Source organism: Ranitomeya imitator, chromosome 8 (assembly GCF_032444005.1).
Source record: "Ranitomeya imitator isolate aRanImi1 chromosome 8, aRanImi1.pri, whole genome shotgun sequence".
Classification (NCBI taxonomy): Eukaryota; Metazoa; Chordata; class Amphibia; order Anura; family Dendrobatidae; genus Ranitomeya; species Ranitomeya imitator.
Window position 1 is genome coordinate 194,087,711 of NC_091289.1, and position 288,358 is coordinate 194,376,068.

The 288,358-nt window shown below is 44.9% G+C and overlaps 1 protein-coding gene across 1 annotated transcript; it reads left to right on the plus strand.

Moving 5' to 3' along the window:
* Positions 1–8,897: 8,897 nt before the first annotated feature.
* ST6GALNAC3 (ST6 N-acetylgalactosaminide alpha-2,6-sialyltransferase 3) lies at positions 8,898–234,193 on the plus strand. Its single transcript, XM_069738303.1, has 5 exons — positions 8,898–9,046; positions 82,859–83,056; positions 138,346–138,755; positions 225,047–225,154; positions 226,062–234,193. Exons 1-5 carry the CDS (start codon positions 9,029–9,031, stop codon positions 226,240–226,242), a joined length of 915 nt encoding a protein of 304 aa, XP_069594404.1. The 5' UTR covers positions 8,898–9,028; the 3' UTR covers positions 226,243–234,193.
* Positions 234,194–288,358: the final 54,165 nt, after the last annotated feature.

A 288,358-nucleotide genomic window follows, 5' to 3' on the forward strand; every position in this document is an offset into this window, starting at 1 on the left:
TGTGGTACGTGTTTACACGGACCCATTGACTTCAATGGGTCCGTGTGACCCGTGCGCTCCCACGAACACTGACATGTCTCCGTGTTTTGCAAATGGACACACGGTGCGTGAAAACACGCTGACATGTGCAGAGACACATTGATTTTAATGTATCTATGTGAGTCAGTGTCTCCGGTACGTGAGGAAACTGTCACCACACGTACCGGAGCCACTGACGTGTGAAACCGGCCTAAACTTGATATTTTTAGGGAACAGGGGGGACATTGAGCATTTCCCGGGGTAGTGTGCATGTGAAAATCCACCACGCCGTGTTTAAAGTGACTGAGGGGAGAGATACAACCAAGGCAGGAATGGAAATAATAATAAAAAAAAATTTTTTTTCCAGTCCTTCAGGATGGCAACAGTGAAGTTTGAAAATCCAAAATGATTTTCATAATTTAAAGGGTGCAGATCTTATGCAGATTGCTCAAATTTGCAGGTCAAAATTTAAAGCATAATTCAGCTACGAGTACCTAAAAAAAAAAGTATTCATACCCCGTTAACTTTTCCTGGTTTTTTTTCGCATTACACTCACAAATTTAAATGTATTCTATTGGGATTTTATGAGACACCCTAATTAAGGGGAGCAATAAACATGGATTTTCTTGATTTACATTTAAAGGTGTTCTAAATTTAAAATGAATAGAGTAAACCTGTATATCCCAATGTCTAAACGGGGTTCCTAATATTGGAACCCTTCCCCAATTAGCTCAGAATGTTCACCTATTTGTAAGCCCATGAATATATTTCGCACTTTCAGGTATGTTCAATTCGTTTTCTTTCATACAGATGTCACTAAAGATACTAAAAACAACAAGTTTCACCTATGCAATCTTCCTCAGGGGGCTGGGGCCATAGTATAGGCCTGTATAGGCAAAACTTGTCGGGGAGACTGTATGTGCGTTTTTAGCATCTTTAGCGACATCTGAATGTAAGAAAAGTGCTATATAGATTCAAGGAATGCAGCCATGATGAAGAGGAGAAAGCATAGGCTTTCAAATAGGTGATAATTCTGAGCTACGGTAATTGGGGAAGGGTTCCAAAATTAGGAACCCCGTTTACATATTGGAATAAGACAGGTTCACTCTAGTAATTTTAAATTTAGACCACATTTTAATGCAAATCAATAAAAGTCATATTTTATTGCATCTCTTAATTATGCTTTATTTACTTCCTGGGTAATTTGTTGATTAGAATTTTTCATCCCTTTACACTTTAGTGTACTATTTATGTGACGCCAACACAAAGTAGCAAGTACTTTTAAAGTGTAAAGATAAGGATAATTGATATTCTAATTATATAAAAAAAAAAAAATGAAAATTGTGAGGTGCATTTGTATTCAGCCCCCTGTAGTCTGACACTCCTGTATAAAAGCCTGAGTAACCAGTCGCTTCCAGAAGTCACATAATTAGTACATTGAGTCCACCAGTGTGTAATTTCTTCTCAGTATAACTACAGCTGTACTGTGAAGGTCTCAGAGATTTCTGTGAGAACAAACGTCATCATGAAAACCAAGGAGCCCACCAGACATGTCAGGGATAAAGTTGCGGAGAAGAGTAAGGCAGAGTTAGGTTATAAAAGACAGCAGAAGCTCTGAACATCTGATGGGGCACTGTTCAATCCATCATCCAAAAATGGAAAGAATAAGGCATAAATGAAAACCTACCAAGACATGGCCGTCTACCTAAACTGACATGCCAAGCAGGGAGAGTTCTAATTAACCCCTTTCTGACCTCGGACGGTATAGTACGTCCGAGGTCAGAAACCCCTCTTTGATGCGGGTTCCGGCGGTGAGCCCGCATCAAAGCCGGGACATGTCAGCTGTTTTGAACAGCTGACATGTGCCCATAATAGGCGCGGGCAGAATCGCGATCTGCCCGCGCCTATTAACTAGTTAAATGCCGCTGTCAAACGCAGACAGCGGCATTTAACTACCGCATCCGGCCGGGCGGCCGGAAATGACATCATCGCCGACCCCCGTCATATGATCGGAGATCGGCGATGCTTCTCCATTGTAACCATAGAGGTCCTTCAGACCTCTATGGTTACTGATCGCCGGTAGCTGTGAGCGCCACCCTGTGGTCGTCGCTCACAGCACACCTGATTTTCTGCTACAGAGCAGCGAACATCAGATCGCTGCTATGTAGCAGAGCCGATCGTGCTGTGCCTAGTTCTAGCCTCCCATGGAGCCTATTGAAGCTTGGCAAAAGTAAAAAAAAAAAAAAGTTGAAAAAAATAAAAAAATATAAAAGTTTAAATCACCCCCCTTTCACCCCAATCAAAATAAAAAAAAAAAAAAAATCAAATCTATACATATTTGGTATCACCGCGTTCAGAATCGCCCGATTTATCAACTAAAAAAAAGCATTAACCTGATCGCTAAACGGCGTAGCGAGAGAAAAATTCAAAACGCCAGAATTACGTTTTTTTGGTCGCTGCGACATTGCATTAAAATGCAATAACGGGCAATCAAAAGAACATATCTGCACCAAGATGCTTTCATTAAAAACGTCATCTCGGCACGCAAAAAATAAGCCCTCAACCGACCCCAGATCATGAAAAATGGAGACGCTACGAGTATCGGAAAATGGCGCAATTTTTTTTTCTTTTTAGCAAAGTTTGGAATTTTTTTCACCACTTAGGGAAAAAATAACCTAGTCATGTTAGGTGTCTATGAACTCGTAATGACCTGGAGAATCATAATGTCAAGTCAGTTTTAGCATTTAGTGAACCTAGCAAAAAAGCCAAACAAAAATAAGTGTGGGATTGCACTTTTTTTGCAATTTCACCGCACTTGGAATTTTTTTTCCCGTTTTCTAGTACACGACATGCTAAAACCAATGATGTCGTTCAAAAGTACAACTCGTCCCGCAAAAAATAAGCCCTCACATGGCCAAATTGACGGAAAAATAAAAAAAGTTATGGCTCTGGGAAGGAGGGGAGTGAAAAACGAACACGGAAAAACGAAAAAATCCCAAGGTCATGAAGGGGTTAAAGGAGCAGCCAAGAAGTCCATTGTCACTGAGGGAGCTGCAGAGATCCACAGCTCAGGCGGCAGAATATGTCCACAGGACAAGTCGTATACTCTGCAAATCTGGCCTTTAAGGAAGAGGGTAAGAAGAAAGATATTTTGGAAAGCCACAAGAAGTCCCATTTGCAAAAAGCCATGTAAGGGCTACAGCCAACATATATAAAAAGGGGTTCTGGTCAGATGAGACCAAAGGAGAACTTTTCTGGCTAAATGCAAAACATTACGTGTGGTGGAAAACTAAAGCTGCTCGTCACCCTGAAAACATCATCCCCACAGTCACACAAGGTGGTGGCAGCATCATGCCGTGTGGAGGCTTTTCTTCAGCAGGGGCAGGGAAGCTGGTCAGAGAGGGTGAGAAGATGGATAGAGCTAAAACCTGTTAGAGGCTGCAGAAGACTTGAAACTGAGGCGTAGGTTCACTTTCCAGAAGGACAACGATCCTAAACATCATGAAAGAGCTAAAATGGAGAGTTTAGATCAAAGCACATTCATGTGTGTGAAAGGCCCAGTCACAGTCCAGACCCAAATCCCAGAGAATATGTGACATGAAAATTGCTGATCACAGACGTCTCCATCCAATGTTACTGAGCGAGTGTGCAAAGAAGAAGCGGCAAAATGTCACCTCTAGTTGTGCAATTGAGTATTTACAGTCATGGCCTAAAGTTTTGAGATTGACACAGGTTTCGGTTTTCATGAGTAAAGAAATGGATCTAAACCTCCTTCAACAATAACTTTTCCCATCATCCAGGACAATGTGTAGATGCTTCTTCAGCATGGTGGAGCCCATGTCACAAGATGAAAATGATAACGGAGTGACATTTTGGGTCCACAGCAGAGAAACGCCCCAGATCTCATCCCATTGAGAACCTGCTCGTAATCCTAACAATGCAAAAAACAGAAACTGTGATAATCTCCAATCTCCGATGAGACAAGCACGGGCGGCCATCAGTCAGGATCTGGTAAGAAGCCGATGTCCAGCTGCCGGGGAGCAGGGCAGAGGTCTGGAGAATAAGGGGCAGCGCTGGGAATATTGAGGCCTCACAGAAACTTCATCGATTTGTCAATACAGTGTAATATTGTAAGTCAGTGACCAGAGAAACATTCGACTAAAGGAACAAAAACACTGAAACCTCAAAATGTGAAAAACAAAATTTGCACAGCACTAGGTACACTGAGGGGAGTATATACATCATTGTGGGGAGTAAATACAGCACTGGGTACACAGGGGAGTATATATTACACTGGGGGACTACATACAGCACTGGGTATACTGGCGGGAGTATATTCAGCACTGGGTATACAGGGAAGGATATACAGCACTGGGTATACTGGGGGAGTATATACAGAGCTGGGGGAGTATATACAGCGCTGGGGGAGTATACACAGCCCTGGGGGAGTACATACAGCACTGGGGGAGTATATACAGCCCTGGGGGAGTACATACAGCGCTGGGGTAGTACAGACATTACTGGGGAGTATATACAGCGCTGGGGGAGCATATACAGCACTGGGTGAGTATATACAGCGCTGGGGGAGTATAAAAAGTGCTGGGGGAGTATATACAGCGATGTGCGAGTATATACAGTGCTGGGGGAGTATATACAGCGCTGGGGGAGTATATACAGCACTGGGTACACGGGAGGATATACAGAACTAGGAATACTGGAGTACATACAGAGTTGGGGGAGTATATACAGCACTAGATGAGTATATACAGCGCTGGGGGAGTATATACAGCGCTGGGGGAGTATATACAGCGCTGGGGGAGCATATACAGCGCTGGGGGAGTATATACAGCGCTGGGGGAGTATATACAGCGCTGGGGGACTATATACAGCACTGGGGGAGTATATACAGCAGTGGGGGGAGTATATACAGCACTGGGGAGTATATACAGCACTGGGGGAGTATATACAGCACTGGGGGAGTATATACAGCAGTGGGGGGAGTATATACAGCGCTGGGGAGTATATACAGCGCTGGGGGAGTATATACAGCGCTGGGGGAGTATATACAGCGCTGGGGGAGTATATACAGCGCTGGGGGAGTATATACAGCGCTGGGGGACTATATACAGCACTGGGGGAGTATATACAGCAGTGGGGGGAGTATATACAGCGCTGGGGGAGTATATACAGCACTGGGGAGTATATACAGCACTGGGGGAGTATATACAGCAGTGGGGGGAGTACATACAGCGCTGGGGTAGTACAGACATTACTGGGGAGTATATACAGCACTGGGTGAGTATATACAGCGCTGGGGTAGTACAGACATTACTGGGGAGCATATACAGCACTGGGTGAGTATATACAGCGCTGGGGGAGTATAAAAAGTGCTGGGGGAGTATATACAGCGATGTGCGAGTATATACAGTGCTGGGGGAGTATATACAGCGCTGGGGGAGTATATACAGCACTGGGTACACGGGAGGATATACAGAACTAGGAATACTGGAGTACATACAGAGTTGGGGGAGTATATACAGCACTAGATGAGTATATACAGCGCTGGGGGAGTATATACAGCACTGGGGGAGTATATACAGTGCTGGGGGAGTATATACAGCACTGGGGGAGTATATAAAGCGCTGGGGGAGTATATACAGCGCTGGGGGACTATATACAGCACTGGGGGAGTATATACAGCGCTGGGGGAGTATATACAGCACTGGGGGAGTATATACAGCACTGGGGGAGTATATACAGCAGTGGGGGGAGTATATACAGCGCTGGGGGAGTATATACAGCGCTGGGGGAGTATATACAGCGCTGGGGGAGTATATACAGCAGTGGGGGGAGTATATACAGCGCTGGGGGAGTATATACAGCACTGGGGAGTATATACAGCACTGGGGGAGTATATACAGCAGTGGGGGGAGTATATACAGCGCTGGGGGAGTATATACAGCACTGGGGGACTATATACAGCAGTGGGGGACTATATACAGCAGTGGGGGGAGTATATACAGCAGTGGGGGGAGTATATACAGCAGTGGGGGGAGTATATACAGCGCTGGGGGAGTATATACAGCACTGGGGGAGTATATACAGCACTGGGGGAGTATATACAGCAGTGGGGGAGTATATACAGTTCTGGGGGAGTATATACAGCACTGGGGGAGTATATACAGCACTGGGGGAGTATATACAGCAGTGGGGGGAGTATATACAGCGCTGGGGGAGTATATACAGCACTGGGGGACTATATACAGCAGTGGGGGACTATATACAGCAGTGGGGGGAGTATATACAGCAGTGGGGGAGTATATACAGCAGTGGGGGGAGTATATACAGCACTGGGGGAGTATATACAGCAGTGGGGGAGTATATACAGTTCTGGGGGAGTATATACAGCACTGGGGGAGTATATACAGCAGTGGGGGGAGTATATACAGCAGTGGGGGGAGTATATACAGCACTGGGGGAGTATATACAGCAGTGGGGGAGTATATACAGTTCTGGGGGAGTATATACAGCACTGGGGGAGTATATACAGCAGTGGGGGAGTATATACAGCAGTGGGGGAGTATATACAGCACTGGGGGAGTATATACAGCGCTGGGGGAGTATATACAGCACTGGGGGAGTATATACAGCACTGGGGGAGTATATACAGCACTGGGGAGTATATACAGCACTGGGGGAGTATATACAGCACTGGGGGAGTATATACAGCAGTGGGGGGAGTATATACAGCGCTGGGGGAGTATATACAACACTGGGGGACTATATACAGCACTGGGGGACTATATACAGCAGTGGGGGACTATATACAGCAGTGGGGGGAGTATATACAGCAGTGGGGGAGTATATACAGCAGTGGGGGGAGTATATACAGCGCTGGGGGAGTATATACAGCGCTGGGGGAGTATATACAGCACTGGGGGAGTATATACAGCACTGGGGGAGTATATACAGCACTTGGGGAGTATATACAGCACTGGGGGAGTATATACAGCACTGGGGGAGTATATACAGCACTGGGGGAGTATATACAGCACTGGGGAGTATATACAGCACTGGGGGAGTATATACAGCACTGGGGGAGTATATACAGCACTGGGGGAGTATATACAGCACTGGAGGACTATATACAGCGCTGGGGGAGTATATACAGCGCTGGGGGAGTATATACAGCGCTGGGGGAGTATATACAGCGCTGGGGGAGTATATACAGCGCTGGGGGAGTATATACAGCGCTGGGGGCTATATACAGCGCTGGGGGACTATATACAGCACTGGAGGACTATATACAGCACTGGGGGAGTATATACAGCACTGGGGGAGTATATACAGTAGTGGGGGAGTATATACAGCGCTGGGGGACTATATACAGCACTGGAGGACTATATACAGCACTGGGGGAGTATATACAGCACTGGGGGAGTATATACAGTAGTGGGGGCTATATACAGCACTGGGGGACTATATACAGCAGTGGGGGCTATATACAGCGCTGGGGGACTATATACAGCACTGGAGGACTATATACAGCACTGGGGGAGTATATACAGCACTGGGGGAGTATATACAGTAGTGGGGGAGTATATACAGCGCTGGGGGACTATATACAGCACTGGAGGACTATATACAGCACTGGGGGAGTATATACAGCACTGGGGGAGTATATACAGTAGTGGGGGAGTATATACAGCGCTGGGGGACTATATACAGCACTGGAGGACTATATACAGCACTGGGGGAGTATATACAGCACTGGGGGAGTATATACAGCACTGGGGGAGTATATACAGTAGTGGGGGAGTATATACAGCGCTGGGGGAGTATATACAGTAGTGGGGGAGTATATACAGCGCTGGGGGGCTATATACAGCGCTGGGGGACTATATACAGCACTGGAGGACTATATACAGCACTGGGGGAGTATATACAGCACTGGGGGAGTATATACAGTAGTGGGGGAGTATATACAGCGCTGGGGGACTATATACAGCACTGGAGGACTATATACAGCACTGGGGGAGTATATGCAGCACTGGGGGAGTATATACAGCACTGGGGGAGTATATACAGTAGTGGGGGAGTATATACAGCACTGGGGGAGTATATACAGCACTGGGGGAGTATATACAGTAGTGGGGGAGTATATACAGCACTGGGGGAGTATATGCAGCACTGGGGGAGTATATACAGCACTGGGGGAGTATATACAGCACTGGGGGAGTATATACAGTAGTGGGGGAGTATATACAGCACTGGGGGAGTATATGCAGCACTGGGGGAGTATATACAGCACTGGGGGAGTATATACAGCACTGGGGGAGTATATACAGCACTGGAGGACTATATACAGCACTGGGGGAGTATATACAGTAGTGGGGGAGTATATACAGCACTGGGGGACTATATACAGCACTGGGGGAGTATATACAGCACTGGGGGAGTATATACAGTAGTGGGGGAGTATATACAGCACTGGGGGAGTATATGCAGCACTGGGGGAGTATATACAGCACTGGGGGAGTATATACAGCACTGGGGGAGTATATACAGTAGTGGGGGAGTATATACAGCACTGGGGGAGTATATACAGTAGTGGGGGAGTATATACAGCACTGGGGGAGTATATACAGTAGTGGGGGAGTATATACAGCACTGGGGGAGTATATGCAGCACTGGGGGAGTATATACAGCACTGGGGGAGTATATACAGCACTGGGGGAGTATATACAGCACTGGGGGAGTATATACAGCACTGGGGGAGTATATACAGTAGTGGGGGAGTATATACAGCGCTGGGTACCGTGGCCTGAGCCCCATGTGACCGGGGGAGGCGCCGCGCTGGCTCCGGGCCACTGGCTCTCACTGCGGGGAGGGAGGTGGCGCCGCAGCCGGGAAGCAGAGCTCGGTACCCGGCCACTGATGGCCGCTGCTGGGGCTGAGCTGGAAGGAGCGGTCGCCTGATCCTGCGGGAGGATCACCGGGAGCGGAGGACATGGCCGGCATCCTGAAGGTAACCGCTGCGGCTTTGTTAGAGGACGGAGGGAGACGGGGAGGAGACGGGGACTGCGGAGCTCCTGCCGGCTGTGGCTGCGGGACGTGAGTGATGGGGGCAGGATGGACGGAGACTGACGAGGATGACAAGGGGGAGTGTGAGTGTGTGATGAATGAGCGGAGTATCAGGGTGAGTGTGAGCACAGTATGAGGGGTGAGTGTGAGCAGAGTATTGGGCGAGTGTAAGCGGAGTATGAGGGGCGAGTGTGAGTGTGTGATAGATGAATGAGCGGAGTATCAGGGTGAGTGTGAGCGGAGTATAAGGGATGAGCGCAGTATGAGGGGTGAGTGTGAGCGGAGTATTGGGCGACTGTGAGCGGAGTATGAGGGGTGAGTGTGAGCAGAGTATTGGATGAGTGTGAGCGCAGTATGAGGGGTGAGTGAGCGCAGTATCAGGAGTGAGCGGAGTATGAGGGGTGAGTGTGAGCAGAGTATTGGGCGAGTGTGAGCAGAGTATTGGATGAGTGTGAGCACAGTATGAGGGGTGAGTGTGAGCAGAGTATTGGATGAGTGTGAGCGCAGTATGAGGGGTGAGTGAGCGCAGTATGAGGGGTGAGTGTGAGCAGAGTATTGGGCGAGTGTGAGCAGAGTATTGGATGAGTGTGAGCACAGTATGAGGGGTGAGTGTGAGCAGAGTATTGGATGAGTGTGAGCGCAGTATGAGGGGTGAGTGAGCGCAGTATGAGGGGTGAGTGTGAGCAGAGTATTGGGCGAGTGTGAGCAGAGTATTGGATGAGTGTGAGCACAGTATGAGGGGTGAGTGTGAGCAGAGTATTGGATGAGTGTGAGCACAGTATGAGGGGTGAGTGTGAGCGCAGTATGAGGGGTGAGTGTGAGCGCAGTATGAGGGGTGAGTGTGAGCGCAGTATCAGGAGTGAGCGGAGTATGAGGGGTGAGTGTGAGCAGAGTATTGGGTGAGTGTGAGCAGAGTATTGGGCGAGTGTGAGCGCAGTATGAGGGGTGAGTGTGAGCAGAGTACTGGGCGAGTGTGAGCGCAGTATGAGGGGTGAGTGTGAGCGCAGAATCAGGAGGAGTGAACGGAGTATGAGGGGTGAGTGTGAGAGTATTGGGCGAGTGTAAGCAGAGTATCGGGTGAGTGTGAGCGCAGTATCAGTGATGAGCGGAGTATAAGGGGTGAGTGTGAGCAGAGTATTGGGCGAGTGTAAGCGGAGTATGAGGGGCGAGTGTGAGTGTGTGATAGATGAATGAGCGGAGTATCAGGGTGAGTGTGAGCGGAGTATAAGGGATGAGCGCAGTATGAGGGGTGAGTGTGAGCGGAGTATTGGGCGACTGTGAGCGGAGTATGAGGGGTGAGTGTGAGCAGAGTATTGGATGAGTGTGAGCGCAGTATGAGGGGTGAGTGAGCGCAGTATCAGGAGTGAGCGGAGTATGAGGGGTGAGTGTGAGCAGAGTATTGGGCGAGTGTGAGCAGAGTATTGGATGAGTGTGAGCACAGTATGAGGGGTGAGTGTGAGCAGAGTATTGGATGAGTGTGAGCGCAGTATGAGGGGTGAGTGAGCGCAGTATGAGGGGTGAGTGTGAGCAGAGTATTGGGCGAGTGTGAGCAGAGTATTGGATGAGTGTGAGCACAGTATGAGGGGTGAGTGTGAGCAGAGTATTGGATGAGTGTGAGCACAGTATGAGGGGTGAGTGTGAGCGCAGTATGAGGGGTGAGTGTGAGCGCAGTATGAGGGGTGAGTGTGAGCGCAGTATCAGGAGTGAGCGGAGTATGAGGGGTGAGTGTGAGCAGAGTATTGGGTGAGTGTGAGCAGAGTATTGGGCGAGTGTGAGCGCAGTATGAGGGGTGAGTGTGAGCAGAGTACTGGGCGAGTGTGAGCGCAGTATGAGGGGTGAGTGTGAGCGCAGAATCAGGAGGAGTGAACGGAGTATGAGGGGTGAGTGTGAGAGTATTGGGCGAGTGTAAGCAGAGTATCGGGTGAGTGTGAGCGCAGTATCAGTGATGAGCGGAGTATAAGGGGTGAGTGTGAGCAGAGTATTGGGCGAGTGTAAGCAGAGGATCAGGGGTGAGTGTGAGCGCAGTATCAGTGATGAGCGGAGTATAAGGGGTGAGTGTGAGCAGAGTATTGGATGAGTGTAAGCAGTATGAGGGGTGAGTGTGAGCACAGTATCAGGAGTGAGCGGAGTATGAGGGGTGAGTGTGAGCAGAGTATCGGGCGAGTGTGAGCGTAGTATGAGGGGTGAGTGTGAGTGGAGTATCTGATGACTGTGAGTTGAGTGTCTGGTGGTTATAACAGGGCAGTGTTAGGTCAGAGAATATTTAGTGACTGTGAGCAGAGAAGATGAGTTATGGGAAGATCAGTATGCAGATGAGTGTAATCCATGAGTCAGGACTCAGGCAGTAATGTGAGTGTGAACTGAGTGTATGACTGGCGAGTGTGAGCAGAAAGTGTAAGGGTATGTGCACACGTTGCGGATTTTGCTGCGGGTCCGCAGCGGTTTCCCATGCGTTTACAGTACAATGTAAACTTATGGGAAACGAAATCCGCAGTGCACATGCTGCGGAAAAAAACGTGTGGAAACGCAGCGGTTTACATTCCGCAGCATGTCAATTCTTTGTGCGGATTCCGCTGCGGTTTTACACCTGCTCCAATAGAAAATTGCAGGTGTAAACCCGCAGCGGAATCCGCAATAGAAACCGTGATAGATCCGCAGGAGAAACGGCAGCGGTTTTGCACTACGGATTTATCAAATCCGCTGCGGAAAAAATCCGCAGCACTCACAGGTACGTGTGCACATACCTTAAGAAGTGAGTGTGATGTGAGTGGAAGCTGAGTGTAAGTGATTTAGGGCCAGGGGTCAGCTGAGTGTATGATGGGCGAGATAAGTGATGTGAGTGTGACATGAGCTGAGTGCAGAACGTGCTGTGAGGTGAGTGTCCATTTACCAGATGTAGTGGTGAGTGTGAGTGAGCTCAGTGTGCAAAGTGTGAGCTACACGAGTAACAGGTTCCTGCTCAGATCATGGGAGGTGTACAGTATTTGAGCGCACTGTACAGAAAGTGTGAAGTTACTGCATGACCTCCGTGTACCCGAGTATGAGCGGAGTATGAGATCGCAGAGTGAGTGACTGTAGGATCGTGTGATGTTCCTGGAAAATAAAATCTGATATCGTTGCCAATTTTAAAGCAAAAATGTATAAAACTAATCAGCTGTTTTGGTCTGGATTAAGTGACATCCTACCAAAAACTGAAGTATTGGCAGGTGTGAGTGTGAGTGTGAGCCTGGTGCATCTAAGTGTCTGCCTACCTTTTCTACAGCGCTGTACAGAGATCGCCGTCACACATCACACCCTGTCCCCAATATGGAACAAGCGAACAAAGTGCGAGTGAGTGTGAGCATTATAGGAGCGTGAGGTCGGTGTATGGTGAGTGCAAGATTAAGGCCACGTTCACACGCTCAGTATTTGGTCAGTATTTTACATCAGAGTGGAACAATCAGAGGAAAAGTATAATAGAAACTCGTCACCACTTCTGTATTTATCACCCTTCTGGTTACAAATACTGACGTAAAATACTGACCCAATACTGAACGTGTGAACGTGGCCTAACTTTTACTGGTGGATGCAAACGAAGGCTGAGTTCACACGACGGTAAAAAATTGTTAAATTTTCATCCAGAAAAAAATAAGATTTTTCATCTGTGCTGTCATCCACGTGTCGTCTATGAGCAGTCCTTACTCTGTGCATGTGTCCTGTTTTCATGCATCAGTATTTATTATAATATTATATTTTACAAGACAAATGTATCCATAAATATCAGATGATCATTATGGGATCTGATTTTTTTTTTAGCGTGCACCCATTGACTTGAATAGGCAAGACTCATCCGAATTATGGGAGAGTATAGTGCACGCTGCGATTGTTTTCACTCGGACGCATATTCCATATAAAGAAAACTAATCAGTCCTGTTGATGTCCGCGTGAGGTCAATTTCTTTCCCAGACAGCACTCAAACCAAAAATACAGTTGTGTGAAAGTACAGTGAGTGTGAGCTTAGTATATCAGTGGTGAGCACGGTGTATCAGAGGTGAGCGTGAGCTTAGTATATTAGTGGGGAGCACGGTGTATCAGAGGTGAGTGTGAGCTCAGTATATCAGTGGTGAGTACGGTGTATCAGAGGTGAGTGTGAGCTTAGTATATCAGTGGTGAGCACGGTGTATCAGAGGTGAGCGTGAGCTCAGTATATCAGTGGTGAGCACGGTGTATCAGAGGTGAGTGTGAGCTTAGTATATCAGTGGTGAGCACGGTGTATCAGAGGTGAGCGTGAGCTCAGTATATCAGTGGTGAGCACGGTGTATCAGAGGTGAGTGTGAGCTTAGTATATCAGTGGTGAGCACGGTGTATCAGAGGTGAGTGTGAGCTTAGTATATCAGTGGTGAGTACGGTGTATCAGAGGTGAGTGTGAGCTTAGTATATCAGTGGTGAGCACAGTGTATGAGAGGTGAGTGTGAGCTTAATCTATCAGTGGTGAGCACGGTGTATCAGAGGTGAGTGTGAGCTTAGTATATCAGTGGTGAGCACGGTGTATCAGAGGTGAGTGTGAGCTTAGTATATCAGTGGTGAGCACGGTGTATCAGAGGTGAGTGTGAGCCTAGTATATCAGTGGTGAGTACGGTGTATCAGAGGTGAGTGTGAGCTTAGTATATCAGTGGTGAGCACAGTGTATGAGAGGTGAGTGTGAGCTTAATCTATCAGTGGTGAGCACGGTGTATCAGAGGTGAGTGTGAGCTTAGTATATCAGTGGTGAGCACGGTGTATCAGAGGTGAGTGTGAGCTTAGTATATCAGTGGTGAGTACGGTGTATCAGAGGTGAGTGTGAGCTTAGTCTATCAGTGGTGAGCACGGTGTATCAGAGGTGAGTGTGAGCTTAGTATATCGGTGGTGAGTACGGTGTATCAGAGGTGAGTGTGAGCCTAGTATATCAGTGGTGAGCACGGTGTATCAGAGGTGAGTGTGAGCTTAGTATATCAGTGGTGAGTACAGTGTATCAGAGGTGAGTGTGAGCCTAGTATATCAGTGGTGAGTACGGTGTATCAGAGGTGAGTGTGAGCTTAGTATATCAGTGGTGAGCACAGTGTATGAGAGGTGAGTGTGAGCTTAATCTATCAGTGGTGAGCACGGTGTATCAGAGGTGAGTGTGAGCTTAGTATAATCGGTGGTGAGTACGGTGTATCAGAGGTGAGTGTGAGCTTAGTCTATCAGTGGTGAGCACGGTGTATCAGAGGTGAGTGTGAGCCTAGTACAGTGGGGCAAAAAAGTATTTAGTCAGTCAGCAATAGTGCAAGTTCCACCACTTAAAAAGATGAGAGGCGTCTGTAATTTACATCATAGGTAGACCTCAACTATGGGAGACAAACTGAGAAGAAAAAATCCAGAAAATCACATTGTCTGTTTTTTTATCATTTGTTTTGCATATTATGGTGGAAAATAAGTATTTGGTCAGAAACAAACAATCAAGATTTCTGGCTCTCACAGACCTGTAACTTCTTCTTTAAGAGTCTCCTCTTTCCTCCACTCATTACCTGTAGTAATGGCACCTGTTTAAACTTGTTATCAGTATAAAAAGACACCTGTGCACACCCTCAAACAGTCTGACTCCAAACTCCACTATGGTGAAGACCAAAGAGCTGTCAAAGGACACCAGAAACAAAATTGTAGCCCTGCACCAGGCTGGGAAGACTGAATCTGCAATAGCCAACCAGCTTGGAGTGAAGAAATCAACAGTGGGAGCAATAATTAGAAAATGGAAGACATACAAGACCACTGATAATCTCCCTCGATCTAGGGCTCCACGCAAAATCCCACCCCGTGGGGTCAGAATGATCACAAGAACGGTGAGCAAAAATCCCAGAACCACGCGGGGGGACCTAGTGAATGAACTGCAGAGAGCTGGGACCAATGTAACAAGGCCTACCATAAGTAACACACTACGCCACCATGGACTCAGATCGTGCAGTGCCAGACGTGTCCCACTGCTTAAGCCAGTACATGTCCGGGCCCGTCTGAAGTTTGCTAGAGAGCATTTGGATGATCCAGAGGAGTTTTGGGAGAATGTCCTATGGTCTGATGAAACCAAACTGGAACTGTTTGGTAGAAACACAACTTGTCGTGTTTGGAGGAAAAAGAATACTGAGTTGCATCCATCAAACACCATACCTACTGTAAAGCATGGTGGTGGAAACATCATGCTTTGGGGCTGTTTCTCTGCAAAGGGGCCAGGACGACTGATCCGGGTACATGAAAGAATGAATGGGGCCATGTGTCGTGAGATTTTGAGTGCAAACCTCCTTCCATCAGCAAGGGCATTGAAGATGAAACGTGGCTGGGTCTTTCAACATGACAATGATCCAAAGCACACCGCCAGGGCAACGAAGGAGTGGCTTCATAAGAAGCATTTCAAGGTCCTGGAGTGGCCTAGCCAGTCTCCAGATCTCAACCCTATAGAAAACCTTTGGAGGGAGTTGAAAGTCCGTGTTGCCAAGCGAAAAGCCAAAAACATCACTGCTCTAGAGGAGATCTGCATGGAGGAATGGGCCAACATACCAACAACAGTGTGTGGCAACCTTGTGAAGACTTACAGAAAACGTTTGACCTCTGTCATTGCCAACAAAGGATATATTACAAAGTATTGAGATGAAATTTTGTTTCTGACCAAATACTTATTTTCCACCATAATATGCAAATAAAATGTTAAAAAAACAGACAATGTGATTTTCTGGAATTTTTTTTTCTCAGTTTGTCTCCCATAGTTGAGGTCTACCTATGATGTAAATTACAGACGCCTCTCATCTTTTTAAGTGGTGGAACTTGCACTATTGCTGACTGACTAAATACTTTTTTGCCCCACTGTATATCAGTGGTGAGCACGGTGTATCAGAGGTGAGTGTGAGCCTAGTATATCAGTGGTGAGCACGGTGTGTCAGAGGTGAGTGTGAGCCTAGTATATCAGTGGTGAGCACGGTGTGTCAGAGGTGAGTGTGAGCCTAGTATATCAGTGGTGAGCACGGTGTGTCAGAGGTGAGTGTGAGCCTAGTATATCAGTGGTGAGCACGGTGTATCAGAGGTGAGTGTGAGCCTAGTATATCAGTTGTGAGCACAGTATATCGCCTGAGTATCAATTTAGTTGATCATTGGTGAGCCCTTTAAATAACATTGCAATTAATCTTTCCTCTGTTCTTCAGCCACTTTGGACCACCCCTTTAATTCTAATGTCCCTTTTAAGAAGCTATAGAGTGTTGTTTGTGTGCCTGGATCAGGAGATTAGCGGCTGAGATCAGGAGATCATCAGATTTTCTGTGCTCTATACTGCTGACCCTTGGAAGGGTTGAATGAAAGGTTACGAGTTATGTAAGAAGTGAGGGTCCCGACCCCTCCAGGATCTTGCTCACAGGATTATATGTTTCCTTGCATACATCTGGAGTACATGTGATTAAATGTACAGATGGCGGCCATGATTGAGTCTGTTCTTGTGATTGCTGATTTCAGGGGTCGGGGGTCCGGTCAGCTTCAGAACAGCGCCTACATGCTGGATAGCAAAGAGCTTGTAAGTGCTGCGCTCCTCGCCTGTGAGACCGGCTCCCCCTGTACACGGCATGGGCAGTCAACAAGAAAATTACAGTTACCTCCGTTCTTAAGAACAAACAGGTTTTTTAATGAGAGGTGAACTGCAAAATCACACGTGTTTATCAGCACTTTGCTATTTTACCCCTTCAAGACGATGAGACAACTCCTTAAGGCCAGTCTCACATGTCCAGATAATTCCGGTACCGGAAAAATCGGTACCGGAATTATCCGTGTCCGTGTGCTTACCGTGAACATCAGTGTGGCACACGTGCGGCAGCCGTGTGCCACCCGTGTGCCAACTGGGTACCACACGGACCGTGCAGGAGACAGCGCTACAAGTAAGAGCTGTCCCCTGCATCTGGTGCTGAAGCCGCCATTCATAACTTCTCTCCAGCAGCGTTTGCTAGAGAGAAGATATGAAAAATCCTTTTTTTTTTTTTTCGTGTTTAAAATAAAGATCCCTGTCCCCACCCCCCTCCCACCCTCTGTGCGCCCGGCCGCTGTTACTAAAATACTCACCCGGCTCCCTCGAAGCGTCCTCTCCGCGCCGCACCTTCTCCTGTATGAGCGGTCACGTGGTGCCGCCCATTACAGTCATGAATATGCGGCTCCACCCCTATGGGAGGTGGAGCCGCATATTCATGACTGTAATCGGCGGCACCACGTGACCGCTCATACAGGAGAAGCTGGCGCTGAGAGAACGCTGCGAGGGAGTCGGGTGAGTATTTTATTAACAGCGGGCGGGCGCACAGGAGTGGGAGGGGGGTGGGGACAGGGATCTTTATTTTAAACACAAAAAAAAAAGATTTTTCATATCTTCTCTCCAGCGAACGCTGCTGGAGAGAAGTTATGAATGGCTGCTTCAGCACCACGCTGGGGGGACAGCGCTTGCAGTAGCGCTGTCTCCTGCACGGCACACGGACTGCTGTCCGTGTGCGGTACGTGTTTTACACGGACCCATTGACTTTAATGGGTCCGTGTAATCCGTGCGCTCCCACGAACACTGACATGTCTCCGTGTTTTGCACACGGACACACGGTCCGTGAAAACACGCTGACATGTGCAGAGACACATTGATTTTAATGTGTCTACGTGAGTCAGTGTCTCCGGTACGTGAGGAAACTGTCACCTCACGTACCGGAGCCACTGACGTGTGAAACCGGCCTAAAGTAGCGCTCCTCACAGTCTAAGGCCGGCGTCACACTCAGCGTAGGAAAATACTGTCCGTTATTTACATGCGTAATACGCAGAAATGATCCCAAAACAGTGATCTGCATGTCATCCGTAGGCAGGGTGTGTCAGCGTATTTTACACATGGCATCCTCCGTATGTGATCCGTACTGCGTTGTTTTCTCGCAACCTTGCAAAATGGACATAGAATGGATCCATGGGCTCAAATATTCAAGTATTTCAATAAAATACATTTTTCCTAATTTGTGTGTGTTTTATTAACCATTTACTACTACTGGATTAATAATGGATAGGTGTCATAATTGACGCCTCTCCATTATTAATTTGGCTTAATGTCACCTTACAATAGCAAGGTGGCATTAACCCTTCATTACCCCATATCCCACCGCTACACGGGAATGGGAAGAGAGTGGCCAAGTGCCAGAATAGGCGCATCTTCCAGATGTGCCTTTTCTGGGGTGGCTGGGGGCAGATGTTTGTAGGCGGGGGGGGGGCAATATCCATGGACCCTCTCCAGGCAATTAATATCTGCCCTCAGTCACTGGCTTTACCACTCTGGCAGAGAAAATTGTGCGGGAGCCCACGCCAGTTTTTTCCGTGAATTATCCCTTTATTTTAACACCTAGAGCCCCCAAATTTTGCACACAGAGTCACTACATTAGTAGTGAGGAATATGTAAAAAAATAAGGGATGTGAAATGGTTTACTGTATGTATCCATGTCTCATATCCTGTCGGGTTTGATAAGGAGAAATTAAAAGCCGGCAGTTGAATTACCGGCTGTTATGCTATCTAGTGCTGTATTAAATATATGTATATATATATATATGTGTGTGTGTGTGTGTGTGTGTGTGTGTGTCTCACTGACACTGGATTTTTTGCGCAATACGCTGACAAATGCAGCATGCTGCGATTTTCTCAGCCCGTAAAATACGGCTGAGAAATATACGGCAGATAGGAGCTGCCCCATAGAGGATCATTGGTTCGTGTGGAATGCGTAGTTTTTGCGCCTCTCATACGCCCGTAACACTCTCTAGTGTGACCCCGGCCTAATACTGCACCACCAGTCCTGCCAATAACGGGCAGCCTAGTTGTTGAGTTATTTGTTCATTTCCAGGAGGAATAACAGATGAACGGCCAGAGTGAGGATCATCAGACCTCCTTTCATCTACTAATGGTGGTCTATGCCTAAACATGAACCATCACTGTTAAGGAATTCCTTAAAGGGATATGCTCAAGTTTGGAAGTTATCCTATACTGTGGGATAGAGGATAACTTCCTTATCAGTGGGGTTTGTCTGCTGGGACCCCCACTAATCCCAAGAACTGGGGCTCTTCGATTGGAGCAGTGGTCCGTCAAGTGCTCTACCGCAATGGGATTTCTGAAGACCAGCAGCGATTCGCTATCCCTGGTGGTTCCTTAAGAATGAACGGATGCACAGGATCACACACCGCCCCACTTTTTGGGATTGATGGGGGTCTCAGCGGTCGAACCACCAATGATAGGGGAATAACCTGGGAATACCCCTTTAAGATAAGAATGTGACATTGTACTTTGTACATTCTAATTATTTGTCCATTTTTTGGATCTCTTTCCTCCAGTCCTCGGCTGCACTTCATGTCCTGATCTTAGTTATCACACATCGATCGTCCGTCCCCCCGCACCGCTCTCTTCTGGTCACCTCTCTCTTTCACTAAATTTTTAAATGGTCTGAATCCCCCATCTAACCTAAAAACACTAACTGGAGCCATCGGAGCCGAATTATCTCCTCTCCCCCCTAAACCCCCCCCCCACTACTGGGGATAAAACCTCATCACAAGTGATACAATGTCACAACTAACAACATCAACAGATACTTTGTATCAGGATTGTGGAAATCACACGATTAAAGGGCCGGTTACCGACTCAACGCTGGTCCTTGGTGAATGTGGATGGTCAGGACCCAGCAAAACCCTCCAGCGGCCATTGCTCTCCATAGAGCACCACAGCACCTCTGTTTCATTGGTCTTGGGGGGTCCCGAATTGTTGACCTCGCTACTTAGAATTTGAGGGACTATGGTTGGCAATCAATGTTGGCCCCCTGACAACTCCTTACGAAAAGACCATCAGTGTATGTTCCTAGAGACCAGGCTTAAAGGCAAAGTTTCTGTGCACATAGACCCCTGTATTAGTGCCGGGATCCCCTCTATCAGCGCCTCTGGCATCGCTGGACCGGTGGTCGCCGCAGTCATCACCACCGCCCGATACCGCCAATCTGGCAGAAGGGTCTTGTTTTCTGGGTGTGCGGGAGGTCGTCCCTTTTTTGGGACCCAGGAATGGGTAGTAGCGGGCGATTCCGGGCTGTTATAGGACCACGTGCCCACGTTAACGGTATCTGTGTTCTTGGGGGCAGAGCGGTTTTTCACTTCAGGTCGTTTTTTCTAGTCTGACGTGGCTGATAACAGTGAGCAACAGTGAGCAGAGTATTGGGGCATGTGGATGGTCTACAGATGCCAGAATAAGCGATAATAATGGAAGACCCTTTATAGGGCGCAGCTGATGGCCCGGACCCCCACGTCCCGCCACCACATGCTCCCGGTGCTCACTGACAGGCGGATGGTTGCAATCATCAGGGCAGACATGTTACTACACAAGGGGAGAGTGTCCTGTGTGACCACATTGTGCCTGTGCTCCAGATGTAGGGGGGCCGCAGCCTGGAGCAGGGTCTGGCTGCCAAAATCCGCATTAACCCCTCACTCGCCAATGCTCAGCAGCCGCTATAGATGTAAAGGGGAACAGTCTGTGGATTACATGTTATATTGTGAGCGCTTTATACAGGCCTGATACAGAAGTGAGGCCCAGAAGCCCCCTGTGCCGTCTCCGGACCCTCAGGCTGGGTTCACCCAAGCATGGGATGTTTGCTGCCATATTAAGGCCAAAATCCTGCTGCGTTGAGCTCTTCCTTTAGGTCGGGTCATTAGATCCAAACTGAGGCACAAGATGGGATATTGTCATTTTTAACTCCTTCCTATTTTTTCGTAAATTATCACAAAACCTGTGTAAAGGTAATCCATACATTTAGGGGAAGTAAATCTCTGTAACCCTTTAAGGACCTGGACATTTTTTTTATGTAAATTTTCTATCTATTTATTTTATTTCTTTACCATTATTAAACCATTATTTATTTTTTTTGTATTTTTTATTCTATTTAGTCCCCTTCGGATCATTGCGCGTCTTGTACACATCAATCCTCCATGTTTGTAGCGTATGCGACAATACCACAGTGCTGAACTATCTAGTGAGATTGGCGGTCTCCTATGAGAGACCACCAATATGGCCAAAACGACACCTGGATTGTTCCACTTAAATGTTGCTGTCAGAGATTGTCAGCAGCAAACTCACATGTAAAGCGCTCTGGAATAATAATAAATAATAATCATAATTAAAGGGATAAGCAGTGATCGGAGCGAGCTCTGGTTGCTGCTGTCAGAGGTGGATGTTGGCTGTGATACACGTCTCCTACGTCCGCTCCATACACCCTGCACCCAACGTGTCATGTACCGGGCAGGGATAAAGGGGGGCCCTAGCCGTAGGTCCTGGGGCCCCATAGACTAGAATCAGGGAGGCTCCATGCAGTGATTGTGGATGGGGGCTGGGTGGGGCGTGGGACAACTTTTCATGCGCTTCCATAACTTTCATTATTCCACACTTTGTGTTTCAGTCTCAACACTTCAAGATCTCTGCTTGCTGTCAGTGAATTATAACTTTCCAGAGGACGAAATTCTGTACAGAATTAACACTTCCCGCCATTGTATCCAGTCTGCACAATCCTGTATAATCTGAACAGTCTGGTCCTCAGGCTGACGCTTTTTACCTACACTGATACATTGTAGCAAACTGTCAGCAGAGGAGAAGGATTAATTTTGCTGCTTGTGACTCTTTGTCTTGACTGGACACATCTGGATAAAATCAAAACAGTTTCTCCATTCAGCCACAGTAAGCAGAGATCTTAACAGTTCTGATAAAGGAAAAATACAGAATTCTCACAGAATTAGAATATTATCAAACAGTGAATGTCGTATATTCTATAGAGTCGTTACACACAGAGTGATCTATTCCAGGTGTTTATTTCTGTTATCTAGTCCATTCTGCACCGGTTCCTGATCCGTCGCCGCATGGAAACGTTCTAGGTTCTAAGTTTACATTTCCTTCTTTACATTTTTCTCACCCTCAGCGATCAGCGAGTTATCACCTATCCGTTACCCTGCCATTTTGGAGGGGCAGCAACTTTCATGGCAGACTGTCATCTGTATAGAATACATGGCTGCCCTGAGTTTGCAGCTCTAAACTTTGGTTTATGAGGGGGTTCATGATCAAAGAGGAGAGAAATGCATATATACCCCTGCCCAAAAAAATGTTCAGGAGCTGGACAGGATTCTAAAAACATGGCTGATTTCTTCTATAAACAGCGCCACGACAGTCCGCAGGTTGTATGTGGTACTGCAGCTCACAATTCAATTTCAAAGGAGCTCATATTTTTGGGACACTAAACCTTTTCTGTGAGTTGCGTTTTCTCCTGATATCAGCCATGAAAATCCTCCCACGTAATTGTGATCTTCTCTCCAGCGCTGGGATCCGCCGGAGACCTGTTACATAACGCCGCCGCACTTTTCTACGCCCATGACTTTCGCTTCAACAGCACTTTAAGGCATCTTTTACTGTGGACACCATGATAATAAGCGCTGTCCTTATTTCGGAGCCAGACTTTATGAATTGTTTCCATCGTTAAAATTAATTGGGAGTAAAGTGATAAAAAAAAAATAGAGTCTGTGAAGACTCAGCGTTTCTCTCCGTACAGTGACAGGACATGGCAAAGAAAACCGCCGAAGCGAAGAGACGCGCGCACGTTATGTAACATCTCAGCCTTACAAAAGGTCTGTGCGAGTGATGAACGGGGCGCAGAGCAACGCTTGTCTCATTATCTCTGCAAGTCAACCTTCCTCTTAATTTGTGAATTCATATAATTCCAAATCATCCGGTAAACTAAAAGAAAACGCACAGGACGCTCTGCAGAAGAACTTCATGTATATATTCTGCAGGAGCAGTATTATAGTAGTTATATTCTTGTACATAGGGGCAGTATTATAGTAGTTATATTCCTGTACATAGGGGCAGTATTATAGTAGTTATATTCTTGTACATAGGGGCAGTATTATAGTAGTTATATTCTTGTACATAGGGGCAGTATTATAGTAGTTATATTCTTGTACATAGGGGCAGTATTATAGTAGTTATATTCTTGTACATAGAGGCAGTATTATAGTAGTTATATTCTTGTACATAGGAGCAGTATTATAGTAGTTATATTCCTGTACATAGGGGCAGTATTATAGTAGTTATATTCTTGTACATAGGGGCAGTATTATAGTAGTTATATTCTTGTACATAGGAGCAGTATTATAGTAGTTATATTCTTGTACATTGGAGCAGTATTATAGTAGTTATATTCTTGTACATAGGAGCAGTATTATAGTAGTTATATTCCTGTACATAGGGGCAGTATTATAGTAGTTATATTCTTGTACATAGGAGCAGTATTATAGTAGTTATATTCTTGTACATAGGAGCAGTATTATAGTAGTTATATTCCTGTACATAGGGGCAGTATTATAGTAGTTATATTCTTGTACATAGGAGCAGTATTATAGTAGTTATATTCTTGTACATAGGAGCAGTATTATAGTAGTTATATTCTTGTACATTGGAGCAGTATTATAGTAGTTATATTCTTGTACATAGAGGCAGTATTATAGTATTTATATTCTTGTACATAGGAGCAGTATTATAGTAGTTATATTCTTGTACATAGGGGCAGTATTATAGTAGTTATATTCTTGTACATAGGAGCAGTATTATAGTAGTTATATTCTTGTACATAGGGGCAGTATTATAGTAGTTATATTCTTGTACATAGGAGCAGTATTATAGTATTTATATTCTGGTACATAGGAGCAGTATTATAGTAGTTATATTCTTGTACATTGGAGCAGTATTATAGTAGTTATATTCTTGTATATTGGAGCAGTATTATAGTAGTTATATTCTTGTACATAGAGGCAGTATTATAGTAGTTATATTCTTATACATAGGAGCAGTATTATAGTAGTTATATTCTTGTACATAGGAGCAGTATTATAGTAGTTATATTCTTGTACATAGGGGCAGTATTATAGTAGTTTTATTCTTGTACATAGGGGCAGTATTATAGTAGTTATATTCTTGTATATAGGGAGCAGTATTATAGTAGTTATATTCCTGTACATGGGGGCAGTATTATAGTAGTTATATTCTTGTACATATGAGCAGTACTATAGTAGTTATATTCTTGTATATAAGGGCAGTATTATAGTAGTTATATTCTTGTACATGGGGCAGTATTATAGTAGTTATATTCTTGTACATAGGGGGCAGTATTATAGTAGTTATATTCTTGTACATAGGAGCAGTATTTTAGTAGTTATATTCTTGTACATAGGGGCTGTATTATAGTAGGTATATTCTTGTACATAGGGGGCAGTATTATAGTAGTTATATTCTTGTATATAGGAGCAATATTATAGTAGTTATATTCTTGTATATAGGAGCAGTATTATAGTAGTTATATTCTTGTATAAAAGGGGCAGTATTATAGTAGTTATATTCTTGTACATAGGGGCAGTATTATAGTAGTTATATTCTTGTACATAGCAGCAGTATTATAGTAGTTATATTCTTGTATAAAAGGGGCAGTATTATAGTAGTTATATTCTTGTACATAGGGGCAGTATTATAGTAGTTATATTCTTGTACATAGCAGCAGTATTATAGTAGTTATATTCTTGTACATAGGAGCAGTATTATAGTAGTTATATTCTGGTACATAGGAGCAGTATTATAGTAGTTATATTCTTGTACATAGGGGCAGTATTATAGTAGTTATATTCTTGTACATAGGAGCAGTATTATAGTAGTTATATTCTTGTACATAGGGGCAGTATTATAGTAGTTATATTCTTGTACATAGGAGCAGTATTATAGTAGTTATATTCTGGTACATAGGAGCAGTATTATAGTAGTTATATTCTTGTACATAGGGGCAGTATTATAGTAGTTATATTCTTGTACATAGGGGCAGTATTATAGTAGTTATATTCTTGTACATAGGGGCAGTATTATAGTAGTTATATTCTTGTATAAAAGGGGCTGTATTATAGTAGTTATATTCTTGTACATAGGGGCAGTATTATAGTAGTTATATTCTTGTACATAGGGGCAGTATTATAGTAGTTATATTCTTGTACATAGGGGCAGTATGATAGTAGTTATATTCTTGTACATAGCAGCAGTATTATAGTAGTTATATTCTTGTATAAAAGGGGCAGTATTATAGTAGTTATATTCTTGTACATAGGAGCAGTATTATAGTATTTATATTCTGGTACATAGGAGCAGTATTATAGTAGTTATATTCTTGTACATAGGAGCAGTATTATAGTAGTTATATTCTTGTACATTGGAGCAGTATTATAGTAGTTATATTCTTGTATATTGGAGCAGTATTATAGTAGTTATATTCTTGTACATAGAGGCAGTATTATAGTAGTTATATTCTTGTACATAGGAACAGTATTATAGTAGTTATATTCTGGTACATAGCAGCAGTATTATAGTAGTTATATTCTTGTATATTGGAGCAGTATTATAGTAGTTATATTCTTGTACCTAGAGGCAGTATTATAGTAGTTATATTCTTGTACATAGGGGCAGTATTATAGTAGTTATATTCTTATACATAGGGGCAGTATTATAGTAGTTATATTCTTGTACATAGGGGCAGTATTATAGTAGTTATATTCTTATACATAGGGGCAGTATTATAGTAGTTATATTCTTGTACAGAGGGGCAGTATTATAGTAGTTATATTCTAATACATAGGGGCAGTATTATAGTAGTTATATTCTTGTATATTGGAGCAGTATTATAGTAGTTATATTCTTGTACCTAGAGGCAGTATTATAGTAGTTATATTCTTGTACATAGGGGCAGTATTATAGTAGTTATATTCTTGTATATTGGAGCAGTATTATAGTAGTTATATTCTTGTACCTAGAGGCAGTATTATAGTAGTTATATTCTTGTACATAGGGGCAGTATTATAGTAGTTATATTCTTGTACATAGGAGCAGTATTATAGTAGTTATATTCTTATACATAGGAGCAGTATTATAGCAGTTATATTCTTGTACATAGGGGCAGTATTATAGTAGTTATATTCTTATACATAGGGGCAGTATTATAGTAGTTATATTCTTGTACATAGGGGCAGTATTATAGAAGTTATATTCTTATACATAGGGGCAGTATTATAGTAGTTATATTCTTGTACATAGGGGCAGTATTATAGTAGTTATATTCTTGTATAAAAGGGGCCTCAATAGAAAAAAAGATTTTGCTTCTCTTTCATGTTCATTCTCTTCTCCTGCTTGAGATGAGATCTTAGAGGTGACGCTATATAGGAGGAACGTTATGTATACATGTGGTTTCTCCTGTACACTTGACCTCGGTCTCCTTTCCTTCCTGACTTTTCTTCTGTGGATTCCTCTGTTCTATATTCAGTATAATTATATCCTCAGTGTCTGTGATTTGCTGCGGTTTTGAGATTCCAAGCTTTACTTTATATTAAGTGTCTGGGATGGAGCTGCAGTAAATCTACCTCTACACACAATGTATCAGGTGAACGTTATGTATATTTGTATTGACAGAGAACAGAAGTTTACAGGTTATTTACCCTCATTAGGATTTTAGGAGCCATTAATGTTACATAAATTCCAAACTCCATCCCGTCCACCACATTTTGTATAAAATATCAGGTGAAATTGGCCAATACTGATAACTGAAAAAGAAAAATATTGTTCCAGATTCCACATTTGACAGTTATTTTTTACATCACTTTTCTTTTTTCATCTTGTGGTGTTCATTGATATTTTGCACCAAATTGATCAGTATAGCATCCACTGTTCATGAATTTTGTGCGAAAATAAAAATTCTCTTTCATTTTGTATTTATTCTAATTTGCGACTTTTTAGTGCAAAATGTCCCATTTTCGGCAAAAATAATGAAAACATTGTTGAAACCTTTCCAGCTTACTTAAAATCACTACATTTGTGACAAATTTTGAAACTTTTCGAAAAGTCTGAAATGTTAAATCAGACAAAACATCTGGAAATCCTAAACTCCGCTTATAGGGGTGAACTAAAAAAAAACCCACAGGTGAACAAATAAAAAAGTGACGAAAGCAAACGGAAAGACTAATATGGCACAAAGAAAAAAGGCACAAAACCCTAAAAACTCAAGAAAAAATCACACACAAATGAATCAGCGCCAGTGTGTCTTGAAGACTCCCCTGTTAGAAGCAAAGATCATCCTGAGCCACCTGGTTCATGAATACAGTGCCTTGCGGAAGGAAGTATTCGGCCCCCTGGAACTTTTCTACCTTTTCCCTCATATCATGCTTCACACATAAAGATACCAAATGTAAATTTTTAGTGAAGAATCAACAACAAGTGGAACACAATTGTGAAGTTGAACGAAATTTATTGGTTATTTTACATTTTTGTGGAAATTCAAAAACTGAGAAGTGGGGCGTGCAATATTACTCAGCCCCTTTACTTTCAGTGCAGAAGTTCATTGTGGATCTCTGAATGATCCAATGTTGTCCTAAATGCCTAATGGTGATAAATATAATCCGCCTGTGTGTAATCAAGTCTCTGTATAAATGCACCTGCTCTGTGATAGTCTCAGGGTTCTGTGTGAAGCATCATGAAGACCAAGGAACACAACAGGCCGGTCCGTGATACTGTTGTGGAGAAGTTTAAAGACGGATTTGGATACAAAATGATTTCCAAAACTTTAAACATCCCAAGGAGCACTGTGCAAGCGATCATATTGAAATGGAAGGAGTATCATACCACTGCAAATCTACCAAGACCCGGCCGTCCCTCTAAACTTTCATCTCAAACAAGGAGAAGACTGATCAGAGATGCAGCGAAGAGGCCGATGATCACTCTGGATGAGCTGCAGAGATCTACAGCTGAGGTGGGACAGTCTGTCCATAGGACAACAATCAGTCGTACACTGCACAAATCTGGCCTTTATGGAAGAGTGGCAAGAAGAAAGCCATTTCTCAAAGATATCCATAAAAAGTGTCATCTGAAGATTGCAACAAACCACCTGGGAGACACCAAACATGTGGAAGAAGGTGCTCTGGTCAGATGGAACCAAAATCAAACTTTTTGGCAACAATGCCAAACGATATGTTTGACGTAAAGGCAACACAGCTCATCACCCTGAATACACCATCCCCACTGTGGAACATGGTGGTGGCAGCATCATGGTTTGGGCCTGCTTTTCTTCAGCCAGGACAGGGAAGATGGTTAAAATTGATGGGAAGATGGATGGAGCCAAATACAGGACCATTCTTGAAGAAAACCTGTTGGAGTCTGCAAAAGACCTGAGACTGGGACGGAGATTTGTCTTCCAACAAGACAATGATCCCAAACATAAAGCAAAATCTACAATGGAATGGTTCACAAATAAACGTATCCAGGTGTTAGAATGGCCAAGTCAGAGTCCAGACCTCAATCCAATCAAGAATCTGTGGAAAGAGCTGAAAACTGCTGTTCACAAACGATCTCCATCCAACCTCACTGAGCTCGAGCTGTTTGCCAAGGAAGAATGGGCGAGAATTTCAGTCTCTCCATGTACAAAACTGATAGAGACAAACCCCAAGCGACTTGTAATCGCAGCAAAAGGTGGCGCAACAAAGTATTAAGTTATAGGGGCCGAATAATATTGCACGCCCCACTTTTCAGTTTTTGAATTTCCACAAAAATTTAAAATAACCAATCAATTTCTTTCAACTTCACAATTGTGTTCCACTTGTTATTGATTCTTCACCAAAAATTTACATTTGGAATCTTTATGTTTGAAGCATGATATGTGGGAAAAGGTTGGAAAGTTCCAGGGGGCTGAATACTTTTGCAAGGCACTGTATGTGCCTAGTGCAGGCTGGTGCACAGGGGGATTATGGGTCCCAGACTCTGGACCATTGTAATGGACGACAGCTGCTTTGAAGACGTTTTATTTCCTCCGTGCGCAGGATGAAAGGGTCTGCACCTGTAAACGATTATGCCAGAAAGACGCCGCACTCTATACGATGTCAGACTATTTTATTATCACCATGGTAACCCGAGACGGATGGGGCGAGGGGATTATGGATTGGGTCCATTCCTGAGTTATTGGCACATCGTAGCTTCTCTATTTCCTCACTACGTCCTGCTCTCCCAGACGGAACAGTCATTTAGGGGTTAAATCCGCAGCAGGCGGACAAGAGTATATCCATATCCTGCTGACATCTGTCTGTGCCCCCCGGGGATCCAGCATAGGATGACATTCAGGGGGACGTGAAGTAAATCGCTGCACATTCAAAACTTCTGAAACCTTCTCCTTCACTTTGGCCCCGATTCATCAGGTCGTTATCATCAGTTTTCTGGCGTAAAACTACTTGAAACGTTGCAAAATATTAGCACAAAGTAATGTTGGTAAATCGGGGTCTTTACGATTCAATTCTTCACTATTTTCTAAGCCTCTGCTTGCTGTAAGTGAATAGGGACATTCATGTAAAGTCTGTAAGACAAATATATCAGCATCATAAGTCTCTCCTGCTACAATGTATCAAAGCCGGAAAATGTATCATTATAGAATCCTGGAGACTGGATACACTGGTAACAAATCCTCAGCTGTGAACAGTGCTAGGAACATGGAAGCTGTAAAACGCTGTTATGTTTATTATCGGAGAAGGGTGAATCACAGAACATAAATTAATAAAATCATAACGTGCTGTCCAAAAAAAACAACAACTTAAAATAATGATAAATAATGACTTCACTATGGCAACCAAAACAAAGCCCAAGAAGAGACAAGACCTCGTAGAGTGACATGTAAAGGCCAGGATGGCGCGGTGGTAGAGGTTCAGTGTATACAGGGCCATCATTGCACTCTATGTGGGTGCAGTCTGCAGATAGCGCCCCCTAGTGCTCATTGCAGATACAATTTTACCATTTAAACAAGACGACATGATGCATGAAGAATGATCATAACTCGCCTGTGAAATCGCTCCTCGTTCAGGCAAAACAAAATTGCCAATTGGAGTGAAGGTATGAAAAAATTAAACTCTATAATCATACAGTCATTTTGGGGTCAGAAATTGGACACTTTGTTCTATGAGTCAGAAAAGATCTGGTCTGAAGATTTTTTAGGTATTTTACTATTAAAATAAATAAAGACTTGCGTCACCGTTCTCTGAGCACCATAACGGTCTTATTTGTCGGGTGTCGGAGCTGACGTCTCTTCTCCAGGATGAGCAGTCGTTTTTATTACTGCTATTTGGGTATGATTATATGAATATGTGGCCAAAAACCAATGATTCTGTCATCTTTTTTCAGCATTTACCCTATGGGAGCTATATAGTATGATATTCTATCAGTTTTGGATGCAGTGATATGAAATGTTTTTATTTATTTTTTTCAGAAAAGAGGGTGATTTGAAACTTTTGTCGATTTATATATATATATATATATATACATATATATATATATATATATATATATGTATATATATATATATATATATTATTTTTATTTTTGTTACATTTTATGGTTTTTTTTCTCTATTTTTTATTGGTCTCTAGGGAACTTGAACCTGCGGATGTAGCTCCGATTGCAGCGGGTTTGAGCTGATGTATGTCACAGCTCCTGAGTAATAAGGGGTTAATGTCACCTTGCTATTGTAAGGTAACATTAAGCCTGGTTAATAATGGAGAGGTGTCAATAAGACACCTATCCATTATTAATCCAATAGTATGAAAGGGTTAAAAATACACACACTCATTAAGAATAAAGTATTTTAATGTCTTATCGACACGTCTCCATTGTTAACCAGGCTTAATGTCACCTTCCAGATGTGCCTTTTCTGGGGTGGCTGGGGGCAGGTGTTTTTAGCCAGGGGGGGGGGACTATAACCGTGGACCCTCTCCAGGCTATTAATATCTGCCCTCAGTCACTGGCTTTCCCACTCTGGCGGAGAAAATTGCGCGGGAGCCCACGCCAGTTTTTTCTGTGAATTAACTCTTTAATTTAACACCTAGAGCTCCAAAATTTTGCACACACACACTGCTAAAATTATTAGTGAGGGATATGTAAAAATCTATCTGAAATGAAATGGTTTACTGTATGTAGCCACATCTCATATCATGTCGGGTTCGCTAGTGAGTTAGCATCCCGGTTATAGGATGTTTGGCCCCCAGCAGTTGGCCCCGGGTACATTTCGGCCCCCCACATTTCGTCTCCAGCATTTGACCCCCAGAATGATACTTACCTGTCGCAGCGGCAGCTCCTTGGGTCACGTAGTGCAGTCTAGCGGTTCCCCGTGACGTCAGATGGAAACAGATAATTTAACATGTCACCTATGTGCAGCACTCTGTCCAGTACTTTTGTGACATGTGGATTGATGACGGACGGGAATTCATGAACCACAAGGACAAACAGGGGCGAACTGCTGGGGGCGAAACATCCAAATCCCATATACCCCTATACTATGTGTAGACATTTATTCTATCTGTTCTATTCTAACTTGTCAGTGTGATTTTACTGTACACCGGTGAATTACCGGCTTTTCTATAGGACACCGCTGCGTATTTCTCACAAGTCACACTGACGGTCCGTGCGATCTGCGAGTTTTTCTCGCCCCCATAGACTTTCTTTGGCGAGTCTCGATTGATATACGGTGCAGATCGCAGCATGCTGTGATTTCGTACGCACGTAGAATACGGACGAGAAAACAACGGATGATAGAAGCTTCCCCATAGATTAACATTGGTCCGAGTGCTGTGTGATTTTTTTTTTATGACATGGCATTGGTCCGTATTACGGTCTCGTGTGACTCCGGCCTTACAGAAAAAATCACATGAGATGAAAACCGAGCACAATGGTGCTGAGTGTAGCAGAGCCGCGCGGTGACGCTCTCCTCCTCCTCCTCTTTGTATCCCGCCTGCTTTCTTCTTTGTTCCTTTCTCTCTTTGCTCTGTTTTATCACAAGACGGGGAGATTCGTGCTTTTTTCTGGGAAAGGCGCCATAATGATTCGCTCCCCGGGATCATATATAAAGCGACTCCACAATGGAATTTATTTTCCCTGTTTATAGAAGTGGTGATAACTTCGGCCTCTATTATTTTGGCAATCTGATCCCACACATGAAAAAATATTACGGAAGAAAAACACGTCCCAACCAGAAAATCCGCTTTACCTGCCTGACTTTACACAATGGGAATCTTAGTGCATTTCTTGTTGCATTTTTTAGGCTGTGTGCACACGCTGCGGATTTTGCTGCGGATCCGCAGCGGATTTGACCGCTGCGGATCCGCAGCAGTTTTCCCAAAGTTTACAGTACTATGTAAACCTATGGGGAAAAAAACCCGCAGTGCACATGCTGCGGAAAAAGCCGCGCGGAAACGCTGCGGATTATTTTCCGCAGCATGTCAATTGTTTGTGCGGATTCCGCAGCGGGTTTCATCCAGCACCAATAGGAAAGTGCTGGTGAAAACCCGCAGAAGAATCCGCAGAATAAACTGCAAGAAAATCCGCAGTGAAAACCGCAGTGGTTTTGCACTGCAGATTTTCCAAATCCGCTGCGGAAAAATCCGCAGCGTCGTTCCTCCCGAAGGCTTTTCTTGGGGACATCTAAGTAAATGACCCTTAACATTGTAAAAGTGAAATAATAGTAAAAACCGCTCCAGGGAATGTGCACGGGGTCAGATTTGTTGCAGATAATTCATAGTTCAGGATCCAAAGGGAAATCATTAAGAAAATCTGCAGAAAATCATTCTGATGTTGGTGCAAATTTCCCCCCAAAAAGATTTAAACGGCTGATTTGCAAAAACAATTAGGCTATGTGCACACGTTGCGGTTTTGACGCTGCGGATCCGCAGCAGTTTTCCATGTGGTGTACAGTACAATGTTAACCTATGGGGAAAAAAAACGCTGTGCACATGCTGCGGAAAAAAACGCGCGGAAACGCTGCGGTTTATTTTCCGCAGCATGTCAACTCTTTGTGCGGAATCCGCAGCGGTTTGGCACCTGCTCCATATTAAAAAACCGCAGGTATCTAAAACCGCAGTGGAAACCGCACAATAAACCGCAATAAATCCGCAGTACTTTTTGCACTGCGGATTTAATGAAATCCGCTGCGGAAAATTCCGCAATGGAATCCGCAGCTTGTGCACATACCCTTTTGTTGACCCTTTATTGCGCCTCTCGTAATGCTAATGTGGTCCCCCGCCACTGATTAGAGGCCATGGTGCAGAGACCGTGGAGGCAGAAGTTGGGGTTACCAGTCTCTTTTTCATTTTGGGCTGGTTTTATACCTTATGTTTGTCCACATGTGCAGAAAGTCGCATTCACAGGTGCACAGAAAAGTCAGCAGGAAAATCTGCAGCCGGATTTGTGGCGGATTTTCAGCCTGTTCAATACTTTGTAATTCAATGGCTTGAAATCCGCGGTCAAATCAGCATCAAAAATTCTGCAAATAGCACAGAAAGATTCGTTGAGGAAAAATCACAATTTTATTGCTGATTTCTCTCAAATTTGTAACTAAATCCACAGCAAAAAAAATGTCTACAATGTTTGAACTTTGGAGAAAATCTGCAGTGGAGTCCACGACCAATCCGCAAAATTCCTGGAAGTGACGTGTTGTAGATTCTGCCCCAAAATTTCCGCAGCATAATGATGAGATTTGTCTGTTTCTCATTGACTTCTGCTGTTACTGATTCCACTGAAAATTTGGATGCAGCAATTCTGGCCAATGTGAATGTGTCCCAACTGTCCTATCCGCGGCAGTTTTACTTGCAATTTCCAGTTTTCTGCATTTCTTACCTTAGTTGTGTAGGAAACAAAACCTTAAAGAAAAAGACAATTTAATGCAGTTAGATGTATCCTTACAGTGGCGATAACAGGGCCCTGAGACTTTCCCATCAGTCTGCAGTCATCTCTGTATGCTCCAGGGGGCAGCAGAGCTCCATGCTGTGGCCTTCCCTGCTCATCCCTCATGGGGGCGCCATTGTTTGATGCAGCGCTCCTCTGTCACTGTTTGGCTGTTTTTTTCTGAGTATATTCTAGGAATCGAGAATATTTGTGCGCTGTTTGTATTCCGGTGCCGCTGCAAAAGGCAGAAAGCGAGATTTTATTGTGGAGTGTGAGTGGATCGGGATGGAGATCGTATAGAAATAGAGGATTTATGGCAGCGTGCGATGATGGAGATGGTGACTGATCGGTTCTCTGCACTGAGGTACGCAGGATGGAATGCGAAAGAAAATATCCACAAAATAAGGAAATATTTGGCAAAAAAATTAAAATAAATTAACTTTTTTCTTTGCTTTTTTTTACCCATTGCACGTTAAGCTGATGTGAAGACGTATGTGGGGCAATTGCTGATTATAGTTCTCAAAAACAGCAAAAAAAGCGGCAAGCAGATCCTCAAGAGATATTTGGTGCCCACCTGCAATATTCAGAGCCCCCCGTGACGTATCCAGAGCCCCCGTTTCATGTCCGGCTCCTCACTTCTCTCCTGTCTTGTAGCGCCCAGATTCGTATGTAACGTCCCTACAATAGGCCCTGAAGTCGTATAATCACTTGGCTGAAAATCCCTATGATAACACTTCTAGTCAATGCCTTCCCACAGGCAGTGTTGTCATGGGGAATCATATCAGCCCCATTCATAAGCTATATATAAGATATAGGCACTGACACGTTTCACGATTTTGATTAACGTTGATGAGGAGAAATGTAATAAAAGTGGCGCAATCCAGTAATCAACAAGATTTCTTTTATCGAAGACCCCTGTTTGTTTCTGAGGGCAACACTTCTCGCTGGGTTTGATAACATCTTCCCCTGTGTGCCTATGACAGTTCTGCCTGGCAGGCGAGACTAGTGCAGACGGTCAGGGCATGCTGGGAGTTGTAGTTGTGCATCAGCTAGACTGATGTAGCCTCTGTATCACAATCTGTACATGAAAGAGTTAATTCTCCACAATCTATAGAGACCAGATATGATATTCAGTGACAGCAAGCGCCATATTACCGGTGTGATCAGCGGTGTTACTGCGTGTGTCCTCTGGGGGACGCTGTGGTGCTGTATGGCCTTCCATACGGGTCTGGGTGTGACATACATCCATGTACAGGGTGCACAGCACCTCGAGTCCTCGGCTGGGGCACCGCGTGCCGCCATATGGTGCTTCATGCTGCGAGGGAGGAAAACCCTCATAAAGCGGCTTGTAGTGAGACACAATGTGGCAGAAAGAAGCCCACAGCTGCCCTATTATGACAGGTTACACCCAGCTATAATACCGCCATACGCAGCAGAATTACCGGGATTTTGAAGAATCAAACCAAGAAATTTAAAGGGGTTTTCCACATTTAAACAAGTTAATTTTCTTGGGCCTAGTGCTGTGGAAGAAAACAAGCAATACTCTCCTCTTGGCCGGCGCTGCTCCTCTGCCCCCAGCCGGTCTCCTGGCATCCTATGACCGCTGCAGCCCATCAGCATCCTCTGATCGTTTGCAGCCATCACAGAATCCGAAAGTCTGCAGCGGATTTTGATGCTAGCGGGGACAGGTATGGGCGCCTCTGCTTTCTTCCACCCCTTTATGCTGGATCGCCTGGAAAAGCACCAAAGAAAGACCCCAAAAATGGCGCCTGTCAGTGACCACATCCCTTTCTGTGTGGCGCCTTAGTAGGTTGTATTCACACATGAAATGTCTACGCCATCAGTGAAAACATCCCGCTGTCTGTGATTTCCATCCACCTCTCGTGTCTCCCCTTTTCCTCATAGTTTGTAAGCTTACGAGCAGGGCCCTCACTCCTCTTGGTATCTGTTTTGAACTGTATTTCTGTTATGCTGTAATGTCTATTGTATGTACAAGTCCCCTCTATAATTTGTAAAGCGCTGCGGAATATGTTGGCGCTATATAAATAAAAATTATTATTACGTCCTGTCCGCCACTCCAGTCTGTGGGTGCAAAGTAAAAATCGGATGCAAAAAAAAATAACAAATCCCTTCAATGAAAAGGGAACAAATGTAAAAGAAAAAAGAAAAATCATAAATAAAGAAACAGCAGATTGTAAAGGAAACCATTCAAGAGGCGGCTGGTTACAAAAGTACAGTTGTGATACATTGTAACGAGCCGTTTTTCAGCTTCTGGATATAAACTAGAATGATGGCGCCCGCTGACAACTAGCAAAGATCAATTGTTTCACCAAGTCGCAGAAAGTTTTGTAGCTACAGACATAAAGCGCTAATATTACCGGGCGCGTACTGGCGCCAAAAAGCAACATCGACCCGTGAACCGCCGGCCCGCACCCCGCGCGCAGTCTTTCCTCTGCCCAAAATGTTGACTTTAAAACAAAAGAGCGTCGCCTCCGTCTGTCACAGAAATGTTAAACGCTGAAGATTTAACGCGGAAGATGCTGCTGCGCCTTAAAGCCCGTAAATTATCGGAGGAAATGAGAACGTCTTTTATTGCTGACAGCAGAGATTTACAAATGTTTTTTTGAGAGCGTTCATCACGATTGGCGATGATTGATCACGGGAGATGAGACATCACAGTTATTATTTAGTCTGACGCCAGGATTTCTGTAAGTTTTAATTATGCGCGGGGCGAGCGGGGCACGGCGTGCCGCGGGATTAATGTCATTTCTAGATTTCTTGCCTTTTTATTATAAAATTAAAGGATCTGTCCAGATTATGGAAATCTTTCAAAGTAAATTTTCAGGGATTGTGCACAAATAGTTCGTGAGAATCAAATGCCATAAATCAGTAGTGCAGACAAATGTGAGAAACTTTGTAATGTATTTTATCAGAGAAATGCGCTTCTTTCCTCACTTATGAGCCACGTCTTCTCACCTGCCTTCTTAACTCCTCATTCTTGAAATACTCCTGGCTCAGTCTTCCATCTTTCTGAGATTGTAGTCTATAGAGAGAAGGGTGGATAAGGACATGAAAGAGGCACAGAAGTGCTCAGATCCTGTTGCAGTTTCCTAATAAACATTTATCTCACCCCAGAGCTGGATCCACAGCTATGTTGCTTAGTACTGCTGATTTTACTCTCTGCTCTGGGTCCTCCATGCTGAAGGTCACTTCATGATGTTGCTTTCTAGTCAGTGTGTGTCTTTTCCCAGACACACTCACAGCTCACAGCTACAATTCATGCTACAGATTTTTAGTAAGTGTTTTATCTTATTACAGTGCTGAATTCACAAATACACTTCTCGGAACTGCCCTATAATGTCTTACATGATGCCGCTCCTTTCCAGTAAGTGTTTACCTCACTCCAGAGCTGCTAGTCAGCTCAATACTTAGAATAGAGACCTCAGTGTTACTACTTTTTTTTTTAAATAAATGTTTATCTCATCCCAGAGCTAGATCCACAGCTACTCTTCTCAGAATTTATGTGTAATGAGCTCCGTGCTGCTTTTCCTTTCTCCTAAGCATTTATCTCATGCCCAGAGCTGGATTCACAGAACACTGCTCAGTGCTTTCCTTGCTGCTTCTGAGCATGTACTGCACATTGAGAGGCGAGCAGTAATCCCTTGTGACTGTGTGTTCAGTGTATAGGAGACATCACAGCAGTTTGCAAACGTGATTTTTTTTTTTCAGACGAGGCTTTTCACTTCTGTCTGCAAAAGGGTAAATTAAAGGGGATGGCCACTTAATAAATATTTCCTAAAAGGCCCTAAAGAGTTCGTGGTGGCATATACATGTGTAAATATCCTCATACTCCTCCCCAGCTGCTAAGAAGGGGGATTCTAGCAGCTCTTGTATATAAAACATTGCCGACCTGCGGTCCTCCCAGCCATAGGAACCAATATGGAGGCAGTCACATCATTGCCAGGCACTACTTGGGGTTAGGGGACAGTTACTATCAAGTCAGTGTAAAGAATGGATGCAATGAATGTTTTCCCATCTGGAATTGATTTCAATAGTCACCTTGTAATTCTTCACTTCCCCTGCGGAGGCACTGTAGGAAAGCAAAGCGCCTACTTCTAGGTTCTCATGTAGATTGATACCGATCCCTGCTGCAAGATCCTTTGTTTTTATGGAGATCCTTCCAAAATAAAGGAAAAGGCAATTCCTTTACTAGTTTTTTTTTACTGGCGATGATAAAATGTTTCTGATCTTCGTTCCATCCATTCTTCAGTAGCTGTTTAATGAATTCTGTCTTACCCTGATGTAAATCGATATGACATTAAACGCTGATAGCAATCTGCTGCGGCCGAGACCCCGGACTTTCATCGGGGCACACGGACTCCGGTCAGGTCAGGGCCAATAGGATTAGCCAAGTTTTTGGCATTTGATACCTGGCACAGAATGACGGTGACCTCTCAATTGGCCGGGATTATTTCCCATTATCTGCAGTTTTACAGCGGCGGCGTTTAACGCTTTGGACCTTCTGGCGACGAGAGGTAAAGATGTCTGATAATCGCGTCCCCACGGTTTATAGATAAAACCTTCTGCTCGGGGGCTTTTAAAACCTATTAAAAAAAAAGGCAGAAGAAAAGCGTTCTGTTTGTAAAAAAAAAATATTTAAGAGCATCTTTTATTGTCATTGATGTTCGGAATCTTCTTTCCTAAAGCCGACGGATATTAAATCCGAATATATCGCAGGTGTCAAATCCTATTCCCCTTGAAGGAGGCCCGGGTGGGCGAGCCGGCTTTAATCTGCGGCGGGCGGCTGAGGTGCATCCTGGGAAATTTCTGCCCAACTTTCTTCGTCTCGTTTTCATATGCAAATGGGATGCAGGGAGCGCGGCGTGGAGGCGCTGGGATCTGTAGTCACTCACCGGCTTTCATGTCATAAAAGGGAATTTATTGATCAGTTTTTTTTTTCTATAATGTTAGAACGTGATGGATAATTCAGAAATTAGCAATTTATATCTCGCACGTCAACGCAATGAAGGAAGATGGGGGCCGTACTTGGTATGAATAAATGATAATTCCGATAATCCGGAGTCTGAACCAAGGGAAGTTATATTGTGAAGATCCGGCCAGGATAATCTTATTAATAAACTAGCGGTACAACGATAAAAATAACACCTGTCTTCTAGTAATCAGCCTAACTTTGAAGCAGATTAGCCTGGAAGTGCATTGTGGGCGTGGCGATGCACCCGGAGTTCATGGACACCCCTCCAATGCACTTCCTGCGTCAACATTCATTAAAAGAAACATTCTGACAATTTCCCTTTAAAGGATTTATACCATGTTTGTAAATGATCCCATATCCATGATGATGTCTGACCAAGAGGACTCACTCCGATCCTGAGATCATCTCTTACCCAATAAATGGAACAAAGGGGGGCATAGTCAATCTAAACAGGGATTGGTGGTGTTCCCAGCGTTCGGACCCCAAATCCCTTTAAGGGCTAACTGTACGTTCAAATATCTTTTGAGACTAAACCATGCAATGTGTACATGAGTATTAACTCTATTTCTGGTCATTATATGTATCCTGCATTTTTCCACCAATTTCCTCTCTAAAGGTGCAATCTCTTAATTTGCAATTGACTCTTAGCTGGTGGGGAGAAACAAGCTGTTATGATGTCTCCCGTAGACAGACATAATCAAGGGACTGTAGGAGAAATCAGCGCAAATAGGGTCTTATCCGGTAGACACGATAAGGTAATACTTAGCATACATTCAGAAGTGGCAGCAACTTGGAGGATATTATACAGCAGTACTGGGCAGTGTAACTGTGAATCCAGCTCTTGTTAGAAAGCTCAGCACAAGTTTTCTGTGTCTCCCTCTCCTTGTTTTCTCACTCTGCTCCTCACTTTTCCATGGAATACGAGTTACAATCTGCCATGACTGTGAGATGGCAGTCTGTCTTGGACAAGAAGGATTTTAGTTGGTTTTAATCTGAGTGGATAGTGAGTTTAGGAGGCAGATTAGAATAAGAAGTGGCGAAATAGGCAGAATTTCTCTGATTACGAAGTTTCTTATATTCGCATTTTAGGAGCCATAACTATATTATTTTTCTGTTAAAATTACCGTAGTTTTTACTTCTAACCCAGTGAATCTGTCGTTGTTTTAGATTAAGTTACTTTTGTTCTACAAGTTGTTACACTATGAAGTGCGTATTTTTATGGTAAAATATTATTAATTAATGTAAAAAGCAGCTTAGAAAATGATGTTGATTGGAATTTGATGGAGAATGATGAATAACTCACAGAAAACACAATTTTTTCATTTCACTTCTTTTGTGTTTTTTTGGAACGGCCAATGCTGTTTTCTAGTCAAAATGTTTTTGCGCTTTGTTAAAAAATGGGCATGTAAGTGCGTCCGGAATCTTTCTGCCTTTTTTCCCCCCATAATCTGTTACTAACATAATATTGTACGGTCGATGAGCTGATGGCTCTTTTTTGTCTGTGGAAAGACTGAATGTTTGGCCTGACATGGTAATCGGTTTTACATATCCATTAACTTTTAATTCAACCCAAACTTTCAGGCTCCTTACAAATGGGTCACACATCACTGGTTGTATTGTCAGCAGCCCGGACTACAGCAGGCGGGAGCTGATTGATACCTTATACAACCCAAACACAATTACCTAAATGTCATCTCCACTATTACAGGGGAGGCCGAGTCTCATAAATAGTGTAATCTTAGTGTAAAAAATACAGTACAGGATCAGTAATGTAATATATGTACTACGTGACTGCACCAGCAGAATAGTGAGTGCAGCTCTGGAGTATAATACAGGAGGTAAATCAGGATCAGTAATGTAATGTATGTACACAGTGACTGCACCAGCAGAATAGTGAGTGCAGCTCTGGGGTATAATACAGGATGTAACTCAGGATCAGTAATGTAATGTATGTACACAGTGACTGCACCAGCAGAATAGTGAGTGCAGCTCTGGGGTATAATACAGGATGTAACTCAGGATCAGTAATGTAATGTATGTACACAGTGACTGCACCAGCAGAATAGTGAGTGCAGCTCTGGAGTATAATACAGGATGTAACTCAGGATCAGTAATGTAATGTATGTACACAGTGACTGCACCAGCAGAATAGTGAGTGCAGCTCTGGGGTATAATACAGGATGTAACTCAGGATCAGTAATGTAATGTATGTACACAGTGACTGCACCAGCAGAATAGTGAGTGCAGCTCTGGAGTATAATACAGGAGGTAACTCAAGATCAGTAATGTAATGTATGTACACAGTGACTGCTCCAGCAGAATAGTGAGTGCAGCTCTGGAGTATAATACAGGATGTAACTCAGGATCAGTAATGTATGTACACAGTGACTGCACCAGCAGAATAGTGAGTGCAGCTCTGGGGTATAATACAGGATGTAACTCAGGATCAGTAATGTAATGTATGTACACAGTGACTGCACCAGCAGAATAGTGAGTGCAGCTCTGGAGTATAATACAGGATGTAACTCAGGATCAGTAATGTATGTACACAGTGACTGCACCAGCAGAATAGTGAGTGCAGCTCTGGGGTATAATAGAGGATGTAACTCAGGATCAGTAATGTAATGTATGTACACAGTGACTGCACCAGCAGAATAGTGAGTGCAGCTCTGGGGTATAATACAGGATGTAACTCAGGATCAGTAATGTAATGTATGTACACAGTGACTGCACCAGCAGAATAGTGAGTGCAGCTCTGGAGTATAATACAGGAGGTAACTCAGGATCAGTAATGTAATGTATGTACACAGTGACTGCACCAGCAGAATAGTGAGTGCAGCTCTGGAGTATAATACAGGATGTAACTCAGGATCAGTAATGTAATGTATGTACACAGTGACTGCACCAGCAGAATAGTGAGTGCAGCTCTGGAGTATAATACAGGAGGTAACTCAGGATCAGTAATGTAATGTATGTACACAGTGACTGCACCAGCAGAATAGTGAGTGCAGCTCTGGGGTATAATACAGGATGTAACTCAGGATCATTAATGTAATGTATGTACACAGTGACTACACCAGCAGAATAGTGAGTGCAGCTCTGGAGTATAATACAGGATGTAACTCAGGATCAGTAATGTAATGTATGTACACAGTGACTGCACCAGCAGAATAGTGAGTGCAGCTCTGGAGTATAATACAGGATGTAACTCAGGATCAGTAATGTAATGCATGTACACAGTGACTGCACCAGCAGAATAGTGAGTGCAGCTCTGGAGTATAATACAGGATGTAACTCAGGATCAGTAATGTATGTACACAGTGACTGCACCAGCAGAATAGTGAGTGCAGCTCTGGGGTATAATACAGGAGGTAACTCAGGATCAGTAATGTAATGCATGTACACAGTGACTTCACCAGCAGAATAGTGAGTGCAGCTCTGGAGTATAATACAGGATGTAACTCAGGATCAGTAATGTAATGTATGTACACAGTGACTGCACCAGCAGAATAGTGAGTGCAGCTCTGGGGTATAATACAGGATGTAACTCAGGATCAGTAATGTAATGTATGTACACAGTGACTGCACCAGCAGAATAGTGAGTGCAGCTCTGGGGTATAACACAGGATGTAACTCAGGATCAGTAATGTAATGTATGTACACAGTGACTGCACCAGCAGAATAGTGAGTGCAGCTCTGGGGTATAATACAGGTTGTAACTCAGGATCAGTAATGTAATGTATGTACACAGTGACTGCACCAGCAGAATAGTGAGTGCATCTCTGCGGTATAATACAGGATGTAACTCAGGATCAGTAATGTAATGTATGTACACAGTGACTGCACCAGCAGAATAGTGAGTGCAGCTCTGGGGTATAATACAGGATGTAACTCAGGATCAGTAATGTAATGTATGTACACAGTGACTGCACCAGCAGAATAGTGAGTGCAGCTCTGGGGTATAATACAGGATGTAACTCAGGATCAGTAATGTAATGTATGTACACAGTGACTGCACCAGCAGAATAGTGAGTGCAGCTCTGGGGTATAATACAGGATATAACTCAGGATCAGTAATGTAATGTATGTACACAGTGACTGCACCAGCAGAATAGCGAGTGCAGCTCTGGGGTATAATAGAGGATGTAACTCAGGATCAGTAATGTAATGTATGTACACAGTGACTGCACCAGCAGAATAGTGAGTGCATCTCTGGGGTATAATACAGGAGGTAACTCAGGATCAGTAATGTAATGTATGTACACAGTGACTGCACCAGCAGAATAGTGAGTGTAGCTCTGGAGTATAATACAGGAGGTAACTCAGGATCAGTAATGTAATGTATGTACACAGTGACTGCACCAGCAGAATAGTGAGTGCATCTCTGGGGTATAATACAGGATGTAACTCAGGATCAGTAATTTAATGTATGTACACAGTGACTGCACCAGCAGAATAGTGAGTGTAGCTCTGGAGTATAATACATTATGTAACTCAGGATCAGTAATGTAATGTATGTACACAGTGACTGCACCAGCAGAATAGTGAGTGCAGCTCTGGGGTATAATACAGGATGTAACTCAGGATCAGTAATGTAATGTATGTACACAGTGACTGCACCAGCAGAATAGTGAGTGCAGCTCTGGGGTATAATACAGGATGTAACTCAGGATCAGTAATGTAATGTATGTACACAGTGACTGCACCAGCAGAATAGTGAGTGCAGCTCTGGAGTATAATACAGGTTGTAACTCAGGATCAGTAATGTAATGTATGTACACAGTGACTGCACCAGCAGAATAGTGAGTGCAGCTCTGGGGTATAATACAGGATGTAACTCAGGATCAGTAATGTAATGTATGTACACAGTGACTGCACCAGCAGAATAGTGAGTGCAGCTCTGGAGTATAATACAGGTTGTAACTCAGGATCAGTAATGTAATGTATGTACACAGTGACTGCACCAGCAGAATAGTGAGTGCAGCTCTGGGGTATAATACAGGATGTAACTCAGGATCAGTAATGTAATGTATGTACACAGTGACTGCACCAGCAGAATAGTGAGTGCAGCTCTGGAGTATAATACAGGTTGTAACTCAGGATCAGTAATGTAATGTATGTACACAGTGACTGCACCAGTAGAATAGTGAGTGCTGCTCTGGAGTATAATACAGGAGGTAACTCAGGATCAGTAATGTAATGTATGTACACAGTGACTGCACCAGCAGAATAGTGAGTGCAGCTCTGGAGTATAATACAGGATGTAACTCAGGATCAGTAATGTAATGTATGTACACAGTGACTGCACTAGCAGAATAGTGAGTGCAGCTCTGGAGTATAATACAGGATGTAACTCAGGATCAGTAATGTAATGTATGTACACAGTGACTGCACCAGCAGAATAGTGAGTGCAGCTCTGGAGTATAATACAAGATGTAACTCAGGATCAGTAATGTAATGTATGTACACAGTGACTGCACCAGCAGAATAGTGAGTGCAGCTCTGGAGTATAATACAAGATGTAACTCAGGATCAGTAATGTATGTACACAGTTTCCGCGAAGAAACGCTGCAGTGCACTGTGATTTACAGTACAATGTAAATCAATAGGGAAAAAAAAAGCTGTGCTAATGGTGCGAAAAAATCCGCACTGAATCCGCTGCGGATTGAAAAGAAGTGCATGTCACTTCTTTTGTGCAGAACTGCAGCGTTTCTGCACCCTTCCATTATAGAAATCCGCAGGGGTAAAAACCGCAGAAAATCCACATTAATTCCGCATCAAACCGTGTGGAAAATTCTGCACCCCAATCCGCAATGTGTGGAGTTATCCGTGTCCGTGTGCTCACGTGGCACATCAGTGTGGCACACGTGCGGCAGCCATGTGCCGTCCCGTGTGCCGACTGGGTACCACATGCACCATGCAGGAGACAGCGCTAGAGTTAAGCGCTGTCCCCTGCTTTGGGTGCTGAATCCAGAATTCATTCCTTCTTCCCAGCAGCGTTCGCTGGAGCGAAGGAATGAAAAATCTTTTTTTTTGTTGTTAAAATAAAGTTCCCGGTAATCTCCCCCCTCCCTCCCCCTGTGCGCCCGCCCGCTGGCATTAAAATACTTACCCAGCTCCCTCGGCGCATCCTCTCAGCGTCGCAGCTTTTCCTGTATGAGCGGTCACGTGGTGCCGCTTATTACAGTGATGAATATGCGGCTCCACCCCTATGGAAGGTGGAGCCGCATATTCATCACTGTAATAAGCGGCACCACGTGACCGCTCATACAGGAAAAGCTGCAACGCTGAGAGGAAGCATCGAGGGAGCTGGGTAAGTATTTTAATGCCAGTGGGCGGGCGCACAGGGGGAGGGAGGGGGGAGATTACCAGGAACTTTATTTACACCGCAAAAAAAAAAAAAAGATTTTTCATTCCTTCGCACCAGCGAACGCTGCTGGAAAGAATAAATGAATGGGGCTTAAGCACCACAAGCTGGGGGGACTGCGCTTACTGTAGCACTGTCTCCTGCACGGCACACAGACTGCACACGGACAGCATCCGTGTGCGGAACGTGTTTTACACGGACCCATTGACTTTAATGGGTCCGTGTGATCCGTGCGTTCCCACAAACACTGACATGTCTCCGTGTTTTTCAAACGGACACACGGTCCGTGAAAACACGCTGACATGTGCAGAGACACATTGATTTTAATGTGTCTACGTGAGTCAGTGTCTCCGGTATGTGAGGAAACTGACACCTCACGTACCGGAGCCACTGACGTGTGAAACCGGCCTTCCAGTGCCACTTGCTCTGCAGTTTGCAAACCAAGACTGACACACCCAACCTTGCTGCAGTGTTTTTGCAAGGCCACTTGTAAGGCAGGCCTGGCCGGGAGGAAGCGGACCACCCTGCTACCATCCTGTAGTCTGCTCCAAAAATAAAAGCCCATGGTGGGTTTTCTTAAATCTGCTTGGGGCAAATAGCTTATCCAAGAGCAAAACGTACTTTTATTTTACACTGCAATCACAGCTATGCCTGTGACTGCAATGCACTCTCATGGTCTCCATACGCTTCTATGCGCATCCTGGGGGGACACATAGTGACCCTCTCATATAACACCGGTCACTGCCTCACAATACAAATATGATAGACATTTCACACCAGACCCTTTCATGGGGTTCTTTGTTTTAGTTCTAGTCTGTATCAGTCATTTCACGTCAGAATGGTTTCCTGAAATCCGTACAATTAGACACAGACTATGGAAAAGAGCGGTGTTTTTTTTGTTTGTTTTTTTTAGAAAGAATAATTCTAATCTTCTCTGGTTTATAACCTATAATGACATTTCCTGTTGGATGAAGGGAATGTTCCAACCAATAACAACAGGGACATCTCCATAGTATTATTATAATTTATTATTATAGCGCCATTTATCCCATGGCGCTTTCCATGTGAAGAGGGGTGTACACCCTATGATAATAGTTCTGATGTTCCCTCTTGCGCACCTGGCAGCCAGAGAGGATAATTGGGGCGGTGGAGTTGGGTGTGCGGTGCGGTCACTTTTTCCTGTGTACAGTATAGAAGCACCCGCCCGCTCGTACCTTTATAGCGCTGCCTATGAATTTATCATTCGTTTTTATGGTCATATTCCTCCTCTAAAGTAGTATTTTCGATCCCGCGGTTGGCGCGTCCCTGTGTGACCCGGCCTTAGGGTTTGTGACTTCTTTTTTTGCAGTGCTTTGTATTTTGTGCATATTTTGCCTCTGGATGTTTGCAGATTGATCCCTAATGTGTATTGTTAGCTCCATTGTTGCCTTGTGATAAAAAAACAGACAAAAGAAGAAATATTCTGTGATGAAGAATGATGGCTTTTTTGTGCCGATGGGGCCTAGGTGGCATATTTATAAGATGTATCTTCTCTGCATAACATAAAAAAGTGGCAATAAAAATAAAACCTTTCAGATTTACAGGGACTCTCCGGTGCGAGGTGTGGAGGGAGCGGAGTGAAATGTGCTTGGCTTCTTCTGTTCTTCTGTGTAGTTAAATAATGCCGCTCCGGACCCCAATATTAGCGCCTCCTTGATGAGTGGTTTCTGATGGCTTCTGGGTACCAATGATCTGCTTGTTCCATGTGTCCTGGGGGAGTACAACCCGGAGAGGATCCAGCTGCACTAACATAGACTAAATGACAGCACAGCGTCAGTCAGCTGCATCTAAAGCAGCCATACACCGCAGGTAGATACCTGGTAGCTACATACACAGTAAAATTGGAGCCCTGAAGCTTTGCCAAACTAATTCCCTCCAATACACTCACTTTTTGGCAGGAGATTACTAAATCCTGTCCTTTCTGTGTCACAATATACAGGATTATCCAGGCAGTATCAGGATTTTTGGCAAGTGTTCATATAGCCATTCTAATCCTCCCAGTCCCATATACATGCATGGTCAGTTCAGATGTGCATGCATATGACTTCAATGAAGGGATGTAATTAGTCGCTGTCAGACATGTCTGGTTTAGATTATTTCTCGTGAGAATAAAGAATTAGACGTGTTTAAATGCAAGATGTCAGATCCTCCTTTCTATAAACATCTGCCATCAGACACACATTGGATTCTTTTCCAAACCGGCCTATGTTCATCTGCTTTGTGTAACAACCTTACAGTCAGCAGGGTTTCATGTTTTTGAGCAGATCTGTCACCACATTTCAAAATATGAAATTCACATATTATCAAGATCTCTTCGACTTGATGAGGCTGGGGTATTCCCTTTCAAAATCAACGTCATAATGGCTGTAAAATCCCTTTTGACAATTCAAGTAGTCTCTTCCTACCTAGTCTGATTGACAGCTCCTCAGTGTCCCTCCACCCTGCTGCTGTGGCTCTGCCCACCTAGCCTGACTGTCAGCTCCTCATTGTCCCTCCTCCCTGCTGCTTATTCTCCATCTACCCAGCCTGATTGACAGCTCCTCAGTGTCCCTCCTCCCTACTGCTGTAGCTCTGCCGAATTGGCCTGACTGTCAGCTCCTCAGTGTCCCTCCTCCTTGCTGCTTATTCTCCATCTACCCAGCCTGACTGACAGCTCCTCAGTGTCCCTCCACCCTGCTGCTGTGGCTCTGCCCACCTAGCCTGACTGTCAGCTCCTCATTGTCCCTCCTCCCTGCTGCTGAGTCTCCACCAGCTTAGCCTGATTGACAGCTCCTCAGTGTCCCTCCTCCCTGCTGCTGTGGCTCTGCCCACCTAGCCTGATTGACAGCTCCTCAGTGTCCCTCCTCCCTGCTGTTGTGCCTCTGCCCACCTAGCCTGATTGACAGCTCCTCAGTGTCCCTCCTCCCTGCTGTTGTGGCTCTGCCCACCTAGCCTGATTGACAGCTCCTCAGTGTCCCTCCTCCCTGCTGCTGAATCTCCACCAGCCTAGCTTGATTGGCAGCTCCTCATTGTCCCTCCTCCCTGCTGCTTACTCTCCATCTACCTAGCCTGACTTATTGCTTCTCAGTTTCCCTCCTCTGCTGCTTATTCTCCATCTACCCAGCCTGATTGACAGCTCCTCAGTGTCCCTTCTCCTCGCTGCTTATTCTCCATCTACCCAGCCTGATTGACAGCTCCTCGGTGTCCTTCCTCCCTGCTGCTGTAGCTCTGCCCACCTAGCTTGACTGACAGCTCCTCATTGTCCCTCCTCCCTGCTGCTTACTCTCCATCTACCTAGCCTGATTGACAGCTCCTCATTGTCCCTCCTCCCTGCTGCTTATTCTCCATCTACCCAGCCTGATTGACAGCTCCTCAGTGTCCCTCCTCCCTGCTGCTGAATCTCCACCAGCCTAGCCTGATTGACAGCTCCTCAGTGTCCCTCCTCCCTGCTGCTTAAAGTGCACCAACCTGGACTGATTAACAACCCCTCAGTGGCAGGACTTTTTGCTGCTGATGAATCTTCACCCATCCAATCTGAATGACATATTCTCAGTGTTCCTCCTCCCTGCTGCTTATTCTCCACCATCCTGGCCTGGTTGACAGCTCCTCGGTGTCCCTACTTTACTGCTGATACTGAATCTCCGCCCACCTAGCTTGATTTCAAAGTTTCTCAGTGTCCCTCCTCCTTGCTGCGGTTTACCCTCCAACAACCTAGTCTGACTGACTGCTTCTCAGTTTCCCTCCTCTCTGCTGCTGAATCTCCACCAGCCTAGCCTCTCGTTTGGGGGGGGGTTCGGATGCAACGCCGATGGGAGCCATCAACATGCAACAAAGTGCAATGTGAAAGCGCCCTTAGAATGGAGGGGTATGATAAATATTTCAGAAAAAATAAAGAGTTGAGAAAGTTGTATGAACATCAACAGGGTATGGATGAGAAGTGCGTCTCGTACCGCAGAAAAACAAGGACTGGTGCAACTCTACAGACTGAAAAATCTACAAGTTATAGCTCTCAGAAGAGGGGCCCAGAGATGTACCCAAGGGCCCACATAAACCAGGAGCCGGCCCTGGCATTAGGCTTTGGTCACACTTGCATAATTGTATTTTTTTTTGTCTTGCCCCAAAGCGCCAGGTTAGAGGAGTTTGCCTCATCTGTAAATTCTCCGCATATTCGCGTCGGACAGGTATCTAAGACTCGTTTCGTGACCCGGTCCTTGAATAGAAGAATTACCAAGGTTTCTGGTGTGATGAGGTGGCGCAGAGCCATGAATCCAGAGAGATCCTGTCACTTCACATCTCCGAATTTATGAGCCTGGAGAACAGAGAGGGGAAAGTAGGTCACCCAGTCTGCTCCGAAATAACGTTCCGCTCTCTCAGGTGCTGCAGTTCTGCCGTGCCCCCGGCAGCCGTCAGTTCTCCTGCGCGCCCTCTGAAAATTCTGCATTAAAGGGTTCAGTGTACATGAAAGACCCCTCAAAGCAAGGGGACCGGAGCGAACAAATATGGAGCAACGAGGTCGCGGGAACAGGGCCAAGTTGTGAGCAGAGGACGGAAAAATGGAGAGAAAGGATGTCGGTTATTAATCAAAGATTGTTCTGTTAAAAGACGAAAGTTCTCTTTAGTTCTGGTCCTAAATTAAGTATATGGAGCTTACTGAAAGTGCGCAGAAGAAAACGTACTGGCAAGATTTGCAAACTAGAATTCAGCAAGTATTATCCAAGCACTCAGCAAAAGAGGGAGAGTTACCGGTCAAAGAAAAGGAGAGACATTAAGCTCCATAAAGTAATACAGATAGGTCCAAAAATCATTGGCCAGTGGCTGAATCTTCGTGATTTCAGCTCTACAGACCACTTTATAGCTAGGTTCAGAAATCTTTGGCCAGTGGCTGAATCTTCGTGATTTCAGCTCTGCAGACCACTTTATAGTTAGGTTCAGAAATCTTTGGCCGGTGGCTGAATCTTCGTGATTTCAGCTCTGCAGACCACTATCTTTTATTTAAAACTAAACACCTAAGATGCAATTGAAGCGAAGATTTTCAGGCTTAATTAAAGGGGTTGAACAAAAATATCCTGCGGAACGTTTAGGAATTGCAATAATTTTTCTACAAAGCCTCTTCATTTGGTGAGGTGGTGAGCTCTCCTTCAATGGAGGTCTTCAAACAGAGGCCGGCCAGTCATCTGCCTGACATAATTTTGTAAATCCTGCACATTGAGCAGGGAGATGGACACAATGTCTCTGGATGACCCTTCCAGCTCCATCTTTCAGGGGCTCAAAAGTAATTGGACAAATTAACTTTAGCATAAATCAGATGTTCACTTTTAATACTTTGTAGTGATTCTTTTTGTATACCTCAGTCCTGTACACACAGGATTCTTCTTCTGTCACATCACCAATAATCACTACTGATTCGGTGCCATTGGAAGCCATGCATGCCCGCGTCATCACACCACCTCCACCATGTGTTACAGAGGATGTGCTCTGCTTTGGATGAAGAACTGTTCCAAGCCTTCTCCAGACTTTCTTCTTCCCATCATTCTGGTACAGATTGATCTTGGTTTTGCTTTTCCAGAACTGGGCTGCTTCTTTAGATGTTCTTTATCAAAGTCTAATATGGCCCTTGTATTTTTCAGGCTGATTAATGGTTTGTACCTTGTGATGAACCCTGTGTATTTGCTCTCATTGCTCTCCGTATGGTAAGACTGATACACTGACGTCCTGGAGAGTGCTCTCCACTTGAATGGATGTTGTGAAGGGTTTTTCTTCACCATGGAGAGGATTCTGCGATCATCCACCACTGTTGTCTTCTGTGAATGTCCAGACCTTTTTGATTCCCCAGCTCACCAGTGCAGTTTTTTTTTTCAGAATGCAATAAACTGTTGATTTAGACACGCCTAACATTTCTGCTATCTCTCTGATGGATTTCTTCTTCTTTTTTTCAGCCTAATGATTCATTTCCATTGACAGCTCCTTTCAGTGCATGTTGTGGGTTCACACCAACAGCTTCCATATGCAAATGCCACACCTGGAATCAGCTCCAGACCTTATACCTGCTTAATTGATGATGGATTAACTATGGAATTGCCCAGGCAGCCAGCTAACGAGCTTTTGAGATACTTGTCCAAGTGCTTTTAGTCCCTTTAAAAAGAGGCAGCTAAATATTAAACAGCTGTAATTCCTATACCATTAAACCAATCAAGATGTGAATACCTCAAATTAAAGAATCGGCACTTTAAGCCCAGATTGATTATAGAACTGGATCTTAAATATGCTTTGGTAAACTGCTAAACTACCAAAACTTGTGTCACTGTCCAAATATTTCTGGAGCTAACTGTATACCAACATTTCCCCTTTCTTTGCATAGACAGAGCATGCATAATAGTAATAATTATACATATACAGAACAGACCAAAAGTTTGGACACACCTTCTCATTTAAAGATTTTTCTGTATTTTCATGACTATGAAAATTGTACATTCACACTGAAGGCATCAAAACTATGAATTAACACATGTGGAATTATATACTTAACAAAAAAGTGTGAAACAACTGAAATTATGTCTTATATTCTAGGTTATTCAAAGTAGCCACCTTTTGCGTTGATGACTGCTTTGCTCACTCTTGGCATTCTCTTGATGAGCTCCAAGAGGTAGTCACCGGGAATGGTTTTCACTTCACAGGTGTGCCCTGTCAGGTTTAATAAGTGGGATTTCTTGCCTTATAAATGGGGTTGGGACCATAAGTTGTGTTGTGCAGAAGTCTGGTGGATACACAGCTGATAGTCCTACTGAATAGACTGTTAGAATTTGTATTATGGCAAGAAAAAAGCCGCTAAGTAAAGAAAAACGAGTGGCCATCATTACTTTAAGAAATGAAGGTCAGTCAGTCCGAACAATTGGGAAAACTTTGAAAGTGTCCCCAAGTGCAGTGGCAAAAACCATCCAGCGCTACAAAGAAACTGGCTCACATGAGGACCGCCCCAGGAAAGGAAGACCAAGAGTCACCTCTGCTTCTGAGGATAAGTTTATCAGAGTCACCAGCCTCAGAAATCGCAGGTTAACAGCAGCTCAGGTTAGAGACAAGGTCAATGCCACACAGAGTTCTAGCAGCAGACACATCTCTACAACAACTGTTAAGAGGAGACTTTGTGCAGCAGGCCTTCATGGTAAAATAGCTGCTAGGAAACCACTGCTAAGGACAGGCAACAAGCAGAAGAGACTTGTTTGGGCTAAAGAACACAAGGAATGGACATTAGACCAGTGGAAATCTGTGCTTTGGTCTGATGAGTCCAAATTTGAGATCTTTGGTTCCAACCACTGTGTCTTTGTGCGACGCAGAAAAGGTGAACGGATGGACTCTACATGCCTGGTTCCCACCGTGAAGCATGGAGGAGGAGGTGTGATGGTGTGGGGGGGCTTTGCTGGTGACACTGTTGAGGATTTATTCAAAATTGAAGGCATACTGAACCAGCATGGCTACCACAGCATCTTGCAGCGACATGCTATTCCATCCGGTTTGCGTTTAGTTTAAGTGCACATGTTGCAGAATTGCCGCAGAAATTTCTGCGGCAATTCTGCAACTCCTGCCGCAGGTATATCGCATGCGGAATTGGCATCCGTATTCCCGCTAAACACTAGCATTTTGCAAGCGATCTGTAGCATCGCTTGGAAAACTGATTCACAGGTTGGTCACACTTGTCAAACATAGTGTTTGACAAGTGTGACCAACTTTTTACTATTGATGCTGCCTATGCAACATCAATAGTAAAAAGATCTAATGTTAAAAATAATTTTTAAAAAATCATGATATTCTCACCTTCCGGCGTCCCTCGCAGCGTTCCCGCTCCTCGCGATGCTCAGGTCCCAATAATGTGTTGCGTCAAAAACCCCAGATGACGTAGCATCACGCGAGACCGCTATGTCATCACAGGTCATTTTCGCAATGCATTATTGGGAACGGAAGCATCGCAAGGAGCGGGAACGCTGCGAGGGACGCCGGAAGGTGAGAATATCACAATTTTTTATTTTAATTATTTTTTTTTTAACAATTATATGGTTCCTAGGGCCTGGAGGAGAGTCATCCTCTCCTCCACACTGGGTACCAACCACACATGATCCGCTTACTTCCCGTAAGGTAGACATAGCCCCATGCGGGAAGTAAGCGGATCAATGCATTCCTATGTGTGCGGAATCGCCGCGATTCCGCGCAAAGAATGAACATGCTGCGTATTTTTCCGGAATGCAATTCCGCCGCGGAAAAAACGTAACATGTGCACAAAAAGTGCGGATTGCATTCTAATAATAGGATGCTTAATTCATGCGTTTTTATAGCGAAAAAATTCGAAAAATCCTGAACGTGTGCACACAGCCTTAGTTGGACCATCATTTATTTTTCAACAGGACAATGACCCCAAACACACCTCCAGGCTGTGTAAGGGCTATTTGACCAAGAAGGAGAGTGATGGGGGGCTACGCCATATGACCTGGCCTCCACAGTCACCAGACCTGAACCCAATCGAGATGGTTTGGGGTGAGCTGGACCGCAGAGTGAAGGCAAAAGGGCCAACAAGTGCTAAGCGTCTCTGGGAACTCCTTCAATATTGTTGGAAGACCATTCCCGGTGACTACCTCTTGGAGCTCATCAAGAGAATGCCAAGAGTGTGCAAAGCAGTCATCAAAGCAAAAGGTGGCTACTTTGAAGAACCTAGAATATAAGACATAATTTCAGTTGTTTCACACTTTTTTGTTAAGTATATAATTCCACATGTGTTAATTCAGAGTTTTGATGCCTTCAGTGTGAATGTACAATTTTCATAGTCATGAAAACACAGAAAAATCTTTAAATGAGAAGATGTGTCCAAACTTTTGGTCTGTACTGTATACATATATAGCACCAACATATACTGCAGGACTTTACAACCAATGTATGGAAAGATACAGGTTTGGCTGGCTGGCTGGCTTATTTGCAGAGATAAGCCAGCCTCCTCTTATGCATAGACAGAGCTGTGCATAGAATGACAAGGGATTGGGTTAACTGGATTTTTGCCATCCCTAATCTATCCCAGTTTCCTTGATAGATAGACTATGAATACACAAAGAGCGCTAATCTTCACACACACACACCCCCCCACCCTGCAGATAGTCAATCCCATGCATAGACCAAGAAGGGGGCTGGCTTGGGGTGTGTCCTATAGTGGCAGTGTGGCTGCAGGTGTTTCAGTTCTTGGACCTGCAGTGATCGATTCGTCACAAAGGGGTTGTCAAGATGTAAAATCATATTACCCGCTTTTGAAAGGAAACAAGAATAGTTCAATTCACTGACAGCAAACAGAAATCATAAACAAAATTCCTTTAGGAAGAAGGACTTTCCCAAAGTCAGTCTACCTGAAGTCATTGGTGTCAATGTGGCATACAATAGTCAAGTATTTCTGCTGGGATTTGTAGTTCCCCCCTGCCAGGATTTTTCTATTCATTCCGCAGTTTCCGTGATTGGCGCAGATGAAGACACATTATTATATTTTTTATTCCACTTCAATTTATTCCTGTTCCTGGGAAATACAATTTTAATCTATAATGCCGGCATCTGCAGATAACCAGGAGACGCAATTGAAAAATCGCCTGGAGAAGGTGGAAGCCGTCAGATAAATCATTTCTTTTAATCTGCACAGCATTGTTTAAGACTGCAGCGAAAATGGCGCGATTAAGACATCGCAAACATTAAGTTATGAGTTGAATGAAAGAGGGACAAGGAGATCATTCACCATCAGCAGCACCACAGTTAGGACTACTCATATAGAAGGTATCAGTCTTCACTGCAGTTTTAATATTATATTCATGAATCAGAAGGCCCAGGATGAACATGGACTTGTAGATCAGATAAAACCAAGTGAAGGTAAATGGAAAGATGAGCAATCATGGTGGATGATCATTTGTGAGCACTGCTGTATCAGTGGCTGCCTCGTCCTTCTGTAACAGTTTTTTAAGCTCCTTCCTGCCGTGGACAATTTATTTTTCTCTCTTTTAACTTTTCATCCCTTTCTTCCAAGAATAACTTTTTTTTCATTTTCTGTCGACACAGCCGTATGAGGCTTGTTTTTTTTGTAAGTTATAGCTTTGAATTACACTATTCACTCTACCAAATAATGTGCTGAAAAATGTGAAAAAAAATTCCAAGGGTGATGAAACGATGAAAAAAAAAATAACTTCGCCGTTGGTTTTGAGGTTTGTTCTTACGGCGTTCGTTGTGTGGTAACCATGACCTATTAATGTATTCTCCAGGAGCGGCGCAGGAACAAAAGGAAAACAAGGTCAGATTCAGGAGAACAGTGGCATTTACTCCAGGTAAAGCCCAAATAGAATTTAAAGAACATCTCCTGCTGCCGTTTTTTAGCGTCCCTTTAATCGTCCAGACTTTTGCTTCCTCGCACATTTTTTCAAATGCAATTTGGATGGAGAAGTAGACGCGAGGTCGTAGTGCGTTCCGTTATTGGCAGGGTGGAGATTACATTTAGGAAAATGTCGCCAGTAAATAAAATACACAAATGAAGCGTCGGTCATCCCTGGAAATACTGCGCCTAATAGAGTCCGGAATTAATTTGTAACCGTGCGCACTAAATCTCCATGTGGCGACTGACCGATGAAGCACAAGGGATTTCACTACAGATTACAGTACGCTGTTCGATGCCCAGTCTGCCAGAACGGCTTTAACCAAGTCATTTTTTCCCTTTAGGGCCCCTTTCCACTTGTGTGAGAAAAAAACGGTCCGATTTACGGACCGAAAAAACTGATGTAACGTCTGCGAGTGCCATGCGAGTGCCATGCGAGTGCCATGCGAGTGTCATGCGAGTGTCATGCGATTTTTTTTATCGCAACATCCGTATGACATCCGTATTGCTGTCCGATTTTTACGCACGGGTCTCCTTTGAAAAGCCGGTAATTCAGCGCAGAGTACAGTAAAATCACAGTGACAGGTTAGATTAGAGTAGATATATACACATAGAATAGGTATATATACATATATATATGTCAGGGAGACACCTATATATATATATTTATATTTAATGCAGCGCGAGACAGCTTAAAAGCTGGTAATTCAATTACCGGCTTTTGCTTTCTCCTTCACAAACCCGACATGATCTGAGACCTAGTTTACATACAGTAAACCATCTCATATCACCATTTTTTTTGCATATTCCACACTACTAATGTCAGTAGTGTGTATCTGCAAAATTTGGCCGTTCTAGCTCTTAAAATAAAGGGTTAAATGGCGGAAAAAATTGGCGTGGGCTCCCGCGCAATTTTCTCCGTGGGAACTTTCCTAGAAAGCCTGGGAGCTTTCTAGGTAATTTCTCACGATCTATGAACAGCCAGCAGAGGGCGCCTCACCGCAAATGAAGCTAAATATAGCTCATTGATCTATATTTAGACTCATTCCCCGGGGTTTTGCAGCGAGGAGTAGCATTGCATTAGCAAAGCTCCTTGCTGCAAAATGTTTTAACCCCTTCAGAAGGATTTACATCGTTGGACGTTACAGATCTGCAGAGGGTAAGTATATTGTTGGTTTATTATGTTATTTCTTTCACAGAACGAGGGTCTTCAGTGACTGGATTGGGCGTAGAATAAAATACTCAAACAACCATTGTTTTTATTTCATTAAAATAATTTTAAATAATGTGTTTGTGTTTTACTTAACCCTTTACTACAATTGGATTAATAATGGATAGGTGTCATAATTGACGCCTCTCCATTATTAATTAGGCTTAATGTCACCTTACAATTGCAAGGTGGCATTAACCCTTCATTACCCCATATCCCACCGCTACACGGGAATGGGAAGAGAGTGGCCAAGTGCCAGAATAGGCGCATCTTCCAGATGTGCCTTTTCTGGGGTGGCTGGGGGCAGATATTTTTAGCCAGGGGGAGGCCAATAACCATGGACCCTCTCCAGGCTATTAATATCTGCCCTCAGTCACTGGCTTTACTACTCTGGCGGAGAAAATTGCGCGGGAGCCCACGCCAATTTTTTCCGCCATTTAACCCTTTATTTTAAGAGCTAGAACGGCCAAATTTTGCAGATACACTCTACTGACATTAGTAGTGTGGAATATGCAAAAAAAATGGTGATATGAGATGGTTTACTGTATGTAAACCAGGTCTCAGATCATGTCGGGTTTGTGAAGGAGAAAGCAAAAGCCGGTAATTGAATTACCAGCTTTTAAGCTGTCTCGCGCTGCATTAAATATAAATATATATATATAGGTGTCTCCCTGACATATATATATGTATATATACCTATTCTGTGTGTATATATCTACTCTCATCTAACCTGTCAGTGTGATTTTACTGTACTCTGCTCTGAATTGCCGGCTTTTCTAAGGACACGGGTGCGTAAAAATCGGACAGCACTCGCATGGTGCGAGTGCTGTGCGTTTTTTTTCTCGCACCCATTGACTTGCATTGGCGAGTCTCGTCTGAGAATCTCAGCAATACGCAGCATGCTGCGATTTTTTTCTCAGCCGACACAGATTTTTCTCAGTCCGATTTCGGCTGGGAAAAAAATCGCAAATGGAATGTCACCTATTGAAAAACATTGGTCCGAGTGCAATCCGATTTTTTATCGGATTGCACTCGTCCGTTTTTCTCACAAGTGGAAAGGGGCCCTTAATGTGGAGACGCTGTAAGATTCGACTGTAAGGGCCGGCGCTTACTTTCCAGGTTCAGCTACTTTCTAATTACTCAAACATATAAAATGCATGAAATATTGGGGATAACGTTGTATTCATATAAATATAGAAAATAAATAATTAAATCCAGAATTGCAAGAATTTGTTATGCTCTTCCCTGGTGTACAGTAATCATCTCCAAAATGGAAAAAAGCCTCTGGTCCATGGGATAGTACTGCAGAAAGACCGACACTGTTGACAGGTTTGTAAGTGCAGAGGCGTTATGAAGGTCCTAGGCCAGGACCTGTGCAAAGCTGGGTGACCGCTCCTATTAAAAAAAAGTAATGCCAACGCCCAGGGAAAGGCAAGTATTTATTGTCCCCTAACACATGGACCAATTTTTTCTATTGTATTTAGTGTGTTTTTAATGCTAATATTTTATTTCCTTAATCCGATTCCTAGCCTTAACATTTGTCCTAACTAAAGTTGGAAAAAGTGTATAAAACTTCAAATTGATTATATTTTAATATAGCAGTGCACATGATTCAATGCTGACTTGCTCAGCCTCTGTCATATTGGTCTAGGTCTATGCAGAGCGCAGCAGTCGCAATGAGTTTGTCATCAGGTGTTGCGCTCTGTATAGACAGTGTAACGCCTCACGTCAAGAATCACGTCTCACAGACAATGCGGGATTAGGGATAGTCAAGGAGTTCGAGGTCAATAGCCAGGAGGGTACATCATAATTAGAGAGAAGATACAGGCGTAGTCTAGTAAAGGTCCGAGATCAAAATACTGGACGGATAGCGGATCAGAGCAAAAGGATTAGACAAATCATCAGAACAAGGTCAGGCAGCGATAGATCAATAAGGAAGACACTAGATACAGGAAAAACAAACCAAACAGCTTAAGCTATGGCTGCCAGATTTTAAGGGACTGCCAGCTCAGTTAAGTAGATGAGCAATCAAGGGAACAGGGAGCATCTGGCAAGAGCTCAGCACCTTCCAGACTCAGCTTGGACAGCCGAGCTGTCAATGAAAATACCGACAGCTCAGCAGACCCCTACACCAGACTGGACAATTGAGCTATCAATCATTACACAGACACACCACAGGGTAGAAACTTTTCAAGCAGCAACTGAGATTACACAGGTCACCTTATTATGCTACTTTCCTGCACCATATAGTGGAGTGGAGATTCCCCAGCACAAGTTCTGCTGGGTCACTGACAGTGGAAGCTCAGAATTTTTCCCTACCATAGAATTTGGTGCCTGGGGCCCTTGTGGTTTCCCCACCTCTTGACCACTGGGCTGCCATTAGTGGTTGTCACCCTCTACTGATTATTTAGGCTTTTTTCTGTGTTTGGCATCCATCTGCTATCAGTTTTTTTGGCGGAAGCAGATGGTTCGCTCAAAAGGAATGGCACCATGTCCTACATTAGTCCGTTTAATCTACCAAACGTGACTGGGTCAGTGAAAAGATAATGGACAAGCGTATGGAGGGCATCCATATTCTGACCGTATTTCACTAAGCAGTTTCCTGCAGTTTGTTTTTCCGTATATGTAAAAAAAAAGGGATGATACATATACAGAAATGGATCCGACCATCTCAGTTAGCTCTAATTTATATGTATATAAGGCTTAATTGAGACGTCAGTTTTTCACATACACATTCTATTTGTATTTTTGTTCTGGATAGAATACATACCCATTGTAGTCTATTGGGCTGTTCACATGTTAGGCTACGTCTCCACGGTCAGTAATCGGCAGCGCTTTGGACACAGCACATGTCCACTCCGTCCAAAGCGCTGCCGGCTTTTGAACGCAGGTAATTCCACATGTGTTCATTGAACCGTGTGGAACCATCGCGCCCAATACATTGCACTGGTGATATTTATCTTGCGGATATTGAGCATCTCCGCAAGATAAATAGACATGCTGTGGTCTGGAAAGATGCACCACATGTCCGTCTCCGCAGGGAAGCCATGGATGCCGGTGCGCATAGTGGAGATGGGATTTCTTGAAATCCCATCCACTATGCTCTAACATCTGGATGCTGCGGGTTGGACACTGCGGATGTACGTAGCGTTCAACACGCAGCGTTTACTGACTGTGAGAACATACCCTCACTGTTTTATGGCAGATATTGGAAGGTTTGGCGCGCACTTGGTCATTGTGCAAGTTTTATTGCAGCCCGAGTGTCCCCAAAAATACATTTTTGTTCATTTTTAACTCAAGCCATAAATCTAACTCACATATTCAGATCAACTGGTTTTTTGGAGGAAAAAAATAAAAAAAACTGACAGCCACATGAAGTAAAAATTTGTTGAAGATTGTATCCAGCACTCTGATGAAACAGGCCCCCTTTATTTTATTGTGTGCAAGTTAAAATGGACGTTTGAATGAGACCTAAGTTAACTTTCTGGGGCTTCCTTACATTTTTGTGGCCTGTAAGAAAGACCATGAATTTCATCAAGATATTTGTTGTAATTTTTTATATAGTTATGTTTATATGCCTTTTTAAATTCTCTTTGAGAAGCCTATGGGAAAACACATGAAAAAACTTCAACCAAGAAAAAATATACCGTAAATTGTGACTATGTTAACACTGAGGTTTTTTTCCAAAATTCTCTTCTAAAAATTATTCAGAAATGCTTAGAAAACTCTTCTTGTTTATGTATATGGGAAAACCACTTTGCTGTTCATAGGAGGAGGCTTTGTCTGAGATTTATTTTACATGAAAAGATTTTGCCTGGTGGAAAAAAGAAAGTGCGTGTCACTTTGAAGCAAACCCTGATGGAATGTGCTCCAAACTAAGCACTGTCGAATCAAAAGGTTGCAAAGAACACTTCAGAAAAAAAACCTTTTCCAAAAACCTCTTCAGAAAATGAGGCTATGTTCACACAGTTTCTTGTGGCATTTAAAAATCACAAGTTTTTTTTTATAAAAGTGCTCTTTTTGGGAAGAGTTTTTGCAAACAAGATTCTATTTATAAGGTGCTTATGAAAGATTTTTGGACAACTTTTGTCCCTGACTCATGTTTTTGCAGTCTCTTGATTTGGTAGTCCCTAGTTTTTTTTTTAGCATTCCATCGGGATCCATTTAAAAGAATTAATGTTCATTTTTTTTTCAACTTTTTTAGGCCGGTTTCACACGTCAGTGGCTCCGGTACGTGAGGTGACACTTTCCTCACGTACCGGAGCCACTGACACACGTTGACACAGTGAAATCAATGCATCTGTGCAGATGTTATTGATTTTTTGCGGACCGTGTCTCCGTGTGCCAAACACGGAGACATGTCAGTGTTCGTGGGAGCGCACGGATTACACGGACCCATTAAAGTCAATGGGTCCGTGTAAAACACGTACCGCACACGGACATGGATAATTCCGGTACCGATTTTTCCGGTACCGGAATTATCTGGACGTGTGAGACTGCCCTTAAGCAGTTTTTGTAGATGATTTTGAAACAGATCCACTAAAAACAAAACCTCAAAAACTCAGTGTGAAATATAGCCTAAAAGTAAATAATAACTGCAAAAAAACTTTCACTGTTTGTGCAGCATTTTTGCATAAAAACAAAGTTATGTTTAGCTAAAAAAAAACGTACATAAAAAGTACGAATATGTAGGATATGCTATGGCTTGCATGCATGCTCATAAGAGCTAGGAGAAATTTTTTATCTGTTCCCGTTGCCGTTCCTGATAATGACCAGTGGTTGTCTTCTTTTTATGTGTGTTTTAGAACGTGCCTTCACCCTTCCCTGAAGATGTTAGTGAAGTGCATGACTTGGAGGAGCTGTTGTGGAGTGCTGGGTTGCTGATGTGGAGCATCATCTTGCTGGTTTGGAGTGCGATTTTGTTGGTATGGCGTGCTGGACTCTTGTTATGGACGGCGGGTCTTCTCATGTGGACGGCCGGCATGTTGGCTTGGAGTGCTGGAGTTCTGTTATGGACGGCCGGATTGTTGATATGGAGAGTCACCTTGCTAGTGTGGAGGATCGGACTTCTCATTAGCAGCGCCGGATTGTTGTTGTGGAGAGCGGGACTGCTTTTTTGGAGAGCGGGACTGGTGGTTTGGAGAGTCGGAGTGCTGGTGTGGAAAGTTTCCCTCTTATTATGGAGGGCCGGAGTGTTTATATGGAGAACGGGATATCTAGTGTGAAGACTTTTTTTTCTTCTTTTTATGAGACTTTTGAAGTTTTTCTGACTTTATGGCTGAACAAAGAAATTGGGAGTTAATGGGAAGAGAACAGATGAGACCTGAGAAAAATTCTGCGGATGATATAAAATGTTTAGCGCCATATACCAGATGCGTGTGCGCTTTATCGCCAGTTATTGAAACCATTCCGACTTGAGAAGTCTTCTGACAGCTCGGTTCCTTCCCGTGACACATTACCCTTTCGCTCGTCTATTACCGGCTGTTCTTTGCTAATTGCTTTTCTTCTGTCAGGAGTCTTACTGCCTGGTATATCCGCCATTCCAAACAAGCTTTATTTTTATTTTACTAATGAACTTTGGAAACATTGGCTTTCGCTGCTAATTAAACAAAATTACCGCGTCTCTCAGAGACCGGGAATTGCGCACACAGCCCATTTAGTAATTAATGTGACGGGACTATTTTTTTTTTTTTTTTTAAAGATCCGGGAAGATTTTCGGGTCAGGTGGGTGACAGTAATACTGGGATATTATGTTTTATCGAACGTTAAATTTGGTAAATTACAGACAATTAAGCAACGAGATGGAGATATTATTACATTAATAAATGCGCTTCAGATATAGATCATCTGAGGAGAGATAAAACGGGAATGTAATTATGTTAAAGGAAAACTTGTCTCCTGCCAGTGACATCTTATAATGGCCCATGTTTACTTTGACTAAAAAAATTGCACTAAAGCTATTTTCCCCTAATAAATTTAATCCAAGCTCTATCGCCTCAGAGGTGATACTTTTTTTTACATGTGTTTAGAAAATATTTTTGTCAAAATTGTATATTCTCATCTATAAATCTGGCTCAATTTATCTGTCAGAAACATACAGGCCTCGTTGTCCCTAGCAACCAATCAGAGCTCAGCTTTCATTTCTTGAGGAGCTCTGAGAAGATGAAAGCTGCACTGTGATTGGTTGCTATGGGCAACGCGGCCTATTGCAATTTTTTTAAATAACTTGATGCAAGTAAAAAATGGATGAAACTCATAGCAAAAAAGTGAGATTTCAGATCTCCTTTGTCAGGGAAAGGGGTTTAGGAGAAGGAAAGGGTTTATTTCCTCAGTAGCTATATGAAATGCGTAACATAGTAACATAGTAACATGTTACTATGTTACGCATTTCATATAGCTACTGAGGAAATAAACCCTTTCCTTCTCCTAAACCCCTTTCCCTGACAAAGGAGATCTGAAATCTCACTTTTTTTGCTATGAGTTAACTCATAGCAAAAAAGTGAGATTTCAGATCTCCTTTGTCAGGGAAAGGGGTTTAGGAGAAGGAAAGGGTTTATTTCCTCAGTAGCTATATGAAATGCGTAGATTTGTTAAATCCAACTGGAGATCCCCCCTTGAAGGGATTGTCCAGGACTATAGTATAGGTCATTAATATGTGGTCAGTGGGGATCTGACACAACGAACACCCAGCTGATGAGCTGGTAACTGCTTTGACAGCAGCCGGATGTAAGCAATGTATAGAGAGGAACACCGCAGCTACGTACATTGTTTAGTGGTACGTTGTTACGTTGTTTCGTGGTTCTGCTCCTTATTTCCAGTAGTCAACAACAGTGGCCACTAATCAGTGTAAGGAGCTGCAGGGTTCTCCTTCGTACATTGCTTACATCCCTCCGCTGCAAGAACAGACATCCCGAGTTATCTCTGATCCATCCCACTGCAATAATAATAATAATGGAGTGCATCAGAGATGACTCTTATCCCGGCTGCTTATCTGTTTAGATGTTGCTTTCTATAGCAACTGAGATACTTGAGCGCTAAGAACGCGGAAGATGTCTGCCTCCATCACGCGAGGGTTGTTGATAGCACCATGGAATCAATGGTGCTATATAAATAAATATTAATAATAATAATAGGTTTCCATGGCAGATGGAGGCCTAATGAAGACCATGAGTTGTTATATTAGTATTCAAAATTTTGCCGAACTCCGAAAAATGTGAAAAAATATAATTTAAAAAAAAATCTTTGCCGACACCCGCTCTCTCTAAAAAGCGTAGTTGAGCTCCCATAATGCACTGCACTTTCGACTACTCTTTTCTATGCGAAGCATCCAGCTAAATAAACCCATATACAATGCACTTGACTTTTTTAACTTGGGCACATAAAATAACGTCCGTCGCAGATATAAGTCATGACACAAGGCCCGAAGGCTGCTCTCAGATATACTTCTAGCAAGCGTGGTGCGGCTTCAAAACCTTCCCCCCCTTACACCTCAACAGACATGGACTTAGATCATCATAGGTTGTTAGGGCATGCTGGGAGTTGTAGTTTTTGGGAGTTTTTGAGCTACAAAGTGGGAATTGTTTATTGTAGAGTGTAACTGCATGCAAACTGTAATGTATCTTGGAATTATAGTATTACGGATGCTTAGCGATAATTGGTGCAGGTGAGCTGCCGTCTGATGATGTGCCTCATACCTCAAGGAAATATACGCCTCTGCCTGACATGAATGTGCTAGCGTCAAGGCATGGAAAGGAAGCAGCGTCATGACCACACTGTGAATGATACGTCTAGGTGGAGTATCCCTTTAAAGTGAGACTCTGCCTCTAGACATTATCTGTAATTCTTTTATAGTAATCACCAGAGCAAAATGTACAGCAGAAACGCCATGAGGTCATTCCTCTTTGGTCAATACCCTTCTTAAAGGGGTTGCCCACAATGGAGCCCTGAATTTCTACCTGTTAGAACGTTCATTTGGTTAAAGGGCGATCACAAGATGTGGTGATCAGCTGTAATCTATGGTCGAACCCTGCAGCAAGTGTATTTTTTTTCTACAGCACTCCTACAGGTCAAATTAAGTATTACACTGTCTGTGTAATACATGAACATGACAGGTCCTCCTTTCGCTGCTCCATTCATTGAGGGACCTGAATGATGGGTATTGACCCTCATTGAGTATTTCTTAGTAAGGTATCTGAAACTTAGGAAGGGGGTGTTTTTAATAATAATAATAATAATAATAATCCTAATAATAATAATGATTTTTATTTCTATAGCGCCAACATAGTCCACAGCACTTTACAGTTCAGAAGTTTTTAACATTCTTCTGTCTAAATGCAAAACACTTGGATTTTCTGTGCCTCAGTCTAGGACTTCTTGCAGCTTCAACTGTAAAAAAGTATTATGCCCGTTTCACATGTTAGGAATGTTCCCGTTAACTGACAGCAAGCAGAGAATAATTATAAGGAGCAACTTGCTCTTTACCAGAGCTTTACATTCAAGGACAGGTTCTGTCATTTACTAGATGTGGAAATGTTGCATTGGCGCAGATACTGTGACCGCATGTACTGTATGTGTTAGATGAATGCTTGTAAACTAAAAAAAATTGTACTGTGATAAAAAATAATAATAAAGTGTTAAACTATGACTTCTTTCATTTCTGTAACCTACAATAAAATTCCTTACAGCAAGCAGAGATCTTACAAATGATGAGCAAATATTAGTAAGGAAGAGTCAGACAATCGTATGAGTTGGACGAGGATCGCATCGCAGTGCACGGACTGGCCGGCAGCTCTCCTGACCGAGTGCATAGAAAGACATGCTGTCACGCTCGGGTCGGGAGAGCTGCTGGCCAGTCCAAGCATTGTGTTGCCAACCTCATCCAGATTATATGGCAGTCTCACTCTTCCCTAAAGTGGATAACGGTTTATAATACAGCGGTTAAAGGGGTGGTTCAGGACTGATCGCCACTAGTGATGAGCGAGTATACTCGTTGCTCGGGTGGTCTCCGAGTATTTGTTAGTGTTCGGAGATTCAGTTTTCATCGTGGCAGCTGAATGATTTACAGCTACTAGCCAGCCTAAGTACATGTGAGGGTTGTCTGGTTGCTAGGGAATCCCCACATGTAATCAAGCTGGCTAGTAGCTGTAAATCATTCAGCTGATGCGATGAAAACTAAATCTCAGTCATAAATACTCTGAGACCACCAGAGCGTGCTCAGGAAAACCTGAGCAAAGAGTACACTCGCTCATCACTAATCGCCACTGATCAGCTGTTTGCAGCTGCAGGATATACACAGTGTACAGAGCCAGGGCAATACCGCACCGTACACCGTCTAGTGGCCATTCCTCATACTGCAGCTCAGATTACATTGTTCAATAGCAGCTGAGCTGCAGTACTTAGAACGGCCACAAATCAGTGAACGGAGCTGTGTTGTCCCAACTCCATACACTTTGCACTTTCAACCTCTATGGAACCTGGAATCAGTTGATAGGTGCGGTTGCCCGCTGTTGCGAATACCCATCAATATGGTATCGATGGCCCAAGGGTAGGCCATAAATGTATAAGTCCTGGACAATCCTTTTAAGCTTTGATCACAAAAGGATCAAAGCTTAAAGGGGGGGAGAGGCCGCATGCACATGGCCGTATAATGGTTCCAAGGTGAGCATTAATTTGTGGTGTTATACAGTGCTCCCTCAAGTCTCTGATTTCATAAGGCAGGATATTGAGTCCTAATGGCTCTGTAGTATGATGCCATATTACGGAGGCATTGTCACCAAAAGGCATTGTTTAATGGTAGAGTGCATGCATTGCACCATATGGCAGCATACAGTTTCCTTATGGCCCCGCTATGTTTTATCAGATAAAATATTTCAAAGTTATTTTCTCCATAAGGCATTGTTTCTATGGTTTTGAGTGGTGCACCATATGGCGGCATATGATTACCTTATTGTTCTGCTATATTTCATCGGATGCCATATTTCAGAGGTACGGTATTTACTCCTAAGGGCATTGTTTCTATGGTAGAGTGTGGTGCAGCGCATGGTATTCTTGCGGCTCTGTTTCACCAGATGCCATATTTCAAAGTTATTTTCTCCTAAGGGCATTCTGTTATGGTAACGTGTGTTGCACCACATGGCAGCATTCAGTGTTCCTGCGCCATTGCAGTGCAAAGCCATAGAGACTCTGTACCGCCATACAAAAAAAAACATAAAATAACTTGCACAACATGATATCATGATGATGTGTTTGGAAACTTGGCTCTGCTACATCCATGTACACATGAGCATCAGATAAAGGGTAAGTTCACACAGGGCGTTTTTGCTTCGTTTGTTAATGCTAATTTTCAGCTGCTTTTTACAGTACCAGCAAAACCTATGAGATTTCAGAAATGTCATGCACGCACATTCGTTTTTTGTGTGATCACTATTTTGTGCTTTGCTGTGGTTTTTGGACATAGAGCATGTCAGTTCTTTCAGCGTTTTTGCTGCATTTTGTCACCCATTGACTTGAATGGGTGTTAAAAAAAACACAGCAAAAACACCGGTATCATTATTTGCTGCGTTTTTGCTGCTGAAAATCCAAGGATATTAGCATGGACAAAGAGAGAAAAAAAAGGCATAAAAAAAACTCACCAAAAACGCACCTAAATCTGCATTTTTGACGCAGCTTATTTCCTGCCAAGAAGATCAGATTTTGCTGCAGAAAAAAAAAGCAGCAAAAATGCCCTGTGTGAACTTACCCAAAGGCTGTTCAGATGGTGCAGTGCCTTCCTCCGCGATCTCCAGTCTGGGACTTTTCCCTTTGTACATGCAAATGTGGCTGATGTCACGGCGCAGTGGCGGTCGGGGACATGCATATGTAGAGCGGCTCCCCTGTGCAACGGGTAATTTGTGTGACTCACAACATCCAGTAATGTCTAGCAGCAAATTGGAGCTCGCACGCACAGCGTTCCTCACATCACTTACTGGAAAGGTCACCTGTGGATTGCAATTATTAACCACTGACAGGCGGATAGAAAAGCTCGGATCTCCGCCAGGATCAGGAAAACTCTTCCAGTGTGTGTGACGTGTTAGGCTACTTTCACACTAGCGTCGTGCACTGCACATCGCAATGCGTCGTTTAGGAGAAAAAAACGCATCCTGCAAAATTGCTTGCAGGATGCGTTTTTTCTCCATTGACTTACATTACCGACGCATTGCGACGCTTTGCCACACGTCGCAACTGTCGTGTGACGGTTGTGGCGGACCGTCGGCAGCAAAAAACGTTACATGTAACGTTTTTTGCTGCGTTGTCTCCGCCCATTTCCGACCGCGCATGCGCGGGCGGAACTCCGCCCCCACCTCCCGCGCAACAGACAATGGGGCAGCGGATGCGCTGGAAAAATGCATCTGTTGCCCCCGTTGTGCGGCGCTTGCACAGTATGCGTCGGTACGTCGGGCCGACGCTAATGTGAAAGTAGCCTTACCTGGCTGGAGATTTATTGTACAGGAGACTAGAGTGACAATCCCTTTAATAAGAATAGCATTGTGACAGAAACCGTTTTAAGGCTATGTTCACACGTATTTTTGCTGTGTTTTTTTTTTTTCTTGCATGCTGATAAAGTTTATTGCCCCCCTAAAACAAAAAAAAATGATGCAACTTCTTGAGTTTTCTGCACCAAAAATGCAGCAAAACCTGATACCATCGGTTTTTTGTGTGCGTTTTTTGCGCTTACTCATTGCATTCTATGGGTGAAAGTAGTGACATGCTGCAGTGTTCAAAAACGCAGCAGTTTTCCAATTCAAAAGAATCATATTTTTCAGCGGGTTTACACCAAATGGATTTGCAAACACAGGAATATTATAACCAAAATATATGTATACACCATTGTTTTCATTTTAATAAATTGGTCTCTTGTTGCTAAAGTTAGGACAAAGGAGGAATCCGCATTAATAAAATCCAATTTTTGAAAAAAAAAAGAATGTTCATGCCGTTAGTGCTTATAAAGTTCGACGTAAGTACGTAAACAAAGGATTTTCAAATAAATAATAACTCCCTACATCATTGTTCTTTTTCCAATTCAGTCAGGTAAAAGAACAATGTGTGTGCATGAGATTTCTGAAATCGCACTGTTTTTACTGGTACTGTAAAACGCAGCTTAAAAATTGTATTAAAAAAAACGCAACAAAAAAGCATTGTGTGAACACAGCCTTGGGGAGAAGAGGGCACAAGACAGACTCCAGACTGATTTTATACGCACAAGAGAACTTTGTGTATTTTCGCTGCGACAGAAATGCAGCGTTTTACAGTAGCAGCACAGCGGATGGGATTGATAGAAATCTCGTGTCCACTGTGCTTCTTTTTTACGCTGCGTAAGCTGACGTGCGGTGCGTTTTTCCAATCGGCAGCATGTCCGCTTCTCTTGTGGGTGCGCGGAGTTTTCTGTGTGAAATTTACCCATAGACTTGCATAAGGTGCACAAATTCTGCAATGTCAAACACTCAACAAGCCCTGATCGTGGGAACGTGGCCGTAGGCCAGAGTCCCACTCGCGTATAGCATCCGACGCAATGTGGGAGCCGAGAGTCATCGCTCCCATCCTCTCGCATCAGAGTATCGGAGCACAGCTGCGGGGGAGACGGAGAAATTAATTTCTCCATTGCCGGCTTCAGCAGGAATCGCACTTTGCTGCCAAACTACCAGAAAAAAAACACACAAACGGACACTTTTTTTTATTGTGGTTACTTGATTGATTTTAGCAGGGGTCTGCTTTCCCTCAGAATTTTTAAGGCTTTCTTTTTGGCATCAAATCTGACAAAACTTGGGACTCCACAGTGAAGGCTGTGACTGTGCCATGTACTCGGCCCTCATCAGCACAATGGTGGCAGAACCATAAACTAGGCCAAAGGGAAGGGTGAAGCACAAGCCCATAGCAACCAATCAGACTGCAGCTCGCATGTTGCAGAGGCCCTTTGAAAAATGAAACAAGCCTCCTGATTGGTTATGGAAAATTGCTCTGTGCTAATTTTGATAATTTTTTTTTTTTAAAAGGGGGGGCTGTCAAGTTACAAATCCAAGCATTATCTAAATGTCTGATTCTTCTAAAATTTTGGAAATGGATTTTGATTTTTAGGCCTCTAATCATCCATTCCTGCACTGATTTCCTGACTATAAGTCGCCGGATTATTGGAATGTTTCCAAGCTCTGGCATAGTTTGCAGCGTTGCTCTCCGGTTCGGGTTAATCGCGTGCCTTTTCAGCGTCCTCGCTCGACAGTCGCTTCTGCTGCTTATCGGAAGCATTTTTCTAGCCTGCTGTGAAATTGTGACGGCGCGGAGCTTGTCGCCGAGGGGTGAGAACACGAGGCGGCTTTTCCCATGTTGTATTTTCTCACAAACATGTGTGTAATCCCACAGAACGTCGCCGCTAATTGATTTGTCTCGTGCAACCATTTATAATTAGGCAGTTGGTGACTGTCGGCGCGGCGCGGGGCGGCACGGAGCTGGCGACCGGCGGGTTCATACTAGGATAACACGTGACAGCATTAAAACTACAAAGTCCCCGGTTTCCCTGAGACACGCGATTTTTGTGAATAATTTGCATTTGTATTGTGCGGTTTGGGGATAATTTGGAAATGTTCAGTGACTCCGTCTGCGGCGCGGCTCAGCAGCTCGGGCCTTTTGTACAGAAATCACATTATCGTATTTGCTTCCAGCGAAAATATACTCGCGACATTGTTTAAATTGACTCTTTTGGCACTTTTTTTTTTTTTCTTTTATGAAATAATGATTTTTCACGCTCAGCATGTAAACTGCATGGAAAATTTGCACCTTATGAGGAAATGAAGGCCGCACCAAATTTAATGGAAACTCTGAGATCCTTATGGTTTTCTTTTCAAAGTCAATCTCTCTCTTTATTTTTTTTTTTTATTTAAAGGGGACATGTCAAAAAAAAATCTGTTTAATATAAGTCTACATTTGAGCAGGCCGTGCTTGTAATGAATGGCTTCCCATAGTGATCTTTATGATAATGGAGGGGCGATGGGCAAACAATTTGATACTCAGGCCTCACTATTTGTGAGACTTATCTGGCATTTAGACCAAGTTCACATAAGCGTAATACATTGAATACATTGCATGGTAGCATCCATAGGATCGCCTGCCTGCTGAATGTGATTTTTTTTTCCCAGTACATATAATAATCCATATGTAAAATAGGGGGCAGGTCAGTGAGGGATCAGTGACCTGTCAGAAGCCATACACATGAATACCTAATCAGAGCGCCACATGAAGACCTCCCAGAGGCCGCCCCGGAGCACAAGCATATCATAAACTGAAAACACAGATTGAACAAGAACCACAAGACAGATTTCATCACCAGGTATCAGTGTAATCGTATAAGGCCGGGGTCACACTTGCGAGTGCAATGTGAGAAACTCACCTCAATACCCGGCACTGCCGCCGGCGGTTAGGACCGGAGCGTTCAGCTGCATAGAAATCAAACTCTAGTCCCGAGTGCCGGCGGTAGCACCGAGTTTTGAGGCGAGAGACTCACGCAAGTTTTTCGCATTGCACTCGGAAGTGTGACCACAGCCTTTACGGCGCCAACCTGACACTGTCTGTAATTACTGAGCACAATCCTGCTGACGGGCACTTCAACCTACAAGAAAAGTCAGTATTTCAGACTCTTGACCAACTGAAGAAAAAACGCATAAATTCAAGATTTAACATATAGAGAACAGTTAATGACTCCTGGCTTACTGAAAATAGATGTCCGGTTATTTAAGTTAAAAATGCTGTGTTTGTCACAGGTTATAAAGTCATTTCTAAAGCTTTGGGACTCCAGCGAACCACAGTGAGAGCCACTATCCACAAATAGTGAAAACATGGAACAGTGGTGAACTTTCCCAGGATTGGCCGGTCCACGAACATTACTCCAAGTGCGCAGCAACGACTTGTCCAAGAGGTCACAAAAGACCCCACAACAACATCCAAAGAACTGCAGGCCTCACTTACCTCAGTAAAGGTCAGTGTTCATGACTCCACCATAAAAAAGAGACTGGGCAAAATTGGTCTGCGTGGCAGAGATCCAAGATGAAAACCACTACTGAGCAATAAGAACATAAAGGCTCGTCTCAAGTTTGCCAGAAAACATCTTGATGATCCCCAAGACTTTTGGGTGAATGCTCTGTTGACTGACGAGACAAAAGTTTAACTTTTTGAAAGGAGTATGTCCCTTTATGTAGAGTGTAGCAGTAACAGCATTTCAGAAAAGGAACATCATACCAACAGTAAAATATGGTGGTGGTCTGGGGCTGTTTTGCTGCTTCAGGATCCGGAAGACTTGCTGTGGTAAATGGAACCATGAATTCTGGCATCTACCAAAAAATCCTGAAGAAAAATGTCCGGCCTTCTGTTCGTGACCTCAAGCTGAAGCGCATTTGGGTTATGCAGCAGGTCAATGATCCGAAACACACCAGCAAGTCCACCTCTGATTGGCTTAAGAAAAACAAAATTAAGACTTTGGAGTGGCCTAGTCAAAACCGTGACCTTAATCCCATTGAGATGCTGAGGCATGACCTTAAAAAGACGGTTCATGCTCGGAAACCCTCCAATGTGGCTGAATTACAACAATTCAGCAAAGATGAGTGTCCAAAATTCTTCCAGATCATTGTTAAAAGCTCTTTGCCAGTTATCGCAAATATTTGATTGCAGTTGTTGTTTCTAAGGGTGGCCCAACCAGTTTGGGGGGGAGTGGGGGCAATCCCTTTTTCATGCAGGGTCCCTGTAGGTTTGGATTTCTTTTTCCCTTAATAATAAAGACCTTCATTTAAAAACTGCATTTTGTGTTTACTTGTGTTTTTCTTTGACTAATATTTACATTTGTTTGGTGATCTGAAACATTTAAGTGTGACAAACATGGAAAAGAATAGGAAATCAGGAAACAAACACTTTTTCACACCACTGTATATATAATATAAGTACTGCACTGATTTTTACTATCACTTTTCATGTCGTCCCATAAAATATCTAATGTCTGGCTGTAAGGCAACTAACTGCAGCAGGAGCCTCCCCCCATTGATGAATGCAATAATAAATAAATTGTTTCACTACATTGTATGTATCCCAAAATGGTGGCATTTAAAAAAATAAAAGTTATCCTGCAAATTATATGCCCTACAGGAAAAAATATGAACGTTATGGCTCTCAGAAGCTTGGGATGAAAAAATGATTTAAAAAATGCTGCGGTAAGGAGTTTAACGAATTGCCACCCCAGGAATCGGACTTGCCCTGCTACCTGTGTCCCCTGGTATTGCAGCATTGGCCACATGCCGGCCTGTCGGCAGTGACAGATTTCTTATAGAAGGAAAGACTCTTGCTTAGATTTACAGTACTTTTATTTTTTTCTTTATTATACTCATACATCGCGAGCTACTGGGACTCGTTTTTTTCACCATCTGTTCCAATGATGCCCTCCAGAATTGTCGAACAAGAGCATCATTCTGCTCACATTGTATTTCTGCAACTTTCTCTGCTTATCTCCAGCCAGACACACGAAGCGAGCGAGGTACCGCACGCCGCGCCCAATCTTCCTCTCTAAACAATGGTTGACATTCTTACCCCCTATATTTACCTTTCTCTACCAGCGACGCATCTCCCATCCGGCCGACTTCCAACCATGGGCAGAACTGCAATGTGAAATGAGCTGACCTCGGCACTAATGAGCCTCGTTTCGGTCATTTGCATACAAATATTCGTTGGTATTCCCATTTCATTTTATGTACGTAATCATCAAGGCTGCATAAATATTTAGCGAGGCCTATTTACATTTCATGGGATACGGAGGATTTGGTATTAATTTTTCACTGCGGTTTCATAAAAACAGTGATTAGACATGGAGCAAGTGATACTTTTCTTCCGGAGCCAATCAATACACACTAATATTATTCATGGGGTTAAATATGATTTCAGCTCAGTCCCACATTTGTAAGTGTGTGTTCTCCAAGATCAGAATGTTGTATGTACTTATTATGTTATCTTCTTTCCTGCTACTTAACGGGATATTCCGTTCTACAGAAATCATCACTTATCCTTTGTTAATCGTTGTGGGTCCCATCGCTGTGATGTCCATTCATTGCCAAAACAGGGTGTTACTATTATTGAACTCTGTGGATGTTACTATTATGGGCACGCTGGGGATGTCACTGTTGTGGTGGGCACCATGACTGTCATAGTTGTGGGCATACCATGGCTATTATTGGAATCGGGCACTGTAGATGTCCCTGTTATGGTGGGCACCGTGACTGTCATAGTTACGGGCATACCACGGCTGTTATTGGAATGGGGCACTGTAGATGTCCCTGTTGTGGTGGGCACCGTGACTGTCATAGTTACAGGCATACCATGGAAATTATTGTAATGGGGCACTGTAGATGGCACTGTTGTTGTGGGCACCGTGACTGTCATAGTTGTGGGCATACCATTGTTGTTATTGTTATGGGGGCACTGTAGATGTCCCTGTAATGGTGGGCTGGGCACCGTGACTGTCATAGTTGTGGGTATACCATGGCTATTACTGTAATGGGGCACTGTAGATGCTCCTGTTATGGTGGGCACTGTGACTGTCATAGTTACGGGCATACCATGGTTGTTATTGTTATGGGGCACTGTAGATGTCCCTGTTGTGGTGGGCACCGTGACTGTCATAGTTGTGGGCATACCATGGCAATTATTGTAATGGGGCACTGTAGATGGCACTGTTGTTGTGGGCACCGTGACTGTCATAGTTGTGGGCATACCATTGTTGTTATTGTTATGGGGGCACTGTAGATGTCCCTGTAATGGTGGGCTGGGCACCGTGACTGTCGTAGTTGTGGGTATACCATGGCTATTACTGTAATGGGGCACTGTAGATGCTCCTGTTATGGTGGGCACTGTGACTGTCATAGTTACGGGCATACCATGGTTGTTATTGTTATGGGGCACTGTAGATGTCCCTGTAATGGTGGGCACCTTGACTATCATAGTTATGGGCATACCATGGCTATTATTGTAATGGGGCACTGTAGATGCCCCTGTTATGGTCGGCACTGTGACTGCCATAGTTACGGGCATACCATGGTTGTTATTGTTATGGGGCACTGTAGATGTCCCTGTAATGGTGGGCACCTTGACTGTCATAGTTGTGGGCATACCATGGCTATTATTGTAATGGGGCACTGTAGATGCCCCTGTTATGGTCGGCACTGTGACTGTCATAGTTGTGGGCATACCATGGCTATTATTGTAATGGGGCACTGTAGATGCCCGTTATGGTGGGCACCGTGACTGTCATAGTTACGGGCTTACCATGTCTGTAATTGTTATGGGAAGTAAGCTGTGGAGACACCATCACGTGTTTCTCAACGCAAGCAATGAATAGCCAGGCCTTTCCGCGGGAAGGGCAGCATCCAATAAAGGAAAACATCCAATAAAGGAAAACCACCTATGCCAAGCATGGTATCCATCCACAGACAGCTGTTTCAGGGTTTTTGCCCCTCATCAGTGTGGAGTAGGAAACTGGTTATTAGGAGCAGTGCCTAGTAAAAGGCTGTGAAGGTACAGACGAATGACCTCGGGGAGACCAAAACATCCAACACCGCGGAGACACCATCACGTGTTTCTCAACGCAAGCAATGAATAGCCAGGCCTTTCGCCGGGAAGGAACAACCACGGGAAGGGCAGCATCCAATAAAGGAAAACATCCAATAAAGGAAAACCACCTATGCCAAGCATGGTATCCATCCACAGACAGCTGTTTCAGCTAGGCACTGCTCCTAATAGCCAGTTTCCTACTCCACACTGATGAGGGGCAAAAACCCTGAAACAGCTGTCTGTGGATGGATACCATGCTTGGCATAGGTGGTTTTCCTTTATTGGATGTTTTCCTTTATTGGATGCTGCCCTTCCCGTGGTTGTTCCTTCCCAGGGAAAGGCATGGCTATTCATTGCTTGCGTTGAGAAACACGTGATGGTGTCTCCGCAGCTTACTTTACATGCATTTGCATATTTCCCATAAGGGATGGGGGCAGTGTTCTGGATCACTGCGTTGAGAAACACGTGATGGTGTCTCCGCGGTGTTGGATGTTTTGGTCTCCCCGAGGTCATTCATCTGTACCTTCACTGTAATTGTTATGGGGGCACTGTGTCTAGGCAATCTTCCCGAGGGTGGGGGGTTCAGTTGGTTATAATCATTTCTGTGATACCTATATAATAGATTGACAGTTCCACAGTTCTAAGCTCTAGCTGACTGCGGATTTCTCCTCCGCTATGATAAGGGCCTATAGAAACCCGTCTTGTCCAGAAATATTTACTGGCGCTATAAATGTCCATGAGGCGGGAATCAATCATGTCGGCTTAGTCTATTGACGGAAGTCTCTGGAGTTCTCGGCTTCATACTTGAAATTCTACAGTATGAAACAGTAACTCCTCATCGTCTGGATGTGATGGTGTGACACGGTGATTTAGTGGACCCTGCGTTATGGGGCAGCGCGCACCTCTGCTCTGCTGCTGGGTGGGAGCGAATCGTCCTGCTGCCGGCTCAGCAGCAAACTACACAATCTCTCTGGATTTACTTGCTCGATCACATTGCATTGTTTCCTGTAGTGCCATTTTTTGGGGGTTTTGCTTCCATTTTGCACATGTTCACATCTGCCCCATGTTTACCTGTCGGCTGAGGCTGCTTCTCTTCTATGGAGGCATTATACCTTCACATATAGTCCTTCTTCCTCTATATTTTGGTTGATCATTGACTCGGTTATCTTTTCTTTTGATCTATGTTCTTATTTATTTAACTCCCTTAATTCTACAGCACTTTACAGACATAATTATCACTGTCCCCATTGGGGCTCACATTCCCTTATCAGTACGTATTTGGAGTGTAGGAGGAAACCGGAGAACCAGGAGGAAACCCACGCAAACACGGGGAGAACACACAAACTCCTTGTAGATGTTGTCCTTGCTAGGATTTGAACCCAGGACCCCAGCGCTGCAAAGCAACAGTGTTAACCACTGAGCCCCCGTGCTGCCCAGTTCTTACCTTTCACCACCAAATTGACTTATGTCTACAATTCTGAGGTTCAACCTGGGCATACCATGGCAATTATTGTAATGGGGCACTGTAGATGGCACTGTTGTTGTGGGCACCGTGACTGTCATAGTTGTGGGCATACCATTGTTGTTATTGTTATGGGGGCACTGTAGATGTCCCTGTAATGGTGGGCTGGGCACCGTGACTGTCGTAGTTGTGGGTATACCATGGCTATTACTGTAATGGGGCACTGTAGATGCTCCTGTTATGGTGGGCACTGTGACTGTCATAGTTACGGGCATACCATGGTTGTTATTGTTATGGGGCACTGTAGATGTCCCTGTAATGGTGGGCACCTTGACTGTCATAGTTGTGGGCATACCATGGCTATTATTGTAATGGGGCACTGTAGATGCCCCTGTTATGGTCGGCACTGTGACTGTCATAGTTGTGGGCATACCATGGCTATTATTGTAATGGGGCACTGTAGATGCCCATTATGGTGGGCACCGTGACTGTCATAGTTACGGGCTTACCATGTCTGTAATTGTTATGGGAAGTAAGCTGTGGAGACACCATCACGTGTTTCTCAACGCAAGCAATGAATAGCCAGGCCTTTCCCCGGGAAGGAACAACCACGGGAAGGGCAGCATCCAATAAAGGAAAACATCCAATAAAGGAAAACCACCTATGCCAAGCATGGTATCCATCCACAGACAGCTGTTTCAGGGTTTTTGCCCCTCATCAGTGTGGAGTAGGAAACTGGTTATTAGGAGCAGTGCCTAGTAAAAGGCTGTGAAGGTACAGACGAATGACCTCGGGGAGACCAAAACATCCAACACCGCAGAGACACCATCACGTGTTTCTCAACGCAGTGATCCAGAACACTGCCCCCATCCCTTATGGAAAATATGCAAATGCATGTAAAGTAAGCTGCGGAGACACCATCACGTGTTTCTCAACGCAAGCAATGAATAGCCAGGCCTTTCGCCGGGAAGGAACAACCACGGGAAGGGCAGCATCCAATAAAGGAAAACATCCAATAAAGGAAAACCACCTATGCCAAGCATGGTATCCATCCACAGACAGCTGTTTCAGCTAGGCACTGCTCCTAATAGCCAGTTTCCTACTCCACACTGATGAGGGGCAAAAACCCTGAAACAGCTGTCTGTGGATGGATACCATGCTTGGCATAGGTGGTTTTCCTTTATTGGATGTTTTCCTTTATTGGATGCTGCCCTTCCCGTGGTTGTTCCTTCCCAGGGAAAGGCCTGGCTATTCATTGCTTGCGTTGAGAAACACGTGATGGTGTCTCCGCAGCTTACTTTACATGCATTTGCATATTTCCCATAAGGGATGGGGGCAGTGTTCTGGATCACTGCGTTGAGAAACACGTGATGGTGTCTCCGCGGTGTTGGATGTTTTGGTCTCCCCGAGGTCATTCATCTGTACCTTCACTGTAATTGTTATGGGGGCACTGTGTCTAGGCAATCTTCCCGAGGGTGGGGGGTTCAGTTGGTTATAATCATTTCTGTGATACCTATATAATAGATTGACAGTTCCACAGTTCTAAGCTCTAGCTGACTGCGGATTTCTCCTCCGCTATGATAAGGGCCTATAGAAACCCGTCTTGTCCAGAAATATTTACTGGCGCTATAAATGTCCATGAGGCGGGAATCAATCATGTCGGCTTAGTCTATTGACGGAAGTCTCTGGAGTTCTCGGCTTCATACTTGAAATTCTACAGTATGAAACAGTAACTCCTCATCGTCTGGATGTGATGGTGTGACACGGTGATTTAGTGGACCCTGCGTTATGGGGCAGCGCGCACCTCTGCTCTGCTGCTGGGTGGGAGCGAATCGTCCTGCTGCCGGCTCAGCAGCAAACTACACAATCTCTCTGGATTTACTTGCTCGATCACATTGCATTGTTTCCTGTAGTGCCATTTTTTGGGGGGTTTGCTTCCATTTTGCACATGTTCACATCTGCCCCATGTTTACCTGTCGGCTGAGGCTGCTTCTCTTCTATGGAGGCATTATACCTTCACATATAGTCCTTCTTCCTCTATATTTTGGTTGATCATTGACTCGGTTATCTTTTCTTTTGATCTATGTTCTTATTTATTTAACTCCCTTAATTCTACAGCACTTTACAGACATAATTATCACTGTCCCCATTGGGGCTCACATTCCCTTATCAGTACGTATTTGGAGTGTAGGAGGAAACCGGAGAACCAGGAGGAAACCCACGCAAACACGGGGAGAACACACAAACTCCTTGTAGATGTTGTCCTTGCTAGGATTTGAACCCAGGACCCCAGCGCTGCAAAGCAACAGTGTTAACCACTGAGCCCCCGTGCTGCCCAGTTCTTACCTTTCACCACCAAATTGACTTATGTCTACAATTCTGAGGTTCAACCTGGGCATATCACCCTAATACAGTGTCGTGCCTCCAAATATTGAACCTGGGCCTTTCAACCCACCCCTTGGCATTGACTTCCATCTTGGCCTGAAATCTTAACCTCTATCCTGTCTTCTGATCTTGACTTGACAGCCCTAGTATTCTTCAATTCCATGCATTTGTACTAGTCATTCTAGCCTTCATGTTGGCATATTCCAGTGCCACTCTCCTGCCCAAGGAAACTGGCTTACTTCACACAACTGCTGGTGAATCAGGTCTCTATGATGACCGGCTCTGACGACAATAGGTAGCACCTTTAAAAAGTGAAGATAGAGCTGGATCTTCTTCAATGTGTACAAGATTCATTCTTTATAAACTGGTTCTCAACTGTTTTGACCCTAACTCAAACCTTTTATTTTGTCCTTTGGATTGTCCTCTGATACATCTTGTCTGACTCAGTTTTAATCTCTGGTAAGTTGTTATGACCTGAATATCTTTTCGGTGATGATCCCTGGCTTCATATAGACTCTGATTGCTCAACACACCAGACATTTTTATTGTGGTGAATAACTGGGGATATGTTTTTATCTTTTCTACTTTCGATTGTTCCCTAGTACTCCTGGTTTGACTCCTGGTATTGATCACTCATCTGTTATCTGGTTATGACTCGAGTACTCTTTTAAAGACAAGCTCAGGCTTCACATCAACTCTGATTCTTCACCACGCCAAACATTCTTTAAGGGGTCACCAACTGGTGACATCTCCATAGCTTTTCTCCTTCGGACTGTCTCCTGATACTTCTTGTCTGGCTCCTGACTTTGACATCTGGTCAATTATCTGGGTAATGTCCTGAGTACTCTTACAGTGACAAACCCTAGTTTTATGTTGACTAATTCCACCCCACTCAAGACCTTTTTATAGTGACCTAAGTGCATTTCTTGAGACTAGCCCTGGCCTCACATCAACTCTGATTCTTCATCACTCCAGACATTCTTAAAGTGGTCACCAACTGGAGACATCTCCTTAGCTTTTCTTCCTTGGCTCGTCCCCTGGTTTTCTTCGTATGACTCCCGTTGTTGACTTCTGGGCAGTTATTTGGTTCTGACCGGGGTACTCTTCCATTGTCAACACCTGGCTTCACTCTTGACACTGATTCCTCACCCATACAGACATTTTATAGTGGTCACTAACTGGTGACATCTCTGAGAATTACAATCTGGGAATTCGAAAGGGAAAGACCATAACTCACCAGGGAGTTCTACAGTAAAGAGCAAGCAGATTCCTTAGACATTGCTTTTTATTTTATCCACAAACTTGTGTTTATGGATCCACTTCTCTTTTCAAATTCATAGTAGATTCTTTATCCCATTGACTTTGACCTTAAGCTCAATCCTTGACTTTGCACTTGGGTTAACGACATTGACCTTGACAATAATGGAGAACCTATCGAGAGACCACCTACAATCTTCATTTTGTTTTGTTTTTTTTTCCCCTTTTAAGAATTTTTTTTCTTTGTGACTTCAGAGTAATCAGTGCTGATGGAAGAGTAATCATAAGTGATCAGACATATGAGAGGAAGGCAGACATCAAAGAGGAAAGGGGAAATGGCTCTAGAAAATGGAGCAGTCAAACCCTAGGTAGTTGTGGAGAGAGGAAAGCTATTACAGGTAATTTCTCTTATATCTTACTCGCAGAAAGCTTTTAATATAATTGTGTAGAACTTTTTTTTGTTGTTTTTCCTGGCAGATATTAAGAACAAAGAAAAGGTCTGGATATTACACCGGGGTGAGGCTTGGTAATATGGGTTCTGGCAGTAGGTGTTGGGATGAATGGGCATCATACTGGGCATTTACTAAAGCAGTGACCTCTGCACAGTGGTGGGATATTATCTTCTTCTAGAGTCTTCACAAGCAGAAATACATTGTGTTATTGAGGCAGAAAGATTCGACTTGAGATGCTTTGTGGTTTCCTGATTCTTAAAGGGGTATTTTCATCCTCTAATATTGCCATGATTCTAGGAAGAGAAGAAGCGACTGCTACTAAGATGCTGCTCCGTGCACAGCAGTTGGATAGGAGCGATGCTCTGCAGGGAAGACTGTGAAGGAGACGCAGCCCGGCTGACGGATCCACCACCTGTTAAGAAGTAATGGCGTAACCTAGTGATATGCTATCACTTCTGTTTTTGGAAAAAAAAACCTTTAGCGGACTGTTGTTCCGATAATGTAAAACTGACAGCGTCATTGTTTCTTATGGTCCCCTGGTTGCTGAGCACCATCTTGAATAGAGCTGAGGGGCACATGCTCAGCCTCCATTCATTGTCTTAAGGACTGACGATATCGGCTGAGCACTGTTCTCTGATGTTTCCATCAATTCCATAGACAATGAATAGAGCGGAGATTGAGCTCTGCACAAACTGGTTCCGGGGATCTAAATTTCCGTTCTTGGGATTGTTTAGCTTCCCATTATTTGTATCACAGAATTCTGTAATTTATGTCCTATTCGAAAGATAGGGGATTCGTTTTATGGAATAAGCCTCCAAGGCCCCCATACATACTAGAGAAAACTCAGCCGGACGTGACGATTTTTGACCATATTAGTTGACCATTTAATAGGTTTGGAGGACTTTTCTCTGGCACATGATTTTGGAGGAGAAATGGTGTGGACATGTGGTATTTCAGAAAGATTTAAGAAAAAAGGGGCTTCCCATTTTCTTATGAAAACGTGTATTCTCCACCTAAATGATCATGCATGTACATTAGGTGTCCACCGAATGAGCACTGGCTGAGTGCGCCACTTGTTACACACCTGTCCCAGGTGTCCAAAGGCTCCGCTCCGTTCTCCAGGGTCCGCTGCTCTCTGTTGTGCTCCATGTTGGGTTTTGAAGGTCATCAGGCATGGATCATCCTCTCCCTAGACCTACTGACACACAATCTTGGGATTGAGACTCCATAGTTCCTTGTTTGGTGTCCTCCATTATATGTACTACTGTATGTCATCTCGCATCCATCCCTGCTGGATTCCCCTCCATCTGACTGTCTGCTCCTGACTTCAGTAAGTCCTAGTCCTCACGATTTCGCATGTCCTCTGGAAGCTGCACCAACGCCTAAGGTCCGTCTGCCATCCCGGACCAGAGGCTTAGTGGATCCACCACCTCACCTGACGAGACCATACACCACCACTCACATAAGGAATGATACGGATGCTCTTTCGTTGTGTTTCCTTGTAAGACCATCCAGATTTCTTTACCACCTGTTGCAAAACTACAATTCCCAGCATGCTCTAATGCATTCTAGAAGCTGTGGTTTTGCAGAAACTGGAAAGCAGCAGTTTAGAGACTATTGACCTACAAAAGTCTCATAGAAAAGACCTGGGATCCCAGTGTTTTGTTTGTTGACTTGTCTCTTTGCTGTTGCTCGATGTTATCAGCCATTTACGAGTAAGAAGAGGCTAACCGCAGTGTGTAACATGTGATACATTTGTCATACAATCCAGATATGTCCTACGGCCTAACATTTGTCTCTCGTGCTGTTATTTGTAGAGGGTCCCCATGCTCGCCGTCAGCACCGTGTCCGTGTTCCTGTTCCTGGTCGTCCTCCGTCTCATCAATGAAGTCAATTTCCTCAAGCTGCTTTCCTGTTTTGGGCAGACAAGCGCCCAGTGCGTCCCTGCTCCGGCAATATGGCGGCATCGGCCTCTCACATATCATGGCGGGTACATTAACATAAAGACACATGAGGTAACGCACATTTTTTTAATTGATTTGATTTCCATTGAATTGGATTGCATTGATGCAGCGGGAGCACGACTGAGCCGAGCGTACATGTGTGAGCGCCGAGCGTACATGTGTGAGCGCCGAGCTCTTCTAAAGTGTAAGGCCATGTTTAGACAGCTACTGTGAGCTACATCCTGTTGTGATGGTGCAGAAGGACCATATTTTACAGTTATATGGAAAAGTTTGGGCACCCCTATTAATCTTAAGCTTAATGTTTTATAAAAATGTTTTTTTTGCAACAGCTATTTCAGTTTCATATATCTAATAACTGTTGGACACAGTAATGTTTCTGCCTTGAAATGAGGTTTATTGTACTAACAGAAAATGTGCAATCTGCATTCAAACTAAATTTGACAGGTGCATAAGTATGGGCACCCCACCAGAAAAGTGACATTAATATAATAGTAGATCCTCCTTTTGCTGCCGCTTGCAATGGAGCGGTCCCGGGAGCGTGGGGAGGAGCGAGAAAGGCGGCGGATGGTGAGTATAGCAGGACTTCCAACGGGCCTTCGGAAGGTGAGTATATGTTTTTTGTCCTTGTCGCACACCAGCCCTGGGACAGGACGGGAAGCTGCCGCTTGCAATGGAGCAGTCCCGGGAGCGTGGCGAGGAGCGAGAAAGGCGGCGGAGGGTGAGTATAGCAGGTTTATTGTTTTTTTTTACTATTTTTAACATGATCTATTTTTACTATTGATGCCGCATAGGCAGCATCAATAGTAAATAGTTGGGGACACACAGGGTTAATAGCAGCGGTAACGGAGTGCGTTACACCGCGGGCCGTTACCGCTGCCATTAACCCTGTGTGAGCGGTGAGTGGAGGGGATTACGGAGCGGGCGCCGGGCAGTGACTGCAGGGGAGTAGGGGAGGGACTAATCGGACTGTGGCCGTCAATGATTGGTCGCGGCAGCCATGACAGGCAGCTGCCGAGACCAATCAGCGAACGAATAACCGTGACAGAAGGACAGACAGACAGAAGTGACCCTTAGACAATTATGTATATAGATATTATTATTTCCAGCCCCCACTAGGGAGAGCTCACTGCATATATATTTATACAGTCACCACTAGAGGGAGCTCACTACATACAGATTTATACAGCCATCACTAGAAGGAGCTCACTGCATATATATCTATACTGCCCCCACTAGGGTGAGCTCACTACATATATATCTATACTGCCCCCACTAGGGGGAGCTCACTACATATATATTTATACTGCCCCCCACTAGGGGGAGCTCACTACATATGTATTTGTACTGCCCCCCACTAGTGGGAGCTCACTACATATATATTTATACTGCCCCCCACTAGGGGGAGCTCACTACATATATATCTATACTGCCCCCACTAGGGGGAGCTCACTACATATATATCTATACTGCCCCCACTAGGGTGAGCTCACTACATATATATCTATACTGCCCCCACTAGGGGGAGCTCACTACATATATATTTATACTGCCCCCCACTAGGGGGAGCTCACTACATATGTATTTGTACTGCCCCCCACTAGTGGGAGCTCACTACATATATATTTATACTGCCCCCCACTAGGGGGAGCTCACTACATATATATCTATACTGCCCCCACTAGGGTGAGCTCACTACATATATATCTATAATGCCCCCACTAGGGGGAGCTCACTACATATATATTTATACTGCCCCCCACTAGGGGGAGCTCACTACATATGTATTTGTACTGCCCCCCACTAGTGGGAGCTCACTACATATATATTTATACTGCCCCCCACTAGGGGGAGCTCACTACATATGTATTTGTACTGCCCCCCACTAGTGGGAGCTCACTACATATATATTTATACTGCCTCCCACTAGGGGGAGCTCACTACATATATATCTATACTGCCCCCACTAGTGGGAGCTCACTACATATATATTTATACTGCCCCCCACTAGGGGGAGCTCACTACATATATATCTATACTGCCCCCACTAGGGAGAGCTCACTACATATATATTTATACTGCCCCCCCACTAGGGGGAGCTCACTACATATGTATTTGTACTGCCCCCCACTAGAGGGAGCTCACTACATACAGATTTATACAGCCATCACTAGAAGGAGCTCACTGCATATATATCTATACTGCCCCCACTAGGGGGAGCTCACTACATATATATCTATACTGCCCCCACTAGGGGGAGCTCACTACATATATATTTATACTGCCCCCCACTAGGGGGAGCTCACTACATATGTATTTGTACTGCCCCCCACTAGTGGGAGCTCACTACATATATATTTATACTGCCCCTCACTAGGGGGAGCTCACTACATATATATCTATACTGCCCCCACTAGGGAGAGCTCACTACATATATATTTATACTGCCCCCCCACTAGGGGGAGCTCACTACATATGTATTTGTACTGCCCCCCACTAGTGGGAGCTCACTACATATATATTTATACTGCCCCCCACTAGGGGGAGCTCACTACATATATATCTATACTGCCCCCACTAGTGGGAGCTCACTACATATATATTTATACTGCCCCCCACTAGGGGGAGCTCACTACATATGTATTTGTACTGCCCCCCACTAGTGGGAGCTCACTACATATATATTTATACTGCCCCCCACTAGGGGGAGCTCACTACATATATATCTATACTGCCCCCGCTAGGGGAAGCTCACTACATATATATGTATACTGCCCCCCACTAGGGGGAGCTCACTACATATGTATTTGTACTGCCCCCCACTAGTTGGAGCTCACTACATATGTATTTATACTGCCCCCCACTAGCGGGAGCTCACTACATATATATCTATACTGCCCCCACTAGGGGAAGCTCACTACATATATATGTATACTGCCCCCCACTAGGGGGAGCTCACTACATATGTATTTGTACTGCCCCCCACTAGTGGGAGCTCACTACATATATATTTATACTGCCCCCCACTAGGGGGAGCTCACTACATATATATCTATACTGCCCCCACTAGTGGGAGCTCACTACATATATATTTATACTGCCCCCCACTAGGGGGAGCTCACTACATATATATCTATACTGCCCCCACTAGGGAGAGCTCACTACATATATATTTATACTGCCCCCCCACTAGGGGGAGCTCACTACATATGTATTTGTACTGCCCCCCACTAGAGGGAGCTCACTACATACAGATTTATACAGCCATCACTAGAAGGAGCTCACTGCATATATATCTATACTGCCCCCACTAGGGGGAGCTCACTACATATATATTTATACTGCCCCCCACTAGGGGGAGCTCACTACATATATATCTATACTGCCCCCACTAGGGAGAGCTCACTACATATATATTTATACTGCCCCCCCACTAGGGGGAGCTCACTACATATGTATTTGTACTGCCCCCCACTAGTGGGAGCTCACTACATATATATTTATACTGCCCCCCACTAGGGGGAGCTCACTACATATGTATTTGTACTGCCCCCCACTAGGGGGAGCTCACTACATATATATCTATACTGCCCCCACTAGTGGGAGCTCACTACATATATATTTATACTGCCCCCCACTAGGGGGAGCTCACTACATATGTATTTGTACTGCCCCCCACTAGTGGGAGCTCACTTCATATATGTTTATACTGCCCCCCACTAGGGGGAGCTCACTACATATATATCTATACTGCCCCCACTAGGGGAAGCTCACTACATATATATGTATACTGCCCCCCACTAGGGGGAGCTCACTACATATGTATTTGTACTGCCCCCCACTAGTGGGAGCTCACTACATATATATTTAAACTGCCCCCCACTAGGGGGAGCTCACTACATATATATCTATACTGCCCCCACTAGTGGGAGCTCACTACATATATATTTATACTGCCCCCCACTAGGGGGAGCTCACTACCTACAGATTTATACAGCCATCACTAGAGAGAGCTCAGTACATATGTATTTATACAGCCCTCACTAGGGGGAACTCACTACATATGTATTTATACAGCCCACACTAGGTGGAGCTCACTACATACAGATTTATATAATGGGCAGCACGGTGGCTCAGTGGATATCATTGTACGGTGGCTGCAGTGGTTAGCACTGCAGCCTTGCAGCCCTGGGGTCCTGGGTTCAAATCCCACCAAGGACAACATCTGCAAGGAGTTTGTATGTTCTCCCCATTTTTGCGTGGGTTTCCTCCGGGTTCTCTGGTTTCCTCCCACATTCCAAAGATATACTGATAGGGAATTTAGATTGTGAGCCCCATGGGGAAAGCGCTGTGGAATTAATAGTGCTATATACCGTAAATGAGTAAAATAAATTAAATTACAGCCACCACTAGAGAGAGCTCACCAGATGCAAATTTATGCAGCCACCACTAGAGAGAGCTCACTACATACAGATTTACACAGCCACCACTAGAGGGAGCTCACTACATACAGATTTATACAGCCACCACTAGGGGGAGCTCACTACATACAGATTTATACAGCCACCACTAGGGGGAGCTCACTACATACAGATTTATACAGCCACCACTAGAGGGAGCTCACTACATACAGATTTATACAGCCACCACTAGGGGGAGCTCACTACATACAGATTTACACAGCCACCACTAGAGGGAGCTCACTACATACAAATTTATACAGCCACCACTAGGGGGAGCTCACTACATACAGATTTATACAGCCACCACTAGGGGGAGCTCACTACATACAGATTTATACAGCCACCACTAGAGGGAGCTCACTACATATATATTTATATAGCCACCATTAGGGGGAGCTCACTATAAATATATTTATACAGTCACCATTAATGTAGATCACTGCAAACAGTTAAAAACAACTCATCCAATCGGGCAACAAGTCCGGCTGGAGCTGGGTGCTGGAGAAATAAATTATTTTTGCTCCCAGTAAATGCCGCCCTAAGCGCTAGGACCTCTGGTGCCTAGAAGAAAGCACAGAGTGAATAGATGTTTGTATTGGATGAATTTTAGTGTCATTGTGCATCATCTTCCCAGAATGGTGAACCTGTAGTGATAAACACCAGCAACTAGTCATTGATCGAAGCGGCCGTTGAATAGATGCTGTCCAAATTGAGCTGCCCCTTTACAAGCTCAACTCCGTGTATGGCAGTGATACCGCACAATGGGGAGAGGTCATGGCCCAATCTGATAGGTAGGTGGACATCACGAAGGGAAAAATGTAACGACTGTAGACAAAATAAAAGATCCGCGGAAGTGGATCCGAAACTTCCATCCGATTCCCCCGCTGTTCCCAAAAGGCGAGAATAAGAAACAAGGGTCCTAAAATCACCAGAAGAGCCGTCGTCCTCAAACTGTAACCGTAACTAAGGCCGGGGTCACACTAGACCGTAATACGGACGAGTGCAATGCGATAAAAAATCGCATAGCACTCGTCCCAATGTTAATCAATGGGGCAGCTCCCATCATCCGATATTTTCTCGGCCGTATTCAGGATCCGAGTGAAATCGCAGCGTGCTGCGATTGTCAGCGTTTCTCGGCCGAGAATCGCCAATGAAAGTCTATGGGGGTGAGAAAAAATCGCACAGCACACGGACCATCAGTGTGACTTGTGAGAAATTCTCAGGCATTGGGCAGGTGACAGGAAAGGCTCAGCCATTATTTGCTCATTTTGCAAGTGTGTGAGAAAATCTCACCATACGGATGTCACACGGATGTCACACGGATCATTTAATGCGAGAAAATCGCATCCTCGCACTGCACACAGATCACTGTTTTGGTAACATTTGTGCGATTCTCGTCCGTCAAAAACGGACCGTTTTTTTATACGTTGTGTGTGTCCCCGGCCTAAAGGGTAAACTCCGCGCTCCGCGGCCGTCATTATACTCACCACTTACATGCTGATTTTGTGTTTTTCCTGCTGCCAAACAGTTTGACGTAGTGAGATGGGCAGCTGAAGTGGCGTTTCACGAAATACCATCTGCGTGTTGAGGAGTTTACAGATCTTGCCAAACACGTTCTTGATTAAGAGACTTGGAAACCAAAAAAAGATTAGAAGGATAATACACAAGATACATATGGAATAGAAATCTAGATATATCATTAGATTGATAGACCAATCCTAGATATTAGCAGGGCGGACGGGGACAGAACGGAACCTCTGTACCGGAACTATATGGGCCCCTGGCAGAACAATTGTTTATCTTGATGATGCCTTTCAGTGTCTGTGAAGCTGCTCTGCAGGGGGTATGGGCCCTGTTATCCCTTGTTGCACCAACGGTATGTCGGCCCATGGATATTAGATTGACACTATAGATATTATATACTTGTGGCACATGTCAGTAATGTCTGTGACTATGGGGGGCGTTTAGTCGCACTGCGTCCTCCCCTGTGCCCCTCTCATATATGACACTGAACGCCCCGATCCTCTTAGTAGGACGCGGCAGAAATAGAAGAGGAAACAATTGTTCATTTCCATTCAGATCCTGTAATCTATCTACAATCTCGGCCGCCTGCTTCTCGGAAGAGTAATAATGGAAGTATCTGGTCCTGCTGCTTCCTCTGCTTTTCAGCTCTGATTATGGATTCATAGCGCAGCGTGATGGTTATTAAAATCCCGTATGTGAGAGGCCCGCACCACACAAAGAGAGAGGAATTGGCATTCTGCAGAGATAATGCCATCTAATGGGCAAGGCATGCGGCAGCCGCTCCTCTCCAGGCTGCCAGACATTTGTATTCTGCTGGAGGAAGGGTGACCACGTCCCTGCCGTCCCCACCAGCATCATCGTCATCTGGTGCTCGGTCTATTCCTCCAAGAATATATATGGGGAAGGGGGACAAGACCCAAACCCAGAGGTATAACACGGGATGGTAATCTCCTGTATGGACAGGAGAGAAGGATGGGAGGAAGAAAAGGAGAGAAGAGGGAAGGAGGGAGAGATGGAAAAAAAGGAGATAGGAAGGATGGAAGCTAGAAAAGGAGAGAAGGATGGGAGGAAGAAAAGGAGAGAAGGATGGGAGGAGAGTGGAAAGGAAGGAAGAAAAGGAGAAAAGAGGGAAGGAGGGAGAGAAGGAAGAAAAGGAGTGAAGGAAGAAAAGGAGATAAGAAGGATGGAAGGTAGAAAAGGAGAGGGATGGAAGAAAAGGAGAAACAGATGGAAGGATGAAAAGGAGAGAAGTAAGGAAGGAGAGAGGAAAGGAAGGAAGAAAAGAGGGAATGAGGGAGAGAAGGAAGAAAAGGAGAGAAGGATGGAAAGAAGAAAAGGAGAGGGATGGAAGAAAAGGAGACACGGATGGAAGGAAGAAAAGGAGAGAAGTAAGGAAGGAGGGATGAAAGGAAGGAAGAAAAGGAGAAAAGAGGGAAGCAGGGAGAGAAGGAAGAAAAGGAGTGAAGGAAGAAAAGGAGATAAGAAGGATGGAAGGTAGAAAAGGAGAGGGATGGAAGAAAAGGAGAGAAGGATGGAAGGAGAGAAGGAAGGAGGGAAGGAGTGAGAGAAAATGAGGAAGGAGTGAAGGAAGAAAAGGAGAAAAGTTAGGAAGGAGGGATGAAAAGAAGGAAGAAAAGGAGAAAAGATGGAAGGAGGGAGAGAAGGAAGAAAAGGCGAAAAGAGAGAAGGAAGAAAAGTAGTGAAGGATGAAAAGGAGAGAAGAAGGAGGGGGGGAGGGATGCAAGAAAAGGAGGGAAAGGGGGATGGAAGGAAGAACTTGGTAAAAAGAGAAGGATTTATGGAAGAAAAAGAGAGGAGGGAAGAAAGGAATAAAGAGTAGGTGAAAAGGAAGGGAGGGGTGAAAGGTTGAAAGGAAGGAAGAAGAGTGAGGGGAAAAAGGGTGGATGGAAGGGGAGAGAAGTGAAAGGACTGACAGAAGGATAGAAAAGAAGGTAGGAAGGAAAGCATGTCGGAAGTAAATATAGGGAGGAACTAGGAAAGAAAGATGGAAACAAATGGACAAAGAATGAGATTGATGTAGAACAGAAATTGTAAAGAGAAAGATCAATTGATCAATCGATCACCAGACTGGTGACTGCAGGACTTATTTGTATTTGAGTGGGCACCATGTGATACATTTCATATAGAGTGGAGATACATAGTTGCCCCCAGATTCCCGTTCTGATTCTTGCTGGGTTTCAGTTGTCAGATCTAAGACCGGCAGCAGAAGGAAATGGGAGAAAAAAACAAAAGCACAAAAAAATGAAAAATCACCCAATCATGTAGGGACTAATGAGGGTCTCTTCTTTGGAATTTTCTTTGGGTTTTCCTTTCTTCCTTTCCTGAATTGTTAGAGTCATTGACAACAAGCTGATCACAGAGTATCTTGGAACAGCCAGCGATCAGCTGTGATCTGAAGGCAAACCTGTCAGCAAGTGTGCAATTTGCCTGCGGCGCCACCACTGGAGAAATGAACCATTGCACCTCGTCCATTCATATCAATGAGTTGTGTATAGTGCAGGAGAGGACAGGTCGCCCAGAGAGGCACTCTACGCAACTAATGTGGATTTTAGCGGGGGACCCAATCTATCACTTTTGAGTTTTTTTAACAGGGAGCATGAATATCTTTTTTTCTGGTAGCAGGTGATAGTACTTGTCTGCAGCAATGTGTTTTATCCTGTGTGCTTCTGACCTGCTGCACCTACCGAGCAATGAACAAATATATTGTAATATATGTTAATCAATATCTGTGTGCAAATCACCACCGGATACAATCAGATGAATATCTCTCCCCCGGAGTGCGATGTAACGTCATTATTATCACCAGGTGCCCGCTCATTGCTGCCGGAGTCATCGGGGGCGGCGGAGGTGGAGGCGCTGAAATATTAAACGGGAAATAAACAAATTGTGGATGTATCCGTGTGATCGGGGGAAAAAGACAATTAACCCTTTCATACATGGGGATAATAGGAAGGTTGGCATCACTCACAGAGGCCAATTTATCATCGCACTTTTGCCTTTTTTCATGGTGTAATATTGACTTTTTTTAAATTTCCACTTTTTTATTTATTATATCATTTGCACCTTTTTTAGGTTTATTTTACTTGGTTACATCTTTTTTTGTTTTTGTTTTAGCCAAATTCATAATTTGCAGCTTTTTAAAATGTTGCAATTTGTTTTTGCACAATTCTACTCCAGGGCCTTGAGGAGCGCCAGATCTGTCTAATTTTACTTTTGTGCACTTGAAGATTAATGTGTGACATTTTAAAGCTTATTGAAAGGGTAGTGCAACTTTTTCCTATAAAACAGTGGGAAAAAATAGCAAAAGAGGCAAACTATGGGCTCCATTAATTTTTGCATTTACACCTTTTTGTTTTCTTAATTTTTGTTGTTTTTAGCCTATTTCTGAATTGCGGCAAATTCTTCATTTAATTTGCGTTTTTTTTTAATAGTCTGTTTATGTGTTCACCTATGTCTTTGTTTTTTTTATGTTTATTATTTGGGCATGGTTTCTGTTTTCCTGATCTTACCGGACAGTTCTTCAATTGCAACCTTTTAAAAAGTCACAACATTTTTGTTTAAACAAACCTGTCACATAAAAAAACAAAAAAAAAACTATTAACCTGCAGAGTGATTTTATGTGTACCTGGATTTTTTTTTTGCACAAATTTTGGCTAAATTTTCAGAACATGCAACGTTTTGGCACAAAGAACATGAACGGATACCCAAGACAAAAAGAAAAGTGACCTAACCCCCTCCCCCGACAAACATTGAATCAGGCCCATAGTGTTTGATATATTGGTGAAAATTCATCATTTGCATGTTTTTTAGCTTACTTTTTCTTGTCTTGTAAAGGTTTTGCAACAAATTCTTCAACAATTCAGGAATTTTGCCCACAATAAAAAATGGTCTTTGTTTTAGCATCTCTTGTAGTTTTTTAGTTGAAAAGGTCACATGTTCCACTTAAAATGCCACAAAATCTGCAGGGAAAATAAATTAAAAAAAGACATACGTCACTCTAGTAGGGTACTGGAGTACATTTGCAGCAGTGACTGATGAATAATCTCCAAATATCTGAAAACCCAAAACCCTGCCCACAATGACGCGCATACAGAATGTAAACAGGTGCACACATGAAAAATAGACTTAATGTGCAAATTAAAAGATGACCAGCAAGGAAAAGCAGGGAAGAAACAAGAGGAACATGACAGAATTTTTCACATTTCAGTTCAGCGTATAAAGTGCGATTTGTGTCCAACTGGACCATACTACAAACAGGGCAACCCCAAAAGGTAGAGCCCGTTATTAACCTCAGCTCACCTTACATTGCAGGCTAGCACAATGGTATTATCTTCTACTCCATTCACAGCCAATGCTGCATCTAGAGTCCAGCTCCTTTCTGCTTACCGTTGACCTCCGTTTTGACCGTGCTCTTCTAATTTGTCAGATGTGGCCTTTGCACCACGCAGCTCTGGATTGGAGGACAAGATCTGATGTAATTGTAGAAAACTAACAAAAGTTTGTTAAAGGGGACATGCCTCTTTTTATATCATTTCCAGCCTGTCTGATTGCATCAGGAAACCCCTTGTGCTCAGATGTTACCACCGAGGGACGGCCAGCTATGTAATGCACGGACGGGCAGGATCCTCCGGAGTGACAGCTCCTCTACGGCTCTCGGGTCGGATCTCTGAGTCGGGTACTTCTTTGTGCCCTTTAAATACTATATTTTGGACACCGTATCTTTAAGAGGCAGCTGATATTTATTCAGTGAGGCTTCCCTTTTTTGTAAATCCTTTCCAGAACGAGTTACATTTGTAATGTGTATAAATAAATATGTATCACCGCGTTTCCCTCATTCCATGCAGTGGAGAGTTTTATTTTTCAGAGCTCGATGTATTGGAGCGTCTGACCTTTCGCGGAGCCTCCGAACACAGAGGGAAGATGACATTGTTGTCTTGGTGGAGCGCGTAGGAAATAAAGAACCTGAACAAAATGAGAGATGGAGAAAAGATTCCAATCTTACAGAGAAGATGCCGGCGATGCTGAGCGTGTCCTTTCTATCGGGGAATAAGAACTTGTATCTTCTTAAAGGGGAAGTCAAAGTAAATTCTAGCATGAGACGCTACCAGGAGAGATTTAAAAAAAATGCCTCTCAGATGTTTTAGGGTACTGGTTGGGGGTCCAGGTTCCCTTTCAGGGTACGGTTACAAGTATCAGATATTCTACTAATTCTCTGCTTGAATTTTACTGGTAGAAAATATTCAGCTTATTATAGTGTGAGTATTGAGGAAGGGAAGTTTTCTGTGGATTAAATCCACCCAGAATCTACGTGGAAATTGATTTTATCTGCTGCTGAATCTGTAGAAAATCTGCAGAAAATTCCAGAGAAACTAGGTACGGATTTGTTGCTGATTTTTTTTTTTTTCAGATGAAAAAATGTCCCAGGTAGATATAACCACCAAAGAGATGAATACTATAGAGTTATTAGAGTGGTTTGCAGAAGTATTCCCCCCCATTGACTTTTTATCTATTTTGTTACATTACAACCTCTGTTTTAAATATTTCTGTAATGTGATTTGTGTGTGATGCATCAGCACTAAATAGTCTAAGTTGGTGAGGAGAAATATAGGCATAAATTAAATTTGTGGGATCAAAAAAACAAAAAATTGGCATGTGCATATGTTTTCACCACTTTTGCAACAAAGCCCCTAAATATTTCTGGTCCAAGCAATTCCCTTCATAAGTCCCATGATAGATTTAGAGCATAAAATGGGGACTGAGAAGACAAAAAGGATCCTGATTTCCCACAAGACCAAAATTGAACTTTTGGCCACCAAGGCAAACACTACGTCTAGCTCCAAGCCAACACAGCTCATCACCCCAAGAACACCACCCCCACAGTGAAACATGGTGGTGGCAGCATCATGTTGTGGGATGTTTTTGGCAGCAGAGACAGGGACAATGGTGCGAGTTGAGAAGATGGATGGTGCAAAATACAGGGATATTCGTGAGCAAAACCTCTTTCAGTCCGTCAGTAATTTGAGACTAGGACGGAGGTGAATACTTTTGCAAGCCATATATAGTGGCTTGCAAAAGTATTCACCTCCTTGGCATTTTTCGTGTATTGCTACTGCACAACCTGGAATTTCACTGGTATTTGTGAGTATTTTTTGTGAGTATTTTCATCAGTTCATGTAAATTTATTTTATATATATATATATATATATATATATATATATATATCACTCCAACGAGAAGTGATATTACAGGGAAAGTCTCCAGGACGTGCAGAGGAGGTGAGACCACGTGATGGCGGTTAGGAGAGGGATATCTGACTGATGGCTTCCATTCTCTGTAATGATAGAGGTAATGGGTTGTGTCATAAAGCACTTCCATTTTTTATTATCTATAATATTCCAGTCTATGTATTTTTTGTTTATTTTTCTAGATTTTATGTTTCATCTCTTGCGGCTTTTGTGATACTCCCCTGATTTTAACGCCTATATTACTTCTTAGATGACAAACGCTAAGAAAATTGCTTAACAGAGCATATGAGCTAGAAAAAGAGAATATAATGTAAATAGAAGTAGATAACTAATATACAGATAGGAAATGAAGACACAGAGAAAGAGATTATAATAATTATCAAATATAAACACAAAATAGATTCTTTAGATTCATTTATGGATATTCAATACAATGACATGAATACGCAATAAAAAGATAAGATTGATAAATGAGATTTATAGAAATTAGATATTAGGCAGACGCTTAAATATGAGACAGACAGAGGGATATACGATAATATAAATTGAAAACTAATAAAAAATAGATAAATATTTAAATGGATATTTGAAGTATAGATTTTCTTATGGCTCACCTGGTGTCGTTGTATATCGGGATGAGCAACACAGACTGGAAGTGATGGTGCAGTAAAGTACTGCAGAGCTAGATATGCTGGACAGCATGTGGAACAGCGGAAATGGATATGCTGGACAGCATGTGGAACAGCGGAAATGGAAATGATGGATATGCTGGACAGCATGTGGAACAGTGGAGATGGATATACTGGACAGCATGTGGAACAGCGGAGATGGATATGCTGGACAGCGTGCGGAACAGCGGAGATGGAAATGATGGATATGCTGGACAGCACGTGGAGTAGCAGAGATGGATATGCTGGACAGCACGTGGAACAGCGAAGATGGTTATGCTGGACAGCATGTGGATCAGCGGAGATGGATATGCTGGACAGCACGTGGAAAAGCGGAGATGGATATGCTGGACAGCACGTGGAACAGCGGAGATGGATATGCTGGACAGCATGTGGAACAGCGGAGATGGATATGCTGGACAGCACGTGGAAAAGCAGAGATGGATATGCTGGAAAGCACGTGGAACAGCGGAGATGGATATGCTGGACAGCATGTGGAACAGCGGAGATGGAAATGATGGATATGCCGGACAGCATGTGGAACAGCGAAGATGGATATGCTGGACAGCATGTGGAATAGCGGAGATGGATATGCTGGACAGCACGTGGAACAGCGGAGATGGCTATGCTGGACAGCATGTGGAACAGCAGAGATGGATATGCTGGACAGCACGTGGAACAGTGTACATGGCTATGCTGGACAGCATGTGGAACAGCGGAGATGGATATGCTGGACAGCATGTGGAACAGTGGAGATGGATATGCCGGACAGCATGTGGAACAGTGGAGATAGATATGCCGGACAGCATGTGGAACAGCGGAGATGGATATGCTGGACAGCATGTGGAACAGCGGAGATGGATATGCTGGACAGCATGTGGAACAGCGGAGATGGATATGCTGGGCAGCATGTGGAACAGCGGAGATGGATATGCTGCATAGCATGTGGAACAGCGGAGATGGATATGCTGGACAGCATGTGGAACAGCGGAGATGGATATGCTGGACAGCACGTGGAACAGCGGAGATGGATATGCTGGACAGCACGTGGAACAGCGGAGATGGATATGCTGGACAGCACGTGGAACAGCGAAGATGGATATGCTGGACAGCACGTGGAACAGCGAAGATGGATATGCTGGACAGCAAGTGGAACAGCGGAGATGGATATGCTGGACAGCACATGGATCAGCGGAGGTGGATATGCTGGACAGCACATGGAATAATGGAGCTGGGTTTGTCAGGGGACACTCTTGAAGTAGAATGTGGCAGTGCCCAGCTATATGGTTGCAGCAAACCTCCAACTACCTGAATACTCAGGCGGATTGCTTCCCCATGAGCAGGCCTGACATGATATCAGAGGAGTGCGCTGGGTTACCACTGGGGCCGCCGGAGAAGGAAGATGCAGAGCCCAGCGCCGGAGCCTGGACGGGAGATTCACAGATATGAGACAGAAGCTAGATAGATAATGGATACATATATAACTATAGATAAGATCAATAAATATGACTGACTTGTTTATTGCATATGTAGATAGATAAATAAAATAGATGCCGGATAAATAAACCTGGAGATGAATAACTATATATGGGTAATAATTGTAAAATCCAGGAGATTAGGTGGAGAGTAAGTTCCGCAATGAGAAAACTAAGTCATTGCAGCAAATCGGCTGATCAGTATTTTTTGCTACATCGGGCTATTTATTTTTCATGAGCACGTTAGACCGTAATGGAGAAATACATATTTTATAAGTCTGTTGATTAGAAAGCATATTATCAGGTTCTGTCCCCAGAGCCGGCGCCTCTTATTTGAATGGCAGGGTCAGGTTTGTCAGAAAACTGAATTCATTTCTCCCCGGTCGTTTATCAATGTGTCAGCCACTCGGCTCTACAAATCCTGACCAGCTGTCACAAAGAAAAAAAAAATCATTACAGAAGTGTTTTTGTTTTTCTCAGCTGGAACAGTGACTGAAACTGTGGGACCAGAGACAAGGGCTCAAAGGAAGATGGAATCTGATTCCCTCATTAGAAATAGATTATGCAATGAACAAATTGATCTGTTAATTGCAATAATACAGTATATAAAAAAAATCTATTTTTTAATTAAAGGAAAAAAAATTGCAGTCCTTGTTCAAATTCCTCATTAATACTGCATTTCGACAGGTGATTCTAGCAAGCAGTTACTAGCCACAGCATTGCAATCAGTGAGGTTGAGGTAGCTGTCTGCAGCCACCACTAGGGGGAGCTCCCTGTATACAGAGATACATGATACGATCCTGTCTGCAGCCACCACTAGGGGGGGCTCCCTGTATACAGAGATACATGATAAGATCCTGTCTGCAGCCACCACTAGGGGGAGCTCCCTGTATACAGAGATACATGGTAAGATCCTATCTGCAGCCACCACTAGGGGGAGCTCCCTGTATACAGAGATACATGATAATATTCTGTCTGTAGCCACCACTAGGGGGAGCTCCCTGTATACAGAGATACATGATAAGATCCTGTCTGCAGCCACCACTAGGGGGAGCTCCCTGTATACAGAGATACATGATAAGATCCTGTCTGCAGTCACCACTAGGGGGAGCTCCCTGTATACAGAGATACATGATAAGATTCTGTCTGCAGCCACCACTAGGGGGAGCTCCCTGTATACAGAGATACATGATAAGATCCTGTCTGCAGCCACCACTAGGGGGAGATCCCTGTATACAGAGATACATGATAAGATCCTGTCTGCAGCCACCACTAGGGGGAGCTCCCTGTATACAGAGATACATGATAAGATCCTGTCTGCAGTCACACTAGGGGGAGCTCCTATATACAGAGATACATGATAAGATCCTGTCTGCAGCCACCACTAGAGGGAGCTCCCTGTATACAGAGATACATGATAACATCCTGTCTGCAGCCACCACTAGGGGGAGCTCCCTGTATACAGAGATACATGATAAGATCCTGTCTGCAGCCACCACTAGGGGGAGCTCCCTGTATACAGAGATACATGATAAGATCCTGTCTGCAGCCACCACTAGGGGGAGCTCCCTGTATACAGAGATACATGATAAGATCCTGTCTGCAGTCACCACTAGGGGGAGCTCCCTGTATACAGAGATACATGATCAGATCCTGTCTGCAGTCACCACTAGGGGGAGCTCCCTGTATACAGAGACACATGATAAGATCCTGTCTGCAGTCACCACTAGGGGGAGCTCCCTGTATACAGAGATACATGATAAGATCCTGTCTGCAGCCACCACTAGGGGAGCTCCCTGTATACAGAGATACATGATAAGATCCTGTCTGCAGCCACCACTAGGGGGAGCTCCCTGTATACGGAGATACATGATAAGATCCTGTCTGCAGCCACTACTAGGGGGAGCTCCCTGTATACAGAGATACATGATAAGATCCTGTCTGCAGCCACCACTAGGGGGAGCTCCCTGTATGCAGAGATACATGATAAGATCCTGTCTGCAGTCACCACTAGGGGGAGCTCCCTGTATACAGAGACACATGATAAGATCCTGTCTGCAGTCACCACTAGGGGGAGCTCCCTGTATACAGAGATACATGATAAGATCCTGTCTGCAGCCACCACTAGTGGGAGCTCCCGGTATACAGAGACACATGATAAGATCCTGTCTGCAGCCACCACTAGGGGGAGCTCCCTGTATACAGTGATAAATAAGATCCTGTCTGCAGCCACCACTAGGGGGAGCTCTCTGTATACAGAGATACATGATAAGAACCTGTCTGCAGTCACCACTAGGGGGAGCTCCCTGTATACAGAGATACATGATCAGATCCTGTCTGCAGTCACCACTAGGGGGAGCTCCCTGCATACAGACTTATTATTGACCTGTCCTAGTGGGGATTGCAGGCAGAATATTCTCATTTCAGTGCAGCACGGTGGCTCAGTGTTTAGCACTGCAGCACTGGAGTTCGAATCCCCACCAAGGACAACATCTGCAAAGAGTTTGTATGTTCTCCCCAGTGTTTGCGTGGGTTTCCCCCGGGTTCTCCGGTTTCCTCCCACATTCCAAAGACATACTGTTAGGGAATTTAGATTTTGAGCCCCAATGGGGACAGCGATGATAATGTGCAAAACTGTAAAGCGCTGCGGAATATGTTAGCGCTATATAAAAAATGCAGATTATTATTTTACTTTTATATCTGTACAGGGTACTTGGAGCTGAGGTCTGCAGTAAAGATATAGTATGAGATTATTAACCAGCCTCTACTATTAGACCCTTTTATAATGCATCCTAAGATCAGTGCCAGAACCAGGCGGTCGCCCCCCCCTCCATATATTGATGATTCCATTAATATTGTCCCGCGTAGATACAGGGTAATGCCAATTATAATCCTGAGGTTGATGAATGGATCCAATACTCTGCTAGAAATTCTCTCTGCAGAAGTGTCTATTTCCGCTCCTGCAGTCGCCCATACATTTGCCTATGTTATACCAGAGAGGATTTTTCCTGCTCGGTTCTATGGCCGCCAGGTCCGTACATTTCCTGTAAGATTGATGACAATAATCTACTACAGGGGAAGGTGCGCAGTGTATGGGTCGCTCACAACGAACACAGATCCCACAGATTAGCCGCCATATAATGTGCGCAGGGTGCGAGCGACGCTCGGAGGGGCTTCACCTCTCATACTAATACACTGCAATATTGACTCCATTAGTCAGACTAGGGAACGGACAGCAAGTCTGAAGGGGGCGCCGCAGGCAATGCACGGGGGTCCAGTTATCTGGATACACAGGTACGCTGTTCTTTATTAGGGGAATCAAAGCAAAACGATTCTGTGGCTTCTTTATTTTAAAATTTCTATCTGCTGAAGGTTAAAGTAAATTTCCAGTCTGCTTATAATAGGTGATGCCCTATCATACCGGTGTGTCCTCTGCTGTACTCGCCCTGTGACCCTAAATGTACGATTGCACCCCAGGGCTCTGCTGCATTCAGTTCTGGGACGTTACAGAAAGTTACAAAATGTGCTATAATCTGCCTATCTATTTATCCATCTTTCTCTTCTACTCTACCGCAAATATGTTTTTTTAGGAATTTTTCGTATTAATAATTAATTAATTTCTTTATATACTGAACATGTAAAAGAAATCCTAAAATCTTGCAGTCTGCCCTCTGCCCAGAGTCGTACAATAGACTAATGCTCTCGGTGTGAAAAACAAGATAATCTTGTGTCTGTAAAGCGCTGTGGAATTAATGTTGCTGTATAAATGAGTAAAATAAATAAATAAAAATTAGTTATGATACTTTTTAATGGCTAATGAAAATAAAATAAATCAAGCTTTCGGGACTTCTTTGGTCCCTTCCTCAGGCGTGGTATAACAAAGTTTCTGAAGAAATACAAATATTTGCGCAAACAAAAAAAACTTTTATTATCACACTTAAACCATATATATCTATACACTGTGTGTGTGGGTGGGTGGGTATATACAGTTGAAACCAGAAGGTTCCATCCACTATATATAAAGACACATCTGCAGGTTTTTCTCAGTATCTGACATGAAATCAGAATAAACATTTCCCGTTTTAGGTCATTTAGGATTACCATAATTATTATTTGCCAAATGGCAGAATAATGAGAGAGAATGTTTTCAGGCATTTTTATTATTTACTGCAAAGTCAAAAGTTTACGATTACTATGCCTTTAAACAGTATTGGACTCCCCATATGATCATGTCATGTGTTTGGGAGGTTCTGATGTATTTTAATTCACACAAAAATTCTCACGGTGCAGCGCTGATCTCACTGAGGTCACCGCAGTTCAGCCCGGCTGAGAGGGCAGCCTCAGTATCTGCGGTAATCTCGCAGCAGCTCATTCCCCAGTGGTTATCAGCGGGCTGCTATTCTTAGACTGGGTGCGGGGGCAATATCCATGGCCCCTTACCAGCCTGAGAATACCAGCCCTCAGCTGTCTGGATTGGCAAGGCTGGTTGTCAAAACTGGGGGGGGGGGCAACGTTGTTTTTTAAAAATTATTTATTTACATTTTTTTTTTAACTGCGTGGGGACGCCTCTATTCTTGCTAACCAGCATTGCTGAAGCTGCCAGCTGACGGTTGCAGTCTGCAGTTTTTCCTGACTGGTTATCAAAAATACAGGGGAACCCACACCATGTTTTTAAAATTATTTATTTAGAACGCAGACTGCGGCTGATGACTACTCCCATCAGCCGCCACCTACTTTCACTGTTATTAACTGCAGCAGGCGTAGGCTGATGGGAGTAGTAGTCCCATCAGCAGATGCCACTAACCGAAGGTAAATGTTTTACCTCCAGTCACAGCTGCGGGCTCACGCTGTCATTTGACCTCATGGGAACCACGGCTTTCTGACTGGTGGTAAAGATTTTAACGTCAATGAGAGACCGTGTTTGCTGTGCTGTCATGCACACAACAGCGCGAGAAACACCCAGTGTTCGGAGTACAGAACCCGAACAGAAACACAGACTTCCTGGTCTGTGGCCAAACAGTGGTGTTCGGTACAGACGCCAAACTTTACTGTTCAGGTTCACCCAACTCTACTGATAACACCTCTATATACAGTAGATAACACAGGATCCACCATTCACAATAGGTGATGTCACAGCTCACCTCCTCCTGTACAATGACTGATAACACCTCTATATACAGTAGATAACACAGGATCCATCATTCACAATAGGTGATGTCACAGCTCACCTCCTCCTCCTGTATAATGACTGATAACACCTCTATATACAGTATATAGCATAGGACCCACCATTCACAATAGGTGATGTCACAGCTCACCTCCTCCTCCTGTATAATGACTGATAACACCTCTATATACAGTATATAACATAGGACCCACCATTCACAATAGGTGATGTCACAGCTCACCTCCTCCTCCTGTACAATGACTGATAACTCCTCTATACACAGTAGATAACACAGGATCCACCATTCACAATAGGTGATGTCACAGCTCACCTCCTCCTCCTCCTCCTGTACAATGAATGATAACACCTCTATATACAGCTGATAACACAGGATCCACTATTCACAATAGGTGATATCACAGCTCACCTCCTCCTGTACAATGACTGATAACACCTCTATATACAGTAGATAACACAGGATCCATCATTCCCAATAGGTGATGTCACAGCTCACCTCCTCCTCCTGTACAATGAATGATAACACCTCTATATACAGCTGATAACACAGGATCCACTATTCACAATAGGTGATATCACAGCTCACCTCCTCCTGTACAATGACTGATAACACCTCTATATACAGTAGATAACACAGGATCCACCATTCACAATAGGTGATGTCACAGGTCACCTTCTCCCCCTGTACAATGACTGATAACACGGGATCCACCATTCACAATAGGTGATGTCACAGCTCACCTCCTCCTCCTGTACAATGACTGATAACACCTCTATATACAGTAGATAACACAGGATCCACCATTCACAATAGGTGATGTCACAGCTCACCTCCTCCCCCTGTACAATGACTGATAACACGGGATCCACCATTCACAATAGGTGATGTCACAGCTCACCTCCTCCTCCTGTACAATGACTGATAACACCTCTATATACAGTAGATAACACAGGATCCATCATTCACAATAGGTGATGTCACAGCTCACCTCCTCCTCCTGTATAATGACTGATAACACCTCTATATACAGTATATAGCATAGGACCCACCATTCACAATAGGTGAAGTCACAGCTCACCTCCTCCTCCTGTATAATGGCTGATAACACCTCTATATACAGTATATAACATAGGACCCACCATTCACAATAGGTGATGTCACAGCTCACCTCCTCCTCCTGTACAATGACTGATAACTCCTCTATACACAGTAGATAACACAGGATCCACCATTCACAATAGGTGATGTCACAGCTCACCTCCTCCTCCTCCTCCTGTACAATGAATGATAACACCTCTATATACAGCTGATAACACAGGATCCACTATTCACAATAGGTGATATCACAGCTCACCTCCTCCTGTACAATGACTGATAACACCTCTATATACAGTAGATAACACAGGATCCATCATTCCCAATAGGTGATGTCACAGCTCACCTCCTCCTCCTGTACAATGACTGATAGCACCTCTATATACAGTAGATAACACAGGATCCACCATTCACAATAGGTGATGTCACAGCTCACCTCCTCCCCCTGTACAATGACTGATAACACGGGATCACCATTCACAATAGGTGATGTCACAGCTCACCTCCTCCTCCTGTACAATGACTGATAACACCTCTATATACAGTAGATAACACAGGATCCACCATTCACAATAGGTGATGTCACAGCTCACCTCCTCCCCCTGTACAATGACTGATAACACGGGATCCACCATTCACAATAGGTGATGTCACAGCTCACCTCCTCCTCCTCCTGTATTATGACTGATAACACCTTTATATACAGTATATAACACAGGATCCATCATTCACAATAGGAGGTATCAAGGATCTTCTCCTCCTCCTCCCTGCACAGTGACCTTTGTACATGTGAAGGAGCATATCCACAACACTTCCCCATAGAAGTCAATGTATCATTCCTAGACTATTGTTCCCCATAGTCCATATTGCAGCTGTAACGCGAGTCTCTAAATGTTGTGAACAGTAACTCGGGCCCTAATAATTATGTGTAGAGAACAGAATTTAAAAAAAACTGCACAAACTGCAGAAAATTAAAACAAACTAGCATACAAGAATATGGGCACATTCCCTTTAAGAAGGCAATGTGTACTTGGAATGTCAGAATATAGTAATGTCCAGAGGCCTCCTGTCCGTACTCTGCACATTCATTACCCGGGTATCAGCCTCTGCACTACACAATACTCCATTACCCTCATGCATGCTGCCAGGATAATTATACCTGCCGGTGAATCTCCAGATTGGAATCGATAGCGGCTTATTTCATTGTTATGTGCCTACAATCACTGAAAGCATTATTGACCGGCTGCGCCTTCATATTTGACAAAATATTGATTAACCATCAATTTCATAAGCCATTAAATGTCCTAAATAATAAAATAAATGTTAGAAAACAGCTGAGACGCCGCGGCGCGCCTGGTTTATTGCTCCTCCAGAGGATTATGTAAAGAGAGGTCAGCGGCGGGCTCTCCCCAGATTAAGATGAATGATTGGTTTAGACAGACAGATTAAGATGAATGACGGCTTCATGGAGAAGATACAGAGAACGATACCCCATCTTAACGACCTCCTTCTCCGGGACTTACAGTCTTTCTCGCGTCCGTGACATTCGGTCGATGAGGGGTTGAAATGGATTACAATGCAGGTGTTTCCACTTTACCTGTCCTCAGTTTTTGTATTCCTGACACTGGACATCCAGTTGGTGAAGAGTCGAGACCATCCCGTCCTAGAGGACACCGTATGATGTTCAGGAATCTGTGACTTGATACAGCAAGTGCTTTTCAGAGCCCGTCTGCACCGACTGACAGTCCATCATGGACAAGACCAATTTTTTTGTGTCAAATCTGGAGAATGGCTCTCTTCCCCAAGGAAGAATTTTCTTCTTCTGCCTGTCCCCCTGGGATATCGGCCAAACTAAAGAGATTTGCAGTCAACACAGTTTCTGGCTTTTTACCCTTCATCAGTACAGAAGACTAGTTTATCTCTTCCAAACTGGAGTCAGCACAGTTTCTGACTTTTCGCTCCTCATCAGTACAGAGTAGGCTTCCGATTAGCCTTCAAAGAGCTGCGATCGGTGGAGGTCTCAGCAGTCAGACCTCCACCAGCATAATTTAATTATGCAGGAAAATATTGTACTTTGTAGAGTTTCCTAGCAGAGACGTTTCATTAATTCTCCACTTATGAGCCACTTCTTCCCCCTTCCCAGCTTCCTGAACCATCCACTCCACAAAATCTCAACACCATCTTGCTCGAGCCAACACAGACTGCCGGCAAAGTAAAGTATCAGGATATACTTCTGTTATACTCTATAAAGAGTAAAGGAGAAATCAGTCAAAAGGAGACGCCTTCAGATTCTGTTGAGCTTTAGTGTTTTAGCTCACTCCAGAGCTGGATTCACAGCTACACTGCTTAGTACTACAGTATAATATCATCCATGCTGCTGTTTCTCTCTGTGTGCTAAGGATTGAAGAGCAGGAATCCCTTTATGTGTCTACAGTGTAGGGAAGACAGCAGCTGGTCTCCTCAAATTAAGAGATTGTGCCTACAAGGGGGAAAACTAGTGAAAATGCAAGATACAAGTCATGTAATGGCCATAAATAGTGTAATTCCTCATATATACCCACAGGAAGGCTTATTCTGAAAAGTTACTGGAAAGTGTAGGTCTATTAAAGAAATGTAGTATGGTAGCGGCACTGTGCAGCACTGCTCTTGTTGTAGTGTGGAAGTAGTCAGGTGCTACCTGATATTTAGGTGCCTTATTATTTGCTACTTTTCTTTGGCTGTTTGCACGTTATTATATGACCTTGCATTACGGGACACGATCCGATGCCAGAGCTGGCCTATTCTGGCAACTTCTACACTTTCTACATTGGTGCTACAGTACGAAGGACAGGCATCATCTGATTCTGGATCATGTCTGCAGCTTTTGGGAACAATTCATACGGTAACATAGTCATATATTACTATTTAAAGCTTCGTAGGATTTGTGTAGTGTATCTGTGACGCAAAAACTGCACTCAAACCTAGTAGAGATGTCTTCAAAAGGCTGTGGTGTACTTGGCTCCTAGAGGCAGAAGACCATTCTGACGTCCCCCATCTTTTGCCCTGTGCATCCATTGCTCATCCCATTAATTCTCCGCTGACAGTTTCTATCAATCTGCTTCTGAGAATATTTTTCTTGTCTTTCGCAGAGTTTGCCGTCCTCTTATCCTCCATAACTGTTCCCCGATGACTCTTTTAGAGTCGGCCATATTTCTTTCAAATTCCATCCCACGTCCCCTGACATGGACGAATAAAAATCTTTGCCGTCATCGAGTAATTTAAGCCACAGTTAAATCTCTTTCCCTCTATTAGACATTCATCGCTGCCGTCCCCTCGTTATCGTAAAATTTCCTGTTGTCATGAACATGGGTATGTACGGAGAACATCCCAAGTTACGACAGAATGACTTCATTTTTGGAACACGCTCTTGGGAATCTTCTTTGCCTTTCCTAAATCGATATTAACGGCTCTGAAGGCAGAAGAAGATCCCAGAAGGTTGTCTTGAAGCACAATGAGCGGCTGATTGTGGCGGTTTTCTCTTCCATTTGTGCCGTGCGGTTGCCTTGTGCCGTTTCTTGAGAGGCCGGGCTCGTCTCGAGGCTTATAACTCACTCTGGATATGAATGTCACCGAGTCTCATCATACAGTTTGTATAGCGAGGCAATCTATGGCTGAAATTACAGAATTACACAAGCATATCTCATTCCATTTTACATTAAGGTAGTTAACTAAATTGCATTGAGTAGATTATAATTATCCCTTGCCTTTGAACGGATCATGTATTGTTTCAGAATTTTGCTCATTTTTTTTTTTCTCCAGACATTCTGTGAATTCGAAATGGGGAAAATTGAAGTTTTAGCCGGTTCAGTTATTGAGTTATGAAGACGTCGTGATTGTACCTTCGCTCGATTTCTAGTCTCTATTACAATAAGGAGCTGTGAGATACATTAGCCGCCACCATAAGTGACATCATGACTCTAAAACGTCGGGCACATAATCCAGGTCCATAACAAAAGATGAAGAACATTTTCTATTTTTTGCAATTTCATTTTGTTCTTTCTCTTTTTCCAAGAGCTAAAACTTTTCTTTTCACTGGAGGAAAATGTATGGCTCTATATAATGTACTGAAAAATGGGGAAGATTTTCAAATGGTGACAAAAAAAACTCACAATTCCCCCATTGTCCGTTGTTTTTTTATTTTTATGGCATGACTTGTCTCCAAGACAGCATGAATTCAGTGATACCAAACCTGTAGAATCTTTTTTTTTATTTTTATTTTTTTATTATTATTATTTTTATTTTATTTTTTTACTTGATTGGTCATAAAAATTAAGAACTTGGGGGAAAAACTAATTTGCTCGTGTCTTTTTTACCCTTCGCCACGACAGCACCCACATGAGAGAGAGGGATTCGTCCATAAGAATAGGAAACCCACAGAATAAAAGGAGGCGGTCCCCTCTCCTCCTCAGTTTAGGTTTCCTGTTCCTTTAGGAATCCAAAGTCACCTGTAGTTGAAGAGGATTCCTGGGCCAGATGCATCCGCCTGTGTGGGTTCTGTGAGACCAGCAGGGGCTGCGGTACCAGAAGCCCCTGCTTGCAGCCTCCCCCCTCGCCTGTCAGTCGATCCATGGTCCGGGTCTGGGGAGGGCCGCCCGGCTCCATGAGGGCGCACGCGCTGCAGCAGCCGGCTTTCAATGCTCCGGCTGCCGCATGGTAAGGAGAGTGGCGCGTCTAACCTGGAAGTAGCCGGAGCACTTCCGGGTTGGGTCTGGGGAGGCAGGAGATGCAGCGCCAGATTTAAAAGACGGTGCCGCCGTCGGAGCCGGTGTGTGAGTATGGCTTCACCGGCCGACGAAGCGCACCTGCCTACAGCAGAACAGCGTCTTTCCAGCAAGGAGAGAAGCGCCAGAAGCAGCACTAAAAGCGGTGGTCGCCCCACAGAGAAGTGATCTACCGCCAGACAGAATGTCAAGGATGTTTTACCTAAATCTCCGCTTCCAGAACCGGTACCTTTCAGCTTCACTGGGTGAATGTTAAAAAACCCTCTTCCTATATGCTGATCTGTTCCTCCTGTGTCCCTGTTTCTTTAGACTAAGAAACGGACACACAAGTCTAAGCATAAAGAATGTGCCCTGTGTACTCAGCTTCTTCCGGATTCTTATATTAAAAGGTTATGCCCCGATTGTATCACTCTAACCCTACATGAAGAGAAAGTAATGACGTCAGTAGACGTGAGAGCTATAATTCGGGAAGAGATGCAGGGGTTGGCGCACACCAGTAGCTCCAGTATACGCCTGCCAAGCAGGTCCCTTTCACCAGTGGACTCAGATTCGGAGGATGTATATAGATCCTCAGACAATTCAAATTCCCAGCTAAGTTCATCTGAATCTGAGGGAGGTCCTTGTCTACCAGAGGGTAGTATAGACAACCTTGTAAAATCAGTCAGAAGTACAATGGGATGCCCGGATAAAAAACGGTCAAAATCGGCACAAAACATCATGTTTGCCGGATTGGGTAAAAAAAAAAAAACGGAGACCTTTTCCCGTAATACCAACCACTAAAGAACTAATTAAAAAGGAATTGGATAGGCAAAACATACGGGGATTCTTACCATCATCCTCTAAAAGACGGTATCCCTTTAGTGACGAAGAATTAAAGTCCTGGTCAAAAGTGCCTAAAGTGGATGCCGCGGTTACTTCAACATCCAAACAATCTGTATTACCAGTAGAGGATTCAGGGGTCTTGCCAGACCCTTTAGACCGTAAAGCAGAGGCCTTACTAAAAAGATCATGGGAGGCTAAAACGGGGGTATTCAGACCTGCCATATCTAGTACTTGTACCACCAGGTCACTACTAGTTTGGGTGGAAAAACTGGAGGAGCAAATGAGAGAGAAAACTTCAAGAGAAAAGATTCTGCCAACAATCCCTCTAATAAAAGAAGCTGTAGCGTTCCTGGCAGATGCATCAGCAGACTCGCTACACTTAGCAGCCAGATCAGCCGGCCTAGTAAATACAGCTCGCCGGGCACTCTGGTTAAAGAGCTGGAAAGGAGACGCACAGACGAAAGCGAAACTCTGTACAATCCCGTGCCAGGGTGAGTTTCTTATTGGGAAAGCGTTGGACGATCTCCTAAACAAAGCAGGAGAAAGAAAGAAGGGGTTTCCTAACCAGTCTCTTCCTTCTTACCGGAGAACCTTTAGAAGACGCCCCTTTACCAGAAACAAAACATTTGAGGCTCAAAGGGAGTGTTGGGAAACAAAGGACCCAAAACAAAGAAATGCATTGTTTAGCGGATCCTACAATACAAGACGTAACAAGTACCGCTAATATTCAAGTTCGTGGCAGACTAAAATATTTTTCACAAAAATGGGAAAAAAGTAACATCAAGCCAATGGATTCTTAACATCGTAGAATTTGGATTAAAATTAGATTTTGAGCGAATCCCTTGGGATTCATTTATAGTAACGTCACCTAAAGGGCCAGAACAACAAAGGGCCCTTGAATCAGAGATCCGGTCCTTACTAACTAAAATAGTTTTGATAGAAGTTCCCAGGGGTCAAGAGGGGAAGGGATTTTATATCCCTTTATTTCTGATCAATAAACCGGATAGTTCATTCAGAACTATCATTAATCTCAAAAAATTAAATTCTTTTCTACGTAACTATACTTATAAAATGGAATCCATTGGTTCTACCATCAAACTTTTGTTTCCTAGATGTGTGATGGCAGGAATAGACCTAAAAGATGCCTACTATCATCTTCCCATACACACCAAGCACCAACGGTACCTAAGGGTAGCAGTCAACTGGGCAGGACAGGTTTGTCACTTTCAATATGTGGCAATGCCTTTTGGTCTTTCAATGGCTCCTCGCATCTTTACAAAAGTAATGCTAGAGGTGATGGCTTACCTGCGCCAACAAGATACTCTAATAATACCCTACCTAGATGACTTTCTAGTAGTTGGAAATTCTGTGTCTCAATGTAAAGACCGTTTATCTAATACAATTTCGTCCCTACTGGAGTTAGGATGGATCGTCAATTACAAAAAATCCAGACTGAATCCAGAAACCTTTCAAACATTCCGAGGAATCCATCTAGATTCCGTAGGTCAGAGATGCTTCCTCCCACAATCAAAAAAATTGACCATACAATCAAAGGTGACATTGGCAATAAAGAACCTGGTCATGTCACTAAGAAAAGCTATGCCCTTACTAGGATCATTGACTTCATGTATCCCAGCAGTCCCATGGGCTCAATTTCATATCAGACCATTACAATATGAGAGCCTGTACGCTCAGGAAAACGCACAGGGACATCTGGAAAATAAAATGACTCTTTCCCAAAATGTAGTAGATTCCCTAACCTGGTGGTTAGATATGGAACACCTATCTAAAGGGGTACCTTGGATGGTAGAGCCTTCCAAGACAATTACTACCGATGCTAGCCCCTCGGGTTGGGGTGCTGATGTGGGGGATAATCTAGCCCAAGATATCTGGGATCTGACAGAATCAATATACTCTTCTAATTGGAAAGAGTTAAAAGCAGTGGAGTATGCTGTAAATCATTTCCTTCCACAGATTCGAGGAGCGCATGTAAGAGTTTTATCAGACAATTCCACCGCAGTGGCATACGTGAACCGTCAAGGAGGTACACGGTCAGGAAGTCTGATGACCATAGCATCATATATCTTCCATTTAGCAGAAACCCATCTCTCGTCCCTAACAGCCATTCACATCAAAGGAGTGGAAAACACGAAGGCAGACTTTCTCAGCCGAAACATGCTACATCAAGGAGAATGGACTCTCAACAAGTTCACGTTCAAGAAGATAACAAAATTATGGGGTATCCCACAAATAGATCTGTTTGCTACCAGAGAAAACAGACAAGTACAAAGGTTGGCTTCCTTGAACATGATGGATCATCCAGACATGTTGGACTTACTTCAGCATCCCTGGATGTTCGATCTAGTGTATGCCTTTCCTCCGATGTCACTGATTCCACTAGTACTAAGGAAGATCAGGAGGGAGAAAGCAAGGGTAATTCTTATCGCACCCTTCTGGCTCTCTTGTCTCCAGGCCATGTCTCTATGTGACCCATGGATTCTTCTGTCAGACCGGAAGTTACTATCCCAAGGACCTTTTTTCCATCTGCAAGTGAAAGGACTTCACTTGACGGCGTGGAATTTGAGAGGCAACTATTAACTTCAAGAGGTTTTTCTAAAGATCTTGTAAACACTCTTGTATTGAGTAGAAAAAAATCTACTACCCTATTATACAGTAGGTTGTGGAAAATATTCTTAAATTTTTATAAAGAGCTTTTCACGAGACAAGCTCCAGTTGTACCCATACTAGAATTCTTACACAAGGTTCGAGAATTAGGTTTATCAGTAAACACCCTAAGAGTACAAGTGTCAGCATTAGGAGCCCTATATGGGTGCAATATAGCAGGAGATAAGTGGATCTCCAGATTTATAAAGGCCTGTGAACGGATCAACCCGGTCCATATTCCCCGTCTACCACCGTGGGATTTAAACCTAGTTCTGGAGGGCTTAACCGGTCCTCCATTTGAGCCTCTAAATTCTATACCCTTAAACATCTTATTGTATAAAGTCGCCCTATTATTAGCATTAACATCGGCTAGAAGGGTTAGTGACAGCCAGGCCCTCTCAATAGACCCACCCTTCATGTTAGTATTTCAAGATCGGGTAGTCCTTAAACCAGACCCCTCATACCTTCCTAAGGTTGCATCCACCTACCAAAGTGAGGTTCCTCCAGAGGGCATAAAAGCATATTCGGCAAGAGCCATGGCATCCTCTTGGGCGGAGCAAGCAGATGTACCGATTGATTTAATATGTAAGGCCGCAACTTGGTCAACACCTTCTACCTTTTACAACCATTATAGACTTGATCTATCTACATCTTCCGACCTGACCTTTGGTAGAGCTGTCCTTAGTACAGTAATCCCACCCAGATAATAAGTTCTCTGAAAGTCTCTCATGTGGTTGCTGTCGTGGCGAAGGGTAAAAAGCCATATTACTTACCGGTAATGCTCTTTTAATGTGTCCACGACAGCATCCATTTACTACCCTCCCTAATTATGCACAGTTTCTTTCTTTTAATCTCACAAATAATGGTTGTATAGAGTTTAAGACATTTATGTTGCTGAATATGAATTAATACTAAAACTTTTGCGGTTCCCTTTTTATTCTCTGTAAACTAAACTGAGCAGACGGGACCGCCTCCTTTTATTCTGTAGGTTTCCTGTTCCTATGGGCGGATCCCTCTCTCTCATGTGGGTGCTGTCGTGGACTCATTAAAAGAGCATTACCGGTAAGTAATCCGGCTTATTTTCTCAGACCTGTAACTTTTTTTTACATTATTTTTTTCCTCAATAGGGCTGTGTGATGGCTTGATTTTTGCATGGCGAATTGACACTTTTGTTGGTGCCATTATGGGGTATATACAATATTTTAAATACTTTCCATTGCATTTGTATCTTTGCCCCTTGTTTGCTTGGGTTTCCTTTTGGGTTCTTCGGTTGTCTTCCACACTCCAAAGACTTACTGATGGGGAATGTAGATTGTGAGTCCTAATGGGGACACCTATGATAATGTCTGTAAAGAGCTGGCGATTTAATATAAGTGAGTAAAATAAATAGTAATAAATTGCGTTTGGTTGGAGGTGACCAAAGAACATGAATTCTCCGGGGTTTTTCTTTTTTTTCTTTGACGCTTCATTCCCCTAAATCTGTTATAAATAATTAACTTTCCAATACACTATGTGGTGCGTGTATTAAAGTAATTTCCGTAATTAAAAACCTCAACGTCACACCAATCTTACATCGACTTAAAAATAAAAAGTGAAGGTTCTTGGGAGATAGAAATGAAAAAAACAAACCTATTCTGATAAACCAAAAACTGGCCAAGGCGGAAAGGTCCTAAACCATATGGTTATCCATGGACTGCATGGGTTTCCAGACTCGGAGACACTTTTTGTTACTATTCTTTGATTTGCCTAATAGTTGGAGATTCCAAATGAGAACCCTTTTCAAAAGAAACAATCTTTGTCAATATGAAACAATTTTTATAAAGAAAAGTAAAATGTGTTTGTTTCTTGAAATTTAGATTTTTAATTAAATCTAATTTTGTATAAGATTTTATCTTCCAATGATGTAGATCAAACATGGAGCAGAAATCGGTATGACCAGAAGGTAACGAAGGTCAGTAGAGAAAATTTATGTTGTTACTAAGGCGGTTTAGAGAAATGGGACACCACAACATTCTGAAAAATGGTTCTCATCAGCAGCGTAGCATAACTGGAGGATTTTTCATGACCTTTTCCGTCCCTGATCATTTCATTTTCTACTGGATTGACCTTTGAGTTTGGTGAAAACACTTTTGTGATAAATGTGCAGACTTAATAACTGGAACTACCGGACAGGCGACCTTTTATTCAGAAATATTTTTTGGTTTTGGCCCCGGAAAGAAAAAGCATAAAATGTAAAACTAAAAAAAAAAAAGGAATTTTTAATTATAATTTCTATTTTCAAGAAATGTTAAAGTCAAGAACTTCAGTCTCGTCCAATTTAATTCAACCCAATTGTATTATTCAAAAACATTTCAACATTAATTCAACATTAATTCAAACATTTAATTCAACCCAATTGTATTATTCAAAAACATTTTATGTATTGAAAGAAGTAGTGCAAAAAAAAACATAGAATGAAAGCGAGTTATGAGGGTTTTTTTCCTTTGGAACCCAAGACTCTTGTTTCCGGTCGAGAGGTTTGTGTCTAAATTGAAATGTGGACAAGTGGTGGAGAAATGTGTTCCTTGTGTTTCGAGAGTTTCCTTGGAGAGGTTATGAATGGATCTTGCGAGACTCGGGGACTCATCTGCTGATAGTGTTCCGTTATGTTTATAGATTTTCTCGGTTCATCCATTTATCAGCTTTGCGTCTTCTATAGCAAACTGTCTGATAATAGAAAAGTTGCTCAGTTTTTGCAGCGTTTCCCGGGATCCTCTTCATTACTGCACACCAAGCAGCTGTGTGTGGCAGGGAGCGTTAGTAATCCTGCCATCCGTCCGGAGTGCTCAGTAATGGACACATCATCAAATATTGCAGTCATCGCGGCCCTGCAGGGAAAGTGCCAGCGTCCTCAGCAGCACAATACAGTGAGAGAGGAAAAATATCATCCCTGTCATGGGAACTGTCCAGAAAATAATCCAAAGTGCTCTTGGTAACAAGTGATCGTGATTTGGTGCTGACATATTCATTTCAGTTTTAAAGGGAATGGAACATCAGAAATACAGTTGATTTAAATCATGTGATCTCCATAGATTCTACATATAATAATCTTTTGTGTGCGTGGCATTTTTAAGTTTCTTTTATTTATATATATATATATATATATCTACTATATAATTGTCTAAGGGTCACTTCCGTCTGTCCTTCTGTCTGTCACGGATATTCATTGGTCGCGGCCTCTGTCTGTCATGGAAATCCAAGTCGCTGATTGGTCGTGGCAAAACGCCCACGACCATTGCCGCGACCAATCAGCGACGGGCACAGTCCACCGGCAACATGGCCGCTCCTTCCTCCCCGCAGTCAGTGCCCACTCCATACTCCCCTCCAGTCAGCGCTCACACAGGGTTAATGGCAGCATTAATGGACTGCGTTATGCCGCGGTGTAACGCACTCCATTAACGCAGCTATTAACCCTGTGTGACCAACTTTTTACTATTGATGCTGTGTATGCAGCCTCAATAGTAAAAAGATCTAATGTTACTGGCAGGTCCTTCTCGCATAGCATCCTTAGCACCGGAACCTGCCGCTTGCACTGCCGAGGACAGGACGACACGTCGGAGGGTGAGAATAACGTTTTTTTTAATTATTATTATTATTTGTAACAGTAGATCTTTTTACTATTGATGCTGCACACACATCATCAATAGTAAAAAGTTGGTCACACAGGGTTAATAGCAGCGTAACCGGAGTGCGTTACACCATGCTCCGGTAACGCTGGCATTAACCCTGTGTGAGCGCTGACTGGAGGGGAGTACGGAGCGGGCACTGACTGCGGGGAGGAAGGAGCCGCCATGTTGCTGCCGGACTGCGCCCGTCGCTGATTGGTCGTGGCAATGGTCGTGGGCGTTTTGCCACAACCAATCAGCGACTTGGATTTCCATGACAGACAGAGGCCGCGACCAATGAATATCCATGACAGAAAGACAGACAGACGGAAGTGACCCTTAGACAATTATATAGTAGATATATATATATATATATGTATATATAAATAAAAGAAACTTAAAAATGCCACGCAAACAATATATATATATATATATATATATATATATATATATATATATATATATACAGTACAGACCAAAAGTTTGGACACCTTCTCATTTAAAGATTTTTCTGTATTTTCATGACTATAAAAATTGTACATTCACACTGAAGGCATCAAAACTATGAATTGCCACATGTGGAATTATATACTTAACAAAAAAGTGTGAAACAACTGAAATTATGTCTTATATTCTAGGTTCTTCAAAGTAGCCACCTTTTGCTTTGATGAATGCTCTGCACACTCTTGGCATTCTCTTGCTGAGCTTCAAGAGGTAGTCACCGGGAATGGTTTTCACTTCACATACTGTAAATGGGGTTGGGACCATCAGTTGTGTTGTGCAGAAGTCTGGTGGATACACAGCTGATAGTCCTACTGAATAGACTGTTAGAATTTGAATTATGGCAAGAAAAAAGCAGCTAGGTAAAGAAAAACGTGTGGCCATCATTACTTTAAGAAATGAAGGTCAGTCACTCTGAAAAATTGGGAAAACTTTGAAAGTGTCCCCAAGTGCAGTTGCAAAAACCATCAAGCGCTACAAAGAAACCGACTCACATGAGGACCGCCCCAGGAAAGGAAGACCAAGAGTCACCTCTGCTTCTGAGGATAAGTTTATCCGAGTCACCAGCCTCAGAAATCGCAGGTTAACAGCAGCTCAGATTAGAGACCAGGTCAATGCCACACAGAGTTCTAGCAGCAGACACATCTCTACAACAACTGTTAAGAGAAGACTTTGTGCAGCAGGCCTTCATGGTAAAATAGCTGCTAGGAAACCACTGCTAAGGACAGGCAACAAGCAGAAGAGACTTGTTTGGGCTAAAGAACACAAGGAATGGACATTAGACCAGTGGAAATCTGTGCTTTGGTCTGATGAGTCCAAATTTGAGATCTTTGGTTCCAACCACCGTGTCTTTGTGCGACGCAGAAAAGGTGAGCGGATGGACTCTACATGCCTGGTTCCCACCGTGAAGCATGGAGGAGGAGGTGTGATGGTGTGGGGGGGCTTTGCTGGTGACACTGTTGGGGATTTATTCAAAATTGAAGACATACTGAACCAACATGGCTGCCACAGCATCTTGCAGCGGCATGCTATTTCATCCGGTTTGCGTTTAGTTGGACCATCATTTATATTTCAACAGGACAATGACCCCCAAACACACCTCCAGGCTGTGTAAGGGCTATTTGACCAAGAAGGAGAGTGATGGGGGGCTACGCCAGATGACCTGGCTTCCACAGTCACCAGACCTGAACCCAATCGAGATGGTTTGGGATGAGCTGGACGGCAGAGTGAAGGCAAAAGGGCCAACAAGTGCTAAGCATCTCTGGGAACTCCTTCAAGATTGTTGGAAGACCATTCCCGGTGACTACCTCTTGAAGCTCATCAAGAGAATGCTAAGAGTGTGCAAGGCAGTCATCAAAGCAAAAGGTGGCTACTTTGAAGAACCTAGAATATAAGACATAATTTCAGTTGTTTCACACTTTTTTGTTAAAGGGAACCTGTCACCCCCAAAATCGATGGTGAAGTAAGCTCACTGTCATCAGGGGCTTATCTCCAGCATTCTATAATTTATTCTGTAATGCTGTAGATAAGCCCCCGATGTAACCTGAAAGAGGAGAAAAAGAGGTTAGATTACACTCACCCAGGGACGGTCCTGCTGCGGTCTGGTCAAATGGGTGTCTCAGGTCCGCTCCAGCGCCTCCCATCTTCACTCCATGATGTCCTCTTCTGGTCTTCACGCCGCGGCTCCGGCGTAGGCGTACTTTGTCTGCCCTGTTGAGGGCAACATGGTATGAATCAGGCTCTCTTCCATCACATCATGGTGCTCTCATATTGCATAGAAATAGCAAACCTGGGGACAGATTCCCTTTTTAATATCCATTTCAAAGTAATTAGAGACACTAGCCACAACAGGCTGACATTTTCTGTTTTGTGTAACTTGCATATCGGCTTTCTCGTATAGATTGGGGCATGATGAGCAGAATAATCTCATTCTCCTTACAGAGCAGGTTCATCCGTGTCATCTTGTTCTCATTTGAGGGGTAGGGTCAATAGAAAAAACAGGAGGACACCAAGCGCAATAGGGGCTTATCCGATATGCAAGGTGAAGGAATAGGTAACCGATCATCTTTTTGGGTTGTGTAACCCACAATTTACGAAGCAAAAGAATGACAACCTCAGGACAGGAGAGCCTGCCGTGTCGGACAAGTGCTCGCAGTGGTGATCTGTGCTGCATTCGGAGAACGTTGTGCAGGACGGATAATGAAGTTTATTCTCAATGTGTTTCGAAGTTGGACTAACTTCATCAGGAGAACCACAATAATCATTATGATCCTCCAAGCCCCTGAGGATAGGGTCAGCAGAGTCATCTCGATCTCATTAGATAGGTTAGGGCAGAGTCATCTCATTACCATTAGTTAGTGCGCCATTTATTAACGTGTATTGTCCTTCTAAGGACCCAGATTTGTCCGGATAGTAAACACCATGTGCAGAAGTATGCAAGTAGCCTCTTCAGCGAGGAAGAGGACAGGAACTCTAGCGAAACTCACAGTCAGTATCGACTCTTTAAAAGCCCTTGCCACTGGATTTAGGAATAGAAGCCAATGCAGAAACTTAATTTGCAGACACAAGTTTTGGAATGGCTGCAAAGCAAGAGAACTGGTTTGGCTGGGTGAGATCCCTCTGACTGAGGGGCTAAAGTTTTCCCTATAAATTTAAATATGCAAATAGCCTCTTTAGTACGAAAGTGAAATATGCACACAAATAATGCATAAAACATTACTATTGCCCCACGGGTGCTGTATCAATAATCAGGTTAGGCTTCTCCAAAGTCATTAAAAATGAATTGAAACTGTGCAGATCAAAAAACCTCATAATATTCCTAAACGTTACAATTTTTGATGGGGTCAGGTACATGAATTATTTCAGAGCCCGGTGTGAAACACTATAGCCACCGAATTTTCGGCAAGAAGGTTTGTTACACTCACAATAGATTCTTAATGAATGCGCTTAACATAAAAAGAAACGTTAAGAGTTCTAAAATGAAACCACCTGATTCCACGTTTCGCGAGTTATGGCTTCATCTGGGGCCTATTTTCAGTGTTGGCTTCCATATTTGTATACCAATTGTTTCACCTGTTAACGATAATTGTATCCTCCGACAACAGAAAATTGAGTGCGATTTTTCTTTTTTCCACCTTCGTTCAGTTAGGAAAAAAATTGCAGAATGGATATTTTTACAGAAAAACGGTGTCTGTTTCGACTGTGTGGGAAACGTATGCTGATAATACTTTTAAAAAAAATCCATAGATTGATGGGGTGTTATACCTTTTGTTGCGTTATCAGTGGTTCCCTCGGCCAATTTTTCTTAGTACTGTTCGTTCCTGCATTCTTCCAAGCACAGCTACTTTTGATGGCTCAGGATAGGTTTTTATCTTCCAACCCTAGATGACCTATATTGACACCAAACCTCCACTTAGTTCCCTGCACCCCCTGCTTGTTCACCTCCTGCGGCTATAATGGATGCTTTCTAGTAGCTGAATGATCTGACAGCTGTCAGCTCATCTATGAAGCTCAGAAAAGGTCTTGATGGACAACTAGCAATCGGCGCTGTTACTGGCCTGTGAAGATGGTGCGAGAGCTGTAAGACCAGATCGATAAGAGAAATACAGAAGACGGACGATTATCACCAGAGGTGGAAGCCATCGCCCACGGAAGATGCACCGCACATTGAGATGTAAATAGTATAAGGTTAGTTACGCTGCCGCCGATCCGGTAATGGCGTCTTATTGTTATTATTATGTTATTCTCTGCATTCGTTTTAGCAATACAGACTTTAATCAGCAAAATGATTCCGACGTACGCCTCGTCCCGGGGGTTGCCAGGCAACAGCAGACTTTCGGCAAAGGACGTTAAACACTTACAACACAATAAGTTAAAAAAAAAAAAAAGTTACCCAGAGGCTTGAAGTCAGTGGAAATCTCAAAGCCGGATGTGATGGACGATGCCAAGGAAGATGGTTCTGGATAATTGCTGACCAACAGGGGCAGGAAGAGGCATATAAATGTGGCACCCCTAGGGGTATTTGCCACAAAAATAGTTACTGACACTAAATACAGGTACTAAGATAGCAAAACTGCACTACCACCTCCGGCCAGAAGGGGGAGCTCCAGAGACTCCCCTTGATCCATTCTGGTCTGAGAGAAAAACTGGCAGTTGGGCTAAGGAGCTGATAGTGAGAGGTCATACAACTGAATTTCTAACAGTCCTATGACGGTTTCCAGGCCCAAATCACCGGCCTGAGGAGAAAAGGGATAGAGAAAAAGGACATTGTGAGAACCGGGTAGCATTAATCACTACCCAGAACAGGCGCAAAGACGGATACCGGATCCGTGGCTGTATTCATTATATATAATACAGCAACCGGAAAAACGTGAGGTGATATCAGCTTCACTAGGGCCGGACGCAGCAACAGACACAGAGTTCAGCGGTACTCCTGGAGGGGGTAAGCCGATAAAAGGACTCGGGTTCCCCTTCGAACCAGGACCCGGAGGGGACAGATTGGGCCGTCAGCCAGTTCACATACAGCAGCAGGGCCACACAGAAATTGCGTACAATAAGAGGCGAAGACCCCGGCAGGGTCAAAGTAACTCAGAGTTCCCATACAGACTCCGGTGACAGGACTGGTTGTAAATCCTTTTATGTTAAAGTAAACTGGTTAAACGTTTCAGTGCCTCAGACTTTCATTTGGACAATAGCCATCTATCCAGGATCAGGATCATCACCGCTGGGAGAACCTGTTGCTGATCAAGTAAGTGCCTGTTCCCTCACGATACCCCTTACACTGTGCATTGCCTGAGGCCACAGCACCGGGTCAAGCCAACCGTGACATCTCCCTCAAGAGACAGACCCCATTGGTCCGGTGCTGGGTACCCCGGTCTCCTGGGCGTCACAATTGGCGTCACGAACAGGATTCAGCCAGCCCGTATACCGGGTATTGTGTGCCGTGTTTGGAGCCCAAAACTGTGAAAACTTGGATGAAAAATCTTGAAAATTGACTTTATTAAAGAAAATTCCATTTCCCATTAAAAACTATTGAAAGTGACTTTTCCCCATTGGTTATAATGGAGTAAAGATGGCCGCCATCCCCTGAGGTAATCACTTCATAACCGTTAGGCACGAGACTGTTAATTGAGCTACGCCATCACCTGAGCCCCAGTCTAACTGAAAAACTTCAGAATCCGCCCTTACAGAGCGCGGCGGGCGGGAGCAGCAGGGGGCGTGTCATTGTGGGCGGCACCTAGCTGAGCGCTCTCACGTCAGAGCAAGGGGAAAATCGATCCTGCTGCACAGCGGAACGAATCTACACTATCCCGACGGAAGCGGAGGACCGGAAGGGTCCGGATTAACTAAGGGGGCACAGTATGTCGCAGCACGGAGACGCCGCAGCACCCGGCAACGCTAATGCAGCTGAAAGACAGAGTGTCAATAGAGAGTCCGGTAGCGCAGCGGTGCAAGGAGTGGCGCCCATCATGCCGGTGCTGATGCCATATACCCCGGGTGGCCCATGGCTTCCAATGTATGAAGGTGAGCCTAATACCCTTGACGATTTCAGAGAAAAGATGCTGGCCCATTTTGACATGTTCCCCGTGGGTGAAGTTCAGCGTGTTAGTCTTCTGATGATGCAGTTAAGTGGCCATGCTAAGCGAGAAGTCACAGCATGGGCAGCTGATCTAAAAGGCACTGTTGAACGCATATTTGCTGGATTAAAAGCTACATTTGAAACCACGGCCAGCAGCAAAGCTAAAGTACGATTCTTTAATTGCAAACAAAAAGCTAATGAGGGCGTGAGAGACTTTGCCTTAAACCTGCAGGAAGCCCTTAAATCACTTACACTGGCTGAACCCATTTTTAACACCGGAGCGGATAAACTGCTAAGAGATCAATTTATTGAGGGACTCTACACCCCTTCTCACCGGGGGCATGTGAGCATGCTTGTTTTTAAGAACCCTGAATTGACATTTGCCCAATTAAAGGAGAGCGCTATACGTCTCCAGCTGGCAGAGGCACCTCGGGATCAGGATCCTGCGCAACCCATGGCAGAGGCACCTCAACAACAGGGAGTGCCAGTGACATCAGCTATGTCTGGGGCCATTGCTAAGCCCCTGGGGCCCAGTACTAATGAGGCTCTTCAACAAAAGCTTGACTCTTTAACTGATGTTGTTGCTTCAATGGCTAAAACCATGCAGGAGATGAGAGGACCCAAGATGGAGTTGTCAAACCGTAGAGAAGGTGTTCCATGGATGAGACCCCGGAGATACCCGACATGGAGAGGACGACCCCGCGACCGCTACCAACCGGATGGACAGCCCATTTGCCGCCGTTGCCAGCAGCCAGGCCACTTTGCACGAGATTGTGATTTAAATGGGAATCCCCTGGGAATGCGGGCCGCTTCGCAGGAATGAACTTTCAAGGCCCAACACCCTGGCACGACAGGTACATCGGAGGACGACCCATTATCCCTATCGTGCTGGACGGAATTCCCCTCAACGCTTTGCTGGACACAGGTTCCCAGATTTCATCTATACCGTATATTCTTTATAAGAGGTACTGGGCTGATGCAGATATTGATAAAGGGCCCTCTGATGTTGATCTAGATATATGGGCCAGTAATGGTAAGTTGGTACCGAAACTAGGATTCAGGGAGATGACCATAAAGATTGGTAAAGTAGAATTGAAGAAACAGGGTATAATTGTTGTTGATATTGACCGGTGGGACTGTGAACCCACTGTATTGATAGGAATGAATGTGTTAGAGAACTGCTTTTCCGAAGTTATTTCTGTCTTACAGCAAATTGCTGAAACTGCCCAATCCTACCAGCAGAGAGTTCTCCGGAGGGAAATAAAAGTATTGATGTTAAGGCAACAGGTAGAAGTTGCAGGTGGAGAAATCGGCAGTGTGAGGGTAAGTGATCCAACGTCTATTGTAATCCCACCAAAAACAGAAATGCTGGTATGGTGTAGAGCAGCCATTGGTACTAAGGGACGAGATTATCAAGCCTTAATAGAACCAGTGTACACCGACAGCAGGCCCACTATACTCACAGCACGAGGGGTAGTCGAGGTACACCGGGGACGAGTGCCGGTACGACTTTTGAACTGTGGAGAGGAAGAGGTCACTTTGCCAAGGTATGCTACAGTGGCAAAGCTATTTACTGTTGACAACAATGCCATCACAACCATTGAGCCCTTAGAACCAACCTGTCAGGTGGAAGTCAACGGCTCAGATGGAGAATTGGAGGATTGGTGCCAACAGCTACACGTGGGCATAAATTCAACACCTACCCATCAAAAACAAGGGGTGTATAGGCTAGTGACGGAATATGAACAAGTCTTCAGTAAACACCCATTGGACTTCGGACGGATAGAAGGGGTAGAACACACAATCCCCACCGGAGACCATCCCCCAATAAAAGAAAGATATAGACCCATACCGCCTGCTCACTATCAATGTGCAAAAGATATGCTGAGGGAGATGAAACAGGCCGGGGTAATAAGAGACAGCTGTAGCCCCTGGGCGGCCCCTCTAGTGATTGTCAAAAAGAAGGACGGAACCATGAGAATGTGTGTAGACTACCGGCGGATTAATAACATCACCCATAAAGACGCCTACCCCTTGCCTAGGATAGAAGAGTCCTTGACTGCTTTGAAATCTGCTAATTATTTTTCCACCTTAGACTTAACAAGCGGGTATTGGCAAGTCCCTGTGGCTGAGAGAGATAAGGAAAAGACGGCATTCACCACACCAATGGGTCTATGTGAATTTAATCGCATGCCGTTCGGACTCTGCAACGCATCCGGTACCTTCCAGCGGCTGATGGAATGCTGCCTCGGACACAAGAACTTCGTGACCGTCCTCCTGTACCTAGATGATGTGATCGTCTACTCAAAGACTTACGAACAACACTTAATAGACCTGGCAGAAGTGTTCGAAGCCTTATCCAGGTATGGCATGAAAGTCAAGCCATCCAAATGTCACCTTCTCAAGCCAAAGGTACAGTACCTGGGACACATCGTGAGTTCGGATGGAGTAGCACCAGATCCCGAGAAAATAAGCGCCATAAGGGATTGGCCAAGACCTACCAGCGCAAAAGAAGTGAGACAATTCCTGGGATTGGTGGGTTACTATCGCAGATTTATAAAAGGATTTACCAAGTTGGCAGCACCCTTGCAAGACACCTTGGTAGGGCAGACGAAGAAACCTTCAAACCGAAACCCTCCTTTTCAGTGGAACGACGAAAGGGAAGACTCCTTTGAACAACTAAAGAAGGCACTAACCGGAGAAGAGGTTCTGGCATACCCAGATTACCATAAACCTTTCATCCTCTACACCGATGCCAGTAATGTGGGACTAGGAGCGGTGCTGTCACAAAAGCAAGAAGGTCGGGAGAAAGTAATCGCCTTTGCAAGTAGAAAGCTCCGGCCTACTGAAAGAAATTCAGAAAATTACAGCTCCTTCAAATTGGAACTACTGGCAGTAGTTTGGGCTGTGACTGAACGTTTCAAACACTATCTGGCCGCTGCAGAATTTATTGTCTATACTGACAACAATCCGTTGACCCACCTGGACACAGCCAAATTAGGTGCGTTAGAACAGCGATGGATAGCCCGGTTATCTAATTACAACTTCATAATCAAGTATCGAGCAGGTCGCAAGAATGGAAATGCCGATGCCCTATCCCGGATGCCACACTTGAGAGATGTAGAAGAGGAAACGGGGGAGCTTGAAGAAATTGAATTACCAGCCTTCCATCATCCCAAGGCAAAACATCATCAGTCAAGTACCTATCAGAAACAACAAGAGGTGAATTTTAATCCGTTAGCACACCATAGATGGGCTGACACCCAAGACAGCAATCCGGCTGTGAAGTTGGTGAAGGAACTGCTGACTGAGCAAAGTGCATATCCCGATGGGGATGCCCCAGAAGAGACGCATCAACTCTGGAAAGAGAGAGGCAAAATGTTCCTGTATCAAGGGAAGCTCTGTAGAAGGTACACCAATCCGAAAACACATGAATTGGTTTGGCAAATTATCGTGCCTAAACAAGATGTCAAGATGGTCCTCGAAGCTTACCATAATGGTGCTGGTCACTTCGGTTGGAAAAAGTTAGAAGTACTTCTAAGAGAAAGATTTTATTGGGTCGGGATGAGAAAATCAATCGAACAGTGGTGCAGAAATTGTGGCCCGTGTAACCTCAGAAGAAATGATCAAAAGAACCAAAGAGCACCACTGCAGCCCATAATCACCAAACAACCACTTGAACTTGTAGCCATGGACCATGTGAAGTTGACACCAAGCCGGTCTGGCTATGTCTATGCCTTGACAATCGTGGACCATTATTCACGCTTCTTGGTAGTAGTACCCGTAAAAGATCTGACAGCAAAAACAGCAGCCAAAGCGTTCCAAACGTACTTTTGTAGACCCCATGGATATCCGGAACAGGTTCTCACCGACCAAGGTACAGCCTTTGAATCAGAGATCTTCAGAGAATTCTGTAATATGTATGGTTGCAAAAAGATCCGGACGACGGCTTATCATCCACAAACAAACGGCTTATGCGAGAAGATGAACCATATTGTAATAGACCTACTAAAGACTTTACCTGAGACAGAAAGGAATCAATGGCCAGAGAAATTGCCTGACTTGGTGGATCTGTATAATCATGTCCCGGTAAGCTCCACCAATTGCACCCCAGCTTACCTTATGCGTGCAAGACCCGGCCAATTACCAATCGATCTAGAAATGGGAATTCTGAAACCAGACGCAGAAGTCCAAGACTCCAATTGGGATATCATACGGCAAAAGCAGTATCGCCAAGTGCAAGAGAGTGTGGAAAGAAGCCTTCAGCAAACTAGAGAAAGACAAGAGCGAACTTTCAACCAGAATGCTCTAGCGACCCCATTAAGACCGGGTGACCAAGTGCTCAAGAGAAATCGTCGAACCAATAAACTAGACAATCAGTGGGAAGCCGTACCCTACACAGTTTTACCAACAAGAATGGATAATCCTAAAATGTGTCTCATTAGCAAAAACGGGGGCTTATCATCTGTACTAGTGTCAAGAGACAATCTTAAATTATGTCCGGAAGCATTGAAAGAGACAGAAGTTGTCCAGCCAGAACCAGAAGTTATTCAACCCATGCAGGTCCAACCAGTAAAGGAAAAAGAAGGGGAAATGTATCACACCTGTATAGGAGACTTTCCCAAAACCCTACTAACATACCATGGTGCAGTAGTGGTTCCCATGGTGGCCTTTTACCCAACACCGAACCCAATACCAGAAGTCCCAAGACAGGAAGAGGCTGACCCCGTACTACAGGAGATTCCAGGCCAGGAAGAACAGATTCCTGGTCAGAGTGATCCCATTCATGGTGGACTTGCCAACTCCATAGTCGTGGAATTATCTTTAGCAGAGCGGGCAGATACTACATCCGCAGTAGACAGTAGTACACCACATGAAGAGACACCGCTAATACGTAGATCACAGCGTAGTACCCAGGGTCAATTACCGGCCAGGTATGCAGATTACCAACTATAAAGCTCATAATGTGAATTGTATATATGTTATGCCGTATATAGTAAAACAGAAAATGTAGTATAGTCATTGTTATCAGTCTGCAACGTTTAAGCCCAGTGCCTACAGAGACTTGTCTGTATGAACTTATTGCATATTCTTGAACTTTTTATCAGCCCGGAGGCACTAAATCAAAGCTCCGGAAAGACTGCTTTTTGAACTTTGCTTTTTGCTCTTTTTGAACTTTCTTTAGACTTTATATTGATAACTCCGTTGGAAAAATGGAACTGAATTCTTGGACACAAAGTGCAGTGCCTTTCCTAGTACCTTCAAGGATAGAACTGTTTTAATGGACGCTATTTGAAGTGACTTTTTACAGAACTCTATTTTTGTTTCCTTGAGTGGTTTTTGTAACTTTTCATTTTTAAGACTCTGTACATATTAATTGTTATTTCAAAATGTTATCGTCCCACAGTCCCGGAGTACTGTTCTTAACTAAGGGGGAATGTGGCACCCCTAGGGGTATTTGCCACAAAAATAGTTACTGACACTAAATACAGGTACTAAGATAGCAAAACTGCACTACCACCTCCGGCCAGAAGGGGGAGCTCCAGAGACTCCCCTTGATCCATTCTGGTCTGAGAGAAAAACTGGCAGTTGGGCTAAGGAGCTGAAAGTGAGAGGTCATACAACTGAATTTCTAAGAGTCCTATGACGGTTTCCAGGCCCAAATCACCGGCCTGAGGAGAAAAGGGATAGAGAAAAAGGACATTGTGAGAACCGGGCAGCATTAATCACTACCCAGAACAGGCGCAAAGACGGATACTGGATCCGTGGCTGTATTCATTATATATAATACAGCAACCGGAAAAACGTGAGGTGATATCAGCTTCACTAGGGCCGGACGCAGCAACAGACACAGAGTTCAGCGGTACTCCTGGAGGGGGTAAGCCGATAAAAGGACTCGGGTTCCCCTTCGAACCAGGACCCGGAGGGGACAGATTGGGCCGGCAGCCAGTTCACATACAGCAGCAGGGCCACACAGAAATTGCGTACAATAAGAGGCGAAGACCCCGGCAGGGTCAAAGTAACTCAGAGTTCCCATACAGACTCCGGTGACAGGACTGGTTGTAAATCCTTTTATGTTAAAGTAAACTGGTTAAACGTTTCAGTGCCTCAGACTTTCATTTGGACAATAGCCATCTATCCAGGATCAGGATCATCACCGCTGGGAGAACCTGTTGCTGATCAAGTAAGTGCCTGTCCCCTCACGATACCCCTTACACTGTGCATTGCCTGAGGCCACAGCACCGGGTCAAGCCAACCGTGACATCTCCCTCAAGAGACAGACCCCATTGGTCCGGTGCTGGGTACCCCGGTCTCCTGGGCGTCACATAACCCAGAGGGGCTCCATAATAAAGATCACTGTGTCACCCCCTGTGTGATGCAGCATAGTGGCTCAGTGGTTAGCATCGTGGCTCAGTGGTTAGCATGGTGGCTCACTGGTTACCACGGTGGCTTAGTGGTTACCACGGGGCTCAGTGGTTAGCATGGTGGCTCTGTGGTTAGCATGGTGGCTCAATGGTTAGCACGGGGCTCAGTGGTTAGCATGGCGGCTCACTGGTTACCACGGTGGCTTAGTGGTTACCACGGGGCTCAGTGGTTAGCATGGTGGCTCTGTGGTTAGCATGGTGGCTCAATGGTTAGCACGGGGCTCAGTGGTTAGCATGGTGGCTCACTGGTTACCACGGTGGCTTAGTGGTTACCACGGGGCTCAGTGGTTAGCATGGTGGCTCTGTGGTTAGCATGCTGGCTCAGTGGTTACCACGGGGCTCAGTGGTTAGCATGGCGGCTCAGTAGTTAGCATGGTGGCTCAATGGTTAGCACGGTGGCTCAGTGGTTAGCATGGTGGCTCAGTGGTTATCACGGTGGCTCTTAGGTTCAAATCCCACCAAAGACGACATGTGCAAGAAGTTTGTATGTTCTCCCTTTATTTGCATGTTTTTCCTCCGATTTCCTCCCACACTAGGGAATGTAGATTGTGAGCCCCAGTGGGGACAGCGATGATAATGTCTTTACAACGCTGAGGAATATGATGGCGCTACGTAAGTAAGCCTAATAAATAAATGCTATGTTTTGCCACCCAGGACAGATGGGTTTGATGATTGATGCCCCCTCCATTAAACATGGCCTAATCTCCAGCTCCATGCAGCTGTGAATTGGTGAATTCTGCACAACTTGTCTGTACCTGCATAGTTTCTGCAGAGAGGGAGAGTGTCAGTAGAGAGACCAGAAGGTAGTACTATCTGTGCCTCCATTAGGGTACGTTCACACTAGCGTTGCGCCGCCCTGCGTCGGCGACGCAACGCACGACGCATCGAAAAACGCGCGCAAACGCGCGCAAAAACGCGCGCGTTTTGCGACGCGTGCGTCGTTTTTGACCAAAATCGGACGCACAGAAAATGCAACTTGTAGCGTTTTCGTGCGTCCGACGCCAGCGTCGGAAACGACGCACGTGGCGAAAAACGCAACCAAAAAGACGCACGCGTCCCCTATGTTAAACATAGGGGCGCGTCGCCGCTGCGTCGCCGCTGCGTCGCCGACGCAACAGCGGCGCAACGCTAATGTGAACTTAGACTTATTTCTATGTAATGACAGGAAGACAACACTGTACCTCCATTATCTACAGTTAGACCTATGCACAGTTATCACTTACAGGGGAAAGACAGCACTACCTGAACCTCCACCTTTTACAGAAATAGAGAAGTGGGCATTATTATCTAGACCTACATGGAGTGACATGTAGATAATAATATCTGTACTCTAATTTACATGGACAGGGAGTCACTAAACTGCCTCCATTATTTACAATGAGAGACAGGAAAGAATCTGTATCTCTATCATTTACAATGTGAGACCAGGAACTAGTGCTATCTGTACCTCCAGCATTAGGGGACGTAGTGCTATCCATACCTCTATTGATTACAAATAGAACTGTGCAAATGCCTTCTATTATTATTTATTGAGAGACAGGTAGATCTGTGCCTCCAAAATGTACAAGGTGTTGCATGAAGGCAGTACTATCTGTGCCACCGTCACTTACAGGAAAGGAGGTAAACAATTCAGTTATTCTTACCGTAGTGAGAAATGCTCTTTACAGTATGAAGTGTTCTCATAATCTTCTCCGTCGGTAGCTTTCCATCAGGCGTCCATTTCTGCGGACCCAGGTGCTGTGCGCTAATGACAAACGTCCCGTACACAGATCATTGCAGCAGATGAGGACGCAGGAGGATATCCCCTTCTGCACAGAATACTTTGCAGAGGATTACACTTAATTTATTTCATCTCCTTTTGCATCGAGCAGTGAATGGACCTGGTCGCGTCGGCGGCTGCGGCTTATGTGTCTGTTTCACTTCCCGTCTTACTGAATATTTGTCAACAAAAGCAGCTAAAAATGCAAAAGTCTCTTATAAAACTAATAAAGCTTCCCGGAGCTGAAATCCTCATATGCAAACCACTTGATCTACGTAAGAAATGGTTCATCTGCACAAGACCGGATCTGAGCCGCCATAAGGCACCGGAATACAACATGGCTGGTATATAACATGCTACATAAGAGGCCAGCAGCTATTCGGAAGGTTATAGCCTGAACACAAAATGTGTGCCCCTATATCATTCCGGGGATCTGCTCTTCATTCCATAGTTAGCACACAGACAGAACACAGCACGGAGGAGAATATAGAGTAGTACTGAGCAGTGTAGATGTGAATCTAGCTCTGGGTGGAAGAGCTAGATTCACAGACTCCTGCTCGTTTCCTCATTCTGCTCGTCCCTCTCCCCCTTCCTTCTTCCATTGGGTATAAGAGGAGGTATAACCTGACACCTCATTGTGCTGGCAGTCTGTTTCTTTAAGCGAGACAGATTCGAGCTGTTTGTTTGTTTTTGTTTGTTTGTTTTCAGGTTAAATGATGAGTTCAAGAGGAGGAAAAGAGAAAGAAGAGGGTCATAAGTGGGGAAAAAATACATTTCTCTGATAAGATACATTACCAAGTTCCTTATCTACCTCTACTGTTGATTTTTGCAAAGTTTGTTTGAAAGTTTTCGTAAGCTGGCCATATACATGAGATAGCTGTCATGACGCGCCCTATACGCCTCACGTAACTGGCGGGTGAGTATTCATGTGATTTCAACAGGGAGAGTGGATAAAAGTTAGTGCCAAAAAGTTCTCTAATGTAAAAAAGAAAAAAGGAATGGGTGTTGATTTTCCAATATCCCGACCCTTCTCTCTCTGAAGTCATCTGCTGGTGGAGGGTCGGGGGAATCTTCTACACATCATACGGCCATCTTGCATCCGATGTGTATTGGGGCATTGTGGTCCAACTTTATCAATCAAAAACGTGATACAAATTTACAGATGAGTCCCTCTGCAAGTTATCACCTTATTCACAGGGTAGATGATAACTTGCGGAGCATTTGAGGTCTGACTGCTCGGATCCCAACACGATGTGGCTTTGAAATGGCTTCTTAGAATGAAGTGGTGGCCAAGTAACGCACCAAGGACCCCGAAACGGACATGGTGGCCAAGTAAAGCACCAAGGACCACGAAACGGACATGGTGGACACAGCTCTACGAGCCTTTTATCTTTCCCTTTAGGCACGTAGTTGTTCTCACTCTTAGGATATGCTTTCATGGATTCTGATTTCACGCCAAATCCGTGCGTATGCCGTCCTGTCGTTTGTTGATTTTAATGGGATTCTTTACGGAGAAGACGTTTTTGTGCCTCCGAACATGTCACTTATTGTTACTTTAAGATAAATTATGCCTTTCACAAAATCTCGCTGGTTTTGTACGGCTAATGTTTCTACAAGACGGCGTCCTCATAGGTCAGCGTGTACGCGGCAGATGCCTCCAGCGTGACAGTGTGATAGATGGGAAAGAAGAAGATGGATGAGTGAAAAATCATTACACCTGGTAGACAGCAACAGTAGATGAAATGTACAAACATGGCGGGTGCCAAAAGGAAACATAAAACAAAAGGAACTAGACCAGACCTCATACATAGAGAGTGACAGAGAGGCAGCACTATCTGTGCCTCCATTATGTACAGGTAGACACACAGGGAATGACAGGGAGGCAGCACTATCTGTGCCTCCATTATATCTACAGGTAGACACACAGGGAGGCATCACTATCTGTGCCTCCATTATATGTACAGGTAGACACACAGGGAGTGACAGGGAGTCATCACTATCTGTGCCTCCATTATATGTACAGGTAGACACATGGGGAGTGACAGGGAGGCATCACTATCTGCCTCCATTATGTACAGGTAGACACACAGGGAGTGACAGGGAGGCAGCACTATCTGTGCCTCCATTATGTACAGGTAGACACACAGGGAGTGACAGGGAGGCAGCACTATCTGTGCCTCCATTATGTACAGGTAGACACACAGGGAATGACAGGAAGGCAGCCTTATCTGTGCCTCCATTATGTACAGGTAGACACACAGGGAGTGACAGGGAGGCAGCACTATCTGTGCCTCCATTATGTACAGGTAGACACAGGGAGTGACAGGGAGGCAGCACTATCTGTGCCTCCATTATATGTACAGGTAGACACACAGGGAGTGATAGGGAGTCATCACTATCTGTGCCTCCATTATATGTACAGGTAGACACATGGGGAGTGACAGGGAGGCATCACTATCTGCCTCCATTATGTACAGGTAGACACACAGGGAGTGACAGGGAGGCAGCACTATCTGTGCCTCCATTATGTACAGGTAGACACACAGGGAGTGACAGGGAGGCAGCACTATCTGTGCCTCCATTATGTACAGGTAGACACACAGGGAATGACAGGGAGGCAGCATTATCTGTGCCTCCATTATGTACAGGTAGACACACAGGGACTGACAGGGAGGCAGCACTATCTGTGCCTCCATTATGTACAGGTAGACACACAGGGAGTGACAGGGAGGCAGCACTATCTGTGCCTCCATTATGTACAGGTAGACACACAGGGAATGACAGGGAGGCAGCACTATCTGCCTCCATTATGTACAGGTAGACACACAGGGAATGACAGGGAGGCAGCACTATCTGTGCCTCCATTATGTACAGGTAGACACACAGGGAATGACAGGGAGGCAGCACTATCTGTGCCTCCATTATGTACAGGTAGACACACAGGGAGTGACAGGGAGGCAGCACTATCTGTGCCTCCATTATGTACAGGTAGACACACAGGGAATGACAGGGAGGCAGCACTATCTGTGCCTCCATTATGTACAGGTAGACACACAGGGAGTGACAGGGAGGCAGCACTATCTGTGCCTCCATTATGTACAGGTAGACACACAGAGTGACAGGGAGGCAGCACTATCTGTGCCTCCATTATGTACAGGTAGACACACAGGGAGTGACAGGGAGGCAGCACTATATGTGCCTCCATTATGTACAGGTAGACACACAGGGAGTGACGGAGGCAGCACTTTCTGTGCCTCCATTATGTTCAGGTAGACACACAGGGAATGACAGGGAGGCAGCACTATCTGTGCCTCCATTATGTACAGGTAGACACACAGGGAATGACAGGGAGGCAGCACTATCTGTGCCTCCATTATGTACAGGTAGACACACAGGGAGTGACAAGGAGGCAGCACTATCTGTGCCTCCATTATGTACAGGTAGACACACAGAGAGTGACAGGGAGGCAGCACTATCTGTGCCTCCATTATGTACAGGTAGACACACAGGGAGTGACAGGGAGGCAGCACTATCTGTGCCTCCATTATGTACAGGTAGACACACAGGGAGTGACAGGGAGGCAGCACTTTCTGTGCCTCCATTATGTTCAGGTAGACACACAGGGAGTGACAGGGAGGCAGCACTATCTGTGCCTCCATTATGTACAGGTAGACACACAGGGAATGACAGGGAGGCAGCACTATCTGTAGATACTGTACAGGGAAGCAGTACTATCTACCTACTGTACATCATTAACAGGGAGACACGAGGAAGCAGTAATATCTGAACCCATGACACAGACAGAGACAGGGAGGCAGCACTATCTGTACCTACATTACAGGGAGGGAGTAGTATATATCTACTTTACATCATGAATATGGAGGCAGTATTGTTTGTACCTCCAATATTTACAGACAGAAACAGGGAGACAGTACTATCTGAACCTTCATTATTTACAAACTGTACCTAAATCATTTGCCGGGAGATACAAGGAGGTTGTGCTGTATGTACCTTCACCATTTACAAACAGAGACAAGGAGGCAGCACTATCTGTACCTACAGTACACAATTTACATAGTACTGCCTCTATCTACCTACAGTACAGAGAGGCAGTACTATCTACCTACAGTACAGAGAGGCAGTACTATCTACCTACAGTACAGAGAGGCAGTACTATCTACCTACAGTACAGGGAGGCAGTACTATCTACCTACAGTACAGAGAGACAGTACTATCTACCTACAGTACAGAGAGGCAGTACTATCTACCTACAGTACAGAGAGACAGTACTATCTACCTACAGTACAGAGAGGCAGTACTATCTACCTACAGTACAGAGAGGCAGTACTATCTACCTACAGTACAGAGAGGCAGTACTATCTACCTACAGTACAGGGAGGCAGTACTATCTACCTACAGTACAGAGAGACAGTACTATCTACCTACAGTACAGAGAGGCAGTACTATCTACCTACAGTACAGAGAGGCAGTACTATCTACCTACAGTACAGGGAGGCAGTACTATCTACCTACCGTACAGGGAGGCAGTACTATCTACCTACAGTACAGAGAGACAGTACTATCTACCTACAGTACAGGGAGGCAATACTATCTACCTACAGTACAGAGAGGCAATACTATCTACCTACAGTACAGAGAGGCAGTACTATCTACCTACAGTACAGGGAGGCAGTACTATCTACCTACAGTACAGAGAGACAGTACTATCTACCTACAGTACAGAGAGGCAGTACTATCTACCTACAGTACAGAGAGGCAGTACTATCTACCTACAGTACAGGGAGGCAGTACTATCTACCTACCGTACAGAGAGGCAGTACTATCTACCTACAGTACAGAGAGACAGTACTATCTACCTACAGTACAGGGAGGCAATACTATCTACCTACAGTACAGAGAGGCAATACTATCTACCTACAGTACAGAGAGGCAGTACTATCTACCTACAGTAAAGAGGCAATACTATCTACCTACAGTACATAATAGGGAGAGATGGGAGTTTGAACTGTCTTTACCAACGATACTTTCAGGCAAAGACAGGGAGGCAGTACCAACTGTACATAAATAATTCACAGGCAGAGACAGGGAGGCAGTACTGTCTGTACCTATATTATGTACAGATAGACATGGGCAGTTCTTTACGGTTGTACTTTCTGTACCAATGACATTTTCAGGCATGAACAGGGAAGCAGGACTATGTGTACCTACATCATTTACATGGAGAGACAGGTAGATGGTACTATCTGTACCATAATTTACATGGAATGGTAGAGAGGCAGTACATTCTGTGTTAAACATAATGATGTAGCAGTGTTGTGCACGTTACTATAGTGGAGTCCAGTGTGTCACTTCAGCACTTGATTTATTATTAGGAAGACTGCAAGTAAATGTGCTGCTCTGATAACCAGGGCGAACAACAGAAACGGCCCAATGCCGACCCTGGGATCACTTTCATAGCAAATGTAACTGATAACTTTTTAGTTTTGAGGATTATTGATTTTCATTTATTTTTGTTTTAATGAGAACGAGACGATACAAATAACTTCAGCGCTGCTGTTCTGGTAAATCTCTGCATTCCTGATATGAAGTAATTGTGGAGTATCTTTTCTTCGTTCTCCGCATTGTGCCGTCCCTCTGTGATTCCTCCTGTAAATACATGCTCTGGGTAAAGGCCTCCTCTATTTTGCGGGGTCAGACGCTGCAGTAACGTGACGTATTCCTGGCAATGAGCTTCCAGTATAATGGGGAATATTGCTGTAAATTCTTCAGTTTACACTAATAATCCTTTTGTTTTAAAGCGAGTTCTGTGAGTGGCTCTTTAGTACCTGTATAATGGCCCGAATCCTCGACTGAGGACATTAGCGGGGGCTCTCATCGCTGGTGAGAGGGGTGTCTGGGACAAGAAGCACCACAGTTCACAAGTGACTCTTCCTCATCCCAGTTTATTTTTGCTACAAGTCACGGATCTCGTTAGTTCAGTAAATTGTCAGTAGGCTACGGTAATTAAATATGGACAAAGATAATTGTGATGGCCCCATACTGTCATCTGTCGACGTTCGTACCCTGTTATGTGGTTACATGGAAGTCAACCACGGGTAAAGATGCAGAAAAGACCCAGGGATCGCCATGTTAGCGGACGCCAGTGTTTTCTAAATTTTTTATAACTAGGAAAAAAGTGAGAAAAATTCCAGGAATTGATTCCAACTCTTAACATTCTAGGATTCTATGATCTTCAAGATCGATCCCACCATCATTCTGCTCTCATGCGTTTAGTAAAAGCTGTATCCGGAAATGTTTCTTCTTTCCTCATGTATCCATATGGTTTTTTTAAGGCGCTTCTTTTGTATCTTCAGAAACGACTTTTATTCTGTGGGTAACCAAATACAATTACAACAATAACGTCTTTATTACCGCGGCGTTCTTTACATAGTTAATTATATTGCTCATTACGGTAAAAACCCACACTATCTCGATACAGAAATTTTCTGATTTTTGTAAAAATTATTTCTTACAATCAAAATGACATTTATTATCTAAATAAAATCCAAGTGTTTTACAGAAATCCAAGCGAGATAAGAGCGGAACCTGGAGGAGCGGCGCAGATTACGGCTGACATGCTTTGTTACGAGACGATTCATATAACTAACCGTAATCTCTCCCAGCAAAGCAGACTGCAATTTATACGTATGAATAAAATATGCAATACGCCGCGCGCTTTTATATTGCTTTTCTGTTTTATGCCCGGATTATCCATAAATCTATTCAATAAAATTGAAGCAATATTAATGCCGCTCACTCTCTTGTTTTCTATCTATGGCTTTTTTGATTGAAAAAGAAAATATCCAGCGCGGGAAGCGAATCGTTATTCTGCATCTGTCTTTTATCAGGACGGTGTGCGAAAAGAGAGATAAGAATGGAGGGAAAACTGGATAAAAGAGGACTTCTGCTTATAGGCTTTATATTGAAAATATTAGATAATTGCAATTGTAAGTCCGTGATATACAGCTTTTATTAAAAATATTCAATTTGTATAGTTATTTGCAAAAACAAAACAGCACCTCCTGTCTCCTGTAAGTGTGAACAGGTGCAAGCAGCTGTGTCTGCATAATATACAAACAATAGAATGCAACCGCCTCTGTAAGATGTGTAATCATCGGCTGTATGAGATTTGGATGCATTACCGCTATATAGAATATACTTATACAATGAGGGAACTTAGCGCATAAATGGCCAATTCATGAGAGCCCACCAGCCATGGCAAGGCGACCGCTCTCTGGAGGGACAATAAACTAATATTTACTACTTGCTTCTTATAAAATACGTTAACACCCTAAAGCTATGTCCACACTCAGCATTTTTGCTGCATTTTTTTCTGAAGCCAAAATTCACTCTTTTCCTTCTGTTAGATCTTTCTTTCTTATTCTTTCTTTCTTTTTCTTTCTTTCTTTCTTTCTTTCTTTCTTTCTTTCTTTCTTTCTTTCTTTCTTTCTTTCTTTCTTTCTTCCGTTCTTTCTTTCTTTCTTTCTTTCTTTCTTCCGTTCTTTCTTTAGGTCTGTCTTTGGTTCTTTTGTTCTTTCTTTCTTTCTCTTTCTTCCTTTCTTAGGTTCTTTCTTTAGTTCTTTCTTTGGTTGGTTCTTTCTTTCTTTCTTTGGTTCTTTCGTTCTTTCTTTGGTTCTTTCTTTAGTTCTTTCTTTGTTTGGCTGGTTCTTTCTTTCTTTCTTTCTTTAGTTATTTCTTTGGTTCTTTCTTTAGTTCTTTCTTTGGTTGGTTCTTTCTTTCTTTCTTTGGCTGGTTCTTTCTTTAGTTCTTTCTATCTTTCTTTCTTTCTCTTTCTTCCTTTCTTAGGTTCTTTCTTTCTTTGGTTCTTTCCTTGGTTCTTTCTTTCTTTTTTTCTTTCTTTGGTTCTTTCTTTGGTTCTTTCCTTGGTTCTTTCTTTCTTTCTTTGGTTCTTTCCTTCTTTGGTTCTTTCTTTGGTTCTTTCTTTCGTTCTTTCTTTGGTTCTTTCTTTCTTTGGCTGGTTCTTTCTTTGGTTCTTTCTTTCTTGATCCTGTTGAATTGAATTCCGGTGATTTGTTTTTTTTTTTGTCTTTTGATCACAGTACAGCGCTTTGTGTAACAATCACACCCCCATAATGTAAAGGAGACGGGCCTAGTCTATAAAGATTGTGAACTTGCAGTGGGTTGGTTACACATGTGAGCTCAGTGAAGGTTGGTTTGTAGCTCAGTGTCACTCAGGGAGATATAAAGCTGTACACTTTTATAGTTGTTTATGAGTTATTTAGAGGTGGACCTTAATTCTAAATTTCTCCTAATTGCACTCCAATTTTGGATTTCTAATCAATAATTTAAAAAAACCATATACTGTATATTTGTTGTGTTCCATGAGATAATCAGCGCCTAGCTACCTTCCCTCACGGAGATTCACTTGAAGTTTGTAACTTTTCTTACTGATGTCATATATGTCTGATGGGAATTCTTGCTTTCATCTCCAGCCTCTCCAGCTTGACTGCAACCATTGTGCAATCGTCTCCAATTCTGGCCAGATGACGGGTCAGAGGGCCGGACGTGACATTGACCAATCTACCTGTATATGGAGAATGAACAATGCTCCAACCAAAGGCTACACGGAAGACGTTGGCCAAAGGACCACAATCCGGGTCGTGTCCCACACCAGTGTCCCTCTGCTGCTCAAGGACCCCGATTACTTCTTCAAAGAAAGCAACGATACGGTCTACGTCATATGGGGTCCGTTCAGGAACATGCGGCAAGACGGGAAGGGGATAGTGTACAACATGTTACGAAGAACAGTGGAAAATTACAATAACGCTAAGGTTTATGTCACTACAGAGATGCGTATGAACTACTGCGACATCGTCTTCAAGAAGGAGACCGGTAGAGATCGGTGAGATGCATGCTCTTCTTTGGGGTAGCTGCGGAGTCTCATCTGTACAGTGGCATGTGATTTGCATTTGGACACGTTTGCATATATGACTTAATAGCTGAAGCGGGGTCTTGGTATTATCGCGTACTAAGATTGTATAGAATAGGACAAGAGTAGAGATGAGCGAACCTTTCAAGGTTCGGTTTGGTACTGTTCGAGCATACCCGCACCACCTTCAGGGCGGCCAAAACATCTAAAATTAGGGGCAGACACCAGGAAAAGTGGCATCAATTGACCCATCAGATGCGCTAGAAATAAATAATTAAAAAAAAAAATTTGACATGGGTTCCCCTCTATTTTTGATAACCAGCCAGGTAAAACTGACAGCTGTGGGTTGCAACAATCAGCTGGCAACGTTAAGCAAGGCTAATTATCAAGAATAGAGGGGTCCCCACGCTGTTTTTTTAATTAAATAAATAATTTAAAAGCAAAAATGGTGTAGAGTCCCCCTTCATTTTTGACAACCAGCCAAGCTAAAGCTGACAGCTGGGGACTGGTATTTTCAGGTTGGTAAGGGGTCATGGATATTGCCCCCCTTCCTTGATAGCAGCCTGCAGCCGCTCAGAAAAGGCACATCTATTAGAATGCCTTTTACTTTGTAAGAAAAAATTGTTTTAGTGTCACCTTTATTTGAGACTCATTAATATTTTGATTTTCTGTTGATTGGTACGGCGTGGATTTGCTTTTTGCATGAATACTATTTTGCATTTAAGGGGTTAAACAGCAGTGATCGGAGCTATCTGTGTGACACGGCTGGCACTTGCCCCATATGGAGCAGGCTCATGAGCTGAGCCTCTATTATCGATATTTACAGTACATTGTGGAGAGGGAAGGGGTTAAAGGGAATTTTGAGTGTGCAGTCCTGTCTGCGGACAGCATGTTATAGAGGAGCTGTAGTTTGTTCTGTGGGAAAAGAGTCAACGTAACTTGGATTATTTATATTAAGAGTCCAGTGGGCGGTTCTAATCAGTGATTGACAGGTCTTTTTTGACCTTCAGAACTTTTCTGCTAAAGCCGCCACTTTAGTGGAAGGTTTTGCTCCATAAACCCAACGCAGCGTCATGGTCGCCCTCGACCACGGACCTCATCATCATTTTTATGTATTTTCCCTACTCCGCCCATGTGACCTCTATGGCTTCCAGCTCCCTGTTCTCCACTTTTCCACCCTTTCTGCTGTCTCTACAGTTGAACACACTTTGCATTCTCTCTGTGCCATCTTGCATTACGTGAGTCGAGTCTTTCTCGCGCTTTTGCTTCTCCAGCCACGTCGTAATAACATCAGTAGCATCGGTACATTGCTCCCTGATTACACATGAGCCCCCACAGGCGCCGGCGGGAGGAACCAACCTGCATTATTTATTCTCCGATATCCGGTGAAGTGCCGTTCCTACTTGGGCCTTCGGGCACAATTACGGAAAACTATTGAACATATCTCACATTATGAAACTACGAGAAAAACTTTGGAAAAAAAAAAAGATGGTGTGAAACGGCCGATATTACGGCGTCAGGCGCGCGGTCTTATCTGCAGCCTCTGTGGTCCGGGAAACATTTTTTATGATAATTAGTCTCAGCTCCCTCATAAACCATAACTCAGCGCTCACTGATAAAAGTCCCGGAGTTATTGAAATGTAATTTGTTTGGTTTAAATTGAAGCTTCGAGTCTCATTTTCAGAGTATTAGATTACCGGGGAAATACAGTGTGTCAGGGAAAGTAATGGATCCCGCTCCCCGGCTGAACAGTGTGGGAAGGAATGACTGTGTCGGAGTCCTACAAGGAGATAAGAGCGCTATGGCGGTGGCGGAGGCGCCTGTCGCTGGGGACATTACATGTATAATGTCATACTATTGCACCAAGCCTTCACAAGCACAGCGGCACACCAGAGATACATAGGGCGTTGCAAAAAGGCTCAAAGTGGCTACATTGGACCATTGGCAGCAAAGTAAAAGAAAGTGACTGTAAAAAATCCTGCGCCATTATGTATCTATATAGAAGTCAGAACGTTTCTGATACAGAGCTCCAGATCCCCTGCATAATCATAGCGCCAAATAATAAAACGTGTCCTGCCTCCTCTAGGGGGAGCTCAGGAGCTTGCCGCAGACAGAGACTACAGTCCACAGTGAATGAAGCCGCAGGAGAACCTGTGCGACGATGCTCTAGTCTAGGTCCATAAGACTGATGGAGGCAGCGAGGTACAACGCTCGGCCCCAATAGACATTGATGGGACCGCTGTTCTAGTGATTGTTAGAGCACTCACTGACTGATGACACCCCCTTTTCTATAAACTAGTGGAGCTTTCAGACATTATTTGTGAGCAGCATTCTAATGATCTATGAAGCTTCTACAGGAAATAACCGATATCCGTGATCTAGCGATTGGTGGGATTCCATAGTATTGACTGGGACCCCCTGATTTAGTGGTTGGTGGAGCTCTCACAAACATTGACTGGAACCCCCTTTCTATTAATTGGTAAATCTCCTAGACATTGACTTAGACACTCATTCTTATGATTGGTGGAGATACTATAGACAGTGACTGGGATCCCCATTCAAGTGATTGATGCAGCTGCCATAAACTTGACCAATATCCCTGTTTTAGTTATTGGTTGAGCTTCCTCAGACATTGACTGGGAACCCTGTTCTGAAGATTGGTGGAGCCACCACAGACATTGAGCGGGACCCATTATAGTAATTGGTGGAGCTTCCATAGACATTGTCTGGTCCACCTGTTTTATTAATTGGTGAACCTTCCATAGGCATTAACTGGGACCTTTGTTCTACTGAGTGGTGGCGCTATCACAGACATTGACTGGGTCCCAGGTTCTAATGATTGGTGTAGCTCTCACAAACATTGACTGGGACCCCATTTTAGTAATTGGTGAACCTTCCATGGGCATTGACTTGGACCCCCGTTTTAATGATTGGTGGAGCTTCCATGGACATTGACTTGGACCCCTGTTCTAATGATTAGTGGATCTTCCATGGACATTGACTTGGACCCCCATTTTAATGATTGGTGGAGCTTCCATGGACATTGACTTGGACCCCTGTTCTAATGATTGGTGGATCTTCCATGGACATTGACTTGGACCCCCATTTTAATGATTGGTGAAGCTTCCATGGACATTGACTTGGACCCCCGTTCTAATGATTGGTGGATCTTCCATGGACATTGACTTTGACCCCCGTTTTAATGATTGGTGAAGCTTCCATGGACATTGACTTGGACCCCCATTCTAATGATTGGTGGAGCTTCCATGGACATTGACTTGGACCCCTGTTCTAATGATTGGTGGATCTTCCATGGACATTGACTTTGACCCCCGTTCTAATGATTGGTGGATCTTCCATGGACATTAAATTGGACCCCCGTTTTAATGATTGGTGAAGCTTCCATGGACATTGTCTTGGACCCCCGTTCTAATGATTGGTGGAGCTTCCACATACATTGACTGGACCCCCTTTTTAGTGGTTCGTGGAGCTTCTGTAGATAATGACTGGGATCCCGATATAATGATCACTTGAGTTTCCACAGACATTGATCGGCCGCCCATCTAGAGATCGGTACAGAGGCTCTTTGGATAGATGATGAATGTCATTTGTATAAAAATCCCTTTAGCGCATATACCGTCGTTGAGTGCAATTTAGATGTTCCGTTTTACATAACTTTTTCAGAATCTTTATGGAATTTTATGTTCCTAAAGAAATTTTAATATCAGAAAAGAAAAAGTAAAGTCATTGGAGACGTGCAGTCTTTTTGACGGACAGTCTCTGTATTCTTGGCAAGTCTTTTTACAGCTCGGGATTCTTGATAAGTTCAGAAAGGAAGTGATAAGCAAGGATCTTTGCAATCATGAGGATGAATTCTGCTGACCTTACTGATGACAAATCAATGCATTCAAGTGAAAACCATCAGTAAGTAGTAATATACCTGCTGATGGTTTTCAGTTAAAAACATGAATTCTCTTGGTTATTAATCCTCAGTCCATTAGAAATAAACAAACTAATAAAAGAAAACAACAAAGGCTGTAACCTATATTGGTACGTCATACTCCATACTTTCAACCCAAATGTTGGATTTTACTGCCTAAACCCTATATTCGACAGATAAAACCATGTTGACTATTATTATGTATATTGCCTTTCCTTCTTTACTTCCCGCCATATTTCATAAGACTCGACGTACAGTTATATTTGCGCCCATAACTAACTACGCCAGGAAATGCTCCACGCCGTCTGCCCATAAACAACATAAATAATTAAACTAAAACAATTATTTTTCCTGCCATAAATCTGGCCCTTATTTTTTTTGCCGGTCGTTACGGTATAATTTCACTAATCATCTTGATACACGGCATACCTGGTGATTTATGCGGCCTTACATAATCATCCAGACAAGACCGAGCCGACCGGTCTGGCGGATCCGTCTCGTGCAGAACCCGGTGATTTCGGATACAAATTAAGATTGTGTACTGAAATGTATTAAATGTTATTAGACGTGTAGATCAAGTTTATAGTCTGCAAAATGGAGCCTTTGGGAGGAAATTGCTCGCTGGCAGCGTTTACGAGACTTGGTTGCGTATCAGCCTCTTCTCTTTTGTATGCGGTGCCCTGGATTAATGGTTATAGGCGTGAAGTCATTCAGGCTTTTTTTATTTCCACACCGCCCCCCTCACACCGGCGTGAGACCACCGAGGGGATGGAGAACATTTTATATCGTTTTGTTTTTCTGGATGGTTTTTGGATAAGTTTCAGGTCTTTCTCCAATTACATTTTTTAATTTTTCAGATTGATGCGCTCTCCGCCACCGATGGCTCCGGGAAGTAAACAAGGACAAGGAGATGTGCTTTGTTTTTTTCGTGTCTACCGTGATGAATTAAGGGACGTCCAATAATAAATATTATACTGCACCAATAGCCAATGCTATTTGTGGGCATTGCCCATGAGGAGGGATGGGGTGACAACCAATCGGGCCTCTATTTTTGGTTCCCAAGTTGGATTGTTGACCCATTCTAAAAATTGTAAAACAAAGAGAGTGCAGTGCTGTTTTCGATGCAGCCCATCCATGGGTTCATGGTCTGACAATGGCCACCATGTAGTAGATGTTGGCCGATACTTCCCCTATAATAATTGATATAATAATTGATACTTATTAAAATATTTTGCAAGTTTAGCAGTTGCTGCATTCCGGAATCTGCAAAAACTGTAGCCGCCGTATACTCGTAGCTTTAACCCAACGTTCTAAGAGGTAGATACAACTAGTTGTGTTGTAGGTGGGATGCCGGTGCTCGGCGCAAGGCCGGTCTCTTACCCCCCTAACCTGTGACCCATTAGCGCTCTGTGAATCCCTTCCACCAGTCTGTTACTGCTCAGCATTATCCCTCAAGAACATATATAGTAATAATTTTAAGAAAATACTGATTTAATTATAATTTACTTTTTGCTGAAATGAAACATAACATTTTGAAAACAAAAAGGTACTATATTATGATATACTGCTTACATTTTATCTACATTTTTTTCTATAACTATTTTACTTCACCCTAATTTTAATCCTTGCCTTAACAAGGACCCTAAATATAAAAAATAAATCTTTTTTTATGTCTTTGTAGTACATTCCCACTGACTGAGTTCTCCTCCCATCAACACAGGGTGGTTTAATTACTGCTGGATCCTATCTGCCCTTTAAATTGTAAACTTTCTGCCCGGGAAAGGCACATTAGATTAGGATCCCAACAAAGAGGTACACCTTGTCGCTGGCTGTTGGGTTCTCATGAATTGGCCAATTTGTGCGCTAAGAATCTTCATTTTATTGTATTTTCTATAGCAGTAATGCAGTTCCATATAGTCATTGTCTGCATATTATAGCATTTCTAAGGGCACCTCAAGTTTTCTTAATTAGAGCCCTAAACCTAGCTCTAAATCAAACTCTAAACCCAGCATTAACGTGAACCTTGAACCCAGCCCTAAATTGAACCTTAAACATTGCATTAACCTGAACCCTAAACTTAACCCTACCCCGAACACTAAACCTTGCCCTAACCTTAACCCTAACCTGAGCACTAACCCTAACCTAAACCCTAAACCTTGCCCTAACCTTAACCCTAACCTGAACACTAACCCTAACCTAAACCTAGCCCTAACCTGAATTTAAAACCTAGCGCTAACCCAATCCCTAAACCTTGCGGTAACCCGAACCCAGATCTCATCAGCCGGTGACCACACATCGCAAATGCTGTGCTCTGCGCGGGCATCATTGGGCAGGCATTCACGGTGATATTCTAAGAAGAAGCCATGCTTGCCTTTACTACTCATTTAACAGTGGGGGCCTTAATTATATTTACAGGAATTTTTTTAGGAGGAAACCCTAATGGGGCTGTTGAAGTGAGGCAAACCCTTTAAAGGGATATTGGTATCGTAGAAAGTATGGCATATTGGTACGACATGCTATTTTTTTATGATTGGTGGGGGTCTGAATTCTGGGACCTCTGAAGGAAGGGGATGCAGCCATATGCCATTGTTTTTCTGGTGCATGGCAGCGCCCGGCCGCCTACTATGCAGGGAACCTCCACGATACTTCATTCAAGTGAATGGCGCCAACTCCATTCTCCTTAAAAGCCGGAGGGCCAAGAGCGCAATTTTACAAGAGAATCTAAACCAGCGCTGAGTCTCCTTCATCTCTAGGATCGGTGCGAGTCCCAGAGGTCGGACCCTAGCAAGTATAGCGATAAACCATCACTCTACAAAATGCGAAAACGCCTTTTAAAATGCCCTTTAAATGCTAATCACATCCTCCTATCAGTTATACAGAAGCCGTGAATACATATTACTTGGACATGATGTGACTTTGTTGCCGGTAAGGTTACGTTCATAACTTACCCCTCCCTATATGCTGCTTAAATATGTAGCAGGTGTAATATATAGCAGCGCCGGGTCTAATTACCGTAATTACGCCACATACCGCCATCCAGGTGAGCGGCTGATCAAGGTCTCCTGTAATATGTAGCTCTGGGGAATGCTAATTAGCGTAGGTGACTGTGAACGCGCGCAGGACGTCGGGGTAGACGACAGTGACTGTCTTGGGACTCCGGCTCAGACAGAGAAATTGCATTATCTCCACGTAGCAATTTCCTGGGAGCATCGTCTGCATACATTGTAGTGGCAGCGAACATGTAACGAGAGACACGACGAAACACAGAACTAAAGCCAGCAGAATTATTATTTTGATTAAACCCAGACTCGAAAAAAAAAAAGCTAAAAAGTCAGGTCGGAGATTAGAGTCTATGGTGCCGTTCACATGTACCTGTTTTTTTTCTGGATCGGTTGTCTGCAGAAAAATGGCCAGAGACCTTTCCGATTTTGATCGTAGTCATCGATCAAAGTCAACAGTGAATGGACCTAAAAAAAAAAAGAATGGGTAGCGCTCAGATGATATCCATGTTTCACCCAAGTGATTTTTTTTTTCTACTATTTAATGGGTAGAACTTTGGAAATTTTGGGGGTTTCTTTTTTGCATATGAAAAACACGGATGCCTCACTGATGGTAAAAATGGAAACGAGGACCAAAAATGAATGAAAATTGGACAAAAAAGAGTTGGTCAGCCTAAGCTCACAGTAGAATCTAGCACTTTGCCTGGTAGGGGATATCACCCCTTTAAATATCTCACCTTTAATGTTCTGATCACTGTCTCTGTTCTAAAGGTACTCAAGTTTAATCAGATATGCTGAATATGAGCGTGGTGCACCCTGGGTGTGACCAAGAGGCTCAGTGCACCATTCTGTTCGCTGGTTTCACCTGTCCACACCTTCCTCACTGGTGTTTGACTGGCGTGCCTAGAATAAGCACTAAGGTTCACCGTGTAGCCTAATTAGAATATTTGATTAAAGTTCTAATTTTTGCAGGACAGAGACAGTGATTATTACCCTACAGGGGCAATTTTTAGATGTGGTGAACTGGAAGTTGTAAAGGGCTTCTACCTACTCGGATCGATGTTCACTCCAGATGCAGCGACGACACCGGAGGTCAATAGGAGAATCGCTATGGGCAAATCAGCAATGACGTCACTGGACGAGGTCTTCAAATCAAGGAACATTTCACTGGTGACGAAGACTCCTCTGAGGTCAGACGCCTCTCAATCAGCCAAACCAGATCTCCACTGTGCACTGACGAGGGGCAGTACCCCGAAACACAGTGTCTGCAAATTGAAAATTCTGGTTTGGCTATTATCCTAAGTCATGTGACAAGGCTCGTTAAAGGGTCGACATTGACTGTTAGGATTGCTACTTCCAATAGGTGGAACTAGAGTTCTACTCCTCTTCCTCTCTGAAGAGATAATTTGCATATTTCCCAGAGGAGCATTATGGCTTTAAGTCTCCTCACCTCGACATGCTTAACATGTCACTCTCTGCAAGGAGAAACGATACTTCTTGGATCCCTGTTGTCACATATGAATATGAACCGGAACGATACAGGAACAAGACAAGAAGAATCGACGCCTTCGAAATGTGGTGCTGGAAAAGGATGTTATCAATACCAAGGATGGCAAGAAGATCCAATCAAGCCGCACATGTCACTGGAAGCAAGGATCACCGAGCTACGACTTGTGGACACATCATACGACGAGAGCAATCACTGGAGAAGAACATCATGGTCAGAAGATCAGAAGGAGCGAGGCGAAGAGGAAGACCAGCAACCTGATGGCTGGATACGATCAAGATAATGGTGGAGAACACCCTGGTGGACCTATCTAGGCTGCACAAGATCCATCTTCCTACCTTCCATCAAGTCGCCATAGACCGAGCTGAAGGCTGTTAAATAAAATTAAATTAATAGTTTTAATGTAATATGTATGGTGACGTCATCGGATATTAGTTTGTATTTCTTGATGTATGGACAGCTCAGGGTCCAGGCTGTGAAAGGATCAGCTCTCTCTTCCCCTCTCGCAGCAAGAAACCTCAGCACAATACCACCTAATCTTGTGATAAGCCCTGTGGATCCTAGTCTGGCATTGGATTTATATATTTAGGGTTATTATAAATAACTTGGCGCCCTCCAATTTACTCGACTGTAGAACAAACTCATTGGAAGACAAAAGCCCACAATATCCATAAACGTAGCCCCCACAAGGCCTGGCGGCGGGGGTCGGTCTTCTCGGTTGTGTCTGATTTTGCTATTCTTCTTGGTGCAGCCGTTTCCCGCTCACGTCTTTCAATCACCCTAATTACTTCCTTCCATGGAGTCACTCAGTAGTCAGACTATTGCTGGGAGCTGCCAGTTCAGCGTGAAGCCATCGCGTCGCAGTCTGCTCGAGAAAGAGGGAACACTTCAAGGGGAATTAGGAGGCGAATCTCAACCAGGCGAACAATCGGAGAGAACGCCGGGAGACGCAATGAGTAAAATGCCGCCTCTTGTCCTCTTATGACTGATAAGCAGGGTACAGGAAATGTAAAGAGCCGCTCCGCCAAGAGACCGATTCTATGGAGGAATGGGTTTTTTTTTCCTACTGTGCTGATTTATGATCACAGACCACATAAACGTTGGGATGGACTTGGTCATAAACCAGCATGGAAGGAAGATTTCCAGTAAGAGTTGGAAACTCTGGTCAGACTGAGCTCACTAATGGATTCTCAGTTAACTCATTCTGCAGCCAGCAAAGTTCAGGGAAACAGGGAGCCTATCAAGGCAAAATGGTGATTTTTTTTTTTTTAAATAAAAAAAACAATTGTGAAAATTATGTTTAGCCCAAAATATATGCATTTAAGTAAAATAAGATTACCATTCAGGAATATAAAACTGAGATGTGTCAACTGTTAGTCGTAGTTTCTTTGTCATAATCTTTTAGAAAACTTTTAGAGGATAGGGGTTCTCTAAATATAGAGGGTAATTTCTTTCTCGTCGCTTTGATTGCTGGTCATCGTGAACTCTACTAAGGGTTTGATCGTCAGCGTGTCATACCAACATACTGGGGGGAGGCTCCTGCTGCAGGAAATTACCTTACAGTCAAGTCTGATATGGGATATCCGGCTGGTCTGCTGGGACTTGTAGTATATTCCTTATGTGCTTTTGTTTGCATTTTATAGAATTACAGAATAGCATCAGAGCAGATTGGACCTCGGGGCAATTATTCAGAATTTTTGCACTTTTTTTTTTGTATATTTTCGATATTTCCACCCGGGAGTCAGGTTTTTTTTACTGGTGATGGTGACATACAGAAAGCTGACAGTTACAAGTCCCTGTGTGGTTGGATGGTGGGAGTATTGGAGGCAGCAGTCCGGGCTCTGGGGACTCGTCCGCCACATATCACCGGCCGGTCTGTGTATATTCTGCATTTTCCTCCATTAGTCACCAAACCGCTGCCGCTTATCAATCCCATTTCATGGCTATCTATTACGGAGCACCTAGTGCGGGAACAGACAATATTTTTTTGGATGCTACTTGAAAGTCTTAACATTTCCCGGGGGAATCTTAGACTACGTGAGCCACAAACAGATGCCAGCTGCCGGCAGGCCTTAGCCTTCACGGTACGAGGCTTTCCCTCCTGCTCAGTGCGGAGACTCGCTGCATTATTAATGATGTGAGCAAGTGACTTCAAGACCCAGATTAAGTGTATTTTGGGGTATTTTGCTTGAAGGGGGATTGCGGCAGAATATGGCTGTTTTATAGGATTAGAAAAAGAAGATGTGCTTTTTGGGGAAACAGTGCTACTCTTGTCCATGGTTGTGACTGGTACTGCAAGAGAACTGTAGATAGTTCTCCATATCTGAGGCTCATCCATAGAGAAAGTTACGTACATCAAGATCTAAGGGCTGAATATAAATTGTATCCAATGTCACTCGGCATCAGTTTATTTAGAGGGTCCGGTATAGAGGTCAGTACCTTTTTTAGTTAGGGTTTCTGGAGTGCACTCTATATTTGTTTCATAGGATCATATGTACTTTTTGGTATTAACAAGCCTTATGTACTTGGGGGCATATCCTATATAGTTTTGTTGGGCATCATGCCAAAACGTTTTGCGCTGCGCTTGCCACATTTTGTTCTGCCCTGTGGACTCTTCTCGAGGATGGCAAGAATGAGCAAACTTCCCTGCCGCCATCCTGAATGCCTCTTGTGATTACTTAGCACCCGAGCCGTCGTGAGAAGAGGAGCCGTCGTGTGAAGAGGAGCCGTCGTGTGAAGAGGTGCCGTCGTGTGAAGAGGAGCCGTCGTGTGAAGAGGAGCCGTCGTGTGAAGAGGAGCCGTCGTGTGAAGAGGAGCCATCGTAAGAAAAGGAGCCGTCATGTGAAGAGGAGCCGTCGTAAGAAAAGGAGCCGTCGTGAGAAGAGGAGCCATCGTGTGAAGAGGAGCCGTCGTGTGAAGAGGAGCCATCGTGAGAAGAGGAGCCGTCGTGTGAAGAGGAGCCGTTGTGTGAAGAGGAGCCGTCGTGTGAAGAGGAGCCGTCATAAGAAGAGGAGCCGTCGTGTGAAGAGGAGCCGTCGTGTGAAGAGGAGCCGTCGTGAGAAGAGGAGCCGTCGTGAGAAGAGGAGCCGTCGTGTGAAGAGGAGCCGTCGTGAGAAGAGGAGCCGTCGTGAGAAGAGGAGCCGTCGTGTGAAGAGGAGCCGTCGTGTGAAGAGGAGCCGTCGTGTGAAGAGGAGCCGTCGTGTGAAGAGGAGCAGTCATGAGAAGTCCTGGTTCGGCTGCCCTGGAGTACCAACATGGACACCAGACCCAAACTTCTGCAAATCTTTTTGATCAGCTGTAATGGGATCTTTATCGGATGTTCCTCGGCTTCCCCAGTACAGACGTTGGTTATGACCCATCTTACCACTTTGACCATGGTCATAAATATATTCTCCTTTTATAAAAACTATCTTTTAGTCTAGTCCTGTCGATATTTCTAGACTGTGCAGTACGCGGAAAGTTACAGGCCGGTACAGGATAATCCCTGAAGAGGTTATCAGGCCGGAGGAGTCAGCCTGCTTGATGATGATCGTGTCAATAATAGCCCATAATCCAGAATTACTGCTCCTTTCTCAGACACCTGAGTGCGCCGCCGTGCACCTCTCGAGGAAATGACTCGGTGAATGCGATCCGGCCGCGGAGCGGTAATGGCGGCTAATTACAGATCAGGAGCCTCTCTGTAAATGTCTGGCATTATGCAGCAAGATAGAAGCGGAGATTTCATGTGTTACATTATATCCCATCTTCAATCATTAGGCGACCTAATTACAACGTGCTCCGGACACCCAGACGGTAATTAGAGCCTCCAGCTGATTGGCCGAGAAGGATTACGTGGTTGCATCCGCCGTACCCCCGTGTCTGACTGTCCAACAAGGATGCACTAATTGCCTTGGAGCGCTGTCTGTTCTGCACCACGTAGCGGGGGCGTCCATAACACTTCGAGGCATCGAATACAATGCTTCTTCATGTTTACAGGCCAAATGCTCCTACACTAATTAATTATAGGGAGCCCACGACACCGTGCACGCAGCCCCATCGGTGCAGCATCTTATAGAGCAGGAGGAGCCGAGCAGATTGATATATGGTTTGTAGGCCAATATTTAGTATAACTCCATATTACAATCATTTTATTCCGAGTTTGGAGTCCAGTGGGAGGTGCTACTTAGTGATTGACAGCTCTCTCTGAATAAGGAAAACGTCCAAACATTGATTAGAACCGCCCACTGGACTCCTGACATTAGATTAACAGATCAAGTACCCTTCACAGAAGTGGCAGATATCTCCTGCAGTACAAGAACCATGATCCTTGGGATCCACCTACAATCTTGTGTCTGCAATGTTCACAGTTCAGGGTAATGATTGGTGGTTATGGAGCATAGACCCCCGCCAGTCACACTTTGATCCATGCCAGCCACTCACGTGCCAGCGAAACCCAATATGTGCCAGCCATTCACGTGCCACCAAAACCCAATGTGTGCCAGCCACTCACGTGCCAGTGAAACCCAATGTGTGCCAGCCACTCACGTGCCAGTGAAACCCAATGTGTGCCAGTCACTCACGTGCCACCAAAACCCAATGTGTGCCAGCCACTCACGTGCCAGTGAAACTCAATGTGTGCCAGCCACTCACGTGCCACCAAAACACAATGTGTGCCAGCCATTCATGTGCTACCAAAACCCAATGTGTGCCAGCCATTCACATGCCACCAAAACAAATGTAACATAGTAACATAACATAGTAACATAGTTAGTAAGGCCGAAAAAAGACATTTGTCCATCCAGTTCAGCCTATATTCCATCATAATAAATCCCCAGATCTACGTCCTTCTACAGAACCTAATAATTGTATGATACAATATTGTTCTGCTCCAGGAAGACATCCAGGCCTCTCTTGAACCCCTCGACTGAGTTCGCCATCACCACCTCCTCAGGCAAGCAATTCCAGATTCTCACTGCCCTAACAGTAAAGAATCCTCTTCTATGTTGGTGGAAAAACCTTCTCTTCTCCAGACGCAAAGAATGCCCCCTTGTGCCCGTCACCTTCCTTGGTATAAACAGATCCTCAGCGAGATATTTGTATTGTCCCCTTATATACTTATACATGGTTATTAGATCGCCCCTCAGTCGTCTTTTTTCTAGACTAAATAATCCTAATTTCGCTAATCTATCTGGGTATTGTAGTTCTCCCATCCCCTTTATTAATTTTGTTGCCCTCCTTTGTACTCTCTCTAGTTCCATTATATCCTTCCTGAGCACCGGTGCCCAAAACTGGACACAGTACTCCATGTGCGGTCTAACTAGGGATTTGTACAGAGGCAGTATAATGCTCTCATCATGTGTATCCAGACCTCTTTTAATGCACCCCATGATCCTGTTTGCCTTGGCAGCTGCTGCCTGGCACTGGCTGCTCCAGGTAAGTTTATCATTAACTAGGATCCCCAAGTCCTTCTCCCTGTCAGATTTACCCAGTGGTTTCCCGTTCAGTGTGTAATGGTGATATTGATTCCCTCTTCCCATGTGTATAACCTTACATTTATCATTGTTAAACCTCATCTGCCACCTTTCAGCCCAAGTTTCCAACTTATCCAGATCCATCTGTAGCAGAATACTATCTTCTCTTGTATTAACTGCTTTACATAGTTTTGTATCATCTGCAAATATCGATATTTTACTGTGTAAACCTTCTACCAGATCATTAATGAATATGTTGAAGAGAACAGGTCCCAATACTGACCCCTGCGGTACCCCACTGGTCACAGCGACCCAGTTAGAGACTATACCATTTATAACCACCCTCTGCTTTCTATCACTAAGCCAGTTACTAACCCATTTACACACATTTTCCCCCAGACCAAGCATTCTCATTTTGTGTACCAACCTCTTGTGCGGCACGGTATCAAACGCTTTGGAAAAATCGAGATATACCACGTCCAATGACTCACCGTGGTCCAGCCTATAGCTTACCTCTTCATAAAAACTGATTAGATTGGTTTGACAGGAGTGATTTCTCATAAACCCATGCTGATATGGAGTTAAACAGTTATTCTCATTGAGATAATCCAGAATAACATCCCTCAGAAACCCTTCAAATATTTTACCAACAATAGAGGTTAGACTTACTGGCCTATAGTTTCCAGGTTCACTTTTAGAGCCCTTTTTGAATATTGGCACCACATTTGCTATGCGCCAGTCCTGCGGAACAGACCCTGTCGCTATAGAGTCACTAAAAATAAGAAATAATGGTTTATCTATTACATTACTTAGTTCTCTTAGTACTCGTGGGTGTATGCCATCCGGACCCGGAGATTTATCTATTTTAATCTTATTTAGCCGGTTTCGCACCTCTTCTTGGGTTAGATTGGTGACCCTTAATATAGGGTTTTCATTGTTTCTTGGGATTTCACCTAGCATTTCATTTTCCACCGTGAATACCGTGGAGAAGAAGGTGTTTAATATGTTAGCTTTTTCCTCGTCATCTACAACCATTCTTTCCTCACTATTTTTTAAGGGGCCTACATTTTCAGTTTTTATTCTTTTACTATTGATATAGTTGAAGAACAGTTTGGGATTAGTTTTACTCTCCTTAGCAATGTGCTTCTCTGTTTCCTTTTTGGCAGCTTTAATTAGTTTTTTAGATAAATTATTTTTCTCCCTATAGTTTTTTAGAGCTTCAATGGTGCCATCCTGCTTTAGTAGTGCAAATGCTTTCTTTTTACTGTTAATTGCCTGTCTTACTTCTTTGTTTAGCCACATTGGGTTTTTCCTATTTCTAGTCCTTTTATTCCCACAAGGTATAAACCGCTTACACTGCCTATTTAGGATGTTCTTAAACATTTCCCATTTATTATCTGTATTCTCATTTCTGAGGATATTGTCCCAGTCTACCAGATTAAGGGCATCTCTAAGCTGGTCAAACTTTGCCTTCCTAAAGTTCAGTGTTTTTGTGACTCCCTGACAAGTCCCCCTAGTGAAAGACCGGTGAAACTGCACAATATTGTGGTCGCTATTTCCTAAATGCCCAACCACCTGCAGATTTGTTATTCTGTCAGGTCTATTAGATAGTATTAGGTCTAAAAGTGCTGCTCCTCTGGTTGGATTCTGCACCAATTGTGAAAGATAATTTTTCTTGGTTATTAGCAGAAACCTGTTGCCTTTATGGGTTTCACAGGTTTCTGTTTCCCAGTTAATATCCGGGTAGTTAAAGTCCCCCATAACCAGGACCTCATTATGGGTTGCAGTTTCATCTATCTGCTTTAGAAGTAGACTTTCCATGCTTTCTGTTATATTTGGGGGTTTGTAACAGACCCCAATGAGAATTTTGTTACCATTTTTCCCTCCATGAATTTCAACCCATATGGACTCGACATCCTCATTCCCTTCGCTAATATCCTCCCTTAAAGTGGACTTTAGACAAGACTTTACATAGAGACAAACCCCTCCTCCTCTCCGATTTTTACGATCCTTTCTAAACAGACTGTAACCCTGTAAGTTAACTGCCCAGTCATAGCTTTCATCTAACCATGTCTCGGTTATTCCCACTATGTCAAAGTTACCTGTAGATATTTCTGCTTCTAGTTCTTCCATCTTGTTTGTCAGGCTTCTGGCGTTTGCGAGCATGCAGTTTAGAGGATTTTGTTTTGTTCCAATCTCCTCACTGTGGATTGTTTTAGAAATGTTCTTACCTCCCTTCTGAGTATGTTTTCCTGGGTCGTCTTTGTTCGAGTCTAATGTTTTTCTTCCCGTCCCCTCTTCTTCTAAAAATGTGTGCCAACCATTCAAGTGCCACCAAAACCCAATGTGTGCCAGCCATTCACATGCCACCAAAACCCAATGTGTGCCAGCCATTCATGTGCCACTAAAATCCAATGTGTGCCAGCCACTCACGTGCCACCAAAACCCAATGTGTGCCAGCCACTCACGTGCCACCAAAACCCAATGTGTGCCAGCCACTCACGTGCCACCAAAACCCAATGTGTGCCAGCCACTCACGTGCCACCAAAACCCAATGTGTGCCAGCCATTCACGTGCCACGAAAACCCAATGTGTGCCAGCCACTCACGTGCCACCAAAACCCAATGTGTGCCAGCCACTTTTGTGCCTGCGAAACCCTATGTGTGCCAGCCACTCATGTGCCACCAAAACCCAATGTGTGCAAGACACTCCTATTGTGGTCATACTTCCCCGAAAGAATGACAACCACGTCCAGTATTTCTTTTGGAAAAGAAAAGGAAAATCCAGTCCTGTTGAGCCGGAGTCCAATTTTTTCTATTTTCCTTGATTTGAGGGCCACCCAAAAAATGTGGCAGCGATGTCCAATGTGTCCCAGCCACCCCCAACATGCGGCGGACACCTCAATGTGCACAGGGCTTTTGAACTGTGTGTCAGCCACCACCAATGTGTGCCAGTTATGCCCCGTGGGTGCTGGCCATCCCCGACTTCCTTCAGTCATGAAGGGGCAGCCGTGGGTGAGATGCCCGGTACTCAGACACTTTGTGCAGTAAGGTGAGGCATCTCCCACCACTTCCCGGTCAGATGGCGCTGCGTTGGGTGGTGCCCATGACTAGTGACCCATCTTGTGCTGTTATCCGCCTCCGTCCATATATTTTCTAATCCGCCCTATTTTAGTCACTCGGTGCTCACTAATAGTGGATTAAATGTTTCATAATGTTTTCACCATTAATTCGTCAGGGACAAAAAACAGTCTCTGGAGCCTGACAGATTTTTTTAATACCTTCAGCAGTTAAATTGTTTTGTTCTTCACTTCCATATGATAACTCTTTGCTAAAGCATCGGCGCCAGATGGTGCCGCATATTATGTGGGGAGGAAACTGTTTTATCATTCCAGACAGAATCGTGGATCATTCGTTAGACTTCGTTCTCACTCCAGTTTCGGAGCCTTTAATGTTCCCCCATTAAACATTCATTCCGTTCATTTCTTATGGGAACATTTCCTGCATTACTGCTCCGCACTTCACCCATAATGATACATAGACCGGCTCCTTGTAGGATTTTTATGGCAAATATCCTCGAATGATCTAGAAACAAAAATCCATCATCTCTTTTCGAGAGACGTTTCACCCTGGAGCCACATTTAGGAATTTCCTTAAAAGGAACCTTTCATGTTCGACATGGCGTCCGCCCTATGGGCAGCAGGAGGAGCTGAGCAAATTGATTCATAGTTTTTACATAGTTACATAGGATGAAAAAAGACCTCGGTCCATCAAGTTCACCCTTTCTCCACCAATTGTACATTTCATCACTAATTTATCTATTACCCCCAATGTTCTGTGTACTGAGGAAATCGTCCGGCCCTTGTATAAAAGCTGTTATAGTGTCGGCCATTACTACCTCTTGTGGTCGGCATTCCACATTCTGACTGCTCTAACTGCAAAGAACCCTTTCCTATTTAGCTGCTGGAATCTCCTTTCTTCCACCCGTAATGAGTGTTCCCTGGTCCTTAGTATGGTCCTTGGAAGGAATAAGTCAGGTGCCGTCCTCTGTACTGACCACACATATATTATACATGTAAATGAGGCGTCTTTCTTCTAAGCTAAACAAGCCCAACTTTTCCAACCTTCCATCATACGAGTGGCCTCTATCCCGTGTAACATAGGAGAGGTTTCCATCCATCATTTCTGAATATCCTTTTTTACATGTGGAGCCCAAAACTGGATCCCATATTCTAGATGTGGCCTCACCAGTGGTAACAATACGTTGGGATTGCGGGATTTTATCTCTTTTTATACACCCTAAAATCTTGTTTGCTTTTGAGGCCGCTGCCTGACATTGAGTGCTGCTGCTCAGCTTACTTGTACCCAGAATCCCCCGTCCTTCACCTGTTCTGTGGTCCCGAGTATTCTCCCATCTAATGTATATGCAGCAATAGGATTACTCCGTCCTCAGTGATTACTCTACATTTATCTACATTACACCTCATCTGATAAGTGTTTGCCCATCAGACGTCTCATCCAGATTGTTCATATTGCAATGTTGGGGTCAGATTTTAGTATCCTACATAGCTTGGTGTCGTCAGAAAAGAATCAGAATCAGACGGACACTTTACGCTCAGCCCATCCACAAGATCATTAATAAAGAGGTTAAAAAGAATCGGTCCCAGTACAGACCCCTGTAGTAGCCACTGCTCCCAGTACAGATTTTTGTGGTGCCCACTGCTCCCAGCACTGATCCTTGTGGTGCCCACTGCTCCCTAGTTATATCAGGTGGTGAACTTTGATTTTTACCTTGTTGAATGATCCCTGGAACAGACATTTGGTGAGCACGGATGAAAAGTGCCTGTTTAATATCTCAGCCTTTTGTTTGTCCTCTATAATTTATCATCTTTTAAGGGGCCAATACCATCCGTTTTTTTTTCTTTTTGGCATTGATGAATTTATGTTTTATTTTAATGTTGCTGGCGATTTGTTTCCCTATAAATAGCTTTGTAGCTTGATTTCTTTTTTACATTTTCTATTGAGATATTTATACTCATGGAATGCTATTTCTGTATTCTTTGCCTTGAAGATTTTGAATGTCCTTTGTTTTATTAAACTTTGTACTCTCTTATTTATCCATAAGGGTTTCTTTTTATTCCTGAAAGATAGCCACAACACTTCTGTGAATGGGTGCACAAATCCGGATCCTGTGTAGTAGATAAATAGACATAAATTCGGCACTCCAAATTTGTCTTATTCTTAAATGTTTTATTACCAGAGAGTATACAGTAAGTTAGTTTTCTACAGGATTCTAGTAGTATATCCTTAAACATGCCCCATTTATATTCGGTATCCCCAGTTACCATGACTCTGCACGATTAAGATCTTCCCTTAATTTGTTGAAATCCAAAAAATGTGTTAATTAATTGGGTGGGGCTGTAAAACCCATAGCTTGGCACTACTGCCTTGTGTACTCGTGGCTTTGATATGGGTGGGTTGTAGACCTCTCCCACCATCCTTACCCACGTTCCCCCCTTTAGTCCTGTTGGCATCACCTGCGGCAAAAGTTTTCTTTTTTTCTGTTTCAGTTAACTCCAGACCTCAACCTACATTGAAATGTAATGCTTCTGTTCTATCCAAGTGGTAAAACACCTGGAGTCTTCAAGCTTCTCAACTTCAGGCTTCAACTTTCATGGTATCTCCACCAATAATGTTGCTGCTCGTTCTTCTCCACCAGGTCTTTCCTAGTGTGATGAGTCTTGGGTCTTCTCATACTTTGTGCCGTAATATGGCCGTCTGTACATCTGATTAGTTCTAGTGGGACTTTACTGGTGAATGATTCGGTTGTAGTCCACCACCGTGACAAAAGTACCCTGTGCTCCTTCTTCATCGTCCACCTTACACATATATAGAGTTACAAGAAAGTTGCCTCTATCATTCTGGATAAATGTATAGCTCTTACTTCAATCGGTTTTGTATCACTCGTATATAAAGGGAACTTCATTATTCTCGATACAAACTTGTCCTCCGTTCTTGCTGACGCAAGACCAATATTCACAAAGGCTTGGCAAGTACAATGCGATACACCTAAGGGGACATTAACGTTTTTACGCTTTTAAAAATGACCAATATCCTCTTAGTTAATTACAGTTTGTTAAATCGATGGTAATTTTGTTCTTCCAAAATTGTTGTACCCTTAAACTGTTGACTAAAGGCCTGACTGAAATCTGCAGTCACGTTTCTGGGCTCTTTTTTGGGTTTGTAAGGTTGCAGCCAGACAAGTCCTGGATGGGGGGTATGTTTCATGAAGGTGGCTAGCCTCGATGATGTAAGAACCAGGGAAGCAGGTTCCAGCATAGATAGTGCTGAATGTTTTCTTTTTTTAATGGGCCTAGATTATTGGTCTGGGTTTTAGGAACAGCCAGAAGAGCTGGGCTGGACTGGCCGTTCCCATGTCTCCAGTTTCTGGCCTTGGAGTTGCCTATTTAAGGCAGTTCAGCTGCCTCATTCATGGTCAGTGTGTGGAACCGGAAAGTGCTTGTATATGTTGCTTTGTCTCTGCCAGAGTCTGAGAGAGCAGAACTGGTATCTAAACGTGCGAGCCCGTACTATTATATGGACAGTTCTTTCTCTGTTTTGTTGGACTTTATGCTGAAGGAAAAGCCGTTTTGTTTTCCTTCTTGTTAAAAGTTTATGGCGTATAATAAACTTTCCAGTTTGCACCAAGAAGTTTCATGCCTGTGTGGACCTGGCGGCAACCTAGGAGCGTACATACCCCTTACAGGTTGTACTTTCAGTAGCTCTAGGTGGCACCAGAGACATGGGCTTCTACCTTCTGGAAGAGAACGAACTTGCGTTTGTTTTCCAGGGAGCTCATCCAAGTACATCGGCTGGATTTCCACAAATTGAGCCTATATTTAGTTCATTCAATAAATCCCTATTTATTCTGGGCCTAGGAGTCCAGTGGGTGGTCCTCAGTGACTGACTGGCCTTTTTCTCTGTATGCATGCTCATTGAGCAGGACCACCCACTGGACTCTTATGCCAAGCATGAGCATTGGCTCTTCCTACTCGTACTGATCCAGTGAAGGATATGAATTTCCGAGAAGAATCTTCTGGACTCTGTAGTGAAACAAGAGCAGGATTTAAAATAATATGACGTGTTATACTGGAACTTTCCTAATAAAACTATATATCCATCCTCTCCGCTCCTCCTGCTCTAGAACCTTCTGGATGTAGATTGGGTTATATTCTCCCTCTGCGGAAACCGAGCGATATTTATTAGTCAGGCCAAGAGTCCACCACCACCAAAGCGGAGTTTTACTTTGGGTGAATGTTCCACTCAATGTCAGTATCCAAACTTATTGATTGGCATTTCTGACACTTTTTAGAACCTTCTCCTGGAGCCGGTAACATCTCATCAGTCTTCTCACCATTTCGTAAGAGCAAATAAATGACACTCAGTAAAATAAGCTGATACATTAGACTGCGCTCACCGAATATTAATGTGCATAGCAAAGAATTAGCAGAGTGTCCGTATCTGCAGCGCTGACGCTCCGTGACAAGCGACAATTCTGTGAGACCTGACGGAGGAGACAGCGGAGATGTGACTGGTAATAATGAGGGCAATCTGCATTGTACAAGGGAAACATGGAAGTCACGGAATATTAGATACATGACCCTGATTCTCCACTGGAAAAAGTGTAATTACAATTTATGATTTATTCTAATAGTTATTTTTTAGGAGTAATGAGTGTGTATCGTGAGTGTGCATATATACTGTGTATGTGGTGAGTATGTACAGGGCGTATGTATGTAGTGAGTGTGTACTATGTTTTATATATATATATATATATGTGTGTGTGTGTATATGTAGTGAGTGTGTACTATGTTTTATACAGTCATGGCCAAAAGTATTCACACCCCTGCAATTCTGTCAGATAATACTCAGTTTCTTCCTGAAAATGATTGCAATCACAAATAATTTGGTATTATTATCTTCATTTAATTTGTCTTAAATGAAAAAAACATAAAAAGAATTGTCCTAAAGCCAAATTGGATATATTTCCACACCAAACATAAAAAACGGGGTGGACAAAAGTATTGGCACTGTTGGAAAAATCCTGTGATGCTTCTCTAATTAGTGTAATTATCAGCACCTGTAACTTACCTGTGGCACCTAACAGGTGTTGGCAATAACTAAATCACACTTGCAGCCAGCTGACATGGATTAAAGTTGACTCAACCTCTGTCCTGTGTCCTTGTGTGACCACATTGAGCATGGAGAAAAGAAAGAAGACCAAAGAACTGTCTGAGGACTTGAGAAACCAAATAGTGAGGAAGCATGAGCAATCTCAAGGCTACAAGTCCATCTCCAAAGACCTGAATGTTCCTGTGTCTACCGTGCGCAGTGTCATCAAGAAGTGTAAAGCCCATGGCACTGTGGCTAACCTCCCTAGATGTGGACGGAAAAGATAAATTGACAAGAAATTTCAACGCAAGATTGTGCGGATGTTGGATAAAGAACCTCGACTAACATCCAAACAAGTTCAAGCTGCCCTGCAGTCCGAGGGTACAACAGTGTCAACCCGTACTATCCGTCGGCATCTGAATGAAAAGGGACTGTATGGTAGGAGACCCAGGAAGACCCCACTTCTTACCCCGAGACATAAAAAAGCCAGGCTGGAGTTTGCCAAAACTTACCTGAAAAAGCCTAAAACATTTTGGAAGAATGTTCTCTGGTCAGATGAGACAAAAGTAGAGCTTTTTGGGCAAAGGCATCAACATAGAGTTTACAGGAGAAAAAAAGAGGCATTCAAAGAAAAGAACACGGTCCCTACAGTCAAACATGGCGGAGGTTCCCTGATGTTTTGGGGTTGCTTTGCTGCCTCTGGCACTGGACTGCTTGACCGTGTGCATGGCATTATGAAGTCTGAAGACTACCAACAAATTTTGCAGCATAATGTAGGGCCCAGTGTGAGAAAGCTGGGTCTCCCTCAGAGGTCATGGGTCTTCCAGCAGGACAATGACCCAAAACACACTTCAAAAAGCACTAGAAAATGGTTTGAGAGAAAGCACTGGAGACTTCTAAGGTGGCCAGCAATGAGTCCAGACCTGAATCCCATAGAACCCCTGTGGAGAGATCTAAAAATGGCAGTTTGGAGAAGGCGCCTTCAAATATCAGGGACCTGGAGCAGTTTGCCAAAGAAGAATGGTCTAAAATTCCAGCAGAGCATTGTAAGAAACTCACTGATGGTTACCGGAAGCGGTTGGTCGCAGTTATTTTGGCTAAAGGTTGTGCAACCAAGTATTAGGCTGAGGGTGCCAATACTTTTGTCTGGCCCATTTTTGGAGTTTTGTGTGAAATTATCAATGTTTTGCTTTTTGCTTCATTCTCTTTTGTGTTTTTCATTTAAGACAAATTAAATGAAGATAATACTACCAAATAATTTGTGATTGCAATCATTTTCAGGAAGAAACTGAGTATTATCTGACAGAATTGCAGGGGTGTCAATACTTTTGGCCATGACTGTATATATATATATGTGTATATGTAATGTGTGTACTATGTTATATACCGTATATATATGTGTGTGTGTGTGTGTGTATGTGTGTGTATATGTAGTGAGTGTGTACTATGTTTTATATATAAATATATACATATATATACTAGATGGTGGCCCGATTCTAACACATCGAGTATTCTAGAATATGCATGTCCACGTAGTATATTGCCCAGCCATGTAGTATATTGCCCAGTCACGTAGTATATTGCCCAGTCACGTAGTATATTGCACAGCCCACGTAGTATATTGCCCAGCCACGTAGTATATTGCCCAGCCACGTAGTATATTGCCCAGCCACGTAGTATATTGCCCAGCCATGTAGTATATTGCCCAGCCACGTAGTATATTGCCCAGCCACGTAGTATATTGCCCAGCCACGTAGTATATTGTCCAGCCATGTAGTATATTGCCCAGTCACGTAGTATATTGCCCAGTCACGTAGTATATTGCACAGCCCACGTAGTATATTGCCCAGCCACGTAGTATATTGCCCAGCCACGTAGTATATTGCCCAGCCACGTAGTATATTGCCCAGCCATGTAGTATATTGCCCAGCCACGTAGTATATTGCCCAGTCATGTAGTATATTGCCCAGCCACGTAGTATATTGCCCAGCCACATAGTATATTGCCCAGCCACGTAGTATATTGCCCAGTCACGTAGTATATTGCCCAGCCACGTAGTATATTGCACAGCGACGGAGTATATTGCCCAGCCACGTAGTATATTGCACAGCCCACATAGTATATTGCCCAGTCACGTAGTATATTGCCCAGCCATGTAGTATATTGCCCAGCCACGTAGTATATTGCACAGCGACGGAGTATACAGCACAGAGCCATGTAGTATACAGACTTAAAATAAAAAATAAACATATACTCACCCTCCAGTGAAGTCCTGGCCCTGTGTGCGGTGCACGCGGAAGCTTCCGGTCCCAGGGTTGGTATGGGCGCAGGACCTGTGATGACGTCGCGGTCACATGACCATGCCGTCATGGCAGGTCCTTGTCGCATACCATCGTTGCCACCGGAACCTGCCGCTTACATGGAGCAGTCACCGGAGCGTCGCGAGGAGCGGGAAAGGCGCCGGAATGTGAGTATATGATGATTTTTTATTTTTTTATTATTTTTAATATTAGATCTTTTTACTATTGAGGCTGCATAGGCAGCCTCAATAGTAAAAAAGTTGGTCACACGGGGTTAATAGCGGCATTAATGGAGTGCGTTACACCGCGGCATAACGCGGTCCATTAGCGCTGCCATTAACCCTGTGTGAGCGCTGACTGGAGGGGAGTACGGAGCGGGCACTGACTGCGGGGAGGAAGGAGCGGCCATGTTGCCGCCGGACTGTGCCCGTTACTGATTGGTCTTGGCAATGGTCGTGGGAGTTTTGCCACGACCAATCAGCGACTTGGATTTCCATGACAGACAGAGGCCGCGACCAATGAATATCCGTGACAGACAGAAGGAAAAATAGAAAGAAAGACGGAAGTGACGCTTAGACAATTATATAGTAGATATATATATATATACACAGTATATACAGTTGGGAAAATAAGTACGGTATCTGAATCGCTGCCGATTTTACAGGTTTTCCCCCCTGCAGAGGATAGAGAGGTCTGTAATTCTTATCGTAGGTTCACTTCACCTAAGAGAGACAGAATCTAAAAATAAAAAACAGAAAATCACATTATATGTTTTTTTACATCATTAAATATCATTTTATTGAAATCAGTATCTGATCGCCGACCGCCCAGCAGTAATTCTGGCTCTCACAGACCTGTTGGTTTAGCGAGGGGCTGCACAGAATCGCGGGGTGCAGCACTATTTTTTTTTTGTACCGTTTTGCACAGCAGCGTTCTATATTCATGTTACATTGTGAGGCAGAAACATAGTAAAGCCGTCCGGTTCCCGATGCATCCACTTCCCATCCAAAGACAAAGCAAACAGATGAGAGCCGCATGAAAGCGCCGCGTAATCCGCTCCTCTGTGCACCGAGCGATGGAAAAGTGTTTGCTCGCAGCCGCGCGCCGCACATTGAATGTGTGCAGAATACAGATTGGAACAGACAGGATGATGGAGGTAAGAAAGTGCTGCACCCTGTAAAGAATAACCTTCACCGTAACGAGGAGACTTCCCGCCACACACCGGCGGTGAACCAGCGGATTCCCCAAGGTCAGGTCTGTATCTATGAAGAATGGGTCATAGGAGGTGAAAAGAATAAAGTGATGCCTGACTGCAGCATCAGACTACACAGGGTGTGCTTGTAGTCTGTTACTATGGAAACACCTAGCTCTGCATAGGAGCTGCATACACTCAAGGCGATTTGCAAAGTTTTCTAAAGTCTTCAGGCTGCAAAAGTTTACAAACCTTTTTAAAAAATGAGAGAATGTAACAGTATATCATCTAACATTCGTTTTTTTGTAGGATTCAGTCCGACGACTGTCCCATGTATGTCCATTTTGCAGGTAAAGGCATGGAGAAAAAAATGATTGCCTGCTCCGGGAAAAATTGTACATAAGCGAATCTCCATTTTTAACTCACTTATTTTTTATAAGTTCAATATTCTGTGCTGATTAACATTATATATCTTAATAGGAGGGATAACTCTTGATTTTTCATCTCTACCATAGACAAAGCATTAAATGATGACTGTTCACTACCTGCAGCCACCACTAGGGGGAGCTCACAAGTTTACTGCATACTGTACATTGAACTCTATAAAACAGTGTGCAGTGAGCTCCCCCTAGTGGTGACTGCAGGAAGACAAGAATTAGGGGAAACCATAGGATTAGTTACGGTAATTTAGCAATTTTTTGCGATACTAATGTGAGGCCAAATGTTGTTGTGTAGCTCCAGCCTTATAATCTATCATCAGTAAGGTACAGTAACAATTGCACTTTTTGTGTGAATATTAAGGGCAACCCATGACATTTAATATTCAGCCTCCGAACAAGCGGCATAAATATTCATGGGAATATCACGTTATAATTCATCTACCCTGCGTACATTCAGTTGGCATGTTGCCGGCTGGGGGCATATTTAGGGAGAAGCTGATATTTCATCTTTTATGTGAAAAGGTTCCATAATTTAATGAAAGCAAATGCTAAATAATGTCAGCTATTAATTAACACTTTTCTTTCATTGGAAACAGAACATTCAGCAAAATGATTGATTGGAGAATCTGTTAAAATGACTTGATCATCTGTAAAAACTCATCCAAGAGCCCCGACATTGATTCTTAGCCATAATTATGGGAATGTTGAAATCAGTATTGTAATAAGCAATAAGTACAGCAGTGTCCATCATTGTATATGCTGGTATGCTCCACTTTACATACTAGCCCACCTGGGACTATAAGTGGCCCTGGATGCACCGAGGAGTAGAGCCGTGGCCCTGGATGCACCTAGGAGACGAGCCGTGGTCCTGGATGTACCTAGGAGTAGAGCTGTGGCCCTGGATGCACCTAGGAGTAGAGCCGAGGCCCTGGATGCACCTAGGAGTAGAGCCGTGGCCCTGGATGTACCTAGGAGTAGAGCCGTGGTCCTGGATGTACCTAGGAGTAGAGCTGTGGCCCTGGATGTACCTAGGAGACGAGCCGTGGCCCTGGATGTACCTAGGAGTAGAGCCGAGGCCCTGGATGTACCTAGGAGTAGAGCTGTGGCCCTGGATGCACTGTGGAGTAGAACCGAGGCCCTGGATACACTGTGGAGTAGAGCCGTGGCCCTGGATGTACCTAGGATTAGAGCTGTGGCCCTGGATGTACCTAGGAGTAGAGCTGTGGCCCTGGATACACCGAGTAGAGCCGAGGTCCAGGATGCACCGAGTAGAGCCGAGGCCCTGGATTCACTGTGAAGTAGAGCTGAGGCCCTGGATGCACTGTGGAGTAGAGCCGTGGTCCTGGATGCACTGTGGAGTAGACCTGTGGCCCTGGATGCACCGAGTAGAGCCGAGGCCCTGGATGCACTGTGGAGTAGAGCCGTGGCCCTGGATGCACAGAGAAGTAGAGCCGTGGCCCTGCATGCACCGAGGAGTAGAGCCGTGGCCCTGGATGCACAAAGTAGAGCTGTGGCCCTGGATGCAACTAGGAGTGGAGCCGAGGCTCTGGATGCAACGAGGAGTAGAGCCTAGGCCCTGGATGCAACTAGGAGTAGAGCCGAGGCTCTGGATGCAACGAGGAGTAGAGCCTCGGCTCTGGATACACTGAGTAGAGCCGTGGCCCTGGATGCACAGTGGAGTAGAGCTGTGGCCCTGGATGCACAGAGGAGTAGAGCTTGTGGCCCTGGATGCACCGAGGATTAGAGCTGTGACCCTGTATGCACTGAGGAGTAGAGCTGTGGCCCTGGATGCACCATGGAGTAGAGCCGTGGCCCTGGATGCACTGAGGAGTAGAGCCATGGCCCTGGATGCACCGAGGAGTAGAGCCATGGCCCTGGATTCACCAAGAAGAGCTGTGGCCCTGGATGCACCAAGTAGAGCTGTGGCCCTGGATGCACCAAGGAGTAGAGCCATGGCCCTGGATGCACCGAGGAGTAGACCTGAGGCCCTGGATGCACCGAGGAGTAGATCTGAGCCCCTGGATGCACCGAGGAGTAGAGCTGTGGCCCTGGATGCACCGTGGAGTAGAGCCGTGGCCCTGGATGCACTGAGGAGTAGAGCCGTGGCCCTGGATGCACCGAGGAGTAGAGCCGTGGCCCTGGATGCACCGAGGAGTAGAGCCATGGCCCTGGATGCAGTGTGGAGTAGAGCCATGGGCCTGGATGCACCGAGTAGAGCCAAGGCCCTGGATGCACCGAGGAATAGAGCCATGGCCCTGGATGCACCAAGTAGAGCTGTGGCCCTGGATGCACCAAGGAGTAGAGCCATGGCCCTGGATGCACCGAGGAGTAGACCTGAGGCCCTGGATGCACCGAGGAGTAGATCTGAGCCCCTGGATGCACCTAGGAGTAGAGCCGTGGCCCTGGATGCACCGTGGAGTAGAGCCGTGGCCCTGGATGCACTGAGGAGTAGAGCCGTGGCCCTGGATGCACTGAGGAGTAGAGCCGTGGCCCTGGATGCACCGAGGAGTAGAGCCATGGCCCTGGATGTACGAGGAGTAGAGCCGTGGCCCTGGATGCACTGAGTAGAGCCGTGGCCCTGCATGCACCGAGGAGTAGAGCCGTGGCCCTGGATGCACCGAGGAGTAGACCTGAGGCCCTGGATGCACCGAGGAGTAGATCTGAGCCCCTGGATGCACCGAGGAGTAGAGCCGTGGCCCTGGATGCACCGTGGAGTAGAGCCGTGGCCCTGGATGCACTGAGGAGTAGAGCCGTGGCCCTGGATGCACCGAGGAGTAGAGCCGTGGCCCTGGATGAACGAGGAGTAGAGCCATGGCCCTGGATGCACCGAGTAGAGCCGTGGCCCTGCATGCACCGAGGAGTAGAGCCATGGCCCTGGATGCACCGAGTAGAACCGTGGCCCTGTATGCACCGAGGAGTAGAGCCATGGCCCTGGATGCACCGAGTAGAGCCGTGGCCCTGGATGCACCAAGGAGTAGAGCCGTGGCCCTGGATGCACCGAGGAGTAGAGCCGTGGCCCTGGATGCACGAGGAGTAGAGCCGTGGCCCTGGATGCACCGAGTAGAGCCGTGGCCCTGCATGCACCGAGGAGTAGAGCCGTGGCCCTGGATGCACCGAGGAGTAGAGCCGTGGCCCTGGATGCACCGAGTAGAGCCGTGGCCCTGTATGCACCGAGGAGTAGAGCCATGGCCCTGGATGCACCGAGTAGAGCCGTGGTTTGGATGCACCAAGGAGTAGAGCCGTGGCCCTGGATGCACTGTGGAGAAGAGCCGTGGCCCTGGAAGCACCGAGAAGTAGAGCTGCGGCTATCTCGGTGCAGGCGCCCTGGGCTTTGCAGGGTTAATTGGTCATAATCGCATCTCCATCAAGTTTCGGCTGCAGATCTCCACCCAGTACTCGCAGTGGTAACTACTGTTACTTTTTATCACTCACTGCCCCATTGAAGCTCTAAATTCAATATCTTTTTCGGAACCTGGAAGGAAATTCTCAGAGAACGTACAAACTCCATAATGTTGTCTTTGGTGGGATTTCCCCCCTGGACTCCACCTTGTGTTGTAAGAAATATCCGGTGGTTTTAGTGTTCTATATGATGATGGAAAAAAATGTGCCTAAAACTGTGAAACATTGAACTTAATTTGATATTTCAAGTGAGAGCATTCCAGAGTTGTGGTGCAGCACAAGAGAACTTTTTAATAGATAAAAAATGATGTAGAAAAATGTTGACAAGAAGTTTCTAATTTTTCGACATTGAAACTCAACATGGGAACAAACTTGGTAAAACACTTAATAATGAAAAGGACCGCATCAAAGATGATCCAGAGCTGGGATCAGTGGCCTTCAGATGATCACTAGGGTGGCTGTTTGTAGGAAAAGGCTATTTTTAGGAAAAGGCTGTTTTGATTGGGATTTTAGATTGAGCCCCGATGGAGACAGTGATGATGATGATGTCTGTAAAGCGCTGTGGAATTATTGGCGCTATATAAGCGAGTAAGATATTTGTTGAGGTGAAACATTGTATCCGCAGCACCTTGTGATAACTACGATGGTGACATATGTAGCAAGACTTCATGTTGTACCTTCTGGACTTCTATAACATATCAGAACATCGTCAATGTAGCGGATCCCTGATGTTACGTTGTATTTTATCACAGCTGTTCTCCACCATCATGTACTATCATTTATAAAATGCCGACAGATGCGTTTTCCATTTCGATGTGTCATCCATTTGTTCAATTGTATCATTATGGCAAGTTTCAGGCACTATAAACAGATTTACATATGTATGCAGATTTGCCATTACAAAATGTTATTTTGCTATATATCACAGTAAAATTAGCACAATTCTCTTTGTAGCGTATACTTATACTTTACCATTCTTAGTGACGCCTTTCTCTACTGCCATTGCTCTCCCTCCGGGCAACGGATATTTTTTTTTTAGTTCCTCCTCCTTTTTTTTTTTTTTTTAATATTTAATACCTTCATGTTCTTCCTCTATGGGGAAACATTTCAGGTAGCGAATGCATCGTAGGATAAAAATATATTGTAGTAAAATAGCTGTTCCGCAAGGATTACATCTTTATCTGGCCCAAAGGGGAACGTCTGTACTTTACAGTCAAGAAAATGAATGTAATTTGCATTCAGGCCTGTCTTCCTCGCGGGTTTTCTTACACTATAAAGTGTAAGGAGAATTTTCATTCTCCCGGCAATTATTTTTGACTGATTTTTAAAATGGTCGCAGTTTTGCAGCCGTATTAATAAAATTGACGTTTTTAATCAGCTCTACATAACTTTTATTCCTTTTTTTTTTTCTTTCATTCTGGATTGATCTGAATAATACATGTGAAATAAATGTGAAAAAAAGGGGGATTATAATTTACGGGCAGGCATAAAAAGAAAGAGAAGAATAAAAAGTGGCAAGTTTCAGCTGTATCACGTCGTAAAAGCATAAAACATTACGTGCGAGCCGTGAGACAAAGAGGACGTTGGTGTTCAAGGGGCAGATGAAATATGGGTTTATAATCATTGTCCTCGGCTCTGTTGGTCGGACCGACTATCCAACTATTGAAATTGCCATTAAACCGAAAAATATAATACAATGTACAGAAGCTTCTTATGTTTCCGTTTCCTTGGTTTATAAGCTGTAGAATCGTGCTAGCTATGATGGATGCGGAGGTGGAAGTCGCTCTCAAGTCAAGGTGCGTCAGGTTTACAAAAGGCCGATCTACCACCCACGAAGTCGCCAGTACGGCACATGGCCCGGACGGAATCCTGGAGATAATTTCATATTGTGGCCAAGGAACTTCGTTTTCTACCTCTCTGATTTCTACTTAACAGCTGACTCCATTGTATAAAATGGAAACTGGTGAGAAATTTCCAATTTTAGCTTCCAGGGTGGATGTGAAAATTCCTATCTTCATTACCGGAATGTCGAAATAACATACAAAAGGTCGACAGAAGTGGAGAGATGTTTCTGTATATAGCTTTGTTTAGGTGACCAAAAACAGTTCTTAATAGCCTCCAAAATGGCTGGCAGTGGTTGCATCTTCAGTTCCTTAGTTATAGTCTTAAACAGGACCTGTCACTTCACATAAACATGACTTTTTTTTTTACGGCGTAAATGCCGCTGTTTTCCTGAACCCAGGGATGTTTTTCTTTTGTTTCTGCTCCTCTCCGTTCCTGGGATATGGCCCAATCTTCCTTATAAGTAAATCTACTCTTGTTGGTCAAGTGGGCGTGGTCATCAACTCTTCCCTGTGGGTGTCTTCTTGAGGACTAGATATCTGTACAAGGAAGAGGAGGCCATATCTCAGGAACGTAGTGGCACATGAAGAAAAACATCGCCGGATTCAGGAGAACTGCAGCATTTACACCGGGTTAATAAATAAGTACCGGTATAATTAAAGGTAAATGACAGGTAACCTTTAATGGTATTGTAGCTGTAAAGTGCAGACTACTTCCCAGTCGAAAGCTTGATTAGCATAGAACATAACTGAGCTTTTTCCTCTTCTGTGTGTACAAGTATTTGGTTATCAAGTGCTGAGTAATGCTGGACACTGTGCTGTGACTTACTGCTATGAGAGGGGAAGAGAGAGCTGCTTCATTTACAGTCCGGTCATTTCTGTGAGACAAACACTTTATAGACTGTAAAAATTAGATGTATATATCTTCATGCCTTAAACCTGACAATCAGAAACCGTATTAGTGTGGGAAATAAAGGATTTTTATGTCCGTGACTTGGTTTAGTAAGAGGTTTTGTTATTATGTTGCAGCTGATTGATTGGATATATTCCAGTAATGAGTAGGGTTAGATATTATGCTGGAACTTCCTACTAGGAGACTGGGTAGGAAGAGACATAAATATGCTTATTCACAGGGACTACAGACCGAAGGAAAACAAAAACAGAACAGCTGGTTTTTAATAAAACATTTTGACTTTTTTTCTGGAGTCTTTTGAATTGCAATCACTTTGCATAAACTGGTTGTTACATTAATAGCAATTTTTGCTGATACTTCCTGCTAGGAGAGGGGTAGATAGAGCGTCTTATTGGTATTCAGAAACTATATGCCATAAGAAAAATAATAAAACAAGGTAATGAATTATGATTTTTATAGTTTTTGTTTTTCTTCCTTTTTGTAAATAAACTGGCCGTTACATTGAGAGAACTTATGCTGACACTTCCTTCTAAAAGAGGGGCAGAAATGAAGTTCTTCATCCACACTTATTGTGCACAACTCTTTTTGGAGTTTACAACTTTTTTTTACTCAAAAATATTGCTACATTTATAGAGATTATGCTGGTAAAAACTAAAGCTTGTAAATGAGTCGTGATTTTCATAGATATTTTTTCTTTTTCAGCCCTCTTATACTTTTTTTTTTAATTCTTTTTCGCAGAGACTGCAGCCTAAAGTAAAACAAAACTGATTGTTACATTTATAGTGGTTATGCTGGAACTTCCGGCTAAGAGAGGGGCAGAAAGAGCTGCTTCGTTTCAGAGTTATTCATATTCAGAGACTATAGACTATAAAGAAAACAAAAAGAAACATGAAAATTGCTTATGATATATATATATTTTTTCTATTTCTTCCATTTTGAAGATTTACAAGCCCGTTAAATTAACCAGCTATTACATATATAGCGATTATGCTGATACTTCCTGCTAGGAGAGGGGTAGAAAAAACTTCTTAATTCGCAGAAGGTTTTCATATTATATTCATATAAAGAAAGCAAAAATATGTAAGTTAGTCTGTATTTTTATATTTTTTTTTGTTTATCTGCCATTTTTGAGGTTTGCAATCCCATTGCGTAAAATTGCATGTCGTATTTGTAGAGAATATACTGGTCTTCCCGCTAGGAGAGGGGAAAAAACAGCTTCTTCTGTCACAATTACTGGTACTAAGAAAACAAAACATATAAACGAGTGATGATTTTTATAAATATTTGGCCTTTTCGGGCTCCTTTTGAAACCTTGTATACAAACTGATTGATAGATTTACAGAGATGATGCTGGAATTTCCTGCTGGGAGAGAGGAAGAAAGAGCTTCTTCATTCACAGTTATTCTTATTCGCAGAGGCCGCACATTGCACAGAAAAGAATAACACATAAACCATATGTGATTTTTGTAATTATTTTCTCTTTTCCTGCTTTTATTTTTACAACCCCTTTTACCTATGCTGGTAGCACCTTTTAGAGATTATGCTGGTAGTTTTTTCTAGGAGAGGGGTAGAAAGAGCTTCTTTATTCACATTCTTATTCACAGAGACCATATATTTAAAAAAAAACAGCAAAAACATGCTAATTATTATTTTTATATTTTCTTTTTACATTTCCTTGCTTTTCTGGGATTGCAATTCTTTTTTTTAAAAACTAATTGTTAGATTTATACTGTAGTTAAAATTTAGTGATAAGAACATTAATCCCATTTCATGATTATATTTGTAAATTGATTATATTCTGATTCTGTTGGTGTGTATCACTGTATCGAGATTATGCCCAAGGAAACGAGATTTGCATATTAATGGTATCGGAAGCTTAAGTACATTTACATACTAATTAGGTCAGGGGGGCACATACATTTATTTCCTGATTCTGGGAGATACTCCATTTACATGTTGATCGTGTCGGCGGAAGGCAGATTTACATATGTTACTCTTAGCGATTGGTCAATTTGCATATTAAGTGTTCAGTAGGAAGTGATACATATAGCGGGAAGGTTTTATCTAGAATTTAGAAAAAGGAAACAACTTTAAGATAAAAGAAAATACAGTTACGGTATATTTTTTTGCTTTAGCTCTAAATATCTAGTGTAAAAAAACTTCACTAATCCGGCACCCAATAGTCCAGAAATTCTGTGGCTAAAATAGTCCCAGGATAGATTTATGTGATTATGTGGAATTTGGCAGATTTTGGGAAACAAGATGTGGATCAATTATCTAGCACCCTGAGAGTCCTACACGTGCTGGATTATTGGAATTTTACTGTGTTAGATTCTATATATTGCAACATTGAATTTTTGGCTGCGGCGCCGTCATTGGATTGTGCCACGTCCACCGCCCTCCAGGTCGGAGCTTAGAGAGGCCACCAACGCTGCAGAATTTTTTCAGCATTGAGTCTGTGTCTGACAAACGTGATTGGTCACTGTGTCTTTGGTACCGGTGCACAATTTCGGTAAACGAGTCCGGTTATTTCGGCGACTCCTTTAACCGCAGTCAGCTGATGTGACAGCGGAGGAATAATTGAAGGATGATGTGTCGGCGGTGAAAGTTTTGCATTGATGAAGAGGCAGCACTAATTGTATTGATTTCTTTAGCACCGGGCTTAGTAAGCTCATTAAATAAATGGAGTGCATCCGTATTGCTATCGGCTGCGCAAATGAGATTTAAAGGAACATTCGGTGTAGATTGTCGGGGGAGGCCGATCCGAGTACGTATCCCAATATATGTACTGACTGGTGGTATCTTGTATAACTTAAATATAAATCATTTAACTTTTAGACATATCACAGATAAATAGTCACTTCTGATAAGATTCAATAAAGGGGTTGGCACATCACAGACAACCCCTTTAAGGGATAGTCACCAATGCAATCAGATGATTGCTGCAGATCTGGTTCCTGGGACCCCCGGCCGGCGAACAGTTGATTATGTTTCTAGAAGTTGCATCAGTTGCTTGTGTCCCCTATGAATATCTTTCTATGACTAGGGCAAATGGGAAGAGTTCATCTACAGCAGAGGTCCCCAACTCCAGTCCTCAAGGCCCACCAACACCGTCCCTTTAAGTGAAGCAGCACATGGGAGTATCACAGAGAATGCCCAAGGCTCTGACTATGGGGAGGTGTATCGCAGAGCACAGGGGCTACGCCTGGTGACCGGGGTGCTGTTGGGATGCATTACGAGTACTTTAATTTCCATGTGGTCCTGCACCTAATATCACAGTAAAAGGGTTTTTTCAGCAAATTAAAACATTTTTGTAAAGGGTTTGGTATTAAAAAAAAATACAAAAGCGATACTTTCCCTCCATAATCCCCTGCAACTCCCGTTACATTTACCCAGACCCAGTTGCTACTTTACAGTCCCATCTTGACACACTGGAAGTATCCGCTCATCAAATCGTTGACTGAGGTGGGTCATCAATGCAGACAGTGGTTGGCGGACCAAGTGTTTTCTGCCATTTCCATGGTGTGAAGAAGACAGGACAATGACCTAGAGATGAGCAGCGAGGGATTGTGTAAGTATTGGAACAGGAACTGTGGACAATTGGTGAGGGTGCCTCAGTCAGTGATTGGCTGAGCGAGGATTTCCTTCCATTTCCGGTGGGTTAAAAAATGGCCAAAAAGTTGAAACCAGCAAATACAAGTAAGCACTGGAAAATATGCTAGAAACCAGAGTTATCAGCAGGAAACATGTAAGCACTGCATAGGGTCCTAAAGGGTATAATTGGGGGTGCGTGAGACTGTGATTGGCTGGGAGGTCAATGTTTGCCAATATTGGTGTGTAATATAAGGAATTAGAGACCAAACTTGAGACAAGCAAGAAATGATTAGCTGAGCAGGTATTTCCCGCCATTTCCATTGTGTTGAGATGGGACTAAGAAGTAAAGACGAGTTGAGACCAGTGGGCACTGGAAAGCTGATGGGGCTTCAGAAAGTTATTGACATGGTGGGTATTTCCCGCCATTTCCAATGTGTTGAGATGGAACCAAGAAGTAAAGACAAGTTGAGACCAGTGGGCACTGGAAAGCTGATGGGGCTTCAGAAAGTTATTGACATTGTGGGTATTTCCCGCCATTTCCAATGTGTTGAGATGGAACCAAGAAGTAAAACGGGTTGAGACCAGTGGGCACTGGAAAGCTGATGGGGCTTCAGAAAGTTATTGACATCGTGGGTATTTCCCGCCATTTCCAATGTGTTGAGATGGAACCAAGGAGTAAAGACGAGTTGAGACTAGTGGGCACTGGGTAAGCTGATGGGGCTTCAGAAAGTTATTGACATCGTGGGTGTTTCCCGCCATTTCCAATGTATTGAGAAGGAACCAAGAAGTAAAACGGGTTGAGACCAGTGGGCACTGGAAAGCTGATGGGGCTTCAGAAAGTTATTGACATCGTGGGTATTTCCCACGATTTCCAATGTGTTGAGATGGAACCAAGAAGTAAAGACAGGTTGAGACCAGTGGGCACTGGGTAAGCTGATGGGGCTTCAGAAAGTTATTGACATCGTGGGTATTTCCCACGATTTCCAATGTGTTGAGATGGAACCAAGAAGTAAAGACGGGTTGAGACCAGTGGGCACTGGGTAAGCTGATGGGGCTTCAGAAAGTTATTGACATCGTGGGTATTTCCCGCCATTTCCAATGTGTTGAGATGGAACCAAGAAATAAAGACGAGTTGAGACCAGTGGAGCTTCAGAAAGTTATTGACATAGTGGGTATTTCCTCCAATTTCCATTGTGTTGAGATTGGACCAAGAAGTAAAGACAAGAGTTGAGACTAGTGGGCACTGGAAAGCTGGTGGGGTTTCAGAACGTTATTGACTTAGCGGGTATTTCCTCCAATTTCCAATGTGTACAAATGGGGCCAGAATGTAGAGGTCAGAGTTGAGGCCAGTGGACATCGGGTAAGCACAGGAGCTGTGAAGGATCAGTCTCCTGGTATTTCTGGTGTATTTAGATGAGCCTGGAAGAGCAGATTGAACCCAGCCGGCACCGGCTAAGGCCAGAACAGAACATGTGTGAAATCAGTGAGGGACTATTGCTTTGCATATTTTTTATATACTTGTCTGAGTCTTTAAAAATACTTTTTATCAATTTAAGAAAAATTCAGGTAAGGGGACACATTTTTATTAATAGCAGCCAATCAATAGTCTTCCTCTGATGTAAAACATGGACTCTCGTTGGTTTCTACACTCAACGTGACTACTTTTTCTTGAGACAGTTTTGATACATGAGGCACAGAAGCGTTTTGAAATTACAAGAAAGAATTGTCTTATAAAGATTAAGTTCAGTTCAGAGAACTTCAGGATTACTTGTCTTCTGCAGTCTGATACACAAGCGTGAAGATATAAAAATTCATAGACCCCAGACATCCTACAGGGAATAGAGCCGGCCAGTGTGGAAAGTGTAGGTGTCATTGTATGAAAATAAACATTTATCAGTGTCTTGTGCGTCCTTCAGGAGATGAACTCGCCGAGCCGGGCGTCACACATGAAGGAAAGTAACAAATGAATCTCGTAAAATCTTTTATGTTATTGAGTAGGTCCTTTCAAATTAAGAACTTTTTTTGTGTTCCTGCAACCTGACCCCACAAACCTTGAAAGTTTTATTGACGGAAGAAACTTTTCATGAAGGTCTCGGGGGAGATTGAAGCATCTACGATGGAGAAAAAAACATCCCGTAGTTGAGCGTTCGGACCCTTATGAGAAAGAGTTGATGTGTTACTGTAGCGGATGATTTATCGGGCACGAGACATGAACTGAATTTAATCAGAAGTACAGTGTGCCAGCAAATTGTGTCCAACATCGCGGCTCAGGAAGGATGGCGGCATCGGGGAAGAGAAAGTAATGAATCTGCTGAAATATGAATTCTGGAGTTTGCATTACTTAATACTTATCAAATGTGCCTTATCATTCTTTGCAGACCCCATAGCATAGTAAACATAGGGTGACAATAAAATAATACCCGGCTGCTCATCTGTCCCACCATCTGGTCCACCATTCAGCTGCTTGTTGTTACTTCTTCCATTTTCACTCTGCGTCGGGGCTTCCGTCACCACGTGGGCACCTGATGTCAGTATGAACAGCGCCCAAAGCACTGACTAGGCCTCAGACTTTACACGTCATGATGTCATGACATTTAACATGATGTATGATGTCAGAGGCCCACTCTGCTAGAAGCCTCATTACAGAGTGAGGATGGAAGACATTGTGTGCCGTAGAGATGTATGGCCTTTAATAAAGTATGTTCCTCTCTATTGTGGGTGCTGGGTAGATGGACATTATTTCAACTGTAAGTCAACTTCATTTTTATGGTAGAAGGCTACAATTCGGATTTTTTGTCACAGTAGAAGACCCCTCTGAAGACTTGCTTTCGGTTTTTAGTTCTCCGATATAGTAATGTCCCCAGTGTGTACATCTAACAATCCAGTCGTCAATGTGAGCCTTGAATCTCACTAGCCCAGTTCCTTACATCCAATTTAAGACATACAGAAACTTATTGCTACTTTTAGGGTCCATGTGTGCCACCTTTCCCAATGGGTCTCTGTAGCTGCACAGATAATACAGATATGTTTGCCCTACAATAAAGTGCTACCTCCACTGACCACAGAAAACCCTTTATCCACTCCTATCTATTCTGAGAATCATGTATTGTTTATTGGTTTTTCTCAACTCAGAGCTGGATTCACGATTACACTGCTTAGGAATTCTGTATAATGTCCTCCATGCTGCTGCTGCTCCGTACATGTGTTACATAGAGTTAGTGGAGCAGTGAACCCCCATATCATAGAATCATAGAATGTTAGAATTGGAAGGGACCTCCAGGGTCCTCATGTCCAACCCCCTGCTCAATGCAGGATTCACTAAACCATCTCAGGCAAATGTCTATCAAGTCTCTGGTTGAAGGAGAACTCCCCACCTCTCGTGGCCGCCTGTTCCACTCATCGATCACCCTCACTGTCAAAGTTTTTTCTAATATCTAATCTGTATCTTCTCCCTTTCAGTTTCATTCCATTGCTTCTCGTGTTTCCATGTGCAGATGAGAATAATGATGATCCCTCTACACTGTGACAGCCCTTCAGATATTTTTAGACAGCTATTAAGTCTCCTCAGCCTTATTTTTTGCAGCTAAACATTCCCAGATCCTTTAACCGTTCCTCTTAGGGCCTACTTTGCCGTCCGCTCACCATCCTGGTCGCTCTTCTCTGATCTTGCTCCAGTTTGTTAATGTATTTTTTAACATTAGGTGCCCAGAATTGGAAACAGTATTTCAGATGAGGCCTGACCAAGGAGGAGTAGAGGGGGGGATATTTACTTCACGTGAGCTAGACTCTATGCTTTTCTTAATACATCCTAGAACTGTGTTTGCCTTTTTTGCTGCTGCATCACACTGTTGACTCATGTACAACCTGTGATCTATTAGTATACCCAAGTCTTTTTCACATGTGCTGTTGCTTAGTTCTATTCCCATTCTGTAGATGTTCTTTTTGTTTTTCTTGCCCAGATATAGAATTTTCCATTTCTCCCTGTTAGATACCATTCTATTAGTCGCTGCCCATTGTTCAAGCTTATCTAGATCCTTCTGAATCCTTTCTCTGTCTTCTCTAGTGTTAGCTATCCCTCCTAGCTTTGCACCATCTTCAAATTAAAATGAGTTTACCTTCAGTTCTTTTATCTAGTTCTATTATAAAAATGTTGAACAACACTGGGGCCAGGGCAGAGCCTTGTGGTACCTCACATGAAACACTCTTCCAATTGGCTGTGCAAGCATTTATTACAACTCTTTGAATACGATCACTGAGCCAGTTATAAATCCACCTAACCGGAGTCTTATCATTCTCATACTTAAACATGTTTTCAATAAGGATAGTATGAGATACTTGATCAAATTCTTTGCTGAAGTCAAGATACACTATATCCACTGCATTTCCCTGATCCACACAGTCAGTGATTCCATCATAGAAGGAAATTAGATTTGTTTGGCGTTACGTGTTTACTGCAAACCCATGCTGGCTCTGGTTAATTACTGTATACTTATCCAAGTATTTACATACATGCTGTTTAATAATTTGTTAAAAGATATTTCCTGCTATAGAAGTAAGGCTCACTGGCTTGTAATTTCCTGGCTCCATCTTCTTTCCTTTTTTGACGATAGGTACAACGTTTTCCTTTCTTCAATCTTCTGGGACGTCTCCTGTTCTTCAGGATCTTTCAAAGATTCTGGCTAGTAGTTCTGCAATTTCCTCTGCTAACTCTTTCAGTACCCAAGAATGTAATTCATCTGGACCAGGAGATACAAAATTCATATAAATTAGCTCAGCGTTCCCTCACCATCTGTCTGTCTGTTTACAGATAGTGTGGATTATTTTATTCCTTTGATGGCACCGTGAAGATCAGTTGATGTTACAATTGTTTTCTTAGAGAACACAGATGCAAAATAGGAACTTAAAAGTTTGGCTTCACAACATGATTTTTGACCACTTCACCCTTTTCATCCTGTAGAAATCCTATAGCATTTTTGACTTTTCTTTTGCTTTTGACATACCCCCCCCCCAAATATTTTTTTACTGCTTTTGGTCTCCCTTGCAAGCCTTACTTCATTGCTGGCTTTAGCTCTTCCAACTCATTCCCTGCAGACAGCATTATATTCTTTATTAGATATGCCCCCCTCTTTCCATTTGATATACATTTCTTTTTTTCTTTTTAGCAAGTGATTAAGTTCTGTGTTCATCCACCCTGGTCTCTGTAAATGCTTTCAGTTCTTTTATGGATTGTTACCGAATTTAATTTAGAATTTTCATCCTTCTTGGACATTTCTGTCCTTTAGAACATCTGGTCATTAGACCTTTCCTACCCTCTTTCTGAGTCCATTAAAATGTGCCTTTCTGATATCCAACCTCAAAGTCTGAGTCCTCGCTGGTCTTCCTCCTCTTTTAATCGAAAATTTGAGGATGGCAAGATTGCTGCCTCCTAAATTCCCATTTCCTCCCTGTCGGTAAGAATTAGGTCCAAGATTGTAGATCCTCTTGTTCTATCTGTATGTATATGTGTGTAAGACATTGCAGCTCCTCTCCACCCACTAGCTCCGAGACAACTTAACAGTTTATTCTCATAAATCCTCTGAAATGACAGTTACACTTCAAGTATTGAGCCACTTTCATTACTGAGAACGTCTGTGAGTTGCACAAGTTGCTACCGCCTACGTTCACGAATCACGGGCAAATGTCACTAATTCCATCATCACGTGCCGCGTACACACGTCTTCCTAGGTAGCAGTGAATGATTTGCAAATACATTTTCCTCTGCCTGCTCGGATGTAACTTCGGCTAATTGTCAGCTGTCTACATGAGGTGAAGACTGATGTAAATGGCTCCAGGACAGGAATAATAACGTATTTTCATCTGCTGCTTCATCACGCTGGCACGGAGTGTTCTCGCCAACTGCTAGACCCAGCTGCAGTAGCTGGTGCCGGGGAGGATGTTTCGGATTAATACTATTAATGAAATTCAGTCTTGTAAACAATAGTATTTAATTAGTAACAGAATCATTAAAATATGAAGATGATGCAGTGGAATTGAACTGGAGAGAATAATTGGCTGCGTGATTTACATTAACGAGTCTGTAGTAGAGTGCCCTTTAAAAAAAAATCTAATTAAGATTTATATTTCACATCCCAAAAAAAAAAAAAAAAGCGACCTGTATGATTGAGGCGATATTTTACTGAACGCTGTCCATATTTGGGAAAAGAACACAATGTTTGTACTATGTACAAGATTAGGATGATTTAGGCAGTGCTATGTAGAACTGGGTGTGGAAGCACAAATATATAGTGGCACAATAACCATTATTATTATATGGGGGCACAAAGAGGTATTGTTAATAGATAGTGGCACAGGGAGCATTACTAATATGGTGGCACGAGGGGCATTGATAGGTTTTAATAAAATACATTAATGTGACATGGTGCCACAATGGTGTCTCAAGTGGAGAACCCCTTTAATTATATTAGAAAACGTCTTTGTTATTTTGTTCCCGGTGCTGATGTGAGTTTCGCCATCCAAGGCTTTGGCTCTGGGGTCATGAGCCTTTCGTATTTGTAAACGTCCTGACAATCTGCTGTTCCCGGGCACTAATTGAGTCGATGCTTGCTACGGGAAAAGTAATGGAGAATAATTTGTATTTGTTACTATAAAGCACCTATTAGTCTAGGAGTATTTTGGGATAATGCTCCTGTAAACCTCCCGCAGATACGAGATGGTTGATGACCAGCACCCATTATGGAAGGATCAGCCAATGCATTAGTTATTATCTATGTGGATCCAGGAAATGTTCTAATTCAGTGATTAGAATAGCAACATCGCAAACCATGAACCTTCCTAAACACAAGTGACCCCTCCACTGATGGCGTCTGCCTATGGAGCTCTCCGAAAACTGTAATATGGCGTATAATTGTACAATTCTGAGATGTCACGTAGTAAAAGCTCACTAGTTATGAGAGCTCCGTCATTTCGAAGAACCTTCAGGCACGTACAGAGTCATTTCTATCAATTATTAGACACGGCTCAATTACACCAATGAAACCATTATTGGTGATCAAAAATGTAAAGTTGACTTTCTCTCTCCGAGCCTAAACGTCATTATGTAGAGGCTGGAATTCTTCACAGAAAAATGGGAGAAGCAAATATCAGAAAATGATTGTATTACGAACTTGAGTATTATCATAATGAAACCAGAGCACTCAATGCCAGTCTGCTGCAGCAAAAGCTAGCATAATATTGTTTTGTGTTAGGGAAGATGGTCCGGTTCCTAAAAAAAGATATTAGAGACCTGAAGAAAGGTAACAGAAGGAAAGCAAGTTGTTAAATTATGTAGATTTTAGCTATGGAAAAAAATTAAATCGGAACACTCAATACCAGTCAGCTGCAGCAAAAGCTACCAAGATACTGTCAAGTACTATAAAGTGGAGTGTGCCGCACAAAGAAATGCACAAGGATGGGGTCTATCACAAGCCCTACAAGAGATGCAGGTATCTTCTGTAAATAAAGCTTTGCCCAAAAATGACTCGTGTTTCATGTAAGAGTGAAATTCTAGTTATCAATGCCAGTCTGCAGTAGCAAAAGCTAGTGAGATATTGTGTTGTACTAAAAAGTATGCAGAAAGAGGTGCACAAGGATGGGGTTTATCACAAGACCTCTCTGAAAGTGGAAGAACGCCCAACAAACCTTTCCCAAAGAGATGATCACAGCAGGTGGCCTACATGCAGATGCTCAGGGAGAATCCATCTGACTTCTACTTGGGCCAGTCTGCTGCAGCAAAAGCAATCCAGATAATGTCAGGAGGGGCATGTACCGTCCATAAATAAAGTCTTGCCCAAAACGCATCAGTATTTCACCGCCATGTATGGGTCCTCAAAATTGCAAAATACCGTACGCGCCACGCGATCTAGTTGTCTACCGAACGACCCATAACAAAACCAGACAGACAGTCCTGATAACGTCACGCTGTTCGGTGCAGGCGGTACATTTAGTAAGGCGATGCTTGCATCTGATAGTAAATGTCGAAATTGTCTGAATTGTGATCCATATCGGGCTCCTGTGACAAAGAGGCAGAGAAATGACGCGCAGATATTGAGATTTTGGAGGAAATCACCATCTAAATGTAATTCTGCTTTTCACAATGCATTTATGGCAGCATAATAAATAATCACATTTTCCTGGCGGCACAATTCTTCTATAAAGCGAGGAATATTCTGCGGTGATAACGCGACACTTGTATTGATTACTGTCCTCTCCGCTAATACGCTCACACATGACAGCGGAATACAAAGTGACGCGCACGGACCGTCTCCTCTCGCTGATGTCGCGCCGCTGTCAGACAGCCGCCTTTTATACTACCGTTATTCCTTTCATTTATGTCTTTATCTTAACCAAAGCTGCTGAAAGGGATTTTTAGACAAGACAAGTCTTTTAATCATGGGGTAGAAGATGTGGAAAGAACGTCTCTTGTTCTCGGATACGCCTGGAAACTCCAGTTTCTGTGAGATGCTCGAATATGACTCATGCTGGTTTACGGATCCACTATCAGAAAATCAGACCAAATTCCTCTAGGAAAGTTGTATTACCCAGAATAAACCCCGAGAACGTCATACGAAACCCTTCAAAGTCGTTTCATATAAGACCCTGCTTGCTCAGAAATGGGTGATTTGGACGGACAACCTCCTGGCATCGGTTAGCTTTCATTAAAGCCCAAGAACATCTTCATCCAAGTGCAAAACGAATGCACAAGGATGTGATCTATCACAAGACGTCTCCGAAAGTGGAAGGTCGGCCAACAAACCTTTCCCTACCAGTAGGACAGAACTTGTGGCCGCCATTGGCCCATTTTGTTCCGCCAACCCAGTGTCCGCCAGTGGTCTTTTTCCCTAAAAGAGCCCAAGGGCAAATGATCAATGTGATGGCCACACACCCACCAGGAAGGACATCCCATTAGGTCACCACACCCCGATAAGTCCTCATCTGGCCAGTTTCACACGTCCAACATTCTCAAGTCTGAATAAGGAACGGCCATGGACCTCCTGACCCAAACTCACCTGCTTCATAGTCAGGAGACCCCGCGACTCATCTGGACTTTGCAGTCTGATTATCAGATGTATGAATCCTGCCTAAATGAGTATTTGATTGCTTCATATTTTGTGTGCTCTTTAAGAAACCATTATTTGTTCACTGCAAAGAATTTAGATGCATACGAAGCATCATGTGGTCTCCGTATGGCAGTATTATCCTGGAAAGTATATGGTGCTAGTAATATGATTATATCACTGTGTGATTATTTTTTTGTGTGGACTATATGGAAGTATTATTATGGAATTATATGGCTTTATTATTTGGGCTAAAAATAAGAGAAAAGGTGTTTAAAAATGGCAAGAGTGATGACTACTTTGCTTGTTGCCCAGGAAAAAAAATCGACTTTGAACGCAGTTTGGTATTAGTATCCGGGCTTGATAAAATGATATAATGTTTGCATATTTTATCATGGCACTAATTGGTAGCATTATGTGGGCAATATGTGGCAGTATTACTATGGTGCTATATGGTGGTATTGTGTAGACTATATGCATAGTACACTATATGATAGTACAATAGTGTGGTACTGTGTGGAAAATGTATATCAGTATTATCATGGTACTACATGGTGGTATTGTGTGGACTATATGTGATAGTATTATCGCGGTGCTATATGCTGGTATAATGTACATTCTGTAAAATAGTGTGATCATGGCACCATATGGTGGCATTGTGTGGACTATATAAAATGGCAGTATTATCATGGAGCTATATATGTTGGTATTGTGGATACTATATGTGCTAGTATTATAATGGTACAACATAGTGGTAATGTTTGGACTATATATAACAGTATTATCATAGCACTACACAGTGGTATTGTGTGGAGTATATGTGGTAGTATTATCACGGTGCTATATGGTTGTATTATGTAGACTGTATAAAGTAGTTGTCATGGGTTTACTGCGACAGAGGAGCCAGAAGGCCGCAGCGTGTGATTTATCCTACTCCTGCACTCATTAGATCACTTCACCTTCTTATTAAATGGTGCAGGTTTCTTTTTTGCAATGCAGGAGTTAATCTGCTTGGTTGAGAGCTTCTGGAAGCTTTCCTGCATTAAGGCTCTGAGCTGTGTACTGTTAACCACTCCCATCTCCTATATAATCTGGGTCCAGGCTAGCACTCATTGTCAGAGATAGCTTATTCTGCATAGCTGGAGGTTGTTGTTGGTTATTATTGGACAAGGCGTTTGTTGGATTTATCTGTGACTGTTGCTAGGCTTTCAGTGTATGATAATTCCCTTTCTTCTAGTTTGATTTTACCCCATCCTCCACTCCCCGATGCATTCCTCTGTTATATGTGTGAGTATATTTGCATGATTGGTATTTTCCGTTACCCCTGTTCATATTACCTGGTTAGTCTGGTTGGTGTATTACGATGCAGACTGAGGGCGGATTCAGGAACTTAGGCAAGGTACGTGGCCCCGGCATCTTCACCATCAGAGGTAACCCAGGGAACTGGGCAAGCTAGGATGCCCCTAACGATGGGGACAGGGAAGGAGCCCCTGGTCCTGGGTCACCCGACAACAGAGTCGTGACAGTAGTATTATCATGGCACTACATGATGGTATTGTGTGGACTATATGTGATTGTATTATTTCAGTGTTATATGCTCGTATTATGTAGACTGTGTACACTAGTGTGATCATGGCACTATATGGTGGCATTGTGTGGACTATACAGGTCCTTCTCAAAAAATTAGCATATAGTGTTAAATTTCATTATTTACCATAATGTAATGATTACAATTAAACTTTCATATATTATAGATTCATTATCCACCAACTGAAATTTGTCAGGTCTTTTATTGTTTTAATACTGATGATTTTGGCATACAACTCCTGATAACCCAAAAAACCTGTCTCAATAAATTAGCATATCAAGAAAAGGTTCTCTAAACGACCTATTACCCTAATCTTCTGAATCAACTAATTAACTCTAAACACATGCAAAAGATACCTGAGGCTTTTATAAACTCCCTGCCTGGTTCATTACTCAAAACCCCCATCATGGGTAAGACTAGCGACCTGACAGATGTCAAGAAGGCCATCATTGACACCCTCAAGCAAGAGGGTAAGACCCAGAAAGAAATTTCTCAACAAATAGGCTGTTCCCAGAGTGCTGTATCAAGGCACCTCAATGGTAAGTCTGTTGGAAGGAAACAATGTGGCAGAAAACGCTGTACAACGAGAAGAGGAGACCGGACCCTGAGGAAGATTGTGGAGAAGGACCGATTCCAGACCTTGGGGAACCTGAGGAAGCAGTGGACTGAGTCTGGTGTGGAAACATCCAGAGCCACCGTGCACAGGCGTGTGCAGGAAATGGGCTACAGGTGCCGCATTCCCCAGGTAAAGCCACTTTTGAACCATAAACAGCGGCAGAGGCGCCTGACCTGGGCTACTGAGAAGCAGCACTGGACTGTTGCTAAGTGGTCCCAAGTACTTTTTTCTGATGAAAGCAAATTTTGCATGTCATTCGGAAATCAAGGTGCCAGAGTCTGGAGGAAGACTGGGGAGAAGGAAATGCCAAAATGCCTGAAGTCCAGTGTCAAGTACCCACAGTCAGTGATGGTGTGGGGTGCCATGTCAGCTGCTGGTGTTGGTCCACTGTGTTTCATCAAGGGCAGGGTCAATGCAGCTAGCTATCAGGAGATTTTGGAGCACTTCATGCTTCCATCGGCTGAAATGCTTTATGGAGATGAAGATTTCATTTTTCAGCACGACCTGGCACCTGCTCACAGTGCCAAAACCACTGGTAAATGGTTTACTGACCATGGTATTACTGTGCTCAATTGGCCTGCCAACTCTCCTGACCTGAACCCCATAGAGAATCTGTGGGATATTGTGAAGAGAAAGTTGAGAGACGCAAGACCCAACACTCTGGATGAGCTTAAGGCCGCTATTGAAGCATCCTGGGCCTCCATAACATCTCAGCAGTGTCACAGACTGATTGCCTCCATGCCACGCCGCATTGAAGCAGTCATTTCTGCCAAAGGATTCCCGACCAAGTATTGAGTGCATAACTGAACATTATTATTTGATGGTTTTTTTGTTTGTTATTAAAAAACACTTTTATTTGATTGGATGGGTGAAATATGCTAATTTATTGAGACAGGTTTTTTGGGTTATCAGGAGTTGTATGCCAAAATCATCAGTATTAAAACAATAAAAGACCTGACAAATTTCAGTTGGTGGATAATGAATCTATAATATATGAAAGTTTAATTGTAATCATTACATTATGGTAAATAATGAAATTTAACACTATATGCTAATTTTTTGAGAAGGACCTGTATATAGCAGTATTCTGGCACTACATGGTGGTATTGTATGGACTTTGAATGGCAGTATTATCAGGTACTATATGGTGGTATTGTGTGGATTATTTATGGAAGTATCACGGTACTATATTGCACTATATGGCATTATGATGTGGATTGCATATGGTAGTATTGTAATAGCACCATGTAGCTTTATTACTTGAGCTTGTGTTTAGACAGAAAAACACTTAATCATGGCAAGGGGGTACGTTGCGTCTTGTCCGAGGCTCTACATGAAGTGCAGTACTTAAATAAGGCCATATTATTTCTCGCTCATTACGGCCCCATCACTTTGCAATACATTTTTGCCGTATAGACTACAGAAGACTTCCCTCTTTCTACCCATTAAAACACGGTCTAGTTTGTCGTTTTTCTTGCTCGTATTTCTCCGCTGCATACTTCCAGTCCGTAGCCTATAATCATATGCATATTATATTCAAATTAATGCAAATCTGCTTTGCTCGAATTGAATGTCCTCCTTAACATGCATTTTCCGTTCACTAAATTACAGGTGCGAAGCGCGACGGCAATATTTGTGCAGAGAGCTTTAATAGCTATATGGTAGACTCATATATATAGCGGTAATGAGTGTCGCAGGGATATCCAGGCGCGTGGACGTCTGCTCAGCCACAAGGCGGCCATGTGTGCGGCTTATGCCATATTTATCTGAGTATACAAGTAAACACTCGTGCTTTAATTATGGAAATATAAACTTGTAATTGCTAACCTTTGGCTGATATTTAACAACTTACTTATTCATTTCCTATTTAAATTTCATTGGCTCCGGGGTACAAGGAGATATATGGTTTCCTCCATCTGTGGCGGGAAGTGCTTGCACCCACACGATTCACTGGTGACTGCAACAATACCTGCCCGCCATTGTGCCGAAGCCAGAATTCATGGAAAAATTAAGACAACATTTATCTACTCCATTAAACTTTGTTCATGCTTCCAGTTTGGGTTCACCCTCCTATTTAGATTTACGGTCCAGTCCAGGAGAGATTCTGCCCATAAAAATCCATGATAGGGCAGCGAAAAAAGATCAGAATGACAAAATAAACAAAACATAAAAAAGTAAAAAGAAAAAAAAAAGGAATAAAAAAATGTCTTCGACTGGATAAAAGTCTGGATCTACCATCAAGTTTTCTTACATTCTTCAAATACCTCTTTTCTCCATCTCCCAAAGAATACTTCGACCACTGGAACCCACACTGGTCCCAAGAACCAGGGCTCTGGTTTTAATTGGAGTCCAAGAGTCTACATCAAGGTAGGTTTGACTCCAAACCTGATTAATTGAAAAATACCATCTTCGAAAACATGAAACCTGTTGTTCTAGGCTTTCCTGGTGAATTGGATTCTCTATTCAGTATGTTAGTGAGCAGTAATAACTGAAGACGAGGATGTAGTGGGAATAGACTTTCCAGACTGCAAAATTCCAGGACAGCAGGGTATGTAGGATGACAAATGAGTAAGTGAAGCTGGGAGAACCAGATGCAGCTGAGCCAGAAGAGCAGATTTCACACGAGTAGAAGCGATTCACAGAGTAACATATCTTGTGTCAGAGATGCGGTAATACCAGATACAGCATAGGAATAGCAGAGATTAATATACCGTAATCTGGTACCTTGCTTACAGAGATAAAGGTGTGAACAACACCTGACAGCAGAGCTATACGTTGTGGCTTGACAAAGCAGAACTTGGAAGCGGAGAAGATTGAAGCTTGATAATAGCAGAGATTTCTGTATGCAAGCAGGAATTTGCAGTAGAGGTGCGATACCTTGATCTCAGAATTGTAGATGTGGACAACACCTTCAGATGTTGGACTGAGCTTGAAGGTAAATGGTGGAAGTTAAAAGTAGCAGAAGAGATAATTTGATACCTGACTGGACCTAGCCAAGCGGAACGTGAAGTAGACTTTTGACAAACATGTGGTTGGTGAGAATTATTCTTTATGAATATTCAGGCAAAGAGAGGCTGCCGTAGCCATCTTTAAAAGGTCTAGGGTGATACCATCAGTGGTATTTGCTGGGCTACCACAGTAACCTGACGTGGACTGGCACAGAGGGAGCCAGCCATTGGGGAAGGAAGCAAGACCCAGCGCTAGAGCCGGGACAGGAGAGTAAAACCTGTATACTGCCAAGTATTTCAGCCCTTAATGAATTTACCATTCTAGTAACACTGATTTTGTGAATCCAAGAGTCAAGAATAAGATTGGTTTAACTCCACACCTGTTCAGTGGAAAACCACCATCTTGTAAGCCCTTGAAACTTGCAATCATACACAAACCTGGGGATATATTTGAGTGGCCATACATCTCGTAGCACCATAATGCCATCATTGAGTTTATGACACTGGACACAATGGTGTGATACCAGGATGGGTTTGACTCCACACCTGGTCAATGGAAAACTTCCATCTTCTGACACCCTACAATCTGTGGTTCTGCACAAAGCTGGAGACGTATTTGAGCGGTCATACATAGCACTCATACAGAGCGCTCATGTTAGTATACCCCGTTGATGCCTTCACCATGTGACAAAGGATTAGCGTGACCCAGGCACTGTTCCTTTCACTAATGACATGCATCCAGGCTACGATCTTCCTCGCCGACAGCCCAGTCCAAGGATTTCCCCGTAGCGTTGCCGCCGGTCAATGTGCACTCATTGCATTCACTACACGGGGGAATGTGGGTGTAATATCTGTTTATGGTATTTTTTATATTTACAAGTTCCCAGACTCTGAAAAACATTGTGCTGAAAAATGAAAACTAAAATGAAATGTGAAATTGCCGAAGATTCTTTTTATATTACAGTTTAATACACTGTTACCAAAGTGAAAATTCAATTCTGCAGTGTCTGTTGAAAAGTTTTACGTTCTATACAACTTTACCGTAATAACCTCTCCTGACAAAATTGAAGCTGATGGCTGTCTGAAAATTTTGAAAGCAGATTAAATACTCAGCATGGCGGCGGGAGAACTTGTTATTTATTGAAGAGGCAAGTGGCAGAATAAGCATTTCATTTTGTAATTGATTACGAGTTTGTGTTCTCTCGAGGGGCGGTGAGTACAGGTTTCTTCTGTGTTCCGGAATAATTGGATTTATTTGTTACTTTTCGAGATATTAAAATACAGTGACATTTGAAGTGAAATATATAAAATTAAAAGGTGGGGGTGGAATATTTTTTGCATCGACTTTGGATCGGTTGAATGGGTTTGGAAGGCAATAATAGAAATCAACTTCTCAAGTCTGATGATAGATGTTTAAACGATTCAGCTTTTATGGAGCGGGGTAAAACTTCTCCAAATTTTATGTCAGCCACATGCAGGACACCCTACATCATCTCCTGGCAGGGTAGTCAATGCATTGGTGCAGAATTGGTGACCATGGTGGCAAAACGAAAAATCAGTAGAGGGTACGTAGGTGGGTTTCATTTCAATGGGGCCTAGACTTATTGGTGCTTCTATATGGGGAATGCAAAGCTGAACACTTTTATTTTGGCAGTTGTAACATATTGTCTGATGTTGGTACAGCTATTTAGACTTTGCCCATGCAGTAGAGGCGCTACCGTATAGTAGGGTGTAGCCACTAACGTGGAACTAACGCATGACATTGTTCAGTAGCCGTACTTTTCAATATATTTTATTTTATTACTTTGCTCCTTGACTAAAGCCGGCCATTAGATGGATGCCGGCCAAACGATGCACACATTAGATTCCGTCTCTCCCATACACGGGAGCGCTCCTCTGTTCTTTATACCAATGGCTCGTTTCCAGGAGAACAAGCGATCGGCGGTCCAAAATGGGACATGCCCAGTCGACATTTCCCCCGATGATCCCCCCTACACACTAGAGTGTCGGCTGAACCCCTCCTTATTGAAGCGCTCCCCAATATTAGTCTGTGTGTGGGGTCTCTATGGCTGTTGCTCTGACCCGTCCTTTGTTTTACACTCGGATTGGTGCTTTGTATAGGTACAAGCCCAACACAACTCAACAGCGGCCCAATTTCCATTACAGGCGTTTGTCCGTATGATACAGACAGTGACTTTATCATTCGATAGCAACAGTAACATCACGTAAGAACACGACCATCATGCACCTCTCATGTAGGATAAAGTCGGGGTAGCTGCTAGAATTCTGGCGCCCAAAGGATATTTTCACACGTTGCGTTTTTGCAACATTTTTTTCTTCTGCAGCAAAAACCAGAGTGGTGGCAGGAAAAAGTGGAAAAATATGTGCGTTTTTGTTGCATTTTTTGCCCATTCATTGGAATTGGTGAAAAGCGCTACAAAAAGTCAGAAAGAATTAACATGTCGCATCTTGGCAAAAGTGCGTCAAGTCTCAAAATGCGCCGCGATTTCAGCATAACCCTCTTTTCACCATGGAGCTCCGGCTTACAGTTGACTCTTTTGTTCTTCGATACAACAACAAATCCAAGACGCAAAATCCATCAAGACATTTCTGCAGTAAAAACCCAAATAGTTGTTTTCTCAGAGATCAATTCCCCGCGCGTTCTCCTCCCGCCCCATCTGCGGGGAGATGACCTTTTGGGTTGTACGATAAAAGCTGGGAGTAAAAGACGCAGTAATTTCTGAGGAGCGAGCGCCTCGTACATATCTGTATCCATTATTCAGAAGGATTTATTTCCATTACTAATAACTCGTCTGTTTGGAGAAGAGATCAGAAATGGATCTATGAACAGAGCGGCAGAATTCAGAACCTATTATGGAGCGATTTCCCCCTGCCCGGCCCGTGTCACAATCCTCCGCTCCGAGGTTACGCCGCATTATATGTAACATTTCCTATCTTAAGATGTTTATAAGATTAAGAAGTCATCCCAAATCTCCAGGATTAACAGTCTGGGTTTAAAGATTAGGCTTTCACATATTTGGCATCTGGAGCTTTAACTCTGCAGTATATAGGATTTCTGGATTTATAGGAATTTATCGCCGGTGGATTAGCCAGGGATGTAGCTCGGTGGCGGGGTTGACCCCGGTGCTGCGTGCCAGGGTGTTGCCCCACATAGATCAGTATATAATTATGTCCTGAGTGCCTGGAGAAGTGGCAGCAGACAGGAAATTGCCTCCGTGCAGAATAGTCACGTCTGTGGACCCCGGGTCCTGAGTGCCCCTCACTGCAACACCGGTGAATATGGGCAATATACCTGGCGGCACAGAGGCTCCATGTGAACTGCACCCTGTGATTACACTGGACCGAAAAATCACTCGGAAATGTCCATGTATTGCCGAATGTATGCGACAAACCACCATAACATTAAAACCACTTAGTTTCCCTCTGTTGAGGCCTGGACTCCCTCCACAAGACGTGCAAATGGGTCCTGTGATATCTGGCACAACGCATTACCAGCAGATCCTCTGTGTCCTCTGTGCTTGTTTTTCCATAACATCCCATAGATGACCGGTTACAATCTGGAGAATTTGAGGATGAGCCCTCACCTTGAACTCCTTATCATGTTTATACACAGCCCCACACTCGGCAAACTGCGACGCTCTGCGTATTCTTACCATTACATAACTGCGATTTATAACACATGCGCAGCAAAAGATATACCGTACATCCAACTATGTAAGGAATGTATGTGGTGCTACCTCTTACCACGTTAGTTAAATAAAGGTATTTTATCCTTACACTCTTGGTTCCAGTTTTCCGTGTTGTTCACATGTTCAGCTTTCTTTCTTTGGTTTTCATTACAACTGCGATCTGGAACAGATTACAAGACCAGGAACACCCCACAAAATGTGCCGTATACTGGGAACACACCACAACACATGCCGTATACTGGGAACAGTCCACAAGACGCGTCGTATACCGGGAACACTCCACAAGACCTGCAGTAAACCGGGAACACCCCACAAGACCTGCTGTACACCAGGAATATCCCATAAGACCTGCCATATACAGGGAACACCCCATAAGACCTGCCGTATACCGAGAACACCCCACAAGACCTGCTGTACACCGGGAATACCCCACAAGACTTGCCGTATACCGAGAACACCCCACAAGACCTGCTGTATACCGGGACCACCCCACAAGACCTGCCGTATACCGGGAACACCACACAAGACCTGCCGTATACCGGGAACACCTCACAAGACCTGCCGTATACTGATAACACCCCACAAGACCTGCCGTATACCGGGAACACCCCACAAGACCTGCCGTATACCGGGAACACCCCACAAGACCTGCCGTATACCGGGAACACCACACAAGACCTGCCGTATACCGGGAACACCACACAAGACCTGCCGTAAACTGGGAACACCTCACAAGACCTGCCGTATACTGGGAACACCCCACAAGACCTGCCGTATACCGGGAACACCACACAAGACCTGCCGTATACCGGGAACACCTCACAAGACCTGCCGTATACCGGGAACACCACACAAGACCTGCCGTATACCGGGAACACCACACAAGACCTGCCGTAAACTGGGAACACCTCACAAGACCTGCCGTATACTGGGAACACCCCACAAGACCTGCCGTATACCGGGAACACCACACAAGACCTGCCGTATACTGGGAACACCTCACAAGACCTGCCGTATACTGGGAACACCCCACATGACCTGCCGTATACTGGGAACACCCCACAAGACTTGCCGTATACCGGGAACACCACACAAGACCTGCCGTATACCGGGAACACCACACAAGACCTGCCGTATACTGGGAACACCCCACAAGACTTGCCGTATACCGGGAACACCCCACAAGACTTGCCGTATACCGGGAACACCACACAAGACCTGCCGTATACCGGGAACACCCCACAAGACCTGCCGTATACCGGGAACACCACACAAGACCTGCCGTACACCGGGAACACCTCACAAGACCTGCCGTATACCGGGAACACCACACAAGACCTGCCGTATACTGGGAACACCCCATAAGACCTGTCGTATACTGGGAACACCCCACAAGACTTGCCGTATACCGGGAACACCACACAAGACCTGCCGTATACCGGGAACACCCCACAAGACCTGCCGTATACCGGGAACACCCTACAAGACCTGCCGCATACCGGGAACACCTTACAAGACCTGCCGCATACCGGGAACACCTCACAAGAGATGCCGCATACCAGGAACACCCCACAGGACCTGTTGTATACCAGGAACACCCCACAAGACCAATCATATACCGGGAACACCCCGCAAGACCCATCGTATACCGGGAACACCCCAGAAGACTTGCCATATACGGGAACACCCCACAAGACCTGCCATATATCAGGAACACCTCACAAGACCTGCCATATATCGGGATCATCCCAAAAGACCCGCCGTATACAACCAACACCCTACAAGACCTGCCTTATGCTGCGAACACCCTACAAGACCTACCGTACACAGTTACACCTTACAAGACCTGCCGTATACCGGTAACACCCCATAAGACCCGCCGTATACAACAAACACCCTACAAGACCTGCTGTATGGCTTGAACACCAGTGATCAGCGAGTATACTCGTTGCTCGGGTGGTCTCCGAGTATTTGTTAGAGCTCGGAGATTTAGTTTTCATCTCAGCAGCTGAATGATTTACAGCTACTAGCCAGGCTGAGTACATGTGGGGTTTGCCTGGTTGCTAGGGAATCCCCACATGTAATCAAGCTGTAGCTGTAAATCATTCAGCTGCCACAATGAAAATTTAATTTCCGAGCAGTTACAAATGCTCACCCGAGCGTGCTCTGGAAAACCCGAGCAACGAGTATACTCACTCATCACTATTGAACACCCTACAAGACCGGCCGTATACAAGGAACACCCCACTAGACCTGCTGTAAATCGAGAACACCCCACAAGACCTGCCATATGCCAGGAACACCCCACAAGACCTGCCGTATACTGGGAACACCCCACAAGTCCTGGAGATGACAAAGTTTCCATACATCACAATTTGCCCGTTGTCGGTCACTCAGTTCCTCACTCTTTTACATTTTTCCTGCCTCCGTCACATCTGCTGACTATTCGCTTTCTGATCATATATCTCCCCGGACAGCTGCCATTGTGATCAGATATTCAATGTTCTGCACTTCACTCGTCAGTGATTTTAATGTTATGGCTCATCAGTATGAATCCTATATACCTTATCTAGATGAAGATGAGCGGTGCCATGGGTGTACAGAAGCCGCTTATCCTCCCCACACACTCCTATCTCTCATTTTCTTTTTATGAAGCTGGTAGTGAGCGCCGGTGAAGCCATTATATATGGGGTAAACACAATCCATTCATGTGAATTAACCAGCGGATATCACAAGCCGTTCCCTGCAGCGATGTGTTCTGCGGTATAGATGATATAGGAACGTAAAGGTGAAGACAAGATGTTTAGTATTTCGCCTCTGGCTACACATCAGTCTATCCCGGTGCACACTGCCGTACGCTGCACACTGCCATACACTGCACAGGCCGCCATCTATAGAATGGCAATTACGGTACATCAATCTCCTCTAATACTCAGGGCAATTTATTCCAAAATAATAGTTTTGGGGGACTTTCTAAGCATTCTTTGTGCAACAAAGCAGGTCTAAATGACCTATAATTTGGATTTCAGAAATAAGTATATGTTTAAACATAACTTCTCAGTTCCCATAAATATATAATTTTTCTACCTGGTGTAAATGTTTCTGTTCTCCTGAATCCGGCAATATTTTTCTTTCCTCCGTGCCTCTCTACGTTCCTAATGGATCGCCCCCCACGTTAAGGGCAATGGGGTACTCGGTACCGGGTCCTTCAGTCCCTTCTCCGAGGATGTCACGGTGGCCTGACCCGGACCGTGGCCCTATGAGTGGCGCCCAATTAAAGGCTTAGTTCGTATAAGATGGTGATGTTCGTGACGCCACCTGTGGTATTCGGTCAGGGTGACCGACGCTGCTTAGGGGTCCGCTGGGGTAATGTTATGGCAGCTAGATGGTATACCTTCCCACAGGTGAAGTTGTCCCCAGGGCTTCCCAGAGTGTAGGTGGTGGATGATATAAGGCGCGGCGAATAACGAGGACACAATGGGTGCAGTCTCTTTACCTTTACTGAAGGCTTCAGCATCCACAATCCAGGGTACCAGGTTACAGGGTAGGCAGAGTCCGGCCGGTCTGATGGCAATTCCAGAGTCCTCCTGATCCAGGTGGAAATCAGTAGCCTTCCCTTTGCGCACAGTAACGTAGTAGGTCCCTACGTGCATTAGCTCGAATAGGGTCCTCACTCTTGTTACTTTTCTCACTGTCCCCCAGATGGATAGGACTAAACCCGCATGACGGTGGTGGCCTGAGGCTATTTTATAGGGACCCTAGTGTCGCCCCTCCTCCGCGTTGCCACCTTGTCTGCTTAGGTATTTAGGTCGGACAGCCAACTTGGAATTGACTGCCCTGCCGGTATTTGAAGTAAAGCGTAGAGTCTATTACTCCCTCGGTGTTCCGGCCACCGGCACTGCGCTTCAGATGGAGGCAGCCTGCTTCTAGCTGGTCTCCCACTGATTTGTTACTCCTGTTGCTACGACTTCTTTTCTCACTCACTACGACACACTTCCCTTCTTGTCCTTTCTTAGGATGCTGCCGCATGGGTTGCAGGTACAGCTCCGTGTCCTTCTTTCCTCCTCCTCAGACCGAAGTCTTGATCTGACTCTAATCAGCTCGGCCTGGAGACCTTTCTCTCTAGTCTCCAGCCAGGAACTCCTCTCTCCTCGCTCTCCCTCCAACTTCTGCCTAACTTCCTATCCAACCCACCAGTTTTACCCTAATGTGAGGAGTGGCCTAATAGATAGATCCCTTACCTCCCCCTGTTGGACTGGAGTGTGAAATGTATGTGTGGCTGTGATACCTGGCAGGGTTTAACTCCTTTGGTGCCATCAGACATAACATCACTCCCCCTGGTGGGAGAGCGACATTACTGCAGCGACCAGGACTCTGGGGCGCTGCACTAAGATATGGCCTCCTCTTCCCTGTATATAACTTGATTTTTTCTAAGTGGGTGTGGCCCTTAAGTAAACACCCACAGAGAAGTGTTGATGACCACACCCACTAACAAGACTAGATTTATATAACAGGAAAGATGGCCATATCTCAGGAACAGAGAGGAGCAGGAAGAAATGAAAAATATTGCCGGATTCAGGAGAACAGCGGCTTTTACACCAGGTAAAATAATGACATATTTCTGGCGAGTAACAGGAGCCCTTTGATGACTCAAAGCCTCATGTGGGATCCCGGCCTGCGGCATTCAGGGCGAGGACGCGCTCACAGACGGCGCTGTGGTTATTTGGAGAGTTCCTGCGTTATGATTAATTATCATTAGCAGGTAATTGTACGGAGCATGACATTAACTGATGATCGCGTTTTATTGCTCCCTCTAGATGCTATCAATAAAGGTGACATAAAATGCAATCAATATTACATCGTAACCAGTTCTCGGCCCCACTTGTTACAATTTCAGGACGTGTCAATTATCAAAGCTGAAGAAACTGTAAACTGATGGTCCTAGTGCTCCCGATACGGCCCTACAGGGGTCATATAATTGCGGTGGGTCCCAATAACCGCCACCATGAATTCGATCTGTGGGACGAGGATAAATTGTAATATTAGAAGTTACATTAGTATCAGTGACCATTAAATGGGTTATGCCACAACTACCCCACTTTACTTTGTAACTTGTACTCCCTTTCCCGGTAGAGAGGAGAGCGATCACGTGTTGTCCCTCCTCATAGACATGAATAGGGTCACGGGAAAGAACCGCATGATCGCGATCAGCTATTTCCAGCGCCCCCTTTGATTATAGGGAAAGGGACGGCACATGCTGGTTCTGCTCTTCAGAGCGAGGACTATGAATTGATAGGTCTATTAGGGTCTATTGGACATTTGTGACATAACCGGTGTATTTGCCATACATGTCTGAATTGGGAAGATCTACCATGGACAGAGACATTTCCATAGTACAGTCTCCAGGAAGAGATGGAGTTCGGCTCCTTTTCCGCACCAGGTCGTAGATGCATTCAGAGACATACCACATTTGCGTGACAATCTGCCTAGAGTCCTATTATCCCACTCCTTTTCCAGTTGCCATTTTTTTTACTCCCTTGCAAGCACAATTGATAGTGGCCAATGCACATACATGAAGGAAGCCCCTCTGCTCCTTGAGTCCATCCAGCATTCGGTGTACATAGCGTCACTGGTAACGTCCCATTTGTTGCCCAAACTGGAAGTGCTGGAGAAGTCCGACCGGGATTGTTCAAACTCCCAAATGTGAACATTACGGGACTGGAGCAGAAATCTGAAAAGTATATTCCAAAAGTTTTCTCTTTCTATGGGGAAAGGACAAGCTTTAATTTTCTAATAGTCCTGGAAAACCATTATATTAAGATGACTATGATTACTTTGACTCGGTCTACACAGTAAAACTGAAAAGTGGGCCTTAGATAATAAGAAATGTCCTCCTACTGTGTTCTCCAGTGTGAAAACTGAAACATTTCCAGATAAAATCTTAATATTTATAGTCATTGAAGCTGAGCAGAAAGATTCCCAGGACCCTGGTGCGGCTCCTACATTAATTATTCTTGGCCGTTGGAACATCCTCGTACCTGTCGGCGTCTCCTCTTTTGATTAGTACGTCCGGTGATGTCATCATTGTGGCGTGGCACAGGTATGACCACACTGGGAGGAATAATCTAAAGAGGAGCTGAAGATGCCGACACGTAGGAGGAGGTTCACAGGGCTCCAGTCCTTGGGCCACTAACTACCGAAGTGGTCTGTGGACCAGGGTGGTTACCAACTACCGAAGTGACCAGTGGACCATGGTGGTTACCAACTACCGAAGTGACCAGTGGACCATGGTGGTTACCAACTATCGAAGTGGCCAGTGGACCATGGTGGTTACCAACTACCGAAGTGGTCAGTGGACCATGGTGGTTACCAACTACCGAAGTGGTCTGTGGACCAGGGTGGTTACCAACTACCGAAGTGGCCAGTGGACCTGGGTGGTTACCAACTACCGAAGTGACCAGTGGACCATGGTGGTTACCAACTACCGAAGTGGCCAGTGGACCTGGGTGGTTACCAACTACCGAAGTGACCAGTGGACCATGGTGGTTACCAACTACCGAAGTGGCCAGTGGACCATGGTGGTTACCAACTACCGAAGTAGCCAGTGGACCATGGTGGTTACCAACTACTGAAGTGATCAGTGGACCATGATGGTTACCAACTACCGAAGTGGCCAGTGGACCATGGTGGTTACCAACTACTGAAGTGGCCAGTGGACCATGGTGGTTACCAACTACCGAAGTGGCCAGTGGACCATGGTGGTTACCAACTACTGAAGTGGCCAGTGGAGGATGGTGGTTACCAACTACCGAAGTGGCCAGTGGACCATGGTGGTTACCAACTACCGAAGTGGCCAGTGGACCATGGTGGTTACTGTCACGATATGGTATGAAATATCATATAAGTTTAGTTGCTCGTCAGCTCATGAGGTGGGCTAAACCCCCCCTTCACTAGCTGACTCTACTTGTTTCTCTCTGGGCTACGGACTGTATGCTAGAAGGGGGTCATAAATTCCAGGCTCAGAGGAAAGTCCCTCACCCCTCCCACCTTCACTAGTCAGAACTGGTAAAGTGGCTCCAAAATTCATGAAAGATCCTTTGTTTGGTTTTGGTACGATATTATGCACCATGTTTACGGTAAGAACACGAAAATATATATTCGTATTCCCACTCGGTGTAGGTACACATCCCATGAAACTCGGGTTTCTAACTCCATCTGGTAAAGAAGTAGGGTTTTCTCTGGAAAAATGTATCCCAGATAGGACATATTTGATCTCATTAGAATGCTCACGTTAATCTGAGATGAATTATGAGTATGTTAGGACTCTGACATGTTTTGTAGTGAAGTTATAGAAATCAGAGGAAATAGTTTAAAGTTTACTCAGAATGTAGAGAGAGGAGGGTCTGGATAAGCCAGCCCTTCTGTGATGTCAAAGCCTTAAGGTATTAAGTTTGTGGCAGGAGCCCCAGCTCACTCTCTTCTGCTGATGTCTCCTTCTGGACTGCTTGTCTTCTGAAGCCAGCAGCACGTCCAAATGAGCTGGGACATATGGAAAAACTCCACTAGCCTGGATGCCTGTCATGCTTTAAACATGTGAGTGTTGCTTTTCTCATTTATTCCCTTTATGTTATAATTACCCATGTACATATTTGCAATTGTCTCATTTGTAACTTCTTTATAAAATATTTTTGATAACGCACTGCCTAATTTTTAATGGGATATACTATTATATGTTAGTTCTTCTCCATGCTCTAAAAACCGTACCCTAAGTCTTCTGAAGGGAAAACGCTACTGTTACTGTTGAGTTGGGTTAGCTTCGGACCCGTTTAATCGAAGCTGGTGGCAGCGAAAGTGTGCTGACTGTTGGATTATGCTGAAGCAACTGCGGGTTTGATAATTATTGTTCCTGCCTGAGTGGGAGTAGTTATCGCGTCGCTGCAGCGTGCCCAATAGCCAGTACATAGCAGGCAGCCTTTCTGGCGACTAATTACCCAGGGTGCAGTACCTAATCTGACCTGAGAGTAAGGGGGGCGCCAGAGAGCTGCAAGTGTTAAGTGGAACTGTAAGCGGGATATACATAAATCCCTGCAGTTCGTGGTATATAGAAAAGCAGTGGGATACCTAGAATAAGCCCCTGCTGTAAGCAAGAGGTCAATAGCCTTGTGTGTGGTTTTTCATCACATCGTGGAGTGGAGGGATAACTAAGATAAGCCCCCCTGCACATGTGATAGCCGTCTGTTGGCCTAAAGTCACCTCAATCCGTGACGTAGGGGTGACGGTCACGGTGTGAATCCTGACCCATTGGTGACAGCGGTCAGGGGAATCGTGACAATTGGTGGCAAGGTGGTGGGATATCTTAGAGCATTAGTGATTTGGTTTGAGTAATCATTCCTCTCACTAAAAACTTGCAGAAAGTTCTTGCGAGGACTCTGCGCAAATAAGTTTGGAGAACGAACTCAGTGCTTTTTAGTTGTGAGACAATTGTGTACGGGTAATTATCCCCTCCCTTTCTCTTTGTTTTTCTATCCTATCTTTTATTTGGCAACCATGGCTGCGAAAGGGGAAGCCTGGTACAACCAGCAGAAGAAGGACATTCTTGCTGGGATATGCACGTACCATCGCCTGAACCCCCAGGGTAAGACCAAGACTCAAATGGTCACTGAACTGGTGCAATTTGAAGCAGACCAAGCCAGGTCACAGAGCCCAGAGGCCGCAGAAGCCAGCACAAGCGAACATGGTGCTGCAGCAGAGGTCCAACCACTGAATACGGGCCCTACTGGCAACCAGGGGGGTGCAGACCTCCTCCTGCAGCTGGCTCTGCAACAATGCTCCGCAGATGACCTAGAGAGACGTCTGCAGCTGATCCAGCAATACCAGGAGCGAGCCGAGAGAGAGGCCCGAGCCGAGCGGGAGGCTGAGAGAGCCGAGCGCCAAGCCCAGCGAGCTCATGAACTGGAGATGCTCCGGCAGGGGGGGATGCCCTCCACCGCCCAGAGACGTGAGCCCAGCAGCGCTCAGATACCTAAGCCCCGGCCCGATCACTTCCCTGTTCTGGAGAAGGACGGGGACTTGGACACTTTTCTGCGGGCCTTTGAGAAAGCCTGCAGACAGTACCAGCTGCCTACAGATGAATGGGCACGATACCTGACACCAGGGCTGAGAGGTAAAGCTCTGGAGGCGTTTGCTGCCCTCCCTCAAGAACAAGATGGTGACTATGAGGCCATCAAAAAGGCTTTGATAGCCAAGTACCAGCTTACACCCGAGGTGTACCGTAGAAAGTTCCGGACCCTCCAACGTGGCCCACACGACAGTTACAGTGATGTGGTGCATGGACTGGGGACCCACTTTGACCAGTGGACCCAAGGACTGTCAGTGACCACCTTTGCACAGCTGCGAGACCTGATGATCAAAAACCAGTTCTTTCATCTTTGCCCAGCTGAGGTGCGACAGTTCGTGATGGACAGAGAACCCAAAGACGTGACGAAAGCAGCACAGATTGCCGATGCCTATGAGGCCAACCGTAGATCGGAAGGGTGGAAGCCAGTCACCACCAGCTGGAGAGGGGGTAAGCCTGCAACCAACGCCAGTACCCCTGCCAGCCAACACACCAGAGGTCCTGGCCCCGTGGCCAACAGCACCAGACCGACCACCGAACCTCGCACGTGTTACACCTGCCATCAGACTGGTCATATCAGTCTCTCCTGCCCAACCAAGCAGAAGAACACCCAAGCCAAGGCCCCAGGGCCTAATGCAGCAGTTCTTTTGGTGGGTGGTGTGGTTGGGAGGGTGTGTGACAACGTACAGCACGTCACTGTGGGAGGCCATGTTGCTACAGGCCTCAAGGACACCGGGGCTGAACGAACCCTCATCCGACCCGAACTGGCGGCCCCTGAAGAAATCATTCCGGGGAAAACCCTAACTGTCACTGGGATTGGGGGCATCAGCTGTCCCTTACCGATGGCCCGGGTTTTTATTGATTGGGGTGCTGGGAGCGGGGTGAAGGAAGTGGGGCTGTCTGATAATTTGCCCACTGATGTTTTGTTGGGGACTGATTTGGGGAGGATGGTTGCATACTACGTCCCTGACACCCCTCCCCAATCTACTAATAAGGGTAAAGTTAACCCTGATGATGATGATGATGGGAAATCGCATGTGTTACCTGACCATGCTTTATCTTGTAATGATGCATCTAATAACCATTTTTCCCCTAGGATTGATGGTGAAAATGTTGTACCTGTGCCAGCTGAACCTGATAATGATTTTTCTGTGAAGGTTAATGTGTCCATAGGTACAGGCGTGCCCAGCCACGTCGCTCTGCGGAGTGAGACGGCTGAGGAACCCCTAACAAGGGCAAGTGTCGGTGCTACAGGAAATGGTGAGATGCATGGGAACCGTGAGGAAGGTGACGCCATGAAAGTGACCAGTGCCACCGAGGAAGGTAACTGGCCCATAAGTAGCACTGCCCCTGGAGTGTTGGGGGTGGATGGGGAGGTAGAGCCCATAGCAGCGCCGGCTGATGGGCCTGTAGAAATCCCCGGGGAGACAGCCTACGTAGCTGCTGTCACCCGCAGTCAGAGTGCCCGGAACGCAGATAACTGTCAGCCTTCCGGACCCTCCTCAGTCATCACTGTGACTGAACCAGAGGTGGACCCAGAGCAGGTCCAAGAGGGTTCCCGTGGGGAAGGGACCCTGACGTCGCTTTTGGCTTCCCCTAGCCAGGAGTTTCAGGCCGCTCTGCACACAGATGCGAGCCTAGAGAGTTTGAGACAACTCGCCGGGACGCGCTTCTCCGAGACCGATAAGGAGAAGGTGTTCTGGGAACAAGGTAGGTTGTACCGGGAGACAGTACCCGGAGAATCACAAAAGGAGTGGTTGAGGGAAAGACAGCTGGTCGTCCCACAGCAATTCCGGGGTGAGTTGTTGCGGATTGCCCATGAGATCCCGCTAGCTGGACACTTGGGGATCAGCAAAACTAAGGCCCGGCTGTCTCAACACTTCTATTGGCCTAAGATGGGGACAGATGTGTCAAACTACTGCCGCTCCTGTGTCACCTGTCAAAGGGTGGGGAAAGCGGGGCCTGCTCTTAAGGCTCCCCTGATCCCTTTGCCAGTGATAGAGGAGCCTTTCCAGAGGATCGCGGTGGACATTGTGGGCCCGCTGGCCGTCCCCAGCAGCTCTGGAAAGCAATACATCCTTACTGTGGTAGACTATGCTACCCGGTACCCAGAGGCAGTAGCTCTGTCGTCAACTAGGGCAGATAAGGTGGCGGATGCCCTGTTGGCCATCTTTTCACGTGTAGGATTTCCCAGGGAAATGCTTACTGATCAAGGGACCCAATTTATGTCTCGCCTAATGGAGGCTCTCTGTAAGAGAATGCAGGTGAAGCACCTGGTATCGAGTGCGTATCACCCACAGACCAATGGCTTGTGTGAACGCTTCAATGGTACCCTCAAACAGATGCTACGCATGCTGGTTGAGACCCAAGGGCGCGACTGGGAGCGGTACCTCCCACACCTGCTGTTCGCTTACCGAGAGGTTCCGCAGGCCTCGACGGGGTTCTCCCCCTTCTAGCTCCTGTATGGCAGGCGAGTCCGGGGACCCCTTGGGTTGGTAAGAGAATCCTGGGAAGAGGAGCCGAACCCTTCTGAAGTGTCCATAGTGGAGTATGTCATGCGCTTCCGTGACAAGATGCAGACCTTGACGCAGTTGGTGCATGACAACATGACGCAGGCTCAGGCTGATCAGAAGCACTGGTACGACCAGAACGCCCGGGAGCGGACCTACCACGTGGGTCAAAAGGTGTGGGTGCTGGTCCCCGTACCAACGGATAAGCTTCAGGCAGCCTGGGAGGGCCCGTACGTCGTCCACCAACAGCTCAACCCGGTCACTTACGTGGTCACGCTTGACCACGCTCGGGGTAGGCGAAAGGCCTTTCACGTCAACATGATGAAGGCTCATCACGAACGTGAACCTATCGTCCTACCGGTCTGCAGCTTGCCCGAAGACGGTGAGGAAGACACCCTCCTGGACATGCTGGCCCAAGCCAAGGCCAATGGGTCCATTGAGGACGTGGAGGTAAGCGCCTCGTTAACTGAACCCCATCGGTTGCAGTTGCAAACCACACTGGAACCCTTCCGGGTCGTGTTCTCCAACCGACCTGGGAGGACTGAGTTAGCCGTCCACGAGGTGGACACCGGGAATCACGCCCCACTACGGCGAACACCCTATCGAATCTCTGACCAGGTGCAGCAGATTATGCGCCAAGAGATCGATGAGATGTTACAGCTGGGGGTGATTCGACGGTCAAAGAGCGCGTGGGCATCACCTGTAGTTCTCGTGCCAAAGAAGGACCGGACCACACGGTTCTGCGTGGACTACAGGGGGCTCAACGCCATTACAGCCTCTGACGCGCACCCCATGCCGCGCATCGAGGAGCTGCTTGAGAAGTTAGCTGGCGCAAATTACCTAACAATAATGGATCTGAGTCGAGGATACTGGCAGATTCCCCTGAGCCCTGAGGCACAGGAGAAGTCCGCCTTTATCACACCCTTTGGACTGTACGAGTCCACGGTCATGCCCTTCGGCATGAAGAATGCCCCTGCCACTTTCCAGCGGATGGTCAACCTCCTGCTTCAGGGACTGGAGACGTACGCCGTGGCGTACTTGGATGACATTGCCATCTTCAGTTCCTCCTGGGAGGAACACCTGCAGCATCTCGAGGAGGTGCTCAGGCGAATTCACCAAGCAGGACTGACTATCAAGCCGGGAAAGTGTCAGATGGGCATGAGGGAGGTTCACTACCTGGGGCACCGGGTAGGCGGGAACACCCTGAAGCCAGAGCCTGACAAAGTGGGAGTGATCGTGAACTGGCCCACTCCCGTGACCAAGAAACAGGTGATGTCCTTCTTGGGCACTGCAGGGTACTATAGGCGCTTCGTACGGCACTATAGTAGCCTGGCAAAACCTTTGACAGACCTCACCAGGAAGAAGCTACCCCAGGCCTTCCAGGCGTTGAAAACCGCAATGTGCAACGCCCCTGTGTTGAAAGCAGTCGACCGTTCTTGGTGCAGACCGACGCCAGCGAGTATGGCCTTGGTGCTGTGCTCAGCCAGGTTGACTCGGAGGGCCAAGAGCACCCCGTGTTATACCTGAGCCGGAAACTTTTGCAGAGGGAAGTGGCCTACTCCACAATCGAGAAGGAGTGCCTGGCCATAGTCTGGGCCCTGCAGCGCTTGCAGCCCTACTTGTATGGTCACACTTTCACTGTGGTGACCGACCACAACCCTCTGCGCTGGCTAAATGCCATGTGTGGAACCAACGGCAGGTTGCTACGCTGGAGCCTTGCCCTTCAGCAGTTTGACTTCACCATTGAACATAAAACGGGCAAAGAGCATGGGAATGCAGATGGACTCTCCCGCCAGGGTGAACCTACTGAGGTGCCCATGGAGGCATACCGTGGGGTACTGCCTCCCTAGCGCACACCAAAAGGGGGAGGTGTCACGATATGGTATGAAATATCATATAAGTTTAGTTGCTCGTCAGTTCATGAGGTGGGCTAAACCCCCCCTTCACTAGCTGACTCTACTTGTTTCTCTCTGGGCTATGGACTGTATGCTAGAAGGGGGTCATAAATTCCAGGCTCAGAGGAAAGTCCCTCACCCCTCCCACCTTCACTAGTCAGAACTGGTAAAGTGGCTCCAAAATTCATGAAAGATCCTTTGTTTGGTTTTGGTACGATATTATGCACCATGTTTACGGTAAGAACACGAAAATATATATTCGTATTCCCACTCGGTGTAGGTACACATCCCATGAAACTCGGGTTTCTAACTCCATCTGGTAAAGAAGTAGGGTTTTCTCTGGAAAAATGTATCCCAGATAGGACATATTTGATCTCATTAGAATGCTCACGTTAATCCGAGATGAATTATGAGTATGTTAGGACTCTGACATGTTTTGTAGTGAAGTTATAGAAATCAGAGGAAATAGTTTAAAGTTTACTCAGAATGTAGAGAGAGGAGGGTCTGGATAAGCCAGCCCTTCTGTGATGTCAAAGCCTTAAGGTATTAAGTTTGTGGCAGGAGCCCCAGCTCACTCTCTTCTGCTGATGTCTCCTTCTGGACTGCTTGTCTTCTGAAGCCAGCAGCACGTCCAAATGAGCTGGGACATATGGAAAAACTCCACTAGCCTGGATGCCTGTCATGCTTTAAACATGTGAGTGTTGCTTTTCTCATTTATTCCCTTTATGTTATAATTACCCATGTACATATTTGCAATTGTCTCATTTGTAACTTCTTTATAAAATATTTTTGATAACGCACTGCCTAATTTTTAATGGGATATACTATTATATGTTAGTTCTTCTCCATGCTCTAAAAACCGTACCCTAAGTCTTCTGAAGGGAAAACGCTACTGTTACTGTTGAGTTGGTTTAGCTTCGGACCCGTTTAATCGAAGCTGGTGGCAGCGAAAGTGTGCTGACTGTTGGATTATGCTGAAGCAACTGCGGGTTTGATAATTATTGTTCCTGCCTGAGTGGGAGTAGTTATCGCGTCGCTGCAGCGTGCCCAATAGCCAGTACATAGCAGGCAGCCTTTCTGGCGACTAATTACCCAGGGTGCAGTACCTAATCTGACCTGAGAGTAAGGGGGGCGCCAGAGAGCTGCAAGTGTTAAGTGGAACTGTAAGCGGGATATACATAAATCCCTGCAGTTCGTGGTGTATAGAAAAGCACCTCAATCCGTGACGTAGGGGTGACGGTCACGGTGTGAATCCTGACCCATTGGTGACAGCGGTCATGGGAATCGTGACAGTTACCAACTACTGAAGTGGCCAGTGGACCATGGTGGTTACCAACTACCGAAGTGGCCAGTGGACCATGGTGGTTACCAACTACTGAAGTGGCCAGTGGACCATGGTGGTTACCAACTACCGAAGTGGCCAGTGGACCAGGATGGTTACCAACTACCGAAGTGGCCAGTGGACCATGGTGGTTACCAACTACTGAAGTGATCAGTGGACCAGGGTGGTTACCAGCTACCGAAGTGGCCAGTGGACCAGGATGGTTACCAACTACCGAAGTGGCTAGTGGACCATGGTGGTTACCAACTACTGAAGTGATCAGTGGACCAGGGTGGTTACCAACTACCGAAGTGGCCAGTGGACTATGGTGGTTATCAACTACTGAAGTGGCCAGTGGACCATGGTGGTTACCAGCTACCGAAGTGGCCAGTGGACCAGGGTGGTTACCAACTACTGAAGTGATCAGTGGACCAGGGTCCTGCAATAATAGTCATATAATAAGTACAAATTACAAAAACAAATGATCTGTTATTCCCGGTGTGCCGCATATGAGCCTTTCCAGCGCTCTGTTTAGGAGAGATTAGATACTTTATGTTCGCTGTTTGCTGATACTTTCTAATTGTTTTGTGCTCTGTTTTATTCCTTGAAAAGAAATGTGCAAATGGAAAATGCAGATGTAAAGGAACGTTTTCCCAAACCGGCGGAAGCACAATAAAATGCTAATCGTTGTGTTACATCAATATTTGTATCAAGGCTTCAGCTGATAATTAAATCGAGGGCATCGCTCGGCACGCGGAGACGTAGTGTTACAGACAGGCTTCCGGTTTATCGGTCCTTTATTTAGATAGGATTTTTTTTTTTTTTTTGAGTGAAGATCCTTGTACGATTCCTGAAGGACTTTTTCACCTCTGAAGAAATGAAGGATGAAGACGCGGCTGCAGATGGTGGAGTATAATTATATCAGAGCGTCGCAAAAAATATTACACACGCAAATGCTTAGTGTGGTGAAAGAATGGCGACTTCTGCTGCCGGTGCGGGGGACGCTGAACTAGGTCTAATCTCTGTTCTATACGTCGCCTATTGTGCTGCTCGCAATGGATGACCTTCACAAGGAGCGGGACGCTCGCAGACTTCATTGGCGGCGATTCTTTAGCTCAGATTCCCTTATTCACTTTAGAAGTGCGGAGAATACATATTGTCTGCTCATCACGTCCTCTGGGGCGGTGCGTGTACTGGGACAAGAGAAATAACGGGTGGGAAGACAGCGACTTGACAACGGCAACATGGCATTGTGACGTCATATCCAATGAACATCAGTGACGATGTTGCGATCCGCAACTTAGCGCAAATGCAAAAATTAATAGAGTTGCAAATCGCATGTTACATCCTAGAATGTAATGCATGTCGTGTGCGATTGCAACTTGACTGCGACCAAGAAGTTTGAAACGCAACACGTGAGCAAGTCCAACAAATACTAGAGATGCCGAACAGCCTTAAAGGGGATGTGACCTGTCCATAGGATAATTACCCGATCACTGAGGGTCCATCCACTGGTACCCCGACCGATCTCAAGAACAGAACGCGGTAGAGCCCCGACTGAATGTAGCAGAGGTCAAGCGTGCGCACTATCCCCTCCATTCATTCTCTATAGGGCTGTCGGAGATTGTTGAGCCGTGTCCTTTGCCTTCTCTAGCAGTCCTATTCTCGGAATCAGTAGGGATCCCAGCAGTCGGACCTCCGGTAATCGGCAAGTTATTGCTTATCTGGTGGAAAGAGACAAACTTGATACAAGCTCCTCAATGTCTGATATTTGTGGCTGGCATGATTAATAGATTTTCTAGAATATTTTTCTTTTTTTTCCAGATTTTTCAGTTTTGGTATTTGGTAAAACAAAAAATATAAAATGTAAATTCTGTTATGTCTGCACAGTGGAAATCTTCCAGGAGTGGAGAATGTTTTTTGGTTCATTCAGGCCTCCCATGTACCCTGCATTTATAATGCTGGCGTCGTGCTGTATTCGCTGTGCGGGATGGGGAACATATAGGAGAGAAGTATATGCAGGCACATGGCTCGGCGGCACAATACTGAAGAGCCCCTGTAATGTATCAGTTCTTTGTCACAAGCAGCTGCGTTTTCGCCACAATGTGTTCACGGTCGTTGCCACCATTTGTTCATTCTGTTCTCTTTATTTTTTATAAATAATTAGAAATGAAAATATCGACAGAATATTCCTATTCTGCTCGTCATTTATATCTTCAACCAAACAAATGTGGAAGTAGCAAATCGAGCAGGTGTCCCGGGGGCTTGTATTCCTCGGTAGCAGATCACTGGGGAGTCACGTAATGCTGCACTAATGAGGCCGGCTTGTCGGGGTGTCGTATCTGGATGCCGCGGATTTCATAGTTTGGTGAAGCCGAGCTCAGGATGAGGTTTCTCTGATCCGGCATTTTGCTCCCCGGGAATAAGTGACATTATTTCCCAATTAAAACTTAGTTTCTCTGGAGATAATAGAAAACGACGTGTTTACCTGTCCGGGAACGGCAAATTCTCATTGTGGGAAATCTAAGAAATTCAAATAAGGCCGGTTTCACACGTCAGTGGCTCCGGTACGTGAGGTGACAGTTTCCTCACGTACCGGAGCCACTGACACACGTAGACACATTAAAATCAATGCATCTGTGCAGATGTCATTGATTTTTTGCGGACCGTGTCTCCGTGTGCCAAACACGGAGACATGTCAGTGTTCGTGGGAGCGCACGTATTACACGGACCCATTAAAGTCAATGGGTCCGTGTGCAGTCCGTGTGCCGTGCAGGAGACAGCGCTCCAGTAAGCGCTGTCCCCCCCACATGGTGCTGAAGCCGCGATTCAGATCTTCTCTGCAGCAGCGTTTGCTGTAGAGAAAATATGAATAATCCATTTTTTTTGTGGTTGTTCGTGTATAAAATAAAGGTCCATGTCCCCACCCCCTGTGCGCCCCCCCGCTGTTCTGAAAATACTCACCCAGCTCCCTCGTTGGCTGTCGCTGCTTCCTCTCCTGGCCGCACCTTCTCCTGTATGAGCGGTCACGTGGGCCCGCAGATTACAGTCATGAATATGCGGCTCCACCTCCCATAGGGGTGGAGCCGCATATTCATTACTGTAAATGAGCGGCCCCACGTGACCGCATACAGTAGAAGGTGCGGCCAGGACAGGAAGCAGCGACAGCCAACGAGGGAGCTGGGTGAGTATTTTCAGAACAGCGGGGGGGTGCACAGGGGGTGGGGACATGGACCTTTATTTTATACATGAAAAACCACAAAAAAAATGGATTATTCATATCTTCTCTGCATCAAACGCTGCTGCACAGAAGATATGAATCGCGGCTTCAGCACCAGATGCTGGGGACAGCGCTAAACTTTAGCGCTGTCTCCTGCACGGTGCGTGTGGTACCCAGTGGGCACACGGGCGGCACACATGTGCCGCACGTGTGCCACACTGATGTGCCACAGAAACGCAGGGGCACACGGACACGGATAATTCCGGTACCAATTTTTTCCGGTACCGGAATTATCTGGACGTGTGGGACTGCCCTAATGGAAAGTTTGTGCAATACTCTCAGACTGATAATTAGTGAAAATGAGCGCCGCCGAGAATAATGGCTGACGGCAGCGGACAGAGAAGAGCAACAAGAAAGAGTGTGCCATACTCGCGATTATCAGGCCCCATATAAAGAGCATTCACACTGATCGACCGCTCCACCGGACCAGTATTAAAGAATATTCACACCGACTGACCGACCGCTCCACCGGACCAGTAATAATGAATATTCACACTGACTGACTGCTCCACCTGACCAATAACAAAGAGCATTCACACCGACCGACTGCTCCACCGGACCAATAATAAAGAGTATTCACACCGACCGACCACTCCACCAAACCAATAATAAAGAGCATTCACACCGACCGACTACTCCACCGGACCAATAATAAAGAGCATTCACACCGACCGACTGCTCCACCGGACCTATAATAAAGAGCATTCACACCGACCGACCACTCCACCAAATCAATAAAGAGCATTCACACCGATCGACCGCTCCACCGGACCAATAATAAAGAGCATTCACACCGACCGACCGCTCCACCGGACCAATAATAAAGAGCATTCACACCGACCGACCGCTCCACCGGACCAATAATAAAGAGCATTCACACCGACCGGCCGTTCCACCGAACCAATAATAAAGAGCATTCACACCGACCGACCGCTCCACCGGACCAATAATAAAGAGCATTCACACCGACCGACCGCTCCACCGGACCAATAATAAAGAGCATTCACACCGACCGACCGCTCCACCGGATCAATAATAAAGAGCATTCACACCGACCGACCGCTCCACCGAACCAATAATAAAGAGCATTCACACCGACCGACTGCTTCACCGGACCAATAATAAAGAGTATTCACACCGACCGACCCCTCCACCGGACCAATAATAAAGAGCATTCACACCGACCGACCGCTCAACCGGACCAATAATAAAGATCATTCACACCTACCGACCGCTCCACCAAACCAATAAAGAGCATTCTCACCGACCGACCGCTCCACCGGACCAATAATAAAGATCATTCACACCGACCGACCGCTCCACCGGACCAATAATAAAGAGCATTCACACCGATCGACCGCTCCACCGGACCAATAATAAAGAGCATTCACACCGACCGACCGCTCCACCGGACCAATAATAAAGAGCATTCACACCGACCGACCGCTCCACCGGACCAATAATAAAGAGCATTCACACCGACCGGCCGTTCCACCGAACCAATAATAAAGAGCATTCACACCGACCGACCGCTCCACCGGACCAATAATAAAGAGCATTCACACCGACCGACCGCTCCACCTAACAAATAATAAAGAGCATTCACACCGACCGACCGCTCCACCGGATCAATAATAAAGAGCATTCACACCGACCGACCGCTCCACCGAACCAATAACAAAGAGCATTCACACCGACCGACTGCTTCACCGGACCAATAATAAAGAGTATTCACACCGACCGACCCCTCCACCGGACCAATAATAAAGAGCATTCACACCGACCGACCGCTCAACCGGACCAATAATAAAGATCATTCACACCTACCGACCGCTCCACCAAACCAATAAAGAGCATTCTCACCGACCGACCGCTCCACCGGACCAATAATAAAGAGCATTCACACCGACCGACCGCTCCACCGGACCAATAATAAAGAGCATTCACACCGACCGACCGCTCCACCGGACCAATAATAAAGAGCATTCACACCGACCGACCGCTCCACCGGACCAATAATAAAGAGCATTCACACCGACCGACCCCTCCACCGGACCAATAAAGAGCATTCACACCGACCGACCGCTCCACTGTTATGATGAGGTAATTCAGTACCACAATGGACATAGAAGTCAGAGCACATACAGTGATCTGACAATAACCCAAAAACATAGAACGAGCTCTGAGACGTGGGAACTCTGCTGACTGCAATCCCTAATCCTCTCCAACCACACTAGAGGCAGCCGTGGATTGCGCCTAACGCTCCCTATGCAACTCGGCACAGCCTGAGAAACTAGCTAGCCTGAAGATAGAAAATAAGCCTACCTTGCCTCAGAGAAATACCCCAAAGGAAAAGGCAGCCCCCACATATAATGACTGTGAGTTAAGATGAAAAGACAAACGTAGAGATGAAATAGATTTAGCAAAGTGAGGCCCGACTTACTAAACAGAGCGAGGATAGGAAAGGTAATTTTGCGGTCAACACAAAACCCTACAAACAACCACGCAAAGGGGGCAAAAAGACCCTCCGTACTGAACTAACGGCACGGAGGTACACCCTTTGCGTCCCAGAGCTTCCAGCAAGCAAGAAAAAACAAATAGACAAGCTGGACAGAAAAAAACAGCAAAACAAAATAGCAAAGCGGAACTTAGCTATGCAGAGCAGCAGGCCACAGGAACGATCCAGGAGGAAACAGGTCCAATACTAGAACATTGTCTGGAGGCCAGGATCAAAGCACTAGGTGGAGTTAAATAGAGCAGCACCTAACGACTTCACCACGCACCTGAGGAAGGAAACTCAGAAGCCGCAGTACCACTCTCCTCCACTAACGGAAGCTCACAGAGAGAATCAGCCGAAGTACCACTTGTGACCACAGGAGGGAGCTCTGCCACAGAATTCACAACAGTACCCCCCCCTTGAGGAGGGGTCACCGAACCCTCACCAGAGCCCCCAGGACGACCAGGATGAGCCATATGAAAGGCACGAACAAGATCGGGAGCATGGACATCAGAGGCAAAGACCCAGGAATTATCTTCCTGAGCATAACCCTTCCACTTAACCAGATACTGGAGTTTCCGTCTTGAAACACGAGAATCCAAAATCTTCTCCACAATATACTCCAACTCCCCCTCCACCAAAACCGGGGCAGGAGGATCAACAGATGGAACCATAGGTGCCACGTATCTCCGCAACAATGACCTATGGAATACGTTATGTATGGAAAAAGAATCTGGAAGGGTCAGACGAAAAGACACAGGATTAAGAACCTCAGAAATCCTATACGGACCAATGAAACGAGGTTTAAACTTAGGAGAGGAAACCTTCATAGGAATATGACGAGAAGATAACCAAACCAAATCCCCAACACGAAGTCGGGGACCCACACAGCGTCTGCGATTAGCGAAACGTTGAGCCTTCTCCTGGGACAAGGTCAAATTGTCCACTACATGAGTCCAAATCTGCTGCAACCTGTCCACCACAGTATCCACACCAGGACAATCCGAAGACTCAACCTGCCCTGAAGAGAAACGGGGATGGAACCCAGAGTTGCAGAAAAACGGCGAAACCAAGGTAGCCGAGCTGGCCCGATTATTAAGGGCGAACTCAGCCAAAGGCAAAAAGGACACCCAGTCATCCTGATCAGCAGAAACAAAGCATCTCAAATATGTTTCCAAGGTCTGATTGGCTCGTTCGGTCTAGCCATTAGTCTGAGGATGGAAAGCCGAGGAAAAAGACAAGTCAATGCCCATCCTACCACAAAAGGCTCGCCAAAACCTCAAAACAAACTGGGAACCTCTGTCAGAAACGATATTCTCTGGAATGCCATGTAAACGAACCACATGCTGGAAGAACAATGGCACCAAATCAGAGGAGGAAGGTAATTTAGACAAGGGTACCAAATGGACCATCTTAGAGAAGCGATCACAGACCACCCAAATGACTGACATCTTTTGAGAGACGGGAAGATCTGAAATAAAATCCATAGAGATATGTGTCCAAGGCCTCTTCGGGACCGGCAAGGGCAAAAGCAACCCACTGGCACGAGAACAGCAGGGCTTAGCCCGAGCACAAATCCCACAGGACTGCACAAAAGAACGCACATCCCGCGACAGAGATGGCCACCAAAAGGATCTAGCCACCAACTCTCTGGTACCAAAGATTCCAGGATGACCAGCCAACACCGAACAATGAACCTCAGAGATAACTTTATTCGTCCACCTATCAGGGACAAACAGTTTCTCCGCTGGGCAACGATCAGGTTTATTAGCCTGAAATTTTTGCAGCACCCGCCGCAAATCAGGGGAGATGGCAGACACAATTACTCCCTCTTTGAGGATACCCACCGGCTCAGACAAACCCGGAGAGTCGGGCACAAAACTCCTAGACAGAGCATCCGCCTTCACATTTTTAGAGCCCGGAAGGTACGAAATCACAAAATCAAAACGGGCAAAAAACAGCGACCAACGAGCCTGTCTAGGATTCAACCGCTTGGCAGACTCGAGATAAGTCAAGTTCTTATGATCAGTCAAGACCACCACGCGATGCTTAGCTCCTTCAAGCCAATGATGCCACTCCTCGAATGCCCACTTCATGGCCAGCAACTCTCGATTGCCCACATCATAATTTCGCTCAGCAGGCGAAAACTTCCTGGAAAAGAAGGCGCATGGTTTCATCACCGAGCAATCAGAACTTCTCTGCGACAAAACAGCCCCTGCTCCAATCTCAGAAGCATCAACCTCGACCTGGAATGGAAGCGAAACATCTGGTTGACACAACACAGGGGCAGAAGAAAAACGACGCTTCAACTCTTGAAAAGCTTCCACAGCAGCAGAAGACCAATTGACCACATCAGCACCCTTCTTGGTCAAATCGGTCAATGGTTTAGCAATACTAGAAAAATTGTAGATGAAGCGACGATAAAAATTAGCAAAGCCCAGGAACTTTTGCAGACTTTTCAGAGATGTCGGCTGAGTCCAATCATGGATGGCTTGGACCTTAACAGGGTCCATCTCGATAGTAGAAGGGGAAAAGATGAACCCCAAAAATGAAACCTTCTGAACACCAAAGAGACACTTTGATCCCTTCACAAACAAAGAATTAGCACGCAGGACCTGAAACACCGTTCTGACCTGCTTCACATGAGACTCCCAATCATCCGAGAAGATCAAAATGTCATCCAAGTACACAATCAGGAATTTATCCAGGTACTCTCGGAAGATGTCATGCATAAAGGACTGAAACACTGATGGAGCATTGGCAAGTCCGAATGGCATTACTAGATACTCAAAATGGCCCTCGGGCGTATTAAATGCAGTTTTCCATTCATCGCCTCGCTTAATACGCACAAGATTATACGCACCACGAAGATCTATCTTGGTGAACCAACTGGCCCCCTTAATCCGAGCAAACAAATCAGATAACAACGGCAAGGTGTACTGAAATTTAACCGTGATCTTATTAAGAAGGCGGTAATCTATACAAGGTCTCAGCGAACCATCCTTCTTGGCTACAAAAAAGAACCCTGCTCCTAATGGCGACGATGATGGGCGAATATGCCCCTTCTCCAAGGACTCCTTCACATAACTCCGCATAGCGGCGTGCTCAGGCACAGACAAATTAAACAGTCGACCTTTTGGGAATTTACTACCAGAAATCAAATCGATAGCACAATCACAATCCCTATGCGGAGGTAGGGCATCGGACTTGGGCTCATCAAATACATCCCGGTAATCAGACAAGAACTCTGGAACCTCAGAAGGGGTGGATGACGAAATAGTCAGAAATGGGACATCACCATGTACCCCCTTACAACCCCAGCTGGACACAGACATGGATTTCCAATCTAATACTGGATTATGGACTTGTAGCCATGGCAACCCCAACACGACCACATCATGCAGATTATGCAACACCAGAAAGCGAATAACCTCCTGATGTGCAGGAGCCATGCACATGGTCAGCTGGGTCCAGTACTGAGGCTTATTCTTGGCCAAAGGTGTAGCATCAATTCCTCTCAATGGAATAGGACACTGCAAGGGCTCCAAGAAAAACCCACAACGCCTAGCATACTCCAAGTCCATCAAATTCAGGGCAGCGCCTGAATCCACAAATGCCATGACAGAATATGATGACAAAGAGCAGATCAAGGTAACGGACAAAAGAAATTTTGACTGTACCGTACCAATGGTGGCAGACCTAGCGAACCGCTTAGTGCGCTTAGGACAATCAGAGATAGCATGAGTGGAATCACCACAGTAGAAACACAGCCCATTCAGACGTCTGTGTTCTTGCCGTTCAACTCTGGTCAAAGTCCTATCGCACTGCATAGGCTCAGGTTTAAGCTCAGGTAATACCGCCAAATGGTGCACAGATTTACGCTCACGCAAGCGTCGACCGATCTGAATAGCCAAAGACATAGACTCATTCAAACCAGCAGGCATAGGAAATCCCACCATGACATCCTTAAGGGCTTCAGAGAGACCTTTTCTGAAAATAGCTGCGAGTGCACCTTCATTCCATTGAGTGAGTACGGACCACTTTCTAAATTTCTGACAATATACCTCTATATCATCCTGAGCCTGACACAGAGCCAGCAAATTCTTCTCTGCCTGATCCACTGAATTAGGTTCATCGTACAGCAATCCGAGCGCCAGGAAAAACGCATCGATATTACTTAATGCAGGATCTCCTGGCGCAAGAGAAAATGCCCAGTCCTGAGGGTCGCCACTTAAAAAAGAAATAATGATCAAAACTTGTTGAACAGGGTCACCAGAGGAGCGAGGTTTCAAGGCCAGAAATAGTTTACAATTATTTTTGAAACTCAGAAATTTAGTTCTATCTCCAAAAAACAAATCAGGAATAGGAATTCTTGATTCTAACATAGATTTCTGATCAATAGTGTCTTGAATCTTTTGTACTCTTGCCGAGAGCTGATCCACACATGAAGACAGACCTTTAATGTCCATCGCTACACCTGTGTACTGAACCACCCAAATGTCTAGGGGAAAAAAAAGGCAAAACACAGTGCAGAGAAAAAAAAATGGTCTCAGAACTTCTTTTTTCCCTCTATTGAGAATCATTAGTACTTTGGGCCTCCAGTACTGTTATGATGAGGTAATTCAGTACCACAATGGACATAGAGGTCAGAGCACATACAGTGATCTGACAATAACCCAAAAACATAGAACGAGCTCTGAGACGTGGGAACTCTGCTGACCGCAATCCCTAATCCTCTCCAACCACACTAGAGGCAGCCGTGGATTGCGCCTAACGCTCCCTATGCAACTCGGCACAGCCTGAGAAACTAGCTAGCCTGAAAATAGAAAATAAGCCTACCTTGCCTCAGAGAAATACCCCAAAGGAAAAGGCAGCCCCCACATATAATGACTGTGAGTTAAGATGAAAAGACAAACGTAGAGATGAAATAGATTTAGCAAAGTGAGGCCCGACTTTCTGAACAGAGCGAGGATAGGAAAGGTAATTTTGCGGTCAACACAAAACCCTACAAAAACCACGCAAAGGGGGCAAAAAGACCCTCCGTACCGAACTAACGGCACGGAGGTACACCCTCTGCGTCCCAGAGCTTCCAGCAAGCAAGAAAAAACAAATAGACAAGCTGGACAGAAAAAAACAGCAAAACAAAATAGCAAAGCGGAACTTAGCTATGCAGAGCAGCAGGCCACAGGAACGATCCAGGAGGAAACAGGTCCAATACTAGAACATTGTCTGGAGGCCAGGATCAAAGCACTAGGTGGAGTTAAATAGAGCAGCACCTAACGACTTCACCACGCACCTGAGGAAGGAAACTCAGAAGCCGCAGTACCACTCTCCTCCACTAACGGAAGCTCACAGAGAGAATCAGCCGAAGTACCACTTGTGACCACAGGAGGGAGCTCTGCCACAGAATTCACAACACTCCACCAAACCAATAATAAAGAGCATTCACACCGACCGACCGCTCCACCTAACAAATAATAAAGAGCATTCACACCGACCGACCCCTCCACCGGACCAATAATAAAGAGCATTCACACCGACCGACCCCTCCACCGGACCAATAATAAAGAGCATTCACACCGACCGACCCCTCCACCGGACCAATAATAAAGAGCATTCACACCGACCGACCGCTCCACCTAACAAATAATAAAGAGCATTCACACCGACCGACCGCTCCACCGGACCAATAATAAAGAGCATTCACACCGACCGACTGCTCCACCGGACCAATAATAAGGAGCATTCACACTGACCGACCGCTCCACCTAACAAATAATAAAGAGCATTCACACCGACCGACCCCTCCACCGGACCAATAATAAAGAGCATTCACACCGATCAACTGCTCCACCGGACCAATAATAAAGAGCATTCACACCGACCGACCGCTCCACCTAACAAATAATAAAGAGCATTCACACCGACCGACCCCTCCACCGGACCAATAATAAAGAGCATTCACACCGACCGACCCCTCCACCGGACCAATAATAAAGAGCATTCACACCGACCGACCGCTCCACCTAACAAATAATAAAGAGCATTCACACCGACCGACCGCTCCACCTAACAAATAATAAAGAGCATTCACACCGATCAACTGCTCCACCGGACCAATAATAAAGAGCATTCACACCGACCGACCCCTCCACCGGACCAATAATAAAGAGCATTCACACCGACCGACCACTCAACCGGACCAATAATAAAGATCATTCACACCGACCGACCACTCCACCAAACCAATAAAGAGCATTCACACCGACCGACCGCTCCACCAATAATATCATCTATTATCTATCTATCTGTTATCTATCATATATCTTATGTTTCCTGGAGTCCCTGTGGATTACAGTCGGATTTGGGGGGAGATATTCTTGCATTTCGTTCTACAGGTTTAGTTCTTTCTCTGCAGATTTTGTTGCAATATTTTCTGTGACTGAAAATTGGTTTCCATTCATGTGATCTGAATTTTTTCAGACGAGCGGGATGATTACAGAACATTCTGCAGAATGAAATCTGCAGCACATCGTGAACTGCGCCCAGGAGGGTTCAGATTAAACCTTCCTATTGAGCCCATTAAAGCTTCTCCTAAATAAAGTCTTTGTCATGTATATTTATTATATCTATGGACATGTAATATATTCTAGTTTAGAGATTTCTTAGCCAGTTCTGTAAGACACCAGTTTTACTGCCACTAAAGCTTCCGCGCCCCTTATCATAGTAGGGCTGACGTTCAGGACTCTGGGACAGCTGGGTGACACCCCCCCTTATAGCCACCGCAGCTTTCAGATGGACAGGTGTAACTTCTGATAACTTACCTGGAGAACACGCTCCTTGTGAGTTTTTGAATTGTAGAGGATTTGCCCTTTACCCTTCGTCTCGGTCCCAGCAGGATGAGGAGAGGCCGGCGCTCATTATATCAGCAGTTTCCACTTTGCAAATGATCCTTCTGACATTTATCGGAGCAGACGGTGAGGGAATAATAAACGTTTTCTCTGCGAGGTTTCCCTTTTATTTATTGTTTGGTTTTTCTTAAATCTGAAGTTCGGATTTTATGGCTTCCGTGAATCTCTTTTCTGCCTGGAAGTATCAGTGAATAAGTAGGTAGATTAGCATCTAATGTGTAATCGTTGATTATTCTGATTAGTGTCATATTTCACTGATAGACACCGTGATTTGTGACAATTCTGTGCAAACTATATGAGAAGGAAATGAAAAATGTTCACGCTGTCATCTATCAGAATTTGAACAAATTTATCTTCTACATCTTCACCTTCCCACAAAAAAATATTTTTTTTATTGTTCATTTGCTTCCTAAATGCAAAGTTAAGCAACTTTCTAAATTGTTAAACAAAAGTTCAACCACTTTGTGTCTGCAAATGTCGGTAAGTCCTTTATCTTTACTGAGAGTTCTGCACACCTGACACAAATCTGTCAGGATTCCTGCTCCTGGATCTCATAGCTCTCTGCTCCACCTTCCCTTCTCTGGGGGTGGGAGTGGTACCTAGATTTCCACAATATGGAGGGGGGATAAAGCATCTACAGTCTCAGGGAGGGCAAAGTAAACATTCTGTAGATAAGGAGGAATGCACGTGAAGAATAAATAATTACAGGATAGCAGTTGTGCTGATATATAATCTAATGAAGAACAGCATTCGGGATACATTGAGGCCTCACATCCAGCCTATATTACTTAGGCAGACAGACAGAGCTCACATCCAGCCTACATTACTGGAAGAGACACACATAGATCACATCCAGCCTATATTCCTGGGAGAGACACACAGATCTCACGTCCAGTCTATATTACTGGGAGAAACACACAGACCTCACATCCAGCCTATATTACTGGGAGAGACACACAGAGCTCACATCCAGCCTATATTCCTGGGAAAGACACACAGATCTCACATCCAGCCTATATTACTGGGAGAAACACACAGACCTCACATCCAGCCTATATTACTGGGAAGACACACAGAGCTCACATCCAGTCTATGTTACTGGGAGAGACACAGAGAGCTCACATCCAGCCTATATTACTGGGAGAGACACACAGACCTCACATCCAGCCTATATTACTGGGAGAAATACACAGACCTCACATCCAGCCTATATTACTGGGAGAGACACACAGACCTCCCATCCAACCTATATTACTGGGACAGACACACAGAGCTCACATACAACCTATATTACTGGGACAGACACACAGAGCTCACATCCAACCTATATTACTGGGACAGACACACAGAGCTCACATCCAACCTATATTACTGGGAGAGACACAGAGAGCTCACATCCAGCCGATATTACTGGGAGAGACACACAGACCTCACATCCATCCTATATTACTGGGAGAGACACACCAACCTCACATCCAGTCTATATTACTGGTGGGAATACACAGACCTCAAATCCAGCCTATATTACTGGGATAGACACAGACCTCACATCCGGCCTATATTACTGGAGGGAGTACACAGACCTCACATCCAGCCTACCTTACTGGGAGAGACATACAGACCTCACATCCAGCGTATATTACTGGGAGAGATACACAGAGCTAACATCCAGCCTATATTACTGGCGGGAATACACAGACCTCAAATCCAGCCTATATTACTGGGAGAGACACAGACCTCACATCCATCCTACATTACTGGGAGAGACACACAGAGCTCACATCCAGGCTGGGAGAGAAACACAGACCTCACATCCAGCCTATATTACTGGGAGACACACAGATCTCACATCCAGCCTATATTACTGGGAGAGACACACAGATCTCACATCCAGCCTATATTACTGGAGAGACAAACAGACCTCACATCCAGCCTATATTAGTGGGAGACACACAGATCTCACATCCAGCCTATATTACTGGAGAGACACACAGACCTCACATCCAGTCTATATTACTGGTAGAGACACAGACCTCACATCCAGCCTATATTCCTGGGAGAGACACACAGAGCTCACATCCAGCCTATATTACTGGGAGAGACACACAGACCTCACATCCAGCCTATATTACTGGGAGAGACACACAGACCTCACATCCAGTCTATATTACTGGTAGAGACACAGACCTCACATCCAGCCTATATTACTGGGAGAGACACACATAGCTCACATCCAGCCTATATTACTGGGAGACACACAGATCTCACATCCAGCCTATATTACTGGGAGACACACAGATCTCACATCCAGCCTATAATACTGGAGAGACACAGACCTCACATCCAGCCTATATTACTGGAGAGACACACAGAGCTCACATCCAGCCTATATTACTGGAGAGACACACAGAGCTCACATCCAGCCTATATTACTGGGAGAGACACACAGACCTCACATCCAGCCTATATTACTGGAGGGAATACACAAACCTCACATCCAGCCCATATTACTGGGAGAGACACACAGACCTCACATCCAGCCTATATTACTGGGAGGCACTCAGAGCTCACATCCAGCCTATATTACTGGGAGAGACACACAGACCTCACATCCAGCCTATATTACTGGGAGACACACAGAGCTCACATCCAGCCTATATTACTGGGAGAGACAAACAGACCTCACATCCAGCCTACCTTACTGGGACACACAGACCACATGATAAGCAGGGAGGACATGATGAACTCTCTCAGCAGGTAAAGAATTGCAGGGTACAATGTTCCTGACTGAAGGAGAGCAGCTGTAGGTAGTGACCACTTATTGGAAAAGAAAGAATAAAAAAGTAATAATTACAATAAAATCTGATGAATATGGCAGTGACATGGGAGCAGCGTGGGCGAAGGCCTGGTGGTGGTTGGTAGCTCTTGTCTCTTCCTTCTGCCCAGCACCAATTCAGCCTTGTGTCAATCATCTCAGAAGAAAAAGGCTGCTTTGGTTGTAGCACCACAATATATATTATATATACATATATATATTTATTTATTTTTATCTCTGGCAACTTTTTAATGAGATTTTTTAAAAGAAATTTGAAGAAAAACTTCTTTAATGCACGACTTAGTGCTTAGTATGGCCGAGGCAGCGGAGGGGAAATAGGTCTCCACGTTGCCTGTGATTCATGTAGCTGAGTGACTGCGGCCAAGCTCCAGCCGGGAGCCACGATGGTGATGGAAATTGACACAAAAAGGCTGCATCAATAAACCTTCTCCATAATGGCGTCCTGAAGTCACAGCCGCTCTGATAAACTCTACAGGAGGATGTGCAAGAAGGAGCCGAAATCGGAGGAATGGTAACTACTGATCGCTGGATCAGGATTGCAACTGCCCCTTATCAGACAACACATGAGTATACAGCCGTGCTGCACAGTAATGCACCACAGCAGATCATCAGCATCGTCTGTATGATACTGGTCATTGTATACGGCAGAATGGACGAGAACTGGACCTGATCCATCCAGGATCATTGTGAGTGCACGGCCCACAGTCCGCCCCTTGGGAATTCATTGTGTCCCTCTGCCATATATACAGTTTTGCCTGCAATGTTTCCCAGACCAAGCTCTGCTACATGTGTAATAGTGCGAATGGTGCGGTTCGCCATCGGTGACCGTATAAGGGGTCGGGCCGCTGTCACATTGTACATATCTAGGTTTTCTTTGACGGACCCTCATATAATGTTTGCACGTCTTACAGCGCCCGCGTGATATTTTCTTTGCCTACTATGCAGTTTGCACCTGTTCACACTTGCTTTATTCTCTCCGGAGGTGCTGGTCAGGTTTTTTGTTTTCTGTAGATAGATGACACAGAGGGAGTTGGCGCCACCAGATATCGCCTTCTCATCTGCAGATTTTCTTTTCTTTGTCATCTTGTTCTTTGAGGGTTTTTCATCCTTTTGTGTTCAGCAATCTGTCAGTCATTAGCCCGCGGACCCCCATTTCCTGCGGCGCGGGTTCATTGTCGCAGACTGCTGTCCCTCTTCACGTCTCTGCAGACACGGAATACCGGCAGTAATTTATCACCTCCACTTCCCCGTTGCCCTCCCCGGCCCGGCAAGGCGGCTTCTCCTCGGCACCCAGTAATTGGTACCAGGACGGTTCTGGGAGGTTTTCCTTTCTGCCTATTCATGTGCAGGATTCCTATTCCAGGGGAAATGAATCTGTAATCCCGGGGTCGGGAGACTAATAGAATTTTCTACATTTACCTGCTGATCCGCAGCCTCCAGGCGAGATTGGGTGTCAGCCGGCGACAACTTCTAGATTGAAGCAATACTTAAAAAAACTGGAATGAAAAACTTCACCGCTGGAAAGATACAAATTGTATCGGTGTAGAGAAGCTGAACACCGATCCCACGTGGGGCGCCAGGGATCCTCAGTCACCGAGGACCCCTAGGTCTCCAGCTATTCACCTGCCGTTCCTGTTATTCCTCCTGTGTATAATTGAATAACTGGGTGTTATCAGCCGGGGGGAGTGTCGCTCACAGGCTTTACTGATTGGACAATGTCAGTCTGCGTACGGACACACCCAGTTTTCAATTTAGTTCTATATTACCAGGAGTATTAATGTAAGAACAGCACAATAAAAAAAATATGTTGCAGATTTATTTCATAGGGATACAAGTATATACTAAAAGAGACACGTTCAATTTTTCTTTAAATGGCATGTCTAGTTTTAAAGTTACATTTTGACAATCTTTTTGACTATATTTAGCTATGACCATTCTCTAACTTACCACCTTTTTGGGTTTAAATTTTGTTTGTAGAACAGCGCCACGTTTCCCTATAGGTTGTGTCTGGTATTGCACCTCAGCCTCTAAGGACCAGATACCTATTGGCATCCTGAAGCGGAGCCAACCTTATCTATTGGCAGTGGCTGTTATTACTTGAATGCTGCAGTACCAGACGCGGCCTGTGCACAAGTGGGGGCGCTGTTTCTTTGTGGATGTCTGTATATAGCCCCTGACCTAGTTTTCTGTGTCTTGCAGGGTGCAGTCAGGATCTTATCTCAGCACTGGTTGGTTCACCTTGATCCTCGCGATGGACGCCTGCGAAGGAATCCATGTCTATGGGATGATCAACGATACATATTGCAAGTAAGATCCTTATTAAAGGGGCAGTCCCCTCATTGCAGGACGACAGAGCACGAGAATGCCCCATCAATGCCTCGGTGATCGGGGGTGATCACTCACCAGTGGAGCGCTGGGCTACGTCTGCTCGTATCTGCCATGCTTGGCTTTCCCCTGAGGCTTCATGATGATTGACCTTGAAACCTTCCAGAAAAAAAAGTCCTGCTCACAGCTGAAAGTTTGTTACATTGTGTCCTTTAATGTAAAACACAGAAAATTATTATTATTATTGTTTCCTTGCTCCCAACATTGATACATTGTGACAAACTGACCCTGTGTGAACAGGAGCCACAGGTGTCCCCAGTCTTTGAATTTAATCCTATAATGCGGGACTCCAGAGAACAGCGTCCCCCAGTTAGTACAAAAGTGAGTGGGAACGAGTCAGCCTGGGCCCCTCTATTCCAGGACCCCATAGCGCGGCCTATGACATGCACGTCCTTCATTGTGCATAGATTGGTGTAGGTTATTACCTTTTGGGAAGAATTTGTATTGATTACTATTATTCAGGACGTATCCATAGGGTAGATTACCCAATATCAGATCTCTTGGGGTCCGACACCCTGGACTCCCCCCAATCAGCACCAGTGTAAAGAGGCAGAACAGCACAGCGCCGTACTCTATGTAGTGGCCGTTTTTGATACTGCAGCCCTGCTAACATTGTGAAGGTGATCGGAGCTGCAGTACCGAGAACGGCCACTAAACATTGTTCAGAGCCCTAATCAGCTGATTATGGGGGTCTCGGGTGTTGGACCCCACCAATCTGATATTGATGACTTATTTATAAATATTACCGGGAAAACTAGTAAAATAAATATCACGTCCTCCGTTTTCTTTCATTTTGTGTAACTATATTGTACGATCCTTCTTGCTTTAGGACCAACGGCTTCCGGAAAGTTCCGTATCATTACTATGAGCCAGGACGGTATGAATGTGACGAGTACATCCTACACGAGAACGCCCCGTATGGAGGACACCGATTCATCACCGAGAAGCGAGTGTTTGCCAACTGGGCGAAGCTGCACAATATTACATTCAGCCACCCGGACTGGGCGTGAAATAGGGGGCCGAGCAGCGGCGGTCACTCTACGGAGCCTCAGAACACCACAGAGAGGGGGGGTCAGACATACACTTTATGCCTCGGAGGGTGAGACCACCAACACAGTATTATAGAGCAACGGACCTCACCTCGTACCTCTGCTTCTGTTACTAAACTACAACTCCCAGCATGGTCTGTGATCTCAGCATTCCAGGGAATGCCAACATTTTAACACCATGTCCTATTTAGATTTCACTTTTTGTGCTGATTGATTTTACATTATACCTTTACAAAGGTTGGAACACAGTTTTCCTGACACAAAGCTCCAAATTCTCACATTTGGTCAAATTTTTGCTTCCAGCAATCTCCACAAGAGGTCGCTGTATTATTGTATTTAGTGTATACAATGAGCTCCCCCTAGTGGTGGCTGCAGACAGGATCTTATCATGTATCTCTGTATACAGGGAGCTCCCCCTAGTGGTGACTGCAGACAGGATCTTATCATGTATCTCTGTATACAGGGAGCTCCCCCTAGTGGTGGCTGCAGACAGGATCTTATCATGTATCTCTGTATACAGGGAGCTCCCCCTAGTGGTGACTGCAGACAGGATCTTATGTAGCTCTGTATACAGGGAGCTCCCCCTAGTGGTGGCTTCAGACAGAATCTTATGTATCTTTGTATACAGGAGATGCCCCTAATGGTAGCTGCAGAGAGGATCTTATGTATCTCTGTATACAGGGAGCTCCCCCTAGTGGTGGCTGCAGACAGGATCTTATCATGTATCTCTGTATACAGGGAGCTCCCCCTAGTGGTGGCTGCAGACAGGATCTTATCATGTATCTCTGTATACAGGGAGCTCCCCCTAGTGGTGGCTGCAGACAGAATATTTTCATGTATCTCTGTATACAGGGAGCTCCCTCTAGTGGTGACTGTAGACAGGATCTTATCATGTATTTCTGTATACAGGGAGCTCCCCTAGTGGTGGCTGCAGACAGGATCTTATGTATCTCTGTATACAGGGAGCTCCCCCTAGTGGTGGCTTCAGACAGAATCTTATGTATCTTTGTATACAGGAGATGCCCCTAATGGTAGCTGCAGAGAGGATCTTATGTATCTCTGTATACAGGGAGCTCCCCCTAGTGGTGGCTGCAGACAGGATCTTATCATGTATCTCTGTATACAGGGAGCTCCCCCTAGTGGTGACTGCAGACAGAATATTTTCATGTATCTCTGTATACAGGGAGCTCCCTCTAGTGGTGACTGTAGACAGGATCTTATCATGTATTTCTGTATACAGGGAGCTCCCCTAGTGGTGGCTGCAGACAGGATCTTATGTATCTCTGTATACAGGGAGCTCCCCCTAGTGGTGGCTTCAGACAGAATCTTATGTATCTTTGTATACAGGAGATGCCCCTAATGGTAGCTGCAGAGAGGATCTTATGTATCTCTGTATACAGGGAGCTCCCCCTAGTGGTGGCTGCAGACAGGATCTTATCATGTATCTCTGTATACAGGGAGCTCCCCCTAGTGGTGACTGCAGACATGATCTTATCATGTATCTCTGTATACAGGGAGCTCCCCCTAGTGGTGACTGCAGACAGGATCTTATCATGTATCTCTGTATACAGGGAGCTCCCCCTAGTGGTGACTGCAGACATGATCTTATCATGTATCTCTGTATACAGGGAGCTCCCCCTAGTGGTGGCTGCAGACAGGATCTTATCATGTATCTCTGTATACAGGGAGCTCCCCCTAGTGATGGCTGCAGACAGGATCCTATGTATCTCTGTATACAGGAAGCTCCCCCTATTGGTGGCTGCAGACAGGATCTTATGTATCTCTGTATACAGGGAGCTCCCCCCTAGTGATGGCTGCTGACAGTATTTTATGTATCTCTGTATACAGGGAGCTCCCCCTAGTGGTGACTGCAGACAGGATCTTATCCTGTGTCATTGTATACAGGGAGCTCCCCCTAGTGGTGACCGCAGACAGGATCTTATCATGTATCTCTGTATACAGGGAGCTCCCCCTAGTGGTGACTGCAGACAGAATCTTATCATGTATCTCTGTATACAGGGAGCTCCCCCTAGTGGTGACTGCAGACAGGATCTTATCCTGTGTCTTTGTATACAGGGAGCTCCCCCTAGTGATGACTGCAGACAGAATCTTATCATGTATCTGTATGTACAGGGAGCTCCCCCTAGTGCTGACCGCAGACAGGATCTTATCATGTATCTCTGTATACAGGGAGCTCCCCCTAGTGGTGGCTGCAGACAGGATCTTATCATGTATCTCTGTATACAGGGAGCTCCCCCTAGTGGTGACTGCAGACATGATCTTATCATGTATCTCTGTATACAGGGAGCTCCCCCTAGTGGTGGCTGCAGACAGGATCTTATCATGTATCTCTGTATACAGGGAGCTCCCCCTAGTGGTGACTGCAGACATGATCTTATCATGTATCTCTGTATACAGGGAGCTCCCCCTAGTGGTGGCTGCAGACAGGATCTTATCATGTATCTCTGTATACAGGGAGCTCCCCCTAGTGATGGCTGCAGACAGGATCCTATGTATCTCTGTATACAGGAAGCTCCCCCTATTGGTGGCTGCAGACAGGATCTTATGTATCTCTGTATACAGGGAGCTCCCCCCTAGTGATGGCTGCTGACAGTATTTTATGTATCTCTGTATACAGGGAGCTCCCCCTAGTGGTGACTGCAGACAGGATCTTATCCTGTGTCATTGTATACAGGGAGCTCCCCCTAGTGGTGACCGCAGACAGGATCTTATCATGTATCTCTGTATACAGGGAGCTCCCCCTAGTGGTGGCTGCAGACAGGATCTTATCATGTATCTCTGCATACAGGGAGCTCCCCCTAGTGGTGGCTGCAGACAGAATCTTATCATGTATCTTTATACAGGGAGCTCCCCCTAGTGGTGACTGCAGACAGGATCTTATCATGTATCTCTGTATACAGGGAGCTCCCCCTAGTGGTGGCTGCAGACAGGATCTTATCATGTATCTCTGTATACAGGGAGCTCCCCCTAGTGGTGGCTGCAGACAGGATCTTATCATGTATCTCTGTATACAGGGAGCTCCCCTAGTGGTGGCTGCAGACAGAATCTTATCATGTATCTGTATACAGGGAGCTCCCCCTAGTGGTGGCTGCAGAAAGGATCTTATCATGTATCTTTGTATACAGGGAGCTCTCCTTAGTGGTGGCTGCAGAAAGGATCTTATCATGTGTCTCTGTATACAGGGAGCTCCCCCTAGTGGTGGCTGCAGACAGGATCTTATCATGTATCTATGTATACAGGGAGCTTCCCCTAGTGGTGGCTGCAGACAGGATCTTATCATGTATCTATGTATACAGGGAGCTCCCCCTAGTGGTGGCTGCAGACAGGATCTTATCATGTATCTATGTATACAGGGAGCTCCCCCTAGTGGTGGCTGCAGACAGGATCTTATCATGTATCTCTGTATACAGGGAGCTCCCCCTAGTGGTGGCTGCAGACAGGATCTTATCATGTATCTGTATACAGGGAGCTCCCCCTAGTGGTGGCTGCAGGTAGCAAGAATGTTATCCTTTTTCTAGGCTTATTCAGGGGCTATGGAACGGTGTATCAGATAAAACTCATAGATTTGAATCAGCAGAAATTGTGGAAACTAGCTGGAAATAAAATGGTGTTCTTTGGGGAAAGTCATTCATTTTAACTTAGGAGTGTGCTTTAAAAGGTCCCAGTCCAAATTGATTTGGAAATCTTGATCGAAAAGTAATGAGCAATACCTGTCGTTCATCCTGTCCTCTTAATCAGCAATACGCAGCCTTTGTAGCGGACCCTATAAAAGCACAGGGGGGTAAGTGCCATTGACCTAAGGAAGATGTCCCTTACCCACTGGTCTCCTGACATTTGTGTTTTAGTAACTGATTCCTCATGAAATAAACAATTCTGAAGGATCTGTTCTTATAAATCTGCATTGTGCAATTCCTGTGTTATTCCTCCTGGAAATGCCTGACCACTTGATGATACCAGTTGGGGCGGCAGTGTCCCCACCCTGAACCTGTCCAATCGGTGCAGAGAGTGTCAGATTGTGACATATTTTTTGCAACAGGAATGGTAACACCCATTTGTCAGTTCGTTCATCCATTTCCATAGGGAATAACTGAGCAACTGCACAATGCAACATTATGGAAATTGTGATTAGTTGTGAACTTCGGGGGAATTATAAGAGGATCAGACATTTTGGCCTCAGATTGGGGTACTGCCGGCTAAGAGCAAGAAGAATATTTTCCATCATGGTGGCATTTCTGCATATGAAGAAGATTGATGGCGCCCATCACCCACGACGATGGAGAGATCTCGCCAGCTGTCTACATTGGTTGTGATGGGACATGTTGCTGCCTGATGGCGCCGTAGCGGCTGCTCCTTATGGCGGCACACGGTCCGACCCTCCGCTCCGATCATCACTCTGCTGTAATACCCGATACTGTGAATACTTGACACAATGATGCTTTAATCCTTCTTCATAGAAAACTTTTGTAATGTTTTTTTATAAGGCATGAAATTGTTGATGCGAGCGAGTATTTTTCTATCTATTTTTGTAGGTTTTCGGCTTGTAGGGAGCGACTCATTTTTCTACATATCTACTTCATGTCCACAATACCTCCACGTGTGGGGCACATAACGTCGCTCCTGTGTGGGGTGCATAGAACGATTTTTATATATACTGTATCTGGAGGGCACTCGTGGTAACGGTACTGTCATAATAAGTATCAGTACTCGATGGAGCCCATCTGTGGTCACAGCAATGCACCCGCCACCAGTCCTCCTTTTCCTGCAAACTGGACTTCAGGAGCTGGCTTCATGCAAACTGGTTCCAAGTGCTCATTTCATGGAGGTCCTGGGTGTTTCTGGGTAAATCTGGGGCGTAAAATGTCTCACATTGTGGGATTAAAAGGTCAGTGCGAATAAGGGCACTAATCTCCCCACAATCAGCGCTCAGCAACAATGTATCAAGGCGAACTGATCGCTATAAGGCCTTCTTACATGGTGGAAGTCTCGATCTGATCGCGGATGTCCATAGGTCTTGGTCTGATCGCGGATGTCCATAGGTCTCAATTGATTGCTGATGTCCATAGGTCTTGGTCTGATCACGGATGTCCATAGGTCTATGTCTGATCGTGGATGTTCTTAGGTCTCTGTCTGATCGCGGATGTCCGTGGGTCTCAGTCTGATTGCGGATGTCCGTGGGTCTGTCTGATCGCGGATGTCTGTGGGTCTCAGTCTGATTGCGGATGTCCGTGGGTCTCAGTCTGATCGCGGATGTCCGTGGGTCTCGGTCTAATCGCGGATGTCCATAGGTCTCAATTGATTGCTGATCTCCATAGGTCTTGGTCTGATCACGGATGTCCATAGGTCTATGTCTGATCGCGGATGTCCGTGGGTCTCAGTCTGATCGCGGATGTCCGTGGGTCTCGGTCTAATCGCGGATGTCCGTGGGTCTCAGTCTGATTGCGGATGTCCGTGGGTCTCGGTCTAATCGCGGATGTCCGTGGGTCTCGGTCTAATCGCGGATGTCCGTGGGTCTCAGTCTGATCGCGGATGTCCGTGGGTCTCGGTCTGATCGCGGATGTCCGTGGGTCTCAGTCTGATCGCGGATGTCCGTGGGTCTCGGTCTGATACTTAGGCAGTTAACTGGTTCATGCAGCTTTACATGAACACCTGAGCCTTACACTATGGCCGGTCCGAATAACTAAAGCAATTGTTACCATCCACCTCTCGTGTCTCCCCTTTTCCTCATAGTTTGTAAGCTTGCGAGCAGCAGGGCCCTCACTCCTCCTGGTATCTGTTTTGAACTGTATTCCTGTTATGCTGTAATGTCTATTGTCTGTGCAAGTCCCCTCTATAATTTGTAAAGCGCTGCGGAATATGTTGGCGCTATATAAATAAAAATTATTATTATTATTATTATCGCGGATATCCGTGGGTCTTGATCTGATCGCGGATGTCCGTGGGTCTTGGTCTGATCGCGGATGTCCGTGGGTCTTGGTCTGATCGTGGATGTCCGTGGGTCTCGGTCTGATCGTGGATGTCCGTGGGTCTCGGTCTGATCGCGGATGTCCGTGGGTCTCGGTCTGATCGCGGATGTCCGTGGGTCTCGGTCTGATCGCAGATGTCCGTGGGTCTTGATCTGATCGCGGATGTCCGTGGGTCTTGGTCTGATCGTCATTGTCTGTGGGTCTCGGTCTGATCTCAAATGTCCGTGGGTCTCGGTCTAATCGCGGATGTCCGTGGGTCTCGGTCTGATCGCGGATGTCCTTGGGTCTTGGTCTGATCGTCGATGTCCGTGGGTCTTGGTCTGATCTCGAATGTCCGTGGGTCTCGGTCTAATCGTGGATGTCCGTGGGTCTCGGTCTGATCGCGGATGTCCGTGGGTCTCGGTCTGATCGCGGATATCCCTGGGTCTTGATCTGATCGCGGATGTCCGTGGGTCTTGGTCTGATCGCGAATGTCCGTGGGTCTCGGTCTGATCGCGGATATCCCTGGGTCTTGATCTGATCTTGGATGTCCGTGGGTCCCAGTCTGATTGTCGATGTCCGTGGGTCTCGGTCTGATCTCGAATGTCCGTGGGTCTCGGTCTAATCGCGGATGTCCATGGGTCTCGGTCTGATCTCGGATGTCCGTGGGTCTCGGTCTGATTGTGGATGTCCGTGGGTCTCGGTCTGATCGCGGAGATCCATGGGTCTCTGTCTGATCATGGATCGCAATGCACGGACTGGCCACATGTCTCCTTACAGTAAGAAGACCTCTTGCTAATCCTTGTGCCGAGCCCTAACACTTGCAGGAGCGCAAACTGCAGGGGATAGCAAAAACACTCAATCCTCCGACCACGAAAGTTGCAAAAAAGTGGTAAACAACGTTACAGAAGAGAACATTTTATAAAACGATGTGTTTCCGGTTTCATTTCATTCTTTATTTTACGTTTGAACTGCAAAAACTTGAAGTGCGACAGGACTGAACCATAACCACGGCTGTAGTCACAACGTATCAGTGACCATGGTACTTTTATATTTTATATTTACGTGTAATTTTTTTTTTTTTATAGCCGCCATTGCTTGTTTATAATACTTTTTTTAATTCTTTTATACATTTTTTTGTTCACGATTATTTACTGTTGTTAATGTGGTCTTCAATGCTGGGGTCTGACTGCTGGATCCCCCAGCGATCAGCACTGGGGGGTCCCCTTCAGGTATACAGGCAGGCTACTTCTTAGAAGGACTTCTGTGCCTGCTCCCTACAGTTGTGCTGATTGTTGGGGGTCCCAGAGTTCGGCCTGTTCCCTCCGCACATTGATTTCCTAACCTAAGGACTTCTCATCTGTATTGTTTAAAATGTAGCAAGATGTTGCATCCAATGTGGTGGTCTGCAGCCTATGGTCCTCCAGCTGTGAGACTACTACTCCTAACATGACGGCAGTGACAACACTGATGGGAGTTCTACTTTCCTTACAACTAAGCAGCCGTAGGTTGCAGTCCCCATTAATGATTCTCATGCACATGGCTCAGCAGGGATCCACGCAGACACCTGGTTCTTTATTATGGTGCTTGATGCCTCCACCTGGCACTATGTTGCAGAGGAGATCTCCGGCATAGGCTGGGTGGAGTACCGCCATAATGCAGCATCCACTCAGGTGTGGCCCCATAGACTTCTATGGCTGCGGGTTATGGATCCATACTGCTCAGCGAGTTGTAATGTGGCTGTGAGCATAAAACCAGACAAACGCGTCAGATGTTGTATCTGTCTGTAATGGACACAATATAGATGAAATAAATATTAGAGCCCCGGGAACATTGCACCTTCTCTGTATGTGTTACGTAGGATGTTTCAAGTTTTGTGTTTTTATATAAATTGACGTCAATTAAACTTTTTTTGTAATTTGTTTCTATAAATAAAAAAATACATTTTCAAAGATTTCTTTGATTTCTTGTATCATAAGTGAAAACATTACAGGTAAAAACCACCAATAAAACGGAACACATGGCTGCAGGATCTGACTGCACAGGGTGTTAGTAGTCTGTAGCCACGGAGACACATGATCAGCAAGGAAGCTTTATACACAAAATAATTGAAGATATTATGGAAAAAACTATTTGAAAATTTGTTTTGTCAAAAAGCCAGCTTGGCTAATGCTTCTAATGCAACTAGCAGAATAGTGAGTGCAGCTCTGGAGTATAATACAGGATGTAACTCAGGATCAGTAATGTAATGTATGTACACAGTGACTGCACCAGCAGAATAGTGAGTGCAGCTCTGGGGTATAATACAGGATGTAACTCAGGATCAGTAATGTACTGTATGTACACAGTGACTGCAGCAGCAGAATAGTGAGTGCAGCTCTGGAGTATAATACAGGATGTAACTCAGGATCAGTAATGTAATGTATGTACACAGTGACTGCACCAGCAGAATAGTGAGTGCAGCTCTGGGGTATAATACAGGATGTAACTCAGGATCAGTAATGTACTGTATGTACACAGTGACTGCACCAGCAGAATAGTGAGTGCAGCTCTGGAGTATAATACAAGATGTAACACAGTATCAGTAATGTAATGTATGTACACAGTGACTGCACCAGCAGAATAGTGAGTGCAGCTCTGGAGTATAATACAGGATGTAACTCAGGATCAGTAATGTAATGTATGTACACAGTGACTGCACCAGCAGAATAGTGAGTGCAGCTCTGGAGTATAATACAGGATGTAACTCAGGATCAGTAATGTAATGTATGTACACAGTGACTGCACCAGCAGAATAGTGAGTGCAGCTCTGGGGTATAATACAGGATGTAACTCAGGATCAGTAATGTAATGTATATACACAGTGACTGCACCAGCAGAATAGTGAGTGCAGCTCCTGGGTATAATACAGGATGTAACTCAGGATCAGTAATGTAATGTATGTACACAGTGACTGCACCAGCAGAATAGTGAGTGCAGCTATGGGGTATAATACAGGATGTAACTCAGGATCAGTAATGTAATGTATGTACACAGTGACTGCACCAGCAGAATAGTGAGTGCAGCTCTGGAGTATAATACAGGATGTAACTCAGGATCAGTAATGTAATGTATGTACACAGTGACTGCACCAGCAGAATAGTGAGTGCAGCTCTGGGGTATAGTACAAGAATAGAAGCAAGTAAGTTCTATAAAATATTTACAATGTGACTTAATGTTTAATGTAGAATATTTCAATGCAAACTTTGAAATGTTGTCGATAAAGGAAACAAACCGATGAATAATATTTTATGAATAAATGTGAAGGACAGGACATATGTGTGTATATTATACAGGGCGGGCCCTGTATATGATTACACCTTAATAAAATGGGAATAGTTGGCGATATCAACTTCCTGTTTGTGGCACATTAGTATATGAGAGGGGGGAACTTTTCAAGATGGGTGGTGACCATGGCGGCTATTTTGCAGTCGGCCATTTTCGGTGTGCTGAATTTGCAGAATGGGCAAAACAAAGATTGGAACAGGACTCACAGTTTACACAGAACATTATGTTCAGTGATGAGGCAAACTTTTTTGGGTGGGCCATATATATGGATACACCTTAATCAAATGGAAATGGAGACAGTTTTCCTGTGTATGGCGTCCTGCATTGAAATCTGCTGCAATGACAAGGGGACTCCGTTCACCAGACATCAACACAATTTCTATCCGCTCCTCACGTGTTAACCTCTGTCAATGGCTGTAAGCAAAGAGAAACTTGTAAATAACTCATGAAAGAATAAAGTTACCAAGCACTCCATTTCTTGTGAAATTTGTGAAATTCTCAATAAAGTTTGATGTGTCACATGACCCTCTTCCCAATGGAAAAAATAAAGTTGGATCCAAAATGGCCGACTTCAAAATGGCCGCCATGGTCACCACCCATCTTGGAAATTTTTCCCCCTCCCATATACTAATGTGCCACAAACAGGAAGTTGATATCAGCAACCAATACGATTTTATTTAGGTGTATCCATATAAATGGCCCGCCATATACAATTATATATATATATATACACACGCACCCATATGCACATATATTACATAGTTATCCGGTGGCACATAACTTTGTTACATTATTCTTCAGGAGAATGTCATTTGATTATAATTCTGATGTCTTACATCGGAGTCCTTCCTGCGCCGCACATTGCGCACAGTCTGCACTCCATGGCAGTGTCATTATTGCCCCATCACAATCATCGCCAACTTCAAAGCCGCATATTAGATAATGCAGATAATGGCGGCATTGCGAAGCCGCTGTCAGGAATAAAATGAGATTCTGTTATTTCATTATGTGCTTTCTTGCTTCGGCAGCAACAACAGCAGAATATTTTGTTGGGTAAGTTACAACCTGTCCTACAAAGCTTTATCACTTCAGCCTGAGGACTGTCATGGAAGTCGGCAGGAGGGAGAGCTATTGCCGTATTTAAGTCAAAATATGTGAACTGTCTGCGTTTTTCTTTTCTTCTTTTTTTTCCTTTGAAACAAGACGTAGAAAGGTAAAGTCACGGAGGAGGCTGGCACCTCATGGAGATCTCACTATAACACCAATTTACTTCAGCGGATAAATGCAGCGCTACATTTACAATATCGGGGCCGGGGCTGGAAGGAGGAAAACTGCGCTAAATCCAATCTACTAGAAAACAAGACTAACGTGGCCAAAGGCAAAACTACTCTTAATAAAAAGTAGTCATTAATTCATTATCTATATTATAAAAGAAAATTTATACCAGACTTGTCTTTTTAACACCTTCCCTACTTGTACATCATCTTAGACAACCAGCATCTGCCGCTACGAGCAGTGACCAGATCTAGCTCCAATCGCTGCTGTCAGTTTCTGACAGCATTTTTAAAGGTGCATGATTAGGATGTCATTGTCACGCTATGACTGTACGTGATTCGGGAAAGGGGCCCTGAACCGTCCCTGAGACTGGAGCCCTAACTATTCCTGCTCCCAAAGGTACCTCTGAAGGTGAGGAGGCTTGGGCCACCAGCCTTACTGTTCTGTTATTCCCTAAGCTGTCCCCTCCCTCTGCCCCAGGCGCCTGGGAGAGATATGCTAGTGTATAAACATGTAAGGCAAACAGGGATAACAGAAAGCAACTAAAATACAAAACACTCATCAAAGGTAGAGAGGTATATAAAAAAAAGGGTAAGGACGTGGTATATAAAAAAGGGTACGAATGTACAAACCAAATGGGAATAGGACAATGAGGAAAGTATACAACCAAAAAACAGCATGCAATAATCTCCAGAAGTAACAACAATCTACAACTCAGCACAGCGACTCCAAGGAGATAGGAAGTAAAACTCACTGGCAAGGAAGAGAAGGTCTGGCCAGATTTTATAGCAAGAGGAAATGACCAGGTCAGGAACAGCTGTGAGATGGATCTGCAAGTTTCTAACAAGCATAGAAAAGGTCATTAACCTCTTCAGCACCAAAGGAAACAATCCATTTAATATGAAACTCAGACACAGGCTAAATGGAAGATCTGCAATTCACAATGCGTAGTGATCTTCTAACCCCTGATATCCCAGGAGGACATGACACACTCGTGACAGTCATGTGGTTTTCTGCGATGTACAAGATGACACCATCTCCTCCTTGCAGAGCACAGACATGTCCTCTCATCGCCTAGCTCTACCCTCCCTGTTCCTGAGACTGCTGTATACATCCCATAGGAGACACTAAGACTCCTGTATATACATCACATAGGAGACACTGAGACTGTTGTATACAACACATAGATATACAGCTGCCTAAGTGTATCCTATCATGTAGAATACACTAGGACTCTGATGCATATCACAAAGGAGACACTGAGACGGTTGCATATACATCACATAGGAGACATTGAGACTGTTATATATGTACAATACAAACAGGATACACAGACTGCTGTGTGTGGCTATATAAGATATTGGTAGGGTGACATATTTCAGAGATGCTTCCATGAAAGCTAGGCTGGGCTGCTCGGAGAGGTCTAACCAACATTTACTCTTTTTTACACAGTGAACCTGTCCTCCTCTCCAAATATTCATGACAACTATCCAATATGTTTAAAAATACATTGATATATTAATTGGGTTCCTATAAATTTGGCCCCGATGTGCCTACATTTTCATTATGCATCCCATTGGTGACAGGGTCTGATATGACTGCTGGCGATCTCTGCTCCTTTTTATATTTTTATACAGTTACTTAAAATTTACACATTTTCAATATCCAATTGAAATAAATAAAGAAGTTGAGCATAATGTAGTGTATTCATTTTGTTCTTGGTGATGATCCTGGATGATATCTGACATATTAATGTGCAAGAAGAATGAAATGAGTAAATTGCTCTTCGTCTTCCTTTACAAGAGGCGAGCAGACGGCGCGGTATTACCCCGGGTGCCCTGGGGCGATGCGCGAGGACATGCCTCTGTGATGATCGCTGAGTCCCGGGGACCATTTGTGCTCAATCAATCACAGAGATTGTTCAATAACAATTCATCCTTAGAAAAATGTCGCCTGTGTCTTCCTGCCAAGTTCACTAACTCCACGGGTTGTTTGCCACAAGTGCCGGGCGGATGACTTACTGCTTCCCACTGGCAGCCGCGATTTGTATAACAGACCGTAAGAAACCATCTGCACTCATGAACTGGCATCAGATCCGCGCTGTAAGAGGAACATTTCATCTGTTAATGCAGACACTTTGTAAATTGTTGTTGTTTACAGTAGAAGGAAATGGCGCAATGTGTCACCCCCTCGAAAATATGTCTGTCTCCAGATTACATCTTATCAGAAGGATGAAGAATAGGCGCGGACGAGAATAGGAATAAAGTGCACAGCGCGGAAGGAAAAGAATAGAGACGTCTGACGGCTCATAAGAGTGAAGAAAAATATAGACAGACGATAGACAGAATAGATAGATAGATAAATAGATAATAGATAGAATGGATAATAGATACATAGATAGATAGATAGATAAGATATATAAATAGATAGATAATAGATAAGATAGATAGGTAATAGGTAGATAGATAATAGATGATAGATAATAAATAGATGATAGATAGATAATAGATGGATAGATAATAGATATATAACATAGATAATAGATAGATATTAAATAGATAATAAATAGATAATAGATAGATAATAAATAAATGATAGATAATAGATAGATGATAAATAGATTATAGATAACAGAAAGATAAGATAGATGGTAGATAGATATAATGTAAAGAGATGGAACAGCACGATACCACTTGGCGGGTGCTCAGGCCTCCTCAGCAATGCATTAAACACTTGCCCCAATCCAGACAAAAGTTAACAGGAAGGCCGCACTCCATTGATTTAAAGGTGAAAAAAAGTGGATTTTTTTTAGACCCACGTGGCAGGCGACGTTTCAGCTCACACTGAGCCTTTCTCATGCAGCGAGTCTCACACACAGGTAATACACAGCTCTGGCAAAAATGAAGAGACCACTGCAAAATGTTCAGTTTGTCTGATTTTTCTCTTTATAGGTACGGTATATTTTTAAGTAAAATTTAAATTGTTCTTTTTTCTGACATAGAAAAATGGTTAAAAAAAAACAAAAAAAAAAAAAAAAGACCTCAAATAATGCAAAGAAAACAAGTTCATAATCATTTAGAAACAACAATACTAATGTTTTATCTCAGGAAGAGTTCAGAAATCAATATTTTGTGGAATAACCATGATTTGTAATCCCAGCATTCCTGCGTCTTTCACACTGCTCCTGGTACAATAATGTCAGCAGTTCTTCTTTGTTTGATGGCTTGTGACTCTCCATCTTCCTCTTGATTACATTCCAGAGGTTTCCAATGAGGTTCAGGTCTGGAGATTGGGCGGCCATGACAGGGATTTGTTGTTGTGGTCTCTTCATTTTTGCCAGAGCTGTATGTACATATCCTCTAACAATAATTAATCATTTATAATTACACTAGATGGCAGCCCAATTCTAACGCATCGGGTATTCTAGGATATGTATGTAGTTTATTTATGAAGATTTTAGAATAAAACATTGAATACACAGGATTCGGCTGGCCGGGCGCGACCAATTAGCGAAGCGTGGTTCAAATCCCGCGCCAATTCGTGGCCGGACTGTGCCTGTCGCTGATTGTTCGCGGCCGGCCACGTAGTATATAGCACAGCCACATAGTATATAGCACAGCTACATAGTATATAACAGCCCACATAGTAAATAGCCCAGCCATGTAGTACATAACACAGTCACGTAGGATACAGCACAGACCACGAAGTATATAGCACAGCCACATAGTATATAGCACAGCCCACGGCGTGAATAACAGCCCACATAGCATATAACACAGCCACGTAGTTTATAACAGCCCACGTAGCATATAACACAGCTCACGTAGTATATAACAGCCCACGCACGCAGTATATAACACAGCCCACGTAGTGTATAACACAGCCCACGTAGTATGTAGCACAGCCACGTAGAATATTGCACAGCCACATAGTATATAGCACAGCCCACGTAGTATATTGCAGCCCACATAGTATATTGCACAGCCACGTAGTGTATTGCACAGCCCACGCAGTATATTGCACAGCCCACACAGTATATTGCACAGCCCACGTAGTATATTGCCCAGCCACGTAGTATATTGCCCAGTCACGTAGTATATTGCACACCCCACGAAGTATATTGCACAGCCCACGTAGTATATTGCACAGCCCACATAGTATATTGCACAGCCATGTAGTATATTGCACAGCCCACGTAGTATATTGCACAGCCCACGTAGTATATTGCCCAGTCACGTAGTATATTGCACAGCCCACATAGTATATTGCACAGCCCACATAGTGTATTGCACAGCCCACGTAGTATATTGCCCAGTCACGTAGTATATTGCACAGCCCACGTAGTATATTGCACAGCCCACGTAGTATATTGCACAGCCACGTAGTATATTGCACAGCCACGTAGTATATTGCACAGCTCACGCAGTATATTGCACAGCCCACGTAGTATATTGCACAGCCACGTAGTGTATTGCACAGCCACGTAGTATATTGCACAGTCCACGTAGTATATTGCACAGCCCACGCAGTATATAACATAGCTCACGTAGTATATTGCACAGCCCACATAGTATATTGCACAGCCATGTAGTATATTGCACAGCCCACGTAGTATATTGCACAGCCCACGTAGTATATTGCCCAGTCACGTAGTATATTGCACAGCCCACATAGTATATTGCACAGCCCACGTAGTGTATTGCACAGCCCACGTAGTATATTGCCCAGTCACGTAGTATATTGCACAGCCCACGTAGTATATTGCACAGCCCACGTAGTATATTGCACAGCCACGTAGTATATTGCACAGCCACGTAGTATATTGCACAGCTCACGCAGTATATTGCACAGCCCACGTAGTATATTGCACAGCCACGTAGTATATTGCACAGCTCACGCAGTATATTGCACAGCCCACGTAGTATATTGCACAGCCACGTAGTGTATTGCACAGCCACGTAGTATATTGCACAGTCCACGTAGTATATTGCACACCCCACGAAGTATATAACATAGCTCACGTAGTATATTGCACAGCCCACATAGTATATTGCACAGCCATGTAGTATATTGCACAGCCCACGTAGTATATTGCACAGCCCACGTAGTATATTGCCCAGTCACGTAGTATATTGCACAGCCCACATAGTATATTGCACAGCCCACGTAGTGTATTGCACAGCCCACGTAGTATATTGCCCAGTCACGTAGTATATTGCACAGCCCACGTAGTATATTGCACAGCCCACGTAGTATATTGCACAGCCACGTAGTATATTGCACAGCCACGTAGTATATTGCACAGCTCACGCAGTATATTGCACAGCCCACGTAGTATATTGCACAGCCACGTAGTGTATTGCACAGCCACGTAGTATATTGCACAGTCCACGTAGTATATTGCACAGCCCACGCAGTATATAACATAGCTCACGTAGTATATTGCAATGTGGGCATCATATCTCTGTTAAAAAAAAAAGAATTAAAATAAAAAATAGTGATATACTCACCCTCCGTCGTCCCCCCGGATCCAGGCGAGGTGGTTACCGATGATCTTCGTGACGCTCCGGTCCCAAGAGTGCATTGCGGTCTCGCGAGAAGATGACGTAGCGGTCTTGCGAGCAATAATCATAACTGGGTGAGTTATCTTAATAAATGTATGCACGCTGCACTTACCATGGTCGTAATTATATTCAAACGGACATTAAACTATGCTACATGTAATTATAAGTGATTGTTAAATAATATGTATAAATACTCACCTGTGTGCGAGACTCACGGCTTGAGAAAGGCTCAGTGTGAGCGGAAACGTCACCATGTTATGTGGGAAATACAGTAGATAATAGATTAATAAATAGGTAGATGATAGATAGAAAAAAAAAAGAGAACAGTACAGTATAGATGAATTCAGGGTGCAGGGCCTCCAAATAGATATCCATTTGTATAAATAATAAAAAAATAAAAAAATGAGGCAGCACTCCAATAAATGATGAAGAAAGTGAACATTATTAGCCCATATGGTGTGACAACGTTTCAGCTGTGACCAGCCAGATAATAGGTAGGTAAATAAAAGACAGATAATAGATAGATTATAGATATAGATAGATAATACATAAATAATACATAGATAATAGATAGATAGATAATAGATATATACCGTATATACCCAAGTATAAGCCGACCCCCCTAATTTTGCAACAAAAAAACTGGGAAAACTTATTGACTCGAGTATAAGCCTAGGGTAGGAAATGCAGCAGCTACCGGTGAATTTCAAAAATGAAAATAGATGCTCCATACCGTTCATTATTGCCCCATAGATGCTCCATAGAAAGCTGTGCCACATATAATGCTCCATATTGTTCATTATTGCCCCATAGATGTGCCATATAGTGCTCTGCACCGTTCATTATTGCCCCATAGATGTGCCATAGAAAGCTGTGCTACCGGTATATATAATGCTGCGGCTGCTGCAATGAAAAAAAATAAAAATGCCATATTCACCTCTCTTACTTGCAGCTCCCAGCGTCCGGTCCCGGCGTCTCTCCGCAGAGGGCGGCGCGCACACTATATGCGTCATCGCACCCTCTGACCTGCACAGTCAGAGCCAGAGGACGGGAAGATGGAGCGGCGCCCGGCGTGTGGAACACGGACAGGTGAATATGTAATACTTACCTGCTCCCGGCGTCCCTGGCTCCTTCTCCCGGAGTGTCGCAGCCTCTTCCTCTATCAGCGGTCACCGTTACCACTCATTAGAGAAATGAATATGCGGCTCCGCCCCTATGGCAGTGGAGTCCATGTTCATTTCTCTAATGAGCGGTCCCACGTGACCGCTGAACATGGGAAGAGCTGCAGCACCCGAAGACCGTGGGACTGCAGGGACAGCGCCAGGAGCCCCGGAAGCAGGAAAGTATGCCTCAGACCTCTCTCCCCCTCACCCGCCGACCCCACCGCCGACCGTGACTCGAGTATAAGCCGAGACGGGCACTTTCAGCCCAAAAATTTGGGCTGAAAATCTCGGCTTATACTCGAGTATATACGGTAAATAGATAAATGATAGATAGATAATAGATAGATGATAGATAATAGATAGATAGATAATAGATGGATAATAGATAAGATAGATAAATAATAGATGGACAGATAGATAATAGATAGATAATAAATATATAATAGATACTGGTAGATGATAGATAATAGATAAATAGACAGATAATAGATAGATAATAGATGATAGATAATATATAATAGATACTGGTAGATGATAGGTAATAGATAGATGATAGATAATAAATATATAATAGATACCGATAGATGATTGATAGAAAGTTAAAAAGATGATACTACATTGTGTTGCATGTTACCTGCGGCTCTTCTAGACCTTGTAAATGTTTTTCCAAGAACCTGAACTTTCTTTTGGCTCCAGACCTGGAACGTTCCCTTGAGCTTTTACTTTTTTAGTGCGATGAACTTTTGTTACTAATCGGAGCTCGTTCCCTTCCAGCCTCTACAAAGAATTAAACCCACTTAAATCACGATGAGCTAAAAACTTTCATTCTCTGAGCATCCAATAATTTTCATTCGAGATGCTGGAAATAACAAGAAAAGTTGAAGTGACTCAAGAAAGTAACGAGAAGGCGCAGCGCGAGCGGAGCGGCCCCGTGGACTGATTATTGCCGGATCGATAGGAACCTGCTTATAGGAATGACTGAATCGCACGCTGCACTCCAGATGCCGTCCTCTAGGGAGACTGGGAGGAGGGGAGAGAGCAGGACGTTGTGTGGCGACTGATTGTAGAATGTTCTATGTTATTAATAGATAGAAAGAATTAATTGTAAAATTAAAGGGATTATTGTCTTTGGATTGTTCCTTTTTGGCAGGAATGAAGAAGGTTCTGAGCTAATGATCACGTGTCTCGCTGCCGTAATTTGTGAAGGGAGTTGGCAACAAGTGTTCATTTTCCCTGCAGCGCCTCCAGAGGAGAAACTAAACACTAGATCCAGGAGTCCTCCAGAGAGAGAAGCAGCCGTTCTCTTTTCGGACTGTTAATCACTGGTCTCACTGGTGATGCCGGCAGGTACAGCACAAGACCGCCAGCTTACTAAATATATTTTGCACATCCATTCTTGACCAATAAATAATTCTCCATTATGTTTAATATTTATGTTTGATGTCAGTAAATGGTAACATGTACAAATTGTTACATTGTATTATGTGTTTTAGATACTTTTTGAAACAAAGTGGCATGACTTATATAGGGAGAAAGGAGCAGATGAAGGATGCCGTTTAGAATTTATACATAAAAAAAAAATAATGAGACAACAGAAGGACCAGTTATTATGTTTTGTGTTACAACTAATTAAATTACATTTGTGTTATTTTTATGGTGTGCACCAAATGTATTAATAGTTTGTAACAAACTCACAATTATTATTTTTTTGTTGGCTATAGTGGGTGGGGATTGTCCTAAAAATGTTTTTAGACTGATTTAAGATTTTTCCAAAAGTTTCAATAGTTTGGCGTTAATGTACTCTTAAAATGAGTAACAGTCATTTTAATTGTTATTTCATAAATCATTAGTGCCCATGATAATAATCTACTGGTTACTATATCTCAGAGAAATCTGCATCTTTCTCCTCCGGGATCAACGATTAACTCTCGATTCAGGGGTAAAATCTGTATTCAATCAAGACAGATTTGAGCTGAAAATTGAGAATTTAAGAGAGGTTTTAGGGTACCGTATATACTCGAAAAAAAGCCGACCCGAGTATTGGCCGAGACCCCTAATTTTGCCACAAAAAAACTGGGAAAACTTAACGACTCGAGTATAAGCCTAGGGTGGGAAATGCAGCAGCTACCGGTAAATGTCAAAAATAAAAATAGATACCAATAAAAGTAAAATTAATTGAGACATCAGTAGGTTAAGTGTTTTGAATATCCATATTGAAATCAGGAGCCCCATATAATGCTCCATACAGTTCATGATGGCCCCATAAGATGCTCCATACAGATATTTGCCCCATATAATGCTGCACAAATGCTGATTATGGCCCCTTACGATGCTCCATACAGATATTTGCCCCATATGCTGTTGCTGCGATTAAAAAAAAATAAAAAAAAATCACATACTCACCTCTCATCGCTCAGGCCCCCTACACTTGCTATAGTCACCTTCCACCATTGCACCGTTGGGCGCCGCTGTGTCTTCTGCAATGATGTTCAGGCAGAGGGCGGCACGCACACAAATTGCGTCATCGCGCCCTCTGACCTGCGCGTCACTGCAGAGGACTCGGAAGACGGAGCGGAGATGGAACGCAGACAGGTGACTATCGTGCAATGCCCCCGTTATACTCACCTGGTCACATGGTACCGCTCAATACAGTAATGAATATGCGGCTCCACCCCTATGGCAGTGGAGTGGGGTCCATATTCATTACTGTAATGAGCAGTACCATGTGACCGCTCACTACAGGAAGAAGCTACCGGCGCCCGGGAACCAGGGACCGCACCAGGAGCAGGTGAGTATTATTACACAGCTGCCGCTCCCCCTCCCCTGCCGACCCCTGGGAAGGACTCGAGTATAAGCCGAGAGGGGCAATTTCAGCCTAAAAAAATGGTCTGAAATTCTCAGCTTATACTCGAGTATATACGGTAATTATAGACATATTTTATTTTTTTATTTCGCCAAATATTCAGAATGTCCTTTGCTATATTTTTACAGTTGATATTTGTGGCTTCTTTTAATGACTGATACATTTAAATAAAGCAAAACTTTGTGTTTTATTATACAGCGTGTTCCAATTTATTATGCAGATGACATTTTTCTCGGATTTTCCTAAATGGTCGGTGCAAATGACAGTCAGTCTAATAAAAGTCATCAGCCGTTAGATTATACATCAAATTTTATACATGATAACAGTATAATCTCCAGAATGAATAAAACCCCACAATGCACTGTTCCAAATTATTAGGCCCAGTAGAATTTCTAAACATTTGATATAAAGAACTGAAAAGTCTCATTTGTTGAATTTGCAGCATTAGGAGGTCACATTCACTGAACAAAAAAGCTATTAACCCCCAAACCTCCTAACAGGCCAAGTTACATGTAACATAGGACCCTTCTTTGATGTCACCTTCACAATTCTTGCCTCCATTGAACTTGTGAATTTTTCGGAGAGTTTTTGCTCGTATTTCTTCAATCCCAGAGCTGCTGTTTTGATGTGAACAGCCTCCCGCCCTCATAGATCTTGTGCTTGATGATCCTACAAAGGTTCTCTATAGGGTTGAGGTCAGGGGAAGATGGCGGCCGCACCATGAGTTTATCTCCTTTTATGCCCATAGCAGCCAATGACTTAGAGGGATTCTTTGCAGCATGAGATGGGGCATTGTCAGCATGAAGATGATTTTGCTCCTGGTTTCTGCTTTTTAGACCATGGAAGAAAGTTGTCAGTCAGAAACTCTATATACTTTACAGAGGTCATTTTCACATCTTCAGGAACCTTAAAGGGCCCTACCAGCTGTTCCCCCATGATTCCAGCCCAAAACATGACTCCTCCACCTCCTTGCTGAGGTCGCAGCCTTGTTGGGACATGGTGGCCTCCACCAACCATCCACTACTCCATCCATCTGGACCATCCAGGGTTGCTTGACACTCATCAGTAAACAAGACTGTTTGGAAATTAGCCTTCATGTATGTCTGTTCCCACTGCAACCGTTTCTGCTTGTGAACATTGTTTAGGGGTTGCTCAATAGTAGGTTTATGCACCACGGCAAGACTGTGAAGGATCCTACACCTTGAGGTTCGAGGGACTCCAGAGGCACCAGCAGCTTCAAATAACTGTTTGCTGCTTTGTAATGGTATTTTGGCAGCTGCTCTCTTAATCCAATGAATTTGTCTGGCAGAAACCTTCCTCATTATGCCTTTATCTGCATGAACTCTATCTGTGCTCTGTGTCAGTCACAAATCTCTTCACAGTATGATGATCACTCTTAAGGGTACCGTCACACAGTGGCATTTTGATCGCTACGACGGCACGATTTGTGACGTTCCAGCGATATATCCGTGACGTTCCAGCGATCTCGCTGTGTCTGACATGCTCCTGCGATCAGGGACCCCGCTGAGAATCGTACGTCGTAGCAGATCGTTTGAAACTTTCTTTCGTCGTCTAGTGTCCCGCTGTGGCGGCATGATCACATGGTGTAACAAAGGTGTGCACGATATTGTATACGATGTGCGTATAGTAACCAACGGCTTCTACATCGCACATACGTCATGAAATTATCGCTCCAGCGCCGTACATTGCAAAGTGTGACCGCAGTCTACGACGCTGGAGCGATATTATTACGATGCTGGAGCGTCACGGATCATGCCGTCGTAGCGATCAAAATGCCACTGTGTGACGGTACCCTAAGTTTTCGTGAAATAGCGAATGTTTTCATGCCTTGTCCAAGGCATTGCACTATTTAAAGGGAATCTGTCACCCCAAAAATCGAAGATGAGCTGCGGCCACCGGCATCAGGGGCTTATCTACAGCATTCTGGAATGCATACTGTAATGCTGTAGATAAGCCCCTGATGTAACCTGAAAGGTGCATTGTTGAGGGCAGAGTAAAGTACTGCCGTAACAATAATGTAATGGGGTTTTGTTTGTACAACTAAAGATGAAGAAATATTTGTTTCTGATATTTCTTGATATTGGCTAATTTTCCATTTAGCGATAATAAATCTGCCTTCTCCTCTGCTTGAAAGACTGTTGGAGGTTCTGTTACTCTATTTTATAAGTCCAAGTCCTCATACAGTTTTATTTTTGCACCAAATTCAGCAGACACCATGTGCATTTGATAAATTGGGTGCAATGTCCATTAAAAAAAAGTACAATCTCAGAAAGTGACCATATGATGGCAGCTTTTCACTCTTATAACTTAGCACATTTTTCCCCTGACTGTAGGATATTACTCTGATGGAGAACTGAATTGTGTCTCCAAGTTCAGGAGATTGTTTCTGGGCGAGAGCATTTTTCAGATATTGAGCAGCGACACGCGCCGCCATCAGCACTTTTTTTTCCTCTCATATTCCAAATTGATGGACTTTGCATCCATAGCTGCTGACCAGGAAGATAAATTGAGCGTATTGAACTGACTTTCATTTGCTGCCATTATATAAATGAAGTTTGACATGAGGAGTTCTCAGAACAACAGTAAATGCTTCCAAAGTCAGAAGCCAAAAAAAATGAGAAAGCTTTTTAGTTGATTAAGGCCACAGATCAGCAACGCAACGTCTTAATGTTCAGCCCGAGTTCTGGTAAGCAATGGGGGAAAAAAGACATCACTATGCTCTGCTAAAATGTAAAGGGGCTAGAAACAGGAAGCATAAAAATAATTCACATCCTTCATCTGATATCTCCAATTCTCAATTTGGCAAATTTTGATAAGTCCAGGGTGGAATTTTTTTCCCCACATTCCAAAGCCAGAAATCATAAGATCCAGCCTGCAGCCACCACTAGGGGGAGCTCCCTGTATACAGAGATACATGATAAGATCCTGTCTGTAACCACCACTATGGGGAGCTCCCTGTATACAGAGATACATGATAAGATCCTGTCTGCAGCCACCACTAGGGGGAGCTCCCTGTATACAGAGATACATGATAAGATCCTGTCTGTAACCACCACTATGGGGAGCTCCCTGTATACAGAGATACATGATAAGATTCTGTCTGCAGTCACCACTAGGGGGAGCTCCCTGTATACAGAGATACATGATAAGATCCTGTCTGCAGTCACCACTAGGGGGAGCTCCCTGTATACAGAGATACATGATAAGATCCTGTCTGCAGTCACCACTAGGGGGAGCTCCCTGTATATAGAGATACATGATAAGATCCTGTCTGCAGTCACCACTAGGGGGAGCTCCCTGTATACAGAGATACATGATGAGATCCTGTCTGCAGTCATCACTAGGGGGAGCTCCCTGTATACAGAGATACATGATAAGATCCTGTCTGCAGCTACCACTAGGAGGAGCTCCCTGTACAGTGGCGTAACTACAAAGTTATGGGTCCCGGTGCGAACTTCCAAATGGGGCCCCCCCCTCCCCCCATCCCCCCCTCCCCCCCTTCCTTTAGATACGCCTCGGACTGTTGCCGTGCAGGAGGAATCTCCTGCACTGCAACATGGTGTTGGGTGCCAGCACAGCCCGCACAGTGGTATATCCAGCACAGCCCTCACAGTGGTATATCCAGCACAGCCCGCACAGTGGTATATCCAGCACAGCCCGCACAGTGGTATATCCAGCACAGCCCGCACAGTGGTATATCCAGCACAGCCCGCACAGTGGTATATCCAGCATAGCCCTCACAGTGGTATATCCAGCACAGCCCGCACAGTGGTATATCCAGCACAGCCCGCACAGTGGTATATCCAGCACAGCCCGCACAGTGGTATATCCAGCACAGCCCGCACAGTGGTATATCCAGCACAGCCCGCACAGTGGTATATCCAGCATAGCCCTCACAGTGGTATATCCAGCACAGCCCGCACAGTGGTATATCCAGCATAGCCCTCACAGTGGTATATCCAGCACAGCCCGCACAGTGGTATATCCAGCACAGCCCGCACAGTGGTATATCCAGCACTGCCCGCACAGTGGTATATACAGCACAGCCCACACAGGGGTATATAGAGCACAGCCCACACAGGGGTATATACAGGTCATAGACACCGGTATATTTAAATGCGGCGGCGGCACTGGCGGGGGGAGGGGGAGGAACAGTGCAGCGGCTCCCATTGTCTCAGATATAGGTACAGCACCTACAATAACTCCAGACCAGAGCCGAATGACACACAGGGGGTACACCTACAGGTCCAGGGTACTACATTACAGTGGGCACAGACCTGAGCCATTACACACAGTGCTGGGCATAGTGCAGGGCACTGATCACTCAGGAGTCGCACTAATGATGTGACCACACAGGAGGTACACCCACAGGTCCAGGGTACTACATTACAGTGGGCACAGACCTGAGCCATTACACTCTGTGCTGGGCATAGTACAGGGCACTGATCACTCAGGAGTCACCAGTATGAAGACCCCTAGTGATCACTGTGTCACATCAATTCCAGGACACCAGCCTTCTTGTGTCACCCATTAGCAGCTCACCCTGGCCCCCACACTGTGGAGGTGGCAGAGCAGTGAGCGGGCAGGTGACGGGATATACAGTGTGTACCACCCAGCTCCTGTCACTGCCCGGCTGCGGATCACCTCCCCCCACTACAACCCGAACTTTTCCCCAGCACTCACTCATAGCTGGAACAGGACGCGGTCTCGACTGCTCCCTCCGTAACACTCCGGGACTCCCGGCACTGCACTACCCTAGCCGGACATCCCCGCTCCTCACACAGTCTTCCGGTCCACCCGCCTCACTGCTGGGGGCCAACTTCCGCATCGCACAGGGACAACGGCCCCACCCAGACGTCACCAGCCACACCCACTGCCAAGGCAACGGCTCCTCCGATTGGCCCACTACTGGCACCAGCTCTTCTGCCGATGGACAGTCCGACCTGCCAGCCCCGGGCCCCTGACCTGCTGGGCCCGGTTGCAATGGCGACCGCTGCGACCGCGGTAGTTACGCCCCTGTTCCTTTCTCATGACATTACCCATGTGGTCTCCAGATGTAAATGGGAGGTGGAACAGAGTAATGGAGTCTGAAGTCTGTCCTCTTCCGCGATAATTCACACGTTTGTCGTGGATGCAATGGTAGCTGGACTCCAGTCTGGAAACCACATCGCCACCACCATGAAGTGACCCTCACTTGGGAATGTCACACTGGTCACAGTCATGAGATTACGGTGTTGTGTTCCATGTCCCATAATGTAGATTACATGGGCCTCTCGTCTTTATTCCAGGTGCCCTAACAGCTCAGCATCATATTGATTTCATGGTGCAATTCGTGGTACGGACATTTCTCCAAAATGCCCAAGAGCCATATTTCAACATGACAAGCCAGGCTGCATGTTGCTTGTGATAATGTGAGCAGACTGCGTAGCCTAAATGTTCTACCATGGCCTGCAGCATCTCAGGGCTGGTCTCCCATTGAGCACCATGTTGAAGTAGAGAGTATATTTTATTATTATTCATTGTAATCAGTTATCAAGGATAATGGATACAAATGGACCCGTGACGCTAATCTTTCTCATAGACATAAAGTGCAATGTTCTGTAAAACATCCAGAACTCGTGCCTTCATACATAAATAAAAAAGTGCTCTGTAGGTCGGCTTTGGTGTCTTTCCATCATGCTCCAAATTATTCATCACTATCCCCATCAGCCATTCTGACATCTCTGCAGGATGCTCCAAGTATCTCTCATCACAATCTACCTGTCACCCTGAGCACTGAAGGTGGCATCATGCCCAACATCTGAAATATTGGTCCATGGAAGTTCCTGGATACATTCGAGACCACAAGAATGTTAATGCTTTTTATATCCAAGTCCCTTAGTAAACAAAGCTATAAAAATGACATTATAAAGCATGCCTCTTCTGTAGAAAATGACAATAGCACAGTGGAAAAAGTAATAAACTTTGGTGCACTCCGAGGACCCCTTATATGTTCTGTTAGGGCAGCTACATGTAGGTGAGGGTCCTAGAGGGGCTGTCTGCCTTATAGGACCCCCTTATATTCTCTCTTAGGGTATGTACATGTAGGTGAGGGTCCTAGAGGGGCTGCCTGCCTTATAGGACCCTCTTATCTTCACTCTTAGGGCATGTAGATGCAGGTGAGGGTCCTAAAAAGGCTGCCTGCCTTATAGGACCCCCTATAATCTCTCTTATAGCACCTACTTGTCAGCCAACTAGGAGATAGGATAATACAGAGTACAATGTCTCTCTCAGTTGCTGTGGCGTAGTACAAACATCCATTGGAGCAGGCTGGTTGTGCAGACTCGTGCTTCCCACACTTCTCCCCCGGTAATGCAGCACAGTTCCCCTGATGCACCGAGCTTCCAGTGATCCCAGCACTCCCAGCTCTGCTACATACTGGGACATAGGTTGCTCATCTTTACAACAAGTGACAACTTCCTAAGTGTTCCCACCGGCGCAGCGGAGAGATCAGAGGTCACTGCCAGAGATGGCGCAAGGAGGGATCCCAGCAGATCCCACAGGGAGGAAGAGGGATCCAGGAAGAGAGGTCCAGGCAGGATCAGAGGGAGGAGAATGCGCCGGGAGAGGGGAGGATAATCAGCAGAGAGCGGAGCCGCTACTCACCCACTGTGCTCCGCTGCACGGACACCAGGCCGTGGACACAGACACGCAGAGCCGCCCCGCTGACACTGTGACCCCCGGAGCACAGCTCAGCACCCCGCACCGGAGAACTGCCACGCTGACGTCAGCACCACGCCTCCCGGGGCGGAGCATCTGGCCGGGGCTGACAGCAGGCGCACCTCACCCGGGACCGGCGCACCTTGTGTGAATGTGTGGAGGGACGGGGCCGCCCAGGACATTACTTCCTGCACTCTCGCTCCTCACACAGTCTTCCGATCCACCCGCCTCACTGCTGGGGGCCAACTTCCGCATCGCACAGGGACAACGGCCCCACCCAGACGTCACCAGCCACACCCACTGCCAAGGCAACGGCTCATCCGATTGGCCCCCTACTGGCACCAGCTCTTCTGCCGATGGACAGTCCGACCTGCCGGCCCCGGGCCCCTGACCTGCTGGGCCCGGTCGCAATGGCGACCGCTGCGACCGCGGTAGTTACGCCCCTGTCCCTGTATACAGAGATACATGATAAGATCCTGTCTGCAGCCACCACTAGGGGGAGCTCCCTGTATACAGAGATACATGATAAGATCCTGTCTGCAGCTACCACTAGGAGGAGCTCCCTGTATACAGAGATACATGATAAGATCCTGTCTGCAGTCACCACTATGGGGAGCTCCCTGTATACAGAGATACATGATAAGATCCTGTCTGCAGCTACCACTATGGGGAGCTCCCTGTATACAGAGATACATGATAAGATCCTGTCTGCAGCTACCACTAGGAGGAGCTCCCTGTATACAGAGATACATGATAAGATCCTGTCTGCAGTCACCACTAGGGGGAGCTCCCTGTATACAGAGATACATGATAAGATCCTGTCTGTAGCCATCACTAGGGGGAGCTCCCTGTATACAGACCTACATGATAAGATCCTGTCTGCAGTCACCACTAGGGGGAGCTCCCTGTATACAGAGATACATGATAAGATCCTGTCTGCAGCTACCACTATGGGGAGCTCCCTGTATACAGAGATACATGATAAGATCCTGTCTGCAGCTACCACTAGGGGGAGCTCCCTGTATACAGAGATACATGATAAGATCCTGTCTGCAGTCACCACTATGGGGAGCTCCCTGTATACAGAGATACATGATAAGATCCTGTCTGTAACCACCACTAGGGGGAGCTCCCTGTATACAGAAATACATGATAAGATCCTGTCTGTAACCACCACTAGGGGGAGCTAACGGTATACAGAGATACATGATAAGATCCTGTCTGCGGCCACCACTAGGGGGAGCTCCCTGTATACAGAGATACATGATGAGATCCTGTCTGCAGTCATCACAAGGGGGAGCTCCCTGTATACAGAGATACATGATAAGATCCTGTCTGCAGCTACCACTAGGAGGAGCTCCCTGTATACAGAGATACATGATAAGATCCTGTCTGCAGTCACCACTAGGGGGAGCTCCCTATATACAGAGATACATGATAAGATCCTGTCTGCAGCCACCACTAGGGGGAGCTCCCTGTATACAGAGATACATGATAAGATCCTGTCTGCAGCTACCACTAGGAGGAGCTCCCTGTATACAGAGATACATGATAAGATCCTGTCTGCAGTCACCACTATGGGGAGCTCCCTGTATACAGAGATACATGATAAGATCCTGTCTGCAGCTACCACTATGGGGAGCTCCCTGTATACAGAGATACATGATAAGATCCTGTCTGCAGCTACCACTAGGAGGAGCTCCCTGTATACAGAGATACATGATAAGATCCTGTCTGCAGCCATCACTAGGGGGAGCTCCCTGTATACAGAGATACATGATAAGATCCTGTCTGCAGTCACCACTAGGGGGAGCTCCCTGTATACAGAGATACATGATAAGATCCTGTCTGCAGCTACCACTATGGGGAGCTCCCTGTATACAGAGATACATGATAAGATCCTGTCTGCAGCCATCACTAGGGGGAGCTCCCTGTATACAGAGATACATGATAAGATCCTGTCTGCAGCTACCACTAGGGGGAGCTCCCTGTATACAGAGATACATGATAAGATCCTGTCTGCAGTCACCACTATGGGGAGCTCCCTGTATACAGAGATACATGATAAGATCCTGTCTGTAACCACCACTAGGGGGAGCTCCCTGTATACAGAGATACATGATAAGATCCTGTCTGTAACCACCACTAGGGGGAGCTCCCTGTATACAGAGATACATGATAAGATCCTGTCTGCAGTCACCACTAGGGGGAGCTCCCTGTATACAGAGATACATGATAAGATCCTGTCTGCAGCTACCACTAGGGGGAGCTCCCTGTATACAGAGATACATGATAAGATCCTGTCTGCAGCCATCACTAGGGGGAGCTCCCTGTATACAGAGATACATGATAAGATCCTGTCTGCAGCCACCACTAGGAGGAGCTCCCTGTATACAGAGATACATGATAAGATCCTGTCTGCAGTCACCACTAGGGGGAGCTCCCTGTATACAGAGATACATGATAAGATCCTGTCTGCAGTCACCACTAGGGGGAGCTCCCTGTATAGAGAGATACATGATAAGATCCTGTCTGCAGCCACCACTAGGGGGAGCTCCCTGTATACAGAGATACATGATAAGATCCTGTCTGCAGCCACCACTAGGGGGAGCTCCCTGTATACAGAGATACATGATAAGATCCTGTCTGCAGCCACCACTAGGGGGAGCTCCCTGTATATAGAGATACATGATAAGATCCTGTCTGCAGCCACCACTAGGGGGAGCTCCCTGTATACAGAGATACATGATAAGATCCTGTCTGCAGCCACCACTAGGGGGAGCTCCCTGTATACAGAGATACATGATAAGATCCTGTCTGCAGTCACCACTAGGGGGAGCTCCCTGTATACAGAGATACATGATAAGATCCTGTATGCAGCCACCACTAGGAGGAGCTCCCTGTATACAGAGATACATGATAAGATCCAGTCTGCAGTCACCACTAGGGGGAGCTCCCTGTATACAGAGATATATGATAAGATTCTGCCTGCAGTCACCACTAGGGGGAGCTCCCTGTATACAGAGATACATGATAAGATCCTGCCTGCAGTCACCACTAGGGGGAGCTCCCTGTATACAGAGATATATGATAAGATCCTGCCTGCAGTCACCACTAGGGGGAGCTCCCTGTATACAGAGATACATGGTAAGATTCTGTCTGCAGCCACCACTAGGGGGAGCTCCCTGTATAGAGATACATGATAAGATCCTGTCTGCAGTCACCACTAGGGGGAGCTCCTTGCATGATGGTTTCATTTAGCTTCTATGTGCCCCTAGTTGTGATGCAGGCAGAATATTATCATGTAAATCTATGACAATACAGATGATTTGGAGCTTTGTGTCCGGAGCACTGTGTGTATTGTAAATTTGCTATTGCAGCAGAACCAGGATAAGGGACGGTTCTGTAATTCGGCCGTTATGAGTGGAGATAACCTTTACCTGTGCACGCTGGGTGGTCAGGTGGAGAGATTTCCTGGACTGACATTTCCAGTTCTCTCTGTTGCTCTTTTGTCATCTTGTTCTGTCCCTAGCAAATATACCAGCAAGAAAGAGACATCAAACTCATGGCACAGCATCGCTGCAGAGACAGAAACGTGTGTTCTGATGCCCAAGGCAAAATTGGCAGAGTATGTAGCTCCCATCCCCCATCAGAACCAAGAGGGAAGGACACATCTGTACTTAAAGTAAAGGTATCACATTCCCAGATCAGACATTTTATTCTATTGCCAGAGCTGCTAGTATCAGCAATTATTATTATTATTATTATTATTTATATAGCACCATTGATTCCATGGTGCTGTACATGAGAAGGGGTTACATCAAAATACAAATATCACTTACAGTAAACAAAACTAACAATGACAGACTGGTACAGAGGGGCGAGGACCCTGCCCTTGTGGGCTTACATTCTACAGGATTATGGGGAAGGAGTCAGTAGGTCGGGAGTTGCAGTAGCTCCGATGGTGTTGAGGTGGCCGTGTGGTCTTTACAGGCTGGAAGCTTCCTTGAAGAGATGGGTTTTCAGGTTTATTTGGAAGGATCCAAATGTGGTGGATAACCGGATGTGTTGGGGTACAGAATTCCAGGGGGTGGGGGATATTCGGGAGAAGTCTTGGAGGCTATTGGGTGAGGAACAAATAAGCGTGGAGGAGAGGAGGAGGTCTTAGGAGGACCGGAGATTACGTGAGGGAAGATAGTGGGAGATTAATTTGGAAATATACGGAAGAGAAAGGTTATGGATGGCTTTGTAGGTCAGCGTTAGTAATTTAAACTGGATTCACTGGGAAATTGGGAGCCAGTGAAGGGATTTGCAAAGACGGGAAGCAGGAGTGTAGCGAGGAGAGAGATGAATTAGTCTGGCAGCAGAGTTAAGGATGGACTGGAGGGGTGCGAGAGTGTTAGAAGGTAGGCCACAGAGGAGGATGTTGCAGTAGTCGAGGCGGGAGATGATGAGGGCATGCACAAGCATTTTGGTAAAGTGAGGGCTGAGGAAAGGACGGATTCTGGAAATATTTTTGTGCTGGAGGCGACAGGAGGTGGCGAGAGCTTGGATGTGCGGTTTGAAGGACAGGGCAGAGTCAAGGGTTACTCTGAGGCAGAGGATTACCGGGACGGGGGAAAGTGTGAATTCATTTATTGTGATAGTGAAGATGTCCGAGATTGTCCACATGGAGTTTGAGGAAGTGAGAGGAGAAGAAGGAGGATATGGCCAATAGACACTCCGGGATTCTGGAGAGCAGAGGTGACATCTGGGCCAGAGAGGTAGATCTGAGTGTCATCAGCATATAGATGGTACTGGAAGCCATGGGACTTTAGGAGTTGTTCTAGGCCAAGTGTATAGATTGAGAAGAGTAAGGCTCCTAAGACAGAGCCTTTAGGGACTCCCACAGAGAGAGGGCGAGATGAAGAGGTAGTATGGGAGTGGGAAACGCTAAATGTGCGGTTGGCAAGGTAGGAGGAGATCCAGGATAGGGCGAGGTCTTTGACACCAAAGGAGGAGAGGATCTGTAGTAGGAGGCAGTGGTCAACTGTGTCGAAGGCAGAGGACAGGTCTAGAAGTAGAAGTATAGCGAATTGTCTGTTAGCTTTGGCTGTAAGTCGTTCGTAAGTCTGGTCAGGCTGTCTCAGTGGAATGGTGGGGACGGAAGATATAGAGATATCTTAGAGATATGCTGTATATGGACCATAGATACAAAATTACTGCTATTGTGAACAGTTAAGAAAGTTGAAGATTAAATTATCTCAAAAAGGCCTAAAGTTAAAGATGACACATTTCCTTTGCATTTTAGGCAAATGTCTTTTTTTTTACATTTTAAAAAATTACAAAAAGTAAAATGAGCCAATGCAAAACTTTAGGCATATAGAGAAGAAAAAGTCATCTCACCGAACTCCAGGTGCACGGAACTCCGTCCTGATGAGACGTAATATAATCAATAGGAAAAAGAGTCTTTGTTCCAGCTCCTTTGGGATAAAAATCTTCAAATTTATTTAAACCATTTAAAACATAGTAGGCTCCAAGACCGCACTGTAATGCACACTGGGACACAAGAGCGACGCGTTTCGACAGCAACAGCAATCTTCTTCTAAGACTGTAGGCACCCTTGGAGATTTGTGTGATCATATAACTTTCACAAAGTTTTCAGACCTTAATTAGCCTGTTAGGGTTATGGCTTGTTCACTATAATCGTTTGGAAAGGCCAGGTGATGCAAATTTTCCAGCTTTATAAAAACCCAGCCTCCTCTAACCTTGTGCCAAAAAAGCAGCAGCCATGAGTTCTTCTAAAAAGCTGCCTAGAACTCTGAAAATGGTGGAGGCCCACAAAGCAGGAGGAGGCTATAAGAAGATAGCAAAGTGTTCTCAAGTTGCCCTTTGCTCAGTTCAAAATATAATGAAAAAATGGCCATTACCAGGAACAGTGGAGGTCAAGGTAGACCAAGTGGTGGTCTGGAAGACCAAGCATAATTTCAGTGAGAGCTGCTCGTAGGATTGCTAGAGAGACAAATCAGAACCCCCGCTTGACTGCAAAAGACCTTCAGAAAAATTCAGCAGACTCTGGAGTTGTGGTACATTGTTCTACTGTTTGAGACACCTGCACAAATATGACCTTCATGAAAAACTCATGAGAAGAAAACCTCTCCTGCATCCTCACCATAAAATTCACCATCAGAAGTATGCAGAAGATCATCTAATCAAGCCTGATGCATTTTGGAAATGGTCCAATGAGGGTAAAATAGAAGTCTGTGGCCACAATGATCAAAGGTATGTGTGGAGAAAAAAGGACACAGAATTTCAGGAAAAGAACATCTCGCCAACCATTAAGCATGGGGGTGGATAAATCATGCTTTGGGGTTGTGTTGCAGCCAATGGCAAGGGGAACATTTCACGGGTAGAGGGAATAATGGATTAAAAGAAATTTCAGGGAATTCTTGATACAAACATAACCCCATCTGTAAAAAGCTGAAGGTGAAAAGAGGAAGAGGATGGCTTCTACAAATGGAGAATGATCCTAAAGATACATCACAATCCACAATAGACTACCTCAAAAGGCGCTAGCTGAAGGTTTTACAATGGCCCTCACAGTCCCCTGATCTGAACATCATTGAAAATCTGTGGCAGATGATGCAAGAAGAATGCAGGAATCTCACAGAACTGGAAGAATTTTCCAAGGAAGAATGGATGAAAATCCCTGAAATAAGAATTGAAAGAATCTAGTCTGACTACAAAAAGTGTTTACAAGCTGTGATACTTTTAAAAGGGGGCGCTACTAGATGCTAACCATGCAGGGTGCATAAAGTTTTGCATCATCCCATTTTCCTTTTTGCCATTTTTTAAATGTAAAAGATGAATACATATATTTGCACACCTCTCTGTGAGCCCTCAGTCTATCCGTGATGATAATAGAGGATCACATGACATAAAGGGAGGTGGAGATTATTGTTACCTTTTACTCTTCTGCATGATATTTGGGGGCGCTATTGAGTCTGCTAATATCCTGTAGTGGGGACAAGACACTGTAGCCGTGTAATTCGGGTTGGCTCCTATCCTTTGGCGCTGGCGTACCTCCCCTTTAAGTGGACCTGTCATGTCACAATCTCCAGATCAATTCTCGGTTTGTTTCCTTTTATTATAGAATTTAATGGCCAAACAGCCGAGACTTTGTATCCACCAAAGAGACGTTTCTAATCTCTCCTCCTCGCTCCCTCGGTTGTGATCTGTCTGCAGAAGAGTTTTTCTCGCGCTTCCAAATGGTTTTGGACATATAGTCCACGGGATTAATTATACACAGCAAGCAACACTTCATGAATATTTACCGAGCTCATTTATACTTAATGAATAAATTTGCATTTTGACAGTATTGTTTAATGCATTTTAAAGAAATATTGCTCATTACCTCTCAATTTTGCAGATTACTCGGATGCAATTAGAGAGATGAGGCAAATAATACATCACATTAGAGAAATAATCTCTTTTTATGATTGTTTCTATAGGTTTTTATTTGGATAAATCAAATAAGTCAAGAAGAGTCATTCCCAGGGCTCCGCGCTGCAGATGCAATGCGGGGAAAAAAATGCAACCATTATTTTTATTTAAAGGGCAAATACATGGATTCAATTCAGCTAAAAAATAGGAGTTTGATCAGTGCGCTCCTGAATAGACAGCACACCGACCCGATAAGAACCAGCCCCCCGATGCGCAAGAGCGACTGTTCATGCAGATCTGGGGTCCGTGGGAAAAAAAGGGCCACACACACTAGTCAATAGCATCCTGTGCCCGTCCATGGACATACGGGGCCAGTCATGTCCGAAATTGGTGGACGTACCAGCATTGCATTGAGAGCCAACGCCAAGAATTTTATGCCTCCTAATCATTGAACTGTCAGCGCTCCCGGAGTCCGACCAGTCCAGTACTGAATGTATTGTAATGTAATGAAAATACTAATGTAAGACTTTCTAGTTTTCTTCTATTTTGTGTTGAAATCTGAACTTTTTAAAATAAAGTTATAATTTGTTTTATTTTTTTACCGCATTTTTTAACTATTGTATTACCCTAACACTAGCTCAATGCCCAATCCTAGCTCTAATCTTATACCTAACCATAGCCCAATCCCTAACCTCAGCTCAATCTCTAACTAACCATAGTCCTCACCTTATGCCTTGCCCAATCTTTAAACCTAGCTCTAACCTTATGCCTAGCCTAATTACTAACCCTAGCTAAATCCAACCATAGCTCTAACCTTATGCCTAGACCAATCCCTAAGCCTTGTTAGTTCAATCCCTAACCCTAGCTAAACTCCTAATCCTAGCCAAATTCTTAAGCCTAGCCTAATCCCTAACCCTAGCTCTAACCTTATGCCTAACCTTAGCCAAATCCCTAACTGTAGCTCAATCCCTAACCATAGCTCTCACCTTATGCCTAACCCAATCCCTAAGCCTAGTTCAATCCCCAAACCTTATCTCTTACTTTATGCACAACCCTACCTAAACCTAGTCTAATTCTTAATACTAGCCTAATCCCTAACCCTAGCTCTAACCCTATGCCTAACCTTAGCCAAATCCCTAACTGTAGCTCAATCCCTAACCATAGCTCTAACCTTATGCCTAGCCCAATCCCTAAGGCTACTTTCACACTTGCTTCGTACGACGCACGACGCAATGCGTCGTGGCGACGTACCGTCGCATGCTGTGAAAGCGCAGCACAACGGGGGCAGCGGATGCAGTTTTACAACGCATCCACTGCCCCATTGTGAGTTGCGGGGAGGAGGGGGCGGAGTTCTGGCCGCGCATGCGCGGTCAGAAATGGCGGACACAACGCACCAAAAACGTTACAAGCAACGTTTTTTGGTGCCGACGGTCCGCCACAACACGACGCGACCGTCGCACGACGGTTTCGACGTGTGGCAATGCGTCACTAATACAAGCCAATGGAGAAAAAACGCATCCTGCAAACAACTTTGCAGGATGCGTTTTTTCTGCAAAACGACGCATTGCGACGTGCGTCGTACGACGCTAGTGTGAAAGTAGCCTAAGCCTAGCTCATTCCCTAACCCTAGCTATACCCAAAGTCTTAGCCAAACTCCAAACCCTAGACCAATCCCTAACCCTAGCTCTAACCCTATGCCGAACCATAGCCCAATCCGTAACTCTAACTCAATCCCTAACCATAGCTTTAAACTTACGCCTTGCCCAATCCCTAACCCTAGCTTATTCCCTAACATTAGCTCTTACCTTATGCCTAACCCTAGCTAAACTCCTAATCCTAGCCAAATTCCTAACCCTAGCCCAATCCCTAACTCTAGCTCAAACCCTAACACTAACCCAAGCTCTAACCTAATATCTATCCCTAGCCCAATCCCTAATTGTAGCTCAATCTCTAACCCTAGCCCAGTCCCTAACCCTACCACAATCCCTATATCTAACCTCAAGCCTAACCCCAACTCTTGGGCTAATATTAAAGTTAAAAAAAGTAACAAAATATAAAAGCACCTCTTAATAATAAATGAAAACCGCTTTGAATCCAACCAACATATGCTACAACATTCTGCTCTGATTACTGCGTTTTTTTTGCTAAAAAAAATTTGCTGCGTTTTCCCCATTTTTATGATCTTTTGATGCAGATTTGATGAAGCTTTTCTTTAAAATAGATTTTTTTGCATATAACAGATACAATTATACACTTAAAATACTGCAACTTTACATACATGTTTTTCCAAGCACTCCATAGATTCATACAGGGAAAAAAATGCATTGAAAAACAAATTTCCGCAGCGACATTTAACGCTCAGTGGCCGGGAGTTTCCAGAAATCACATCCACTTTGCTTTAACTCTTATATATAGCGGATTTTCTGTATAAGAAAACGCAGTGGAAAAAAAATAAGATTTATACTAAATCCACCGGAAAAAAAGTATCACACCAGCTTCCATTACATTGTTTCTATGTGAAAATATCTACGATGCGGAGGGAAGATACGGCGCCACAAGAAATGCCTATGGGTACTGTACTGTCTACGAGACGCCGTCATATACATTCTGTGTCCAGGAGGCCCAGGGATGTCATCACATACACCGAGGGACAAGACTCAAAGCTCGAACAAAAGTCACGGGACGGCCGTGATATTTATTAAAAAAATGTCTACAATTGAGGAAGTTTTTCCTCATCTACTATATAATTATCTAAGGGTCACTGCCGTCTTTCTGTCTGTCTGTCTTTCTGTCACGGATATTCATTGGTCGCAGCCTCTGTCTGTCATGGAAATCCAAGTCGCTGATTGGTCGCGGAAAAACAGCCATGACCAATCAGCGATGGGCACAGTCTGGAAGAAAATGGCCGCTCCTTACTTATTATTTTTAACATTAGATCTTTTTACTATTGATGCCGCATAGGCAGCCTCAATAGTAAAAGTTTGGGGACACACAGGGTTAATAGCGGCGGTAACGGAGTGCGTTACCTGTCACGAGCCGCGCACCCGTGCGTCCATCACAGGAGCAAGGCAGATTCCCATTGAATGACGGCAAGCAGAGATCTTGAAAACCATGACACAAAACAACATGGGGAAATTGTATCATGTCTCTTGATACAAAGATTAAACAAATGTTGGATGAAATCGAAGTGTCGCTAAGGAATGATCGCCTCCCAGTAAGGTGGCGGGATGTGCTGCAATGCCTCCTGGGATACCGCGGTCCTTCTAGAAAAAGTTCTAAGGCGGAAAGCAATAAATATTGAATTGAACTTCGCACCTTTAACCTTGGAGGATGAGATTGTCGGCGGCAAATTGCTATGTAAAATAAGCCGGTTATTAGCGGCCCGTTGGATTTTCAACATGAAAGTGAAATTGCTTCTCGCAGTCGGCTCAGACGGACGCGGAGATACAGAAGATTTCTCAGGCTCCAGCAACTGTGATAAAAGAAGCTGGAAATACAACTGTTTTCATTAAGCACTTTCCAATTAACATGAGCCCTCCTCACCTGCTGCGCCGCGCTCTGCAGTCTCTCCGAGAGCGGCGCCCGCCACGGCTTTATTACAATAAATCTCATTTACCCACCTCGCTGGAGGAACGCGGCCTTTCTTCTTTTGCGCTTTGGATACATCAATTTGGTGTCAGCGAGGGCAGAGAAAAGGTTTATGTTCCGAGCGTCCCACCGAGCGAGATTGGAAACATCACCTCCTGTCCCCAATAATGGCGCTTCCCCGGAAATCTATTCCCAGCACAATTCGGCAATAACCCTCTGCTCATCCGATGCGCAATCTGTGCAAGGACGCAATGCGGACGTGGAAAAGCTTCTATGGATCTTCACGAAACCCCCGGAATAAGTCAGTGGCGACGGACTGTGGGTGGGGGGACACAGAGGCAGATGCCCCGAGCAGCAAATACAAAACTTTGGGCTCCTTCCATCACCTCCGCTGTGAAACGATCCAGCGGTAAAAAGCACCACTTTCAACTGACCACAGATCTAAATGATCAGCCAAAATCATTTTTATTTCGGTCCTATGCAGAGCACAGCAGTCGTGATGATTTGGTCATCATGGAGCTGCGCTCTGCATAGGCAGCAACAGAGGTGATAGAATCTCGGCGAGACCGTATCAGATGGCATGCAGTGCACTGTGCTCTCCTCTTGTCCTAAATTTTAAAAAGTGTTCCTTATAAAAAAAAAACAAACAAAAGAAAAACGCAACAGTAACACTACTATACACTTTACGTCCTTCCAAAATTTTTCCAGCCCTAATTAAGATCATGTTAGGGCCAGAATTAGATCTAGGGTTAGGACTGTGGTTACAGGTAGTGTTGGGTTTAGAGTTACCGATAGGATTAGAGTTGTGGTTACAGATATTAGGGCTACAGTTAAGGTTAGGGATTATTGTTATGTATTTTAGTAGGCGAGGGTAGAGTTGGTCGTGCAGCAGTTTGGTGGTTACTGCAGCTTGTAGGCTTGTCGGAAGAGGTGGCTCTTCAGGCTCCTTTTGAAGGTTTCCATGGTAGGGGAGAGTCTGATATGCTGGGGCAGAGAGTTACAGAGTAGAGGGGATGTGCGGGAGAAATATTCAGGCACACAAAATATTCACTCACATATAACAGAGGAATGCACCGGGGCGTGGAGGTAGGGGAATAAACCAAAATAGAGAGGGCTAGGGAATTACCACACATACAAACCAAGCAACAATCACTGATAAGTCCTCTAACTCTCCTTCTCATATGTGCTCCTCTCCCACCGTTAGCCATGCAGAAATAAAGCTAACTCTGACAAGGATTAGTATCAGAGCCCAGATTATAAAGGGGAAGGGAGTGGCTAACCGAGCTCAGCTGTCAGCACAGGGATTTCCAACATGGCTGATTAACCTGTTCTGCCAGAAGAAATAAACACATTTAAAATGAAGAAGTGCTTGTTCTGAGCGCCGGAGTAGGAGAAATCATACGCTATGGTTTTCTGGCTCCACACTGTCGCGGTAACGCCATGACAGGAGGTGTGTGAGTGGGAGACGCCGAATGTCCGGTCTGTTAGATATGACGAGATCAAAGATAGGGCCAAGTCTGTGATGCCAAGGGATGAGAGGGTCTGTAGTAAGAGGGAATGGTCCACTGTCTCAATGGCAGAAGACAGATCCAGGAGGAGGACAGCGTAGTGTCGCTTGCTCTTGGTGGTCAGTAGGTCATTGGTGACTTTAGTTAGGGCAGTTTCAGTGGAGTGATGGGATCAGAAGCCGGAAGTCAAAGAGGGAGCAGGAGGAGAGGTGGGAGGACAGTTCAAGATGGACGTGTTGATCCAGTAATTTGAGGCATATGGGAGGACTGCACATATATCAGTACACTAGTGGACCTCGGGTATCTGAGGTCTGCATCACTCCGTCAGGCCACCTCACAAGTCACCATATGCACATCTACCTATGCAGTGTTCGAGCGTCTCCTGCCGCCATCAGATGCAACATAAATAATGTAAGACGGACGTCATTCATTTTCCATTATTAGCAGCGGTGTGGATTTTATTGGAATGAATCTACACCTCACCTGCCATCATCTATTAATATTACAATGTGGCAAAGATGGCTCCCTGGAAACACTGTGTAGAGATTAATATTCTGCTCGTCAGTCACTGTGCAGAATATGAAATGAGGGAACTGGAGGCGCTTCTGGAAATGGCGTTCAGGCCTGAATACTGGGCCTGATAATTGCTGGGGTCTCGGTCCAAATTATGTTTTCAGGCTCATGAACGTCACTGTAAACCACCAAAGGGCAAAGTGGTCTAATTAACGGTGTGGGTCCATACTGAGCACTCTACATACCGTACTAAGATGGCATTGGCCACTACAGATGGAGAATCTTCACCCAAAGCATGAAATATTGGCACAAGGCCCATGGACTCATTCATAATGTTAACCAGCGTTCCTCTCCTGCCTCGGATCCAGTGTTGGACCCGGCTCACTTCTCTTATGGCCGCCTCTCCTTGCTTTAGTCCATGGTGCGTTCCTTTGACATCACACAAGGCTTTTTAAGGTTCGCTCATCCGCCATTTTCTGTGTGAGTACTCACTAACTTTGCATTGAGTTGCCATGTGCACTTCAGACGTTTTGCCTCACCTTCCATTACTTTCTGCTGGCTAATCATCTCTTCAGTGACCTGCTGCTGGTTTATCATCTCTTCAGTGACCTCCTGCTGGTTTATCATCTCTTCAGTGACCTCCTGCTGGTTTATCATCTCTTCAGTGACCTCCTGCTGGTTTATCATCTACCTACATTTATGTCTTGGCTCAGGACTGCAGTAACTATTTCTCTGCTGTATTAGGTGTTGTGAATTCCGCTCTTGAGCTCCCTCCGGTGGTTGTAAGTGACACTTTTGTGAGTACTGCTCTTGGGCTCCCTCTTGTGGTTTCTAGTGGTATGGCTGCTCCTTGGAGTTAGCTGTCTTCAGCTGCCTCCACTTATCGTCTCTTCTGCTCGGCTATTTAGGCCTGGCTCTTTCTTCAGCCAGTGCCACTTGTAAATGGTTCCTGGTTGGATTCACATCTTTTTGGAGTTCCCTGTTATCCTGACCAGTTCAGCAAAGCTAAGTTTTTGCTTGCTCTTTTCTGTCTGCAGATTGTGGACTTATCCATTCTGTGCTTTCTATGTTTGTCCAGCTTATCAGTGTGAATTAATTCTGTCTTGCTGGAAGCTCTGGGAGGCAGATTTGCCCTCCACCCCTTTAGCCAGGTGTGGAGATTTTTTTGTAAACTCTGCATGGATTTTTGTAGTGTTTTATACTGACCGCACAGTATTCCATCCTGTCCTATCTATTTAGCTAGACTGGCCTCCTGTGCTCATCCTGGTTTCATTCTGTGTATGTCTTTTCCCTCTCCACTCACAGTCATTTTTTGTGGGGGGCTAATCTATCCTTTGGGGATTTTCTCTGAGGCAACATAGTTTTCCTGCTTCTATCTTTAGGGGTAGTTAGCTCTTAGGCTGTGACGAGATGCCTAGGGAGAGTTAGGAGCATCCCACGGCTACTTCTAGTGTTGTGTTGAGCTTAGGGACTGCGGTCGGTACAGGTACCACTTCCTTCAGAGCTCGTTCCATGTTGCTCCTAGACCACCGTATCATAACAATTAGGCTTCTTTCACATTTCCGTCGGTAGTCGCCCGTCACAAAGCGTCTGCGCGAAGTACCGACGGAAGTGTGTCCTTTCACATTTCCATCTGCAGTCCCGGCCAGGAAAGAGACAGAAAGAGACATTTCCGGCCGGGCATGCGCAGACGTAAAAATTGGATACAACGCACAGAAAAACGTTCCCTTTGGACATTTTTCCCAAAACCCATCGCAACCAGTGCACAATGGACGCAACGTGTGGCCATACGTCGCGATCTGTCGGCAATACAAGTCTATGGGGGAAAAAAACGCATCCTTTTGGCAAATTTGCAGGATGCGTTTTTTTTACCAAAACGACGAATTGTGGCGGGGAGTGCCCGACGGAAATGTGAAAGTAACGTTACAAATGCTTCTGTGCTATACTAGAGCTGTTCACACAACAAATGCTGCTGCAACAGTGTGCAATCATATCTGCAAGAAAGTATCTAGTTTGCCTTTTCATCACTACTGCCTGCGGTTAACCATTCGTTGGCTGATTGCCATAGACCATTTGATTGCTGCACGTGTTGGACTGACAATACATCTACAGTTCCTGTATATAACCACACTACTGGCATGTGTCTTCTGATATTTCTTGCTCTGCTTGTCTTCCTGGCATCAAACATACCACGCTGTCCTGGTTCTCACTGATCCACATGCTGACTGGCAAGTCTTGTCTGCTGTGCCATCTCCTTGAGTCCATGTTGCTCACCCTCATCACTTTATAAACTTCTGGAACCACTACTATATCTGAGAATTAAGGGGGTGGATTATTAGTATGACCCTGCACACCCTTCTCATTTTTTCACTGCCCAGCCCCATTCAGTTAAAGGGGTTGTTACATACAATGTTGTATTCGACAAATGGTAAAGATTCATCTGCTGTCGCTCTTCTAGCCATGTTCCCTTCCTCTTTCTTTGCTTTTTCTTCTGACAGGTGATCGCTGCAGCCTTAACATTGCATCAAATCAGAAGAGAGACTGTTTCTTCCAACTCATCCTTCTATGGGTTCACAGAAATGGTAGTGGTCCAATAGGTAAGTTTTTTTATTATTTTATGGTAATAATGGACCCTTTTATAATCTTGCTGTAAATCTTGTAGTAAACAACCCCTTTAAATAAAGCCATGTTGCGGTTCCCTACACACAGAGTGATCATGGAGAAAAGGGTGAAAATAATGCAGCAATAAACTAGACATTTCATTTTAGGGCTCATAGGGGCCCCAGATGTCGGATCCCCACCAGTCATAAAGTGATTGGCCGGTGACCCCTTTAAGGCCATCAGGGATGGCTGTATGTTCTTCCACGCCCAGTGACCCCTTTCAGGCCATCATGGAGGGCTGTATGTTCTTCCATGCCCGGTGACCCCTCTCAGGCCATCAGGGATGGCTGTATGTTCTTCCCGCCCGGTGACCCCTTTCAGGTCATCATGGAGGGCTGTATGTGCTTCCACGCCCGGTGACCCCTTTCAGGCCATCATGGATGGCTGCATGTTCTTCCACGCCCGGTGACCCCTTTCAGGCCATCATGGAGGGCTGTATGTTCTTCCACGCCCGGTGACCCCTTTCAGGCCATCATGGATGGCTGCATGTTCTTCCACGCCCGGTGACCCCTTTCAGGCCATCAGGGATGGCTGTATGTTCTTCCACCCCCGGTGACCCTTTTCAGGCCATCATGGATGGCTGTATGTTCTTCCACCCCCGGTGACCCCTTTCAGGCCATCATGGAGGGCTGTATGTTCTTCCACGCCCGGTGATCCCTTTCAGGCCATCATGGAGGGCTGTATGTTCTTGCACGCCCGGTGACCCCTTTCAGGCCATCATGGAGGGCTGTATGTTCTTCCACCCCGGTGACCCTTTTCAGGCCACCAGGGATGGCTGTATGTTCTTCCACGCCCGGTGACCCCTTTCAGGCCATCATGGAGGGCTGTATGTTCTTCCACCCCCGGTGACCCCTTTCAGGCCATCATGGAGGGCTGTATGTTCTTCCACGTCCGGTGACCCTTTTCAGGCCACCAGGGATGGCTGTATGTTCTTCCACGCCCGGTGACCCCTTTCAGGCCATCATGGAGGGCTGTATGTTCTTCACGCCCGGTGACCCCTTTCAGGTCATCATGGAGGGCTGTATGTGCTTCCACGCCCGGTGACCCCTTTCAGGCCATCATGGAGGGCTGTATGTGCTTCCACCATCTTTGTGGTACTAGTTATCACACTTGTTGCCCCGTAGACCAGACTTTAGGGGATGTGACACATATAAGACCACAGTGCTCCGTCGTTGCTGCTCCGTCCGTATATTCGCCAATCTTGTCCGCTCGGGATTCCATCTGCATGTCGTGCGCTGGAACAATTTATGACGGAACTCTCACTGCTGTCAATAAGGATTTCCTCCCAAATCACAATGAATGACAAAATTTGTCGTTTTGACTCCAAAAGCATAAAATATTTCAATTCAAGTGCTGTGAAAAAATATCTGCGCGCTCCCCGCCAGGTGAAAATGTGTTTTAAAAGACATTGATCAAATGAATGGGTAATAAGTGTCGCTGAGTGTTTTACAAAATGAACAGTCTGAAAGCGCCGCGCTCACTGCTTCTCCCGTCTACTGAAATCTCCTTCCATAATTAGCGCTATCCAAATACATTTATTGATAAATCACACGGGCTGTTTAGCCAATTTATTGCAAATTCAAAGGGATTTGGCCGCAGGACCCGTCCCTCTGGATAATATTCAGGCTGTAAATTATGACACATACTTCGTCCTCAATTCTGTCTAGAAGTTTGACATTTAGGTTTTGCAGCAGTTTGCATTATTTGACAGTATGATTTTTTTTTTGTTTTTACTCCAGCATCACTGCCTGGGATCCTCATTTAAAGGGAACCTGTCACCCCGTTTTTTGAGATTTTGCTATAAATACTGTTAAATAGGGCCTGCGCTGTGTGTTCCTATAGTGTATGTAGTGTACCCCGATTCCCTATGTATGCTGAGAAATAACTTACCAAAGTCGCCGTTTTCGCCTGTCAATCAGGCTGGTCAGGTCGGGAGGGCGTGGTGACATCGGTGGTTCTTCCTCAGCTTTACGTTGGTGGCGTAGTGGTGTAGTGGTGAAGACACAGCGCGCGATCTGCGCTGTAATCCCTTGCATCGGTGGGGGCGGCCATCTTCCTGGGGCCGCGCGTGCGCAGATCGAGTGCTCTGCTGCACGGGGCTTCAGGAAAATGGCCGCGGGATGCCGCGCGTGCGCATTAGAGATCGCGGCGGCCATTTTCCCAAAGCCGAGTTTGCATCTCGGCTTTGGGAAAATGGCCGCCGCGATCTCTAATGCGCACGCGCGGCATCCCGCGGCCATTTTCCTGAAGCCCCGTGCAGCAGAGCACTCGATCTGCGCACGCGCGGCCCCAGGAAGATGGCCGCCCCCACCGATGCAAGGGATTACAGCGCAGATCGCGCGCTGTGTCTTCACCACTACACCACTACGCCACCAACGTAAAGCTGAGGAAGAACCACCGATGTCACCACGCCCTCCCGACCTGACCAGCCTGATTGACAGGCGAAAACGGCGACTTTGGTAAGTTATTTCTCAGCATACATGGGGAATCGGGGTACACTACATACACTATAGGAACACACAGCGCAGGCCCTATTTAACAGTATTTATAGCTCAATCTCAAAAAACGGGGTGACAGGTTCCCTTTAAAGAAGAATTCTAATTTCGGCAGTTTAAATACACTGTAGATATTTGTATAGATTTTTTTTATTGTTCATTTGGTTTCTAAATGCAACATTTAGCAACGTTTTTAATTGTCTACATTAAAAATTTTCTAACTTTTTCCTGAAGCAGAGTGTAAGAGAAAACAGTCTTCTCTTTAGTTAAGGAGTAAACTATATGAAGAGGTGCAGGATAGAAACTGTGCTGACATATAAACCAATGAAGACAACATCACCAATATATACACGTAGTGCTTAAAACCAGCCTATATTACTGGGAGAGACACACAGACCTCACATCCAGCCTGTATTACTGGGAGAGAAACAGACCTCACATCCAGCCTATATTACTGGGAGAGACACACAGACCTCATATCCAGCCTATATTACTGGGAGAGAAACAAAGAGCTCACATCTAACCTGTATTACTGGGAGGGACACACAGACCTCACATCCAGCCTATATAACTGGGAGAGAAACAAAGAGCTCACATCTAACCTGTATTACTGGGAGAGACACACAGAGCTCACATCCAGCCTATATTACTGGGAGAGACACATAGACCTCACATCCAGCCTATATTACTGGGAGAGACACACAGAGCTCACATCCAGCCTATATTACTGGGAGAGACACACAGAGCTCACATCCAGCCTATATTACTGGGAGAGACACACAGACCTCATATCCAGCCTATATTACTGGGAGAGAAACAAAGAGCTCACATCTAACCTGTATTACTGGGAGGGACACACAGACCTCACATCCAGCCTATATAACTGGGAGAGAAACAAAGAGCTCACATCCAGTCTATATTACTGGGAGAGACACATAGACCTCACATCCAGCCTATATTACTGGGAGAGACAAATAGACCTCACATCCAGCCTATATTACTGGGAGAGACACATAGACCTCACATCCAGCCTATATTACTGGGAGAGACACACAGAGCTCACATCCAGCCTATATTACTGGGAGAGACACACAGAGCTCACATCCTGCCTATATTACTGGGAGAGACACACAGAGCTCACATCCAGCCTATATTACTGGGAGAGACACACAGAGCTGACATCCAGCCTATATTACTGGGAGAGACACACAGACCTCACATCCAGCCTATATTACTGGGAGAGAAACAGACCTCACATCCAGCCTATAATATTGGGAGAGACACACAGACCTCATATCCAGCCTATATTACTGGGAGAGAAACAAAGAGCTCACATCTAACTTGTATTACTGGGAGGGACACACAGACCTCACATCCAGCCTATATAACTGGGAAACAAAGAGCTCACATCTAACCTGTATTACTGGGAGAGACACACAGACCTCACATCCAGCCTATATTACTGGGAGAGACACACAGACCTCACATCCAGTCTATATTACTGGGAGAGACACACAGACCTCACATCCAGCCTATATTACTGGGAGAGACACACAGACCTCACATCCAGCCTATATTACTGGGAGAGACACACAGACCTCACATCCAGCCTATATTACTGGGAGAGACACACAGACCTCACATCCAGCCTATAGTACTGGGAGAGAAACAAAGAGCTCACATCTAACCTGTATTACTGGGAGAGACACACAGACCTCACATCCAGCCTATATTACTGGGAGAGACATAAAAACCTCACATCCAGCCTGTATTACTGGGAGAGACACACATACCTCACATCCAGCCTATATTACTGGGAGAGACACACAGACCTCACATCCAGCCTTTATTACTGGGAGAGACACACAAACCTCACATCCAGCATGTATTACTGGGAGAGACACACAGAGCTCACATCCAGCCTATATTACTGGGAGAGACACACAGAGCTCACATCCAACCTGTATTACTGGGAGAGACACACAGAGCTCACATCCAACCTGTATTACTGGGAGAGACACGCAGCTCACATCCAGCCTATGTAAGGGCATGTGCACACGTTGTGGATTCCATTGCGGATTTCTCCGCACGGATGCTGCAGAATCCGCAGGTAAAATGACCTGCGGGTTTTCTGCAGATTTACACCTACGGATTCCTATAAAGGAAGATGTGTAAAACGCTGCGGAATCCGCACAAAGAGTTGACATGCTGCGGAAAATAATCCGCAACGTTTCCGTGTGGAATTTTCCGCAGCATGTGCACAGCGGATTTGGTTTTCCATAGGTTAACATAGTATTGTACAACGCATTGAAAACTGCTGCGGATCCGCATCCAAATCCGCAACGTGTGCACATACCCTTACTGGGAGTGACACATACAGACCTCACATGCAGCCTATATTACTAAGAGCAAATTTCACAAAAACTGACCGTCACATCCAAACATAGAGTAGGTGTGAACAATCAAATAAATAAGGCAGCATTCTGTAGCGCCAAAATTTGCAAACATGAAATATGAAAATTGAATTGCACTAGAAATATGAAAAATTGAGAAAGCTTAGCGCATAAATTGGCCAATTCATGTGTACCTGGTAGCCACAATAAGGCATTTCTCGTTTACCAGGACCTAACAATGCCAATTCTCGCTTAGAATAATTGATTGTATATGATGATGATTGTACATGAGTTGATGACTCTAGGTTAGCACCTGTTCACACCTAGTCTATGTTTGGATGTGATGGTCAAGTTTTTTTTTTTATTTGTATTCATTAGCCTTCTGACTGAGCACTCCGCCTCTTAGCTACATGCTTTTTTTAATCAAGGCAGGACCCTACCCCTCCACAGAAATATAGATTTGAGTCTAAGAGAGGCTTCACAGGTTCTCATACAGATGAAGACTATATTCTAAGCGAGGATTGGCATTGTTAGGTCCTGGTAAAGGAGAAATGCCTTATCGTGGCTACCAGGTACACATGAATTGGCCAATTTATGGGTAAACTTTCTCAATTTTTCATATTTCTAATGCAGTAGTGCAATTCAATTTTCGTATTTCATGTTTGCAAGTTTTGGCGCTACAGAGTGCTGCCTTATATTACTGAGAGCGACACAGAGGCTGAATGTGAGCTCTCTGCATCTCTCTCAGTAATATGAGCTGGATATGAGCTCTGTGTATCTCCCCAAGTCACATAGGCTGAATGTGAGCTCTGTGTTACTTGGGGAGACACACAGAGTTCACACCCAGCCTATATTACTGAGAGAGACGCAGAGAGCTCATATCCAGCCTATATTACTGAGAGAATCATACAGACCTCACATCCAGCTTACATTACTGGTAGAATCATACAGACCTCACATCCAGCCTATATTACTGGGAGAGACACATAAACCTCACATCCAGCCTATATTACTGGGAGACACACAGATCTCACATCCAGCTTATATTACTGGGAGAGACACACAGAGCTCACATCCAGCCTATATTACTGGGAGAGACACAGAGACCTCACATCCAGCCTATATTACTGGGAGAGACACACAGAGCTCACATCCAGCCTATATTACCAGCAGAGGCCCGAATACCGCACAGAGCCCCAATCTTGTGAGATGCACAAACCTCACATCTGGCCAATCCAGCTTCTATTACTGGAAGAAATGCACAGACCCCATATCCAGCCTTTGTTACACAGTGTGTACAGTGGCAGTAGGAGCTGATAATGGCGGATCAGCCAGTGGAGGTGCCAGGTTTTGGATCTCACCCAACTGAAATGAATGACCTCTGATGAAGATATAATATCAATATATAAGTCCTAGTTGAGCCCAAAGTATGGACTGTTTCTCCCAAAGAATGATACTTTGGGATAATCTGTGTATGGGTGTGCCATAGGGTTTTTGAGAGAAAGCAGCCATATTTTTTTCAATCCTGATATCTCCTACAACATCAGTTTTGCCATCAACACCACTTATGTTCACTTAGTCCATGGGCTCATACTGGTTGGAGCCTGTACAGAGGCTTATGAAGTTCCTACAATTCCTACAGCTACATAGTACAGAGCTGCAGACACATTATATGGTGCCACCACATGGCACTTTATTACAGAAATATTCTGAGGGTAGAGTACTTCCAGAAAGTGTCAACTATTCGTGGAGACAATTAAGCATATGGAAGTAGTGTAACTCAATAAATGTCTTTGGGCTCCATATTACGCCTTTAAATTTCAACGCCTAGGTTTGCGTTAGACCCATAAACATATTCCTAAAGATAATTAGCAAGTGCCAGCACTGCTGTCACTTATTAATTGTCTACAGATGCATCTTGGCTCTGGAAGGTATGAGGTCATAGAAAAGCGCTGACCTGGAGGTCTCGCCACTGGATTTATAGATGTGCGAGGATATTTTAGATAAATAGAGGCATAAATATTGGTCAGGATGTAATGGATGGATTCCCGGCTCCTCATTCTCAGGCTGTTTAATGGAAATAGTATGGCGCCTTCTATACTATGAAAATGTATTTGTGACCATGGATGCAGAAATCCATCTCCAGGCAGCTCTTAGTGAGCATTACAATGACAAGCGGGGGGGGACGTAATTCTGTGCGCTGTCATCATCAAACATATCCCTAAGAGGAATCCACTTAAGATAGCAGTGTTTAAGTAATATGTAGAGGTAAAAGCGTGTCACCGTCCTCCGGCAGGCGTATTTGTCATAGGGACAGGGGGCAAAGCAGGAAAACAGGCTCTTATGAAAACATAGTGCTACCTAAAGACGCTCCTCGGTGTCACGCGGACATATAATATATAGTACGTAGGGAGATCTATCATATACGATAAATATGAAGCCGCCCCAGACTCGCGCTTCTAGCGCTTTTCTCACAATTTACATATTCATGCGCTAATGGGATCAATAAGAGGCAATTTATCATTTCCGCGAGCACAAGAAACACTAAGTAAACTCTTTATATTGCACATGATCATGCGTCTGCCAAGACTTGTGCACGGAGGGTGTGCAGCAGCCGACACAGTCCCTCAGTTTACATACCGCCATATGGTGTCTCCAGAATATTCCTCTAATACTGCAAATCACATGTGAAATTGAAGGTACAGGGAGGGTTTCAGAGGTGGAAAACAGACCGTGGTGTGCCTGAATGGGCCCCATCTACAAAAGGTGGCATTATTAGAAATAGTGCTGGCTCTGTTACAGAGTATGGACTCACAGCACGCAATGGGTGCGGTATTACACTTCTGTAACCTAAGACTATCCTCAAAGACAATGGCTTTTTACATGTTACCCGCTCTGTTCCTGATGGGTTTTTCACATAAGTTATTGAATTGTGACTAATTTACAGTATTATAGGTACTGACTAGATTCACAGGACCTCGCTCCAGCGGCCATGCTGGTAGTCCGTTGCCATCAGACTCTAAACCTCCTACTTGATGGCATCCATGGCGTCTCCTCTGATTAGAAAGCTCGGGGAGATGTCAACAGTGCATCACGTCTCAACGATGACATTACACTGGCCTACTGATTAGAAGGGGCGCATGGATGACCACCGCTTCATTCAATCTCCTCCACGCGGTGGTCCGGCAGCTGGGGAAACGAGGGAACTGCATCCCCTGTCCAGATGGTCAGGGGGTCCCTAGTGATCGAAAGCCCATAGACGATAAATGATTCCCCCATAAAGGATTTATCTACCTGAATGAAAGTTTATAATAAACTGATAAATATGAAAGTAAGTGATAGAGGCCCACATGGCCGGTCCTGCCATTTTGCCTGGTTGCTAAGGACGTACTACCTAACAACCAAACACAAGTCTGTGGCTGTCAGTGACTCCATAGCAACCATAACTCAACTACTAGGCTGAAAGGTGGGCCGCCATCGCCCGGACTGGAGAACTGAGGTAAATCAGCTTGTATTAATATCATTGTGCTCTATAATGTGAATGAGGCCTGAAGGTAGCTCTCTGCACAGTGGGCCATTGTTTTGAGGTAATTTATTTCCAATACTAAAAGTGATGTCCAGCACTTCAATCCTTTACAGCATTTCATCATTAAAAACAATGGCTGCCACGGACCTACACATTTAGGCTATGTGCACACGTCAGGATTTTCTTGCAGAAATTTTCTGACAAAATCAGGACATTTCTGCCAGAAATCCGTATGCGTTTTTGGTGCTTTTTTTGTGCGGATTTTACGCTTTTTTTGTGCTGATTTTTAGCGTTTTTTTCCAGACACTCCAATTTAATGGGAAATCCGCAAAAAATCCGCAAAAATAATGAACATGCTACTTTTTTTTGCGGAATGCGTTTTTTTTTTTTTTTTGCGGAAAAAACACGCAAACACGTGCACAAAACATGCAGAATGCATTCTAAATGATAGGATGCATATTGTTTGCATTTTTTAACGATTTTATAGCGTTTTTATCAGGAAAATCCACAAAAAAAAAAACCGCAAAAAATCCTGACGTGTGCACATAGCCTTAGGTGGTCAGCCTCACTCGTGGTGTTTTGTTTCCCTCTGACTTTCATCATTTTCTCTGGAGATGAGCGAATCTGTGAAAACTCAGATTCATCAGGTCGCTCGAATTTGGCAGAGAAGTTCGGTTTTCATTGAATGCTCCGCGTCCTGCTGCGGTATCGCTATAGACCCCAAAGCACAATGTTGCAGTCTGTTGTTCGCTCCACCATCTTGCTCTCCGCCTTCCCCTTTTGCACCACATCTTCTTTGACCTTCTTCACTTTGCGCTGCAGTTTCTGGTGCCGTTTAGGCCTCTAAAGTCGCAGACTATGTCACGACGCCACAACATGCGCTTCCCGAGACCTGGTCAGCGCCTCAGGCAATGTACATAGTAAAATTATGACGCCTCAATGTGAACTGCAGCTTATTATATAGGCCGTGATGACAGAGGCCTTCTAGGCATCCGGAGCCGTGGCCCAAAGCGAATGAGGCCTCAGAGGACGCCGCGTGATGGTGGAGGGTGTAACGAATATGCCAGGAAGGGGAGCTGCATTAGGAGAACTTAGCGACGAGATTAGTATTCATTTCTATATACATAACTCTTTTTTTTTTTTTAAACAGCTCTACAGTTCAGCAAAATGCAAGCCATCTGGCCTCCATTTTGCAGATTCCCCTCTCACAGCATAGACTGTCAGAGACACAGAGAGGACCTGCACCTGCATCTTCCTCCTCTCCCCATCTATTATCTAAAAAACTACTGTTTTTTCAAACATTTGGTTCTTTTTTCAAACATTTTAATGGAAAATTGAAATAGAAGCACAGCTGCGAAGATGATGGACACTTCCAGAAATTTTTGATATCCTTTTCTGCTCGAAGGTTTAGAGCAGGGGTCCCCAACTCCAGTCCCCAAGGCCCACCAACAGGTCATGTTTTCAGGTTTTCTTTAGTCTTGCCCAGGTGATCATTGCATCACTTGTGCAATACAAAGGAAATCCTGAAAACATAACTTGTCGGTGGGCCTTGAGGACTGGAGTTGGGGAACACTGGTGTTGGGGGAACACTGGTTTAGATGAGCCAAATTAAAGACCAGAACCTCAGGGCTACAAAATAGAGGGCAGGTCCAATAGAGGGCAGGTCCAATAGAGGGCAGGTCCAATAGAGGGCAGGTCCAATAGAGGATAGGTCCAATAGAGGGCAGGTCCAATAGAGGGCAGGTCTACTCTTCACCCACTTAGGCCTCTCTGACATTCGGTATTCCCCATCCTGGAGACTTTCATTACCGAGATCTGTATTTCTGCCTCAGATGTAACATCCAGAAGTCTCATTACGTTTTACGGGAAGCGCCGGTTGTTAGAGAATAAACACCCTGCATTATTCTATTTAATAACTACCCTTAAGTATTCCGCCATATAACGGCTTCACAGCTGTATTCCAATAAGCCGCGGAGTAATGGCCAATTCTGCCATCTAATAGGTTCATTATTCTTTAGGTATAATTGCAGCATTAAACATTAAGTTCAATTTCGACTCTTACATTTACTTAGAGCAACATCCAATAATGGGACGTGTCGTTATCGGAGCTTTGTGGATGCGTCTGTTGTTTCATTCCTTCCTGAACTGCGATAAAAATCACCTGAAATGTGTCACAGATGGAGGGAACCATAAAGTCTCACTGCGGGGTGCGGACATGTACTCCTGGAAATTACAGAAGGACTAGTGGCCACTGGTCATGTGTCACACGTGGCCCCCAGGATATGGCTATGGTCTCGAACAGTAAAGTTGTCACTGTCAGTGCTATCATTCCTGGTGGTCTAGAGCAAGGGTGGGCAATTAAATTTTCGAAGGGGTCGTATAATAAACAGGGTCTGTTGTGGAGGGCGAACCAACTGGATGATCATAATTCTCCTTAGGGCTATGTTCACACGCAGCGTTTTGTTTCTGAGCAAAAAAACCTGCTCTCCTGGCAGTAAAACTCCTGTGTTCAAAACGCCAGTTCTGCTGCATTGTATCGGCTGTGGATTACAAGTGTGCTTTGTCTACATTAACATGTTTAATAAAGTTGGTTTTATTTCCCAAAAAAGGTTTTAAAAATGCTGCAAAAAAACAGTTATTGCATATTTTGCAGCACTTTTGCAATTTCTCATAACTTTCTGTGGGTGAAACTGGAAAATGCTGAAAGAGCTGACACGCTGCCGACTAAAAAACGCTGTTCTCAAATTCGCATCGCTTCGGCTCGTACTGTAAAATGCAGCTTTTAATTTGCATGAAAAAATCCCCCTCTGAACACAGCTCAACACGGATTATATCAGTTTATAAGAAGCAGTCAGTTGTAGGTTTTTATTTTTGCTGCTACGACCCATAATAACGTGTATTACCCGTTAATTAAAGGGGTTTTCCAATTTCAGAAAACCTTCTCATTAGCTGCAGTTTAAAAAAAAAAAAAAAAAAAAGTTTTTTTTCTCCCCTTCCCAGGACCAGCGCTGAGTCTGTAAGGCTATGTGCACACGTTGCGGATTTTGCTGCGGATCCGCAGCAGTTTCCCATGCGTTTACAGTACAATGTAAACCTATGGAAAATGCAATCCGCAGAGCACATGCGGAAAAAAACGCGCGGAAACGCTGCGGGTTACATTCCGCAGCATGTCAATACTTTGTGCGGATTCCGCGGCGGTTTACACCTGCTCCACAATAGGAATCCGCAGGTGTAAAACCGCAGGTGGAATCCGCACAAAATCCGCGGTAAATCTGCAGGTAAAACGCAGGGCCTTTTACCTGTGGATTTCTCAAATCCGCTGCAGAACAATGCGCAGGGCTCAAAACAACGTGTGCACATAGCCTTACAGTTCCTGTTATTGTCTGAAGTGGTCACGTCTGCAGCGCTGCAGCCAGTCGGTGAGCTCATTGGCTATGGGCGACTCATGGAGTCAGTCCACGTGAAGCTGCTGAGCTCAGGTATTGGATCCTGTAGACATGACGTCAGGTGTGCAGACAATAACCGGAATCCGCGGGTGGACCTGGGAAGGGAGAGTAAGGCCGGCCTCACACTAGCGAGTTTTACGGACGTAAGAGCGCAGAAACTATGTCTGTAAAACTCGCATAAAATACGGCACAATTATTCTCTATGCCCCAGCTCCTATCTGCCGTATTAAACTGATCCGTATTATACGGCTTTCTACGGCCGTAGAAAATCGCAGCATGCTGTGTTTGTCACCGTATTGCGCAAATAAAACGTCAATGAAAGTCTATGGAAGCCCCAAAAATACGGATTACACACGGACCAGCAGTGTGACTTGCGAGGAATACGCAGCGGTGTTAGAGAGAAAAGCCGGTAATTCAGTGCGGTGTACAGTAAAATCACACTGACAGCTTACAGTAGAATAAATGTTTACACATAGAATAGGTATATATATATATATATATATATATATATATATATATATATATATATATATATATATATATATATATATATATAACCCTTCATTACCCCATATCCCACCGCTACACGGGAATGGGAAGAGAGTGGCCAAGTGCCAGAATAGGCGCATCTTCCAGATGTGCCTTTTCTGGGGTGGCTGGGGGCAGATGTTTTTAGCCAGGGGGGGCCAATAACCGTGGACCCTCTCCAGGCTATTAATATCTGCCCTCAGTCACTGGCTTTACTACTCTGGCGGAGAAAATTGTGCGGGAGCCCACGCCAAATTTTTCCGCCATTTAACCCTTTAATTTACTAGCTAGAACGGCCAAATTTTGCATAGACACACTACTGACATTAGTAGTGTGGAATATGCAAAAAAAAAAAAAATGGTGATATGAGATGGTTTACTGTATGTAACCATGTCTCATATCATGTCAGGTTTAGGAAGGAGAAAGCAAAAGCCGGTAATTGAATTACCGGCTTTCTGCTATATCGCGCTGGATGAAATATTAATATATATACATATATGTGTCTACTGACTATATATATATATATATATATATATATATATATATATATATATATATATATATATATATATATATATATATATATACAGTATATATGGTTATTTTTTTTTTTAACACATGGATCCCTTGTATAGCCGTATGTCGGTTTTGCAAGCCTGCGAGAAAAACACGCAGTACAGATGACATACGGATTACATACGGAGGATGCCATGCGCAAAAAATGCTGAAACACCCTGCTTACGGAGGAGCTACGGACCACTATTTTGGTGACTTTTCAGCGTATTACGGTCGTAAAAAAACGGACCGTATTTTCATACGCTGAGTGTGAAGTCGGCCTAAGCGCTCATTCAGATGGACTTTTTTTTTTTTTTTTAATGTATGAGCAGATCTGTTTTTGATTCATCAGTGATTCTTTTCAGCGTTTCATCAGATCTTCCACAATGTCCACATTTCATCTGAGTTTCCTCTACGTCTCATCAGTTTTTTTTTCTAATGAGAAAAAAAAAAAAGTTTCTCACCTTTTCCTATCTAGCAGCAGATGACATGAGTGCTGGACGATTCCCCCCCCCCCCCCCCCACAGACTTGCATTGCTGATTTTGGGGGGCAATCGAAAAATGAATTGGTCACCGCTCATATGTGGGGAGAAAGTGACAATCAGTAAGAAATCTTCCTTTCAATACATGGAGTGGAGACAGACACACACCAGAGTACATGGGGCACACACAGAGACACACCGACCAGCCACCAGAGTACACGGGGCACACACAGAGACACACACCGACCAGCCACCAGAGTACACGGGGCACACACAGAGACACACCGACCAGCCACCAGAGTACACGGGGCACACACAGAGACACACCGACCAGCCACCAGAGTACACGGGGCACACACAGAGACACACCGACCAGCCACCAGAGTACACGGGGCACACACAGAGACACACACGGACCAGCCACCAGAGTACACGGGGCACACACAGAGACACACCGACCAGCCACCAGAGTACACGGGGCACACACAGAGACACACCGACCAGCCACCAGAGTACACGGGGCACACACAGAGACACACCGACCAGCCACCAGAGTACACGGGGCACACACAGAGACACACCGACCAGCCACCAGAGTACACGGGGCACACACAGACACACACCGACCAGCCACCAGAGTACACGGGGCACACACAGAGACACACCGACCAGCCACCAGAGTACACGGGGCACACACCGACACACACACCGACCAGCCACCAGAGTACACGGGGCACACACAGACACACACCGACCAGCCACCAGAGTACACGGGGCACACACAGACACACACCGACCAGCCACCAGAGTACACGGGGCACACACAGAGACACACACCGACCAGCCACCAGAGTACACGGGGCACACACAGACACACACCGACCAGCCACCAGAGTACACGGGGCATACACAGAGACACACACCGACCAGCCACCAGAGTACACGGGGCACACACAGACACACACCGACCAGCCACCAGAGTACACGGGGCACACACAGAGACACACACCGACCAGCCACCAGAGTACACGGGGCACACACACAGACACACACCGACCAGCCACCAGAGTACACGGGGCACACACAGAGACACACACCGACCAGCCACCAGAGTACACGGGGCATACACAGAGACACACACCGACCAGCCACCAGAGTACACGGGGCACACACACAGACACACACCGACCAGCCACCAGAGTACACGGGGCACACACAGACACACACCGACCAGCCACCAGAGTACACGGGGCACACACAGAGACACACCGACCAGCCACCAGAGTACACGGGGCACACACAGAGACACACCGACCAGCCACCAGAGTACACGGGGCACACACAGACACACACCGACCAGCCACCAGAGTACACGGGGCACACACAGAAACACACCGACCAGCCACCAGAGTACACGGGGCACACACAGACACACACCGACCAGCCACCAGAGTACACGGGGCATATACAGAGACACACACCGACCAGCCACCAGAGTACACGGGGCATACACAGAGACACACACCGACCAGCCACCAGAGTACACGGGGCACACACAGAGACACACCGACCAGCCACCAGAGTACACGGGGCACACACAGAGACACACCGACCAGCCACCAGAGTACACGGGGCACACACAGACACACACCGACCAGCCACCAGAGTACACGGGGCACACACAGACACACACCGACCAGCCACCAGAGTACACGGGGCACACACAGAAACACACCGACCAGCCTCCAGAGTACACAAGGCACACACAGACACACACCGACCAGCCACGAGAGTACATGGGGCACACACAGAGACACACCGACCAGCCACCAGAGTACACGGGGCACACACAGAGACACACCGACCAGCCACCAGAGTACACGGGGCACACACAGAAACACACCGACCAGCCACCAGAGTACACGGGGCACACACAGAGACACACCGACCAGCCACCAGAGTACACGGGGCACACACAGAGACACACCGACCAGCCACCAGAGTACACGGGGCACACACAGAGACACACCGACCAGCCACCAGAGTACACGGGGCATACACAGAGACACACACCGACCAGCCACCAGAGTACACGGGGCACACACAGACACACACGGACCAGCCACCAGAGTACACGGGGCACACACAGACACACACCGACCAGCCACTAGAGTACACGGGGCACACACAGAAACACACCGACCAGCCACCAGAGTACACGGGGCACACACAGACACACACCGACCAGCCACCAGAGTACACGGGGCACACACAGAGACACACCGACCAGCCACCAGAGTACACGGGGCACACACAGACACACACCGACCAGCCACCAGAGTACACGGGGCACACACAGAGACACACCGACCAGCCACCAGAGTACACGGGGCACACACAGACCAGCCACCAGAGTACACGGGGCACACACAGAAACACACCGACCAGCCACCAGAGTACACGGGGTATATATATACACACACACACACACACACACACCAGAGCACATGGGGGACCCAATATGAAGACAAGTCTGGGAGCCTATGTCCCTCTTCCAGGCTGCATGCAGTGAGGCTGAGGACACTGCACTATTGGACACTGCACCGGGCCCCAGTGTTGATCTCCTTTCATCCTGATCCCGGAGCTGCTGGAAGTTACCAGGGAGAGAGAATGGAGCAGTAGATGATAATTACCTGCTCTCCCTCCAGTTTCATTTCAAGCTGTGATCCAGCAGTTGTGGGGTTAAGAGGACCGGGATCTGCTGTTCTCCACACACCCAGCACACACCCAGCACACACCCAGCACACACCCAGGACACACCCAGCACACACCCAGCACACACCCAGCACACACCCAGCACACACCCAGGACACACCCAGCGCACCCCCAGCGCACCCCCAGCGCACCCCCAGCGCACACCGCTCCTAGTTCTAGTCTCAAACACACCCCCCTCCCTTACAAGGTGAGTGATTACCAGGTATGTGCGCATGTGCAGACGCTGCCAGGCTCTAGTGCAGCCAGAGACTTCTCAGCGCCCTCCTACACCAGCAGCTCCTCGCTTCCTCCCGAAGAAGTCGCTCCACCAATAGTAAGACAGCGGGGCGGGGCTAACACCAGGCTCTGCGCTCACATGTTTCCCGCTTTTTCCCTGTTTCTGACTGCGCCTCACAGGAACAACTGTGGCCCGCGGGCCGCCATTTACCCACAGATCTGGTCCACAGCAGTAACAAGGTCAATAATAACATGGTGGACTAGCAATAAGATGGTCACTGCTAACACTCCTGGTGGTCTAGCAGTAAGGTGGTCAGTGCTAACACTCCTGGTGGTCTAGCAGTAAGGTGGTCAGTGCTAACACTCCTGGTGGTCTAGTAGTAAGGTGGTCACTGCTAACACTCCTGGTGGTCTAGCAGTAAGGTGGTCAGTGCTAACACTCCTGGTGGTCTAGTAGTAAGGTGGTCAGTGCTAACATTCCTGGTGGTCTAGCAGTAAGGTGGTCAGTGCTAACATTCCTGGTGGTCTAGTAGTAAGGTGGTCAGTGCTAACACTCCGGGTAGTTTAGCAGTAAGGTGGTTAGTGCTAACACTCCTGGTGGTCTAGTAGTAAGGTGGTCAGTGCTAACACTCATGGTGGTCTAGTAGTAAGGTGGTCAGTGCTAACACTCCTGGTGGTCTAGCAGTAAGGTGGTCAGTGCTAACACTCCTGGTGGTCTAGTAGTAAGGTGGTCAGTGCTAACACTCCTGGTGGTCTAGTAGTAAGGTGGTCAGTGCTAACACTCCTGGTGGTCTAGTAGTAAGGTGGTCAGTGCTAACACTCCTGGTGGACTAGCAATAAGATGGTCACTGCTAACACTCCTGGTGGTCTAGCAGTAAGGTGGTCAGTGCTAACACTCCTGGTGGTCTAGCAGTAAGGTGGTCAGTGCTAACACTCCTGGTGGTCTAGTAGTAAGGTGGTCAGTGCTAACACTCCTGGTGGTCTAGCAGTAAGGTGGTCAGTGCTAACACTCCTGGTGGTCTAGCAGTAAGGTGGTCAGTGCTAACACTCCTGGTGGTCTAGTAGTAAGGTGGTCAGTGCTAACACTCCTGGTGGTCTAGTAGTAAGGTGGTCAGTGCTAACACTCCTGGTGGTCTAGTAGTAAGGTGGTCAGTGCTAACACTCCTGGTGGTCTAGTAGTAAGGTGGTCAGTGCTAACATTCCTGGTGGTCTAGCAGTAAGGTGGTCAGTGCTAACATTCCTGGTGGTCTAGTAGTAAGGTGGTCAGTGCTAACACTCCGGGTAGTTTAGCAGTAAGGTGGTTAGTGCTAACACTCCTGGTGGTCTAGTAGTAAGGTGGTCAGTGCTAACACTCATGGTGGTCTAGTAGTAAGGTGGTCAGTGCTAACACTCCTGGTGGTCTAGTAGTAAGGTGGTCAGTGCTAACACTCATGGTGGTCTAGTAGTAAGGTGGTCAGTGCTAACACTCCTGGTGGTCTAGCAGTAAGGTGGTCAGTGCTAACACTCCTGGTGGTCTAGCAGTAAGGTGGTCAGTGCTAACACTCCTGGTGGTCTAGCAGTAAGGTGGTCAGTGCTAACACTCCTGGTGGTCTAGTAGTAAGGTGGTCAGTGCTAACACTCCTGGTGGTCTAGTAGTAAGGTGGTCAGTGCTAACACTCCTGGTGGTCTAGTAGTTAGGTGGTCAGTGCTAACACTCCTGGTGGTCTAGTAGTAAGGTGCTAACACTCCTGGTGGTCTAGCAGTAAGGTGCTAACACTCCTGGTGGTCTAGTAGTAAGGTGGTCAGTGCTAACACTCCTGGTGGTCTAGTAGTAAGGTGGTCAGTGCTAACACTCCTGGTGGTCTAGTAGTAAGGTGGTCAGTGCTAACACTCCTGGTGGTCTAGCAGTAAGGTGGTCAGTGCTAACACTCCTGGTGGTCTAGCAGTAAGGTGGTCAGTGCTAACGCTCCTGGTGGTCTAGCAGTAAGGTGGTCAGTGCTAACGCTCCTGGTGGTCTAGCAGTAAGGTGGTCAGTGCTAACACTCCTGGTGGTCTAGCAGTAAGGTGGTCAGTGCTAACACTCCTGGTGGTCTAGCAGTAAGGTGGTCAGTGCTAACACTCCTGGTGGTCTAGCAGTAAGGTGGTCAGTGCTAACACTCCTGGTGGTCTAGTAGTAAGGTGGTCAGAGCTAACACTCCTGGTGGTCTAGTAGTAAGGTGGTCAGTGCTAACACTCCTGGTGGTCTAGTAGTAAGGTGGTCAGTGCTAACACTCCTGGTGGTCTAGTAGTAAGGTGGTCAGTGCTAACACTCCTGGTGGTCTAGTAGTAAGGTGGTCAGTGCTAACATTCCTGGTGGTCTAGTAGTAAGGTGGTCAGTGCTAACACTCCGGGTAGTTTAGCAGTAAGGTGGTTAGTGCTAACACTCCTGGTGGTCTAGTAGTAAGGTGGTCAGTGCTAACACTCATGGTGGTCTAGTAGTAAGGTGGTCAGTGCTAACACTCCTGGTGGTCTAGCAGTAAGGTGGTCAGTGCTAACACTCCTGGTGGTCTAGTAGTAAGGTGGTCAGTGCTAACACTCATGGTGGTCTAGTAGTAAGGTGGTCAGTGCTAACACTCCTGGTGGTCTAGCAGTAAGGTGGTCAGTGCTAACACTCCTGGTGGTCTAGCAGTAAGGTGGTCAGTGCTAACACTCCTGGTGGTCTAGCAGTAAGGTGGTCAGTGCTAACACTCCTGGTGGTCTAGTAGTAAGGTGGTCAGTGCTAACACTCCTGGTGGTCTAGTAGTAAGGTGGTCAGTGCTAACACTCCTGGTGGTCTAGTAGTTAGGTGGTCAGTGCTAACACTCCTGGTGGTCTAGTAGTAAGGTGCTAACACTCCTGGTGGTCTAGCAGTAAGGTGCTAACACTCCTGGTGGTCTAGTAGTAAGGTGGTCAGTGCTAACACTCCTGGTGGTCTAGTAGTAAGGTGGTCAGTGCTAACACTCCTGGTGGTCTAGTAGTAAGGTGGTCAGTGCTAACACTCCTGGTGGTCTAGCAGTAAGGTGGTCAGTGCTAACACTCCTGGTGGTCTAGCAGTAAGGTGGTCAGTGCTAACGCTCCTGGTGGTCTAGCAGTAAGG

Excerpts from the sequence above, each read along its gene's own strand:
- ST6GALNAC3 (XM_069738303.1), top strand. Across the intron at positions 83,057-138,345 it reads TTAACATAAAGACACATGAG|CCTCTCCAGCTTGACTGCAA; the intron begins GTAACGCACATT and ends TTTCATCTCCAG. Across the intron at positions 138,756-225,046 it reads AAGGAGACCGGTAGAGATCG|GGTGCAGTCAGGATCTTATC; the intron begins GTGAGATGCATG and ends TGTGTCTTGCAG.